The sequence below is a fragment of the Tursiops truncatus genome, chromosome 14 (genome assembly GCF_011762595.2).
Source record: "Tursiops truncatus isolate mTurTru1 chromosome 14, mTurTru1.mat.Y, whole genome shotgun sequence".
NCBI classification, from domain to species: Eukaryota; Metazoa; Chordata; class Mammalia; order Artiodactyla; family Delphinidae; genus Tursiops; species Tursiops truncatus.
This window is the reverse complement of record NC_047047.1, coordinates 13,939,564-14,185,519: the sequence shown is the minus strand read 5'-3', so window position 1 is coordinate 14,185,519 and position 245,956 is coordinate 13,939,564. Positions and strand designations below refer to the sequence as shown.

Here is a 245,956-nt window from a genome sequence, read left to right as displayed (position 1 = left end):
GACCTCCTCCTTAGTCCTCCCTGGGTGCTCTGGGCATCAGGCCACTGGGCCATCTGAGTCTTCAGACTCCGTGGGAAAAATTTTCAGCCATACCCTGGGAGCAAAGATGGAATTATATCCATGGGCCACCTAGTCAACCCCTGGCCCGCTTCTGGACAGCTGAGCCCCACCAGGACCCTACTAGGCATAGTGTATGCTCTGCTCTGCTATGCTAGGCAGAGCACTTCCACTTTCTGCATTTTTAAGGTAAAATTTACAGTGAAAATCACAACTCGTAAGTGTGCATTTGAATGAGTCTTCACATATGCAAACACCCATGCAACCCACATCCCTACCGAGATATAAAACACTTCTACCACACCAGAAAGTCCCCTCACCACCCCTTTCTCCCATCTGCCATGTGTGCCTTCCCCATCACACTGTTAGCTCCTCCAGCCCAGGGACCATATCAGGTCATCCTTGTGACCCCAGCACCCAGCAGAGCATTCAGCAGGTAAGAGACACTCCAAAAAAAAATTTTTCTTTTTTTTTTTACTGAATTAACAGAGAGCAAACTCCTCAAATTCTAACAGTGCCCTAACCTCTGTCACCTTGGGAAAGTCACTTAAACCTTCTGAACCACAGGTTCCTCACGTGTGAGGCAAGGACAATTACCCCAGCCCTCCTACCTTGAGGGCTTGTGGGGATCCAATGAGATGACCTATGGGAGCCTCTTTGAAAAGAATAAAGGCCTAGACACGTGCAGGCTGCCATTATGATTAATAAACTCCTACTTCTAAAACAAACATCTGGCTAAAATAAACCAGGAGAGGAAGGCATCGGAGACTGACTTCCAGGCTTTGGCTACTTGGGCTCTGGCCAAGGTCTGCAGCCGCCCAAGATGGCCAGCTTTCTGGTTCTGTGCCCATAGACCCAGGCTATGGACTGATTTCCGGGGCTAAGCATTTCCTGAAATTGCAAAGGATTCTCCCTAAGTGAGTTCCCAACCTGGCTTCTCTAACTACCCTGCCATATGGCCCTCTCTGAGCCTGCTTCCCATCTGTAAAATGCAGCACTAGACGAGGAGTCCCTTCTGGCTCCTCTGACTCCAGTCCAGAGGGGCAGATCAGGCTGACCTGTTGCATTTCCTCAGCCTGGGCGGGGCGGGGCAGTGGCGGGATGGCAGGGATCTGTTGCAATACCTGAAAATTCCAATATCACAGCTCCCCCAGAATATTCCTTTGAAGGCACTAACTCAGGATGCTGCGAGTCTTTTTTTTTTTTTAATGAATTTATTTTATTTTATTTCATTTATTCTTGGCTCCATTGGGTCTTCGTAGCTGTGCGCAGGCTTTCTCTAGTTGTGGCGAGCAGGGGCTGCTCTTTGTTGCAGCGCAAGGGCTTCTCATTGCGGTGGCTTCTCTTGTTGTGGAGCACGGGCTCTAGGTGTGCGGGCTTCAGTAGTCGTGGCTCGCGGGCTCTCGAGCGCAGGCTTAGTAGTTGTGGCGCACGGGCTTAGTTGCTCTGCAGCATGTGGGATCTTCCCAGACCACGGCTTGAACCCATGTCCCCTGCATTAGCAGGCCGATTCTTAACCACTGCTCCACCAGGAGAGCCCACTGCTAGGCTTTAAATTTGATCTGCAGTGAATTTTTCTAAATCATTTCAGCTTCTCTGAGGAAGAGTTGGGGGTCTGGATGGCCATATTTTCTGAATAAAGCTCATGATTAGAAAGTTTCTTTTCAATCACTGCTGGGTGCTCAGAGGCGTCCTGGATGGTGACACCCCAGAATTCCTTGGTGACCTGTTGGGAAAATAGGACTGTCCAGTACAGCATGAATGAGCGGGCCAGGAGAAGCTCTGGTGTAGCATTGTGGTGGCGGGGAGGGTACCGAGTGACTGGGGCAGGAGGGACTGGTCCCCAGGGAGGACACGAGAGGACAGGTTTACCCCCTCAAGGCCAGGGTCACATTGGGTCCTCACGGCATTGTAAGTTCATGATAAGAGCTAACACTCTTGAGTGTTGGCACTGTATGCCAGGCACTGTCCTTCATATGATTTTCTCATTTAATCCTCCCATTTGCCCTCTTATTATCCTCATTTTACAGATGAGAAAATGGAGGCCAAGTGGGGTCAAAATAACGTGCTCCGGGACTCCCTTAGTAAATGCAGAGCGAGGTGGTAGGACCCCCGGCCTCCCCTCCCAACTATCACTGTACATCACTGCTCTCCCGCCTCCTCTCCCAAGGCCCATCCTGCTCTCGGCGTTGAATGCTAGTGTCAGCTCTGAGTCCTTCACACATAAGGGGCTACCCCTGCCCATCCTCTAGATACTGGGATTTAAAATTTAAAAAAAAGTTTTATTTATAAAAATAGTACAGGGCTTCCCTGGTGGCACAGTGGTTGAGAGTCCGCCTGCCGATGCAGGGGACACGGGTTCGTGCCCTGGTCCGGGAAGATCCCACATGCCGCGGAGCGGCTGGGCCCATGGGCCATGGCCGCTGGGGCTGCGCGTCCGGAGCCTGTGCTCCACAATGGGAGAGGCCACAGAGGTGAGAGGCCCGTGTACCGCAAAAAAAAAAAAAAAAAAAAAAAGTAGTACAGAGTACTGATACATGCTACAACCTGAATTTTTTAAATACCATGCTAAGTGAAAGAAGCCAGACACAAAAGACCACATATATGATTTCATTTATGTGAAATGTCCAGAATAGGCAAATCTGTAGAAACAGGATGTAGATTAGTGGTTGCCTAGGGTCTGAGGGGATGAGGACTTTAGGGGGTGACTGCTAATCAGTACAGGTTTCTTTTGGGGGTGATGAAAATGTTCTCAAATTAGTTTGTGGTGACAATTGCACAACTGAGAATATATTTAAAAACACTGAATTGCACATTCAATAAGGCTGTCAACAAATGAAAGGGCTCTGTAACCTATAAATGGTTACGTCCTGGCTCGACCCATTTGCACCCCACTTAAAAAAATTGTATAGAAAGGTTCCACGTACCTACGACCCAGCTTCTCCTAATGGGACATCTTACTTAACTACAGTAAGTGTAACTTCTCCTTTAAAGTGTGGCTCCTGAAGGCCCAGCACCTTTTCTCCAGTGCTTCAGAGTTCAGATAACACCTCACCCATGCCCGGGGCTTTACAGTTTACAAAACACCCCCTCCACACACAGCCCCTACCCCCCAACTTGATCCTCAAAGCAAACCCGTGGGCCAGTGTCGCTCCATTTCTTGGTTTTCGTGGTCAAAAGAGTCATTTTCCCTCCCCGGCCTCTTTCTGTAGGGTTGCTAAATTTGACAAAAATGTTATCTGTCAGCTCTGTAGGGTAATCATCTCTAATGTGTCCAGCCGGTCCTGGGCGGGTCTGGTCATCATTTTGAGACACCATTGATCGCAGACTCTTAAGAACTGAAAGGGCCCTGGACTGTCGCCTAGTCCAGTCTTGCCCAGCAGGCCTGGGCTGGGCCTCCCAGGCCAAGTCCTCACTCTGGCTTTCCCTACCTTCCTACCCGGCCAGAGCGCGCCCATCTTCGTGCCTCAGTTTAGCATCTAGCGTCTTGTCCTCCAGGCGCCGGCATGTACATCGCGGGGTCGGCGGACCGGGGGAAGGGCCAGGGGGAGCTCGGCTGGAGTTGCGACACCGCGCCATGTCTACTGTCCAGATCCAGGGCACGCGGGAAAAAGCAGGAATAAGGATGGTACCACGCCGGGCCCAGGTGGGACCCCCGACCTGCGGCCCCACCCAGGCCCAAACTACAAATCCCAGCAAGAGTGGGCCGCGGGGCGGGACCTCGGGAGCGGTGGCCTGCGATCCCTGCGCCAAGCCCGGGACCAGTGGGTCCTCGGGGGAGAGATCAGGAGGACAGAGACGCCACAGCGGACCTCGAAACACACTCACAGACACACAAACACACAGACACAAACGCGCGCACCGGCCGCGTTGGTCCCTCCCCCACGAACTACAGATCCCAGCAGGCAGTGGGTGCGGGGCGGGGCTTCGGGGAGGGTGGCGCTCACGACCGGAAGTCAGCGTCTGGCGAGGTGGGCTTACCGGTGCGGGATGTGGGCTCCCCTGCTGTGGGGAAGAGGGCCCTTCTCTCCCCGCAGCCTGGCTCCCCGCCCCCGCACACACTGCTCCACCGTGGGGTCGCCGGCCCGAGCACTTCTCAGCGATCCAGAGCCCCGCCCTCCCTACCAGGCTGGGACTGCCGGGGAAGGGGATGGCCGGTGGACGCTTGGGCCAGCTGCCTTGGAGGGACGCAGAGTCTGCCTCCTTGACCCTCTCCTCCATCGCCTGGAGCGAACTCCCTTTTCCTGGAGCGAGGAGCAGCCCGGACCTTGAGGCAGGACTAAGACTGTTGGGGTCTCTGTGTGGCCTGCAGGTCTCCTGGAGAAGCCCAGGGAAGGCCAGGGTCCTTCGAGTTCTGGGGTATAGGTCAGGATGTTCGGTCCACGCTGTGTGACCGCTCTCAGCGCCCTGCGCCCAGGCATCAGCTTTATATGGCAGAGCCAGGTAACAGTGAGGCGCCGACCGGAAGTAATAACCAGGGCACTCTCATTCAGTATGCTGGCTCTCAAAGTGCTCACACCTCAGCGTCGAGCGCCAGGACTCTTGTCCTAACTTCCCGGGTCGCGTAAGTATCCACTGAGACACTACAGCAGGGACTTACCCAAGCCCTTCAGTGCCAGTCAGGAGCTCAAGGGTCCAGCCTGTCTGGTGGGATGAGCAGTGCTGAGGCCCCACTTCACCCACCTTCCGGGGCCAGGGCAGTCTCTCTCCTGAAGCCTCTTCTCAGCTGATTTCTGGCTCCCAAGTGAGGATTCAGGTTACACCTGTATCAGGAGCAGTGACACCACAGTGGCCAGCAACACATTGGCCTTTCCGTCTCCAACCCCATTTTCAGAGTTTACACTTTCTGATCTGGCCATATACTGCTGTGACCCTGATCATCAAGGTAGATAGGAAAATACTTAGTTTATGACGGTATAGCCACGACCCTGTAATGTCAGTGAGAGTTTATTCTTCTGTAGTTGGGTGGAGACCAGCTGCTTCCTAGACATATTCCTAAATTTAATCTTGGAAAAATTAGAAACAACTCTAGAAAGGATATTCAAAGTAGAACGCCCAGATTTCCCTTTGGTAACTGGAGTAGGGGTCATATGTACTGGTTAGGTGGTCTCTAAGCATGTCCATTGCTGCCTGGGAAGTTCTCAAAGGCTTGGTTTTCCAAGTATTTCTGTTAAGACTGAAAACAGTGGGGAAGGGTGGTTGGGGGGACAGATTGGGAGACTGGGATTGACCTGTACACACTGGTCTATATAAAATAGATAACCAACAAGGACCTACTGTAGAGCACAGGGAACTCTGCTCTATAGTCTGTAATAATCTAAATAGGGAAAGAATTTGAAAAGGAACAGATACATGTATATGTATAACTGAATCACTTTGCTGTACCTGAAATTAATACAACATTGTTAATCAACTATACTCCAATATTAAATTAAAATTTAAAAAAAAAAAGACTGAAAGCATTTTTGCCCCTTTCCTGTTTGCCCATTTCTGTTCCTTAAAAGAACCTAATTACAGGAGTGAGTTCACTAGGCAATTGAAACTAACTCCTGACTTATGCTCTAACCTGTTGAGTCTTTTCCTAGATAAAAAGAAGAATAAAAAATTAAGCAGTTAAAAAATGACTAGCTCTCTCTCCACAATTGCCCCCTTAGCAATCCTGCAGGCAGATCACACAGGCAAGATCACACCTGAAGAGTCAGCCAGTCTGCACTCAATGGAGAATGATGCAGAACCCAACCTCCTGCCTCGATGATTCACTGAGATTCTTCCCCCTCATTTTTCCCTTTAAAAACTGTCATGACTGAGCAGAATCTTTGGAGTTGGTCTCTGGACACGAGTCTACTTTCTCCCCAGATTGCCCACTCTTCTGGTTAAAGCACCTTTCCTTTCTACTGACACTTGCCTCTCAAATTATTGGCTTCTGAATATGGAGCAGCCAAACCTGGGTTCAGTAACTAGACAACCAGCTTTTTGTTAAGTAGCCCCTCTGCCCCTAGAGACGAGAGATAGTTACCATAGAAACTTGGAGACAGCCCTTGCCCCATCAGTGCAGTCTTTATAAGAGCCCATTCTCTCCTGCATTCCAGGACTTAGCACCAGACTCTTGAATCAGTAAGAGCCTGTGTGACTTGCCCAAGGATATGCCAAAGCCATTTAATGCCTATCCCTGCTTCCTGAAGATCCAGCCAGCAGGGTGCAGTTAAAGTAACAGGGCAGTGTTATGAAGTCATGACGGAAAATGTGTCTAAGGGTAAGGTGCCCCAAAAGTTGGGTTCTTTCCCCCTCAGGGCCTTGGGAGCAACTCAGGAACATACATATTCTATACTTGAAAGTACCTGCACCTATACTGGTTACACATCCTGAGGCAACAGCAAGATTCCCATTTGGGGAGAGAGAGCCTTAGCGCACGAATGCTTTCAATAAAAGTTTGTTTAAACTGGCATTTAAAAACCATAAACAAATTCATTGTTTTAGTAACCCCTTCCACCTATAGTGGAATTATAGTTGAAGTTATCTTTAAGGTTTTGAATACTGTTTGTACATATTTTTCTAATCTTTCATTTGCGTAGGACTTCACAGATTTCTGCTGATTTTTTCTTGCACCGACAACTGGATGAAGCCCTTGCCGGTGGTCCTGCAGGCCACACCCTTTCCTCTGGCAGCCAGTCTAGGGGGTGAGGGACAGGCCACCACGCTTCTTCTCACCACCAGGGGCCGCCCTTTGCGATGGAACAACCGCTCAGGTCCGTAGAGCCGCCGGGACGACGGGGTGGGACGCACTGAGGGCTTTGGTCTTGTGTACATAATTAGATGGCTCCGGCCCAAGGCCCAGCATCCACCTCCACTCTGGTCTCAGCTTTTCCGTTGGTAAAGGTGGGGAGGGTGATCTCAGGGCTCTCCACACCTATCAAGGAAGGATGTGCAGATGAAGACACATCCGTGAGTGGCAGCGCCAGGTCTCTCCTAGGGGGAGGGTAGAAGGCAGGCCAGTTGTCCATACTCTTTCTGCTCATCAGTCCTGAGAGAAAGGAACAAGGAAGCAATGGCAACAGGGGATGCCTGGCTCTCCGGATATGAGCTGAAGAAGGAAGAAGCCTAAGCAGGGCCATACTACATCTGGCCAAGGCGGGGGCGCGGTGGGGTGGGGTGGAGTGCTACCCAGAGGAGAGTCCTTGATAACCATTTGCATTTAGAGAAGCAGATAAACAGGGAAAGGGCCTCAGGACACTGCTCAGCCTAGGCGCGGGGGTTAGGAGCAAGCCATGGGCCTTTCAGAGGAGAGAGAGGAGGCTGTTCGGCGGGAGGTGGGGTCTTTGAGCAGGCGGTGAAGAATGAGTAAGGTTTGAATGTGCAGCTACAGCAAATATTTTTCGAGAGCCTGTTCTGTGCCAAGCTGTGGGCCGGGCACTTGGGATTTGGCAGTGAACTGGACAGACACAGTTGCTACCCACTGAGAGCTCTTACAGCTGAGTGGGAGTCCACAGTCTAGCCCTGAAATGTACCCATAGATTTAACTACGGTGGGAGCCCAGAGAGTGTGTGGGGACAGACTGCCGTGGTCTGGGACCCCTGCTGAGGGTGACTTCAGCTGTGGCCTGAAGGAAGAGGGAGGCAAGGGGCGGGAGTGTTCCTGCAGAAGAAAGGCAAGTGCACAGCCCCCAGGTAAGGAGACTGTTTGAGACTAGAAAGAGATGAACAGAGCCAGGAACTATCATAAGTGTTTGCAGCCATCCTGCCCCCATCTTACCCAGGCTTCCTGCTACTGGGACATCTGTTGGGCTCTCCCAAGGGCAGAATCTCAGCAGTGGGCTGATGCATCACGTTTAAAGACACCTAAAGGAGCTCTGGTGATCTGCAAGATAAGGAGTTGAGGTGGAGGGAGGGGGCTGGGGTCTGGGGGGGGGACAAGGTGCTTGCACCATCTGTGAAGATTGCCTGTTGCAGAGTCGATGAGAGTGGACTTTGTGGGGGTTGGTTAAAATTCTTAAAGTAGGGCTTCCCTGGTGGCGCAGTGGTTGAGAGTCCGCCTGCCGATGCAGGGAACACGGGTTTGTGCCCCGGTCCGGGAGGATCCCACATGCTGTGGAGCAGCTGGGCCCGTGAGCCATGGCCACTGAGCCTGCGCGTCCGGAGCCTGTGCTCCGCAACGGGAGAGGCCACAGCAGTGAGAGGCCCGCGTACCGCCAAAAAAAAAAAAAAATCTTAAAGTATAACATACCTATGAGAGAGTCCTTTTTTCTTTCTTTTCTTCTCTCTCTCTTTTTTTTTTTTTTTTTTTTTTACTGTGTTTTGCTATACTTTTCTCTTTTTTTTGGCTGTACCACGTGGCTTGTAGGATTTTATTTCCCCGACCAGGGATTGAACCCAGGCCCTCAGCAGTGAGAGTGCAGAGTCCTAACCACTGGACCACCAGGGAATTTCTGTGTTTTGCTATACTTAAGAGTGCTTTCTCTCTGTCATATTCTGTAAGGACAATAAATATCTAAATTCCTTCCACCTGAAATTTCCTTAAGTCAACAGAGTGCAGAATGGGCCAACTGGGCCTAGTCATGGTGGAACCACAGAGAGAAGGTGAGTGTGAGTGAGTCTGTGGGGAGAAAATGGAAGGGCTGGGGCTGGAGAGGTAGGTAGGGCTGATCTTACCAGGCAACAAGAAGCCTTTGTCTCCATTCAAGGAGCCATGGTGGGGAGGGCCACGCAAGGATTCCAGGCAGAGCTACATCTTGAACAAACCTGTTGTGAGCAAGTTCCCGAACAGGGAAGGGCAGGCTGTGTGGGACAGAGACGGAGCACCCCAGCAGGGGCAGAGGGGACCAGGGCAGTGCCGGCTTGTGCACTGTACCCTAGAGGCCAGGGAAAACCAGCCTCAGCCTCGACCCTAACCCTTGGCGAATCTGTAGAAATCTCGTGCACTGCCCCCCAGAAAAACACAAACCACACACCAAGTTTTGTATCTGCTTTCAGAGAGATGGAAGGAGAGCCTGTCACAAACCTCTGAAGCTGCAGCAATCCATGATCGTGCACCAGGGGGGACAGGGGCCAGAGACCCCTCTTAGGAGGCTGGTCTGTGTCGTCCATGCTTCAGCTCTCCGTCGCGTGTCACAGCTGCCACCAGAGTAAGCTGAGTCAGCAGGCCTGCGAGGGCAGCGGCGGCGGGGAGGAGGAGGGACCTCTGCCAGCTTGCGCTAAAGCAGCCCCAACATTGCCCTCCGCTTCTCAGCACTGGGGGACCCCTTCTCTCCCTCCTCTCAACCACCTTCCTTCAAGATGGTCCCCGACTTTAAATTTAAGCCAGTCACAGACAGTTCGGTTGGCCTCAGGCCCCTCCCGAGGAGCTTCTTGGGCCTCTAACTTGACTACTTGCTCAGGTCAAAATAGCCTGAGGACTCATTCATTCTCCCTCACCCCTCACAGGACCTGCTCTCCCCTCCCCATCCTCTGAGGCCTGAACTCATGGTCAGAAAGTTCTCCTTCCCTCTTTCGACCCCACCCCTGCCACTTGCCCCGATGGATTCCCATTCTCCCCGGAGAAGAAGCCTTGTCTTAACAGCATGCTTCTTTTTTTTCCCCCCACTCTTCCCCCTACTTCCCTGGCTTAGGGGACCTGGCTGTCCTGTGGTGGCCCCAGCCCACACCCCGGAACTCCCCCTGGCCCTGACCCCCACTCCCAGGGCCCTACCTTCTCCCAGGCTGTCCTTCTCTTGGCGCTTCCTCGTGGTTGAAATCCAGGTCATCCCTCCTTCTTTCTCTTCTTTCCTTCTTCTTTTTACCTTTTAATCTGTACTGACTGATATTTTTAAATTATAGAATTAATTAATGCTCGTCATATAAAAGGCCCAAGAGTATAGAAATGTAAAGCTATGATACTCATTTCTACCTGGTCCCACTTTCCCATGAGACACCTGTACCTGGCCTCACAGTTTGGCCTTCTTGGTATCCATGTGATGATCCCACTGATGCTGTGTCCCTAAGTTAGATTTCTTCACTGAAAGTAAGAGAAACCAACCTTAGCTAGTTTAGGCTGGAAAATAATTTATTAAAAATATTCTGTAGCTCGCCACATCTCCAGGAGAACCAGAGAACCAGCCAGGAACAATGTCTCAAAGGCCACAGCCAAGCTGGCCTAGTGGAGGCACCTCTGGGCCAACACTATTGATCCTGGCCCTGGGTGGTACCACTTGGGATCTCAGCCTCCCTGGCCTCTGGAAACAGGATATGGCTGTCACCTCCTCCCTAGAGTGGATGCCTCTTTTTTTTTTTTTTTTTTTTAATAAGAGACAGAGTCTCTTCATCTTTTTTTAAAAATAAATGTATTTATTTTATTTTATTTATTTAATTTTTGGCTGCTTTGGTTCTTCGTTGCTACGCACGGGCTTTCTCTAGTTGCGGCGAGTGGGGGCCACTCTTTGTTGCTGTGCATGGGCTTCTCATTGCGGTGGCTTCCCTTGTTGCAGAGCACAGGCTCTAGGCACGTGGGCTTCAGTAGTTGTGGCATGCAGGCTCAGTAGTTGTGGCGCACGGGCTTATTTGCTCTGCGGCATGTGGGATCTTCCCGGACCAGGGATCGAACCGTGTTCCCTGCATTGGTAGGCGGATTCTTAACCACTGCGCCACGAGGGAAGTCCCGGATGGATGCCTCTTGGTGCCTGCTTTGGATACAAAGCCCAGCATGGGGGCATCTGACTGGCAGAATGCCTGCACCCCAGCCGTAAGAGAGGCTGGGAAGGCCTCATCTGGCTTCTGTGAATGGAGGCAAGGATTCATACGGTGGAAGTGGCCCCAACCAAACACAGGAAGTGATCCACAGCCAGTGGGAATGGCAGGCCTTCAGCCTCTAGGGGTCCAGCCACCACACCTCAGCATCCCCTGCTCCGCAGCCTGCACTCTCTCACCTCTGAGACCTCTGGCCACAGCCTGCTTACCTGTCCTCCATCAGGTCCTCAGAAATCACCCCCTCCTGTTCACAATGCTTCCCACGTCGCTCACACCGGGGACCCCTGCCAGCCTTGGCCACCTTCCCTGTCTGCTGGCAGCAACTCCATGGACCGTGGTACCACCTACTCAGGAAGAGCTGATATTTACCGCACATGTGCTGTGTGTTTCACGTGTTTCATCTCATTCAACAGAAGCGCCTCCACCGCAAGGAGTGCCTTGTTCCCACCCCCACTTACACAGGGGGAGACTGCAGCACAGAGAGATTGAATGTCTCCTGGGGCCTCTCCATCACTCGGAGGGTCCCCTGGAGCGTAGGGTCTGTGTCATGTTTCTTCTCTGCTGGCCACCCCCATGTTCCCCATGAGCTAAAGGCTGAGTGTGATTCTAAAGATGTCCTAGGAGTCGCATCTTCTCAGAACGTTTCCCTTAGAGCAGCGTTTCTCAAACTTGACTGATCATAAGATTGATCTAGGATGCTTGTTTAAAGTAATATAGATTCCCACTTCCCTCCTGGAACATCCCATTCTTAAGCTCTCAGGGAGGGTCTGGGAATCTAAGACTTTTAACAAGCCCTCCAGTTGATTCTTGTGATCATGCAAGTGGGGGAACACTGCTCTAGAGAGCTGTTTGTTTTCTTAGGGTGGGTTTAGACTATGTTGGGCCTGAAAACGATGGCCTGTTCTTACTGGAGATCAGCAGCTGAGCTCTGGAAAATGTGGAGAATCACTGTGTGCTATGGAAGGACCATAAAACTGGCACTCAGGTGCTGCCAGACAATGGGGCAATGGAACCTTTGAAATGTGAGTTTCCAGTAATTCCATTTCTAGGAATTCATCCCGAGGGAATAGCTATGATTGTACAGAAAACAGTCCTGTGCCAAAGATGGAGAAAGAGGTTGTCCAAATCTGCCTGTGCCATCAGCAGGAAGCACGGTGCTACAGGGCTGGCTGCGGTGACACAAAGCTGTGAGGAAGCCTCCTTCCATCCCCTTCTCCCCGATCTGCCCAGGTCAGTGCCCCCACCCAGAAGGCATGGATTCCACCCTCTGCCTGGGGCTCTTTCCCTCACCCAGGCCCTGGCATTTACCTATGCAAAGCCCTGAACAGAAGGAGGAGGTGGCTGTGGCAAGGGCAGTCTGGACTGGGAAACCCACTCAGTTTGGAGTTTGCAGCGGGGTGGTGTCTAGAGCATCTTGCTGACTTTGACAGCAGGTCCCCTTGGTGAGGGAAGTTGCCCACTGCCTTATGGCCCAAATGTGGAACAAAGGTCAGCTGGGGAGTGGAGGTTGGGAGGAGATTCTTGTCCCTGACGCCAAGCCTGGATTCTTTGTTTTTCTTTGCACAGTTTTTCCCATGACACCAAATGGGCCCCCCTTAAGCCACCCCAATGACTTTTCATAGCTTCTTTTTTTTTTTTTTAATAAATTTATTTATTTATTTTTGGCTGTTTTGGGTCTTTGTTGCTGTGCGCGGTCTTTCTCTAGTTGCTGTGAGTGGGGGCTACTCTTCGTTGCGGTGCGCAGGCTTCTCATTGCAGTGGCTTCTCTTGTTGCGGAGCATGGGCTCTAGGCGCGCGGGCTTCAGTAGTTGTGACACGTGGGCTCAGTAGCTGTGGCGCACGGGTTTAGTTGCTCCGTGGCATGTGGGATCTTCCCGGACCAGGGCTCGAACCTGTGTTCCCTGCATTGGCAGGTGGATTCTTAACCACTTTGCCACCAGAGAAGTCCCCATAGCTTCTTTTTTATTGAAATATAGTTGATTTACAATATTGTGTTAGTTTCAGGTGTACAGCAAAGTGATTTGGCCATATATATGTGTGTGCATGTATGTATATATAGTTTTTAGGGGATTCTTTTCCATTATAGTTTATTACAAGATATCGAATATAGTTCCTTGTGCTATACAGTAAATTCTTGTTGTTTCTCTTATATATGGTAGTGTGTATATGTTAATCCCATACTCCCAATTTATCCCTCTCCCCTCTTTCCCTTTTGGTAATCATAAGTTTGTTTTCTATGTCTATGACTCTGTTTCTGTTTTGTAAATAAGTTCACTTGTACTCTCACTGTTGTAGCCTCTCCCGTTGCAGAGCACAGGCTCCGGACGCGCAGGCTCAGTGGCCATGGCTCACGGGCCCAGCTGCTCCACAGCATGTGGGATCTTCCCGGACCAGGGCACAAACCCGCGTCCCCTGCATTGGCAGGCGGATTCCCAACCACTGCGCCACCAGGGAAGCCCCATTTATACTATTTTTAAGTTTTATTTATTTATTTAAAGATTTTTTTCTGTTTCTGTTTTTGGCCATGCCACGATTGAACCCAGGCCACAGCAGTGAAAGCCCGGAATCCTAACCACGAGGCCGCCAGGGAACTCCCAATTTGTACTATTTTTTAGATTCCACATGTAAATGACATTATATGATATTTGTCTTTCTCTGTCTGACTTACTTCACTTAATATGATAATCTCTAGGTCCATCCTCATTGCTGTAAATGACATTCTTTCTTTTTTTTTTTTATGGCTGAGTTCATAGCTTCTTAAGTGTCCGTTTGCCTGCAGGTCTCAGGAATCATGTGGCCTTTGAAGACTGTGGCCAGCTCCAACCCTGGACCCTGTCCCCAGTTCCCCCAGCCCCATGGCCTCCAAAGATGCAAGTTCATGGCCTTCATTCTTCCTTTGTGCCAACAGCCAGGACATCACCAAAATGATAACCACAGGAAAGTTACAGTGTCCTGGAAGGATCTTATATTCATGATCCTCTTCTGTGTTCCCTCATTCCCTGGTCTAAACAGAGTCAGACACCAGGCCCTGCCCTTTCTTTTTGCCTCAACACTTCTCAGAAGTCAGAGTTCCAAAATTCACCCGGGTAACAGAGCACCGGGAAGTTACGGGCTCCCTAAGGAAACCAGTGATTACTGATGTTTCTAATTCCATCACAGGAAAGGAGGGTCAGGACCCAATCCTAGATGAGGTACAGGAAGCTCAGTGGTTAGTGCACAGGCTGTGGGTTTGTGCAAACCTTGGATTGAATTCCACCTCCAACACTTACTAATTGTATGACCTTGGGAAAGTCACTCCATTTCTCAGAGTCTCAGTGCTCTGGACTGAATTGTGTCTCCCTCCAAATTCGTATGTTGAAGCCCTAGCCCCCAGTGTGACTATATTTGGAGATGGGGCCTTTAAGAAGGTAATTAAGGTTAAATGAAGTCATGAGGGTGGGGCCCTGATTCAATAGGACTGGTGTCCTTATTAGAAGAGATCAGAAATCTCTCTCTCTCCAGAATTCTCTCTCTCCCTGCATGCACAGAAGAAAGGCCATATGAGGACACAGCAAGGAGCTGACCATCTGCAGGCCAGCAAGAGAGCTCTCGCCAGAAACCAGCCCTGACAGCACCTTGATTTTGGACTTCTAGCCTCCAGAGCAGTGAGAAAATAAATTTCTGTTGTTTAAGCCACCCAGCCTGTGGTACTCTGTGATGGCAGCCTGAGCTGACTAATACATTCATTCTCCTCGTCTGCAAAGCAGGGATAAAATTAGGACCTGCATCATGAAGCTATTGTGAGAATCCAGTGAGGAAATTCATGTGTAATGCCTGCCTGTTTAACTTTCCTACAGCACCTTCGGCACCTGGAACAGTGCCTGGTGTATAGTGGATGTTCAATAACTACCTACTGAACTACATCCACCAAGAAAGGAAGCTGTCAGACTCAATATAAGTGTGTATTTCTGAGCTTTTCACTAACCTCCATCTCCTTGATCATTGATCATCACTCACCAGCAAATGACAGCAGGCACAAAGGATTTAAGAAAAGTGTCTGCAGGGATGGTCTCCTGTTTTTAATTGGATCTGCCATTAATACCCTGTCTTCTGTGAACTGGGAAAGGGCTTGGTCTGGCTCATCCTGAGTAGAGTCTGAGTCTCTGGGAGGAGGCGACATTGACCAGGCAGCTTTGGGGCCCTTGGTCCAGCCTTGCGGGCCTGGGCATTGAGGAGGGAGCTCTTCCTCCCGTGGGGCAGGGGGCAGGAGCCGCAGCTGTGGGATGCAGTGGTGGGGGAGCTAGGGCTGGGCCCTGGGAGTGGCATGGACGAAGTTGGTCTGGGGCTGGAGGCCACAGCAGGCCCACCTTCCTGGTGCTTGCACGATGCAAATGATGGGAACAATAGGGCCCCTGTCCCCAGGCCATTTGTGGCAGAACCTGGACCCTGGGGAGGCATAGCTCCTTTACCTTGGCCATGGTGAGACTTGGTTCTGGGGGCAGCCCCAGGTGCACAGACCTGCCCACCCCTGGGGCCCAGGACTCCGGGCAGGGAGAGACATCCCACCTGAACTGACCACCCCCTTATTTTCCTCCCTGACTCTTTCCAGGACAAGCTCAGCAGGAGCAAGGCCAGGTGAGTCCTTGGGCTCCTCTCTTTCCTCTGCCCTCCTCTCTTGTTTCCACCTCGCTGTCCCTTTCCTGGGCACCAGCATCCTTAGAGCGGTGCTGGTTCTGCCTGGGCCCTCCATGCCCAGTGAGACTATTCATGCACCTCCACCCCCTGGAAACACTAGGGCCCCCCACTGCCAGCTTCCCACAGGCACTAGCTCTGCCCCCAGACGCTTCCTCCTGCTGCCCTGGTCCCAGGCTGCCGTCACACAACTCCAGGGGACGCCATTCACACCGTCATGGATGTGAACGTCCCAGGGTTGTGCATGGTCTGGCTGACACAAACGCAGGGCCCCTTGGGCAGAGCTGACTGGAGTCTGATTGCAGGTTGGGGCCACACCTTCCACCCCCAAGATGTGCAGGTAAGTGACCAACCCCCAGATGCGTAGGAGCCCCTGCAAGTCGAGTCTCCCCTGAGGACTCTGGGCACCTCCTGCCCATTATAGTCCGGTGCTGCTAAGTCACTGGGCCCTAGCTCTCCCACCTGTCTCGGTCAGAATTAGGGATGCATGGGGTGGGGACTGGCATAGGTGGAACAGGCTGTGAGACCCCCCTATCTCCAAAACGCCTCACTGGTCTTGCTGCAGTGTTGGAAAGGCCCACCGTGAATGGTTCCTTTGAGGCCACTGTAAGAGTGCAGATGGTTTATTATATTTTGGAGAGAGAGTAAGTCATTGTGCTAGAGAGGGACTGGGCCATGAGGATATGAGGACAGTCTCACCAGTCTCCCATCCAGACTCCCCTGCTTGGAGAAAAGATGACCCCTGCCCATCTCCTCTGTCTGCCTCAGGGACCAGGAGACGCAGGGTAAGTTCAGCTGCGGAGCTGGGGTGGGGGTGGGGGGAGGCAGCGGCCACCACGGCTCCTGCATCTCTTCCGTCCTCCCTGTGCTCAGCATCCCTTCCCAGAAGCCCAGGAGGAGGAGGAAGAAGAGGAGGATAAATATGAGCTGCTCCCCTGTGAGGCTGTGCTCCGCCACCCAGCCCCCGCCCACCTTCCTGGCACTCAGGAGGACTCTTTGTACTTGGGTGAGGGCTGGGAAGTTGAGGCAGGGAGGTCAGGTGGTCAGGCAGGATGGGAGGGTCCCCACAAGGGAAGAGGGCCCAGGCCTTGCCTCGTCTCCCTCTGTCTGGCCTGGGGCAGCGAGGGGAGGCCTCAGCTGGCAGTCACTGAGGCCTCTTGGCTGGGCAGAGAGAGAGGGATGGAGGAAGGGAGGGAGGGAGGGAGGGAGGGAGGGGAGAAGGGAAGGAGGATGAGTGGGAAGGGGAGAGGAGCCTGGAGGGGCAGTGTAACCAAGGCAACAATGGGAAAGCAGGAGGCCTGACAGGGTCCCTGGGGCCTGGCGTTCCCCCTCTGAGATCCTAGCACAACTCGGAGCAAGGGTAGGGATGCCAGGAGAGCCCCGGCTGCTGCTGGCATCCCACCCCGACAGCTCCCAGGCTCGGCCAGGTGGGGGCAGGGAAGCTGGCCGCCTCCAGTTGCCATGGAGACGGGGCTGTCGGGAAGCCAGAGAGCACAGAGGGGAGTGAGGGAGGGAGGAGGGAACAGAGGCTGGGTGGGGGGCAGGAGGAAATTTGGAACCTACGTGGGAGGAGCCCACCGGGTCACAATGCTCAGGGGTCTTTTCCAGATCACTCTGGCCCCCTGGGCCCTCCCATGTCACCACCACCACCGCCACCACCGCCACCACCGCCACCGCAGCCCCAGCCCGAGATGATGAACAACCTCCCCACCTGCCCCACCCCAGGCTACCATTTCCCAGTGAGTAAATCTAAGAGGCATCTCATTTGCAAGATTCCCCCACGTCTGCATTCAGGAGGCCCCTGAAAAATTAGCTGCGTCAGAAGCCAGAGCCCCGTTAACAGTCGCTCCTCCCACCTGCCTGGCCTGGTCCTTGCACCCTCCCCATCAGCATCACCAAAGACTCACCCTTCTCGCCTGAGCTGGGAGAGGGGAGCGGGGGTGGGGTGGGGGTGAGGGGGGGTTGAAGCTCCGCTGCCCCTCCTGGACCCTAAAGCCTGTGCAGCCCTCGCTGCCTACAGAGGGGAGAAATCCCTCACTCGGCTGCCAGCCGCTGCCAGCTCTCACCCCCGCCAGGATCCCGTTTGTGGGCTTTGAGAGCTACCACTTTCATCGTATATTTTATTGGAATAAAAAGTAAAACTGGGAGAGATTCACACCAAAGAAAGAGCCACAGAATAGAGGCAAAGAGGAGAGTCGCCTCCTTTGCACATTAACGCTTGTGTTGTAGTGTTTTTCAAGCTGCACAGATATACGTAGTCCCTTTGCCTCCCACCCCGGCCAGCCTTGCCCTCCCAATGCCGCAGCTCCCCTCCATAGCCCCCCACCTGATTTTCCCTCACGCCACCGCATTGTGCCCACAGCCCAAGGCAGCATGGAGCCCGCCGGAGGCCACAAAGCAGAGCTGGCCCTTTGGGAGGCGAGGTAATGGGGATATCCTCTCTCCTTCCGAGGCCCACCTACTCCCCACCCCGAGAAGGGGAATCCTGACCTCCATGAGGTCGGGGCCGGGGGAAAGTTGAGCTGGCCTTACATTGATCTCATGCTTTGTCCGGTCGCTGCATCCGCCGCAGCTGTTCCTCATTTTTACCTGCCAATCCCCTCCCCCCCAGGCAGGCAGTTGGGGAGGAGACTGAGGCCCCGAGACACGTAATGCTTTGCCTGAGGTCACAGAGTCCCTGACTCCGGGGCCCCTGCTGCACCTGCTGAGGTCTCTGGGTCAGGCGGGGGGCACCCCGGGGGTGTGAAGCAAGGCGATCGGGGGTGAGGATGGCTTTCTCCTGGGACTTCACAGCTGGCTCTGAGGATCCCCTCAGAGAAGTTCCAAGGATACACCACTCTTCCAGCCTAAGTTTCACTGAATTTCTTTCTCCCTGCTGCTGCTGGCTGGTGGGTCTCTCCTTTTCCTCCCAGAGCTGGGTGCACCAGACCGGGCAGTGAGTGGCCCCTCACTCTAGGATTCTGGCTAGGAAGTTGTTGTTGGGGGTGGTGGTGGTGATGGGTGAGCTGGGAGGGCCAGGAAATATCCCTAAATCCAGGGAAAAGGCCCGAAGCCGAGCCTCTCCCCCTCTGCCACAGGCCCTGGCAGGGCGTCCGCTAGTGTCCTTCTGGGGAGGGCCTCGCTCAGAGCTCCCCTTGGGTGCTCACTCTCTCTGAGCACAGGACGGGGGAGGTGCTCATGGGCGCCCCCTTCCGGGCAAAGGAGCATTTTCAATCATTCCAGGTCCACCTTGTGGGCGGCGCCGTGGGGGTGGGGGGTGAGGTGCCAGTAGCTCCCCCAAGTGATGGCTTCGTCCTCCCTCCCACTCACTGGTCAAACCCTGGGTCTCATACGCCCCTTCCTACCCTAGGTGCCGGGCCCAGCAAAGAAGCCCGAGGAGGACATTTACCTAGATTGTGAGCCCAGTCCAGGTGAACCCCTCCCTCCCTCCGTCCACCCCGCCCCGTCCTGCCCTGAGGCCCTCTGCTGCCCAGAGGCAGCACGATGCAGTCTCCTGGCTCCATCTCCTGCCCTTGTCCTCTCTCAGCACCCCTACCATCACACATCTGCCTTCAGACACCCACATGGACGCCTCTGGTCCGGGCTGCCCCACACAGTGCCTGACAAGGAGGGGACCCCCTTAGAGCAAGGGCTTGGTTGGGGGGTGGGGGGCGCTTCCCAGCTGTTGCAGCCAGGACAGTGCTCTGCCTGGTTGGAAGGGCTCCCCAAAAGTCAGGCTGCAGAGAAGCTGTCCCCTGCCCCGCCCCGGTCACCCGGATTTCCCCGCTTGGTGCTCAGCTCAGCCTGCCCTCTCTGTTTTAGTCCCGGCCTTGCCTCAGACTCTGAGCTCCCAAGTCCTGAGGCCCCCAGTCCCTCTACCAAGGACATCAGTGGGGCCCAGGTGAGTGCCGCAGGTGTGTGCTGGGGGCCTGAAGGGCCTACCCAGGCTTCCCAGCCCTGACCCTGGGATCTCCAGGATCGGGTCACTGGGCTTTTTCTTTTGAAGGAGGTAAAGCCCCTGAGCTCTGTTCCCCAATTCGCTCCCCACAGGCCCCCCACAGCCCCCCAGGAAGCTCGGAATGTAAGAGGCTGGGGGTTTGGGCTGGTGGTGGGCTGAGCGGGGAGGGAGAGAGGGAGGCTCAGGGTAGGACTTCCAGCCCAAAGGAGCAGGCCTGCAGGGCCAAGCTCTTCTGACCCAGCATCCTGTGTGCCAGGGAGCGTCGAATGCCACCTCTAAAGGTGAGTACCGCCATTGTCAGCATGAACCCAAGCCCTCTGGCAGGGCCTCCCCTGCGGGCCTCAGACTGCCTCCCAGCCCCCCACATCCCGCTTCACTGAGGGGGTCCCTGCAGCTCTGACTCCAGCGGAGAGCAGGTCTCAGAGGACCCCCTGGGCATTCTGCAGGATCTGCACCAAATCAGGAAGCTCCCAACCTGTACCTTAAAATCACTCCTCACTTGGAGGTCACGCGTGGCCTAGCCGGTGGGTCCTACCAGAGCCCTGGGGCGGGGGAGTGAAGCACTGGGTGTCCCGCTTTGGGCTTCAGGCCTTTGCACGCCCTCTGTGACCTCCCCAACCTTCGCAGCTGGGCCCCAAGCCTCCTTGGCCTAATCCCCTCTCAGCCCCAGGGCTATAATCTGCTTCTTCCGGCAGGAAGGATAGCCTCTCTTTGCTCTGTAGCTGCCACCCAGAACGCCTCAGCTGCTGAGGTGAGGAGGGGCTGGGAGAGGGCTGGTGGGGGAGGCCCATGGGAGCAGAGCCCAAGTCCCTACCCAGAAGCCCTCTCGGGTGGGTGTCCACCACTGAACACGTGTGTGCAGCTCCAGGCGCGGACACATCCTTGTTCTGCTCGAGTGGCCGTGAGCACGAATAACTGCAACCCGGGGGTTCTCTGCTTCCCACCCCCGATCCGGTGCCCTGGCACATCGCTGAGCCGCTGTGTGTGTATGTACAGGAAGGCGATCTGCTGGGCCAGCCTTGGTACTCAGGGAACTGTGACCGCCATTCTGTTGAGAGTGCCCTGCTGCGACGCCAAAAGGTGGGGCACCTCAGGCCCCCTGCGCCTTCTTGGGAAACCGTTTCTGCCCAGGGACTGAGGCTGGCTGAGCCGGCAGGAGCAGCTGGGCAGGGGTCGGAGTCAGGGCTATAGCTGGAAGGTGAGGTTGACGATGGGCTCTCCTCCCCAGAACGGGGCCTACACCGTGCGCCCCAGCTCAGGCCCTCGTGGTTCTCAGCCCTTCACCCTGGCAGTACTTCTCCACGGCCGGGTCTTCAACATTCCCATCCGCCGGCTGGATGGCGGACGCCACTACGCCCTGGGCCAGGAAGGCAGGAACCACGAGGAGGTGGGTACTGCAAGAGGTAGGGGCTGAAGGGCAAGACACAGCAGAGCAGCCCCTGGGCCCAGCCGGGAACACTGCCCTGGGGAAGACCCCCCCTTTTTTGCCTTTTTCTGGAGTGGGTGGAAATCTCAGTGGCCAGCGCCCAGAACTCCTTCCCAGAAGCCGGCACTTTGAGAAGAGGCCCAGTATGCTCTGGGGGAGACACCCCCTCCTAAAGAGCCCGGCCTGCATGGGGCCCAGGTGGGGGCATTTGTATGAACCCAGCTGGGAGGAGGGCAGGGCCCAGGTAGTCCAGATTCGTGTCTGTACCAAGGACTCAACTTTGCACCCAGCACTTGCTAGGCTGCAAACTAGAGACAGTCACCACTCAGCTCCCCACACGGAAGGCCCCGGGCAGAGGCCTCAAAGTTATTTCATCTGGCCTGGGAAATAGGAGTCCGGCCAACAACATGCGCAGGGGCGCCATCCCAGGAAAGGCCTGGAATTGGGCAACAAAATGCAGTGGGGCTTCATGGGGCAAACAGGAAGGAAAATATTTAGAAAAATGTCAACAAGCTCCCTCGCCAGAGCCCCCCAGCTCCCTCAGGAAGTTTCTCCCTGCATGAGGCTCATGGATGCCCTGCTTCCCCGTGCAGCTCTTCTCCTCCGTGGCCGCCTCGTCCAGCACTACCTGCAGCACCCCCTACCACTTGTGGACAGACACAGCGGCAGCCGGCAGCTCACCTGCCTGCTCTTCCCCACCAAGCCCTGACGCCACAGCGCACGTGCACCCCGGCCTCCGGTTCCACAGTTTGCTCCTCGGGCTGTCTCCCTCTCCTCTCCCAGGTCTCCACCCCGCCAGCCCCCGCCCCCCCCATCCCGTGCCCCAGTCCCTCCCTGCAGGCCTCCCTGAGAGGCATTGGGAAGGGTCGCCTAGAGACAGAAAGGGTCCCTTAGATCCCACCCCATGCTCACCCAGAGCCTGGCACTGCCACTCCCTGCTGCACCTCCAAGACTGGGAAGCACGGGACAGGCAGGGCCTCCATTCCCGGCCCCCAGGCATGGCCTCCCGAGCTGCTCTGAACAAAGGCCTCCTCTGGGAAGCTGAGCCTCAGGGGGATAGTAAGGGCACTGCTGCTACACAGAGGGAATCCTCTCACATTCTGGAGGAGGCTTAACACGGGGCTGGCATCTGGAAGGAACTTGGTCGCCCTGAACATAAGTTTGCTTTCAATAAGTATCTGTTGAATGAATTCTTGAATTCCGTTGAGTGAAGCAGAGATGGCCTCCATGAGGCGCCAAGGTTCGCAAGTGCCCCAGGGCACAGCCTGGGCCCGGGAGCGCCGGAGCAGTGGTGGCCAGGCCAGGACAGAGGAGCCAGCCCCATTTCTGCCCCTGACTGGGGCCTTGGCCCTTAGATGGTCTGTTGTGGCCGCCCCGGGTGGCTCAGTTTTGTTTCCTTCTGTTTGTGGGAATCGGGGTGGGGGAGGAGAGAGGCTTGGTGTTGCACGGCCACCCCATGAAACGACAAGAATGGAGTTCGGTACTTGACCACCACGCATTTACCGCACAGCGATCCATCGGGGAGAGAGGCGCCTGATTTTGCGCCCTTGGTGTCTGGAGTAGGGAAGACGGGCGGACCCCCGTTAATATCTGGGTATTGAACGCGCCAGGCCGCTATGGAAGGCTCCACGCGGAGTTCAGAGAAGACGAGAGGCCATCGGAGCACAGCTGCGCGACCGGCGCGGCCGGGGAGGGAGGCTCCAGGGCTGGGGGCTCGGAGATAGGCCGCTGGCCCGCGGGCGGGCGGGGCGGGCGGGGCAGGCGGGAGAGCGGAGGAGGGCGGCCCCGCGCGGGCTGGGCCGAGGGGCGGGGGCGTCCCCGGGCCCTGGCGCGGCGCCCGGAACACCCCGTGCCGGAAGCGCATGTGACCGTGACTCCGCAGAAGTCACGAAACAAAGGGCGGCTCAGCGGCTGCCGGCGCTCGGGCTGGCACGGAGGGTTCGGACTCCTGCCCCTGGCCGGGGTCCCGGCTCTGCCCCGACAGATCCTGCGCGCCCAGGCCGGGCGGGGAGGCTCCCGATCCCCCTGAGGCCCTGGGCGCCGGGGTGGGAGCAAGGGAGCCCCGGGGAGGTGGTGAGGGAGGGTGGCCCCGCGGACAAGCGGTGACACAATGCAAACACGAGGCTGGGTGGACGCTATGGGGTCCAGGCTGGGGTGAGAGCGTTGATGGTTGCCTTCACCACTGCCGGCTCTGGCAAATTACCCTCTCCCGACCTTAATTCCTGTAACAGAGGTGAAGATAATTGTCCCTATGAGTTATCCTATGGTTGGGAAGCTTGAGTGAAGCCGTCCATGTGGAAGGGGAGGACAGTGCAGGGCCTAATGGGCTGCACTCTGGTCCTTCTTTCCCAAATGAACATGCATGTGAATTCCAGTCAACGAACTGCCGCTTTCAGTGTTCACACAGCAGGGCACCAGGAGGAAGAGCGGGGTGGGCACTGCTGTGCACCGTATGTGGGGATGGGACCCCAAGACAGCCTCCCTCTGCTCGGTTAGCCAGCCCTGGCTCCCTCTAGGCGGTGGATGAGAGTGGCCACTCTACACTTTCCCCAGGCTGACTCAGGTAGGAACTCAGGGCTGGAGAATGTGGGGGGGCCACCTTGGGGAGGGCCTCAGGGTACATATGGAATTGATTAGAACCCTGCAGTTCTCCCTGCAACCCAGTACTAAACCAAGCAGTTAATGATTAGGACAATAGTGTCATAGACTCAGTGTTGGATGCACATTCCTGAGTTGTTTTACAGATACTGTAACTGCCACCAGGGGAAGAATGCTAACTGTATGATGACCATACTGTAGCCATGACATAAGCTGCTCCGTCTTGAGCAGTACTGAATCTATGGCTAGTACAATTCCAAGAACTGGCCTCAAGAGAACAGGATTAACATTATTGCTCATAATGTTCTATATCTTTGTGGGCGTCAAAATGATTGTAGCTTGCTCTGCCCGTATATGTAAGCGGGCAAGTAAAACTGTCAGCAAAGAGATGCTTCAGACCCAGGCTGACATCTTCCATTTTGAGAATACTGTGCCCTCTGTCAGCGTGAAGAAGTTACAGAAGATAGACCGTCGCCCGTAGTCCCGTAGAAATGGAATGATATTTGACAGTGGGGAATTGAAAGTAGCTCTTTCGTCCCTTTCCTGTTTGCCCATTTCTGTTCCCCTCTAACCTTAAAACAACCTAATTATAGGAATGAGATCACTAAGCAGTTGAAACGAACTTCTGATCTCTCCTGAATGCACACCATGCCTTGTCTAACTTGTTGATTCTTTTTCTAAATTAAAAGAAGTAAGAATAGAGAATTAAGCAGTTAGAAAATGACTGTCTATCCACAATTGCCCCCTTAGCAATCCTGCAGGCAGATCACACAGGCAAGATGACACCTGAAGAGTCAGCCAGTCTGCACTCAACGGAGAATGATGCAGAACCCAACCTCCTGCCTCGATGATTCACTGAGATTCTTCCCCCTCATTTTTCCCGTTAAAAAATGTCATGGCTGAGCAGAATCTTTAGAGTTGGTCTCTGGACATGAATCCACCTTCTCCCCAGATTGCCGGCTTTTCTAATTAAAGTAACTTTCCTTTCTACTGACGCCTGCCTCTCAAATTATTGGCTTTTGAGCGGTGAGCCGCAGAACCTGAGTTTGGTAATGCAGACAGTCAGACTCCTGCATCCCCCACCAGACGTCGAGGTTCGACTTCTCTGGAGGAGCCCTCCACCCTAGAGCCTGTTTTTACCGAGTACTGAATTTATGTAGCGCTGAAGCCACGTGGCCTGTGGGAGGTGAAGTAGAGGCCACAGCGCAGAGCTCGGGAGTTAGTGGCTCAACAGGGACTCTGCTTAGTCCCAGCTGGGGGACTGACTTTAAGGGGGCTAGTCTCATGCCTTCCCTCCCTGGTGAAAAAAGAGAGGAGTAGTCCAGGCAGTGGGGACAGTCTGTGATAAGGGACCCAGAGGGCCAAAAAGAACATGGTCTGGAGAGCAACTCAGCCTCACTAGTGCCTCCTCAGACTGCAGGTCTGTGCTTACATGTCCCCTTCTCCAGGAAACCTTCCCGACTGCCCCAGCCTGGGCTCAGGCACTTAACACATCTGAGAGCAGTTGCTTTTTCACTCCAAAGGACCAACTGCTACAACTGCCCACTATTGTGTATCCAGGGCCTGGAATAGAGTAGGTGCCAATATTTCTTGGAAGAGTCACTGAATAGGTCAAGTCTACCCTGGGTCCCTCTAAAACTCATAGCGTTCCTTGATCAGGGCTTCCTTTGTAAGAGAAAAATCAAACCCAGTGCTTCCCAATAGAACGTTCTGTGATGATAGGAACGTTCTGTATCTGCATCGTTCAATACAGTAGCCATTAGCCCCAAGGGCACTTGAAATGTGACTAGTGTGACCAAGGAACTGAATTTTTAACAATAATGTCATCAATTTTCAATTAATTTAAATTCAAATAGCCACATACAGGCACGGCTGTACTGTTGTTGTCTCTTGCCTTCCTGAGTGTGAGGGACAGCGGTAAGAGAGAAGGCTGGAGAAGTTGGTGGAGGGGCGCTGGGTCCGGATGACACCAGGAGGCCTCCGTTATGAGGGTGAGCCACCAGGGAGGCCCTTGAAGTGCTTTTAATCTCAGTTGTCCCAGATGTTTCCTTACTGTGCAAATCTAGTTAAGGGGAGAGAGGGGCGTTGGGAGCAGAAGGATTTCAGGGACGTAGAGTCTGGTCTTCAGACAGCCATGGACCACAATGCGGATGTCACCCGTCGGTGACACAAAAGGAGAAAAACACCACCTGAGAAGTGAGCTCTTCCTGAAGCAAAATGATTCCATTTAATGGGCCATCCTTTAAAGAGAAACCAAGTTCCTCCTTCTTTGGGGGATTAAATTATATTTTCTTTCAGTTCACTAGATTTTGCTGGGCCTCATCTTTAAAATGGGGTGGGAGGGCTTCCCTGGTGATGCAGTGGTTGAGAGTCCGCCTGCCGATGCAAGGTATGCGGGTTCGTGCCCCGGTCTGGGAGGATCCCGCATGCCGCGGAGCGGCTAGGCCCGTGAGCCATGGCCGCTGAGCCTGCGCGTCCAGAGCCTGTGCTCCGCAACGGGGGAGGCCGCAACAGTGAGAGGCTCGCGTACTGCAAAAATAAATAAAATAAATAAAATGGGGTGGGAGAAACAGGGTTGTTGGCCTAGGTAACCTCCCAGGGCTTGTCCAGTCACCCGAGCTCTCCAGGGCCCAGGGCCATGTACACACTGCCTGGGATCGTGTCTCTGTCACCACCTGGGCTGCCTCCCCACTCCTCTCTATCTCCCCCCGCGCAGCTCCCCGCCAGCCCCTCCCTGCTCAGCCCTACAAGGTTCGCCGTCCCGCTGAGCTCTCCTTGTGCCCCTTGGGGAGAAGTGCCCAGGCTGCAGTGCACTCGACTAAATGATAACCCAGGAGATACAATTTATAAAAGGCAAACGTGGGTCTCGAAGAGCCAAACGTTTGTCCCGAGATAATGAGGGGATCAAGCCCAGCCTCCAAGCAGACCTGGAAGCTAGAAGGACAGAAGGTCATTGCTGAGGAGCAAAAACTCAAGAACAAGCACCGATGCAGGGGCTGAGCAGGGGGAAAACACGAAAGCAGACCAAGTTCTGGCTGAAGGCTGATGTCATAGACTCCTAGGACCCCTGAGCTGGGGAGCCATCTTGTCCTGTGTCCTCATGCTGTAGATGAGATTAAGGCCCAGGGAGGGGAGAGGGGTCTGTGATTGGGGCGACGGGGGGTGGCAGGGGCAGGCATGTACATTTTTTTCTCTAGCACCACCTCAGCTGGGGATAAGGCCTGGAGATGGAAAGGCACTGAGGGAGAGAGACTTAGAAACCAAGTCCACAGGAGGCCAGAAGCGCTAAGTTAGGGCTGATCCAGGTCCCCCACAAGCCCTTATGTTCCTGCTCTGGTCTGTCACTCTGCTCTGGCCCCCTTCACAAGTCACCTTTCCTTTGTCCACAGCCCTCAGCTCAGCTCTCTGGACACCCCAGACATCAGCCCCAGATGGGCTAGGAGCAGGAGGCTAGTAGGAGAGCTGGAGAGCTGATGAGGACCCTCAGGAGGACCCCTAAACTCCACAGGCGCTTATTGAGAAGCTCTGGGAATCGGGGAGATGAAGTGGAGCTGTCATTGCACTTACATTTAGAACAGACTCCTGGGACTTCCCTGGCGGTCCAGTGGGTAAGACTCTGTGCTTTCACTGCAGGGAGTACAGGTTCAATCCCTGGTCGGGGGAACTAAGATCCCACAAGCCAGGTGGTGTGGCCAAAAAAATTTAAAAAAACCAGACTCCGCCCCCCCATCCCCCAGTACACTTTTGCACCCCAAGAGAATCCAGGGACAGAAGAGGTGTCAGCAGCTGTCAGGGATGTTTTAAATCCCAAACACTGTGGCTGGGCCTGGGGAGAACAACAGAACCAGGAGTCCCTCTGTGAAATTCCTGTCTCATTCAACCTGAGATGAATCATTAACAGATCAAGCGCGAGGTGGAAGGCCACACTGAAATACACATATCCTGACCTTGTCTGTAGCACCTGCTGCTGTTGGTAGAGGGTCATTTTTAACGTGGTGATGTCAGAGGCCAGAGAGGAACCAGCCCCAAAGTCCCCAGATCTACTTGGGAGATGCCACCAACTCTAGGAAGCCTTCCAGCAAGGAGACCTTGGGCAGGCAGGGAGAGCCCCTAGGGCCCTGAACTGTGCCCGCCCTTGATCACATGGGCCGTTCTTGGCCCGGGAAGCTGGGAGCTGGGGCAGCTGGGTGACCTGGAAGCGGAGGGCCTGAGGAGACCCAGGCTGCCTGTTCCTCCTTGTCACCCTCTCCCTGAGAGCAAAAGGCAAGGCCAGGAGGCTCCTGGGAGCCTCCTGCCTAATTCCCAGGGCCTGGCTGCCAGCTCTGCAGCTGATGCAAGGCCAGGGGTGAGTGAGCTCAGCCTGTTCCTGGCACGTGGAGCTTCCTGTGCCCCACCCCTCCCTAGAAAACACACCCGTTCGTTTCCCCCTGCTCTAGCCCTCCTAGGTCTCCAGCTCCCTTCTTCTGCCAGCAGAGCAGGGCCACCTAAGGATCTGGGAGCAGGCCCTGCCCGGGGCTAGGGTAGCGCTAAGCATTTCTGAGTCAGCCCTGCTCCCCTGCACGGGCGACCTGTGAACAGCGCTGGGACCCGGAGCCCCGCCTCCCATGGAGCTGCCCAGTGGGAAGAGAGGGCCTGGGCACCCCTTGGTCCTCAGGTTCTGTCCATGCCAGCCCACTTTGTCTCCAGACCTCCTGATCCCTTCATGGGTTTTGGGGTTTTTTTGGTTTTCTTTGTGGCCGCACCACGTGGCATGCGGAACTTCCCCTACCAGGGATCGAACCCCTGTCACCTGTAGTGGAAGCGTGGAGTCTTAACCAGTGGACCGCCAGGGAAGTCCCTTATCCCTTTAGAAGGGTGGACTTTCCCCTTCCTGCTGTCATCTCTCACTTTCAGTGCCCAGGCCCACGGGAGGAACGCCGGGGCCCTGCCACCGTCTCAGGGACCCTCGAGGCATCATCAGCTCAGGATGAAGCTTCATTCAGCGTCCATTTAGGATGAGCACCCATTTGCTACGAGCGTGGTGACAATCACCTGATGTGTGATAACCTAGCGTGTAATAACGGATGACATGCAGGCCTCGTTTTACAAAGTGCTTTCAGGATGAATTAGTGCCTCAAGGGATCCTGGTGACGATGCTGTGACGTAGGAAGGCCTGAACTGAAGAAGCTGAGGCCTAGAGAGTTATGTGGCAGAGCCAGGAGCCACGCCCACAGGGTCTCCCCACATCCTCGTGCTGCCTTGGTCCTGTCACCCGGGCGTGCCCCTGATCAGGAAGCAGGCTTGCTTGTCACTGGAGACCCAGTTTAGACAGAGGGACTATTTTCAGGTAAAGGAAGAGCAGATGGGGAGGCTGGGAGAACAGGGCTTGTGGGTCTGGGGTAGAGGCACGCTGGGGCCAGGCTTGCCTGGGAAGGGCCTGGAGACCTCCCTCTGTGGGGAGGGCAACATGGGAGTTGCAGTTCCTGTGCCTCAGCGGCTCACTCAGACCGAGGCTCACCGGCCACGCTGGCCTCGGGCACCTGCTGGGCTGGGGATGCTGGACCAGGCCCTCCAGGTTTGGCCCAGGAGCAGTGGCAGTGGCCATCTCCAGCTTCCCTGTTGATGCCAGGGTTGAATGAAGCTGTCTTTGTCATCTGCCCCCTCCTACCTTGGCCTGCGCTCTCCCCTCAGCCATGCCTGACCTCCCTGGGTGGCCACACACACACACAGCTTCATGACCCTCCCCACCCTCCTGGTAGCTCTTGCTGCTGACAGAACTTCTGAGGCCGGTGCACTCAGGCTGCGCAGTTGGCGGGCGGTGAGCACAGAGTGTCCTGTGCTGGAGGACAGCCTGTGCCAACTGCACCTGTCTCTCCCGGACTCAGATCTGTGATGAAGCCGGAGGGGAAGAGGGAGGATGTGTGCCCTTCTTGGTGGAAGGCTTCAGCGATGAGACACCCGGTTCCGGGGGCCACCTGAGACCTGGCCTGCAGGGCTCTCCATTTGTCTGCTGTCCCATCCCTTCACCCACCCCTCGTGGGCAGAGAAGGGGGAGCTAAAGGAGAAAACCACACGCAAAGCCAGCTCCTGGTTCTGCCCCAACCTCGAACCAATTCCTGGAACCGCGACAATCACTTTCAAGTCTGAAGTATATTTATCTTTTATTAGATATTACAATCACTTGGTATTACATGGAAACAGCATAGAGGGGTATAATCCAGAGAAAAACAAGGTCCTCCCACCCCTTTTACTCAGCTGCCTTGTTCTCCCCAGAAGAAAAAGCAGTGTTACCAGTTCTTTATGTATCTTTCTGGAGATAGGCTAGATTACCCATTGGATATTTGATTATCGGAGCTCACCCTGCAAGGTCACATCTTGCTGAACTTTTCTACTTAGGATGAGGAAGGATCAATTTCCCGGCTTTTTTTTTTTTAATTAATTTTTATTGGAGTATAGTTGTTGTATACAATGTTGTGTTAGTTTCTGCTGTACGGCAAAGTGAATCAGTTATACATATATCTACTCCTTTTTATTTTTATTTTATTTATATTTTTGGCTTGTGGGATCTTAGTTCCCTGACCAGGGATTGAACCTGGGCCATGGCAGTGAAAGCATCAAGTCCTAACCACTGGACCACCAGGGAATTCCCCTCCACTGTTTTTTAGCTTCTGTTCCCAGATAGGTCATTACAGAGTATGTCAACTCCTCTGCTTTGAACAGTCCTTGAGAACAAGACAGGAGGTGACCAGAGAGAAACTTCCACAGGGACTCACGTTCCAGCTGTCTCCCCTTCTCCACCCTCCACCCGTACCTCGTGGATGCCCAAGGCAGAGGTGAAGAAGGGCAGACGGGCTTGGCCTTGTTTCTTAGAGAGGGAAGCTGAAGGGCCCAGATGTTCAGGAGACTCAAGGTCATGCAGCAAATCCGGGGCACCCCAGTTTTCCTCTACCATCACCCCACCTCCCTAACATCTTCCCTTTGTCTTGCAAGCAACCCTGAGTGCCTGAATATCTCATTGTCACAACTAGACCATGGACGTCCCAAGGGCAGGGGCGAAGACTCTTCTTCTGCCCTCCAAGCTGGACTCCGAGCTGGGCCCTGCGTGCTCTCAGCAACTGCCAACAATGTTACCTGAATCAAGTGAGAGAGGCAGAGGGTGTGGTGTTCCTGCAGGGGCCCCCCAAGGCCATGACGTCTGTACCTGGACACACACACATCCCTGCCCGCCACTCTCCCTGCCCCACAGGCCCCGGGCCTCCTGACTTTTCTCTTACACAGTTGGCTCAGTTAATGCCCCTGCTCACAAGGCCAAGGCCGTGGGCTGGCTCCCCAGGGGTGGAATCATCCTGAGACAAAATGTTCTGTCCCCTGCCCATGAACTGTACAGAGTGTTACAGATTACAACTGGAGGACAAAAAGAGACTGTCCCTCCGTGAAATGCAGCGTACATTTCTCCTGCCGGAGACAGGTGACTTCCTTTGTGATCATCTCTCCCGATTCCTCCTCACGCCACCCCTGTGATCCTTGGGCTTTCTCTGGGATGAGCCCTGGTCCATCCTCCCGTCTGTCTTTCATGTAAAGGCTCACTTTGGAAAAGCAGGTCTCTCTCTGAAGGTCACAGAGTGCCCAGGGGGATTCAGTGCTCAGAAAGAGGGGTAAAAGAAGGGACAGTGGCTTCAGAAGGTATGAGCTGTGCCTGTTGAGTGATGCAGCAGGAACAAGGGGAGACTTTATTTATTTCAGAGAACAGACAGTATCTGCCACGGCTATTCTGTGAACTCAGGCTCAGCTCTAGGGTGGATGTGAGGACGCCAGCGGAGTGAGGGACTCCTGGGAGGCGGGGTGGCAGAGAGGCCCGTGGACCAGAGGGGCTGCTGACTTAAAAGGATTGGAAGGCCATGCTGCTGGAGGGAGATAGACAGGTGGAGGTAAGGGGGCTGGAATCAGAGAGGGGATTCCTAATCATGGGCGAGGAAATGGTGAATCCAAGGTATGGCAGGTCAGGGGTCACAGAGAAGGAATCTGGAGGCTCCACCTAAAAATCAATGTACTCACAAAAGGACTCATCTGGGCTTCCCTGGTGGCGCAGTGGTTGCGAGTCCGCCTGCCGATGCAGGGGACACAGGTTCGTGCCCCGGTCCGGGAAGATCCCACGTGCCGCGGAGCGGCTGGGCCCGTGAGCCATGGCCGCTGAGCCTGCGCGTCCGGAGCCTGTGCTCCGCAACGGAAGAGGCCGCAGCAGTGAGAGGCCCGCGTAACACACACACACAAAAAAAAAAAAAAAAAAAAGGACTCATCTGCTCCGAGAACTGCCTCCCCTTCCTGCTTCCTCATTCTAGCTCAAGGCGTCACCATCCTGATGGGCCAGGGTACTTGGTCTGGGCCCAGATCTCACCTGATTCTCACCAGGCTCCCCAGGGACCAAAGCTCTATTGTGGGATCTCAGGTCCCAGCTGCCTTCCTGGAATTCCAACCATGGCCTCCCGCCAAGTCCACCACCCTCCAGTGCCTCCCTCTCTCTGGATTTCCATCACAATGGCTGTGGGAGGTCTGGGGGAACCTGGCTGGGAGTAAGGGATGACTGCTGAATTAAATGGAATGGAATTGGTGTGTTCAACCACTGACCATTAAAAATGGTGGCCTTTCTTTCATCTAGCCATGACACCACTCCTCTGAGAAACTGTTTACAAGGTGCTAGTAGAATCGCCCACGTATACAGTAGGCCTTTGTCAATAGTATGAGCAACAGGGGCTTCCCTGGTGGCGCAGTGGTTGAGAGTCCACCTGCCGATGCAGGGGACACGGGTTCGTGCCCCGGTCCGGGAAGATCCCACATGCCGCGGAGCGGCTGGGCCCGTGAGCCATGGCCGCTGAGCCTGCGCGTCCGGAGCCTGTGCTCCGCAACGGGAGAGGCCACAACAGTGAGAGGCCCGCGCACTGCAAAAAATATATATATATATATGAGCAACTACATCACAAGGGTTCACAGCTAGTGAACATGCTCTCACTTGGCCTCTGGGCCTTCACTCTTTCATGGTTTCCCATCTGTATCACTGGCCCCTCCTTCTCTGTATATTTTTCTGGTTCCTGTTCATCTTCCTGACATCTAAACATTGGAGGGCCCAGTACTCAGTTCTTCTACCCATCTCTGTCCTTATTCACACCCAGATGACCTCATCCAGAGATTTAAGGTTCATCCCTCTATGCTGACAGCTCCTAAATTTATATCTTTAGCCCTGGCCTGTCCCTTGAACTCTAGGCTTGAACACCCAACGGCCTACTCAAGACCTTGACCTGGATGTCATAGCCATGACCATGACAGACGTGGCCAATATAATCTCCAAAAACAAACTTCTATTCCCCACCGAACCTGCTCCTGCCGCAGCCTTCTCTAGCTCAGAAAACGGCTACGTGGCACCTTCATTCTTCTTGTGCTCAGACCAAAACCAGTTTAAGACTTGATGTGTTTCTTTTTTTAAAAAAATAAATTTATTTATTTATTTTTTGGCTGTGTTGGGTCTTCGTCTGTGTGCGAGGGCTTTCTCCAGTTGCGGCGAGTGGGGGCCCCTCTTGATTACGGTGCGCGGGCCTCTCACTGTCGCGGCCTCTCCTGTTGCGGAGCACAGGCTCCAGATGCGCAGGCTCAGTAGTTGTGGCTCACGGGCTTAGCTGCTCCGCGGCATGTGGGATCTTCCCAGACCAGGGCTTGAACCAGTGTCCCCTGCGTTGGCAGGCAGATTCTTAACCACTGCGCCACCAGGGAAGCCCCCTTGATGTGTTTCTTTTACTCACACTCCACAGTCAATATATCAGTAAATCCCCCTGGCTGTACCTCCACAATACATCCACTTGCCCCTGCTGCCACATTCCTACCCACTGATGTCTTGACCACGGCCTACCAGGCTCCATGTCATCTGGCTCACTGCCACCTCCCTGCTTTTGCCTCCTGCCCCTCCCCCTCTCTGCTGGCGCCACGCTGGCCTTCTTGCTGCTCCTCAGACACCCCAGCCTGCTCCTGCCCTGAGGCCTGTGCACTGCTGTCCTTTTGGCCTGGAATTCTCTCGCCGCAGCACTCACGGAGCTGGCTCTCTCATTTCCTTCTGGTCTCCGCTCAGATGTCACCTCCTCAGTGAGCCCTCCCAGACCACCTGAATTAAGATGGCCAACTCTCCCACAGTCCACATTTTAGATCCCTCCTTTTTGTATATTTTTTAAAATTAATTAATTTATTTTTGCTGTGTTGGGTCTTCATTTCTGTGCGAGGGCTTTCTCTAGTTGTGGCAAGCGGGGGCCACTCTTCATCACGATGCGCGGGCCTCTCACTGTCGCGGCCTCTCTTGTTGCGGAGCACAGGCTCCAGACGCGCAGGCTCAGTAGTTGTGGTACACGGGCCTAGCTGCTCCGCGGCATGTGGGATCTTCCCAGACCAGGGCTCGAACCCGTGTCCCCTGCATTAGCAGGCAGATTCTCAACCACTGTGCCACCAGGGAAGCCCCTGTATTTTTTTTTTTTATAGCACTTATCACCACCTGGCATATCGCGTGTGCGTGTGTGTGTGTGTGTGTGTACACATATAAAAATAAAATATTACGTATTTCTTGGTTGTTTATTACCCGCCTCTCTCCTCTAGAATATAAAACTCCATGAAGGAGGAGAATTTGAACTGTGTACTGCGACTCCAGCATCTAGAACAGTGCCTGGCACAAGAGTTCCACAGTTATTAAAGTTGTTGAATGAGTCAGGCTTAGAGAGGGTAAATTAGTTGCCCAAGGTCAACTAGCAAATGTAGAGACTCAGAGGGTTAAATAATTTGCCCAAGGTCACAGAGTAGGGGTTGGGGCAAGGCTGGGTCCGGAGTCCAAGTCTGAATTAACCACAAATGTAACTACTGCACTTTCTACCAAAGCCAATCACCCGGATTCGTCCAACCACCACCTTCCTGAACCGTATCCTGCCCTTCAGCCTTTCCCTAGCTTCAATCCATTCTTTCGAAAACGTAATAAAGTTTATGTTCTTTGTATCATTATAGCATAATACATGCCCAGCCTAGAAAATATTTTTTTAAAGTAGAAAAAAAAAGGTACCAATTGTCCAGAATCCAGAGACCATGTGGTTGCTATGTTGCTACTTTATTCCAGTCTTTTCTAGGACATTTGTGCATAACAGAAATCATCATGAACATTGGGGCCACTCACCACAAATCCCTGGTTCTAAGCCCAACATAAAAGAAGTGACCATGTAATAGGCATAGAAAGAGAGGCAGGCTTTGGATAGAAGACACAAAGACAGGAGGTCTCCCCAGGCCGGTGGCTGTCTCAACAGGAACCCTGGGGAAAGTGAGAGGTAGAGTCAGGTGGGAGGAAGGTGTGGAGAGCTATGAACAATAGCTGAGGCTGCAGAATTTGGGCTCATCAAAGGAAACCTCCAAGACTCCTGTGTGTGGAGTGGGGATACTGGAGGTAAGGAAACCCTTTACGGATAAAGGGTTCTTTTTTTTTTTTAAACATCTTTATTGGAGTATAATTGCTTTACAATGGTGTGTTAGTTGCTGCTATATAACAAAGTGAATCAGCTATATGTATACATGTATCCCTATATCCCCTCCCTCTTGCGTCTCCCTCCCACCCTCCCTATCCCACCCCTCGAGGTGGACACAAAGCACCGAGTTGATTTCCTGTGCTGTGCAGCTGTTTCCCACTAGCTATCTATTTTACATTTGGTAGTGTATATAGGTCCATGCCACTCTCTCACTTATCCCATCTTACCCTTCCCCCTCCCCGTGTCCTCAAGTCCTTTCCCTATGTCTGCGTCTTTATTCCTGTCCTGCCCCTAGGTTCATCAGAACCTTTTTTTTTTTTTAGATTCCATATATATGTGTTAGCATACGGTATTTGTTTTTCTCTTTCTGACTTACTTCACTCTGTATGACAGACTCTAGGTCCATCCACCTCACTACAAATAACTCAATTTCGTTTCTTTTTATGGCTGCGTAATATTCCATTGTATATATGTGTCACATCTTCTTGGATAAAGGGTTCTTATCAGAGATAATTCAGAGCAGAGGCAATCGAACTGAATGTGGACGTCATAAGAAAGGGAGGAGTCAGGGATCACTCCCAAGGTGAGTGGCTGAGTGACTGGGTAACAAGTGGTGGTCTTCTCGAGACTCAGAAAGAGGGAAGGGGACCTGGTGGATGTAAATTCGGATGCTGAGAATTGGCAGGGAGCAGTTCTACCAGCTGCAAGGTCCTAAGAGGGATGGTAAACACAGAAGTTTCCCTGAGAAGGGGAGACTGGCGAGGGTAACAAAAGGTACAGAAGTGAGTAAGACACTCTCAGGCCAAGACCCTCCAAAGACACTGCCCACCAGGCCGAACTTGCACTCCCTCACCTGGTCTGAAGGGCCCACCACACTCCAGGCCTACTTGCCTCCTCCTGCCTTCCTTCTGCCTCTGCTCAGGAAGACCCTCCACTCCCGACGGACCGGCACTTTCTCCAGCACTAACCGTGCGGCCGCACCACTTAGCTCACCCCTGTGTGCTGGGTTGCAATCTTCTCTGATGGGCTCCTGTGTCTCGCTCCCCAGCTGCACTCAGCTCCGGGGCCTCCTTGCCATGTGTGCCTGGAACCATAGCCACAGGCACCCAGCAGAACCTCCACAAACGCCCCTCAGCTTGACTTCCCTCTTCCCCTCTTCTCCCACCATCCAATCCCTGACTTGGTCAATTTCACTCCCAGCCGGTGGCCAAGCTTGACCCAGAGAGTTGCATGTAACCTTCGGGTATTTGTGTCAAACATTGTGGACTGGAGTGGACTTAGCCGTGTAAGGCTGGTTTCTCCTCCAGCAACTGCTCAGGCCAGCGAATCCCTGGCGGGTCGGGCAGGGGGTGGCTCCTGTTAAAATGCTGATTCTGGTTTTGTGGCCTGGGTGGGCCCAAGATCCTGTGTTTCTAACAAGCCCCCAGGTGATACTGATGGACTATACTTTGAGTAACAAGGACCTGGGTGCCTTTGGGTGGTCAGTTTAATCCCTCTGGCTCCAGTTTTCTCATCCACCAAATAGGGCTCTGACCACTTCACTGGGTTGCCACAGGGTCAAATGAGTTCGTGTTTGTGAAAATAAAACACAAACCAGAGGTAGGGAACAAATGTCAGATGTCACCATCATGTCTTGCTGCCGGGATGAATGTGATAAAATACACAAAAGGCCTCAGCGGGTGTGCAGTGGGTGTTGGTTGCTCCTTCTCCAGAGGCTGCAATGCATAATGGTCTGATGCCAGGCAGAGAGAACAGATCGTTCCCAACTTTCAGGCAAGTAAGGAATCCCTCTGGGCTGGGGTGTGGTCAGGAGGATGGAAAGGAGGGAATTGATAGGTGTACATGGTTCCACGAGCCCAGGGCCACAACACAGCTGAGAAAATGCAGGCCTGGGCCTCTCCAAGGGGAACCCACCTCTGACCCCCCAAAGCAAACTCCATCCCTATAAACCAGTGAGAGCTCCCATGCTCTGTCCTATGAGCCCCGTCAACTCAGCTCAGGTCTGCTTCTGGCTCATGACGTCAATTCTTATGCTCGCCCTGCTTGTTGACCCCTCTTACCTTGGTGATCTGACATAGACCTTGACCATATCTCTGCCTCCTCCCATCTCCCCTGCCCTCAACCCCTTGTCCCCCGCCCCGTCACACACCACTTTTATTTATTTATTATTATTTTTTGGCTGCGTTGGGTCTTCGTTGCTGCGCACAGGCTTTCTCTAGTTGTGGCGAGCGGGGGCTACTCTTCGTTGCGGTGCATGGACTTCTCATTGCGGTGGCTTCTCTTGGTGCAGAGCACGGGTTCTAGGCGCACGGGCTCCAGCAGTTGTGGCTCGTGGGCTCTAGAGCGCAGGCTCAGTAGTGGTGCATGGGCTTAGTTGCTCCGCGGCATGTGGGATCTTCCCGGACCAGGGATCGAAACCATGTCCCCTGCATTGGCAGGCAGGTTCTTAACCACTGCGCCACCAGGGAAGCACCACACACCATTTTTTTTTTTTGGTGGTACGCGGGCCTCTCACTGTTGCGGCCTCTCCCATTGCGGAGCACAGGCTCCAGACGCGCAGGCCCAGCGGCCATGGCTCACGGGCCCAGCCGCTCCGCAGCACGTGGGATCCTCCCGGACCGGGCCACGAACCTGTGTCCCCTGCATCGGCAGGCAGACTCTCAACCACTGCGCCACCAGGGAAGCCCCACACACCACTTTTGATGTTTGTAATGGACTTCTATACCGACGCCAGCCTCTTCCAGGTGGGGACCCATTCTGCCTGGTCTGTGTGACAGGTCACATACCCACTGCGTCTCACAGCTATTTACAATGTGACGAGTGTGAAAGCCACTAGCAGCAGCGGGTGACTCCGCTGTGGGGATTAACTGTGCCAAGGGAGAGGCAGGAGTGGAAAATAGATCCTAGGTTTCAAGCCTGGAAGAACGATGAGGTCAGTTTGGAGCGTTGAACTCTGGGGCCAGCATTGGTCTGACAGCAACGTGGAACTTTCCTTCAAGCAGGTGGATGTGTGGGTCTAGAGTCACCAGAAAGGTCAGGCGGGGCGGGGGGCTTTGGAGGCAACCACATGGATGGAATAGCTGAATCTGTGTAGAGAGAAAAGAGCAGAAGACTGAGGATTAGACATCTGGAAACATCTCTGTCCACCCATGAAGCAAAAATAATTCTCAGGAGGGAATTCCCTGGCGGTCCAGTGGTTAGGATTCCATGCTCCCAGTATAGCGGGCATGGATTCGCTCCCTGGTCAGGGAACTGAGATCCCACAAGCCTCGTGGCATGGCCAAATAATAATTTCCAGGAGAAGGAATCACTCTAGCCAGATCCTCAGATCCCCAGTGGCTTCCCTGCTGGCCTATCATGGGGTGGGGTGTAGGGCGCCCGGCCAGGAGGGCAGCTAGTCTGGGCCTCACTTTCATAATGGGTCTCAAATTTAGACTCTTGATGTTATTTCCAAATAGGATTATATATACAGTCACAGAGAGGCCCTGAGAGAAATGAAAAAAAAGACATTTATCAGATTTAAATGTGTGGCTTACTGACTGGACTTGCTGCACAATGGAGTCATATTTCATTAAAATTCTGTGAATCACACAATTATATTTTATTGTATCTCTTATGTTAAAGTACTAGTTACAGGTGAACATTTAAAATATACCATAATTTGGTCTTTCTAACCTGGCACGCTTTATTGTGTGATAAAGGATCTCCCTAATTCGAAGCAGGCAGGACTGTCTTTGCTGCTGTTTCTAACCCGAAGAGCCAGAAATCCAGCTCCTGGCCTGCAGGGGCTTTACTGTCCAGCCTGAGTTACCAGCTGATGTCTTCAGCTGCTTCTCAAGTCAATCTGTCTTAGAGTCCGGATTCACCCGGACTCAGAATATTTTTCCTTTAACTCCACCTCCCACTTCAACCTTAAATTACCCTTAAATTAAAAAAAAAATATTCAAAAGAGCTTTACTTTTTAAAATTTAGCTTACTAACTGTGCTTGTGCTCTGTCCTTCAACACTTCCCCAATTTTCTGCTCCTCGGTAAGGAAAGCACGCTTGAAACTGTCAGACTTGAAACCACTGTAAGCCCTGCTGACACACTTTTTCATTTTAGGCAACCTCAAAAGAAGTTTAGGTCTCAGAGCATGAACTTCTCGAAGTCAGCCTGGGCACATGTCACTGGCAGATTTGGTGCTTTCCTAACCTTTTTGGTATAAAGGTAAACAATTCTATTACCAGGAGTAATAGTTTTGTAGGATAGCCTATATGTCAAATGCCAGACCCTTCTAAATGCCTCTAGACACTGTCTCCAGAAAAAAAAATTTATTTTTAATTGTGGTGAAATACATGTAACATAAAATTTACCATCTTAGCCGTTTTTAAAGTGTACACTTCCGTAGTGTTAAGTGCATTCACATTGTTATGCAACTAATTTCCAGAACTCTTTTCATCTTGCAAAACTGAAATTCAGTACCCATTGAACAACAGCTCCCCTTTCTCCCCTCCCCCCAGTCCCTGGCAACCACCATTCTTCTCTGTCTCTATGAATTTGACTACTCCAGGAACCTCATATACATGGAATCATACATTTGTGTAACGGGCTTATATCACTTAGCATAATGTCTTCAGGATTCATCCATGTTGTAGCATGTGTCAGAATTTCCCTCCATTGTAAGGTTGAGTAATATTCCATTGCAGGCATGAACACATCATATTTTGTTTATCCATCAGCGGACACTTGGGTTGCTTCCATCTTTTGACTCTTGTGAACAATGCTGCTATGAACATGGATGCACAGATATCTTTTCAAGACTCTGCTTTCAATTCTTTTGGATATATACCCAGAAGTGGAATTGCTGTATCATATGCTAATTCTATTTTAAATAATTTGAGGAACCACATACTGCTTTTTATAGTGGATGCACTATTTTATATTCCCATCAACAGCGTACAGGGATTCCAATTTCTCCACACCCTCAACGACACTTACTTTGTTTTGTTTTATTTCATTTTAATATTTATTTATTTATTTATTTTTGGCCATACTGCGAGGCATGTGGGATCTTAGTTCCCTGACCAGAGATCAAACGTGGGATCTTGGCAGTGAAAGTGCGGAGCCCTAACCACTGGACCACCAGGGAATTCCTGTTTTGTTTTGTTTTAATAGTAGCCATCCTAATGGCTATGAAGTGGTATCTCACTGTGGTTTTGGTCTGCATTTCCCTAATCACATCCCCAGTGATATTGAGCATCTTTTCATGTGTTTATTGGTCATTTGTATATCGCCTTTGAAGAAATGGTTTATTCAAGTCCTAGGTCCATTTTTAAATTTTTATTTATTTTTATTTTTTTTTTTTTGAGGTATGCGGGCCTCTCACTGTTGTGGCCTCTCCCGTTGCGGAGCACAGGCTCCGGACGCGCAGGCTCAGCGGCCATGGCTCACGGGCCCAGCCGCTCCGCGGCATGTGGGATCTTCCCGGACCGGGGCACGAACCCGCGTCCGCTGCATCGGCAGGCGGACTCTCAACCACTGCGCCACCAGGGAAGCCCCCTAGGTCCATTTTTTAATGGAGTTGTTGGTTCTACTTTTTTCTCAAATTGTCGGTTTTTTTTTTAAATTTTTGAATTGAATTTTATTTATTTTTTTATACAGCAGGTTCTTATTAGTCATCAATTTTATACACATCAGAGTATACATGTCAATCCCAATCGCCCAATTCATCACACCACCACCCCACCCCCCGCTGCTTTCCCCGCTTGGTGTCCATACGTTTGTTCTCTACATCTGTGTCTCATTTTCAGCCCTGCAAACTGGTTCATCTGTACCCTTTTTCTAGGTTCCACATATATGCGTTAATAAACGGTATTTGTTTTTCTATTTCTGACTTACTTCACTCTGTATGACAGTCTCCAGATCCATCCACGTCGCTACAAACGACCCAATTTTGTTCCTTTTTATGACTACTATTCCATTGTACATATGTACCACAACTTCTTTATCCATTCGTCTGTCGATGGGCACTTAGGTTACTTCCATGACCCGGCTATTGTAAATAGTGCTGCAATGAACATTGGGGTGCATGTGTCTTTTTGAATTATGGTTTTCTCTGGGTATATGCCCAGTAGTGGGATTGCTGGATCATATGGTAATTCTATTTTTAGTTTTTTAAGGAACCTCCATACTGTTCTCCATAGTGGTTGTATCAATTTACATTCCCACCAACAGTGAAAGAGGGTTCCCTTTTCTCCACACCCTCTCCAGCATTTGTTGTGTGTAGATTTTCTGATGATGCCCTTTCTAACTGGTGTGAGGTGATATCTCATTGTAGTTTTGATTTGCATTTCTCTAATAGTTAGTGATGTTGAGCAGCTTTTCACGTGCTTCTTGGCCATCTGTATGTCTTCTTTGGAGAAATATCTATTTGGGTCTTCTGCCCATTTTTGGATTGGGTTGTTTGTTTTTTTAATATTGAGCTGCATGAGCTGTTTATATATTTTGGAGATTAATCCTTTGTCCATTGATTCATTTGCAAATGTTTTCTCCCATTCTGAGGGTTGTCTTTTCGTCTTGTTTATGGTTTCCTTTGCTGTGCAAAAGCTTTGAAGTTTCATTAGGCCCCATTTGTTTATTTTTGTTTTTATTTCCATTACTCTAGGAGGTGGATCAAAAAAGATCTTGCTGTGATTTATGTCAGAGAGTGTTCTTCCTATGTTTTCCTCTAAGAGTTTTATAGTGTCCAGTCTTACATTTAGGTCTCTAATCCATTTTCAGTTTATTTTTGTGTGTGGTGTTAGGGAGTGTTCTAATTTCATTCTTTTACATGTAGCTGTCCAGTTTTCCCAGCACCACTTATTGAAGAGACTGTCTTTTCTCCATTGTATATCCTTGCCTCCTTTGTCATAGATTACTTGACCATATGTGCGTGGGCTTATTTCTGGGCTTTCTATCTTGTTCCATTGATTTATGTTTCTGTGTTTGTGCCAGTACCATATTGTCTTGATTACTGTAGCTTTATAGTATAGCCTGAAGTCAGGGAGCCTGATTCCCCCAGCTCTGTTTTTCTCCCTCAAGACTGCTTTGGCTATTTGGGGTCTTTTGTGTCTCCATACAAATTTTAAGATTTTTTTGTTCTAGTTCCATAAAAAATGCCATTGGTAATTTGATAGAGATTGCACTGAATCTGTACATTGCTTTGGGTAGCATAGTCATTTTCACAATAGCGATTCTTCCAATCCTAGAACATGGTATATCTCCCCATCTGTTGGTATTATCTATAATTTCTTTCATCAGTGTCTTATAGTTTTCTGCATACAGGTCTTTTTGTCTCCCTAGGTAGGTTTATTCCCAGGTATTTTATTCTTTTTGTTGCAATGGTAAATGGGAGTGTTTCCTTAATTTCTCTTTCAGATTTCTCATCATTAGTGTACAGGAATGCAAGAGATTTCTGTACATTAATTTTGTATCCTGCAACTTTACCAGATTCATTGATTAGCTCTAGTAGTTTTCTGGTAGCATCTTTAGGATTCTCTATGTCTAGTATCATGTCATCTGCAAACAATGACAGTTTTACTTCTTCTTTTCCAATTTGTATTCCTTTTATTTCTTTTTCTTCTCTGATTGCCGTGGCTAGGACTTCCAAAACTATGTTGAATAATAGTGGCGAGAGTGGACATCCTTGTCTTGTTCCTGATCTTAGAGGAAATGCTTTCAGTTTTTCACCATTGAGAATGATGTTTGCTGTGGGTTTGTCATATATGACAAACCTTCATTATGTTGAGGTAGGTTCCCTCTATGCCCACTTTCCGGAGAGTTTTTATCATAAATCGGTGTTGAATTTTGTCAAAAGCTTTTTCTGCATCTATTGAGATGATCATATGGTTTTTCTTCTTCAATTTGTTAATATGGTGTATCACATGGATTGATTTGTGTATATTGAAGAATCCTTGCATCCCTGGGATAAATCCCACCTGATCATGGTGTATGATCCTTTTAATGTGTTGTTGGACTCTGTTTGCTGGTATTTTGTTGAGGATTTTTGCATCTATATTCAACAGTGGTATTGGTCTGTAATTTTCTTTTTTGTAGTGTCTTTGGCTTTGGTATCAGGGTTATGGTGGCCTCATAGAATGAGTTTGGAAGTGTTCCTTCCTCCACAATTTTTTGGAAGAGTTTGAGAAGGATAGGTGTTAGCTCTTATCTAAATGTTTGATAGAATTCACCCGTGAAGACATCTGGTCCTGGACTTTTGTTTGTTGGAAGTTGTTTTTTTTTTTTTTTTTTTTTGCAGTACGCAGGCCTCTCACTGTTGTGGCCTCTCCCGTTGCGGAGCACAGGCTCCGGATGCACAGGCTCAGCAGCCATGGCTCACGGGCCCAGCCGCTCCGCGGCACATGGGATCTTCCCAGACTGGGGCACGAACCCGTGTCCCCTGCATTGGCAGGCGGACTCTCAACCACTGCGCCACCAGGGAAGCCCTTGTTGGAAGATTTTTAATCACAGTTTCAATTTCATTACCTGTGATTGGTCTGTTCATATTTTCTATTTCTTCCTGGTTCAGACTTGGAAGGTTATACCTTTGTAAGAATTTGTCCATTTCTTCCAGGCTGTCCATTTTATTGGCATAGAGTTGGTTGTAGTAGTCTCTTAGGATGCTTTGTATTTCTGCAGTGTCTGTTGTAACTTCTTTTTCATTTCTAATTTTATCGATTTGTGTCCTCTCCCTCTTTTTCTTGATGAGTCTGGCTAATGGTTTATCAATTTTGTTTATCTTCTCATAGAAACAGCTTTTAGTTTTATTCATCTTTGCTATCGTTTCCTTTATTTTTTTTGATTTATTTCTGATCTGATCTTTATGATTTCTTTCCTTCTGCTAACTTTGGGGTTATTTTGTTCTTCTTTCTCTGATTGCTTTAGGTGTAAGGTTAGGTTGTTTATTTGAGATGTTTCTTGTTTCTTAAGGTAGGATTGTATTGCTGTAAACCTCCCTCTTACAACTGCTTTTGCTGCATCTCATAGGTTTTGGGTCATCGTGTGTTCATTGTCATTTACATCTAGGTATTTTTAAATTTCCTCTTTGATTTCCTCAGTGATCTCTTGGTTATTAAGTAGTGCATTGTTTAGCCTCCATGTGTTTGTATTTTTTACAGATTTTTTTCCTGTAATTGATATCTAGTCTCATAGCATTGTGGTCGGAAAAGATACTTGATACGATTTTAATTTTCTTGAAGTTACCAAGGCTTGATTTGTGATCCAAGATATGATCTGTCCTGGAGAGTGTTCCATGAGCACTTGAGAAGGAAGTGTATTCTTTTGTTTTTGGATGGAATGTCCTATAAATATCAATTAAGTCCATCTTGTTTTATGTATCATTTAAAGTTTGTGTTTTCTTATTTATTTTCATTTTGGATGATCTATCCATTGGTGAAAGTGGGGTATTAAAGTCCCCTACTATGTTTGTGTTACTGTCATTTCCCCTTTTATGGCTGTTAGCATTTGCCTTATATATTGAGGTGCTCCTATGTTGGGTGCATAAATATTTACAGTTGTATCTTCTTGGATTGATTCCTTGATCATTATTAGTGTCCTTCTTTGTCTCTTGTAATAGTCTTTGTTTTAAAGTCTATTTTATCTGCTATGAGTATTGCAACTCCACCTTTCTTTTGATTTCCATTTGCATGGAATATCTTTTGCCATTCCCTCACTTTCAGTCTGAATGTGTCCCTAGGTCTGAAGTGGGTCTCTTGTAGACAGCATATATATGGGTCTTGTTTTTGTATCCATTCAGCAAGCCTGTGTCTTTTGGTTGGAGCATTTAATCCATTCACGTTTAGGGTAATTATCGGCATGTATGTTCCTATGATCATTTTCTTAATTGTTTGGGGTTTGTTTTCGTAGGTCCTTTTCTTCTCTTGTGTTTCCCACTTAGAGAAGTCCCTTTAGCATTTGTTGTAGAGCTGGTTTGGTGGTGCTGAATTCTCTTAGCTTTTGCCTGTCTGTAAAGCTTTTGATTTCTCCATCAAATCTGAATGAGATCCTTGCTGGGTAGAGTAATCTTGGTTGCAGATTCTTCCCTTTCATCACTTTCAGTATATCATGCCATTCCATTCTGGCTTGTAGAGTTTCTGCTGAGAAATCAGCTGTTAACCTTATGGGAGTTCCCTTGTATGCTCTTTGTTGTTTTTCCCTTGCTGCTTTTCATAATTTTTCTTTGTCTTTAATTTTTGCCAATTTGATTACAACATGTCTTGGCGTGTTTCTCCTTGGGTTTATCCTGTATGCGACTCTCTGTGCTTCCTGGACTTGGATGGCTATTTTCTTCCCATGTTAGGGAAGTTTTCAACTATAATCTCTTCAAATATTTTCTCAGGTCCTTTCTCTCTCTCTTCTCCTTCTGGGACCCCTATAATGCAAATGTTGTTGCGTTTAATGTTGTCCCAGATGTCTCTTAGGCTGTCTTCATTCTTTTTTTTTTGCAGTACACAGGCCTCTCACTGCTGTGGCCTCTCCCGCTGCAGAGCACAGGCTCCGGATGCGCAGGTCCAGCGGCCATGGCTCGTGGGTCCAACCACTCCGCAGCATGTGGGATCCTCCCAGACCGGGGCACGAACCCATGTACCCTGAATCGGCAGGCGAACTCTCAACCACTGCGCCACCAGGGAAGCCCTGTCTTCATTCTTTTCATTCTTTTCTCTTTTTCTGTTCCACAGCAGTGAATTCCTTCCAGGTCATTTATCCGTTATTCTGCCTCAGTTATTCTGCTATTGATTCCTTCTAGTGTAGTTTTCATTTCAGTTATTGTATTGTTCATATCTGTTTGTTTGTTCTTTAATTTTTCTAGGTCTTTGTTAAACATTTCTTGCATCTTCTCAATCTTTGCCTCCATTCTTTTTCCGAGGTCCTGGACCATCTTCACTATCATTATTCTGAATTCTTTTTCTGGAAGGTTGCCTATCTCCACTTCATTTAGTTGTTTTTCTGGGGTTTTATCTTGTTCCTTCATGTGGTACATAGCCCTCTGCCTTTTCATCTTGTCTGTCTTTCTGTGAATGTGGTTTTTGTTCCACAGACTGCAAGATTATCGTTCTTCTTGCTTCTCTGTAGTTCTTTATATACTGGATATCAACCCTTTATCAGATATCTGATTTGCAAATATTTTCTCCCATTCCATGGGTTGCTTTTTCATTCTGTTGACTGTGTCTTTAATAAACAGAAATTTTAAATGTTGGTGTAGTCTAATTTATATATACTTTACTTTTGTTGTCTGTGTATTTGCTGTTACATCTAAGCAATCGTTATCAAATCCAACACCATGAAGCTTTTACCCTATGTTTTCTTCTAAGAGTCTTATAGTTTCAGCTTTTACATTTAGGTCTTTCATCCATTTTCAGTTAATTATTTTAATATCATATAAGGTAAGGCTCTTTTGTTTTAAAAGCAAACTTTTTTTTCCTGATTATAAACTTCATGTTCATTGTAGAAAACTTAGAAAAGCATAAGCAAAATAAAAAACATCCCTAGTCAGTGATGTGCTGATAAAACTGCTTGATTTACAGTGTTTGCCAATTTCTGTGGTATAAATACTCCCACCATGGTCAATTTCAACCAACTTCAAAATGCAGAGTAGGAAAGAGATATGCACAACTGGCTGTCACACCACTGCCACTACTCCACCACCTGGCCATAGCCATAGCTCGAGTACATGGGAGTCACTCATAGCTATACAGTGGCCTTACCCACTTTCATTGCAGCTGGGAGTTCATGTGACCTAATGACTTAGTGCTGGCCAATGAGATTGAGAGGAAGCCTTTTTAGGGGAATTTGGGAAAAATTCTCTGATAAATTTAAGAAGCATGCTAATGAGGCCCTTCTCTGCCTCCCCTTTGTTCCCTTGTTTCCTGCCTTTGGATATGATATCTTATGTGATGCTTGGAGCTAATGGAGCCCCGTTGTGACTATGAGGAGAAGACCATGACAATTTTAGAGATACCAACTCAGCACCTGGACTTTGTGGAACTACTGAAGTAAATCTTGGAAATGTCCATGTTCAGATTTCTTGTATAAATAACAGATATTTTTTCTGGTTAAGCCAGGAATAAGCATCCTCTTTGAGGGCCAGATAATAAGTATTTTAAGCTTTGCAGCCCATACATTGTCTCTCACAACAACTCAACTTGACTGTTATAGCATGAACACGGTGATAGACAACATGTAAAGGAATGAGCATGGATGTGTTCCAATAAGACTTTATTAGGGACACTGAAATTTGGATTTCATAAAATCTTAACATGTCACAAAGTCTTACTCTTCTTTTGACTTTTGCTCAATAATTTAAAAATTTAAAAACCATTCTTAGCTCTTGCACTCTACAAAAATAGGTGAAGTCTAGATTTGGCCTGCAGACCATAGTTTGCTCACCCCTGGGTTAAGCCCCACTAGTTGGGTATTCTGTTACTGCAACTAAAAGCAGTCCTAGTCCTAGTTTTTTTTTTTTAATTTATTTTTGGCTGTGTTGGGTTTTCATTGCTGCCCACGGGCTTTCTCTAGTTGCGGCGAGCGGGGGCTACTCTTCTTTGCGGTGTGTGGGCTTCTCATTGCGGTGGCTTCTCTTATTGTGGAGCATGGGCTCCGGTAGCTGCGGCTCAAGGGTTCTAGAGTGCAGGCTCAGTAGTTGTGGTGCACGGGCTTAGTTGCTCCTCGGCATGTGGGATCTTCCCAGACCAGGGCTTGACCCCGTGTCCCCTGCATTGGCTGTCGGATTCTTAACCACTGCACCACCAGGGAAGCCCCCTAGCCCTAGTTTTTAAAGGACTGTCCTTAAACACACATGTAGTGAGCCTCGTCCACTTTTAATCACAGAGGAGTCAGAGATGCGGAGCTGGTTTCCCCCTTAGTTGGTTTTCCCTAACGTTAATCAACACACACCAAAAACACATTGAACATGTTGAGACCGGGATAACATAATTTGGAGCATAAACTGGGACTGGGATATGCATGAGTGTCTCTGGCAGCTCATTTGCCTGAGTGATTGAGCAGACTTCTGGGAAAACTCTCATCCCAAAATACCACTAAGTTACTAACTCATGACCATCTTGGCCCACTAAAAAAAAACTCTGGTCAAGGGAGGAGAGGGGCACAGTGTGTCTCAGACTAGAAATACAAAAATAGAAAAAACTTTTTATTTTTCAAATTTGTGTGGCCATAAGTAGCTTTAGGGCCCTCCAGTGAACATCACACAGTAGGGATGAACTAGGTTTTTCCTCATCCTGCAATAGAACATTCTGCTGTGTTAGCATCACAAAGCGCCAGCATCTCCCAGAGCCTAGTGGTCCCAGAAGATACCTGGTGGGGGACGCAGGACAGTCCTCATGCCAGAGAGGAGCCCGTGGATTCCCAAGTCTTTGTGAGCCACCCGGAAAGACTTCCGGAAAGTCTTGATGACCACTTTGCAGGGACTGGTGTTGCACAGCTAGTGTGTAAGAGAGAACCAAGTTCGGGCACAAGGGGTGGGGGACAAATAATGCATCTTGGCCTTCTTACTCAAGTCAGTGTTTCTCCCTTGGCCTTCCTTTTCAGGGCCCTCTCAGAGACCTCCCCAGTGTCCCTCTGCCTGCTGCAGCTTGTGTGCATAAACTAACTTCTCCCTCATCGAATCCAGCAGCAGCAGAGAATCACAAGTTTCCTGTGGACACTCAGCTCCTACCTCAGGAGATGTGAGGGGCTTTTTCTCTCCTGTCCTCTCCCTCTGACTTCTGCCTTCATGACTGACCAACAAGATGGGGGAAATAGAAAGATCCCCAGATTTCAACCTGTTATTTTCTATCTGTAAGTAGAGCCTAAAGAACTATGTGTCTCGAGCCCCTTTCTTAGGGACTCTCCTTGCCCATCTCCATAACTGTGGGAGTTGCCATGTTACTAAAACATGACTGCCTCCTGCCACATTATTGGTCCTGGTTGGGACAAGGGTCTACTCCCAGGCCAATCGTGGTGCTCTGCTCTCCTTGGCAAAATTAGTTGGTCTAGAAGGGGCACCTGACTGATGCTTAGTTCCCCAGGGTTTCTGAGATAAGGTTTGAGAGAATCAAATGTATTTCTTTACATAAATTTAAAACAACCAAAAGTCGGCAGAAATCAATTAATATTTCCCTCCTGAAATCCACTAAAACGGCAGTGGAGGAATTTGTAAAATGGTATGAAGGAACAAGGACACAGGGAACATGAAAGGAGACATAGCAACAGAATTTTGGAAGCTGGAGAGCAGATGGTTGAATGATAACTGAATCAGAAGACCTGAGAAAGCTGAGTCCCAAACTGGCTGTGGGAAAAGCCAAGAGACAATCCCCAAAAAGCCTGAGATTGGAGGCGCCAGGTACCACTCACTCAAAGTAAGGTGGTCTTAAAAGTGGTCTTAAAAACGGGAGGACTGATTAAATGTCTATTGAAGAAGCAATCAGACCACCAACCCCCCCACCCCACCCCCCAACAGTCCTTAGTGAGTTCCCGTCCCTCCTCCTACCCCAGCAGAAGATACTAAGACTTCCACTAGGAAAGGGTAAAACAGGTTTTCTGGACTGGGAGACCTCAGTCACTGTTGAGGACATAGGTGTCACATGGGAGACAGGAGGTTTAAGGAGGGACATTCTACATACTAAATGAGGAGACCATCTCTCTTCCACCATTTTTCTTTTTTCTTTTGGCCTGGCCATGCAGCATGTGGGATCTTAGTTCCCTGACCAGGATAGAACCCACGTCCCCTGCAGTGGAAGCGCAGAGTCTTAACCACTGGACCGCCAGGGAAGCCCCTCTCCCCAATTTTGCAACGAGAGCTGGCAGTCAGACTTATTCCCTCTGGGCAAGAGACTGGGAGAAACTTTTCTGGGAAATCTGAGCAAGCCAAGAAAGACCTATGGGTACTGTGAGAGGTTTCCCAATGAATCGGCCTCACCAGATCACTCTACAGTGAAGTCACCAGTTGACCTGTCCCCGCTATTACGCACATGAGGCTTCCAGTTAGCTTCTCTGTGCCCCACTCTTAAATATGTGTGCAATCAAGACATCCCCAGGATGATGGCCGAGTGAGGCCCCAAGACCATCCTATACAGCAGGCTGAAAGAGCAGCCAGCCCATACAGACTGGATCAAGTCAAAGGCACTAGGAGAAATTTCTTCAAGAGGATGAAACTGATGGAACACGCATTACATATGGACACACTGGGAGATTTATACCACGCTGGTAGGAGTCGGGAGTTTGGGATTGAATTAGCAATAACTACACTGAAAACCAAGCAAATGAAAAACAAGGCATTTAGTAACTCTGGGGATAATAGAATTGTGCAGTAAAGGGAACCTATTCTGTTGGGATGATTGAGAGGGTAGGGTGAAGGGGGGAAGGGTGGCAGTCAGTTCTCACCCTCCGTAGTGAGAAGTCAATACACAGTGCCTAGAACTCTTTCATGGGTTCCAAGAGCAACACCAATCGATTCTATTGAATTCTCTGCTTTTGCTTAAGGTCGTCAGAGTTCTCTTCTATTGCTTGAAACTGAAAAAATCATAGCTAAACTGTTAGCCATGTGACCTCTGGCTAGTCACTTCCCATCATTGGGTCTCAAGCTCCCCATTCCTATAACAAGCTCCTCTTCTTGGATTTGTACACTTTTTAACAGTCAACTTTAGGGACTTCCCTGGTGGTCCAGTGGGTAAGACTCTGAGCTCCCAATGCAAGGGGCCCAGGCTCGATCCCTGGTCAGGGAACCAGATCCTGCATGCATGCCACAACCAAGAAGCCCGCATGCCGCAACTAAAAGGTCTCGTGTGCCACAACAAAGATCCTGCGTGCCACAACTAGGACTCGGAGCAACCTAAATAAATGAATAAATATTAAAAACAAACAAACAGTCAACTTCCTTCACGTCCTCTCTCCCCTGCTCAGCCTTCCTACCAGTATCTGTCACACCCATTTACCAAAACTAAATTTCCTTTGGGGGTGAGTGCCCTAGTCTATATTGTATCACAGTGAAAGATGTTGGGAAACAATGAATGGAGGGAACCTGCCAGGAAATTCCTGGGGGAGGGGCTGGGGGAGAAAGGAACTTGGAGTTTCTTGTATTTAGGTGTGATTCTACTGCTCCCTGATCTTGTTTTTTGTTTGTTTGTTTTGTTTTGGTGGTTCCACATGCCTAGCGGGATCTTAGTTCCCCGACCAGGGATTGAACCCAGGCCACGGCAGTGAAAGCGAGGAGTCCTAACCTCTGGACTGCCAGGGAATTCCCCTGCTCCCCCATCTTGGACTTTCAGCTTGAATTGTCCACACTTCAAATTGCAAGTTGATTTATTTATAAGTTTTATCTCACCTACATCTTAGACAAATTGGAATCAAATTTACAAAATTAATAAAATATAGGCAAAGACAATTAAAAACTACAGACCAAAACTCAAGTAAAAAGGTCAGAGAAATGACTGTTTCAAAGGACCGGTGATGATGGGAGGAGCTTCAAGATGGCAGAAGAGTAAGACGCGGAGATCACCTTCCTCCGCACAGATACATCAGAAATACAAAGGACCTGTGATGATAAATTGATGGAATGAAGTGCTAAATTTTGTTCCAAGTTTGTTGGGACAAAATAGAAATCACATAATTTTGGAGTTACTCCATATTCGAAAAATATTTATTCACTACTGATCATTCTGGATTATATTTGGCTGCATGTAACAGAAAAAAAGCTAATAACAGTATTTTTTTTTTTTTTTTGAGGGTAAAGGAAGTCTGAAGTTGGGAAACCAGGGTTAGTCTGGCGCCTTTCTGGTCATCAAGGGCCCAAGATCCCTTATTGTTCAATACGGCCGTTCAAGCTACAGCTACCACATTCCAGGTAGAAGTAAAGATGAAAAGAAGGGTATTTCCTTTCTATTTTAAGGAGACTTCCAGGAAACGTCATCTAATACTTCCACTTACATTTTAATGTGCTGAACTTAATGACGTGAACACACCCAGCTACAAAGGAATATGGGAGTGTTTCAGCTGGATCGTGAAGGAATGCTGAGGTAGGCACCTTGCAATTTCTGCTACAAACACTCATTATGTGGAAGGTGCTTCTGGCCCAAAGAACTAAAGATGAAGACGATGCAGTCCTTGTCCTTAAGGAACTCACAGATTTGGGGAAGACCCTAATAATCAACTGGATTATTATACCATTAGAAAAGAACATTTTCTAAAGATGTAAACAAAGAAACGTGGGAAGAGAAATGAGGTAGCAATGAGCTCTGTCTAGAGAGACAGGGAAGATACATAGAGAAGGTAACAGTTGAGCTGGCCCTTAAACAGAATAGAAATACAGAGCAAAGAGAAAGCATTTCGTGTGCAGGAGGGAGGATGCACAAAGAGAAACATTAAAACAGATGGATTCTCTGGGGGGTAATTTGGATTCTTCTTGTATGTCTTTAAAATAGGGTTGTCAGAGTCCTGATAGAAGATTAGGCCAAAATAAGGTGAAAACAGATCCCCCAAACTCCATAGAATGAAGGTTGGTCATTCTGGAGGGAATAGGAAGCCCTGGAGGTTTATAAGCAGGGATATCACGGGATCAGATCCTATGTTCAAAAAAGAACAATGGAATGAGAGAAATAATGAACCAAAAGTGGTGTGTGTGGGGGACATGGGAAGCAAAGTGACCGACTAAGGGGCAAGCTAATTGTTCAAGTGATCTGCATTAAGGGCCTGAACTAGTCAGGAGAGCACATGGGGATGGGAAGGAGGGAATGGTTTAGAGAGACCAAAGTTGACTTATCGCAGGTTGGATGTGGAGAATGAGGAAAAAGCAGAGACAACCAGAGGAGTCTCAGGTGTCTAGTTAACCCCTCAGGAGCTTCTGATTCTCAGTCTCTTCTACCTTCTTTAAAAAACAAGGTGCTACCACATGCCTGGTACTCTTCTCTGTGCTGGGAATTCACAGGTGGGCAAGACTTCCTGCCCTCATGGAACTCATGTCTTGCAGGGAGGGGTACAAATTAACTGAGCAATTTAAATACAGTGTGGGGTTAGGAACAAACATGCATCATGAGGAGGCAACTTTAAGAAGCAGAGTCTAGAGAAAATCATTGATGAATGGCAAACAAACATGGGAATCAGGGTTAGACCTGTCCATTACAGGGTAGTCACCTGGACGCTGGGCTGTACTGAGGGTTCTTTAGAAGATCCAATGCCCAACCCCACCCCCACCCCCACGCCCGGCAGCCAGTCTCTAGGGGCATATATAATAATCTACATCTTTAGTTAGTGCGGACGTTTCCTCCAGGCACCTGAGAGGAAAGTTCAAAGTTCATCTGGCCTGGAATAACTTTCTGTGATAGTGAGGGTGTGGAGAGGGAAAACTTTCTTTCGGAACTGTAGGTGGGAATGTGTAACTAGCTAGGCCTTTCTGGACGGCAACTTGGCAATAAATATAAAACACCTTGGGAATATACATTCCCTTGACCCACTGATTCTTCTAGAAATCTAACTCAAAGAAATAACTTAGGATGTAAGCAAACTGTTTATATTAGCAAAAAATTAGAAATGAACTTCTTGTCTTCCCATAGAGAATTTGCCAAGCAAATTCATCCGGTTGAATTCCATTCAGCCATTAATAGCCAATTATATTTATAATTGAACTAGAATGTACTATTTTAGTATATGGGTTACTTAAATCATGATATGCTTAAGGCAAAGAACAGATTAATGAAGTACATTACAAATATATTTGTGAAATGATACCTTGGAATAGCAACAGACTGACACCCAGAAAACCTCATAATCCGGAAGATCTAATAACTGACATTTTCTAAGTCTGATCTATGCTTGATTATTGAACTTTTACTGTATTATAAAAATTCGAAGCATGCAAAACTTGCAAGAAGAAGAGTAAAACCAAAAAAAATTTGATCCCAATTCCATCACTCAGAGACAATTTGCTACTGACAGTTAGGGACCATCCTTCCAGATGTTTCCGTATACAAACATACGGATAAGAATGAGAATGAGAGCAAGTGTGTGTTTGTTCTTTTGTGTGTAGGTGAGAAACAGAAATAGTTATACGGAGAATGGAAATACCCACGATAGCATCACAAAAAATGGGATCACATTTTTCTTTTAAACAAAGTCTAATGTTTATCAGGAGAAAAAACTTGAAGGAATTCTTGAACTTCAGAAAATATTTCTTGACACCAAGATATACAGCTTCCTAAAAATAGTCCTTTTTCTTAAAAAAGGACAACATTAAGATTTTTGAGTCATTTTTAAAAACAACATTTCAATTTTAGACAATATTGATTGACTTCCAGCCAAGACCACACGAGGAAATCAACACACGTATTTTCTCCCATTTCCTCTCCCCTTGCCTCCTCCTTTTAATTTTTTTGGTTGTATCATTTTCACATAGGAAAGATTAATGATATTTACATCCCATCCTTTTACCACAATTCCCAAAGCTGTCTGATCGGTTCTGTATTTAAGTGGATCTGGTCCTTCTTATTGTTCTTTTACCATGACTTTTCCATTTCTATTTTTGGAGTCAACCCTTCATTTTGTCATCAAGTAGTCTTTTTTTCATATCCGTCTCATGGATTCTTGCATGCTTCAAAGGGCCTGTGTCTTTATACTTAAAGGGCAAATTGGGTAAAAATTCTTGTGTCATTCTTCCTCTCACGTCTTTCGAGACATTGCTCCTTTGTCTTCTGACTTTGAGTGTTGCTTTAGGGGAAGCCTAAGGATACTGATCTTACTCTTTGTACATGACTTGCTTCTTCTACTTGGACACTCTTAAGATACTTTATCTCTGAAATTCAGCAACTTCATCAATATATACCTTAATCAGTGTATTATTTAGGATATAAATTCAGACAGAAACCCAAAATAACAGTGGCTTTAAGACAGACTGTACTTGTTTCTCATTTGATGATATAAACTGATACAGCAGCAATGCTTTAATGAAACTGCCAGGAATTCAGGCTCTTTCTGTTTTGGTGCTCTACCATTCCTAGAGTGTTGTCCTTTCCTTGCCCACATACACCAAGATGAATATTCTAGCCAACAGAAAGGGAAAAAGAGATAAGGGAATATCATTTCCTTTAAGGATATACCCAGAAGTGCAAATATTAATCTTTTGCTCACATCCCATTGGACAGAACTTGGTCATATGACCTGATCTAACTGCAAGGAATACTGGGAAATATAGTCTTAATTCTCGATGACCATTCTACAATTATGGAAGAAGGGAGAATGAATACTGGAGGAAAAACGAGCAATCCTTGTTATGATCCATCTGACTCAGTTTTTTCCTAGGATATGGTCTGTCCTTTTAATCTGTAGATTCAAATCTTTATTTCAGAAAATTTTTCTTCTATAACATCTGTGAATACCTATTCTATTCTATTTATTGTGTTTTCTACCTTAGGAATGTGCGTCTTTTTAATTTTAACCTTTGTATCTATATTTGACTTCTTTGTACATGTCTTCCATTTTAATAATCTTTCCTCTAAATATTTTTACAAGGCTTTTCTCTGTTTCATTTTGTTTTCATTTGTGTTCTCAATTGTATTCATTCAGAAAACCATTTTCAGTTCTATTTATTCCAGTTTATATTGCTCCTAATATATAGTTATCCCTGTGATGTTGCTGGGTTTTTTTTTTTTTTCTTCTTCTTCCTTTCTTTCAAAACTAGGCCAGCCTGCTTTGCATCTCCTTCTGTCTCCTTAGAATCTCTTCCTTGCACTCTTGCATCTTTCCTTGAGCTCTCTTGTCAAACAGAAACCATTTCATCTCCCATTCTTTGAGGTCATGGAGACTTATTCGTTGGACTCTGTTTCCTGAAGTAATCTCCCTTTTTTCCTTTTTTAAAATGTATTTATTTTTAATTGAAGTATAGCTGATTTACAATGTTGTGTTAATTTCCACTGTACAGCAAAGTGACTCAGTTATACACATATATACATTCTTTTTGATATTCTTTCCCATTATGGTTTATCCCAGGATATTGAATATAGTTCCCTGTGTGATACAGTAAGACCTTGTTTTTTATCCATTCTATATATAATAGTTTGCATCTATTGTACTAACCCCAAACTCCCAAGTCCATCCCTTCCCCATCCCTCCTCCCCCTTGGCAAGCACAAGTCTGTTTCCTATGTCTGTGAGTCTGTTTCTATATCGTAGATAGGTTCATTTGTGTCATTTTAGATTCCACATATAAGTTATACCATATGGTATCTGTCTTTCTCTTTCTGACTTATAAGTAATCCCCTTCTGATGTATGTTTTTCGTCTGCTTTTTGCTTCCGTGTCTCTCCTTTGAGGGGATGTGAGGGCCACTTAAGATCTATGAGCAGAGTAAGGGAAGGGGACTGGAGAGGTTCCACCATTCAGGAGACACACTTGATTTTTTTTTTTGGCCCCATTTTTAACATTGTGATATTTATACTGCCAGACAGATTCATGCACAATTTTTCCTTACAAAATGAGATGACAATATACATACTATTCTGCAATCTGTGTTCTTCATGTCATATATCACAAAAATGTTTTTATGGCATTAAATATATTTCTCCCACATTATTTAAGTAGTTACATTGCATTCTAGTGGCATGATATATCATATTTTTTAACCTAACCTCTATTGGTGGACATTTCTATTGTTTCGAGTAATTTACTATTGTAATCAAACTGATGCATAAGTTAAAATCTTTTATTTTGACTCTCTAGGTTTAAAGCTAAAGTTGTGGAGGATTTTATAGGTTCCCACTCTCTCTTTTTTATTAAGATATAATTCACTTGTCATTAAATCTACCCTTTAAAAGTATAACTCTGTACTTCAAGACTGTATAACTCAGTGGTTTTTAGTATATTCACGGAGTTGTGCAACCATCACTATCTATTTTCATCACCCCAAAAAGAAACCCCAAATCAATTAGCAGTCACCCGCATACCTCTGTCCTCCTAGCTCCTGGCAACCTCCAATCTACTTTGTCTCTATAGATATGCCTATTCTGGACATTTCATATAAGTGGAATTATATAATAAGTAGTCCTTTGTAACTGGCTACTTTCACTTAGCATTTCAAACTTCCCCCACATTGTAGCATATATCCTTTTATGGCCAAATAATATTTCATTGTATTAATATACCACATTTAGCTTATCCATTCATCGGCTGATGGACATTTGGGTTGTTTCCACCTTCTGGGTATTATGAAAACATTGCTATGAACATTTGTGTACAAGTTTTTGAGTGGACATATGTTTTTTTTTTTAATTTTTATTAGAGTACAGTTGATTTACAATGTTGTGTTAGTTTCTGTTGTACAGCAAAGTGTATCAGTTATACATATAGCCACTCTTTTTTATTTTATTTTATTTCTATTTTTTGGCCACGCCTTGCAGAATGCGGTATCTTAGTTCCCTAACCAGGGATCGAACCTGCGCCCTCTGCAGTGGAAGCACGGAGTCATAACCACTGGACCACCAGGGAAGTCCTTATACACTCTTTTTGCGATTCTTTTCCCATATAGGTCATTACAGAGTACTGAGAAGAGTTCCCTGTGCTATACCGTAGGTCCTTATTAGTTACCTATTTTATATATAGTAGCGTGTATTTGTCAATCCCAGTCTCCCAATTCATCCCTTCCCTCCCCTGGACATATGTTTTTAATTCTCTTGGGTATACACCTAGTACTGGAATTGCTGGATAATACAATAAGGCTGACTTATTCTTTTTTTTATTTTTGGCTGTGTTGGGTCTTCGTTGCTGCACGTGGGCTTTCTCTAGTTGCAGCGAGCGCGGGCTACTCTTCGTTGTGGTGTGTGGGCTTCTCATTGCAGTGGCCTCTCTTGTTGCGGAGCACAGGCTCTAGGCACGTGGGCTTCAGTAGTTGTGGCACATGGGCTTCAGTAGTTGTGGCTTGCGGGCTCTAGAGCACAGGCTCAGTAGTTGGGGTGCACGGGCTTGCTCTGCGGCATGTGGGATCTTCCCTGACCAGGGCTTGAACCCGTGTCCCTTGCATTGGCAGGCAGATTCTTAACCACTGTGTCACCAGGGAAGCCCTGGAACACGGTTTATCAATAAAAATGAGTGAACTGTAGGTGTGCACAGCAACATAGATGGGTCTCAGAAACATACACTTGAGTGAAAGAAAGTAAGTCACAGAAGAATATATACTCTGTGATTTCAATAAAATGCAAAAACTCCCCCAAATTAAAATACATTGTATGGGAAATACACATGAAAAGTAAAACTCTAAGAGGTACAAACTATTATGTATAAAATAAGTTACAAGGATATATTGTACCACATAGGGAATATAGTGTATAGTTTATAATAACTATAAGTGAAGTATAACCTTTAAAAATTGTGAACCACCATATCATACACCAGTAACTTATATAATATTGTAAAACAACTATACTTCAATTAAAAAAAATAAAAAGACAGGGACTTCCCTGGTGGACCAGTGGTTAAGACTCTGCACTTCCACTGCAGGGGGCATCGGTTCACCCTTGGTCAGGGAACTAAGATCCCGCGTGCCACGTGGCATGGCCAAGAAAAAGAAAAAAGAGAGATAAAAGAGAGTAAACCTCTATCCTCCTCTAAAATCCTATTTTTATGTGTATGTTAAAAAATAAGACTTATGACTAATTTCCTATATTTTTAGTTATTTATGTACTGGTATAATTTATTCTGAAAACTTATAAACTTTCTAAAGACAGAGGCTCCACAAACTATGGCACAAAGTCTTGATATTAGTAAGAGTGCATCAAAGCTTGTTGAATAAATGAATGCATAAATCACTCTTGTTCTCTTTTACACTCACGTAGAGATCTGAAGGATTGTTAGGAGTAACTATATCTAAATAGCTATATGACTATTACTATAATTTTAGATAAAATATAAATATCAAGTCCTTCAATGTTAAGAATTTTTAAAAGAGGTCCAGAGATACTGGCACCATGGCTTACCTTTCAGCTCACATATTCGTGGAGGAAATAGCGCACACTAGGGTCAGTTACCCAAAGATGTCATAGCTGGTAGTAGGGTTGTGGTATTACATTTACACTTTCATACCGTATAATATGGTACCTATAGAAATAAAAGAACTGTATTTGTACCCTTGTTTTAGGACTCCCTAATATAATTAAAAATATGTGCCTCATAATATTAGTCTTTTGATACATTCTGTGAAAAAAGGATATTTTGTGCAAATATGTTTGAGAAACTATGCAAATTATACTTCCCTCTTGGCAATTAGTAATATACAGTGACATATTAAAGGTTTCCAGAAATCAGATAGCTTTTAACAAGATTGTTTAACCTTCATTAACCTTGTCTCCCAATTATAATTGTCCTTGGAATGGTCAAGTTTCATCTAACAACTATAAATATCCCAAGGAAAAAGTCTTCTATGGAAAATGTTTTAGAAAAACTGTTCTAAGATATTACTTGGATTGCAAAGTGCAAAAGATGTGGTCTAAATCCACCTTTAGGGTGAGGTATTTACAATTCTTTCTTTTTGATCTGGAAATGATCAATTTGCCTAGGAGGGAAAGTGTCAGGGTGCAGGTGAGGGTGGGCGTACCTGTGTATGCAGGTACACAGCAGGAGGGCAGGAGTATGGAAGCATCCCATACATGCCAGCTGCTGGCAACAGTGGAAGCGGATTCCAAGTATGCACTTATTAGACCTCAAAAGCTGCTGCCTTCTTTCCCCTGATTGTATCTGCTTTGTCCTTCCATCCTTTCTTGTGAAGCTGCTCTGGCTCAGAGGTACCCCACTTATTTTGTTATGATGATTTATGACTTTATCTAAATCCTCCAACTATACTTATAATTAATTACATAATTCCATTTCCATAATGTTATATAACACACTGTCTTATCCTACCCCACATCCTGGGGAACGATATTAAAACAATAAAATAATTATGGCTGAAATTCATTGGTATCCTAGTTAGAACATTTAGTTCCAACTATCACAGAATAACCAAATGTTTGATAAAACTTACAAGGATAAATCTATGGGTGTGAAATTTATTTGTACTCTTATTTTAAACTGTGCCACAGAGTTAGGATATAATCAAGTATGCAATAAAAGTTTGTTGAATAAATCAATGCATAAGTCACTTGTGTTCTCTTTTACATTCACATGGAGGATCACTGGGGGTGACAATGTCTGTATATTTGTATATTTGCATATGTATGAATCCATATGTATGTATCTATATAAGTTTATAGACATATATGTAATATGTAATTTCAAAATGTGATTGTAATAAAATTTTAACTAATGTGAAAAAAAAAAGAGTAGGGCTTCCCTGGTGGCGCAGTGGTTGAGAGTCCGCCTGCCGATGCAGGGGACACGGGTTCGTGCCCCGGTCCGGGAAGATCCCACATGCTGTGGAGCGGCTAGGCCCGTGAGCCATGGCCGCTGAGTCTGCGCGTCTGGAGCCTGTGCTCCTTAACGGGAGAGGCCACAACAGTGAGAGGCCCACGTACCGCTAAAAAAAAAAAAAAAAAAAAAAAAAAAAAGAGTAAACCTCTAAAGAAAAAGAAGGGAATGATTAAGTCAAAATTCAGCATAATCGATACAGCCTGGAAGGAGAAAAAGGGGTGTGACTGGGATAGTCCACACAGGACCTTCTAAGGTACTAGTTAAATTGGATTTTTAAAACTAATTAGTAGGTACATGTGTTCATTTTACTGTTATTAGTTAAACTGTACATATATGTTAAGTACATTCTTTTGTTATTCATAATAAAAGGTGGAGTGATTGATTTCTCTTTTTTTCATCTTTTAAAAGATGGAGTTGTTTCTCTTCTTCATTCTTTGGAGGTTTTTTTTTTTTTCTTTTTTTTTTTTAGCGGTACGCGGGCCTCTCACGGCTGTGGCCTCTCCCGCTGCGGAACACAGGCTCCGGACGCGCAGGCTCAGCGGCCATGGCTCACGGGCCCAGCCGCTCCGCGGCATGTGGGATCTTCCCGGACTGGGGCACGAACCTGTGTCCCCTGCATCGGCAGGCGGACTCTCAACCACTGCGCCACCAGGGAAGCCCTGGAGGATTTTAAGAGTGGAGAGAGGAGTAAAATATGATCCCCCCACCCCATTTTTTATCAGTGACTCTCTCTCCAGGGATCTGAATAATTCACATGCACAGAGTGTGAAGGCACAGGGCATTGTGGAGCTTGGGTTTCCATGTAAACATTGAAGAGAAAGTTCATGGAAAATTGACATCAAGAAGTTTTGTGACTTCCAAAATTGTGTATTTTTGAAACCCTTGAAAGGAAAATGGCTTTAATTGGAAAATGGCTTGGGTACTTGTTTGGAGGACTGGTGCAACAGTACAGAGGAAGAAGCTAAGAGGAGCTCACCTCCAACTGGGCCTTGTTGACTCCCAGAGAGTGTGGAACAGGAGTCCGGGAGGAGAGATGGTCTAGGGGAGTACTGACTGGCCCAATGTGAGGCCTGCTTGACCCAGTGCCCGAGTGGACCCATAGCCCCCTCAAATGGCATGATGTCTGTAGGAAAGGCCGATATCTTTCCCAACTCAGGAGCTGTATCTATTCATGCCAGAAGAAGTGTTGAGTTGAGCCCCGAAAGCTCTAAGCCATGGCCCAGAACAGCCTTCATGTCGGAGCTTGGTGAATAGACGGGGGTGGGGGTGGGGCAGTTGCCAAGAGAGGTCAGCAGGACCTTGCAGTGCTGGGGAGGGAATGTGGACTTTACCCTGAGCAATGTGGAGCTGTTAAAGGGTTTAAGCCAGGAAGAGGAAGGAGAAGATTTGATTGAGAAAATATGTAATAAAAAATGCTAGTAAGACCAGTAATTCATTTAAAGGAATCTATATTGCATGAATCGCATCAGCATCTACAATTATAGTAATGCCCATATGTGGCCCAAATATGTTTTCATTCTATGGACAATGCCTGGTGCGAATCAGGATTCAGAGACCTTTCGCAAAATTCTGTGCCCACACCCTCCACTCCCAGGGTTAGGCTGTGGGTCTAGTTAATGTTAATACTAAAACTCTTCTTCCTGACAGCAATTAGCAGCAGGTTCGGCTTCTTTCCTTAAGTGGGGAAGACCATGTCCCCAACACTAGGAGGAATGTTTGCCTTTCCATTTGCTCTAAGGGACACACACCTAAGTCACGTGAGGCTCTTACTTCTAACCACTTAAATTTCCGCCCACAACAAGAGAGGAACTAATACCCAACACATATTTACACTAATTAGGATTGTTAGCAAAACTAATAACTAGTATTATGACACCAGTCTTGAATTTGCCTTACTCTTTTATTTATTTTTATAGGTAAGAAGTGGATTTATTTAGAGAGAAACACACTCCACAGACAGAGTGTGGGCCACCTCAGAAGGTGAGAAAGGCCTGCCTTACTCTTTTAATCCTCACAACATCTGCTGAGGTAGTTGCTATCATCGCCATTGGAATGAACCACTTAATTATATAATCTTTTGTTCAGTATCCACATCCCGTGATAAGGTCAAGGAGAGCACGGAGCATATCTGCCATGTTTCCCCTTGGATCCCTGGTGCCTAGAACAGTGCCTGACACGTGGTCATCATTCAAAATGTGTTTGTTGAATCAATGTTGAGTCCCCCTTTTACAAGTGAGGACACCAAGGCTTAGAGACGTTAAATAGCTTACCAACTATTAGGTCAGCAGCTAATCCCAAACCACATCTGTTAGACTTCATCTTCTTACTGGCTCCCAAATCGTCTAAGGTTTTATAAGGATCACATAGCTCGGTCAAGTTTCTAGCAGTTAAACAGAAATCTACTGAAAGATTAATTAACACCTTCTAAAAAATCTTAACCATTTTGAGAACATAACACAGAACTCAGAGGTGAGCAGTAGGACAATGGCTGTGTTTAAACTTGCCGTGTTTCATAAAGATCTTACACTGAGAAATTCACACCTGGCATTTGAGAACACAGGCTGGCATAGAACTTGGAGGAAGTATTGTTAGGAACTTTCCCAGCTAAATTCCTCCCAAGCTTATTATCAGTAACGAGAGTGTTTTCATTAAGATAGAGATCATTATGGTATTATAGCTTTCTCCTCAACTGCTACCTTTACCGGGCTAAGGCTCCAGTTTTCATGGGCCACCTGGCATTCCTCATTTTTACCTTATTTGCCTGAAATAGTTGGCCAAGGAAGCCTGGGTCCTGATTCCAGCCCCTTCCCCACATCCAGCTTGGCCTGGGCACAAATTCCCTTATAAATACTCGATAGTCAAAGGCCTCTGGAAGAAGCATAGAAAAATAACATTATCTTTACCCATAGAAAGGGTATTGAAGCAACTTGTACAAGCTACCTGTGGTGAGAGAGGCAAGTTAAGTCTCTGAGAAAGGGCTCCATTGGGAGTTAAGTAACAAGTCCTGTCCTATTCCCACTCCATCTATTTCTAGGCAGGAGTCTCGCCAAGCTTCCAGGCAAACCCTCAGCCAGACAATGCAAGAGCAACTGATGTACGAATGGCAGGTGTTACCCCAATCAAGAGAGAGCCCAGACCCTCTCCCGGATCTGTCATCCATGCCTAGGCGGGGAACTGCAAAACACCAGTCTAAGGGGGCACACATTCTCTCCTCACCACAACAGGGCTAGAGGTCGGGGTGCAAAGGTTTCAGAAAACTCGAATTCTCTGTAGTTTTAGTAACTAACATTGCATAGCTTTTGATGATCTCTGAGCCATTTCTGATGTGCAAAGTGTTTTCACATGCACCTCCTATTGAGGTAGATGGGCCAATATTATTATCCACAAATTAGAGATGAACAGAGAGATTGTTATTTGTCTAAAGCCACGTCATTCTCCCCAAAACCAGCCTCCTGGTGCACTGCTGCTCAGTCATGGTGTTTGGCTTTTCTCCCTCTTCAAGTCAATCATCTGCTGCTTCTACATCACAAATTCTCAACTTTTGGTGTACCATCACTTAGAAAACCTAATCTATGCACTGACACACACAAGCATGTGTGCACACACACAGACACAATTGAGTATTAACTCTCAGGACTCTCAGAGCTACCCTGAAGACCATGGACAGAGGCTGAGAATCCTTTAGAAGTAACATGTGTGAGACCAAAGGGACATAATCACCAAATGTGATATATGAACTGTATTTTCTTGTTCCAAAATTCAGTTACAGAATACATCTTAGGAACCACCAGAGAAATCTGAATATGGACTATATATATTAAATTTTATTAAGGAATTTTCTTAAGTGATATTAGGTTAATTTTCTTTGATGTGATAATGGTGTTTATTTTTAAAATTATTATTTATTTATTTATTTTTGGCTGCGTTGGGTCTTCGTTGCTGTGCGCGGGCTTTCTCTAGTTGCGGCGAGTGGGGGCTACCCTTCGTTGCGGTGCGCAGGCTTCTTATTGCGGTGGCTTCTCTTGTTGCGGAGCACAGGCTCTAGGCGGGTGGGCTTCAGTAGTTGTGGCTCATGGGCTCTAGAGCGCAGGCTCAGTAGTTGTGGCGCACGGGCTTAGTTGCTCCGCGGCATGTGGGACCTTCCCAGACCAGGGCTCGAACCCCAGTCCCCTAAATCGGCAGGCAGATTCTTAACCACTGCACCACCAGGAAGTCCCAATAATGGTGTTTATTTATGGGGGAGAATATACTGATTTTTAGGAGATGCTTAAGTACTGAGAGGTGAAATATCATGAAGTCTGCAACATGTTTTCAAATGGTTCAGAAAAATATAGAACAATATAAGATCGAACAATATGACATTTGCCAATATTACATCATTTTTAACCTATGAAAACAGCAATTGCAGGATTTAACCTAATTTATAAAGAAAATACAGCAAACTATTAACAGTTTAACCTAGGTGGTGATATATGCATGTTTATTGAAAAGTTCTTTAACTTTTCTGTACATTGGAAAATTTTCATAATAAATACATTTTCCTAATGTATTTATTATGAGAGGGTCTGGGCTCTCTCTTGATTGGGGTAAGACCTGCCGTTCATACATCAGTTGCTCTTGCATTGTTGGGGAAAAAAGAAGTTTCTGTTTGTGATACCTCTCAAATCTGCTCCTCTGTTAGTAATCTATTGCTATGTAAGAAATTACCCCAAAATTTAGTGGCTTAAAACAGCAAACATTTCTAGGTAAATACTTGAAAGAACTGAAAGCACAGATTGAAAGAGATATCCGTACATCCATGTTCACAGCAGCATTATTCACAATAGCCAAAAAGTGGATGCAACTTAAGTGTCCATCAGTGGATGAATGGGTAAACGAGATGTGGTCTATACATACAATGGAATATTATTCAGCCTTAAAAAGGAAGGAAATTCTGACACATGTTACAACATGAATGAAACTTGAAGACACTATGCTAAGTGAAATAAGTCACAAAAGGACAAAGAGTGTATGATTCCACATAAATGAGAGAGCTAGAGTAGTCAAATTCATAGAGACACAAAGTAGAATGGTGGTTGCCAGGGGCTGGATGAGAGAATGAGGTGTTAGTATTTGATGGGTCTGGAGTTTCAGTTTGGGAAGATGAAAAAAGTTCTGAATATGCATGATGCTGTTGATTGCACAACAATATGAATGTACTTAATGTCAATGAACTGCACACTTAAAAAGGGTTAAAATGGTAAATTTTATGTCATGTATATTGTATCCCCCTCCCCCCCACACACAAAAACATTCATTATCTCACAGTGATATGCCAATATTCTGTTCACTAGAATCAAGACACGAGGTCCAGGGCTTCCCTGGTGGCGCAGTGTTTAAGAATCCACCTACCAATGCAGGGGACACGGGTTCGAGCCCTGGTCCGGGAAGATCCCACATGCCGTGGAGCAACTAAGCCCGTGCACCACAACTACTGAGCCTGCGCTCTAGAGCCCATGGGCCACAACTACTGAAGCCTGCGTGCCACAACTACTGAAGCCCACACGCCTAGAACCCGTGCTCCACAACAGGAGAAGCCACTGCAATGAGAAGCCTGGGCACTGCAACAAAGACTAGCCCCTGCTCACCACAGCTAGAAAAAGCCCGTGTGCAGCAACGAAGGCCCAATGCAGCCAAAAATAAATTTAAAAATAATGATAACAAATAAATAAATAAGAAAAGAAAAAAATTTTTAAACAAAACAAAACAAAAAAGCAAACAAACGAAAAAGGCACTAGGTCCACTCAAGGGGAAAGGTTACACAGAGCATGAAAACCAGAAGGTCAGGGTCTTTGAGAACCTTCTTAGAAGCTGCCTACCACAGTCTGCCCTCTGAACCCAATGACTCACATCCCCTCTCATGTGTAAAATACATTCACTCCCTCAGAAGGTCCTCAAAAGTCACATCCCATTACAGCAACAGTTCAAAATCCAAAATGTCATCATTTAAATGAGGACCAGGTGTGGATCAGGCTCCAGGTATAGTTCCTTGAATGTACTTCCTCTCAATCTGTGCACCTGTGAAACTAGACACGATATCTACCTCAGCACGAATATACACACTAGTGGAACAGGCATAGGATAAACACTGTAGACATGTCTCTTCAAAAATGGGGAAAACGGGGCTTCCCTGGTGGCGCAGTGGTTGAGAGTCCGCCTGCCGATGCAGGGGACGCGGGTTCGTGCCCCAGTCCGGGAAGATCCCACATGCCGTGGAGCGGCTGGGCCCGTGAGCCATGGCCGCTGAGCCTGCGCGTCTGGAGGCTGTGCTCCGCAACGGGAGAGGCCACAACAGTGAGAGGCCCACATACTGAAAAAAAATAGTCACACGAAAGGTCATAGCAATTCCAAAATCCAACAGGCAAATGGTGGAACTTACTCAACTAGGTCTCAAGGACTAGGCATAATTCTCTGTGGTTCTTGGCTATGCCCTCTGAGTTCTTGGTTCTGTTCTCTGAGCCTTTCTTTTCATGAAGGGTAGCCCATGGGTTTGCAGCTAAGTAGTTTCTTAGCCTTTTTCTGCCAGTAGAACTTTGGGGTCCAATGGCCTTTTTTCAGTTTGTATAATCTCCTGTCCCTTTCGGTCTAAGTTGGCAGTGTTTTCACTGATATCATTCTCACAAAAACTTTGTGAGTCTCCTGTGATTCTCATTGGGGTTTTCTCCATTAGACAAAAGCTGTGCCCACAAATCTCTGCAAGATAAGTCCTTCTCCTTGGCCTCCTGCTGAGACAGCAAAGGAACAATGATGCCCTTAAGCTTTCCAGAGTCTCTGCTGTTTGAGAGAATCTGTGAAGCATACATGTTTCAAAAAGCTCTTTGTGTGTCTGAATGGTATTCTGAGGTACTATCCTAGTTCCTTCTGCGGTCTTAACAGAAGACTTACAGTCACATCTTTTGCTCCATCTCTAGACCTCTGTTGGAACATCCCCTTGGACTTAAACTTGCCTCAGAAGCCATTTCTTAATTTTAGCATGTTTTACCTCTGGAGAAGCTGAGAATTTGTAAAGCCATCAAGTCCTAGCTCCTTTTTGTTTAACAGTCCCTCCCGCAGTTTATCTCCCTCCTCTTGCGTTTTACTGGAAGCAGCAAGAAGAAAACAGGCATCCACTTAAACACTTTGCCTGGAAATCTCTGGAGCTAGAAGCTCCCGCCACAGTCCCTTCTCTTCATTCCCACCGCCACTACTCTCTCTGGGGAGTGGTACTCAAAGTCTGGGGAGGTCAGGACCCCTTTACACTCTTAAAAATTACTGAGGACCCCAAAGAATTTTGTTTATGTGGGTTATATCTATCAATATTTACTGTATTAGAAATTAAATCTGGGAAATTTTTAAAATATTTATTAATTCATTAAAAAATACCCTATCGGGCTTCCCTGGTGGCGCAGTGGTTGAGAGTCCGCCTGCCGATGCAGGGGACGCGGGTTCGTGCCCCAGTCCGGGAAGATCCCACATGCCGCGGAGCAGCTGGGCCCGTGAGCCATGGCCGCTGAGCCTGCGCGTCTGGAGCCTGTGCTCCGCAACGGGAGAGGCCACAACAGTGAGAGGCCTGCGTACCGCAAAAAAAAAAAGAAAGAAAGAAAGAAAGAAAATAAATAAATAAATAATACCCTATCACATGTTAACATCAGAGTGATGACGCCATCACACGTCATGCAGCCTGTGGAAAACTCCACTGCACAGTCATGAGAGCATGAGAGTAAGGAAGGTAAATAATATTTTAGTATTGTTCTGACAGTAGTTTTGAACTCACAGAGCCCCTGGAAGGGACTTGAGGTCTCCTAGGGGTCCCCAAACCACACTTTGGGAATTTCCATCTAGATCATTCTCCTCAGAGCACCGGATCAAGTCTCAGTCCCTCACCCGCCCACACCTGCTTTCTTCCCACCTCGCCACTCACCCCTAGGACTTGGCTGCCCAAGCCCTCCAGCCCAGCAGTTGTCCCAAGCATCCCCACTCTGTCTTAAGGACTTTGTTGTTCTTTCCCCTCATCCTCTCCTTGCCTAGAAGGTCCTCTCCTCCTTTTCCACCTGCCCCATGGCTCGGTGGTCACTCCCACAACCAGACTCCTGAGATGCTGTTCTCAACAGTCCTCACTCAGCAACTGTGGGCTCTTCTTGACAGGTGTGTGTGCTGTCTTCTCCATGACCAGGTGAGCCTGGGGTCAGAGGCAGCCTGGATTTAAATCCTGACTCTGTGTCTCATCAGCCTTGTTGACATTTTTTTCATTGGAATAAAAAATTACATAGTAGCATATGCTTCTAGAAGAAAAAAGAATACAGAAATGCATAAGGTAAAAGGTAAACCGCTTCTCCTTACCCTCTTCATTCTCTACTCCCCAGGTGGTACCAACTGTGGGCGGCATCCTTTCAGACCCTTTCATAGACATATATACATATGTCACCTATAAGTTTCTTTTTGTTTTTCTATTTTTTACAAAGAAGAGAACATACCTATACCTATGTCCTAGAACTTGCTTTTTTTTTTGGAAAAGCATCATGGATATTCTTTGGATAGATCTACAATATTATTTTTCAATATTTTCCAACAAAAACAAATCTTATTATTTGAATGCTTTCATTAAATAAATCCCACGAGGGTAACGAACCTTAGAACAAATCACATTTGGACAAAAAGTCCATGTTCTGAGTCAGGGTTAAATGTCCAATTAACAGCTGAACCAGAAACTTCTACTATTTAAACTTATTTTACTTGTTGCTGTATGTACTTAAATAATATAAAGAAAAACTCTAATTCAGAAAAAAATAATGTGGAAAATGATAAACTAGAAACAAAATAATTTAAACCATTTAGAGACCCAGTTTACACCACAGGAAGAAAATAAAGTTTTCTGTACGAAGAAAAGCATCACACTTTTTAATATAAACTAATTAAGAATTAAGTGCTCCGTTTAGCTGTCCTCCTGCTCTAGGTGATGTCTCCTCGCCCATCTGCTTTGGATGCCCACTTATCAGTTATTCAGAACCTTCTCTGTTCTGTCCCCCTAGCCCTCTCCCAAACACTCATGAGCAAATAAGTAGGCCACGTGGATAACTTTCTCTAAAAAGAGTACAGAATTTCTGCCCTCTTCATCTCCACTTTCCAAATACCTTTGGCTTGAGCTTATCTCTTTTTTTGCAGTTTAAGGACTCAATGAAAGTTGCCTGTGAGGGAGCAGGCAGGATCTCCCCCACCTTTGTGAGGTGGCTCCTTGTGTCTCGAGCTGGCTGAAGTGCTAGATAGAAATGTACAATTCCTCCCATTCAAGAACAGGAAGAGCACCCAAGAAATCGAGTCCCAGCTTCCCTTCCCATTTTCAGAGCATTTCGGAGATTCCAAACAAAGCCAGTTAGGCAAGAACTTATTTAAAGCCTTGAGTTCTTTTCCACACCAAAATTTTATATTTTAAACTGTTATATAAATTGTAAGCCTGTCAGCTTTATCCTTTTATGGTTTTTGTATTTTCAGTCTTGTTTGGGAAGAGCTTTCCTAATCTCAAGATTTAAAAAAAAAAAAAAGTTCTCCTGTATTTATTTCTAGTAATTTCATATGGTTTAGCTCCTCAATCCATCTGGAATTTATTTGGGGGTCTTTTCTCAAATTTATGGGTGAATTAATCCCTCCAGCAGCATTTCCTTATTTATTTGAAATGTCTCCTTTAACAAGTAAAATATTCTTTTTTTCCCATAGCTGTTTCTGGATTGTATTCTGTCCCAATGTTTTGTTCCACTGATTCTATGTCTGCACACATTGTTTTTATTACTATAGCTTCAAGGTATGTTTTGATATCTAAAAGGACAGCCTCTTATTTTCTTTCTTTTCCCAACTTTTCTTGGGTCTTTTTTTTATAGTTCATTGGCTTTACAGCCTGAAGTAAGTCTGAGTCAGTTTTCTCATCTGAAAAGATTAAGACTATGGACTCTACAGTCATTTTTTCTGGATATCAGCAAGGTCCACCCAGGCAAATGCGAAGTCTTCTAGGTCTTTTAAGCAGAGGGGATTTAATGCAGGGAATTGGTGACATGATATGGAAGGACTAAGTAGCTTAATGCAAAAATAGGAAGCTATTCTACTGGGGGTGCAACAGGAGGAGGATGTACTATTGCTAAAGCGTAGAGTGGGAGCCATGTGATGGAATCTAGAACCCCATAAGGTTGCCTGATGGGAGTTGGGACCATGGAGCAAGGGCCTGTGGAGCAGACACAGGAGCCACGGGAGACACAGCTGTTGCCAGAGACACCACAGGAAGCAGAGAGAGGGATAGGGAAAAATACTCTGGCTTCTCTCCTCCTCCCTTTCTCCAAGCTTCCATTAGTGCTTGCCATTGGCTGAATCAACCTGGAAACTGGAGAGCAAGGGAGCCTGGGAAATGTAGTTCCCTGTGATATAGCACAGAGATTAGGAAAGGCAAGGGAGTAATCAGCAAGAAAAGGCAGTTGGGCACAACCACATACCAGTTGTGTGACCTTGGAAAAGTTACTTAACCTCAGTTTGTCTCAGTTTCCTCCTCCAAAAAGTGGGGATAAAGAATAATTGTGGTTACCTCACAAGGCTCTCATGGGGATTAAGTGCATTAATACGTGTTAAACACTTTGTAAGCATTTAATAATAGTATTTATTATTATTATTCCATAAAATGAAGATAGCAATACCTATCTTGCAGAGCTATGGTCAACAATGAAGTGAGATAATGACTGCAAAATGTTTGCATGGTGTTGTACATCTGGTACTGGGTACTTCCTAAATGTTAGTTCTCGTAGCCTCAGCGTCTCACCCTTAGTATGTACTCAATAATGGCTGTATGGGCTTCCCTGGTGGCGCAGTGGTTGGGAGCCCGCCTGCCGATGCAGGGGATGCGGGTTCGTGCCCCGGTCTGGGAAGATCCCACATGCCGCGGAGCGGCTGGGCCCGTGAGCCATGGCCGATGGGCCTGCGCGTCTGGAGCCTGTGCTCCACAACGGGAGAGGCCACAACAGTGAGAGGCCTGTGTACTGCAAAAAAAAAAAATAAATAATAATAATAATGGCTGTAGCTGATGATAATGATGGCTTCGACCTGGGGAGGATGCAGCCTCCTCAGACTGAGGAGGAACATTCTTGCTCTGCTAGAGAGCTAGGGGGACTCTGGAGGGCTGGGCCTTCAAGGGTTTGGGCAACACACAGCCTTACATCAACCAATATGCCCACATACGGAGATGGATTTGGAATGACATCCTGCATCTTTCTCAGGTTTCTTCTCCTGCTACCGTTGGTGCCCCTTCTTTGATTTTAGCCTATTCTTTTTGGCTCATGCAGATAACTGTGCATTTCTGTGTTCACGTACACACTATGAACGTTCATGAGTACACAATCCTGTGTGTGTGTTGAGTACTTTCCCACTTATGAGCATTGCCCCTCTGGTCCTCCCAGCAAGCCCGCTAATGCAGACAGGGCAAGCTTCATTATTATCCCTGCTGAACAGCAATGGAATCCAAGACTTCAAGAAGACGAGTGGTACACCCAAGGCCCCCGGGGACTTGGGACAAAGCCATCTCACTCAAGTTCAGGATTCTTCCTACTAATATCTCAGGCAGCCTCCCACACGCATGTGTGAGTTAATGTGCATATACACACATGTGTGTACTCCACACATACACAATAGATTCAAATCTCTGAAGGGAAGGTTCATGCCTTATCGATCTTAATATTCCCTGCCCCACATAAAATGCCTGGCAGCTGGAAAAGAAAAAACATTGTGGAATTGAGTTGGCCTTGACTCTTAAACAGGACCCTCCTGGGGGAGGGGTGGGGAACACAGATGAGAATTATAGCCAGAGCCAGGGTTCAAGACCAGCTTGACTGAACTCTACAGTGCTCTGACCCTGGATTCCAGCTCTACCCAGACCTTTCTCAGGTCATCACAGAGCAGAGGACCTGGTCACCAGGAGGGAGTGAGATGCTCAGGGAGACAGATGTGCCCACCTGGCTCTTCCCTGGGGTGTGTAACAGCTTCTTCTGGGCGGTGGGATCCTTGGCAGGCAGGAGTTTGCTCTAAACCTACTGTGCTAATCAACCAACTGCCTCAGCTGCCCACCCGGGGCCTGGCATCCACACTGGTCCCTGGCAAACCAGTTGAAGCAGGAGCCTCATTCATGTGGGCACGGAGTACTGACAGGAACCACGGGACACTAGAGATGAGAAGCCCGAGCTAATAAAATGGTTGCCATTGGGCACCAGTGTTTGCCAGGCACGTCTACATCAATACTTGTTCTATTCTTCACTCCGCCAAGGCATGGGCGCTGCTGGGGTCTGACTCAGCCCTCTGCACTGGCTTCAGCTATGAACTCATTCCCCTCTGACATTTTATTTATTTATTTTTAATCTTTATTTATTTATTTGGCTGCCCTGGGTCTTAGTTGCTGCATGCGGGATCTTTAGTTGCAGCACGTGGGCTCTTAGTTGCAGCATGAGGGATCTAGTTCCCTGACCAGGGATCGAACCCGGGCCCCCTGCCTTGGGAGCTCAGAGTCTTAACCACTGGACCACCAGGGAAGTCCCACCCTTCTCTGATATTTTAAAGATTCTACATACTCAAATGATTTGGCTTTGCTTTGCATCTGTGCTCTTTCTCCTTATCCTGAAATGGGATGTCACTCTGTCCTGTCGGCTGGAAAGACTTCTGGAGCAGGAACGCGGAGGCGGGCTCAGCACAGGTGGCCCAGGCAGCTGCCCACGCCACTGCCATGTGCTTTCAAGAGCCCTGTTGGCTGTCCCATTCTCCCCTCTGCCCACAGACATCCCAGCGCCCCTGAGCGTCAACAGGAAAAGGTCGGGTCATGAATTAGACAATGGGCAGTGAGTGGGAAGAATAAAAGCCAAAGGCCTCACATGGGGACTCTGAGACCGCATGCACCCCGCCCCCATTACCCCTCAGGCCTCATTTCCTCTTACTCTCCCCTCACATCACTCTTCACTGTTCCTGGAACATGCCAGGCCCACTCCTACCACAGGGCCTTTGCACTACTCTTCACCCAGACGGCCCCACGCTCCCTCCTGCTTCCTGTTCAGTGCTTTGCTCTGATGTCATTTTCTTGCCGAGGCCTTCCTTGACCACCTCCCTACAATTGCAAGCCCCATCCCCCACCCCCTTGCTTTTGCCCTGGCTCCTCTCACCGTCCACCTTAGTTATCTGGTTGATGATTTTTCTCCCCACCTCCGCAGTTTTGTCTGTTTGCTCACTGCTGTTTCTCCAGCACCGAAGCAGCGCCTGACACGTAGCACATGCTCAGTGACATTTGTTAGATTTTTGCGTGGATGAAGCTGGCCTGTGAGCTGATTCCAGACAGCCCTGGGTTTGAATCAGCCCCACTCCCTTCTGGGCCTGACTCAGTTCATCTGTCTGATGACAGGGGCGCATGTGCCGCTGGGTAAGCTGCCTTCCGGTGGTAATCATTGGTGAGTCTGTGCAATATCCTCTTCCCACCCAAGAAAGGCCCGAACAGAAGGCAACGAGGGAAGGGAGGCAGGAAGCAGCTGCCAGGATGACTAACTGGGACCTTAAGTCATTGTCCCCCAGTGCCAATCGTTACAGGCCTCAGCAAGGCTCAGGATTAGTGAGACTCATGTGGCTTCCTGGCCTGACCCGGCCCAAAAGGGCCATGGGGTGCACTTGGAAAAATAACTCCATCATAGCGAGCTGACACTGAGGCCTGGAGGAGGAATTGAGATGTGCTGGACTTTGTACAGAAATTTTGCAAAACTAGACTTGATTCAGCTCTCATTCAACAAATACTGTACTTATAAGGACTCCCTCAGTGCCAGGCACTGCTCTAGGCAGGAAGAGAGCAATAAACCAGAGGAGAGAGGTCCTGCTTTGACCTGTGTGTTTACTTGTGAGTCCTGGCGTGCCATCCCTCCCCAAGGCCCAGGGCCTGCTTTCCTTCCACCTCCTGCTCCCCAGTATTTTAAATCTCCCCAGATCTACTGGCTGCATCTAGATAGATAGATGCCATGTATCTCAAAACCAAAACAACAGCAGCAGCAGGGACCTGCGCTCCCGCTAGACCACTGAGACGACAACACTGAGTCCCCCGTATCCCTCTCCGTCATCCCAGTCACATCGACTTTGTGTTCTGTCCCCCTTTCGGGAAGCTCCAGCTCTCTTTCTCATTCTCAGCATCTTCGTGTCTTTGGTCCTACCATTCCCCAACAAAGTCACCTTCTGTACCTGTGGGGTTAATTGCTCCAGTGGTTCCCAAACTAACTGTATGTCCCCGTATTCAGCCCCTTCGAACATTCATCCTTATCTGAACTGTATGTCCCCTGTATTCAGCCCCTTCGAGCTGTATTATCTGAACCGTATGTCCCCTGTATTCAGCCCCTTCGAGCTGTATTATCTGAACTGTATGTCCCCTGTATTCAGCCCCTTCGAGCGTTCATCCTTATCTGAACCCTCTCCTCCCTTCCCTCTGCCTCTTCAGAACTGCTCATCACATCACCCTCTCACCTTCAAGGGGAGGCAGGCTTCTCTCAGTTCCCCAACCCTTGAGAAACTCTCCACCACACAGAACACCTGCTTACCATGAGTGCATTGTCATCTGTACTGCGCACACACCTTTCCATGTAACTAGCGACTGTCCGAGATTGTTTCCTGTATGCATGTCTTATCTCTCCGTGAGACTGTAAACTCCTTGAGGGCAGGGACAATTTCTATCTTTCTGTATCCTATACAGCCCAGTACCCACTCACTCAGCAATCAATCAGTGACAGATCTGACCTGGATTTACCAAATGGTAATATTTAAGAATCATACATTTGTTTACAGATGTTAAAAGGAAAATGTAGCATGCAAGGCGGTATTATACGGTCTGATGACCACGGTGTAAACTATGTACTCATAAGGGTAAACAAGGTAATCGGTAAAAATAAAAAGCATTTTGTCAGGGTTGTTGGACTATGAGTGATTTGTTTAATAATCTGTAACTATTGTTAGTGCATTGTTTATGCATTTGAAAAGAGTTTTTTTTAAATACGTGGAGGGCTTTAAGTGTCATCGAAACATTCCGCTCTTGGGTACAAACTCATTAAGTCTTTCTTACGAAATAAGAGGGAGTGGGAGCGGGGTGGGCAGGACTGGCAGTCCTTTCGAGATTTTACTCAAGTCGTATTTATACACAAATAGCTAAGCAAAGGGGGGAAGATGCCAAAGTCCAAGTTTTGCCTGCAAATGTTTATTCCCTGAGGATGGGACAGAAAAAAATAAACAGCTTAAAATAACCAATGAAATCACGTGAGCTGTAAAGATTTTTTTTTCTCTCCACCAGAATGGGAAGTGTGTGCATTCCCCTTGAGTTTCCCGGTGTTTTGTGCTCTGAAGCCCCAGCGAGCGGGGAGTATGACTGGGCGAGGGAGAGGCGGGGTACACCATCCATCCAGGCACGGACAGCTCTGGGCACAGGCTTCCTCTGAGTCCTTAACCTCTTCTGACATATTTATTTTATTCATATCAGACTGGGGGCTCTCGAAGATGAGGACCATGCTCTCTCTGTCAAAGACGTGGCTCCAGGGCACACCTAATATCTAAGAGGAACCCAAGAAGTCATCGGTCCAATGCCCTCATCAGACCCAGGAGGGCCAGGCTCAGAGGCGTGTGCAGAGGCCACATAGCCTGGGATTCTTCGGGGGGCTCTGGAGTGCCCAAGCCCAGCCCCCAGTGTCGCTCAGGTATTCAGAACATCCCTCTAACGAGTGTGGGTTGAGCATAGATTCCCCAGGTCAGAGAGATGGCAGAAGAACGACAATAAACAAAGCGTGCTCCCTAACATTAAGGAGCTTAGGATTCAGAGGGAGAGATGGGGCAAGTTCACAGATAACCAGAATACAAAGCAGAAAGGAAGAAGCGTTGCAAGGGGCACGCGCGGAGGAGGCGGGGAGCCTCTGAGGAGGTGCGCTGAGAACGGCTCCAACGGCATGAAGCTGGTATTAAGGGGTTCAGGATGATGCAAATGAGGTCAGAGGCACCGAAACAGTTGCATTCATTAAACAAATACTGGCTGATCACCCACTACCAGGTGCCAAGCAAGGTTCTAGGCACTTGGGAAGCAAATCTCTCCCCTTGTGAAATTTACATTCAAGTAAGAGAAGGGACTTGCCTGGTGGTCCAGTGGGTAAGGGCCCGGGTTCCATCCCTGGTTGGGGAACTAGATCCCGCATGCCACAACTAAGAGTGCGCGTGCCACAACTAAGAAGTACGGATGTTGCAACTAAAGATCCTGCATGCCGCAACAAAGACCCAGCACAGCCTAAATAAAAGTAAATAAATATTAAAAAAAAAAAAAAAGAGTAGGGACACTACACAAGATATATAAGTAAAAGTAGGTTAGGTGGGCTGGTGAAAATGTAAAATTGTGCAGCCACTGTGGAAAACAGTAGGGCAACTCCTCAAAAAGTTAAACATAGAATTATCATTTGATCCAGCGATTCCACTTCTGTGTATATTCTCACCCCATGAAGAAATCTGGGGTAAGAGTAGTCCAGAAAGAGGGATCAGCAAGTGCAAAAGCCCTGAGGCAGAAACGGCCAGGAGACCATTGTGCCAAAGCCATTGCCATGAGAATCCATGGGTTTACCCTGGTGCCTCTTTGGTTGATTCCAATGGTACTAGGGAAACTGCTTAATAGTGGAACTGGGAAAAACATTCCTCAGTCCTGGGGGACAATGCAAGAGCATAGGTTCTTCTTTGGGTGAGAGGTGGGAGGAGTGAATTGGTTTTATTGAACTCAGAGCAAAGTCACTATAGGCTCTAGCAGTTACACTTCTTTGGGGAAGTGTATGATCACTCAGACCATAGAGCTGCATGGAACCATAACTTCATTTCTCTGGAAACAATTCTGCTAGTACAGGAACTGAGAATTCTTTCTCCATGACTTGTGGGTGAGTTTGTGTTCTATGAGAACACTGGGTTTTGCATTTCTCATTACTCTGCTCTCATAGCTCCTGGGTTTGGAAGAGGTCACCGTCATTAAATTCTTTTATGACTTTCTCCCCCATCAAACCAAGGATAAAGGTGAATAAAGAACTCATCCAAAGCAGAGTGCTCCAACGCCCCAAGATAATTTCTCTTCATAAAACCTGGAGTTTCATGCCAGGGGCATGACATAAAAATAAAGCCAGAGTAACCAAGCGCAAATTATATTGTTACAGACAAGGCTGTGAGATGAAATCTTTCTTTCAAGGTATTTTAGTTGCCAGATGCCAAAGACAGTAGACTCTCTTCTTGTTGAGACTTTGCCAGCCTTGTAGCTAATGCCCACTGTAGCTGCATTAAAGGCTCTGGGGCATCTCTGCCAAGACGTGATGGCCAAGAACCAGTGATGACTTCAGCGTAGGCTTTCTCCACCTGCCAGCCCTGCCGCCATCTTGGTCTGGCCTGCACACCAGCTTCCTGACTCAGTCTGATTTGCAGGTCCCATCGGATTGTTTGTCCTCACAGTAAAGTTTTTAGGAAGCTAGCTTAAAGTTGAACGCTGAGGGATGCTGTGGCCCTAAGGGTGGTCTCTGGAGGGATCGTCTCTGGAATTCTCTGCTAAGACCCCGTGTGTCTAAGCCACGGTGTTAAGGAAAGAGCATAGGAAGAAATAGGAGACAGGAAGTCTGAGGCTTAACCATGATTCAGCTCTGTGCTGGTTATCATCTGCTTGCTTAACCCACCCTAGAGCCACGCCCTACTGGACTCTGCCCTGCCCTGTGCCCCAGGAGACTGACCTGTATAGACATCAACAGGCTCCGTTGTCTTCTGGCCTAAGTAAGGCCAACGGGGATCTCTAGGAGGAGAGAGAAGTTGGTTGTTAGTTACCCTGACTCCTTCCTAGGTCGCCGCAGGCTGCCATCTCTTCCCCCTGAAGGTGTCTCTCTCCAGGTTCTGGTGATTGCGCCCTCCTCTCTCTTTCACAGGCCTAGGTAGCTCCCCAAAACTCCACAATGTCCCTTGCATTTTTCCCGCTTTTGTAAAGAGTTCCTTTATTGAATTCTGCTGAAAAGATCCAGTTTAAGTGTGTCCTCTTCCTCCTGCCGGGACCCTGACTGATGTGGTCATGAATGAGCTGGGTGGCCCTGGTCACACCAACTTAGGTCTTGGTTTCATCATCTTTAAAATGGAGATAGGATTTCCCTGGTGGCGCAGGGGTTAAGAATCTGCCTGCCAATTCAGGGGACACGGGTTTGAGCCCAGGTCCGGGAAGATTCCACATGCCGCGGAGCAACTAAGCCCGTGCGCCACAGCTACTGAGCCTGCACTCTAGAGCCCACGAGCCACAACTACTGAAGCCCGTGCGCCCAGAGCCCATGCTCCGCCATGAAGAGAAGCCCCCACTCGCTGCAACTAGAGAAAGCCCGTGCGCAGCAACGAAAACCCAACGCAGCCAAAATATAAATAAGTAAATAAATAAATTGATTTTAAAAAATAAAAATAAAATAAAATGGAGATTAAAATGCCAGTTCTTACACACTCGTTCCAGAGTTTTCATTAGGTTTACAATGCATATAAAGTACTAAATAAACACGTTTTAAAAATAAATATGCTATATAAGTTTCACAATTCCAGGAATGCCTAAAAATAACATGTTATCTTTTATATGTCAATATACTGCTACCAATATATGACACTTTGGGTAGTTTTTCTAAAATACACATGGGATTTTATTAAATACCCAAAAGGTTAACTGGTTTTCACTGTGATAAACATAAACACACTAGATGGCCAGTAATAATCCTAAAATCCCAAATTCAAGAAGACAGATAAGACAAAAACACTTTCCATATTTTGTACCCTTCAAGGTAGTAATAATTAGAATTTACCCTTCAAGGTAGTAATAACTAGGAAAAAAATCTAAACATACATATTGACATATCTTTCCTTTTTCATAAATAAAAATAGCTTTATTATCACCATTAGCTACCAAGGGTCAACCTGGTATAGGAAAAAGGACATTGACAGACTTAAAAGACATGTCCCGAATTTATTTTTTTTATTTTTAAAAACTGTAATTTAATTTTTATTTTATATTGGAGTTTAATTTATTTACAATGTTGTGTTAGTTTCAGGTGTACAGCAAAGTGATTTACTTATACATATATCCATTCTTTTTCAGATTCTTTTCCCATACAGGTTATTACAGAATATTGAGTAGAGTTCCCTGTGCTATACAGTAGGTCCTTGTTGGTTATCTATTTTAAATATAGTAGCGTGTGTATGTTAATCCCAAACTCCTAATTTATCCCTCTCTGCCACCTTTCCCCTTTGGTAACCATAAGTTTGTTTTCGAAGTCTGTGAGCCCGTTTCTGTTTTTTTTTTGCAGTACGCAGGCCTCTGACTGTTGTGGCCTCTCCTGCTGCGGAGCACAGGCTCCGGACGCGCAGGCTCAGCGGCCATGGCTCACGGGCCCAGCCGCTCCGCGGCATGTGGGATCTTCCCGGACCGGGGCACGAACCCGCGTCCCCTGCATCGGCAGGCGGACTCCCAACCACTGCGCCACCAGGGAAGCCCCGGTTTCTGTTTTGTAGAACATGTCCTGACTTTAAATGCCACTTCTGACACATCCTATATGTGTGACCTCAAACAGAGCATTTATTTAATCCCTCTGTTTTCATCAGATCTGTAAATGGGGGTTACAGTTGTCTCCTCTACTTCTGTATGAGATAACAGTGAAAGTCCCTTGTAAATGAAATTGAGCTATTGGTAATTGCTCGCCCAAGGCTTCTTTAAATACGTCATCTCTGATTATTCTCATCTGATTAAGATAAGTGGGGGCACTAGGGCTGCCCTGATTTGAGACTCAGAGGGGGATGGTGTAGGTCTTGGGGGAAGGAAGTGAGGGGACAAGACTAACTAGCCCGGAAGAGCCACCCTGGGCTGGCTGTAGTCCAGACATAGAAGTTGGGCTTAGCGGCGGAAAAGACTGGTCCTTGCCCTCGAGGACTTTACCCTTTAACTAGGGAACTAAGTGTAACCCGCAGAAAATCTTTCCTGTGTGCTTCACAGGAAGCTCCAAGCTCACTGAGCACTGGAACATCTCCATTAGGCTGCAAGGAGGAGCTGGGCCTCCGGTGGAACCCAGGCGCAGGGGTGAAGCATGGGCACCCAGCAGGGAGGAGGCTGGCTGTGGGGAGGGGGAAACAGCTTTAGGAAGGGGACAGACTGCCGGGGCCTCAGGGCCAGGCATGATAATAATTACATTCATGCATTAGGAAACAGAAAGCCACCACACAGTTGTGAGCAAAGAGTCCCAAGGTGAAAGTGGATTTTTGAGAAAGATGGGTTTGGCAGAGATGGGCAGGATGAAGTGATGGAAAGACTGCAGAAAAAAGATTTTTTTCCCACTCCTTTAAAGAAACCTAAATATTTGCAGTATAACTCGTGACTTAGGATAAGTGGTTCTACCTCCTAACAAAGACAGGCCCCTCCCAGAATATTTGTTTTCCCTTTAAATGAAGTTTATTTACCCTTCAAAACAAGACGCTTACACTACTGTGAGGTGACTGTCACAGCTCTGAAAGTCCCAAATCAGATGGTGGGTCTCCACTCAAGACCCTGTGGATTTACAACCACACTTCTCGTGCTTGTCACACTCTAGTTACCATAGTATGTGGGCGTTTAAAAAAAAACGACAACAAAAAACTCTTCCCACACAATATTAACCCTTTGGTATTTCAGAGATGAACAGTGAGGTTCAATTTGGCCCTCTTTTTGGTTTTTGTGAGCTGCGTTCCCTTATTGTCAACTCACCCTGCAGACCCAGCTCAGCAGTGAAGGCTTATTCACTATCCCACCCAGGCTTTGGCTCAGCTTAGACCCAGAAGCACCTGGATTAGCTCCCTCAGTAGCCAACAACATTTTGTCTCGGGTCCAAGTTGTTTATTTATCTTTCCTAGGCTATTTGAGTCATTGAAAGAAATGTATTTGCTTTTTCAACTTCTCTATTCCCTAGAATGTTGCTTCCTTTTTTTAAATACATGACATGATAAAGAAGTTATGCTGAGTGTTTTTTTAGCAGATTTTGAAGGAGGGGGAGGGAGGGTCTAATTTGAAATAGAGAAAGAGGGAATTAGCCTTTTATTTGGTTTTTATTTTTCCCCTGCATTGTCATCTTCACCATCTATGTTGAAATGCAACATATATTGGCACAGAACACACGCAAGGCACTGGTGTACATAAATGTCGTAACTCCTGCCCACTGGGGGCTTCCAATCCAGTTGGGTGGTCTGTATGGAATCAGCTATACGTTCTGGGTCAGGACAGAAGTCTAGAGGAGGGGGCGGTGGTCAAATGAAGGGAGTCAGGGAAGATTTGGAGGAGGTGGGGCCCCAAAGGCTTTGGACCTGGGAGACCCAAGCTGAGGGATGGGTTCTGGGCAGGGAGAAGCCCCAGGAGAGGCTGCAGAGGCTGACACAGGCTGGCTGTGTCTGATAAACTTGGTGTGCGGGGTGCACTGGAGAAGCGGGTGGGGCAGAGGGAACGACAACTCTGAAGGTAGGGCCGTCATGGAGCAGGGGCTCAGAACCCCCGGTCTGTGGCTGTCTTCAGGGGTCCTGAGCCCTGAAGCTGTGCTGCTTTGGGGGTATGTTTGTGCAGGCTTCGGCAGAGATGGCCACGGAGGCCCAAGGAGTTTGGGGAGAGCTTTGCATGCCTTGGCTGAAGGGTCTGGATTTTACTCCATGGAAGCCAATGAGTTTGGAGGCCAAAATGCAAGGTATCATGGGGAAAACAGTTGTTGTGTATGGGTTTTGTTGCTGTCGCTTGGTTTTTATTTTTTAAAGATTAATCCAGAGGTGGTGGGTTAGATGAGGAGGAACTCAAGTAGGGAGATGATTTCAGTCTCTTATGGTTCAGGCATGAGGTGAAAAAGGACCAAACACGATGATGGGAGGGGCAGGAGAAACATTATAAAAGACAAATTGGCAAGAGTTTGTGACCACATGTGACAGGAGAAAAACAATGTATTAGTGAATCAAAGTGACCAGTCAGCCCAAGCTAGGTATAACTAGGTTTATATGCAATACTGGCTTATTTCTATAGCTTCTTGCTTTTAACAACAGATTTTGCTTACAAACTGCCCCAAGGATCATTTTCTTGAAGGATCAACATGCCTTCTCAAAAGGGGGTGTGAGTGACCAACAAACTTGGAGCTCCTCTGTAGACAGAGAAGTTGGGCCGGGGCACCCTGTTGAGCTGACAGTGGCCAAACACGTAAGTTTCCAGGAGAAAGTCACAACAGGCCTTAGGAATTCATCAGGTTTCCTTGTTACATCTTTCTTTTAACTTATTATTAAACAGGCAACATAAAATCATTGAAGAGAGTTGCAGAAAACAGGAGAGAGCATTTCCATTTTTGGCTTTGGCAGCTAGATGCCGGAATAATCCTGCTGACCAAGGCAGCAAATGCCCCAAATAAAAGTCCATATTTGTTGAGAACCCACTACACTCAAGACACTTTGGAATTTTAAAACAATGAATTCAAAGGTAAGCTGTAACAAGGAAATTCATGTTTTTTAATACCACTTTCACTTAATCAAAGAAATATTAACACTTTTGTTATCTTGAAAAGAATGGATTAGCCAGAATATTGTTTCCAGACATTTGTTTGGTTTTCACTGGACTTTTTGTCTTTGGGTCAACAGAGTTTGCTCCTGTCGGTGCAGCTCTGAGTGGTGCTTGTGAGCCAGACCCCACCCAAGCCACAGGGGGAGATTTTCCAGGTTGTTCAGGCAAGGTTGTCACCTCCTGTGCCCGGAAGTGGGGGTCACTGCAGTGCAAGCTGACAGGCTTCTCTCTGGCCCTGTCTCAAAGCCCCTTTCCAACAGGTCTGCTAGAACCTGAGGATGAACAGAGCAGGGACTGAGGCTTGAGACCGGATGGGAAGCTGGAATCCCTCTGGAAAATCAATTCAGCATTATCTAGACAAGTCGAAAATGTATAAACCTTAAGTCCCAGAAATAACCCCAGAGAAACTCTTGATGGTGGGCCCCAGGAGTCACATGCAAGAATGTTCGCAGCAGCACTGCCAGCAACAGCAAAGAAGTTGCAAACAATCCAAACATCCATTGAGAGGCAAATGGAGAAAAAAATGGCAGAGCGTTCACAGAGCAGAGCATGATACAGCTATAGGCCACGGCATACGGGAATGTCACAAATATCATGTGGAGTGGTGAGAAAAGCAAATCAAAGAACACGTACTGTGTAATTTCGTTTATATAAAGTTCAAAAGTGTGAAAAACCAGCAGATGGTTCAAGGATGAGTATTTTAGGGTAAAATTACAAAGAAATGCAAGAGGATAAGCAACAAAAATTTAGGAGGGGGCTGGGATGGGAAGAAGTACACAAGGGGGGCTTCAACGGTGTGGGTTGTAACATATCTTAAACTGGGTTGTAGGTAGTTGGGTGTTCATTTTTTACACTTTCTCATATGATCTATTATATGCATTTAATATTGAATTGGATTTTGAAAAACAAGATAGGGGCAGAAGTCTCCTTCAAAAGACGTGATTACAAAGCCTTATCCTCATATTCCCGGAACTCAAAACTCATCAACTCTATCTTTGTTTAACAGTCAGACAAACAAAATGAAGAGGCCAAGTACGTATATGTAGCAAATGTAGATGGAGAAAAATGACCCAAGAGCCCCAAGTTTCTCTGTCTTCTGGATCATATTTGTGTTTTAGCATTTCTTCTTTTTTATTTTTCATTTCTTATTGTAGTGGGAGGCACAAACTACTGGGTGTAAGACAGGCTCAAGGATGTATTGTACAACACGGGGAGTATAGCCAATATTTTGTAATAACTGTAAATGGAAAGTAACCGTTAAAAACTGTACTGAATTTTTTTAAAATTTTTTAAAGAAAAAATAATAATGCAGATAGTAAAGTCTATGGTAAGAAGATATATTTTGCATGAGAGTTTAAACTAGCCAGTTTGATAAGAGGTAGACAGTATGATGAACAGTGGAAAGCAGCTTTATTTATGGATGAAATTGTTATTGTCAAAATACAAATAAATAAAAAGGATTCAGGGGCTTCCCTGGTGGCACAGTGGTTGAGAGTCCGCCTGCCGATGCAGGGGACACGGGTTCGTGCCCCGGTCCGGGAAGATCCCACATGCCACGGAGCGGCTGGGCCCGTGAGCCATGGCCGCTGGGCCTGTGTGTCCGGAGCCTGTGCTCCGCAACGGGAGAGGCCACAACAGTGAGAGGCCCGCATACTGAAAAAAAAAAAGGATTCAGTGTTGAAATTGTGAAATCGTAAAGAAAAAATGAGTTATAGAATAACAAAAAAAAAAAAAACCCAACACATTTCTTGAGTATGTCATAAGTTAGGCAGGGTTTAGGTTATGAGGACTGGCCAGTGGCAAGACATGCTTCCTGCCCTCGTGGAGAAGACAGATAATTAAGCAATAGCGGTAAACGAGTGCTGCACGGAAGTACAGGAGCGGGGGGAGACAGGGCAGCGGCAGGCAGCTGAGCCTGGGGAGATGTGCTTTGGAGGGTAATAAAAGCAGATGCTATTTCATACTAGGCCACGTTCTAGGCACTTTACATATTCTATACACCATAGACGAACTCGCTGAGTCCTCACAACAACCCTAGTGAGGTAGGTGCTATCATTAGCCCCGTTTTTTTGCAGATGAGGAAACTGAGTCGCAGAAGGGTTAAGTGACCAGCCCAAGGTCACACAGCTAGCAAGTGCTGAGCCAGGGTTTAACCCCCCCTGCACACTGGTGTTCTTAACCACCGCCCTCTGCTGCCCCTCATGCTTCCCTGAGAAAGTGACATTCTGGCTGAGGCCGGAGAGAGGAAAAGCAGTCCGGCAGAAACAGAGGAGGGGGTGGTGAGAATTCTGGGCAGGGCCCGTGTATGTATCACTTGAAGGTGATACAAGGAGCTAAAATAAGTATTTAGCCACAAAAAGTGTGAAAGACCCTTCCAGCTGAGAGCAGTCCTCTTTCATCTCTTTTTTTTCGGGACTTGGCCTAGAAGAAGCAGTGCCGGAATGAGATGAGGTCCAGGGGAGGTGGTCTGCGCTCCGTCAGTTTCCCTGGGTGAGACACAGCCCTTGGTGCCAGGGCTCCAAGGGTTTCCAAAGGCCCATGGCAACAACTGCCAGGGCTCCTGGGAACGTCCCCAGGCATCCAGGATCCTGCCGCCTTGCCAGTCTCTCTGTCCCCTCTTGGCCTTATTTCCCAGATGGACCCAACATCAATCAAGGATGAGACCTAAGGCACGACCTAGCAAACAGCTGGCAAACTATTTTTAAAATCCAATTTAAAATTGTGTATGTGTAAGCCCCAGTGTATTTCTCTGGGGGATTCTATCTTTCAAGTGGAAATTTTTTTAAGTCAAATAAGGTAATCTCTATTTTGATTCCCATCAAACCCAAGTGCAGGGCCCTGCGGCCTAGGGTAAGTGCTAATCCACTTTAAGCACAGGCAAGTCGGAGCTTGGGAGCCAGGGCGACTCCAGGACCCAGAGAGAAAGGTCAGGACTGCTGATATTTATCGTGTTAACACTGTTAGTGTGTGTTTGGCTTTGTCTGGTAGAAGAGAAGAAATAGAAGATATGAGTTATGGCTGTGGACGTGGGGGAGAGCGAGCCTTCGGGGATCTGCCCGAATGTTGTTCAGCTTCCTAAATCTTGGACTCTTGCTAGCCCCTTTCCAAGAAAAAAAAAAAAAAATCAAGCATTCGGAAGAAATAGGAGTGAGGAGAGAGGAGGGTGCCCGGGCAGGGAACAGAGCAGAGAAAGCGAGAGGGAGGGCAGAGAGGGGTGGGGACTCAGCTCGCCAGCACTTCACAAGGCCTGCTTGTCTAACTCAGGCCACTGTCTTTTTGGTGATTCTGCAGTTGCCTAGCCTCGGCCTCAGGCGCCACTGGTGAGATAAAGCATCTTGTCCCAGGGCCAGCCGCATAGCTTATCCTGCGAGGATGACAGCATTTTGCTTCCCCTGACAAACACCTTTTGCATTCAGCCAATCAGATTTACTTGTCTGCGCTTTTCTTCTTTCTGAGGCCTAAACTGGATGGATACATCTAGAAAAAGGATTTCCGCAGCTTTTTTTTCCCCCCAGGTACTTTCTAAATTTCATTGCTCCTACCTCACTCTTTTTGTCTCAAACAAATAAACAAACAAACTTTAGGATAACCCAAAATGACCCTTGGCTGCCTGAAGGGTCAGGCCTGTTGTGGCCACAGCCCTGGCCAGAGTCATCATCCAAGCAGGTGAAAAGTTTTTTGTTTTTTTTTAAATTAATTTATTTAATTTATTTACTTTTGGCTGCACTGGATCTTCATTGCTGTGTGCGGGCTTTAGTTGCGGCGAGCGGGGGCTAGTCTTCATTGCAGTGAGTGGGCTTCTCATTGTGGTGGCTTCCCTTGTTGCGGAGCATGGGCTCTAGGTGCTCAGGCTTCAGCAGTTGTGGCATGCGGGCTCAGTAGCTATGGCTTGTGGGCTCTAGAGTGCAGGCTTAGCAGTTGTGGTGCACGGGCCCAGTTGCTCCACAGCATGTGGGATCTTCCCGGACCAGGGCTCGAACCTGTGTCTCCTACATTGGCAGGCGGATTCTTAACCACTGTGCCACCAGGGAAGCCCCCAGGTGAAAGTTTTGAGTCATTGGAAGGAGACATATCCTGGGGTGGAAAGGAGACGGTCCCAGCCAGGCGAGGTGGGCCTGGAGTGGAAGGAAGCTCCAGACAGAAACACCTAATAATTTGTTTGCTGTGATGGGACCCAGGGTGGTGCTGCAGGAGGCTGCTCTCAGGAAGGACAGTTCTAGGAAGAAGGAAGGGAATAAGGCAGGGAGCCAAGTCAGAGGAGGGCTTTTCAGATAAACCACGAGCCTATAAATATAACTTCCCAGGGTTCAGCAATTGCTAGTGTCTGCAGCCATGAAGTGATCACAGTTTCACCAGGCAGCTCATGCTCAAGTCTCATCCTTTAAAAAGCCGTTTTTTTTTTAAAGTTTATCTTTTGGATAACTTTAAAAAAAAATTAATTTATTTATTTTTGGCTGCATTAGGTCTTCATTGCTGCGCGTGCGCTTTCTCTAGTTGCAGTGAGTGGGGGCTACTCTTCGTTGCAGTGCATAGGCTTCTCATTGTGGTGGCTTCTCTTGTTGAGGAGCACGGGCTCTAGGCATGTGGGCTTCAGCAGTTGTGGCACATGGGCTCAGTAGTTGTGGCATGTGGGCTCAGTAGTTGTGGCGCACAGGATTAGTTGCTCCACAGCGTGTGGGATCTTCCCGGACCAGGGCTCGAACCCATGTCCCCTGAATTGGCAGGTGGATTCTTAACCACTGCGCCACAGGGAAGCCCTCAAAAGCCATTCTTGTATAGAACTAATGGATAGCAAACCCTCAGCACGTGTCAGGCCCTGATATATGGTAACTGCTCTCTAAATACAAGCCGATATCATGATTATTATTGAGCAGAAAGCTGCCTTTCCCAAATATGTAGCCACTGGCCCAGTGCTGTCTTTAAAAGCAACCAGGGGACTTCTTCAGCAGTTGTGAGCTATAACAACTCTGTGAGCTACACATTTACAATATGTGCATTTTTTCTGCTTGACTGTTACATATTAATAAGAGGTTAATGGGGGGAAATCTCATGCATAGGATCAAGTTAATTGGAGGAGACAGAGAGTGAGATAACTTTGGTTCCACAAGGTAAATGTGGTGATAGAGAAATATACAACGTGTGTTACAGCCATACAGACAGAAGGAGGAGCAAGCAGCTGAGGCTCAGGGATGGAATAGGGTCGGTGAGATCTCCTGGAGGGACTCTAGAACTAAACAGGAGCTGAACACCATTCTCTGAGACTGAATACTAGGAAAGAAAGTAAATCCTGTTTTAGATACACTTATAGAGAGAGGGCTGAGATGTTAAAGGCACTCACCCCTGAGGGCCTCGTTTGTTCCCTGAAGGAGAAAGGCAAGATAGGCCACAAAGATGAGAGTGGAAGTGAAATGTGAGAAATGAACATGGTGACCGTTTAGAATAACTGGGGAATGAGAGCCAGAGCCAACCAAGGATAAGTAGAAATAATTTGATGGGTGGTACAGGGAGAGCCCAGCAGAGCTACAGACCGTGAACTTGGAGTGGGGCCCTTCTCACTGGTGGGTGGCCTTTTCAAGAGCATAAACAGAAAGTCCAGGGTAGCTTAAAAATTCAGCCGTTGTGTCTGGCCAGGAACAGAGAACATCAGTTGTGTGTGACCCCACTCCCTCCTGTTTTCCTCTCACAGCTCTGATCGTTCCTCAGCCTCACTGAGGGTTCCTCTTCCTCTACCCAACACTTAAGGACAGGGATCTATAGAGTCCAACTTTGAACCTGGCCTTTTTTTTGGTCTACCCAAATCCTAAGTTTCAACTACTACTGGTTGTCGATCTGATGTGTTCCATCTCCAACTCAGAATTCTCTGAGCTCCATCCCTATATGCCTACTCAACATGATCCAATTCAACATGTTCATCAACTCAGCACGTTCACAACTGAACTCATTGTTTTCTTTCCCACCCTCTTCCATCTCTATCCCTCTCCTTCCTTCTGAGTGTTTCCTTGGACAGCATCACCATCCACTCACTTGCCCAAAGCAGATGCCTCGGCCCCCTCATCCTCCTTATCCAATCAGGCATCAAGACCATCAGTCTCCAGGACTTCCCTGGTGGCCCAGTGGGTAAAACTCCACACTCCCAATGCAGGGGCCTAGGTTCAATCCCTGGCCAGAGAACTAGATCCCGCGTGCATGCCACAATGAAAAAATTTGCATGCCGCAACTAAGAGTCCACATGCCGCGACTAAGAAACCCGCATGCTGCAACTAAAGCCCTTAGTGCTGCAACTAAGACCCAGTGCAGCCAAAATAAATAAATATTTTTTTAAAAAAGACCATCAGTCTCCCTTTTTAATAACTCTCCTGTCTGAGGCAGTGTCTCCACCCCCGCCATCACTTTCTCAGTTTGGGCCCCGCTCTGTTGCAAAAGCCTTTGACCAGTCCCCCTGACTCTAGTCTCATATCTCCTCTCCATCCTCCAGCCCGCTGCCCTGGTGACCTTCCTAAAACCCAAACGATCGGTCACAATGCTTTCATTAATGCAGCTAAAACAAGACAGTCCTGTGTCAGGACAAACCATAATCTCCCAACTAAGGGATCCCTCTTCTCCTTCTTCTTTATCCCTCCACGTTCCTTGTCCGTTTCTAAAATATTTATTATTTTAAAAGTCTTGTATTCACATAGTATTAAAAAAAAATCAAATAGTATAGAAAAGCATCAAATAAAAGGCAGAAGTTATCTTTTCCTCCTGCCAACCCCCAGAACCATTCTCCAAAAGTTACCACCACTTCTTATGTACCCTTCCTGAAAGAAAAAGTCTGCATATATCTATTTTTTAATTTAACACAAATAAGATCGTATTGCTGTGCACACTGGTTTATTTTTTTAAACAAAACACATCTAGAAGATCTTTCCATGCCAGTATATACAGGTCTACCTCATGTTTTAATTATTGCATACTTTTCCATTACGTGGGTGTATTTAACTTATCCCCTGCTGATGGATGTCTAGGTGCTTTCCAGTTTTTTTGTTATTCCCGACAATGTTGCAGTGAACATCCTTGTACATAATTTTGGCATAATTTTGCCAGTATATTCCTAGGGCAAATTTCTAGCAGTAGAATTTCTAAGTCACTGGGAATAGGCATTCAAAATGTAGACAGACATTGCTGAATTGCCCTCCAGGAGAGCTGAATCTGTTTATGCTCCCAGGAATAGTGTATGAAGGTGCCTATTTCCCCATAATCTTGTGAACACTGGGCATTACCAAACTTTTGTTTACCAATCTGATGGATGACAAATGGAATCTCATTGTTTTGCGATGCATTTCTTTTAACTACCAGTGAGGTTGAATACATGTCTATTACATGTCTATTCGCTATTTGTGTTTCTTGTAGATTGTTCACATCCTCTGCCTATTTGGTGGTTAGTTTGAGTCTGGGTGTGTGAACTGTTGTCTCTCCCAGGGAAGTTAATAGATTGATAGAACTCCATGAATTTCAACTTTGCCCAAATAGGAGCCTCAAACAATCGAAGATTGAGTGGTCCCTGAAAGCTAAAGTAAGGATCTACTCCTGGAGTTTTCTGTCCAGTGATGCTTGGCCCAGTCAGCTGACCACACCTTACTTCTTATGCAAGCATCACCCCAAAAAGAAGCCGCATATCTATTAGCAAATCATTTCCATTCCCTTTTCCTCTCAGGTCCTGGACACCATTAATCTACTTTTCCTATTCCGAACATTTCATATAAATAAAATCATAATATGTGATCCTTTGTGACTGGCTTCTTTCACTTAGCATAATGTTTTCAAGGTTTGTCCACACTGAAGTATGTATCAGTATTTCATTCTTTTTTATGGCCAAATAATATTCTATTGTATGGATATACCACATTCTGTTTATTATTGATAGACATTTGGTTTGTTTCCAACTTTTAGCTATTATGGAAAAACTGCTATGAACATTCATGTACTAGTTTTTGTGTGAACATATGTTTCAGCTCTCTTGGGTATATATCTAGGAGTGGAATTGCTGGGTCATACGATCATCCTATGTTTAACTTTTTGACGAAACTACCAACCTGTTTTCCATAGTATCTGCACCATTTTACATTTTCACCAGCAATATATGAGTGTTCCAATTTCTCCACATCATTCTCAACACTTGTTATTATGTCTCTTTTATTATAGCCATGCTAGTGGGCATGAAGTGGTAACTCACTGTTTTGATTTGCATTTCTCTAATGACTAATGATTTAGACCATATTTTCATGTGCATATTGGACATTTGTGATCTTCTTTGGAGAAATGTTTATTCAAATCCTTCTCCTATTTAAAAGTTAGATTTCTTGTTTTTTTATTGTTGAAGTGTAAGAGTTCTTTGTATATCCCGGATACTAGACCCTTGTCAGATATATGATTTGTAAATATTTTCTCCCACTCTGTGGGTTGTCTTTTCACTTTGTTGACAGTTTCCTTTAATGCAGAAAGGTTTTTAATTTTGATGAAGTCTAACTTATCTATTTTTACTTTGGTTGCTTGTGTTTTTGGTGTCATATATAAGAAACCATCGCCTAGGGACTTCCCTGGTGGTGCAGTGGTTAAGAACCCACCTGCCAATGCAAGGGACACGGGTTCAAGCCCTGGTCCAGGAAGATCCCACATGCCACGGAGCAACTAGGCCCGTGTGCCACAACTACTGAGCCTGCGCTCTAGAGCCTGTGAGCCACAACTACTGAGCCCATGTGCCACAATTACTGAAGCCCACGTGCCTAGAGCCCGTGCTCCACAACAAGAGAAGCCACCACAATGAGAAGCCCATGCACCAGAACAAAGAGAGCCCCCACTCGCTGCAACTAGAAAAAGCCCCGGTGCAGCAACGAAGACCCAACACAGCCAAAAATAAACAAATAAATAAATTAATTAAAAAAAAAAAAAAGAAACCATTGTCTAATCCAAGACAATGTAGATTTACTCCTATGTTTTCTTTTAGGAGTTGTGTAGATTTAACTCTTACATATATATCTTTGATCCATTTTGGGTTAATTTTTCTATAGGGTGTGAGGTAGGGGCCCAGTTTCATTCATTTGCACGTGGCTATCCAGTTGTCCCAGCACCATTTGTTGAAAAGACTATTCTTTCCCCCTTGAATGATCTTGGCACCTTTTTGAAAATCAATTGACCATATGGGGACTTCCATGGTGGCCCAGTAGATAAGACTCCACGCTCCCAATACAGCGGGCCCGCATTTGATCCCTGGTCAAGGAACTAGATCCCACATGCACGCCACAACTAAGAGCTCACATGCTGCAACTAAGGAGCTGGTGAGCTGCAACTAAGGAGCCCGCAAGCCACAACTAAGGAGACTGCCGGCCGCTACTAAGACCCCATGCAACCAAATAGATAAATAAATATTTTAAAAAAAGAACGTCAACTGACCATAGATGTATGGGGTTTATTTCTGGACTCTCATTCCTATTCCTCCAAACTTTCCTTAATGTGCTTTGTTACTTTTATACATATATATTTTTTATACATATTTTTTAAAAAAAAAATAAGCCTAAAAAATAACTGTAAAGAGGAAGGGATAGCTGTATTCATGCTCGGCTCCCAAGAGGAAAACCTACATGGGGTCCACTTACTATTAGACACTGTCTTTTGTGATTTGGTTGCTTAGAACAAGAGCAAAAGCTGAGAGTTATACAAGTCTTCAACACCGACTCCCTCCAGTTTATGTGCTCCCAAGTGTGTCTGAGGGAACGTCAGGAGGGAAGCATGGCAGGAGGCCAAGGGGAGAGGGTCAGAGTCTGGCAGTGTCATTGGTGGCAGCAATGGGCCAGAGTCCAAAAAGAGGGCAGAGTCTGTACACACCAGGCCACATCTACAAGGCGTGGTTTGTGAGAGATGGTTCTCAAGGCCCAGCCAGAGTCCAGAAACCATGAATTTAGTCCAATCTCCAATTCTCAATCCAAAGGAATGCCTAGGGCAATATCTCTGGAATAGATACTGTGGAATAGGATATATCAGAACACTGTAACTTAGGCTGGGACTGTGGGCAGTATCCAGGGTGTGGGGGGGGGGCGGGGTTAGGGGGGAGGGATCGAGGGGGAGAGAGGGAGAGAGAATGAGAGAGAGCAGTCTATTTTGTAAAGTTTGTATATTTAAAAAAATTAAAATTCGGTGGTCTCCCTAGGGACAAATGACTTCAAAGGACCAATTAATGGAGCATGGTGGGGAGCTGTCCTTTTCAAAGAGGGCTCTGCAGTGGTGCTGACACCTCAGAAGCAGGTTGTCTGGTATTTGGGACCTTCCCATGAGACCTGTGCCATAGAAAATGCCTACTCTACCTGGGGAGGCTAGGCTGACTGGACTGAAGCAGGTTCCTCCACCACACTCCACACCCTAGAGATAACTCACTTTTGTTGTTGCTGTTAATATTATTTTTAACTTACAGAAATAAGTGTTGCAAATTTTTACAATTTTAAATAACACAGGAGTGAATACAGGAAAAGCATAAATCTCACCCCACAGAAGTAGCTGCTATAAAGTTTGGTGCTTAGACTCCTAGTATTTATTCTATGAACCCAAACATATTTTATATATCTATATAAATGTGTATATATATACACACACACACACACACACACACACATACACACACATTTGTACTTACACATATGCAATAATTTTTACAAAGATGAAAATTGTTTCAATTTTTTTTATACAGAAGAATATCACAGACCTATTTTCAATCCATACATATAATTGTACCTCATTCTTTTTATTTTTTAATTTTATTTATTTTTTATTTATTTATTTTTTACTTATTTTTATTTTTGGCTGCGTTGGATCTTCGTTGCTGTGAGTGGGCTTTCTCTAGTTGCGGCGAATGGGGGCCACTCTTCGTTGCAGCGCGCAGGCTTCTCACTGCGGCGGCTTCTTACGTTGCGGAGCACGGGCTCTAGGCGCACAGGCTCTGTAGTTGTGGTGCATGGGCTTAGTTGCTCCACGGCATGTGGGATCTTCCCAGACCAGGGCTTGAACCCGTGTCCCCTGCATTGGTAGCTGGATTCTTAACCACTGTGCCACCAGGGAAGCTCCTCATTCTTTTTAATAGCTGCATAGCATTCCATTGTGAATGAATGAATGAACAATTTTTCAATTTCCCTGCTAGTATCCATTTAAGCTCTTTCCATATTTTTGCTATTACAAAAAATGCTGATATAAACACACACAACATATTTACACATCAAATGCTAATATTTCTTTAGAATAGGTTGATAATAAAAACAAAAATAAACAAATGGGACCTAATGAAGCTTGAAAGCTTTTGCACAGCAAAAGAAAACATAAACAAGACAAAAAGACAACCCTCAGAATGGGAGAAAATATTTTCAAATGAAGCAACTGACAAAGGATTAATCTCCAAAATTCACAAGCATCTCATGCAGCTCAATATCAAAAAAACAAACAACCCAATCCAAAAATGGGCAGAAGACCTAAACAGACATTTCTCCAAAGAAGATATACAGATTGCCAACAAACACATAAAAGGATGCTCAACATCACTAATCATTAGAGAAATGCAAATCAAAACTACAATGAGGTTATCACCTCACACCAGTCAGAATGGCCATCATCAAAAAAATCTACAAACAATTAATGCTGGAGAGGGTGTGGAGAAAAGTGAACCCTCTTGCACTGTTGGTGGAAATGTAAATTGATACAGTCACTATGGAGAACAGTATGGAGGTTCCTTAAAAAACTAAAAATAGAACTACCAAAAAAAAATATATATATATAGAACTACCATACGACCCAGCAATCCCACTACTGGGCATATACCCTGAGAAAACCATAATTCAAAAAGAGTCATGTACCACAATGTTCATTGCAGCTCTATTTACAATAGCCAGGACATGGAAGCAATCTAAATGTCCATTGGCATATGAATGGATAAAGAAGATGTGGCACATATATACAATGGAATGTTACTCAGCCATAAAAAGAAACGAAATTGAGTTATTTGTAGTGAGGTGGATGGACCTAGAGTCTGTCATACAGAGTGAAGTAAGTCAGAAAGAGAAAAACAAATACCATACGCTAACACATATATATGGAATCTAAAAAAAAGGTTCTGAAGAACCTAGGGGCAGGACAGGAATAAAGACGCAGATGTAGAGAATGGACTTGAAGACACAGGGAGGGGGAAGGGTAAGCTGGGACAAAGTGAGAGAATGGCATGGACATATACACACTACCAAATGTAAAATAGATAGCTAATGGGAAGCAGCTGCATAGCACAGGGAGATCAGCTCGGTGCTTTGTGTCCACCTAGAGGGGTGGGATAGGGAGGATGGGAGGGAGACGCAAGAGGGAGGGCATATGGGCATATATGTATATGTATAGCTGATTCACTTTGTTATAAAGCAGAAAATAACACACCATTGTAAAGCAATTATACTCCAATAAAGATGTTAAAAAAATAAAATAAACAAACAAAAATTCAAAAAAATAAAAAGAATAGGTTGCTAGAGGTGGGACTGCAGGTTACTAGGGAATGTAAATTTAAATTCATGAGATACTATAAAGGATTCTTAACTTGTAGTATATGGTTGAGCTTCAGAAATTACATATTCAATTATGTGTGTGTGAGTATATGTGCTGCGTATTTCTAGGGAGAGATCCCAGCTTTCTGCAGACCTACAAAAATGGTTATGAACCACTGTGCTGCAGGGAGCTGGCATTTCCCTGTGGCTCTGGACCACAAGCACTGAATTTGCAGGTTTTGAGCAACTTAACTGAGCAGGAACTTGTCCAGCAAGGGCTACTTCCTGTCCAGGTCCAGTGTCACCCACAAGGAGAGCAAATAGTGGCATCCACCAAAATGTCCTGCCCCTAGGGTAAAGGTGAAGCGCCACAGACACACAGTCCTGTGTTCCTGGACGGTGCTTAGGCTCAATTGGATGAGATATGTCTGGTCAGCTGGTGTTCTTGGATCTCAGGTTGGGAGGCCCTCTCCATACTATGGCTTCATCTCTAGGAAGTGAGGGCTGTGGCCAGCCTCCAATCTGCTTCACCACCCCTCCTCCCCTGTGTTGCTTCCATATCCAGGGTCCAAAAGCCCAGCCAAGTGGGACTATTCCCTGTCAGGCTATTCCCAGAGACTCAGGTCTATAGTAGTCCACACACAGGGGCCTTACACCCTGCAGGGCTGTGGGCTTCATCAGGGAAGGCTTTTAGGGACTTACAAGTTCATCCCAATCCTCAGAGACTGAAAGCAAGGCTGCCTTCCAGACAGGGCACAACTTGGACCCTGACTTTTGAACTGCAGCGTTAACTATAACTTTGCAATGTTTCCAATAGCTTAGTGGTTCTCAACTGGGGAGCCCATTTTCAGTTGTCATAACCTGTGGGGGTGGGTTGCTACTGGCATCTAGTGGGTAGAGGCCAGGGATACTGCTACACGTCCTACAGTGCACAGAATAGTTCCCTACAACAAAAAATTATCCAGCACAAAATGTCACTGCCACCAAGGTTGGAGAAACCCTGCAAAATATCTGATTATGGGCTTCCCTGGTGGCGCAGTGGTTGAGAGTCCGCCTGCCGATGCAGGGGACACGGGTTCGTGCCCCGGTCCGGGAAGATCCCACATGCCGCGGAGCGGCTGGGCCCGTGAGCCATGGCCGCTGAGCCTGCGCGTCCGGAGCCTGTGCTCCGCAACGGGAGAGGCCACAACAGTGAGACGCCCGCGTACCGCAAAAAAAAAAAAAATCTGATTAATAGCATCTACACACTATTTTGGACTGGAGAGTTATTATTACAGTATTGATATTTCACATGCTACCTGGACTTGGCTCACATGAAGTTTCTGCTTTTGCAATCACTTTTACATAAACTTAGAGAAATCTATATCTTTCTTTTCTTTTTTTTTAATTGAAGTATAGTTGATTTACAATGTTGTGGAGAAATCTATTTCTAAACAATCTGAGGATGAATCCTTGGAATACCCTTTCTTCTCAAATGGATCTAGGTAGATGTTCTTCAAATTTCTATGGCTTTTTAACTCCAAAAATAATTTTTTAAAATTATATGCTATAAGCATATTTTTAAGTAGACAGCTAAAGTTTTTCACCATTAAGAAATGGTTGAAAGGTTGTATCTTTCAACACATTGTAAATATTGGCATTTAAAATATACTAAGCCATCACTCTTAAGTAGATCCAGTGGAATCTAAATATCATAGAGTTAATACCCACTATCATTCATTTAAAAATAATGAACAATATGGGACTCCCTGGCAGTCCAGTGGTTAGGACTCTGCACTTTCACTGCTGAGGACCTGGGTTCGACCCCTGGTCAGGAAACTAAGACCCCACAAGCTGTGTGGTGTGGCCAAAAAAAAATTAAAAATAGACATAATGAACAATAAATAAATAAAAATTAAAAGTACATGAACAGGGCTTCCCTGGTGGCGCAGTGGTTAAGAATCCGCCTGCCAATGCAGGGGACACAGGTTCGAGCCCTGGTCCGCGGGAAGATCCCACATGACTTGGAGCAACTAAGCCCGTGCGCCACAACTACTGAGCCTGCACTCTAGAGCCCGCAAGCCACAACTACTGAGCTCGCGTGCTGCAATTACTGAAGACTGCATGCCTAGAGCTCGTGCTCTGCAACAAGAGAAGCCACCGCAATGAGAAGCCCGCGCACCGCAACAAAGAGTCGCCCCCGCTTGCCTCAACTAGAGAGAAAGCCTGCACGCAGCAATGAAAACCCAACACAGACAAAAATAAATAAAATAAATAAATTCATTTAAAAAAAAACAAAGTACATGAAAAATTCTTCTTTAATAGTGCAAAAATTTGTATTATTTCTTTTTCTCTGTGAACTCCAATCTACTTCCCCAGCAGAATTTTATACTAGTGTAATATATTTTATATTTTATCTTGCAAGTCTTTTATTGATCACCCTATCACCTATTCTGGACCAAAATATGCATATAAATTGAAATACATATATCAGAAAATGTTTATTATAACTATAAGTCTCTAAGAGTTAGCAAAATTTCCTTTGGCTTGACTTACTAATAATCAGTAAATGACTGATCAAAATAAATATATTCTAATTTTTTATAATTATCAATCAAAAAAGGAAAAACATATAAACACACGTGTGTGTATGTATACTAGTTTAAAATCCATGAAAGAATATTACTTATTGCTAGAAAGAGACAGGGTTCGTTACTGATCTATTTTTCATTTTTATAGGTATAAGCACTGAGCAACCTTGTTTATATAAATAAGTAAATAGTTAGGGAAGGGACTTTGTTAGAGCAATTTTACTAAATGTCTTTAACTCTTTCTGAGTTAAATGCCCCAAAACAACAAACAATCAAAAGCCACATAAGGATCAATCATCAGAAAAACGAAAGCTCCACTAAAGGCCAAACTAATGGGGGAGCTAGAGACGGAGCTTCCTGTTCTTTAGATTCCTGCTTCTACCCTCCCCTCCTCCACACGTCTTGTTTTTCCCAAACTCACTGTACAAATGAATTAATTCATTTCCCTATCAATGAGGTTAAGTATCATTTCGTACGTTTGCATTTCCTCCTGGGTGAATTGCTCACTTACACTCTTTTTCCTAGTTTTCATGGGCTGTTTGTCATTTTCCCATCAATTGGTACTAAGCCTTTGTCTGTCATGTGTATTGCAAATGTTTTCTTCTATTGTTTGTCTTTTACTTGCACAGTAATTTTTCATTTTTATGTAGTTAAGTCTATCAGTCTTTTTTTTCCTTTGTGGTTTCTAGATATTCTCCTACCCTTCTCATACTTCTCACGGGAAGTTTTGACAGCCATTTGGAAAGTAATCTGACTGTAACTACTAACGTAAAAATGTACATATCCTTTGTCTCAGCAATCCCACTTTGAGACATCTCTTCCACAAAAATAAAAACACTGCTTCACAAAAGTATATGTACAAAGATGTTACCTTCATCAGCATTGTGCGTATGGCAAAAATGAGAAACAACTTGAATACCAACCATTAAGGCAACAGCTGAATGAACTGTATGGAGTCACTATATAGTAAGTTTTACTGTTATTAAAAAGAATGATTTTGCAGAACAATGTGAATGTTCTTAATGTCACAGAACTTTAAAATGGTAAATGTTATGTTTATTTTATCAGAATTTTTTAAAAGAGAAAAAAAAAATAGAATGATTTCTATCGCTATATAGTGTCCTGGAGAAATGGCCATGAAAATTGTTAAGAGAAAAATCCATGTTTCAGGTAAATGTGTGTGTGTGTGCGTGCGCGTGCATGTTTATAGAAAAAGGTATGGGAGGATACAAACCAAATTTTATGGTTAATTACCTCAGGGAGTGTGAAGTATCTATCCTATGACTTGTAGCAAGGAACATGAATTTAGAGCTCAGATCCAATTTCAAGTCCACTACTGATTTGGTGTGTGACCTGGGAGAATTACATGTTAGTTCCTTCATGTATAAAATAGGAAGAGAAATAATATATGCCTCACTGGAATTGTTGTGAGGCACAGATATTAGAAAAGTGCCTGTCACGATAAATTATAGATGTCATCATCATTATATTATTGTCTCCTTCAGTGTCTTCTTCATTGTACCCTATGCATTCTTCCATCCCTCTCTACCTACTGGGATTGTTAAAAGATCTGATTATCAGGAGAGAAAAACAGAGAAACAAAAACAGATTACAAGAAGCCTAACACTGAGGGGATTCACATAGTACTTGTTTCAGAACCCGCTAGAGCTAGTTTGCTTCTGAGGCCATGTCTGAGCTTTGGCCCTAAAGAACTGGCACAATTTTGGAGACGTCTGGCCCAGATTTCTTTCTTCTTGTCCTGTCATCACATAGAAGGCAGTCTGGAAAGCTTAGGAGCTCTCTTCTCAACAGCTCCACACTTTACTATTGCTTTTTGATATACCTAGTGTCATCTCCCTCTGTTTTCCTGTCAAATCAACAGCTTCTTGCACTGCACATGCTTTCTCTTACTTACTGGTACTCTCTCCTTAACTGGCAGATGGATAAGACCTGGAGTCATCATATTTGCTGAGTCCCACACACCAGTTTATCCAATACCAACCTTGCCTCTTTCATGGAACTACTGCCACATTAACGTTCTTTGGTTTGAGATCCGGAGGCTTTAGGCAATTCGATTTTTTCTATGTGTTTTGCAACATTTCACATTCAACAAATCTCATTCATGTTAAATATGAAATAAACCAATAACTCCTCCTAGTTTATTTCAGCCTTAGGGCACTAATGTATGGAATCAGATACCTCATTCCTCTCAGAACAGGATGACGATGAGCTTCCCTGTTAGGAAAGAGCTCTCGGGGTTATAAATTATAACGCTGGTGACTAAAACAACGCGGTGGCTCTTTTCATTGATTTTACATGATCCCCAGGGTTTCTCATTTCTCCACTTCTTTGTGCCACCCCTTATATTTACTCATCCTTTCCTTGTGTCTCTTTCCCTTTCTCCCTCTCTTCTCTCTCCCTCTCCTCCAACAAACATTCTTAAGCACCTTCTGTGTGTCAGGCTCTCAGCAACAAAGCCTGAGCAAAACGGACCACCTTCTTATTGTCATGGAGCTTACAAATCTAATTGGGAGTTGAGACATTCATCAAATAATCACCAAATCTGTATTTCAAAGAGCACTGAGTGCCATGTAGAAAAACACAGGACCCTGTGAGAAATCTGTGTAGGTGAAGTTTCATCCAGAAAGAGGCAGCTGAAGGCTACATCCAGGAAGTGGCAGCTGAGCTGGGTGGGAAGGATGGGGAGGAATTAGCCAGGCATCTCCCCTCATTTAGAGCTATGGGTGGGCAGAGACCAAGACTGTCATGGCACCAATACTGGGTCTGCTTGACAGAAACGCTTGTAAATATTTGTGGGAGGAAGGGACAATGTGAAACATATAAATCAATGAAAATGTGCTTTGTTTTGAGCATAATCGATTAAGAAATTTAACTGTTAATAGTTAAAAGAATGCAAAGTAGAAGACAAAAAGGAGAGAGTGGCACAAGATGAGGTTAAAGAAGTAGCAGCCAAATCACACTGAGGCCTTTAAGGCTATGTAGGGATTTTGGTCTTTATTCTAACAGCATTGGAAGCCACCGAAGGGTTATTTTTTACAGCTAACTATTATGTGCTAGATACTGTGCTAAAGACTTTGCTTGCATGATTTTGTTTAATTCTTGATGCAATCCTATGAGAGTATGATTATTACCCCAATTTTACAGACTGAGGACCCTGAGGAGTAGAGAGGGTTAGCTGTTTGCTCAACACTGTTAATAAGTGGCAGAGGCTTGACTCCAAAACCCCTACCCTTAACCATTAAATTACGTTTGCTAAGAACAAGAATGAGTAGGTAAGCAAGTATGAACAGCTGATTCTAATCTCCTTGGCAGGAACAACCCCATGTGGAGTTGTTAGCATAGGGGTATCAGGGTTTAATGACCTAATCATTGAATTTAATCTCCTTGCTCTGACTCCATATTAATCAAATAACTTTACATTCTAGCTTCCCCTATAGATTTTTCTGCTGGAAGATAATGCACTGAGCAGCCTACACATGCAATTTGTTTCAGTTGGGAATTTTATTCCACATTGTAAGTTAACAAATTGGCATTCTGCTTAAAAAAAAAAAGTGAACTACTCTAGAACAAACAAGAAATGATTAACGTCTTACACAGTTATTTTTCCATAAGTTAGTTTGAAAAACAGAAACAAATATAAACATCTATATTGTCTCTTTTGTGATTTAGCCTTTTCTTGTTCCCTGCTTTGAAGGACCATGGATGTGGTCATAAAGTCTAGAGATGGGCCCTTTCATAACGTTCTTTGTGAAAGCCCCAAGCACAGCCCAAGTGCTTCCATTGTTTCCCAATCAGCAAACCCACCTTTCCTCCCGCAAGCCGCGGAGAGGATTGTTCTTCCGAATTCACCTAATTCTCTGAGCGGTAAGCAGCTGGAGGCTGCTGCGAGGGGTCTTATTCATCTCCCCAGGGTAACGTGCATCCTATCCTAGGAGCAGGCGGTCTCCTAATAACATCATTAAACCCGAAGTTCATGCGCTCGGGGCCACCGCGACAGCAGCAGCCCCCCGGCCCCGGCCCTGCACCAAGTCCGAAGCCCCTGTGCGGGACGGAAGTGACACCGGCCCACCCGCCACTTGTGGGCTCCTTCCAAACGGAGAGCCATGAAATCGGTCCCCGACTCCCGGCTCCTCGTTGGCTCAAGTTTGGTTTTGTTCTTTTCCCTTCTCTCCCTATAATTCCTTTAAATGGGCAAACCTGGCACAAACGCAGGTGGACATTTTAAAGTGAAAGCTTCAGGAAACAGACCATCACCTTGTCAAGAGATCTGCTGAATCACATACAAGGGCGTAAACGGGGCTCCCCCACCCCAATATTCAACAGTCTCTTGAACAGAAGACTGAAATCATACTCTAAACATCGACTTTTTTCCTCCTCCAAGAGAGTAAAGTCAGCAAATGCAAGGTGAGCCTTGTGAGCTGCCTCCTTTCTTGGAGAAAAGGCTGGAGCCAAGGGGCCGAGCGCGGCCTCCACCGTAGGATCCACAAAGAGTGAGGGCCTCTCTCAGAAACTGTAGCGCTGGGGGCGGAAGGGGGACGGCAATCGTTGAAATCGATGACAGAACTCTCTTTATTCCGCTTTTCGGCCATTTTCACCACAGAACCATTAACCAAGAAATTGCCAGCAACTAGACGGCCCCCCGCAGGGCTGCCAGCCGCCGGCTGCGCTCAGGGCGAGGATGCACAAGGCCGTGCGAAGGATCGTACGCTGACCAGCCAAGATGGCCACTTTCACGTGGCTGTGGGCCACTGGCTCCCTGTCACCCGGGCATCCCCAGGCAGGGCAGCCGGAAAGACCCTCGGGGAGAGCCAGAGGACAAAACCCCCGACGATTCCCGCTGCCCCCGCTGGGGGACGCGACCTAGCGGCCAGGTAGCCCGGCCAACGGTCGGAAGGGAGGTGCCATTGTCACAGCACAGGGGAGCAGGCCCATAAAGCCCTTGTCTCTCTTCCTCCCACGTCGAACACGGAAGCATACAACGACCCAGTATACTGCCTTTCCCCTCACTCCTTATTAGTGCTTAAGATGGCGAATATTCGCGAGAGGGGCGCGTTACCTCCGCTCCCTTCCCCCTGCCTGGCAGAATGGTTCGGTCGAACTCCCCTCGGTGCACCGCCCCTTCCCCTCCCCCGTCCCCGCGCGAGTGGCGCATTGGCGCGCGGCGCCGAGGGGCGGGGCCCGAGCCGGGCGCGCGCGGGCGCCGTGTATAAATAGTAGGCCGCGCTGCCCGCCACCTCGTTTGCTCCGCGCCGCCCGCTCGAGCTGACAAGAACGCGGTCTTTTGCTAGCGCGTTTCGCACTTGTCGGCTCGCCGCTTTTTTTCCTCAACGCCACTTTCACTCACCGCCACCACCATGAACGGGCAGCTCAACGGCTTCCACGACGCGTTCATCGAGGAGGGCACGTTCCTCTTCACCTCCGAGTCTGTGGGGGAAGGCCACCCAGGTGAGGTGACGGGGCCTGAAGCGAAGCGAGGGGCGGGGCGCGGGGTCGGGACTGGCCGGCAGAATCCGCCGGCCGCGGTGCCCAAGCCGGTGGCCCTCTCCCGGCTGCTGGTGGAAAGAGCGGCGGCCGCGCGCCTTCCTCGTGGCGCTGCCGCTGCCGAGCGCGTGGCCGCCGCCCCCCCTTCCTCTCTCCTCCCCTCCCATCCGGCCGCGCGCCCCGGCATGCGGAAGATTCCAGAAAACGAGAAGGGCGGGGGCCGTGGCCGCTCGTGTTCTAGCCGGGGAGGGCACTAGTTCCTTCTCCCCGCCCTGCGGTCCGAGCCACCTCGAGTGGGCGGCCCGCCTCGCGTGCTCGCGTCCGGCCCGCGAGAGCGCGCGCCCCGCATTGCAGCCTCAACCACGTGTTTGCCGCATGTGGCTTCTGGGCGAGGGAGCCGGCTGGTTTGCAGAGCGTGGCCCGGGGCACCGGGCCTCCGCTCTTCCCGTTAATTCTTTGGCTACACCGAAGAATGCGATATGTCCTTAGCCGGTATATGGCCTCGCGTCAAGGTGACAGCCTCCAACTAAATATAGTGCTTGTCGGAGGAGGCATTCCTTATTTGGATCGTGCGTGAAAAGGATAGGAAGCATGAATTAAGTGTATGGCGCCATTGCGTTGGGGCTGACTGTTAGGCAAGGTTTTTACTCCATATATCATCCTCCGGGCTTTGTCCACCGGTCCGCCATTATGGCGATCAATTTACACGTGAACGAATGAAGCTATTTCAAGGAACTTTCGATCCCAGCCTGAAAACCTCACCTAGTGAAGATCGTTATTCTAATAGACGGGTCCAGCCCTTTCTTGGGATGACCACAATGACAGATGCCTCGTCTGTTGGTTTAAGGATCCATTTCCCTCTAGCAAGCTTACTGTGCCTATGATGAAATCCCACGAGCAACCTAGTGGTAGAGGAGAGGACAAACCCCGAGATCCTGATGAGTGAAGGTCAGGTGTGGTGTGGGTGGTTTTGTTTGTTTTCCCCCAGCGCTGAGAACTGCACTGTGTATTTGAACCGCCTTTTATTAACTTAAAGCTGCAGGCATTTGTAAATGTTTAGATTGTCCTGGGCCTCTGACTGGACTGCGGTACACATTTTGCTTAAGTTTTTTTTAGATGGTTATAGAAAATTTAGGAAAGTGATATTCGGGGTTTTTTTCTGTTCTCCTGATTTTTAATAGAGGGCAGTACAGTGAGGGGAAGATCAGCAAGGATTCAGAATACATTTGGGGATTTTCCAGTCTATTCGGCTCTTGTTCCTGGATTACTCTTAACACAAAATCAAATGCCGTTTTATTCCCTTTGTTCATGAAGTGTCGTTGCTTTCATCATTTAACTCTGACTTTATTTCTCACTGCCCTAATTGGCGTTCCTTAGAATCAGGGAGAGACTGATAAACGGTTCACCTTTCTGGTTGGTTAGATTTATAATGAAAAATTTAAATTCGGGGGATAAGATGTAAGTACCATTGTCTTTGAAAATTAATGCTGTGAAGGTAAATGTTCCTTGCTTTGCTTTTGAATGGAAGATAAAACACTTTCTACTTACTTCCATTTAATCAATCTCCATTATGTGGCTATCCTGTTTAACAATAGAAATTGTTTTTGCCTAGGAACTTAATTTTTCAAAATGTCTGATATACTTTAAAGATGGGACTGAAGTCCTTGTAAAGGTGTAAAGTGCATATACTGCAATGAGCTTAAATGTATTAAACATGCTGGGTGTTCTGCTGGCTTATCTGAATTGGTGATCTGTGGTACAGCTATATGAAGAACAAGGTGTCAAGTTAGGAAACATGTAGCACTATATCCAGCATTTATTCTTCAGGGAAATGGTTTCTGCGAAAGCAGTATAGCGGTTAAGATCTCCATACTTGGAATGTCGCTGAAAATGTACACTTGAAAATGGTTAAATTGGTAAATTTTATGCTGTATAGGTTTTGCCACAATTTTGGTGGGGGGAGGGTGCCCTGCCAAGCGGCCTTCAGGATCTTAGTTCCCTGACCAAGGATTGAACCCATGCCCCCTGCAGTGGAAGCACGAAGTCCTAACCACTGGACTGCCAGGGAATTCCTGCCACAGTTTTTTGAAAAGAAAACACAGAGATCTTCCCAGCTGTAGTTATAGGGGAAGGGGGCATGACATACATGACATTATCAGTGAATTAAAGAAATTAAGCCAGGAATTTTTTTCTTCCCCAGATAAGATTTGTGACCAGATTAGTGATGCTGTTCTTGATGCCCACCTTCAGCAGGACCCTGATGCCAAAGTGGCTTGTGGTAGGTTCAGAACACTGCTTTATCACCTGATGAAAAGGTAGCATGAAAATTACTTCATAAAAGTGATGTTTGACTGTGAACCTCTCTTTTACTAGAAACTGTTGCTAAAACTGGAATGATCCTTCTTGCTGGGGAAATTACGTCCAGAGCTGCTGTTGACTACCAGAAAGTGGTTCGTGAAACCATTAAGCACATTGGATATGATGATTCTTCCAAAGGTGTGTTTTAATGAGTGGGCTTTCTAACCTCATTTTTCCAGGTATTTTTTTTCAGTCCTCTCTAGCTATATCTTCTAGAGTGTTCCTGGGAATATTTAATTCTGCTTGTATATTTTTAGTGTTTTTGTTCCAGCCCTATTCTTTAAAAGTACTAAGTTTTAGGTATATTTGATTTCTCTAGCAGCATTTAGAATTCCAGATAATTTTAAAATGACAAATTTACTTTGTCGTAAATACAAAGTATTGCTATGGCCCTTTAAAAACAAACCAAAAAAACATCGTTTTGTTTATAGGGTTTGACTACAAGACTTGTAACGTGCTAGTGGCCTTGGAGCAACAGTCACCAGATATTGCTCAAGGTGTTCATCTTGATCGGAATGAGGAAGACATTGGTGCAGGAGACCAGGTATCTTGGTAGACATCTGTTTGCATCTCTTCTAACATTAAATTCTAAAGCTTGGATTGATTGCATTGGTAACTTTTCCTTTTTTAGGGTTTGATGTTTGGTTATGCCACTGATGAAACAGAGGAATGTATGCCATTAACCATTGTCTTAGCACACAAGCTCAATGCCAAACTGGCTGAACTACGCCGGAATGGCACTTTGCCTTGGTTACGCCCAGATTCTAAAACTCAAGTAAGTGACGAGTGTCAAAACTACACACATTACATTGGCACAGGACTTCAGTAAGGTGCTTTGATTAAAGCTAAGAGAAGAATATGGTTTGTTCTCCGTATTGTAATGTAGGGTAGAGAATCAGGAACAAAGCTATTGTTTAATAGATTGATGTTCTGATGATCTGTTTCACTTTCAAGGTGACTGTGCAGTATATGCAGGACCGAGGTGCTGTGCTTCCCATCAGAGTCCACACAATTGTTATATCTGTTCAGCATGATGAAGAAGTTTGTCTAGATGAGATGAGGGATGCCCTAAAGGAGAAAGTCATCAAAGCCGTTGTACCTGCAAAGTATCTTGATGAGGATACAATCTATCATCTGCAGCCAAGTGGCAGATTTGTTATTGGTGGGCCTCAGGTAAGGTCTTACAATGTCAATTCAGTTGCTTTTTTGGGTCTTCTGTTACTTGCTAAAATTTGGCTACTTCCACCTTTTTCCTAGGGTTTTTGAAGCCTACCTGTGCCTCTTCTGAGGATATTTGCCAAGTGATATTGAATAACCATTTAACAAGCCTGATCTAGAACCACTGGAAAGGATTAGGCATAAAGTAACTTAAATCCTATAATTTCAGGGTGATGCTGGTTTGACTGGCCGGAAAATCATTGTGGACACTTACGGTGGTTGGGGAGCTCATGGAGGAGGTGCCTTTTCAGGAAAGGATTATACCAAGGTGGACCGTTCAGCTGCTTATGCTGCTCGTTGGGTGGCAAAATCCCTTGTTAAAGGAGGTCTGTGCAGAAGGGTTCTTGTTCAGGTATATACTTCTATATAACTGGGTTGACTAAAAGGCATGTAAGCGGGAGGGCATTTAGCAGTTATCTACTTGTCTTTTTTTGATACCAGTGTATTACACAAGTATGTGGGTCTTTTGATCACTGACTCTTGCGACATTTAAATTCTTTTAGGTCTCTTATGCTATTGGAGTATCTCATCCATTGTCTATCTCCATTTTCCATTATGGCACCTCTCAGAAGAGTGAGAGAGAGCTATTAGAGATTGTGAAGAAGAATTTTGACCTCCGCCCTGGGGTCATTGTCAGGTAAAGATGGTAAAGACTATTGCTAGTGAAAAACATTGAGGGTGTGGGTGTGTATGTATATATACTTGATATATTCAAATCTGAGAAAGTGAAGGTGTGAAGGAAGACTGGAGTGGGGAAACATGGTAATTCCTAGAATGTGTTGATGTCATTTTTAAATTGCCGTCAGTAAAGGCTTAAATTATTAGGAAAACTCTAAAATTACAGTGCTGCATGGCTTAGACTAACCACCCTAGAAAGTCCTCCACATTTGATATAGGCTTTGTGCTCCTGTTACCTAAGGGATGTTTACTTAAAAGAAATTTTAGTACAGATGAATGGGCATGGCTGTTACAAAGAAAATAACCATGGTAGGGTGTGGGCATGGGACCTCGGTAAGTATTCCATGATTTTAGATGAGCTTTTGACACTTGCAATGTCTCAGAATAATGACAAGTTTTCATATTTGTTGAGCCAGGGACGGAAAAACAAGAACTATAGTTACTAATAAGGACTGTGCAAGGAGTTTGGACACCAGGGAAGTAACAAACACTTTTGCCACAAACTTCTTTCCTAGCATACCCCAGAGAACTGAACTCATTTGCCAGAAGTCTTGAAAATGAGTCTTGCTGATTGTTTTGCTTTAATTTAATTGAATGCTACATATTAAGTTACGGACTTGTATATTCCAGGGATCTGGATCTGAAGAAGCCAATTTATCAGAGGACTGCAGCCTATGGCCACTTTGGTAGGGACAGCTTCCCATGGGAAGTGCCCAAAAAGCTTAAATATTGAAAGTGTTAGCCTTTTTTCCCCAGACTTGTTGGCGTAGGCTACAGAGAAGCCTTCAAGCTCTGAGGGAAAGGGCCCTTCTTCCTAAATTTTCCTGTCCTCTTTCAGCTCCTGATCAGTTGCAGTCACTCTAGTCAATGACATGAATTTTAGCTTGTGTGGGGGACTGTAAGTTGGGCTTGCTATTCTGTCCCTAGGTGTTTTGTTCACCATTATAATGAATTTAGTGAGCATAGGTGATCCATGTAACTGCCTAGAAACAAACCAACAGCACTGTAGTAAACAATGCTTTGAAATTGAACCTTTGTGCCCTATCACCCAACCTTCTAAAATCCTAATTGCATTGACTTTCCCACCAAATGCTGAAAATGTCCTTGTAACGTGCACGTAAAGTACTTGTAGTTCCATTATAGCCTCTGTCTGGCAATGCCACAGCCCTGTCAGCATGAATTTGTAATGTCTTGAGCTCTATTATGAATGTGAAGCCTTCCCTTATCCTCCCTTTAACTTGATCCATTTCTAATTATGTAGCTCTTTGTCAGGGAGTGTTCTCTATCCAATCATTCTTGCATGTAACGCAAGTTCCAGTTGGAGCTCTAGCCTGACATGAGAAAGGAAAAAAAAAAAAAGGCAGTTACCATTAAACCATCTCCCTGGTGCTTATGCTCTTAATTGCCATCTCTTAAACAGCACCAAATCAAAATCTCTCCACTTTTCAGCTGTCTTTTGGAGGACGTACGTAATAAGGTTTTTATTTAGTAAATCAATCCTATGCATGGTTTCAGCACTAGCCAAACCACCAACTCCTAGCTCTAGAAAAACAGGCACTTGGCACCCTTGTGATGTCATACAAAGAAGTCACAGGGCTGTACCTGAGGGTCTGTAGGTTGCACACTTTGGTACCAGATAACTTTTTTTTTCTTTATAAGAAAGACTGAGCACTCCACACTGCACAATAAGTCCTCCCAGGGTTTTAACTTTGTTTTGTTTTCAAAACCAGGTCCAATGAGCTTTCTGAACAGCTGGTGTAGCTACAGAGAAACCAGCTTCCTTCAGAGAGCAGTGCTTTTGGCGGGGAGGAGGAAATCCCTTCATACTTGAACATTTTCTAATTGCTTATTTATTGTATTCTGGGGTATGGCGTAAGTACAGAGAAGCCATCACCTCAGATGGCAGCTTTTAAATTTTTTTTTTTTTTTTTTTTTTTTTTTTTCCTCAACACCATGATTCCTTTAACATGTTTCCAGCATTCCCAGGTAGGCCAAGGTGTCCTACAGAAAAACCTTGGGTTAGACCTACAGGGGTTCTGGCTGGTGTTAACAGAAGGGAGGGCAGAGCTGGTGCAGCTGGCCATGGAGAAAGCTGACTTGGCTGGTGTGGTACAGAGAAGCCAGCTTGTTTACATGCTTATTCCATGACTGCTTGCCCTAAGCAGAAAGTGCCTTTCAGCATCTATTTTTGGAGGTTTATTACGTATGTCTGGTTCTCAATTCCAACAGTTTAATGAAGATCTAAATAAAATGCTAGGTTCTACCTTAACCTGTGTCCATTATTCTTTTAAGTGTTTTGGTATGAATATGAATTGAACATACTTTTTAACCCTGAGTAATCGTAATCCCACCCATGGTTTAGGGAAATCACTTCAATCCTGACTGCAAGCAGTTTGTAAATCATATCCCTTGCACTAAGGAAGTTCAAGGTTTGATCTCAGTTTGTCTAGCACTGCCTTTTTTGGCCAATACACTGGGCAAAATTCACAGCTCCTTATTACAGCAGCCAGATCTACACCATCAGCAGTGTTTTAAATTATCTAAGGTTAAGGGCATAAAAATCATTAACGTGAGTGTAATGTGGAAGGAGTGATAATGTTCACTTTAGAAAATTTAAGCCAATTTTCATCTTTTTGAAAATGTAGAGAGTTTATTTAATGCCTTAAGTTTCCCGTTTATATAAACAGGTGTTAAAGGCTGCAAGTTACATGTTCAGTACATACTACAGTTTGAAAAGGGTTTTTAAACAGTGGTGAGAGAAAAGCTTATTCTAAAATTGTAGAAGGTTCATCAGCCAGAGCTTGGACCATCCTTCCTTAAGCCTAGCAGCCACTTGGCACATGTTCATACCAGCACGTATGAGATCACGTGGTTCAAACACTTCACTGTGCTCTGCTGTTGCAGACGTGAGGCCCAAGGAATGCTTATACCTGGTTGCCTGGAGGCTTAGAAGTTTAGAAACACTTGGAAGGGAAGGCAAGGTTAAATCTTCTGACCTGCTCTGAAACTTGAGAAGTTCAACTTTGCATGACATTGAAAAACTCCAGAAAAAGTTTCAAGAAGCCTTTAGATCACTGCATTGCTATCTGAAGATAAGTTAACCATCTTGACCAAATGGGATGAGGATGAGTACATGCCTGTAGGCTGGTGAAGTGATACCAGAGAGAGAACTGCTTTGAGGTTCGGTTCAATATTTATTTACTAGGATGACCACTGCTTTCAAGGAGTTTGCAGACTAAAGAGAGTGACCTTCAAGGTGGCTTGTCCTCTACCTAGCCGCGGGGTGGAGGTGGGGATTAACCAGCTGAGGGAGGAGAGTAGAAGCAAAGGCAAGAAACAGCAAGAGGTGAAGTGATTACAGCTGAGAATCAAAAGCATAAAGTGTTAATAGAAGGAAATGTCCTATTTCATGTTTAAGTTGAAAATCATACTTTTCTACAGAGTTTCAAGGGGGATGACACTGGTCAGGGACAGAAGATCTAAATGCTCGGGGTAGGATGCAAAGCCTTCTGGCGAAAAGGACAATTACCAGGGCCTGAATACTGAAATCTGAATAACCCAGATTTTCACCAGTGAACAGCTTTTCTTAACCAGTATTAGACTAGCACCTTTCTTCATCCCACCCCAACATTTTCATTTGGAAAACGAGACAGGTTGCAGGAAAGCAGCATCCTTGCCTGTATTAAGAAAGATACTTTTTGCAGGAGTTTCCTTCTGAAGTGAAGAGTTTGTTTTTTTAACCAAGTAAAAAGGAGGCTGTGGGCAGCAGTTGTGGGAAAGGACGTGGTGCCAAGGTGTATCGTGTCGCTGAGATCTGCAAAAGGACTGAAAACCAGTGTTTCCCCCACATCGGTGCAAGATGCCCTGTGGCACAGCCATCACTGACCCACAAAATGCCTTGTATGAATCAGAGGGACTTACTGCCAGGCCCCACTTGGCCTCAGCTGGGTGCCCTTATTCAGCCCCAACCTGCACAACTACATGGCAGCCCTGCTCTGGTCTGTCCCTAACTGGATTCCAGTATAAAGGCTGAAAGAACAGAGGTGGTAGAGATGAATTCAATAGGTCCAAGAAGTAGGAGGCAGAACTAATTAATGGGACATGAAATCTCAAGAAATGTGAGGAAAAGAAGAGTCAAGGCTGATGACTCACAGATGGCTTGGTTAAAAAAAAAAAGTTGCCATTCACTAATAAAGGAGACGCAAGTCTGAGTTGGGCATGAATGCAAGTTCTGTTTATGACAGAGTTTGAAAGCTCTGTAGGATATCCAGCTGGAGCTAGCTAGATATGCAGGTCTAGGGCACAGGAAAGAAACCTAAGCAGCAGCATCACTGGAAACGATGGAGTAGGCATAATCATCCCAAGTGTGTACAGTGAGAAGGCAGCTGCCTAGGAAAGAACCCTGAGACTGGGTGGAGTGGAGCATGCGAAGAGAAGCCTCAAAACAGATGCGATCCTTTATCAAAGTTACTGGGACTGCCAGTCTACTGACGTCTCTGCCTGGAAGACCATGAGCTCCCAAGCAGGGCCTGTTTTTTAGTTAGTTTGTCTTTTCCTTTTTAATTACTCTGCATTCTAACTTCCTAGCCCAGGGCCAGGCCTTTGAATTTTCACAGCATTGAGGATCCTCCTAAATCACATCCAAACTTTCTACATCCAGAGTCTACAAAGCGACTGTCAACATTCCCTAATCCCTCACCACGTTTGGTTAAATCTTACTTTACATCACCTCCTGCTCATTAAAGGCTAGAATAATGCTAAATACTAAGCTTATTTGTAGGTAAATACCACTACTAATCACCTAAATTTCATTATTTGTTTAACTCTTTTGCTATTCTAACTATGCTCGTGACTGCTACTGAAAAACTGGCTGTATAAATAATAGGAACAAAGAAGGAACCAAAATCGCAGTGAAGAGAAAATTATTCTCTGTGCATTTAAAACCTGATCACCATCCTACTCACACTTTATAATTGGACAAGTTTTAAGCTACATTATTGTCAAGGATTCTGAAAACTACAAGCAGCAGGGTGCAGGACCTTTAAGTCAAACAGACTTGAGGTTCAAACCATCAGTCCATCCCTTATTAGGTATATGTCTTATGAGCAAATTATATTACCTCTCAGCCTCAGTTTCCCCAACCATAAAATAGGGCTTATGGCCGTTAAGGACTAAATGTAATAATGCTGGAACAGTGCTTCACACAGTGCCTAGCATATAGCAAGCACTTGAGAACAGCCAGCTATTATTTTCATCATGGAACATTAAATCTCTTTCACCAAGGAGCCAGTCACTTTAAACCTGATCCTTACCCTTTCATCCTAGAAAGACATTTTCACGTTGTTTTTTAACTCCCCAGGCCCCTCAACCTTGGATTGATAAATCTTATACTTGCTTTACTTCCTTGGTTCCTCTAATCTATCATCTCTGAATTTATCAGAGCTATGGATAAGGAAGAAAAATGTAAAAAAAATCTGAATTTTTCAGATGTCCACTGCATAGGTAATGGTCTTGTAACTGGCTGCTCCTATATCTGTACCCAACATCTGGCTTCCCTCAGAACTCTGAGTGGACAGTGTCAGCATTTGGCTCAGAAGGATTAGGATTTGAAGAATCTGTGTTTGAAGGACTCGGCTCCCCAACTGGCTCAAAGGGTCGCAAGTTCGCATAAGTCACCTCTTGGGCCAGCTGCTCCAGGGAAGGGCGGCCTAATACCAGATTTCGAAGTGAGATACAAGTCATCAGAAAGCTGAAAAAGAGGGAAAAAGCCAGCAATCCAAACTCCTGTTTCAACATAGGCATTCTGGCCAAAGCCCTTAGGGGACACCTGGTCCTATCCCCTCACCCAGGCATAAATGAGACTCTCCCCTCAAGCACCCCAACATCCCAGTTGGAAAGGCACCCCACTCCTTATACAGTCTGGTAGAGGACTCCAGGGTGGGGTAGGAATAACCCACAGGGAGGCTGGAGAAAACCTGAGGCAGAACAAGAGGCGGCCATCAGACACCACTTACTCTCCCATTCAATCAGGGAGAGGAGAATGGAGAGGACAAAAGGGAGGAATTTAGCACTGGATTGTCCTTTCCTGGGAAACAGTCCCTACTGTTACCCTCACCAGCGAAAAGTTACTCAGTCTGCAAACATCTAATGGCAAAGACACGTACTGCTGTGGGTAAAACTTACCTGCGGCGAAAGACATAGAGCTTTCGCAGCAAGAAGCGGAGGAGTCGCTCGTGGAAAGGGGCGTTTCGCCGGCGTTCGATCTCCTGGAGCCTTTGCTGGCGTCTAAGAAAGGTCTGAACCAGCGGTGTTGGCTCAGGGCCCCCTTTGACTTCCCCTTCCAGCAGAGGTTGCAGCTCTGGAGGCAGAGGCTCTGTTTCTGCCCGAAAGAGGGCAAAAAGAGGAATCACTGAGAGAGAGAGAGCATTCTCTCTCCTAGAACTCCCCTTTCCCCAGCTAGACGCTTCAAGTTCATTCTTTAATGGCTAGATCCTCACTCACAACACTGACTTCTTGTAAAGCGGGCTATCTCAGCCCAAATCTTCATATACTCACCACTTCCATTCTCCACCTTCTCCTTCAATTCTTGCAGGTATGCCAGGTCTTGCTCCAGTGCAAGCTCTGTAGTGTTGACATAGATGTACATGTAGCAGGAAGGACTGGGTGACATTGTATACACCTTATGGTACTCACCAGCAGGCAACTGAAAAGAGGGAAGAAACAGATCTCTTTCACTCTCTAGCCTTTCCCTAGCCAGCCTATGGCCTCCCTACACTGTACCCCGCCCCAGACGTCTTTTTTCTTGTGTGTTAGAGTCTAAAGGAACTGACCTCTAGAACCCTGAATGAGGCTATTCACAGCCCCCCTGGGGCCCTTGCTTTTTGAGCTCCCACTGCATTATTGTTATGTTAAAGTATTTTGAGTCTGTAATAAATCAACTCTACTAGTCTAAACTTTTCTACCATTGTTTTATTCTGTCATTTTTGTTTTGTTTTTCTAATATTTATTTATTTATTTGGCTGCATCGGGTCTTAGTTGCAGCAAGCGGGACCTTCATCGTGGCACGCAGGCTTCTCTCTAGTTGCGGCGCACGGGCTCCAGGGCGCATGGGCTCAAGTAGTTGTGGCACGCGGGCTCTCTAGTTGTGGCGTGGGCTCAGTAGTTGTGGCGCGGGCGGGCTTAGTTGCCCCACAGCATGTGGGGTCTTAGTTCCCCAACCAGGGATGGTACCCACGTCCCCTGCATTGGAAGGTGGGTTCTTAACCACTGGACCACCAGGGAAGTGGTGGTCCCTCTACCATTGTTAATTCAAGCAAAATACCTGCATTTTTTCTCCCTCCTGAAGAGTCTGGTTCTTCTGTTCTGCCACCAGCTCCACAGTTACCTCTCCCTGCAGCAGCTGGATGCTAGTGTTGCCCAAGTCTTCGCTCACAAAGTTCTCCAGGTGCAGCCCTGTCAGGCAAGAGTTCCCCAACCCACCCCATGGTGGAGTGAACTCACCCCCAGCCGGAACAGAGAAATCACACCTTCACCAACACCCCCCACCTCGGGTTTCAAAAATCTTCCTCCCACCAGGAGAGGCCCCTCCCCACTCCATCACACGCCATATCCCTGGCCAACAAAGCCAAGAGGGAGACAGCAAAGCCTCCTTGCTCTCCTCCGTACCAGGGAAATCTGCGATGAAGACCACCTCGGTGTGGTTGTCCAGGCTGCTCTTGATTTCCTGTAGTTTGGTTCTCCAGGGAGACAGGTCCATCAGTAGCGGCTGCAGCCAAGGTGTACGCTGGAAGGGGGACCAGGTAGCCTGCACGATGTCCACACGAGGGTCAAAAATCCTTAGGAAAGAAAACCATGTTCTAAGGAGGCCACAGCCACCTATGCACTGGCATTTCCGGTTCTGTTCTTTTCATCACTGTTCCCAGATAGAAGAAACAGGTTTTTCAGAAAGAAGAAATGGCCTACGTCAGCATGTTATTGCCAGTTTGGGACAGAGAGAGGAGGGGAAAGAGATTCTGCAGCACTGGGAAGAGTGGGAGTTAGTGGCCACCTGACAAGAGCTGTGATAACAGCTTCGAAAAGAATAAGTGCATTACCTTTTCTTCAGGATGATGGTGCCCCCTGCTGGAAGCAATCAGCTATGCCCACAACCAGGTCAACAGGGACATGCACCCGAGGACAGCCTTTCAAGCAAGACAACACTGGGGAGCATGGGCTATTCATCTTGGCAGAAAGAGCTGGACTTCATTTCTCCCCCTTCTCTGCTCCCCTTGCCCACCTCTGCTGGAAGCGGTCATTGATGGAGACCCAAATATCAAAGTAGATCTGGGGCTCAGTGACATTGTACTTGGGAAGCAGGCGGCTCAGGCAAGTGGCATATTGCTTCAGCATGTCCGCATGATCCTTCCAACGCCGGCTCTGTGTGAATACCTGCCCCAAACCCCCACGTTAGTCCCACCTCATTGTTATGGAGCCTCTGGATAGGTCATGCAATGCCAACGGCACAGAGAGACCCCTGCCTGCTGCCAGTTCTGACAGAGAAACAGCAACAACAACAAAACCACACAAAACTCGCTGGAAGAATTTCTCATTGCTGGGCTAGTGGTACTCACCTTTCCTAAATCTCATCTCAGTTCAGGGAAGTGAACGACATCACCCTATTTCAACCCCCACCAAAGAAGCGCTCCACAGGGCTCCAGAGAAAGGGCAGAGTGGGCCCAAATGTGTTTTATTTCGTAATTGTGTTTACGACCAAACCAGACCCCAAAGCTCAAGGGGGCCTCTGAAGGCCAGTAAATCGTCAGCATCAGACATCTCACCCCAGGGTTGAGGTAGCCCAGCTCGCCGGTGCGGCCATCACGGTAGGTGATCTTCACGTGCTGGTGGGAGCGGGAGTGCACCATCATGTCCCAGGAATAGCCGTACAGCCCGTTTGTCCAGTTGTTATAGCCCTGAGGAGGCAGGGCAGCGGCAATCAGCTCGATGGTCCTCACGCTGACACCATCCTCCACCAAGAGAGGTCTGCAAGACCAGCCCTGTTCTCTCCCGGTTGCCGTCGCCTCCACCGCTGCCCAAGGTTAACCCCCAGCCCACACGTACCTGGGTGAGGAAATGGGAATAGGGCAGGAAGAGCTGCTCCAGGAGGTAGAGCAGGGTGAAGGCGGCGCCCAGCCGATGGCGCAGCCCTGGCTTCTGACCACCTTTGGCCCGGCTCCTCTTATACACGCAGGAAGCACTGGGCTGGGGGGCAGTCCTGAGGGGCAGCAGTTCTTGCAGCCTTTTCGGGCAGTGAGCCACCAGCTTCCGAGGCCACTCGGGAGAGCAGAAGAGAGGGCTGCTGGCCAGCATGACATAGGGGAACATACCTAGAAAAGCAGGGAGAAAACCAGCATGTCGGGAGTTTGGCCGGAGGAAAACGTGGGTAATCGCCTCAACCCCCTTCCCCTAGGCAGCCTTTCCCAGGTACTCCACTGATGATGAAAGAAGTTCTCAATGCCAGTCTATTTCTCCCCGGAGAAACTTACTACACAACGTGCTTGCTGAGCCCGGAAGCCACCAGCCGCCTCCCTGTTTGTTTCCATCTCACAGAGACCGTATCCGGCTCAGCTTGGCGCCCGTCCCTGTCACCACCTCCCACTGCCACACGTGCCGCTGGCTCGTCCCTCCCCTTCACACCTGTGGTTTCCTATTTCCCACCAGAGTACAGGAACTGACCAATGCTGAAGAGCTGGGAATTCATGCAGTGGAAGTAGGACACGAAGAGGAGGCCAATGGATCTTGAGGCATCAAAGAAGAGCAGGAAACCGGCAGAGAGGTCGAGCAGCAGTCCGCACCAGTGCACCACCAGCAGACTAGTCATCTCCTCGGACAATACAAATCTGCGGACACCAGGGTCAAAGGTCAGGCACCAGCACTCACAGCGCACTCACAGCAGATGTACCTCTGCTACCCTGTCCTTGCTGCAGGATCCACCCCAGCAGGTGGGTGGAAGAACTCTGCACAAAGACATCCTCTGGTAGGGTTTTCCAACCCCTCTTCATTTCCACGTACTTTAGGTGGCCATCTTTTTTCAACATACCCTATGTAATAAGCAAGAGTGCATCTCCGAGGGCACAATTTGATTGAGCAGTGTGTGTTGTGGCGGGCAGGTTCTTCGTGGAGGTTATACATGAGAAGAAACTGTAATAGGGGAACGCTTGGCTAACAACATCATGGTGTCAAACTTTAGGAACTGGGAGATGACAGGAAAGAGGGAAAAGAACAAAGTAAAACAAGAGGAAAGAAGAAATGGGAGGAAGAGTAATGTCAGAGAGGAGCAGCTCTGTTTTGGAAAGAGTTGGCAACAATGGTACTGTCGGGGTAAGGGGCGCCGACTGCCCATCTGCTCCGCACGCCGGCCAAGGAGTCCCGGCGAGAGGCTGGGGTGGCCACCCGAGGACAGAGGCACCACCACAGCAACTGCTGGGGCCACTGCCTCACTCACCAAGCCACCTAGCCCTGGCGCTTTCCTTTCCTTTACTGCTTTTCCCTTTGTTTCCGCCCAAACTGTAAGTCTCCCAGGGGCAGCTAGGCCTAGATCTTTTGATACCATCAACTCTGCCTTCTGCTGAACAGGGAGATGAGTGGACAGAGGGAAACACGTGCAAATTCAGGCAAAGTGGGAAGAGCAGCCGTGACTGCAGACCTGAGGGAGTCAAGCCCCCCACTCTGCACCTGGGCCACATGAGGCCTCTTGCCCTGCCGCTCACTTGAAGGGACTGAAGAGCCAGTGCCGGGACAGGTATTCCATGGAGTAGCCTTCCACCCAGTCTGCGTCCAGCTTTTTCACGCCCGCAATGAAGTACACAATGAAGATCTGCAAACACAAAACAAATGTTCAAACAAAGTCAGAACCTTGTCCCCTACAGACAGTCACAAATCAGTTCTGATGCCAGTTCACGGCCCAAGGGAGACTAGATCCATTCTTCTATTCACTCATCTCATATATTCACTCACCCGACATCCTACAGATGCCAGGCACAGTACTAGGCACCAAGGAAAGTCATAATGTTACTCTTTCCTCATGAGGATTCTAATCCAGCGGGAACAAAGCTCGACTCTTTCTATGACAAGGTGAGAGACCCCAGAGATTAGGGGGTTGGAAACAAGGGGAAGGCCAGCCCAGCTTTCCAGCAAGAGGGGGAAAAGAGAAGATCCAGGGAGGCAGAGCAGAGCCTAGTCTGGCAGTGGAACGGCCGTGCTGACAATGGCTGTTGAGAACACCTCCCCCTCTCCTGAAATCCTGTACCTGGCCACGCAGCACAGCATAGTTCCAAAGGGGCACGTGGGCGTTCCGCTTCCGGGCATTCAGCAGGCCGTCCACAGACCTGCAGCGAGGGGGAGAAGGATAGAGGACAGCTTCTTAGTCCAGTCCCATTTCTACCTTGGGACTGGTAGAAATGCTTTTTAAGTGTAATGCTCTCTCTATCCCAGGATGTCTCCCACACCTTCTCTGGTCCTCTGGGCTATTCTGAGGTCCTTTAGAATTATATGAGCATACTGCAACAACGACTATTTTAAGTCACAACAGAAATATTACTAGTGAGTTATAACAACGGAAAGTTCAGTGTTCACCATTCGTTTAGTTAGCAAATTAGTTTCTCCTAAAGAAATAGATTGGGAACAAGACTAAAATGCTAGAATATGGCTGAATATGAAAAAGAACGAATTTGAGGCAACGTCTGAAAAGCTAAAGGTGTATGAAAATATATATAGTGCATTTAAAAACAAGTTTCAATTTCTAAGACAAACTGACACTTCATAGACCTAGATGCTAGGATCTAGTGCCAGAGGGTACCTGCTAACAGCTTACCTAGGCTAAGAACTGATAAAACCAGGCTCCTAAGATTAGATGTATTCTGGGGAGGCAGAAGCAAAGTACGTTTTCAAGAAGACACAGAATGAGCAGAGAAGCCAGGAAAGGGGCAGCTTACACTTGTGGTCAAGAGCATGGGAGCCTGTAGTTAAGGAGACCTGGAGTCTCACTTACGCCTCTTACATGCTATGTGACCCTAGGCAAGTCCTTTACTTCTCTAAGCCTTAGTTTCTTCATCTATAAAATGGGAACAGCACTATGGACCTCATGGGGTTATAAAGTGGAAAAATTAAAAGTGTTTAGCATAGTGCCTGGCACGTGGAAAGCCTTCAGTAAGTGATGGATATTTTTTCAAACTGTGTAAAAGTCATAAAAATGAGACTTTTCAGGAGTATTCTGTCAAAAGTACCTCTTTGTGATGACAGCTGGCCACTCTGAATGAATGTAAAGGTTTACAAAAGGAGCATCTGCATGTGTGTGTTGATGAAAGAAGTTTAATTAATGACTGATAAATCACCAACAAATCCAATGTTTGAGATTTTTTCCCCCCTATACTCATGTTACTGACAGCTCATACTCGCTTTTCACTTAATAATGGGAGAACCCGTAAAGGTCATCTGCCCTGCCACCCTGCCTCCAAATCCCTTCTCCATCTCCCCTGAGAGATGGTCACCTGAGCCAGAGGTCGAGGAGGGTTACCTCCTCCCGGGACAGCACTGCTCAGCAGCCCTGGTGGGCCCTCTCCTTCTGACATGACTCTGCCCCACAGCAACTTCTACTCTTGGCTCTAACTCTGCCCCTCTGGGCTCACACAGAGAAAGTCTGCTCCCTCTTCCACATGACCACCCTTGTAGTATCTGAAAACAGCTATGTCTGGCTTTAGTCTTCTCTTCTTCTCTCTAAGAGGATTACAGGAAGTGGATAGATCAAGGCACCTGGGAAGATAGGGAAAGAGTGAAGGGGTGGGAATGGAGCCATTTTGCTTTTTTGTCACCCCAAGAGCCCCAACCTCACGGACCCTTCCCTCTCCCAAATCCATCCAAATCAAAGTGTCACCCTGTAACCACACTCTGCAACGCATGGCTGAAAATACGTTTGCTGGGACAAATTCTAGGACCTCACCGGGCCCCTATCTCTGGTAACCATCCTGACGCAGCCAACCCCTGCCTCTTTTCCCCAGACTCATACCAGTAGCGGTTTGCATCCATGAACGTCAGCTGAAAGGCCAACAAACCATACAGATAGGAGTGGTTGTTCCACGATGTCTTGTCCAGAAGAAACACATACCAGTATGGCAGCAGGAATAACACACAGCTTATCCGGTAGCGCAGGCCCAGCATCATGCCCAGTGCCCCTGGGATTTGTGGGGGAGAGGATTAAGAGGTCAGAGGGGCACTACAGGCCCAGTTCCCCTGGGACAGGCTGTGGGTAGGATTAGGAAAGGTCATCAGACATTTTATAACCAGGTGAAAATAAATTTCAATTAAATGTTATTTCAACATTTTAAACAGAGTTACGGGGTCACAGCTCACATGACACATAGGTCAGCAGGATGAAATTATAAGTCACAGAGGAAGTGAAATAAGAAACCCAAGACCTTGGTCATTCACCAGCATGCTTTGTATTTCTGGGTTTTGGGTAGGCCAGTCAATACTCCCATCTCTCCTCAGTTTCCCTCACCCAGAAACATGATGGTGTAGACCAGATACATCCAGTCAAGTGGCAGTGGCTGCAGGGCGTCCAGCAACGGGAAGCGGCACACCTCCAGCCCATCCAGGTATCTTCGGTCCAGGGAGCTGAGCCCCCGCTCCTGGGGAATGTCCAGCACCATCATCAGCCCTGAGAAGGCAGAGGGGGAGGGGGCCGTTAGGCCTTAGCAAAGCGAGCCGTGGAACACGCTGGAATACAGTCGAGCACGCCCAGTTCCAGGGTCAGACTTCTTTCCAAACCCCGGAAAGAATTCATTCAACAATAACCACAGAGCGCCTACTCTGTGCTAGGCATTATGCCAGTTGTGTGATCTCAGACAGCCACTGCACCTCACCGAGCCAATTCCCCATTTGTGAAAGGGGGCTCATAATATTTTGCAGGGTTTCAGAGAAGATTAAATGAAAGAAGTGTACAAAATGCGATCAAAGCTGTTCAGATTTGATAGTAATATTTGTAAAGGTCTGCCCTACTGGCTAGAGAAAGTGCTCTGGGGTGGTGCTCCTCAACCTCTTTTACTTTCTGGCACACCTGGCAGAGCAGTGTCTGGCCAGCACACTGGGGCAAAGAGAAGGGGTACTCAGGCCAGAAAGGCATCTCCAGTTAAGGCAAGATTTCTCAACCCCAGGACTATTCAGTTTGGCCTGGTTAATTATTTGCTGGGAGGGCTACCGTGTGGTTCATAGGTCATGCAGCAGCATCCCTGGCTTCTGTGTAGATGCCAGTAACCACCTATTCCCCTTCCCTCCCACCCCCAAGATGTGACAAATACAAATGTCTACAGACATTGCCAAATGTCCCCTGGAGAGCAAACTCACTCCCCGTTGAGAAGCACAGGGAGTAATATCTCAGCATATCTGTAACCCATTCCAAACATACACGCTGTGGCCTATGAGTTAGAAAGATCTGGATTAGGGAGTCACGGCCTAAATGTCTGCCCTGTCACCTCTGCCATTTCTCTAAAGTCTAGTCCTTAGCATACTTACTGGGCAACTTCATGCCACAAATAAAATGGGTTCCTGTTCCTCTACGTCTATATTTCCTATAGCCTCAGACCAAAGCATTTCTGGTCTCCAAACCCTAATCGGAGACAAAACTGGGTCACAACGACCTCTTCCAGGATATCAGTAACTTCAGCTCTTAGGAAAAGGAAGGTAAGTCCACTAAGCAAGTAAGTATACAAGAAATGGACAAGGGACGATTGTCATTTTCCCATCCCCAACCATGCTGGCCCCTCCCAGAAACTGGACTTACCAAAGAGAAAACGGAAGACTGCCAGGCTTGCAGGATCTGTTGGTCTATTCAGCAGGGTCACCAGCTTCCCCCAGCTGGACACATCTGTCCACTCAAAACCCAAGAGCTTCTCCATTCGGCTGCCCTGACGGCGCCCTGAGGTCTGTCCAGCCTTATCTTTCTGTACTTTATCTGCAACCGATAAATGGAGAAAGTTGTGGGTGCGCGTATGGGAATGGAGATGCTTTAACATAGGCTCCTCCTCAAATCACAGAAATCACAGGCCCAGGTCTTCTGCCTACCTGGATTCTTCCACTGATCTCTGACTACCCGAAACATCCCTGCAGTGCAGCCCCTCCTCCAGGATCCCCCAATGCCCCAGAACCTTTCTCAGACAGCAGCCCTCTAGCCGCAAAGCGTCCTGAATGTCATCACTACCCCGAAGCCGAAGACTGCAATCTCTTTCTACGGCTCCTTCCCATCGGAGGCTCCCTTCCCCAGGTCCCACAGGGAAGCCCCTCCGGCCCCCACCCTTCTGAAACCCGCGCCCCTCTCTATCCGCCACAAGGCGGGGCTCTGACCCTACCTGAGTCGGGCGGGGACAGCGCAGACCGAGCAGACACCGCCATGGCCTCGGGGAGGTAGGTCGGCCAAGAGACAGCGTCCGAGTAGGTGCGTCGCGAGGGAAAACTCCCCTAAGTCCCGCCTCCTCGACACAACAGCACCCGCGAGGCCGGCCGGAAAGTGCCGGGACTGTCGTGAAGAGCCCTAGTCGGCCGCGCCGGGCTCCCTGCTTGGCGGCAGAGGGAGGAGCGAGGAGCCTTGGGGCGGGGCGAAGCGGCCGCGAAGGGGCGTCGTCAGGCCCCGGCCTCCCCGGTGACCCAGGAGGAGAGAAGGTGTCACCGGGCCTGCCTCTCTTCCACCGAATGACCAGTCTCTTCCCTGAGGCCTCCCGATTCCTCTCCGCGCTTTCAACCTAAGAAGACTCCGAGATCCCGCAGCTTCCCTGGGTCACTCCCCGCACCCATTAGGCCTCTCCAGACGTGAGCAGCGAGGGCGCAAATGTCAGACTCTTCCCAGAGAGGTTCCCGCCGAATTAGGACGCACCTGGAAGGGCTGCCCCGGTCTAGAGACTGTGTGCAAGTTTCTTTATTCTCTCTTCCAGTACCTGCCATGAACCAGAGGTTTGAAAGCAGCAGGGGAAACCGGAACAACATAGCTGCAGAGGGTATGCAGAGTAGGGGCAATGAATAGAGTGGTCGATCAAGGAAAGTCTTAAGAGAGGTGAGTCTTGAACAGCATTGTAACATCTAATTCTCTGCACTGGGATTGACCAGCAGGATCAGAGGAAGGCATCTTACACCAGGGGTTCTCACATTTTTTAGTCTCAGAACCCCTCTACACTGATACCCACGTTATGGAGAACCCTGAAGAGCTTTTGTTTATAATGGGTTATATTTTCCCATATTTACCGTATTGGAAATTTACACTGAGAAATGTTTAAAATATGTATTGATTCACTAAAAGAAAAAAGTAATAAACCCATTACATGTTTATATAAATAACCTTTTTAAGAGAAAAAGTATATTTTCCATACCAAGGAAATACATGAGAATAGTATTCTTTTACATGCAAATCTCTTTGTTGTTTGGCTTCATTGAAGAAAGCTGGATTCTCGTATCTGCTTCTGCATTCCATCTGTTGTGAAATGGTGTTGACTGAAGTATGTGAAGGAAACCTGGCCTTACCGATACTTAGTTGGAAAAAAGAGAAGCATTTTATTATTATTTTTTTTTTTTTTTTTTGCGGTACGCGGGCGTCTCACTGTTGTGGCCTCTCCCGTCGCGGAGCACAGGCTCCGGACGCGCAGGCTCAGCGGCCATGGCTCACGGGCCCAGCCGCTCCGCGGCACGCGGGATCTTCCTGGACCGGGGCACGAACCCGCGTCCTCTACATCAGCAGGCGGACTCTCAACCACTGCGCCACCAGGGAAGCCCAAGAGAAGCGTTTTAATAGCCTGTTTAGATAACTGGATATTCTTTTGTACCACACCCAAACTTACAAGTAGTCGTTTTTTAAAGGTTAGTCAGATGTGAAATTGAAAATCATATAATGAACTTTATGCTCTATTACATTAAAATCATTGGTATATCTTGCGCTTTGAATGGACCTTTTACTCACGCATGATTTTGTAAAATATGCATGGTCATTTGGAAAACATTGCTTCACTGAGTTACACAGCTCTTTTAAATGCAGAGCCTCTTAACGTGGAGCAACAGGAACTCTGCTTCCATTACTCGTGGGACTGCAAAATGGTACAGCCACATTGGAAGACAGTTTTGGCATTTTCTTACAAGACTCCACATACTCTTACCATATGATCCAGCAATTGTGCTCCTTGGTTATTTACCCAAATGAGTTGAAAACTGATGCCCACACAAAACCTGCACGTGAATGTACAGCAGCATTATTTATAATTGCCCAAACTTGAAAGCAACCAAAATGTCCTTCAATAGGTGAATGGGTAAAATAAACTAGCACATCCATATGATGGAATATTCAGGGATAAAATGAAATGAGCTATTAAGCCACAAAAAGACATGAAGGAAGTTTAAGTGCATATTGCTAACTGAAAGAAACCAATCTGAAATGGCTACATACTGTGTGATAACCTGGAAAAGGCAAAACTATGGAAGTAGCAAAAAGATTGGTGGTTGCCAGGCATTGGGGGGGAGGAAGGGAGAGAAGAATGTAGCGCAGAGGATTTTTAGAAGGGTGAAACTGTTCTGTATGATACTCTAATGGTGTCGTGGTGAGTTCATGTCATTATATATTTGTCAAAACCCATAGAATGTATAATATAAAGAATGAACCCTAATGTAAACCATGATTATAGTTATAATATATAGTTATTAATATAACTATATAGTTAATAGTTATAATATCACTATTAGCTTATCACTTGTAACAAATATACTGCACTAATACAAGATGTTAGTAATAGGAGAAACAGGGAGAGCATGAGGGGTGTATGGGAACTGTCCTTACTACTCAAAAAAATAAAGTCTTAGTTTGAAAACAAACAAAGGTGATTTGAGCTCACCGTTTAATCGCACAAGTGCTTTTTCTTAGAAACTATGAAACATCGTATTTGGGTATGCAGAAGCATTGTATGCATACTTCCCATTTCTTCACACAAAATAGTAAAAAGATCTGTATTCCAGTGTCAAGAGTTTATAAAATTATTAATTTGTACTTCTTCATTAAGGATGTTCTTAATTGACACTGGCATTTTATTTTCTATTTTTACTTTCTTTTTAGGCTGCCCACTGGCATTTTTTTTAAATTGCAAACGCATGGCAGGAAGGAATGCAATGACTACTACTACAACTTGGTGCCACTGTCTCACTCCTGCTAAGTTGCCAACAGTTTTGCCACCATTGCTTTTTGCATCATCAGTGCAAATGTCAACACAGTTAAAAAGGCAAATAACATCTCAGTATTATTATAGTAGTTTTGTCCCTAAGGACTCCAGGGGTTCATGGACCGTGTGCTGACAACCACTATCCTAAAGGGAAAAGGCGGCAGGGGTAGATGGAAAAGTAGAGGTTATTGGGCACAGTTGTGTTTGGCAGGTGGAATTACTGGGCTAACAAGTGTTCCTGCTGTTGAGGGTCTGGCCCACTTCTAGGTCATCCTAATAGGCAAGGGGGGCCAAGTCACTTTGGAAGCCATAGATTTATTTAGGGGATGGATCTCTTAATCCACTGTCAAAGCCAGTCCAAATGAATACAGTGTGGGTTGGGAAGTTTGGGCTAGATCTTCCAGGATCACTCAAAATTAGATGGTTCCATTAAGTTCAGTGTTGATGGTCTGTTACGTGCCAAGAACTGGACAAGTTACAGAGGAGGAAACAGAAATGATTAAGTTGTGGCCTCTGTCCTATAGAAGTATAATAATAAAAATATATAGAAATAATAAAATAATAATAGAATGTAGGAAGTCATAAGTATTAAGTGAGGTTCAAAGTGCTACAGGAGCACTGAGGAAGAAATGAATTATGACTGGAGAAATCAGGAAAGTTTTTTTGAAAACTTGGGCCTTAAAAGATGAGTAAAATTTTGAGAGGAGAGAGGGAAATCAAAAGTTCTCAATAGTCTTGGGTGAACTGAGAGCATTCTGTGTAAGAGAACTACAGCTAGTAAATGAGCTGTGCTAACTCTTCACCTTTCCATCCCATGATTTTAACTTGTTTTTGTTCAAGGCGTTGATTTCCAGTTTATCCTTTCAGGACCAATATACAGAGACTCATGACATCAGACATTCATTTATCCATAAAATAGTCCAAAATTTACAAAAGGAATTTCTTCATGGTTCTTTTCTAATAAAAATTCTCTTTCTGTCTGCACTGTGGAGAAAGAAGCCCTCTTTCAGATCTCTCAATTCAATACCCTAAACATTTAGTGAGTGCCTACTACATGCAGGATATATGTTATTTTCTACGAGGGGTACCAAAGTAAAAACACAGCCCCTGCCTTCACAGAGCTTAGAGTCTCAGAGGAGTCAAATGTGTACGTAGTTAATGGCAAAGCATATTATAGGCTCTATAAAAGATACAGTGTGATGGCGATCAGAAGAGGAAGACTTTAACTTCAGTGGGGAAATCTGGAAGACTTCATGGAAGCAATGTCTCAAATATGAATAGACTTGCCATAGGCAGTGATGAATGAAGGAGGATAGTCACTCATCATGAGACAAGTCCACTCGAGCAAAGGTATAAAAGGGAATGATGTGTTATGGGAAGGGCAGGTAATTTAGTATGACTGGGGGGCTGGGAGGTGAGTCTCATGAGAGATAAGCTTCAAAAAGCAGGTTGACAGCAATCTTGGAATGCTAAGGAGTTTGGGCTCTACTCTGGAGGTGCAGCATACTCGAGTCAGTGTTTTGGGAAGATAACAAGTAACCCCAGGAGGAATGGATGGGAAAAGAAAGGTCAGTTTGGAGGTGGCTGGAATTGTTCAGAGAAGAGATAATGCCCGGCATTACCTAGGAAGCACAAGCTGATATGGAAAGGAGGGGGTGGATTTGAGAGACATGACCAAGACTTAGTGATGTCCCGTTGTGTGTGTAGGATGGCTTAGCGGTTCCTAACTTGGGACACTGATAGAATGGGAGTACTATCCAGGAGGAGGAACATGGGGAAAAAATAAAGGGTTTGGGCTGGCTGTCGGATGTGTCTGTGGACTGCCCAGGGTATTGGAGAGGAAGCAGTGGCAATTGACAGAGATGTACAGATTTGGGGATCATCCATAAATGGCTATTGAAACCGTAAAGGCATTGATTGCACTTCCAGAGGGAGGGCGGGGTTTCTCAACCTTGGCAGCATTGACATTTGGTCTGCATATTCTTTGTCGTTGGGGGGGATGGGTGAGGTGGGGGGAGGGGCTGTTCTTGGCATTGTAGGAAGTTTAGCATCTTTGGCCTCTACCCACTAGATGCCAGTAGCACACCTCCGCCACCAGTTGTGTCAAACAAGAATATCTCCAGACATTGTCAGATATCCCCTGGAGGGCAAAATCAACCCCACAGAGAACCGATTGCTCTAGGAGAGAGTGCGGAGTCAAAAGCTGGCCAAGGGCAGAACCTTTGGGTTCTAAGGTCACGGTAAGAAAGGAAGAGCACACTGGGAAAGATGGGGGTGACTGTGTCACAGATGGGATGGCCAGTGGTGTAACAGTCTATAAAGAGGGTTTTGGAGACAAAAGAGGCCTAGGCAGTGGGGAGAGCTTTATGATCTTTCAGGGAGCAATTCCAACTGAGCCTCCCGAACGTGCTTTCTTCTTGTTCGCTAGCCTTTTCCCTGAGAGGTACAGGAGTCAACTGCCCCCTTGGGCCATAAATGAGACTGGGATATATGCCAGTGTACCACAAAGTTTGCCTGGTTGCTTTGCAGGATGTTCATATTCCTTTTCCCCTATTTTCTCATTCCATTTGTTCTATTAGTCTCCTTTTTCATTTGTAATGTGCTTTAGCAGAAATATATACCCATACCATTTAATCCTGATAATAACCCCGCAAAATAGCTTTCATTCTTATTCCCATTTTGCAGATGAGGAAACCAAAACTCCCAGAGGGAACCTTGCCTAAGACAGCACAACCAGGGAGCCATAGAGCTGATGCCCAAATCTTCTGATCACGCAGGGACTGAGAACACTCTTCATCACACCCCAATTGCTTCTTTGGTTGCAACTCCTACCATGTAGCATCTTTTCCTTACAAAGTGACTGACACTCCCCTTCTCCTGGGACAGAGCCTTCCTTGACTGTAAAGGAATCAGTGACTTTTGTTCTCTTGTTCCCTGACCACAGCACCATTTCTGCTCATAGAGTATTGTTTGGTGCCTTACTGAATGTCTCACCTTGTGAGGGTGTTAGCCAGATGGTCTTTTTTCCTTCTTCATTTTCTTCTTTTTTTTGGCCATGCCTTGCGGCTTGTGGGATCTCTGTTCCCTAACCAGGGTTTGAACCTGGGCCACAGTAGTGAAAGCCCAGAATCCTAACCACTAGGCCAACAGGGAACTTCCCAGATGGTCTTCTGACAAAGGGTAACATTGTAATGTTTGTACAGGTGAGGCCAAGCCTGTGGCAATTCTCTATGGTGAAGATGAGGACAGACAGGTCACAGGCCCAACTGTGGGCACTTCGGAATCTCCCTGATGGTTGCTGGGTCTAGGCCAAGGGTCATCTCCCTCAGGGACACCCGTGTATGTCCAAGGCTTGCAGTGGCATACCAGACCCCAGTAACTCCTCAGCTGTTGGAACTCTCCTTCCCTCCCTGGGAATCCTCTGTCATTTCCTCCTGCTCCCCACAAACTTCCTACTCTGACCCTTTGTTTCTTGGCACCCCTCATGTTCTCTTAACCACCAATTCACTTAGCATCTGGAATTCTTAGTAATAGTAATCACAAAGGCACCATTTACTGAGGGTTTTTAAAGTACCAGGCATAGACAGTGGAGGTAACTGAGGCTTAGAGATGTTACATAAATCTGTCCAACGTCACATAAATATTAAGGTACATATCAGCATATCTAATAGAAATGTAATTTGAGCCACGTTGGTAATTAAAATTTTCTATTAGCCAAATTAAAAGAGAAAAGAAACAGGTGAAATTAATTTTATCAATATTTTTTTTTATTTAACAATATATCCTAAGTGTCTATCAACAGACCAATGGATAAAGAAGATGTGGTATATATATACAATGGAATACTACTCAGCCATAAAATAGAGTGAAATTTTGCCTTTTGCAACAACATGAGCGGACCTCAAGGGTATTATGCCTAGCGAAATAAGTCAGACAGAGGAAGACAAATACTGTCTGACAGGGGTCCCCAACCTCCGGTCCTTGGACTGGTACCAGTCCACATCCTGTTAGGAACCGGGCTGCACAGCAGGAGGTAAGCGGCAGACAAGTGAGTGAAGCTTCATCTGCTGCTCCCCACCACTCCCACCGCTCCCCACCGCTCCCATCGCTCCCCACCACTCCCACCACTCCCCATCGCTCCCCACTGCCCCCCACCGCTCCCCATCGCTCCCCACCACTCCCCATAGCTCCCCACCGCTCCCCATTGCTCCCCACCGCTCCCCATCGCTTGCATTACTGCCTGAACCATCCCTCCCACCCCTCCACACCCCTTCCGTGGAAAAATTGTCTTCCACGAAACCCATCCCTGGTGCCAAAAAGGCTGGGGACCCCTGCTGTATGATATCACTTACATGTGGAATCTAAAAAATACAACAAACTACTGAATATAACAAAAAAGAAGCAGACTCACAGATATAGAGGACAAACTAGTGGTTACCAGTGGGGAGAGCGAGGGGGAGTGGCAATTTAGGGGTAGGGGATTAAGAGGTGCAAGCTACTATGTATTTTATAATAGCTATAAATGTATTTTATAATACATTTTATAATATTTTATAAATAGCTATTTTTATAATATTTTATAATAGCTATATTTTATAATAGCTATATTTTATAGTAGCTTTTTTATAATAGAGCCTTTATAATAGCTATAAATGGAGTATAACCTTTAAAAATTGTGAATCACTATAGTGTACACCTGTAACTTATATAATATTGTACATCAACTATAACTCAATAAAAAAATAAGGCACTTGGGAATTCCCTGGCAGTCCAGTGATTAGGGCTCCGCCCTTCCACTGCAGGGGGCACGGATTCAATCCCTGGTGGGGGAACTAAGATCCCGCATGCCGTGTGGCCAAAAAAATAAATAAATAAAATAAAGCACGTTACAGATTTTTTTTAAAAGGGAAAAAAAAGATCCAAAACATTATTCCAACATGTCATCAATATATAAAATTACCAAAGAGATATTTATAGTCTTTCTCTCATAGTAAGTCTTTGAAATCTGCTGTGTGTTTTACTCTTACATCTCATCTCAGTTTAGACTAGCCACATATCACATGTTCAACAGCCATTTGTGGTCAGTGGCTACTGTATTGAACAATGAAAGTATAGATCAAGGGTTCTGAGCCACCTCCGCTTGGCTTCATTGTCGCCTTTCTAAGGATGGTGAGGAGTGGGGCAGCCACGTTCTCTGTGAAAGCAGACTGATCCTGTCCCCCAAAATTCAGGTCTGAAAAAGATAATAATCTGATCTAATTGGGAGTAAGATTTCATTATAAATGAGAATAAAGGGTCTCCAAATGCTACAGAGGTCCAAAATTTATTAGACTCTTTAAAAAAGCATTTGTCAGAGAAGCTGACATTTCCCTCTTGGAACTGGTACTTCTTCTGGGATGGGACAGGAATGTTTGTTCCTTTCTGCAGGTCCCTGTTATTGTTCTTTTATCTCCATAAACACTGTCCAGGAAAAGTGGATTTTCTCTGGCCTGGAGCCAGGTTGGTGGAAAAATCCTTTGCCCTGGGCCCTCTCTCTTGTCCATAGGGCAGTCGCATGACCCTTTCTGATGGGGCTCACCAACCGACGTGGTGGCCTCTGAAGGGACGTGCAGGATTGTTGAACTCTGGAAGGAAAGGAGGGTTGGTGAGCCATCATTCCCTGATTTGAGCAGTGGGCAGCCCTTTGTTCCAGGCACTGTACTAGGCACATGGCATGTGCTATCCTTTTACTCCTCACCACCACCCTATGAGGTTAAGCATCAGCACTTGCAAAACCCAGGCAGGTGAAAAGGTTCACTCAGTGTGCAGCTTTCCGACACCAGAGCCCAGGATTACAGCGTTCCAGACTCTGGGGGTTTCAATACTTTCTGCAATAAGACGGACATGGGAACAAGGGTTGTCCAGCAAGAAATGTTCATATCTGTGTTCTGTTTCCATGCGAACAAGGTCTGGCAGGGTGCTTAGGGTTGATTTCAGTCTCTAAGAATTGGGGGTGAGATACTCAGCACATAAAAAAAGGAGATGGGGGACTTCCCTGGCGGTCCAGTGGTTAAGTCTCCGCTCTTCCACTGCAGGGGCCACGGGTTCCATCTCTGGTCAGGGAACTAAGATCCCCGGCATGCCGCGTGGTGCAGCCAAAAAATAATAAAAATAAAAAAAGGAGACGGCTGCCCTTTCTATACCAGGAAACCTAGGAGGACTGCTTGATCTTTCTTTACTTGTTCCTGACAAGTTAGAAATGTGGTGCGGGGGAGCCCTGTCGCTTTAAGCCTAAGCCCTGGTTTCCCAGGAGACTTGGGAGGGCAGTGGAGTGCCCGCCTACCTGGGGAACCTGAGCGAGGTGTGGCCGGAGAGGCTCTGGAGGCGAGGTGGGCGGGGGCAGGCTGAAAGTTGGACAAGCAGGAAGTGAACCGACGGCTGCCCGAGAGGAAACAAGCTAGGCGAGAGTCCTGCTGCCGACAGGCCCGAGCCGCTCGGAAACATGGTGAGAGAGCGGGAAACTAAGAAGGGGCTGATTTCACGAGCAGCCAGAGGGGGCTGGGGGCTGGGGAGCAGCAAAGGAAAGCTGGTGGCAAAATCTGAGGGCTGGGCCAGCGCTGACTGTGACCTCTCTTCTTTGACAGCTGGGCTGCAAATAGGTCTGAGCTGCCCGGGCGGGTGTTCCTGCTCTTCTCTGCCCCCTCCCTCCCCTGAGCCCTGAGCTGGCCCGGAGTGGAGCTTCGGTGGGAGTGTGAGCTCCTAATTCATCTCCTCCTCCAGCCCTCCGGCCTTTGGCCTTCGGGTGTTGTGACATTCCTGGGCAGTGCCTCTGCTGTTCCCAGCGCAGATTCCAGCCCAGCGGCAGGAATCCCGCTCTGCCCCTCACTTTATCCCTGTACAGAAACCCAAAGAATTTGTCTCTCCGTCGAGTCCAAGGAAACTGCCCCCTCTCCATAAACATGAGGAAGAGAGCTGATGGTTTGTAAAAAAAAAAAAAAAAAGACAAGTTGCTTCTCTGTAATAATCTAGTTTGGACCCACGCCCCTGGCTTGTGTCTGGAAGTCTAGTGGGTCAGGGAGGGAGGAGCTTAGTAGTGTTTTTCCCTCCCTGTTCAAAAACCTTATCAGAAAGCCTGAGGATGAGGCATCAGCCAGGGAGGACTTGCCCTCCATTTCCCCCAACACCCAGGCTGCTGTCTGTATGTTTCATACTTGCTTAAGTAGGCAATGGCATGGTGCCTACGCGAGGACCTTAGTGGTGGGGAAAGCAGAAGTTTGTGGCCCAACGGCTGTCTCTCGCGGGGCCTTGTGAGGGACTTGGAGCCTGGTTGCCGTGGCTCAGGCTGCCCAGGAGGCCGGAGCAGCTCTCCAGCTGCTGTCTTGAAGAGAGGGCGGGTTAGGCTAGGGGAGGGTGGTCTGTGGGGGGAGGGGCACAGGCATTTTTAATGAGGACCGGTGGGATGTGGGAATTCACAGGTAATGGTGGGGCTGTGCCTTGTGAGGTGCTGGCTCAGCGGTCTCCTCTGACCCTCTCCGAGGAACAAGGAAGCAGTGGAGAGGGCTTTGGGGGTGTGCTTCTTGTCGTCTCACGTGCCCTGAAAACCCACAAAGAAGTTGGATCCAGTCTGTCTCCTAGCATGGCTCTCACCATCTGGGGCTTAAAAATGCATTTGTTTTTGATTACACAAGTACTACAAGGAAAACATTCTCTCTGCAAACAGTTCAAGCATTACAAAAAGCTAAGTCCACCTTAGGCCTCCGTCTCCTCCGGCCTCTGAGGCTGAGTCTCAGTCCCTCCGGCACTCGGCCTAATTAACCCCTGTGTGGCTGCCCAGGAGGAGGCCAGCGGTGGTGGAGGAGATGACCGTGTGCGAAACCTGCAGAGCGAAGTGGAGGGAGTCAAGAATATTATGACCCAGAATGTGGAGCGGATCCTGGCCCGGGGAGAAAACTTGGATCATCTCCGTAACAAGACAGAGGATCTGGAAGCCACAGTGAGATGATGGGGAGCCCAGTGGGGGCCAGGGGAAGAGGGGGGAGGAGGATTATTGGGGGCTTGAGGCTTGGTGGTCTTGGTGGCAGAATGATCAGGAGGGAAGTCTGCCTTTTTACCTGTGTTGGGAATTGATGTGAGCTGAATCCCCACTTCTGATTCTGCTCTACTCCACTGATTGGTACTGGGGTCCAGGGAATGGGTTCAAGGACTGGGGCTGGGGATGCGGGGGTGGACCCATGGAGACATTTTGTGAGACTGATGGATGGCTCAGTCAGCCTGTGCTGTCTTAGGCTTCTCTCCTATGAAATCGACTTTCACTTTGAAGGCTGCCCTTGACAATCATTTGGACCTGGCCTCCCCAGGACAAAAATATTGGCTCCAGAAAATCCTCTTAGGGCCTTTGGCCTTCCTCAGGAGTTATTAGGCAGGGGGTGGAAAACTGTTAGAGTTTTGCTGAGCCAGCTTTAAAAAGAAGCTGGGAAGAGGAGTAAAAGTCTTTGATCCCAGGATCCTCTGCTGGCTGAAGGCTGGAATAATATCTCCCACACATCTTGCTAGATCTCATTCTTCTCTCCCTCCAGCCAGAGGCTGAAGCCAGCTGCTCAGGGAGGGAGTAACTCTAAAGTTCAACAGAGGGCTGGAGACTTAAGATTCCGTGTCCACGGAGAGAGACTGGCCATGGCTTTCTGAGTCCTGTGTGTAATCTTGAGCATAGCTCATTTCACTCCCTGGGACTTAGTGTTTCTTTCCACAGCCCAGGCTGGGAAGCATGGCCCAGGGAAACAATTTCTCCAATTCAAGTTGGGAGAGGAAGAGCATTTTCCCTCAGTTCCAACCCCTGGACTGCCCTGGCCCCTCCTCCAGCTTCAGCGGTCCTCATGTGGCCAGAAGTTATGGAACCAGGGAGATGTGTCCACCTGGAGCCTGCACCCCTCAGCCCCAGTGTCTGCCCTCCCAAGGGTGGGTTGTGCTGCCAGTGTCACAACCCTGGGTGTGAGCATGCATCAGAGGCCCCTCAGTGTGCATGGCAGTGCGGTGGTAAGAAGAGAAGGGGGGAGACGCAAGAGGGAAGAGATATGGGAACATATGTATATGTATAACTGATTCACTTTGTTATAAAGCAGAAAATAACACACCATTGTAAAGCAATTATACCCCAATAAAGATGTTAAAAAAAAAAAAAAGAAGAGAAGGGGGCAGGCAGGGGACCAGAGGGAGCCCAAGGATTCTGAATTTGAATTGGTTCACCAGATGGTTGTGAAGGTACATTTGTCAAGGTAGGAGGACAGAACTAACTATTTTATTTAGCAGTCTGTTGCCTCAACGTAGCACTTAAGTGTTTAGATGTATGGCGTGTGGGTCTCGGTGTGCTCATCCCAGCGGCGGGAGGCACTGGGTGATTCTGCCTTATTCCCAACAGTCCGAGCACTTCAAGACCACATCGCAGAAGGTGGCTCGGAAGTTCTGGTGGAAGAATGTGAAGATGATCGTCCTCATCTGCGTGATTGTTTTTATCATCATCCTCTTCATCGTGCTCTTTGCCACGGGTGCCATCCCTTAAGTAACTTAGGGAACCCCTCCCACCCTGCCCTCTTCTTGGGGGGCAGCCTTCCATAGTGGGTGCCAAGAGGCGCCCTCTCTCCTGTCCTTCTCCACAGGGAATGATGCTCCATCCTCCCGCCCCTCATTCTGGGGCCCCTCTACCACACTGTCTGACCCAGGGAGCACCTTGGTCCCCAGAAGGAGAGAGCTGGACTGTGGCTGTGTTTCAGGGGTCCTCAGAGTTGGTTGGAGAGACCCAGAAGGGCCAGCACATGGCTGGGAAACTGATGGAACTGAGGGTGGCCAGTGGGCAATAAAGACCTTTCAGTATCCCTATGCATGTGAGGTACTTTCTCCCTTTCCATTTTGCCTTTGGCCCTTCCATTTCTTTTCTCCCTAAAGACGCCCTCTGGCAGAGATCCTCCCATTGGAGGCCCAAGCTGTTGGAGGAGTGGAGAGCATATGTTTGGAGAAGAAAGATGGAAACTCTCTGTCTTTTTTTATCTCCCCTTGTTCCATCATTGTCACTGGTCTCAAGAACAGGAATTTTCTGGAGGTCTTGGCGTATGGAAAATTCAAAACCTTCCCAGCATTTTAGGGTAGTATGTAAGACTTTTAAGTGTCCCCTCTGGGACTTGCCATTTCCTTTATTAGTTTTCTGCTGGAAGTGTTAGCCGAGACATGAAGCCTACCTGGGCATAGCATTTAGGAATCTGGTTAAGGGCCTCCCACCCCTCCCATCATTGCCATTTCTCTTTGGTGGCCCTGTTGTAGTCTTAGAGTGAGGGGGTTAGAGGAACTGAACTGCTTTTCCTTCTCTTGTGGTTCTGCGAGTTCTATTTGTCTTTTGTCTGCCCCTGTCCTTCTGGAACTTAGCAGGGCCTCTGGGTCTCAGCTGTCCTGAGGGGGTGAGCATCTCTCACCCGTGTCTCGTGGCTGGGCACAGTCAGTGTCACAGGACAGGGCCTATGGCCTTCCTTCCCCTCCATGGACAATGGACCTCTCTGTCTTTGGGCCTCCCTCCTCTCCACCAGGTTCCACCATCATTGTCACTCTTTCCAGTGCCCAGTGCGCCTTGGTTTGGGGGAAGGGTTTATGTCATCTCTGTCCCTATTTCCCCCATAGGCTTTCCAGAATTGAAAAGAACCTGATTTGGGGAGGGAATCTGGAAGGGGCGGGGTTGGGAAACAGGACTGGGGACTAGTACTGGCAAGTCAGGTTCTAGAATCATGCTCCGGGGACTTCCCTGGCGGTCCAGTGGTTAAGACTCCACACTTCCAGTGCAGGAGGCGTGGGTTTGATCCCTGGTTGGGGAATTAGGATCCCACATGCCACGCAGTGCAGCCAAAAAAAAAAAAAAAGAATCATGCCCCGAAAACTAGGAAGGCAGGAAAGCACAGAAGAGACCCTGGGGGCAGACTTTGTCAGGACCCTGTCCATCCTCTCTCTTCTCAGTCCACTCCTGGACTCGAGGTCCAAGCAACTGGGGTGATTGGGACCTAGTCCGTCCAGGCCGGGGGTGGGGTCTGTGCTCACATGGGGCTCAACATGGGAGAGGGAAGCCCCCAACCCCCTTCCTCAAGAGGGGCCACCTTTGAGATGTTGGGATGGTATGTGCTGGGATAGAGAACAGGTGGCTGGCGGCTTCTCTGCAGCAGTGAAAGGGCAGGCTGAGGATGGATAGACTCAGCTCAGGAAGGCTCTGGACAGGTTAGACACACCGGCCTCCCTCATCCTCCAGCTGAGGAAGGGGGTCATATCAGGACAGGGCTGCACTTGCCCACGTGGTGAAGGGGAAAGAAAGAAAAAGCTAGAGCTAGCACCTTCTCCATGGGGGTCTGTTTTCTCTTTTTGGGGGGAGGTACGCGGGCCTCTCACTGTTGTGGCCTCTCCCGTTGCGGAGCACAGGCTCCGGACGCGCAGGCTCAGTGGCCATGGCTCACGGGCCTAGCCGCTCCACAGCATGTGGGATCTTCCCGGACCGGGGCACGAACCTGTGTCCCCTGCATTGGCAGGCAGATTCTCAACCACTGTGCTGGCAGGCAGACTCTCAACCACTGTGCCACCAGGGAAGCCCTGTTTTCTCTTTTAATTGAGGTGAAATTCGCAAAACATACAATTGACCGTTTTAAAATGTACCCTCCAGTGGCAGGTAGTGCACTCATGATATTTATTGTGAATAAACTTTATTTAGTTTCAAAACTTTGGCGTGGTCGGTTTCTGGTTATGGGTGAGTTGCACTCACCAAGGTGGCAAAGACCCTGTCCAGCTGTTCACTGCGTTTCCTGCGCCTAGCACAGTGCAGGACAATGGCGCTCCTACAGGTGCTTGTTGAATGAATAAATGATTCCTCCCCAGATCAACCCGGTCTACCTGAGCTGGGATGCAGTTCCAGAGAGGATTCCCTGAGCCCGTTCCAGAACCCACTCCACTGGGACCATTTCATAGACTGGGGTCCCGAGTTGCAGACCAGGCACCACGCTGATTGGGCGGAGGCCCCACTTCACCAGGCTGGGGAGTCATCCCGAGCCGGGCGCCGGCGGCCCGGGGAGAGGTGCCGAACCGGGACCCCGGGAGCCATCGCCGGCCGCTTCTGATTTGACTGATTTGACTTGGTTTCGGTCGCCGCTCCCAGAAGGCTCGCCCCCCGCCCCCGCCAGGCAGGCCCCGCCCCGCCCTCCGCTTCCTCCCAGATCCCTGGCACTGCGGCCGCTCGGGCAGAGGAGCCGGAGCGGAGAGGCAGCGGCGGCGGCGATGGTGAGGGCCCGGGGCCGGGGCAGAGGGCGAGCGTGGAGGGGTGCGAGGCATGAGTCCGAAGTCCAAGGGGTGGGGGCGTCCTTCGGGACGGCGCCCGGAAGCAGGACCGGGGCCGGACCCTCAGCTCGTCGCGCGCATCGCGGGAGGGAAAGGGCGGCGTGCGAGGGTCCCGACTGCCCAGCGCCGAGTGAGCTGGACTCCGGCTTCCCACTTGCCGGGGCCAAGCGGTTACGAGCACCAGCTTCGGAGTCAGACTCCGGGCTGAGATCCTGGTGGTGGCCACTTACCCGCTCTGTGACCCCGGGCAAGTCACTTAGCTTCCCTGAGCCTCTTTTTCCGCATCGTGAAGTGGGGTCAGCGATACCCGCCTTGCTGGGTCCTTAGGGGGTTAGAGGAGGTACAATGGCAGAGACCTGCCTGGCCCTCAGAACCTGCTCCTGAGAAGCGGTGGGTAATATGGTGACCTCTTCAGCCCTTCCTGGTGCTGTGAGGACACAAGTCTGGCCCAGGGGTTGGAAACCTGAGCCGATGGGGTGGTTGAAGCCAGTCCTGTGGCAGGATGTTGGAGGGCAAACTCCTTCCCCTGGGGACAGAGTAAGTAAGATGTTTACTATAAAAGTTCCACTGAAGTTATCAGAGTGTGGCATAGCCTGACTCCCTTCTAAGCCGTACCTAGGGACACATTCTGAGTTGAGTCATCCCCCGCTCCTGCTGTAGACTCTGGCCTCTGTCCCCACTTGTCATTTCCAGGCAAAGGTGTCAGGAGCAGTTGGTGCCAGTCACTTCTCCCCTCCCCTGGAATTCCTGGGGAAGTTGTGCCCGGCAGGAAGCAGGCTTGGTGCTTTAAGATTCTGCCATGGAGGGACTTTCCTGGGGATCCAGTGGTTAAAACTCTGCCCTCCCAATGCAGGGGGCGCAGGTTCGATCCTTGGTCAGGGAACTAAGATCCCACATGGCACGACCAAAAAGAAAAAAAAAAAAGATACTGCCATAAAAAAAAAAAAAAGATTCTGCCATGGAAAAGGCAGCAGAGGTGTGATGGATGTGGATGTGGCCTGGCTGGGGGTCGAGATGCCTGGATGGCCTCATCTCCAGGGAACTGGAGGCAGGAAGAGGAAGCGGGGCAGGAAGGTAGCACTGAGCTCTAAGGCCAGGCCAGGAAACTGAGGGAGGCCCAGGGAATGGGACGGAGCCCAGAGCCCACTTCCCAGCGTGCAGAGCAAGGAATCAGGCAGGGTTAGGATGGGCTTGCGGCTGGGCCTTAGCACTTGTTGAGAAGAGGAAACTCTTGAAATGAAGGCTGAGGCTGTGATAATTTACTGGGGGTTACTGGGAAACTCTGGGACTCTCACAGGTTCATCTGAGGCAAGTAGTGGATCTGAGCCTGGGGACTGATCTCTCTCTCCCAACCATCTCCTAGCCCCTTCCCTCTGTTTTTTCTCTTATTCCTGCCCCTTTGTCCACCCCCAGCACTCTCCCTTCCTTCTTCCCATCCGCCTTCCCTACCTGGTCCTTCTTGCTTTCCCTTCTTTTCTCCTCTTTTCTGATTCATTCAGTTAACAAGTGTTTCTTGGGCATTTCCTTTGTGTCAGTCACGGGAACTGGTATAGGGGATAGAGTAGGAACAAAATAGTGATGGGAAAAATAGAAATTGAATGGGTAATGAATTCATTCATCCTGTAGATGGTCCTCACTCATGCTCTGTGCCAAGCATTTGGGTTTTGAGCCACAGGCCTCCCTCATATGCACACAAGTTGAGTTGGCAGCATCAAACTTGATGAGTCTTTAGCCAGCCAGCTAAAGCATTCGACCTCCCTTTACCCGCATCCAGTTTAACACAGGGGTTAAGAATGTGATCCTTGGAGACTAAGTGTATTCAACTCCCAGATCTTCTACTCACTGGCTCCGTGACCTTGGATGGGTGATTTAACCCCTCCGAGCCTCAGTTTCGTATAAAACTGGGGTGAGAGTACTTTCCTCAGTGGATTGTCATGAGGCTTCAATGAGAAAGTGAACAAAGAGCTAGCAGCACAGTTCTCAGCTCAGAATACGTGCTCATCGAGTGGGAGCTAATTATTACTGTCAAGAGGTAAAACCTTCTCAACAGCCTGTAGCGCCTGATGGAAATAAAATAGATATAGGTTATCAAAGGCCCATGTCAAGTTTTATATTTAGGTTAGAAACGATTAAGTGCACAAGGTGGCAACAGGGAAGAGCTTGCTTGGCTGTGTATTTTGTAAAAATATTTAAGAGGTTTTATTGACCACAGGTGTGGTTCCTGGGATCTGACAGCTAAAAAAAAACCTAAGGAAACTTGGGCTACCGCAATAATAGCTATTATTTATTGAGCATTTAGTATGTGTCAGGACTTGTGCTAAGCACTTTATTTATAACATGCCACATGCCTTAGCTAATGTTATGGGAGATATTATTGTCACCACTTTATAGATGAGGAAGCAGAGGGGTCAGAAAGGTCCTATCCCCAGTCTTTAGTCACTCAGCTGGTGAGTGGCAGAGGCAGGATTTGAAGGAACCCAGGGCTGTAATGCAGAGCCCGGCTCTTAGGCTCTGAGCTCAGGCGAGCGCTGACCCAGGAAGGAGGTGATACACCAGGTCGCTGCCCGGGTCCCTCTGAAGATGACAACAGTGACAGCTGGGGTAGGGTTTCGTAGGCACTAATCAGGAAAGAGGGGAGACAGGAGAGTTTGGACAGGGAGGTTTTTAAGAGCTTTCTTTTCAGAGAAACCAGCTGTATTTGGCCTGGAAAAACCCGAGAAGAGATCTGAGAACTGAAGGAGGGGTATTCTGCACACCGGGTAACAGTCTGTCGATTTCCTGTGTAACTACCATCCTCCGTCTGCCAACAATGCTGCCCCTACCCAAGCTCGGAAGTGCCTCTCACCCTCCCTTCCTCTCTCACCCACCCTTCCTCTCTTGCCCTCCGTTCCTCCCGGCCCCCCAGCCTGGGGACCTCTCCACGTACCCTTGCAGGTAGCATTTCTACATGCCTTCTGGTGGCCTCTGGCCTGAATTATCTCACTTTCGTTCATGCCAGTCTACCACCAACAGAGAAAGTTTCCTGACGCCCCTCCAGGCTCAGAAACCTACATAAGCTCTTGATCCATCCCTCCCTCCATGGAAGCTTCCTCATCTTGACTTTTACCCTCTGCCAGGTCCGTCACTGTCCAGAGTGTGTCTCTGTTTGCCTGTGGCCGTAGTCTCCACCACGTGCCCCCCGCCCCCATCCCCGGTCCCTCTTGGTTCTCAGGAATCACCTGTCTGTGGGCGGCTCAACACTCGCTATTTGTATCTCATGGGGCAAACTCATTACTCTTCTCTAACTGTATCATACACACTTCTTTCCCCCAGCCTATAGCGATCTTTTCAAGAACCGGCCCAACTCATTCTGAAAATATTTTCCACGCATCCACGGTGTGCCAGGCGCTATGCTGAGTTCTATGTGGCAGGATGCAGCGTGGCCGTCCTCCGGTCTCTTACCTCCTTCCACACCCGCAGTTCTTTATTTGAATCACCGTGCCAGCAGAGACCCGTGCATACAGTGTCCTTTTTCCTCTGGTTGAGGGGGGCCAAGGAGGGCTAGAGACTTGAGCCTCAGGCCTCTGTGTTCCCTGGAACGAATGTGTTCTTTTAGGCCTGGGCCCATCTGGGCTCCAGACAGGCCTGGCTTCTCAGTGGCGGAAGGAGGCTACAGCTTGCAGTGGGAGGCACAGCCAGCTCTCCTGAAGAATGTGACCCAACATCACCCCATGTTGGAGAATAAGATGACAACAGCTGTAGCATTTAGGTTAGAAAAAAATGATATGTAACATCCCACCAGTCTCTAGCAGTGATTCTCATTTTTTTTTTTTTTTTCTTTGTGGTACGCGGGCCTCTCACTGTTGTGGCCTCTCCCGTTGCGGAGCACAGGCTCTGGACACGCAGGCTCAGCGGCCATGGCTCACGGGCCCAGCCGCTCCGCGGCATGTGGGATCTTCCCGGACCAGGGCACGAACCCGTGTCCCCCGCATTGGCAGGCGGACTCTGAACCACTGCGCCACCAGGGAAGCCCTGATTCTCATTTTTGAATCTTGGTCCATTCCCAGGTTTTTGCCTTGGACTATTTGAATGTGAGAGACTCCAAGTAATGGAGACTTGTTGAATAATTTAGTCGTCATAATAGTGGTGATGGTGGTTGACTCAGGAAAACTCAAGAGATGGGTACAACTTCCCTGCTTTCTTCATAATGCTTCCTTGTTCCCCAGCTACTGCTTCCCCCAGCCCATGAGTGTACCGCTCTGTCGTGGTTTGCCGGCCCCCTCTCAAAATGGGTTGCTTTTCTAGCTCATGAGTAAATATTGACCTACTTGGGTTTCAGATGCCTGCCCCTTGAAACTCCTGCTGGGCTAGATAAACACACTGGAATAACAAACTTGAGAATGACAGTTGCATTTGGATAAGTTATAATGCAATTGGCTCACTCATTGAGTCCTTGTAGATGGTCAGCATTGTGCTGGCCTCCTGGGCCTCCAGGCTGGTGGCAGACAAAGGCAGAGCACTGGCCCCTGCCCTCCCCCTGGGAGCTTGTGGTCCAGTTGGGGAGATAGGATTCATATACTGGGAATGCTTGGAGGTTACATGCAAGGCAGCTGCAGGGATCCTGAACGGGGATTCTTCACTGAGTAGGAGGTGGCCCTCTGTGACCACCAGATCCCTTCCCTTTCTCTGGTTTTAAGTGGAATTCAGTCAAGTGCCAAAATGTCTTGCCGCAGACAATGGGCAATATAGTCTGGCAGGAAAGGGAGCCTGGCCCATGCTCTGTGGGGAGGAGATGAGAACAGGGTTGGGCTCTGGGGGACAGGGCTGGAGGAGGGAGTTCCTGTGGTTTGTTAGTCCCCTGGGATTCATCTCCCGACGTGTCCCTGGACCTCCAGCTCTCACCAGGGCCTCGTGCCCTGGGTCTCTCCCAGTTGCATGTATCCAAAGCCCAGCTTCTTTCTTGCTTGTGATCCATGTGTTCTTCCTCTTCCTGGCCTCTCCCCCAGCTTGGACCCTGCATCTCCCTTCCCAGTCCTCTGAAATGAGCTGGGTTCTTTTGTCAGGTGAGGCTGCTGCCCAGGCTGGGAAATCCAAGAGCTGGTCTCTCCTGTGTGAGTTGGATCCCAGTGAAGATCCTGGCTAGCTGGAAAGCTGGAGGCCAGAGGCCAGGAAGGCCGAGGCTCCCAGGCAGACAGCGAATGAATCGACTTTGAGCATTGATGTGGGAGCAGGGTCAGGCCAGGAGGCAGAACTGGCTTGACCAGTCAGAGGCTGGAGGAAGGAGGGGAGCGAAATCTGATCTCAGTTTTTGTGTGTGTGTGTGTGTGTGTGTGTGTGTGTGTGTATGTGTGTGTGTGTGTGTGTGTGTCTGTGGGGTTAGGCAGAGGCTATAACGTGTGGTGATCCAAAATTATCTGTCTAGCTCAGTGGGCTGGATCTCCTCCCTGTCTGGCTCTGGCCAAGTAGCTTGGTTCTGTGTTCTTTGCTGCCTCCTTAGGCCAGTGGGAAGCCACAGGGCAGGTGCACAGTAGGTTGAGGCCGTCCTAGAGCAGGTGAGCCAAGTGTCTGCTTTTTGGGAGGGTGGGTCCTGGGAAGGTCCCATCCTCAGGCAACTTAGAGGAAGCGAAGATGCTGGAAGTCAAGGCAGACCTAGGACCTGCCTTGATGGGCAAGGGGAGGAGCCAAATGTGAGCCGTACACACCCAAGAGGCCAGCCCTTCCCTCTGCACATATCAGACCCTTACATGAAAGGCGCTGTTCCCCTTACTCATACACTGCGCAAGCACGTGCGCGCGCCCTTGCCCAGTGGGGCAAGGAGGCCACTAGGTCTCAGGACCAGATGAGGGCCAGGCAGGGGCCTCATGTAGCCCTGACCTTGGGCTTGGTGTCCAGGCAGGGAAAGAGTTGGAGCAGTGCCAGCGGCAGGCGGATGAGGTGACAGAAATCATGCTCAACAACTTCGACAAGGTCCTGGAGCGCGACGGGAAGCTGGCGGAGCTGGAACAGCGTTCAGACCAACTCCTGGACATGGTGTGAGGCCTGGAGAAGCAGGGAGGGGGAGGGAGAGGCTAGGAGGGGCCCTCAGAGGGAGCTCTCAGGCTGTGCTCAGGGTCTCCCGGCTGGCTGTTGGTAGGGCCTGAGGCTCACCCAAGGTGTGGGGACTGTGGGTTTCTTGAAGCATCCCTAGCCTAGCTGTGCAATGGGTGGGGAGGTCTCATGAAGTACGAAGGCCTTGGTTTGAAGCTGTGGATCTTCCTAAAGGTTGAAGACTGGCATAGTTAACTGGGCGGGAGCCTGTAGGCCTGTGAGTCAAGGGCTACACCAGTGTGGGAGACCAGGAGTCAGGCTGGGAGGGTCCCAGGGCAGGCTGCGTAGAGAAAGGGAGCTGACAGGTTGGGGAGGCTGCGGGAGGAGACTAGGCCTTGTCGGGGTTGGGTTGGAAGGAGCTGGTCCAGGGCTCTGGGGAAACCACTAACTCCTACCCTGTGTCTGGGGGTGTCCACAGAGCTCCGCCTTCAGCAAGACAACCAAGACTCTGGCCCAGAAGAAGCGCTGGGAGAATGTCCGTTGCCGGATCTACTTGGGGCTGGTAGTAGGCGCTGGTGTGCTCATCCTCCTGATTGTGTTGTTGGCCATGTTTCTCCCACAAAGCAGCAAGGGCAGCAGTGCCCCACAGGCCCAGGATGCAGGTGCTGCCTCAGGGCCTGGGGAATGACACAGCTGGGCCTGGAAAAGAGGCCGAATAGCCACACTGGTCGGTTCTGGTCTTCAGAGAACCCTGGAGTTTGCTCCCTTCTGAGCCACCCCAGTGAGCGTGGAAGGGCAGCAGCAATTTGTGCACCTTTGTTACTTCCTATTACACCAGAGACTGGCCCTTGAGGGCAACCTGATGCGCTGGCCATGCCAGGGCAGCCCCACCTGGAGCTTAGTAAAAGCTGCTGTCGGGTTAAAAGCTGCTGTTTGGTTAAAAACTGGTGTATGTGTGTCTGTGTGTGTTTGAAGGTCTTCAGATTGGTTCATCCTGCCCTGCCTCCACCCCTGGGGCTGCTTGGAAAACAGGACTCCCAAGGACTCCAGCCTTGGGAGATGGCCCTTCTCCCTTCTCAACTTGATCCAACCCTACAGACAGATCCTTCTGGGGTGCATGTGTAAAGACACAACAGCCCCCAAACCAGACCCTTCAACCAGTGCCCTCCAAGTCTGTTTCCCTGAGAATGAAATCTGTTATTTTTCTGAGTCTTGGGATGTTCAGAGGACCCATGGGACTCCAGATAGGAGGACAAAGAGGAAAGCACTTCCAGATCTTTATATCACAAGGCTCTCACCTTCAGAGAGACTTTTCCCCTTGAGCACCTCTGCTCCAATTTCTCCCTCAAACTTTACACCAGATCACAGGTGGGGTAGGTGGCAGGAAAGGGAAAGGGCTTCCTTCTATGGTGCTGTAATGCAGAGTCACAAAGTTTGCCCTGTGGGAAAGAATTGGGGCTTTTCAAAGGGCCAGGGAGGCAGTGCCTTCAGGGCACCAAGTAAGATCGTTGGGTAAAGGCCAGGGAAGAAGGAAAGGCCCTACCAAGACCTGGGAAACAGGGCAGCCACTGCCTGAACTCCTTAACTGCATGTCAAACTCAAGAGCGGGTGGGAAGGGGAATTCAGGGTCAAGTGTGCAACAGAAACAGTTCCTTGTTAGGTGGAGTGAGGGCTACTGACGGAGAAACAAGAACAAACCATCGAGTTGTGTGGAGCTGTACCCGCACAGAGCGTGTTACTTTCGCTAGGCTCACCACCATCTGCCTTTCCCGGGGAAGATGGAGGCAAGCACCCGGTGCTGCACTTAGGTGTGCAACACTACTAAGAGGCCCTGTGAATGTGGACTTGGGTTTTACATATGTAACAAGGGATAATGACCCTGAGGAGTATTTATACCCTATGTACAATTTCTCTCAATGTAATGGTTCTAGATGCCAACTAAATGCTAACTATTGTCCAAATCATTTAGTGCAGTCATTCTCAACCTTGCCTCACATCAGAATCACCGATAGAGCTTATTAAAAAAATACCACTCCCAGGCCTAGATCAGTTAAATCAGAATCTTTGAGGCTAAGTATCAGACACGGTTTTTTTTTTTTTTTTCCCTAAAGCTGCAACCCCGCCTCTTCTCTCTCCAGGAGATTCATGGGTGGCCAGGGATGCAAACCACTTGTTCAATTCAAGCCACTGGTTTTACAGAAGCTGGGGGAGAAGTTGAGCAATGGGCTAAAGGTCACACAGATAGTTCCATGAGCTGGTAAGGCCCTAGATTCCCCTGCAGGGATCGTCCTCCTCTCGGTTGGGGAGGCTGCCCCACCCTTTATTATTGTGCCTAACACAGAAGAAATGAGCAGGGAATTTTTGTTTGTTTTGCGGGAGTCGTGGAGGAGTGAAGCGCCAAGTCCTGAACAAATTAGATGCAGAAGTGCCCGGCGAGGCCGCGACAGAGCAGCGGGAAGCACCCTGACACCAGGCCTTTCTAGGCTCGCAGAACCATGATCCCTGGGCCAGGGCCTCCCTCCGTCTCTGAGAGACCTCTAACATCTGTCCTGCCGAGACTCTCTGAGCCGCAGAGCGGATGAAGGACCCCTACAGCCCAGAGCCTTGGTTTTTCAGGGCTCTAGGGACGCGAGCCACACGTCCCTCCCACGAACCTACTCTAGGCTGGGACTGCAAGACGAAAATTTTCTGACCAGCCCCGGCCCCTGCCATTGGTTTCAGCCTTTGGTCACCTGACTTAATTGAGCCAATGAAAGGTGAGAAAATTAATACTTCCGCTTTCCCTGAGGCGAAAGAGCCACTGTGCCCGCCTTTCGGATGCTATGATTGGTCACCCTCCCTCAACTCGCCAGTTTATTGGCCAGCACCGCGAGGCTGAGGTGCAGCGGGGTCTGAGGGCAGTGTCAGGCCCGCTGCCATGGCGTCTTATTTCGATGAACACGACTGCGAGCCGTTGCACTCCGAGCAGGATGCTCGGACCAACATGCTGCTGGAGCTCGCCAGGTGGGTGCGCGGGGCTGGGAGGTAGGGCTCACGCAGCAGGTTACTGGGCTGAAGCTGGCTGGAGAAGGCGGATTATCTGGGGCAGTAGATTCAGAGGAGGACGGATAAATAATCTGGAGAGTTAGTTCCACAGTGAGATTCGGGGGAAGTCGATCATTTGGATCGTCCTTGGAGGGGCCCGGGCAAGGGGGTTCTGGAAAAGACGAGCTGGCGAGTCGGGGGAGTCGGGGCCGCAGGGCAGTGGGGCTCTAGGAGATTCTGGAATAGGCGGGTCATGGGGGCGGGGTAGGGGCCGTGTGGCTGTGAGTGGGCATATTCGTTAGGAACTCCAAGCATGGAAGCCACACTGCCACTTGGAATCTGGCTTTACCAGGTCATTCCTGCGTGGCCTGGGAAACTTCTCTGAGCTGTTGTCTCATGTGTAAAATGGGAATAAACAGCCTGCGTGCTTGGGGTTGTCTGATGGCAGCTGTAAGCCATTTCCCGCTGTGCTTTTTACGTAGTGAGCACTACTGAGGGGTAGCTATTAGTACTAGTAGCTGGGCAGAGTACTTATCTGTTAATGCTTAGTGGACTGCGGGGGCAATGAGAAAGTGTGGGGTTTTTTGTGTTTTGGCTATGCTGGGTCTTCGTTGCTTCACACGGGCTTTCTCTAGTTGTAGCGAGCGTGGGCTACTTTGCGGTGCGCGGGCTTCTCATTGCGGTGGCGTCTCTTGTTGCAGAGCATGGGCTCTAGGCGCAAGGGCTTCAGTAGTTGCAGCACGCGGGCTCAGTAGTTGTGGCACGTGCGCTTACTAGTTGCAGCACGCGGGCTCTAGAGCGCACAGGCTTCAGTAGTTGTGGCACACAGGCTCAGTAGTTGCAGCTCGTGGGCTCTAGAGCGCGGGCTCAGTAGTTGTGGTGCACGGGCTTAGTTCCCCTTCAGCATGTGGGATCTTCCTGGACCAGGGATCAAACCCGTGTCCCCTGCATTGGCAGGTGGATTCTTAACCACTGGACCACCAGGGAAGCCCCAAAAGTATGATTTTTCTTTGGTTCTGACTTTGGATTCTTCTTCCCAGGTCCCTTTTCAATAGGATGGACTTCGAAGACTTGGGGTTGGTAGTAGATTGGGATCACCACCTGCCTCCACCTGCTGCCAAGACTGCAGTTGAGAACCTCCCCAGGACAGTCATCAGGGGCTCTCAGGCTGGTGAGAACACTAATTCTTTCCACTATTTGGGTCAGGTCTGCCAGACCCACCCCCTCTGGAAGCCAGACTATGGTCTGGCCCTTCAGTTTTCCAGGCCAGGTTGGGGCAAGAAGTGTCCTTCAGGAATGGGAGCTGGGAGGTAGGGCCTATAGCAGCTCTCCTGATTAGCACTCTCTCCTCAAGAGCTCAAGTGCCCCGTGTGTCTTTTGGAATTTGAGGAGGAGGAGACTGCCATTGAGATGCCTTGCCATCACCTCTTCCACTCCAACTGCATTCTGCCCTGGCTGAGCAAGGTACTGCTTCCTTTTTCCCAGCCCTCACCCTGCCCTGGGCCCAGTTCTCAAGCCGCTTTCTGTTTATGGACTGCTGGGGGGATCAGAGACGGGAGAGGGATAGGGCTGGGATTTGGGAGCCGGAGACGGTTTTTAGCTTATCAAGACCAGACCTGGGCTCGTACACTGCACTGCTTTTCCCAGACAAATTCCTGCCCCCTGTGCCGCCACGAGCTGCCCACTGATGATGACACTTATGAGGAGTATAGACGAGATAAGGTAGGGGGCTGGGTAAGTGGAGTGGGTGGTGACGGGGCTCCCTGAGTCCGTCCTTGATGCGCTCGTTCCCCACCTCAGCAAGCCTGAGTAGGCCTCATGGTCCCTGACTCTGGCGGCCTTCCCAGTGATTTTAGTGAGGGGCAAGAGCCTTGGCATCGCAGGTGCCCAGGGCCTGAGAACAGTGAGCCAGTCCCACGGTGGCTGCCCTGTCCCTTCACCCACAGGCCTCGGGGTACGGCCCCTGCCCAGTGCACCCTCTTTCCTTCAGGCTCGCAAGCAGCAGCAGAAGCACCGACTCGAGAACCTCCATGGAGCCATGTACACATGAGGTGGCTGGGACGGCACACCAGTCCTCCTCCACAACACCTTCCTCGTCTGCCTCGGATTCTCATTAAAAGTTTCTTTACCCATCCTGCCGCTCCATTGCTCACAGGCCTGGGCAGGGACTCTGTACCCTCCAGTGGGTCTCTACTGCTATGGGGGAAGGTGGTCCTGAACCGTAGAAGGTACCAGGCTGCCAAGCCTGCTGGCCTCAGGGCAGGAGGGCCCAGGTCAAGAACTTGGCCACCGACCAGACCAGCCAGGGCTTCGGCCTCTGTGTCTGCGGTTGGAAAGCAAAATGTGTCAGGGTCTGGCAGCCAGTAGTTACTTAAAAACGGTCAAGAAAAACTAGCCCATCTCTCTCCCTCCCCCTGCAATCTTTAGTCAACCTTAGAATCCCAGGGGCTTTCTCTAGCGTCACTGCAAAGACTGCTTCTAACAAACATTTTCAAGTTATTCTCTGTATCCTCCCTTCCTCCTATCCCTTAGTGTGGAATCAAGCTTCAAACCAGACTCTGAGCAGGACAGGAAGTGTGAAAGGATGGAGTCGGCTCTTTAGACTGTTGAAAGGCCCAGAAAGGGCTTCAAGCCCTTGCGGGGTATTTGGATAGCACTTGGCATCCCTCGTTTTTGGCAGTCCTGCTCTCAAAGAGCAGCGGGCACTCGGGACCCTCCCTGGAGGCAGAGGCTTTCTCCCATCCTTTGCCTAGGGAAAGCCAGGATCAGGCCCTCTCCGACTCTCCAGAACAGACTACAGACATGCAAATTAGAATTCTTTTAATAGATATATATATAAAAAAAAGTACTAAAATACCCACGTGGTTCTGCTGTGTTATTTGCCCTAAAGAAAGGGACAGAGTGAAGAATCCCAGTGCAGCTCAGTGGGCCCAGAGTGGGCCTTCCCACAGACTAAGGAGTGCTCACCCCCGCCCCCAGACTGCTGTCCCTCTTGCTGTTCCCAGCCCCCAATTCCTGCAGCAGGAAACCCCAGTGGCACTGGGGGAGTAGAAGGCACCTGAAGGGCTGGCTGGGTGAATGAGGATACGTGACCTTTAAAACATAAAAATAACACTGCGGTGTGGGGAGCAGGCTGTGCACAGCTTGGGCAGCTGCCAGGGCCCGCTCCTGTATGGCACAGGTGGGTGTGGGATGGCCACTCCTCCAGGAGCGAGGAAGCCTCTGTCCCAACAGAATACTTTCTCAAAATCGTTTTTTGGTACAAAATAAATGCGAAGGAGATAACGGGGTGGGGAGCTGCGGAGGCCGGGCCAGCCACCCTCCCCAGACCTCAGATCATGGCGACGCTCTCAGGGGCACAGTTGAGGTGTGTGGAGGTGCTGCTGCTTCCGGACGACTTGCAGGCCCGGCCGGGGGCGGGCTGCAGTGTGGCCACCAGTGTCTCCGAGGAGACTGCCCCGAACTCATAGCTGAAGGTGCCGTAGAAGATGAGGATGTCGATGACAAACACCCACTCGCATAGGGCTGCCCCGTGCTGCAGCTGAGAGCTCTCGTGGATGAAGAAGACCCCGCCTGGCATGGGGCTAAGGAAATGTTCAGTGGGATGGGCGGCAGCCTGGCGACACCCTTTCTGCCTTCCCGGATATGCGGCTAGGCTGGGGCCGAGGACCAGGCCTCACCTCCCGGGAGAGGGGGGCAGAAGACCACCCTGGGTGGGGGCGGATCCCCATCTTGGGTGGGAGAGGGCCTGGGCTACAGGAAGAGCTCCTGGCCGCCCTGTCCTGGAAGGATACTGAGGATCAGAGAGACAAAGGCGATGGCTGCCAGCACGATCCGCAGGTAGGCCACAGCCAGGTCGTGGGGGGCAGCGGCCCCGTGGTAGGAGAGGGCACAGTGCAGGCAGACAAAGAGCAGCCCGGCAGTGAAGGCCACGCCGGTTCCGACGTAGTGCAGAGACTTAGCGTGATCCACCTGGGCCCGGAGAGAGGGGCCGACCTGTGAAGCAGCCCCCTCCACCCCGCTCCGTCCCTCCCTCCCGGGCTTTTCCCCTCCCGGGCCCTGTTCTTCCCACCCCCAACCCTGAGGGGCAGACCCGCAGCTTGGGTCAACCCTCGGGAAACTGAGGGCCCCTGCCGAAAGCCTGGCCCCCTTCGGGAAGTGCAAGAGGTGGGCGGGCGGGCGCACCTGGAAGTTGCCCACCACCACCAGGCCTGCAGCGTTGGTGCAGCCTGTGATGAGCGTCGTGGTGTTGACCCAGGAATGACGGCTCTGCTCCAGGAGCTGCCCGTAGCGCAGGAGGCAGATCAGGGCCACTGGGGGAGAAGAGCACAGGTGGGGCCAGCTCTGGCCCTGGCCCAGTCCAGCGAGCCCACCAGCTTTCCCCAGATACTCTGAGGGCAGGAAGGGAACGGACAGGCGGGTGGTGTGCCCTACCAGCGTGGCCGTGTGCAAGTTAGCCTTGGGCCTTCAAGAAATGGAAGAGAAGTGGCCCCGCTGGCCTTAGCTCGTGGCGGGGTAGGCGGCGCGAGGCCAGGGCTTCCTGGGCCTCTTTGGGGAGCAGGTGTGAGGGCGGGCGGGACTGAGCGGGTTGGTGGTCGGGCCGAGGGCACAACTCACCCATGAAAGCACCCACGTTGCCAATGAGGCTGAAGAGGCAGCTCTCTGGGGGGTATGTGCCGCACTTGCTGAGAGGAGGGGGCGAGGACAGAGTGAGGGGGGCAGGAGCACCGCAAGGCCCCGTTCTGGCCCGCCTGCTCTCCCTTGCCTTATCTGTGCCTGTTCCTCAAGCAGGCAAGCCCGACTGATGAGAAGGGCCAGGGCCCCTCACAAACATTTGGCCCTAGGCTGGCCGCGCCTCCCCCCAGGGCAGAGCTGGTGTGCGTGCTGGGGTAGGCAGTGCCCAGGACTGCTCGGCAGACCCCGAGGCTCTTGGACTCCCTGAGACCGTCAAGGCCTGCAGGGCGTCTGGCTTCCCTTAAGCCAGAACTTGGGCTGGGCAAACGGAGAGCTTGAACTTAAATCCAGGTGCCTCCACTTACTAGCTGAGGGACCTGGATGGATGACATAGCTCTGTCTCACTTTCCTTGCCTATAAAATGGTGAAAACAGCTGCCTTAGTGCTAGGAGAATTAAATGCCGCTACGCATGTAAAGCATTCAGCACAGGGTCCGGTACATAGTAATTGGTAAGTAATATTGTAATTAAGTGCTCTTAATGGAATTATTATTCCTGAGACCCAAGGACAGGCCTTTGCTGGGGGGGCTTAGTTGGGAGTCTAGCAGGGCCTTGGGTCTCTGTGACCTGCGCGGTTTCTAGGCCTTACCTGATGAGGGGGACATCATCCAGGGTGCAGCAGGTCTTGGGGCCCCCTTGCTCAGTGGGGTCAGGAGAGCAGGATTCGTTGTAGGACCTGGCAGGCAGGACAGAGAGTAGCCTGGGGGAAAGGGGTTCCCCCAGGCCCTCGGCCTGTAGCCTCAGGCCTCTCGGAGACCACCCTCCCAGACCTCCCTTGGCAGGGGCAGAAGAGCCCACTTCCCAGGGCCCCCCTGAGACAGAAGCCAAAGGGGCGAATGACGGTGGGAAGCAGGTAGGTGGGCACGAAGCCATGCCTGGGGAGGGGCAGGCGCTGCCAATGTCAGAGAAGAGCAGTGAGACCCAGTGTCTCCATCTGGCTCGAGGCAGCCCCGGCCCCAGAGGGAACAGAGATGAAGGGAGCTTTAGAGTGAGGCTGTCTGCAGAGTGCGCCATACCAGTTCTCCACGGGGCACACGTGGTGGTTCATCACGGCCATGGCATACCTGCGGGAGCACAACTGTCACCCTGCCCCATGATGCACCCAGCCTTCTCCCACTGACTCTTTTCCTTTGATTCTGCCCCCATTCAGCCTTATTGTCCTTTCCGGACACTCAACCTGGGGTGGCCCTGGGGCTTCATGCTACTCTAGAACCCACAGCCTAGTCCCAAACTAGAGGACCTCTGGAAGTTGCCCTGGCTAGAAGTGTGTCTGTCAGGGCCACCCTGCTGGACAGCAGTGGTGCCAGCTTGTCCCAAGGGGCTGTGTGCCCAGGCACCAGGCCAGGCTTTGCAGACAGCCAGAGTGGCCCTGGGTACCACCCTGGAGCCTGCAACAGGACAAGGGACTTTGTGTGTGCCATCAGGCTCCTGTTGGGTCCTGTCCCTCCTCAGCCGGGGTCCATTTTGTCCCCTAGTTGCCTCCCCCCATCCCCCTCTTTACTCACACAGTCCATAGGCCAGTGATGGAGAATGCTGACAGGCTGACAGGAAGGAGGATCCAGGCGGTCATGAGGGAGGGGAGCCAGGGTGGTGGTGGTGTGGGGGGAGGACAAGAGGTAGGTGGGGAAGAGGGTGTGGACCCAGCTACCTTAAGGTACTTCGCCAAAACCATCAGCTGCCCGGGCCTGGTGGAGAGAGACAGGTCAAAGTCCAGGGTCTAGTGACTGGCCAAAGCCGGTGCGGGGGAGAGGAAGGTGGTCAACACCAGATGCAGGGCTCCCGCTGCAGCTCTGAGCGCCCACACTTCGGGCTGAGCCCCCGCCGCAACGTGGACACCCTCCGGCATCCACCGGGGGCCTCCGCGTTCCACCCAGATGTTCAGAAACGCCGCGGGGCCCTAACATCTGGAAAGGGGGCCACTCTCCCTGGCTTGAGGGTCCCGGGCTGGGAGAGGGGCTGGAGTCAGGACAGTCCCGGGGGCCACGCCAAGGAAAGCCTGGGAGGGGATCCGGGGCTGGGTGGAGAGGCGGCCGGGGGCAGGCAGCCACCTGACCACCAGCGCCGCGGGGAAGGGGCGGGTTCACGCGGGAAGCTCAGCCCGGCCCGCTCCCGCCCGCGTGGGCGCCCGGACCCCACGGTCCGCGAGGCCCCGGGATCCGGGGACCCGCGCCTCCGCAGGTCCGGGGGACGAAGGGGCCCAGTACGCACCTCCCCGGAGCGCCCCGCCGCCGCCGCCACCGCGTCTGCTCGGCCCCCGCGTGGCGCCGTCCCCGGCTGCGGCCCTCGGAGCTGCCCTGAATGGTTTAAAGGGCCGAGCAGCCCCTCCCCCGGCGCCCCGGACCGAGCCGCGCCGCCCGCCGGGACGTGGAGTCCGCGCCGCCCCAGCCCTGGCGCTCGCGCCCAGCCGGGAACTACAACTCCCGAGCCCCCGCGCCCGCGTCACGCTGGAAGGGTGGGCGGTGCCCCGACTTCTGGGGACCTGGACGCCGAGGGCGGTGGCATGGGACCCCAGCGGAGGCTCTGACACCGATGCCAAAAGGATAGTCCCGTCTACCTGCACCTGCGGGGGAAGCTTCGGGAGGCGGGGAGCTCCGGGTGTGCACTGCCTTTCCGCTGCACGTGTGATTGTCACCGCGCACGTGGCTGGAAGAATCCTCCCTCAGCCGCCGCGCACATTTTGCAGCCTGGGCTGGCCGACAGTGACTTCGGGCAGCCTCCCTCCATGTGGCACCCCGTGCCTGCCGCTGTCCAAGGCAAGGCGGGTCTGCAGAGAAGCAAGCACAAGGCCTTGGCTGTTCCTGAGGAGACCAGCGCTCTGGATTTGGCTTTTGCTTCCCTCGGCTCAGCAAACTCTGGAGGAGGGCTACTTTCATCAGATACATTTTATTTTCCCGGGTACAAGTACACAGTGTACTGTCCAGAAGTCAGTGTCCAAAATGTGTTTCCTGACTGCTGAACACTCACTTGAAACAATATCCATTCTAAGTAGACACACTTGGCCAGGTGTTGGGAGGCAAAAGAGAGGAGAGGAAGGCAGGAGACCCAGAGCAATCTGGGAAAAAGCAAACAGGATACTGAGGATAAATTACCCAACAGCTTCACCAAAATTTATGTTGAATGAAAAAAATGCACAACCTAAAAGTTGAGAATTGTTTTATTCGGAAGACTTTCTGAGGACTCAAGCCCTGGAGGAAGCCTCTCGGATACCTCTGAGGGACTGCTCCAAAGAAGCAGGGGAGAAGCCAGGATGGGAGTTTTTGCAAAACCCAGGTATTTGTAATATCAAAAGCTTACTGTTAATTAAAGACCAGTAAACAGACACCTCAAGTTAATGAATTAGCGCTTTTCTATGTATGGGAAGATACAAGAGTCTGGGCTCATTGAAATCACTCCTTTGATATGCACCTTATCTATCTAGGGCCAGTATCCTGCTTTTCTCCACCCTGAATCCCCTCAGGGTGCACAGCTGGGGATGGCCAAAGGCTTGATGGTCACATCTTTTTTCCTGACATGGCAGGAGACATTCTTCGTCCACACTTAACAGGCCAAGGGTGCCCTCCTAGACATTCTTTTCATGATTAAAAGAGCAGGAGATCTTCCTTTCACACACTGGAAGTGTAACTGGCACTCTAAATGGCAGCCCAGCATATCTGTTGGAGCCCTTGTGAGACAACACTGCGGCTGACAGACCTTTACTTGAAGGGAGCATGGGCCCAGGCTGCTGGGAGCCAGGGAGCTTAAGTTCGGCAGCACTGGTGAAGCAAATGTAATAGGCAGAAACAGGGCCCTGTACCATGGGGGAAATGGAGAAGATAAACTAACTGGACGACAGCTTGAGGAAGGAGAAACCTTTCTGGACCTAGTGGAAGGTAAAAACGCAAATAGGAAACCTGTCGGAGGGCCCTCTTCCAAATTGCATCAGCACAAGCAGTTAAATCAGGGTCAAAAAGTATGGCAGTGCACAGCGATCACCGTACAAGAAACCTGGCTGAAGGACCGGGGGGTGGAAAATCCAGTCCGTCTGCTGGCCATGCTGTGCCCCAGGACAAGAGAGTGCCTCTAATTTACCAAGAAGCACCAACTTCCTGCCCAGGGGTCTTGTCCTTGGAGCAGACACCTTTTTCTCATCTGCCCAATGGTGCCCTGAACACTCAGCATTTCCTACTGCTTTGGAAGCTTTGCAATTTAAAAAAAATATATATTTTCTTTTTTTGATGTGGCCCATTTGTAAAGTCTTTATTGAATTTGTTACAATATTGCTTCTTTTTTTTATGCTTTGGTTTTTTGGCGGGGAAGCATCTGGGATCCCTGACCAGGAATGGAACCTGCACCCCCTGCATTGGAAGGCGAAGTCTTAACCACTGGACCACCAGAGAAGGCCCCTGGACGCTTTGCAATTCTTAATCAACATTTACTATCACCTGTTGAGCTGGGTTTCAGTTCCTCTCCCACCACGATCATGGGGAAGGCCTGAGAAGGCTACTCAGGTTCTAAACTGGCCGTTCTATCCTAAAGTAGGGGTAAGGCAAGCACCCCAGAGCCTTGACAAGGAGGCAGATTTGGGTTTAACATGACAATTGGAGTCATCCCTAAAACAGAGAATTAGCCCAAGACAGAAGGGCTCTTCATGGGTAGTCGGTAGGGAGGAGTTGCGTATCAGGTAGAAAGTAGGACCAGATGTCTTTAAAAGGCCTTTCCAGCTCTAATGCCACGTGAGTCTACTTGTTATGCTCCAACCAGGACAGTTCTTAAAATAGGCAGAACAAGAGATGAGATTTCAAGTGCTGATTCTGCGCTGCTGAATGACTTTAGGGCAGCATGTAATCTTCATTTCCTTATGTACACAAGTGATTTCACAACTCTTGGCAAAAATATAAAAATACTAAGTTTATTGGCTGAAAAAAATACTGTATTTGAAAAGTACCTTCCTTCCAGGATTTTCAAATAATTTCCATGTTACTTTATTCTTCCAAACGCAGAAACGAAATGAGAAAAGAGAAGAATGTATAGCTTTTTACACACTTAACACGACACAGCCAGTGCAACCAGTCTCATTCTGGTGGCTCTGGGAAGGCAGAGGGGCCATTCACTCTCTTCCCTTCTGGCATCACTCCACCTCCTGGGGAAATCTGGGGTGGCTTGGTCATTTGATTCCTCAGGGACAGGAGTTCAAGGAGGGAGCTTAAAACGTTTCAGATAATTGTCACCATTCCATGGTTCTTCTTCCCAAAGAAGGCTCAGAGGTAGGAAAGTAATCTGTCCTTAGTTTTCTTTCTATATGCCCCATTTATATTTGTGACCAGCTGGGGGATCCCTACCCTACCATCCACAGATCCTGTCAGATGCACAGCAAATTGGATACCCCCCACCCCAAAGGGTTTCTTCCAGTTTCGTGGGCTAATCTCTAGATGGCAGTGCCCCTCAGAGTGGAACAATGGAGACGGAATGTCCCTTTCAGACGCTCATCCACAGGGAGAAGCATTTTTTTTGGCCACGTTGTGAGGCATGTGGGATCTTAGTTCCCCGACCAGCAATCGAACCTGCGTCCCCTGCATTGGAAGCGTAGAGTCTTAACCACTGGACTGCCAGGGAAGTCCAGGAACAAGCATTTCTTATTGCCCACGTTGGTCCTACCGGCTGGCCGGGCTCCTACTCTCACTCAGTACAAAAAGCTTTGCATTCTCCTTTTCCCTTCTTGCGTTACCTTCTTCAAAGACCTCCACACTTGCCAGCTGGCTGGAACTCAAGCTTAAGTGTTTGCTCTCGCACAGCCCAAGGCCCCTGCAGGCCCCAGCTTCCTTCTATTAGTGATCACCCACTGTGGCCCAGGAAACACAAAGCCTTAAAATCCAAGGCTTAGCCTTAGTAAGTGAAGATCACTTCATTTTGGATGAACGTCAGAGATGCTTGTCAGGCTACAAGACTGTGTTTTTTAAGGCGGCTGAGAATATATCTAGTTAAATGAGTGTTGATTCCGAAGCAGTCTGCCGGAAAGCCCCAGCTAGTCTAACGCTGTTGCCACCGCACCAAACAGCACAGGACAGTCCTCTTTGGGACATCTCTAGAGCCTCTGGGAAATGCTCTGGAACATGCTCCTTGATGGCAAAGCACTGATATTTGAAAACAGCTGGAAGACATCGAGAGGCAAGTCCGGTAACCATACTGGATAGTACTACCTTGGACTGGGATGAGGTGTGGCAGAAGCAACGAACGAAGCTGTAAGGCTGTCAGTGGGCTGAGGGCCATCACCAGAGAAGCATCTCAGGCACACCTGCAGTGATGACACCATCACCACCAACAGGCCTGCTCTGAAGGACAATGCCTCATTTAAGTACCAGGCTTAGCGCTTTATATAGTCTCGTGGCACAAATTAGCTACAAATTAGAATGTTTTCTTGAGTGGAAAATATTTGATATGCACTTGATATAAAGCAAAGGGCCTCAAGAAAACGCTTGCAAGCAAGATATTACCATCATTCTCTTACCTGAGAGTGTTAGGATTACACGATAAACACACAGAAGGACAAGATAGGTACACAATTCTCACAGGAAGGGAGGCTAAAATTTCAGGTGCCATGCCCCCAACCTCCTCTTCTGGACTTGTTTCTAAATTCTATAATAAATCCAGGAAACGGGCCATCCAGCCGTGAGAAGACGAACCTCAAAATATTTCCAGACTAGGAAGCCTAAAAGTTCCAGTGAAATCCTATGTCCAAGTCAGAAGATCAGCTGAAGAGCTGGAAGACTAAAATGACTGGCGCTGAGCTGCAGGAAGATTGGGGATAGAACATGGCATAGTCTCCTCGACCCGGGAGGCTCTGGAGGGTAGTTAACATTAAAAGTCAAAAGGCACTTGCAGCCTGGCTGAATGAGGACAGACTTTCTCCTTCGAAAGCAGAACTGAGCCCAGGACTGGCAAGTTTAAGGCATTTAACCTTGGGCCAGCCCTGGGGCTCGAGAGCATGCTGGTCCCTGGCTGCCTTCACAACCAGGTCCTTCTAATTTACCCACCTCACTCACCTTCACCGCGAGCTGCGACTTGCTGCATTTTAACGATGGAGTCGAAGTAGCTGCCTTGCCCCATTTCAGAGGGGGTAGATTTGCAGGGGTGTATAGGGCATGAACCAGAAGTGCTCTCAGGTGTCCTTTAAGAGAAAAGCTGCTGAGAGGGACCAGCCAGACTGATCTTGAGACCCTGATGAGGAAAGACCTGTGGGGCAGGGGGCTTTGGTTTGAAGAAGTCTCAGTGCTCACGGGCTCACTTAAACCCCATACTTCAAGTCACTGAGGTTAGGCCCATTTGCTGGAAAACTGAAGTGGCTTGGAACTGCAGTGCGTGGGATCGCTTGTGGATTTCTCAGACTGTAGCCCAACCCTGCATTAGGAAAAATGTTCACTTAGGTGAAAGCAGTGATATTCCTGGGATCTTTATTCTCAGGATCTACTGGGAGTTTTATATACTCTATACTCCTGGGAGGTAGGAAAGGAGAAAGCACAGAGCAGGGGAAGGGCAGATGAAGGAGGTTTGTTTCGCTCCCTCTAGGGCTCTCTTCAGGCTTTTTTTTTTTTTTCTTTTTCCCAACTAGGGCTTGAAACAGACAATTATTGCTAATGTTGAATTTCCCTTTGTATGTACATTCAAGGCTGTTAAATCACATTTGGAAACGCGGTTTCAGGCTTGTTTTGATAATTCCCTTTTAGCCTGAACAGAGGATGGTCTGTTCACAGCTAGGGATGAGGCTGGAAGCTGGAATTCTGTAGTCCGAACCCTGGCAGGTTTTGCTGCAAGAAATCCTCACAGTTTAATCCTGGCATCATCTTTCTAGATCTCCTTACCTAGACTGTGTGAAGCGGTGGAGCATGGGAGACACCTGCAAAAACCACGGAAGGGGAGGAAGACATCCTCACAAGTAGGCGTCAAAGAAGATCATCTCCCTCGACTGGTATCAGAATTACTGGGAGAGCCTGTCAGGAAGGTAGACCCCAGTACCCCATCTCCAAAGTCCTGAGCATCCGCAGCTGAGCAGTCACACTGGGAGGTGGGGGGCGGGGTGGAACTGATGGATTGGGAGACAAAAAAGATGAAGGAAAGAAAAGAACAAAGAAACAGAGCTGAAAAGATGATCTAGGAAAGCACGGATGGAAGTGAACAGAAACACAGAAGAAAGGAACCCTAAAATAACAAACGGGGCTTATGGAGCAGCGTGGTCAGATGCCCTGGGGCATGTGACCTTGGTGAGAAAGCAGCACGTTGGCAGAAGGTCTCATAAGCCTCATCTCTCCCCGGAATCTTTGCTTCCAGAACACCAAGCTAACCAAACAAAATTCTCAAAAACGTCCAGAACATTAGGCTGGTCAAATGAGCCAATATACGAGAAAGAATGGCTACAAGGGAGATGGCCAGGCGTAGTCCCTGTGACACCCTTTTCCTGTGGATGTGGCAGCTCTGGGGCGGGGGGGGGGGGGGGGGGGCTGGTCCTCAAGATCAGCTCAGACTGGTCCTGGCACCCCCAAACTAGGGGCGGCTCCCTGGACAGCGACTCCAGTCTGGTCAGTGTCGGTTCTGGCGCTTTGCAATCTCCTCCTGGATGCGCAACTTGAGGGCCTCTCGCATGGGTGGCTCCAGAGGCGTGTGTGCTGACACCTCCTCGCTCACCCTTCCTGGATCATCATCCTACGTGGAGGAAGGGTCAGGAAGCTCAGGGCCTGGCCTCTTCTGAAAAGGCGACCTGCCCTGTCCCTAGACAACACTCTCAGAGAACTCTGTTTGACTCACAACTTCTTGCCAATGCCTGTCATTTCCCAGGTGTCCCCTGTAATAGTGACTCTCAACTGGGGGCCATGAGCCCTCCCTGTTGCCCGCTGAGAATCACTGTGTGACGGGAGTGACTTGTGCTCAAAAGCATCGCCCAGCAGTCTGTGCTCTCATGTGGAACAAACACTTCCCACTGGCCCTGAGGAAAACAGTGGCTCCAGGTCCGGCAGTGATTTCCATCACGGCCCTGGACCTTCAGGCTGCAGCTGTTTCCATCGGGCGTACCTGATACACGATAACTGAAGTGACGTCTCCGCTGTCCGCCTCATATTCTAAGCAGAAGAGCTGATGGCCAGGGAGCTCTGGCTCAGAGCTGCCACTACTGCTGCTTTCACCAGACTCCTCACAGCCTGGGTTGCTTGGGTGGGTAGAGCCATCTGGAAGGATGAACCAGAGTGAGAGAGAAGGGAGGAAGGCTGCTGGAACCCCTGCCCAGAGATGATACAGGAAAACATATTGTAAAGCCCCAATCTTCTCATGGACCCAGAATGTACCCCTGTGTGTGTGTGTGTGTGTGTGTGCGTGTGTGTGTGTGTGTGTGTGTGAAATCAGCCGCCTATCAGGAATTTTATTCACCTTTGTATCCCTGCCCCAGAACCAGCACAGTCCTACCACGCAGTCGGTATACAGTGCACATACAGTGCACATCTGTCTACACAGTTGTAAGGTAGTGGAGAGGTGAACAGGGCTCTGCCTGGGTTCAAATTCAGGCTCTGCCATTTACTTCTCTGATATCTCCAACAAGTTACGAAACCTCTCTCTGCTTGTTTCCCTGACTGTGAATCAGAAATGATAATAGTTCCCATCTTACCGGGTCCTCTGAAAGCTAAATGAATGACTGCACATAACCTCTAAAAACACTCATAAGAGAAGCTCAAAAAATTTAGCATCGCACATTAACTATTGTAATCTCTAGATCACAAGTAAGCTGGAGAAAAAAACCCATTAACTGGGTTTGGGCTTCATTCCACAATTATGTCCTCGTCGCCTAGAGCTGTGCCAAACTTTTTTCCTGTTAGCTGGTGGGAGTGCGAAAATATAGTACGCTGGGGGCAAAGCGGCGGACAACTTGCCGACTCAGGGACGTCCGGTAATAGTGATGCTTAACTGCGGGCCTTGAGCCCTCCCTGTGCTGCGGGCAGAATCACTGAGCGGCGATTGGGGAGCGTCGAGATAGACGTTGGAGATGAAATGAGCCTTGGGAGGTAGGACATAGTTTTTTCCCAGACAGAAAAGAAGAGCGCGTGGAGGCAGAGGGCCCGGGGGCAGAAGAGCGCGCGGGGCGGGCGGCCTCACCTCGATGTCGCGGCAGGTACACCTGCAGGTCGGGCTTTCGGGGCCGAGTGGGCGCGGGCGTGTGCCGCCTCCTCGCCTTCTCCTTGGCCGCCTGCTTCACCTTCTTGTCGTAGTCGTCCCTGCGGGGAGCCGAGCGGGAGTCAGGGACGGCCGAGCCAGGCCAGGCTGGGACTGGCAGCCGTGGCGCGGGGCGGGGCGGTACCGGGCGAGCTGGTTCCGTCGGATGTGGTGCACGAAGCCGTGGCTCATGTCCAGCCGCCCGCCAGGCTTGCAGCAGAGCCCGGGTCCGGGCCCCGGCGCCGCTTCCATCTGGAGACCCTGTGCGCGGAGCCGCCGCCGCCACCGCCGCCGCCGCCGCCTCCTCAACGGCCCCAACTGCCACCTTCCTGCCCCGAGAGCTCCGCGCCCCTCCTCGCTCGACTTTCGACCCTGCGCCCTGACGTCGGTCGGGAAATGGCCAGCCGGGCCGAATGTCCCAGCGCGCGGAGTTCCTGGAGCGGGCGGGGCGGGGGGCAATGGGGCATGCGCAACTTCCACTCCGGGGCGGGGCTTTTCTTTCGTTGTGACCTTATCAGTAGGAAACCAGGATTTAGGTTTAGTGCTGCTACATCAGAAAATCCAGAAAAACACAAAGCACCCATCACACCACTCAGCGTTCGGTGTGGAGCCTTCCCGTCCTTTTTCCTGTGCTTGGATGCTGTGAAACTCCATCACCAGCTGCGTGACCTTGGCTGACTGTTGCACCCCGCTGTGTCTCAGTTTACTCATTTGTAAATGAGGGCACTGATATCACCTACCTCCAAAGAGGTCGTGAGGAGGCGAGTGCCAGGGCAGGGCACACAGCGGCGCCCCGGCCGCCCAGCGCAGCCCGCGCCCGCCCGGGGCTCCGCGCCGCCGCCGGCGGGGACGCTCCTTCCAGCCAGCGCAGCACCAGAGCTCTGCGGACTTTCCCGCTACCCAGCTCGTCTCGGCGCCCACCGGACCGATGTCTTAACTCTCGGCGTGGGAGGACCCAGGGCCTTTCAGGCGTCTGAGACTGTGCCATTTTTGAATCCTCTTTAAAAAGAGATAAAAGTAGGAATCCGTGATTAGAACAGGGACAGACTGGTACATCCGTACAGTGGGATGCCGCTGAGCAATCAAAAGGAACGAGCACTCAACAACTTGGATGAATCTCAAAACAAACACGCCGAGTGAAAGAAGCCGGGGATAAAAAGAGGACTCTCTGGGTGCTTCTATTTATATAAGACTCTAACAAGTGACACTGATCTCTAGCGACAGAAAGATCAATGGTCGGGGCAGGGGAACACTTGGTGGATGGTGGTTAGGTTCATTATCTTGATCGTGGTGGTGGTTTCAGAGTGTATACATACCTCTATCAGTATTCAGCAAATTGCACACTTTAAACGTGAATTTTTTTTTTTTTTTCGGTACGCAGGCCTCTCACCGTTGCGGCCTCTCCCGTTGCGGAGCACAGGCTCCGGACGCGCAGGCTCAGCGGCCATGGCTCACGGGCCCAGCCGCTCCGTGGCACGCGGGATCCTCCCGGACCGGGGCACGAACCCGTGTCCCCTGCATCGGCAGGCGGACTCTCAACCACTGCGCCACCAGGGAAGCCCTAAACGTGAATTTTATTGTATGTCAATCACACCTCAGTAGAACTGTACAAAGTATTGAATAGTTCAGGGCTGTGGAAGGGGTCGTGAAAGTCACAGACCCTGAAGCTTGAGCTTCAGTAGCGTCACTAGTCTTCTGCTCGTCGTTTGCATTTTTCTGTGATACCAAGAACAATCCTCTAAATGTGGAATTAGAGCCGTCGGATTGCTCCACGAAGGCGATGACTTGGGGATGTCGCCTAGTTCTGTGCAGGGCCGTCGGTCTCCGAGGCTCGGAGACTGGAGACGACCTGCCAATTCTGGTTTGGGGACACAGAGTATCTTGAAGACACCTGGGGCCCAATGACAACTTTTTTTAATCCAGAATTTCCGCAGCCAGTGAAAGGTTCCTGCCTCTTTAAACGGGTAATAATGAGTAAAGTGGCAGTAGGCCCGCCTATCGGTCTCAGGTGCGCGCGCACCCGCAAAGACCCGCCCCCCCCCCCAAGAGGCGTAGTACTTCCCAAAAGTTCTCTGCGGCTTGATTTGTCCCCATCGGCGACTCGTAGAAAACCTTGGGCTTGATAACAGCGCCGCTCCTGATTGGCCGCTTGCCGCGTGCTTGGTCTTCCTTGGAGTCTGCGCCGGGCGACTCGGCCGGTAGTGGCGATGTCCGGCCGGTCTAAGCGGGAGTCGCGTGGATCCGCCCGCGGGAAGCGCGAGTCCGAGTCGCGGAGCAGCTCGGCTCGTGTCAGACGGGAGCGAGAGCGGGAGCGGGAGACAGAGGCTCCGAGCTCCCGGGGCAGTCCGGTGCGCGTGAAGCGGGAGGTCGAGCCGGCGAGCGCGCGCGAGGCCCTGGCGCCCGTGATCCCGGCGGTGCGGGTGAAGCGGGAGCGCGAGGCCGACGAGGACTCGGAGCCTGAGCGGGAGGTGCGAGGTGCGCGGGGCCGGGCGCGGGTTCCACTGTCGCGTTCTTCTTTTTCTTTTTCCAACCTTCTCTCCCCACGGGGAAGTCACACTCCACTCGCGACCCGACTCCGTTTTAATGAGGATAGTACTAGTCTTGATCAGGATCGTAGCTATAGCGTTTCTAACAGTAATAAGAACAGGTAGCTTTCCTTTATCGGATGTCTAATGCGGGCCAGGCGCTGTGCTAATTGTTTTACAGGTGTCCCTTCTTTTTAGTTTTTTACAAAATACCTGAGGAGTGAGTCTTGCTGTAATTTCTGAGCGGAGAGCCTGAACGCTGTGCACTTGGACCACACTGCCCTGTTATCCAGGGCTGTAGCAGCCAGGAGATATGGATTCTAGTCCTGCCTCTGAGACTGAGTCACGGTGGTTTGGGAAAGTGATTTTCACGTGTCTGTCCCTCTCTAGGTTAACGGAAGGAGTCCTGGAACCCATGACCTTTGAGAGCCCTAATAAGCCAGTGAGTCTGTCAGTTCCCATCTATGACTGTACCCTCTGCCTTTTCCTGCTGGACTCGTTCTGCTTCTCTTAGTAATTTCTGGAGACTTCTTGGCCAAGCCATGGTACTCTGTAGTGTGTACACTCTTTTCCAACTTGTTGATATCTTACCAATCATTAAGTAGGTTTCTATCATTTCTGAAGCTTTTCCTTTTACCTCAATTACATCTTTTCCTTCTCTGAACTTGGAACTTCTGCATTGAACATGTTCCTATGTACGTGTTTTCTGGTGAGTTAGCAGGTGAACATATCACAAGGCTACATGTTAGGGGCAATGTTCATGGGGGGGGGTGTTCTTCATTCTCCAGGATTTTATAATTCTGTCTCTGCACCTGGTTATCTATAAAAAATTATACTCTTGTGTTAACTCTTAAATTTCTAGCTCAGAGTCCTGTGTTTGACATATTTTTATATTACCCTCAGGGTCCAGATTAGCACCTTGCTCGTGGAAAGTGCTTGATAAATGTTCTTTGAATAATCTAGTTAATAATTTCAGGGTATTCTTTGATTTCCTTTACTTAAATATTTTGTCAGCCTCATGTTTCCCTTTCTTTGGAAGAGAAATTGTTTCTTAGATATTTTGTATACTTACGGTAAGGAGATTGTTTTCTCTGGGACACACTAGGATCCCAGTTGAGGTTACTGCTGTTTTCTTTTTTCCCTTTTATTTTTTTCATGAAATAGATTATAGGTACTAAGATGAGCTAAATGTCAAGCACATGTATAGTTTAAAGAAGAGTGTGGATATGTATCCTTAAATCTACCACTTGTCAAGAATTGTGAAGGGTCTGAGATTTTACCCTTTTTGTACACTACCAAGTTAGCCTGCCGTGGTTTCATGGATGCTGATGGAAGACATGGAGCTATTGGGCTTGAGACAGTTTATTGCAGCAATAACAGTAGCCAGAATATAGCATTGTCACTTCCCTGAGTCAGTTCCCACAGTGCAACACGATGAGAACCCATACACACAGTGGGTGGCCTCACAGGACAAGAACTCTAAGCTTAGACAACCCAAATCTTCTATAATGGGCTGTGAGCTTGCCTCCCCTTTGCTCTGTAGGGACACACTGTCTCCTACTTCCAAAGCTATAGAAACAAACTTCACTGTACAAACAACTTTGACAAGATAGTCTGGAGGCAGTCAGTGCCTCTGGTCACAATATGTGCAGAAGTTCGAGAGACCCATGGAGAGTTGCCTCCCGATGCTGTTCAGCTTAAGAAGTGGTACTTAACCAGTACCTTAGAAGCTCCCATAGGCCCCTTCCCAGTTGCATCTGCCTTCCTTGCTTGCTTGGGTAATCACTGAATTTTTTCTAATCATTTCTATTTTTATTATTTTATTATTTACAGTTTTACCTCACATATACATCCCTGAGTAGAACTGTATTTTATTTTGTATTTGTTATAAATGGAATCATACTATATGTTGTCTTCTGTTTTGCCTTTTTTTTTTTTTTCCCGCTAGCCATATCGTTGACGTTTATCCGGCAGCACAGTGTTCTATTGATGATATACCAAAATGTATTCCTCCCATTTTTATATGTTGTAGACATTTGGGTTGTTTCCAGTTTGGTCTCTTTCAAATATTGCTGCTATAAATATTCTTTAGTAAAGCATTCCTGATGGCACATGTGCAAAAGTTCTCTAGGGTATATAAGTAGAAGAGAGATTGCTGGGCCAAAAGGTCTGTGTATTTTCAGCTTTGATCTTGCTGTACTATTTTCTAAGAGGTTGTAACAGTTTATACTCCCACCAGCAGTTACATGAGCATTCTCACTGTTCTTCATATTTGCCAACACTTGGAATTGCCTGATTTTATTTTTTCCTCTCTGGTAGGTGTGAAGTGGTATATCATTGTGCAAGGAAATTTGCATGTTCTTGATTACTGGTGAGGTTGAGCATCTTTTCTTTCTTTCTTTTTCTTTTTGGCCATGCTGTGAAGCTTGCAGGATCTTAGTTCCCCAACCAGGGACGAACCCCAGCCCCCTGCAGTGGAAGCACAAGAGTCCTAACCATTGGACAGCCAGGGAATTCCCAGCATTTTTTCATAATTTTGAGGGCTGTCTTCCTCATTTCCTTTTGGGTTGTCTTTTTTTTTTTTTTTTTAAATCTCCACCAGATTTCTTTATGTAATTGCAAGCAATTCCTTTGTTGGTTATATGTGTTTCAAGAATATCCTCTCAGTTTGTGGCCTGTTCCGTTAAGTGGGCTTCTTTGGTGTTGTCAGGCTGCCTGTACAGGAGCTCATCCTGATTAATTTTTCCCATTTTTGTGTTTGTTTGTACTGGTAGTTGACCCTGAGTGTGGTTTCCCATTTTCAGAGCTTTTGATGCTTTTCCTTTCAGCAAAAAATGGCCGCATGGATTCTGAGGATCGGAGGAGCCGCCACTGCCCCTACCTGGACACCATTAACAGGTCGGTAGCACAGGAATGCCTAGGGCAGCAAAAGAACAATGGAGTCTCTGCAGAAAGTTCTTTGGGCTGTACGTTAAAAATACGTTCCAAAACTTTAGCTCTTTTAAAGCTTTCTGCCCAGAAAACTGTGCCTCTTGCCTTGTTTTTTAATCTTTGCCCTTCAATTTAAAGTGTCAGAGAGCATGTTGTTTTAGGGTGGGCGTATGCAGAAAGAGCTTTTAGCTCATTTTGAATTTGTATGAGGAAATAAAGGGATATGTGGTGTCGATGACAATAGCAAATTTAAATATTATTGAGCACTGACTGTGTGCTAGGTACTACTCTAGGTGCCTGGGATTCAGCAGAGGAAAGTCAGACAAAAATATATCCTAAAGCAGAGGTGTTTACCCCATCTTGGTATTCTTTGATCCCAGATGCATTTTAGGATGGTTTTTCATTTATGCCGTAGGGTGGCACTGTCTCATAGACTTTTTTGCAACAATGGAATTGCTCTTTAAGGGCTGTCCATTGTGGTAGGCACGGGCTCCTTGTGGATATTGAGCACTTGAAATGTGGCTTGAGGAACTGAATTTTAAATTTTATTTAATTTTAATTATTTTACTTTTAAACACCAGTAGCTGTGTGTGGCTAGTGGCCCCTTTAACTGACAGTGCAGCTTTCCTGGGACCATTACCAATTAATCAGAGTTAATGCTTGAGAATGAATCCTCTTGCCACCTGTGAATTCAGTGGAGGAAAATTTTCTTTTATCACTTAACCCGGCCAGTACTCATATACCATTACTTTGCACTTGAATAGATAGATCTGTTTGTAGGTATTCCCCTAAAGTTCTTCAGGCTTCCCATTTATTTTTATGGACAAAAATAAAATTTTCTTTTATGAAAGGGTTTATTCACTCTTTTTATGTCCTTCCTTTAATGTCTTTTAATTTGGAATGCTGTTGGGGCCCTGTTACTTCAGTTCTACTTGTGGCTTTTCCTCCAGAGAAAGTAATGGAAGATTCTCAACTGGTTGTGAACACTCAAAAGAAAGAGGGTCGTTGGTAGAGATACCTTTGCACTGCTTTGGGGCTTGGTGGGTGGCGGTGCTATATTAAATGCCTAGGTAAGGAAGAGTTAATGTTCCCCACGGTTTGTATGTGATTGTTGAACTGTTCTCTGAAGGCGGCTGTGTGACTGCAGGACAGGAAGCCAGGGACACTGCTTCGCTCAGGTGCTCACCTAGGCAACCATCCCTATTAATTGTTTCTGTTTTGTTTTGGTTCTCTTAGGAGTGTGCTGGACTTTGACTTTGAGAAACTGTGTTCCATCTCCCTCTCGCATATCAATGCGTATGCCTGTCTGGTGTGTGGCAAGTACTTTCAGGGTAAATAAATGTTTTGCATCACATTTTCAGCACTAGCCACAGCTCTATTCAGGGATTTTTTTTTTTAAGTAAGTAAGCTGCTGTTAGGAATCATGTCTAGTAAGCCCTATCTTTGTTCCCAGGAAGGTGGAATACTCTTAGAAAATCCACAGGAGGTTCTCTGATTGGTCAGAACCTGAATACATGTGAAAGGAAGAAAGAACTAGCCATATGAGAGACTATGTAGGAAGTATCAGAGACTCTGGGTTTTTGAATCTCTGATGTTTTCTATACTTATGTCTTTTTCTGAGAATCCTTTTACTCTAAGGACTTTTTCATTCTGTTCTTTTCTGGAAATTTATTATTTCAGTTCATTCAGAGCAAGCAGATGCTTTGTACACAGTATAGTGGAGGATTCAAAAGAATTATAAACTGCATTCTTTGCTCTAATAAGGATCTTATAAACTGTCAAGGTTAACACGTAAAACAATCAGCAGACTCTCTTAAGACCATAAAGATTACTGCTGGACTGTGTGGCGCTGAGTATAAATAAGGATGATAGGAGTTGAAATATGCAAAAATATGCAAAGGATGATAGGAATTGAAATATGCAAAGTTGAAATATGCAAAGATCATTGTTAGCTGGAGTGTTTGTGTAGAGTTCATGGAGGAGGTGGAACTTGTACTCTATATGCAGGACATAGAGTTTGAATAGGTTAAGGGTGAGATGCTCTAGAAAGGAGTGGCAACGTGAACAAAAGTATGTGGGTACAGGATTGTCGTGAATGTGGACAGTTGAAAACTCAGGACTAAGTGATGATGGACTGTCACAGATATGTACGTGTGTACGTGCAAATCAGTGTATGCATGTACGTACATGTATGTGATATATATATGGATATTCCTAGTTTCTAATACATGAAACTAGCTCATATACATAAACACATACATATATGCACACACACACATACATGTACACACACACGCACAAATACACCCACACATATTTTCTCTGTTCATGTATATGAAATTAGTTCCCTTATGTCTTGTGCCATCTAGGGAATAAAGCTATTGCGCTCTTCTTTCTTGCTAATTTTTGTGATGAGAAGAGTTCATGTGGGAGATTCCTTTCGTGGATGGTGTAGTACTTTGTTTTTGCTGATACTAACATGTTCTGGTACAAAATAATGAAAGGAAAATTACCCCTCATCTGTGTGCTTATGGAGTCTGCCCTTCTCTCATAGCCTTTCACTCTTCCCTACAGGCCGGGGTTTGAAGTCTCATGCCTACATTCACAGTGTCCAGTTTAGTCACCATGTCTTCCTCAACCTCCACACCCTCAAGTTTTACTGCCTCCCAGACAACTATGAGATCATCGATTCCTCGCTGGAGGATATCACGGTGCGTGTCCAAGAGGGTTGGTTTGGAACCAGTTATCCTGGGAGCCACCCCAGGGCTCCTGAGGATCTGCCCCACCCAAGGTCAGGGAAGAGTCTCAGTCCCTTGGGCTTCGAGAGGCTCCTTTCGCCTTGGCAGGAACCAGAGAAACAGAGTAAGGAGGTCACAGTCCGTAATTTTGGCCCATGGTCTACAGCCTAGCTCTGATTTCTGCTTTTAATGTTGAGGGTTAGGACTGAAGGAATATTGCTACTTTTCAATTAGGGTGAAAGCATTTTTGTGAAATAAATTATCCTTCCATATTTTGGAGTAGGGATGTGAATTGGGCCTGCTGTAGGACAGTGGATGCCAAGAGGTATACCAGCTTCCGGCTACTTTTGACATGATGCAGCCAGAATGGCCAACATGTCCATCTGTGGGCTCTGGTTTGTGCCCTGTGCCAAGAGTCACTGCACTTGAGTGAGGAGTGTGGAAAGTCCTGTTGGGCTTTGATTACTGTTGGAACTGTTGATTATTGCTTTCCTTTTCAGCAGCGGCTGCATGTTCAATAGAGTTGAATGCTCTATTTATTAAGGAAAGCTTGGTTTTCAGAGTGTTTGAAACACTACTTACTCCACTTCCATATGTTTTATAACAGTCTATTAACGTTGAAGTTAAAGTGGTTAAGGACAGTATTTATAGATGGAGAAACTGAAAGGAATTCAAGCTTTCAAGGTGAGTTAGTGGCAACCTCTGACCAGTGTGTGACATGATGACCCTCATAGGTCTAGGACAGGGAAGGTTCTGATCCTGCCCCTCCAGCCACAGGGAGTCCTGAGATCTCAGTCCTGCACAGATAGGAGGTGACACTCCTGTTCCTGCACCGGGCCTGTGTGCTGGCTCTGTGTGAGGTCCCACCTGGGACTCAGACTCCTGCCTCCTGCAGACTTGAGTGTCCTGCAGCTTCTCCCTGTTGTTTGTCACGGGTTTGGCTGAACCTGCGGTCTGACGACAGGCCTGGGATTCAGTGACTTTGGGTTAAACACAGAGATCACCTTCTAGATGAGCAACGTGGGGCGGGGCCCATTGCATGTTACCTCAGTCCTTAGACCCACTGTTGGGAGCCCTTTGGGTGGGTGGTGAGACGTTCACGACCAAAGTATCTTTTCTTTTGGCAGAAATTGCTGTTGCGGATATGTCTTGTGAACTCTGTAGACTGCCCTAAAACAGCCTAGGATTTTCTTTTGCTTTTCAGTATGTGTTGAAGCCCACTTTCACAAAGCAGCAGATCGCTAACTTGGACAAGCAAGCCAAGTTGTCCCGGGCATATGATGGTACCACTTACCTGCCCGGTATTGTGGGCCTGAATAACATAAAGGCCAACGACTACGCCAATGCCGTCCTTCAGGTAGGTTGGAGGCGGGAACCATGAGGGAGGGGGCAACCCGGGAACACTGTGAAGCTTGGCTAAGAAACAGCTGCCTTCTGGTGGAGTGCAGTCAGGTGGTCCTCAGACCCCGAGCCTTGCCAAGGACTCTTCTTGGGTGTTTGTTCTGCCCCAAGCAGAACATTCCCGTCTGCCTGAGGGGCTGCCGCCAAATGGTGGACCAGTTCCAGCCTCTGGAGCTTCCAGGGAATGGGGGATGGAGCTGCGCGGGGCCTGCAGTACCAAGTAAGAGACACGTGAGCTAGATGATGCTTTTTCTTTTCATGGTGTAGATGTTCATTGTGTTGGCTCTGTTATGTCTCTGTCCTGCCCCTGTGCTGAAGTCCTGCAGTGAGAAAGGCAGAAAGCCAAAGTTGTCCTGTTGCAATTGTTTTGCTTTTTAAAAAAAATTACACAAGTAATGTGCGCATATTGTAGAAAAATTAGAAAACGTTGGTAAGCATAAGAAAATAATCATCCTACTTCACTCAAAAAAAAAAACTGGTTAAAAAAAAAACTATAAGCAAGTACTTGTGTAGGGGGAAGATGTAGAAAGTATAAAACAAAAGCTTCATTCCTTTCTTTCCCTAGTACTCTGTCCTGGGGTAGTTAGCAGTATAGAGACCTCCAGAACTTTATTCTAAACGCAGGTACACAAATGCATTATATCCTGTCATGTGGCAATATTATGGTTTATTTTGTTATTTCCCAATTGATACATAAAATTTCACTTGTCTCACATTTTTATTTCTGTTACCAGTGTTGCAGTGAGTATTCTTCTATATATATATAGTCTTGCACTTTTTGTGACACTTACATTTTGTTATATTTCTTTTCTAGACTTGAAAAATATTTGTATTTTTTTATCTATAAAGTAATGTAGTATGTATCTTTGTATGTATTTTAACCTAAAAGCATATTATGAAACCAATAAATATTCTTGTGCAGCATCCTTAATGTTTACATGTCAGTCCATTTTGTTGAATTTAATTTATTTAACCTTCTTTTCTTCTTGTATTAATGCACCTTGGGCCTAGATTCTAGGCTGTAGGGGGTTTGTAGCAATTTACAAACCCACCAGCAACACAAAAGGGTGTTTTTCTTTTTCTTTTTTTTTAATTGAAGTATAGCTGATTTACAGTGTTGTGTTAGTTTCTGGTGTACAGCAAGGTGATTCGGTTATGCATACATATATATATATATTCTTTTTCATACTCTTTTACATCATGGTTTATTACAGGATATTGAATATAGTTTCCTGTGCTATACAGTAGGACCTTATTTATCTATTTTATATGTAGTGGTTTGTATCTGCTGATCCCAAACTCCTAATTTATCCCCTCCCCCACCCTTTTCCCTTTGGTAACCATAAGTTTTCTATGTCAGTGAGTCTGTTTGTGTTTCATGGATAAGTTCATTTGTGTTGTGTTTTAGATTCCACATGTAAGTGATATCATACGGTATTTGTCTTTCTCTTTCTGGCTTACTTCACTTAGTATGATAATCTTTAGGTCCATCCATGTTTCTGTAAAAGGCATTATTTCATTCTTTTTGTGGCTGAGTAACATTCCAGTGTGTGTGTGTGTGTGTGTGTGTGTGTGTGTGTGTGTATCACATCTTCTTTATCCATTCATCTGTTGATGGACATTTAGCTTGTTTCCGTGTCTTGGCTGTTGTAAATAGTGCTTCTATGAATATTGGGGTGCATGTGTTTTTTCGAATTATAGTTATCTCCGGATATATGCTTAGGAGTGGGATTGCTGGATCATACAGTAGCTCTGTTTTTAGCTTTTTAAGGAACCGCCATACTGTTCTCCATAGTGACTGCACCAATTTACATTCCTACCAACAGTGTAGGAGGGTTCCCAAAAGGGTGTTCTTCATCTTGCATTGTCACTGTTAGCATTGAAAACAACTTTTTCCATTTTTTTTTTTAACGTATTTCATTTATTGATTTTTGGCTGTATTGGGTCTTGGTTGCTGTGTGCGGACTTTCTCTAGTTGCGGCGAGTGGGAGCTACTCTTCGTTGTGGTGCGTGGGCTTCTCATTGTGGTGGCTTCTCTTGTTGCGGAGCATGGGCTCTAGGCGCGTGGGTTTCAGTAGTTGTGGCACGCGGGCTCAGTAGTTGTGGCTCGTGGGCTCTAGAGCACAGGCTCAGTAGTTGTGGCACACGGGCTTAGTTGCTCTGCGGCATGTGGGATCCTCCCGGACCAGGGCTTGAACCCATGTCCCCTGCATTGGCAGGCAGTTTCTTAACCACTGCACCAGCAGGGAAGCCCAACTTTTTCCATTTTGATAGGTATCTCCATTTTAATTTACTTTTTAAGAATTCACTTCTAAAGTTATTATATTTTTTCATGAGTTGTTGGGCCTTATGTGCTCATTTTCCTATTAGTGGTCCATTTTATTGAGGATTAAAAGTATGCTGGAGAGGGTGTGGAGAAAAGGGAACACTCTTGCACTGTTGGTGGGAATGTAAATTGTTACAGCCACTATGGAGAATAGTATGGAGGTTCCTTAAAAAACTAAAAATAGAATTACCATACGACCCAGCAATCCCAATACTGGGCATATACCCTGAGAAAACCATAATTCAAAAAGAGTCATGTACCAAAATGTTCATTGCAGCTCTATTTATAATAGCCAGGACATGGAAGCAACCTAAGTGACCATCATCGGATGAATAGATAAAGAAGATGTGGCACATATATACAATGGAATATTACTCAGACATAAAAAGAAATGAAATTGAGATATTTGTAGTGAGGTGGATAGACCTAGAGTCTGTCATACAGAGTGAAGTAAGTCAGAAAAAGAAAAACACCGTATGCTAACACATATGTATGGAATCTAAGGAAAAAAAAGGTCATGAAGAACCTAGGGGTAAGATGGGAATAAAGACACAGATCTACTAGAGAATGGACTTGAGGATATGGGGAGGGGGAAAGGTAAGCTGTGACAAAGTGAGAGAGTGGCATGGACATATATACACTACCAAACGTAAAATAGATAGCTAGTGGGAAGCAGCCGCATAGCACAGGGAGATCAGCTCGGTGATTTGTGACCACCTAGAGGGGTGGGATAGGGAGGGTGGGAGGGAGGGAGACGCAAGAGGGAAGAGATATGGGAACATGTGTATATGTATAACTGATTCACTTTGTTACAAAGCAGAAACTAACACACCATTGTAAAGCAATTATACTCCAATAAAGGTGTTAAAAAAAAATCAGATGTTCAAACTTAAAAAAAAAAAGTAGACATATATATATTCGCCTTTTTTTTTGCATATGTTGCACATATTTCGTTCTAGTTCTTTTTTGGTCTTTAAACTTTGTTCGTGATATTTTTGCATGAAGAATTTGGTAAAAAATTGTAAAAGTATATCTGTGAATTTTGGTGTCTGCCATTGGTGTCATGCCTGGTCCCTGGAGAGGTCAGATTCTTAGGTGGAGAGAGACTTTGTGGACTGTTCCTCTTACAGCCTCTCGTGGCTTTGTGAAGACTGTTACAGGATGGACAGATAGGATTTGGATATGGGCAGGGCAGTTAGTTTTGGCTTTGTGATGGGTTTCAGTCCCCACAGGAAGTTCTCTTTATTTATACAAGTAAGTAGATCACCTGGCTCTGTAGCGCGATGAATAGTGCATTGGACTTCTATTTATACAAACAAGGAGATGAACAAATCCTTTGTGATGTTTCCACTAAAATGGGATTGAATGGACCAAGTACTCCACCTGGAGGCTGAATAATTTCTCTCCGAGGACACCTACTGCTTGTATTGTTGCTGAAACCAGGGAGCAACCTCTCTCCACAGCATGGATAAGCAAGAATTAGTATAAACTATCCATATGCTTCTCCTTTTTTGAGAGTAACTCTAAGCAGGAAATCCTTGTTTCTTCAGCTGAGCTAAGCTTGTAGGGGCTTTCCTGATCACCTCTATCGTTACCCTGAGTTGTATCCTGAGTTGTCTTCCCCAGAGACACCTGGGTTTAATTGTGTTTAACAGCATCCTTCTATCCTTGCTGAAAGAATTACCTTGTCAAAGAAAGTTGTGCTCATGGTAAGCATAGCACTGACGAGGATTCATGAACCCATCAGGAGGGACCTGTGGGGAGACTATGCATTTATTTAGGGTCTGTACCGTGGTCTCCTTCCCAGTTTCATAACTCACACTAATAAGCATGTGTTTCTTCTTGAACTAACATGGCTGGTCTTTATCTTTTTGCTTAATGAGATAAAATTAATTTTTGTTCTCTTAAACCTTTTAATTATTTTCCATCATAACAGAGTACATTCATTTTTATATACAGTTGTATCGTTTTGTTTTGTTTGGTTTTGGTTTTGGCCATGCCACACAACATGTGGGATCTTAGTTTCCCAACCAGGGATCAAACCTGTGCCCCCTACAGTGGAAGTGCAGAGTCTTAACCACTGGACCACCAGGGAAGTCCCTGTATCATTTTATTACCACCCTCTCAATACCACATTTGGAGAAGACACCAGGTTTTACTAAGATGTTTTTCATATTGTTTTAATGTACAGTTGAGAGATGGGGGAACTGTGGTCTCCAGATAGTTCTCTCTGCCCCAGCCAAATACATGGTGAAGAAAGAGTATCTGGGTTTCTAGCCTTCAGTTCCTGTGAATCCAAACATAGTCACAGGTCTAATTAGAGTAAACAAACGAAATTTTTAATTAAGTTGGTCAGCAGATAGGGATTTGAATACCTTTTTTTTTTTTTTTTTTTTTTTTTTCGGTACGCAGGCCTCTCACTGTTGTGGCCTCTCCCGTTGCGGAGCACAGGCTCCGGACGCGCAGGCTCAGCGGCCATGGCTCATGGCCCCAGCTGCTCCGTGGCATGTGGGATCTTCCTGGGCCGGGGCACGAACCCACATCCCCTGCATCGGCAGGCGGACTCTAAACCACTGCGCCACCAGGGAAGCCCGAACACCTTTATTTTAAAACTCCTTTGTTATACCCACATTAGCAGAGTGTCTGCAGAACTGAACTTTCTGTGAAACTTGCTATAAAGGATGTTTCTCTAATGTGAACTCTGGGGGGGATTCTCTGGGAGTGCAGTTGCTTCTGATTCTTTAAGGCATCATAGGCACAGTTCTATTAGAAGAACTTTAGGTGGACAAGCTTGGCTCCCAGGGGTCCTGAAGAAAGGCTGTGGATTAATTGGAGTGTTTGTTTGATTTCCAGGCTCTGTCTAACGTTCCTCCTCTCCGAAACTACTTCCTGGAAGAAGACAATTATAAGAACATCAAGCGTCCTCCTGGGGATATCATGTTCCTGTTGGTCCAGCGTTTTGGAGAGCTGATGAGAAAGCTCTGGAACCCTCGAAATTTCAAGGCACATGTGTCTCCCCATGAGATGCTTCAAGCTGTCGTCCTTTGCAGCAAGAAGACTTTTCAGATCACCAAGCAAGGTAAGGAAGGAGTAATTCATGTTTTCTGACTTTAGGGCAACACAACTAGTTTGATGAGCACATTTACTTCCACTTTGCTGTGAACCTTACAGTAGCCGGAGCGAGTGTCCAGTGCATACTGTGGTTAGGTTCCTCACTCTTCCTTCCTCAGCCTGCCCTGCCCAGGGTCCCAAGCGATTTTAGCTGGATAGAAAGTCTGTCTGCTTTGGTGAACTAAACTCTACGACTCAGGAAAACCAGGAGGCTGGGAAAGGCACCATCCCTTATTAAGCGCCTGCCACTTTTGGTTCTCATTTTGCCATGTTGCAGACTAGAATATTTTATTTTGACTATTTTTATCTCTCCAAACTCAATTAGTTATTGCCACATGAGTAGCTCTTAGTACCTGTATCTGATATGATATTCTCTAGCATCCAGGTCAGTTGATTCACCATTCACTCATGGTGCTAGTAGGTTTTAATGCTACCAGGATAAGAAACACAGTTTTTTCTTCCAGGGGCTCCTATTCTAGTGGGGAAGATAGTTATGTAGAAAGATGATTACAGGGTGTTAAGTGCTGTGATAGAGGAAACACAACATGCTATGGGAGGGAGCATAGAGTAAGGACGCCTGTCGAGCACATGGGAGGTGGGCTGGGGGTCAGAGTGAAGGAAGAGACACCTAAGTTTTAGGTAGCGGGGAGACAGGGTGGGGTTGGGCATTCCAGGTAGATAGGACACCGGACAGGAGCATGGAGCTGCCTGGTGCAGAGAGAAGACTGCATGTGGCTGGACCCTTGGATCCAACGATGAGAGCCGAGGTGGACCAGGTGTTGGGTTTATATGCCACTATAAGGAGGCTGGATTACATCCTGATAACGGTGGGGAGTCAGTGAACGAACGCTTTTAAGTAAAGATGTGCCTTCACATCTTTGTTTTGAAAACATTCTGGCTGAGGAGTGACTTAGAAGGGAAGTTCAGTAATGGCCTTTTTTTTTTTTTTTTTTTTTTTTAACGGTACGCGGGCCTCTCCCTGTTGTGGCCTCTCCCGTTGCGGAGCACAGGCTCCGGACGCGCAGGCTCAGCGGCCATGGCTCACGGGCCCAGCCGCTCCGCGGCACGTGGGATCCTCCCGGACCGGGGCACGAACCCATATCCCCTGCATCGGCAGGCGGACTCTCAACCACTGTGCCACCAGGGAAGCCCAGTAATGGCTTTTTAAATTTTTATTTTAATTTAACTTAATTTTTTTTTTTTTAAATATTTGGCCATGCCGCATGGCTTGCGGGATCTCAGTTACCCGACCAGGGATTGAACCTGGGCCACAGCAGTGAAAGTATCAAGTCCTAACCACTAGACCAGCAGTCCCCAACCTTTTTGGCACCAGGGAATGGTTTCGTGGAAGACAGTTTTTCCCCGGACTGGGGATGGGGGGGCGGGAGGGTGGTGTGGGAGGGTTCAGGCGGTAATGGGAGCGACGGGGAGCAGCAGATGAAGCTTCCCTCGCTAGCCTGCCGCTCACCTCCTGCGGTGTGGCCCGGTTTCGAACAGCGGTCCTCGGCCCAGGGGTTGGGGACCCCTGCACTAGACTACTGGGGAACTCCCAGTAACGGCTCTTGATGGGTGATGAGACTCAGGTTTGGAATAGAGGAGATAATCAAAGATTTTGGTTGAACCAGAGAGCCAAGGGAGAGAGTAAAGATCAGAAGACTTGAGAGTTTGTCCTTCAGGAGTGCCAGCGTGTAGTGGCCAGGTAGAGGAGGATGCCCAGGGGACGGGATGGCGTGGCTGGAGAGGAAGGAAAAACACTGAGAAATGCCAACCTGCAGGGGGTTTGGAATATCGTACTGTCTCCCAGCTTCGACATACCATCTTTCTTTCTTTTCCAGGGGATGGAGTCGACTTTCTCTCCTGGTTTTTGAATGCTCTACACTCAGCTCTGGGGGGCACAAAGAAGAAAAAAAAAAGTAAGTCATGTTATTTTGTGAAAGGGAGACCTTTTTTGTTTTGTTGCTTCTTTTAAAAAACGCTCTGCAGCTTCCCATCCTTTTCTTCTTACCTGTTTATCTTTTTGTGTTAGGGTAGTATCTCTGTATATATGGGCTAAATCTTGTTCCTGAATGGTTTCCTCTCCATTTTTCTTTATTAGAATATGGTTGTATCTAATGGCATTTTTAATAAGTGGAAATGGGTATATAATTGTGCTCTAGAAGTCCTGACCCATTTTCAAGCTGGGGGGCTGGGCAGCATGCTGTAGACATGCTAGTGGTGCCAGAGTGAGGGCTTGGTGGGCGGGTTGCCTGGCTTGTAATTTGGTGGAACAAACTAAAAGCTCGTGCCTCGCCATGAGCATGTACTTGGGGAGATGAGGCTGGCCGCTCTTTTCATTCTCAGACCTTGAGTCCCTGTGTTTCTTAGCATCCAGGTTGGCTTAGCAGTAGCTAGACATTTTTCATGAATGCCAAAAATAACTCTTAGCTTAGAGACCGCTGAACCAGGTGAATAATTTTGGAGACCTAATGCAGTTTTCTTCTTTCTGTGTTCTGATGGTGTTGGTTTCTTCATGTGGGATTGTGGCCTCGTTCTTTTTCTGTCACATAGCCCTGCCACCTCTTCAGGTATCTTCAGCCTGTGTGCCCCATCTCTCTTGGGAAGAAGATAGACATAAAATAATTATTTACACAAATACTTATAAAGGTATAATTTAGTTGTATATGTTACAAAGGTTCTTCTCTGCTTAGTGAGAGCTTTGGGTCTTCTGCTGGAAGATGCTGGTTTATTTCAGAAATTTAGGAGTTAGGACTGTATTTTGGAAATGCTTTCCAAGCTGACAGAATTTGCATTTTGATTTCTGTTTGTACAGCTATTGTGACTGATGTTTTCCAGGGATCCATGAGGATTTTCACTAAAAAGCTTCCTCATCCTGATTTGGTGAGTGGCTTGAACCGAGTTTTGGACCGATTTATATCGCCTGAGGGGATTTAGGGTTGACAGAGAGATGCTTAGATAACTGGTACAGCCTTTTTTTTTTTTTTTGTGGTACGCGGGCCTCTCACCGCTGTGACCTCTCCCGCCGCGGAGCACAGGCTCCGGACGTGCAGGCCCAGCGGCCATGGCTCACAGGCCCAGCCGCTCCGCGGCACGTGGGATCCTCCCCGACCAGGGCACGAACCCGTGTCCCCCGCATCGGCAGATGGACTCCCAACCACTGCGCCACCAGGGAAGCCCCGGTACAGCCTTTTGCTCCAGGAAGAGGTTCTACAGTACACCTGCCAAGTGGCACTTCCTCTAGGTTCCTGTTGCACCAGTGTGCTTTAGTTTGGGAGGTAGTGGTTGGATATAACAGTTGACCTTTGAACAACACAGGTTTGAACTGCACTGGTTCACTTATACATGGATTTTTTTTTAATACATAAAACTACTACGTTTACGTTTAGCAGTTGGTTGAATCCGAGGATGCGGAATCTGTGGATATGGAGGGCCAACTATAGGATTTGAGCATCTGTGGATTTTGGTATCCAAGGCAGCTCCTGGAACCAACCATAGATACCGAGGGATGACTGATTTCAGTGTTCTGGCCACTGGGTGGTGCTGGCGTGTTTTTTCCAGAAAGCTCAGATAAGCTTTCTAAATCATCTAAAAACTTTTAAAAGAGTCTGGTATTTAAATAAAATCTCTCTGAAGATGGAAGCCCGGTTTTTGCATTAATCTAAACAGGTACAACTGCACGTGAAACTGCCCAGTCTCTTGGGCACCCCTCTTGGTTCACTTCAATATTAAATGAAGTAAATGTAATAGAAACATCGTTTCTTTCCATCTGTGGTGTTCTCCACTCTGCTCACACTCCTTCCCTACTTTTGCTTCTCCCTCACTGCTAGCCAGCAGAAGAAAAAGAGCAGCTGCTCCACAATGATGAGTACCAAGAGACGATGGTGGAGTCCACGTTTATGTACCTGACGCTGGACCTTCCTACTGCCCCCCTCTACAAGGACGAGAAGGAGCAGCTCATTATCCCCCAGGTGCCGCTCTTCAACATCTTGGCCAAGTTCAACGGCATCACTGAGAAGGTAGCCCATTAGCACACCTGCCCTGCTGATACCCCGTTCTCTCTCTTGACATGTTTCTTTTTATACTTGGAAATTGCCACATGTCTATGTAATGCGTTTATTTTAAAGTATATTGTGTTTATTGAGCCTCCCAGACTTCCTGATGTTTCACCCCCAACTCTTAACTTGAGTTACAGTGCCTCTGGGTAGTATGGAGAAAGGAAGGGGGTATTTAGGATAGTAGGAACTCACAAAAGTACGAAAGGCTCCCGTCTTTTAAAAAACATGACATCAGTATTAAAGTGGAAAAAAAAACAAAACTAAAATACAATGAAAAAATTTATTCTTGTTCTACCATTGCTCTGCATCAAATTAAAGGTTTCTTTTTATCTGCTGAGTTAACCGTTTCTCGGTTTAATTCCCTTCTTCATCCTAGACAAATTTAATCCTTTTTGATTCTTTTAAACTTTTTAACTTTGGTTCTTTTTTTTTTAACTTGATGCCTCATTCCAAACCCTTTCTGCTCTCTTTTTTAGCTAAGGTTCATTGGTTTTCAGATAGTAAATGCCCATTTCTCCCCACCACCCCCATCCCCTTCTCTTGCTCTCTCTCACACACGCACACACACACGCATAGAGATAGGTAACCTAAAGTATCTAGCCTGTTTCTTAGGCTCATTTCATTTTGGGGAGGCAAAAGACCTTGGGGCTCATCTAGTTCAGTTTATTTTATTTGGTTTTAGTTTATGTTGGTTTTAAATGACAGAGCTGGGGATATTTTCATCTGACTTTTTCAACTGTGCCACATGGTCCCTATTATTACTGTTTGTTCAAACTTAAGTAATATTAAGATTCCCGTGGACCCTCAGGATTGATTTAAATTTATTATTATTATAATATTACTTAAAATAGTATAAACATCAATGTTGGTATAAGCCTTTTATACCTACAGCTTTTAAGCACGTATTAAATTATAACAAACTTACACAAACAAAACTTTGAACCCAATAAAATTGGTTAATAGTGCTCTTGTAATGTGAGTTTAGCTAACACCTTGCTGTGTGAATGTGGTACTGATGTCCAGGGTGAAATCCTTCCCCCCCGTATTTTCTCATAAATTCCAGAGAAACCTTTTCAAGTTAGGCTATGACATCATTTAGGTGTTAAATCTGTCTATCCTTCACTACTCTGAGATAATTAAAACTAGGGCTTCATGATGTCAACTTGTTCATAGACACAGATGTGGGCAGTGAAATCTCTTGGCATTTACTTGATTAAAAATTTTTCTTTGCTTTTAGTACAGTATTTTATTTCAGTCACGCAGAGATGAGTTACTTCATATCACCAAAAAGACGTTTTTTCCAGTAGTGCTTATACCCTTAGATGATCAGAAATTTACTTAAAAGCAGGTGTGGCTGTGGTATGTGTGCTAGAGCGGGAAAGTTTTTATTTCTCCAGCGCTGTCAGGTTACTCATCATGTGGCAAGGGAACTTAGTTTTTTAAAAAGTAGCAGTTCTATGGAGATACAATTTACAGCACCATATAATTAAGTGATTTAAAGTTTACAGTTCAGTGGTTTTTTCCTACATTCACAGATCTTTGCAACCACCACCAGAGTCAGCTTTAGAACATTTTCATCATCGATGTTTTTTATCGCCCTTTAGTTATCATTCCAACCCCCTTGTCTCCCCCAGCCCTAGACAACTACTAATCTACTTTCTGCCTCTGTAGATTTGCCTCTTCTGGACATTTCATATAATATGTGGTCTTTTGTGATTTGCTTCTTTCACCTAGTATACAGCGTTTTCAGGGTTCATTCATGTTGTAGCATCTATCAGTACTTCATTCCTTTTTGCAGCCAAATAACATCCCATTGTATGAATGCACCACATTTTGTTTATTCATTCATCAGCTGATGGACATCTGGAGTTGTTTTCACCTTTCTGCTGTTATGAATAATGCTACTATAAATACCAGTCTACAGGTTTTTGTGTGGACATGTTTTCATTTCTGTTGGGTGGGTATTGGGGAGTGGAATTGCTGAGTCATATGGTAACTCTTACGGTTAGCCATTTGAAGAACTGCCAGACTGTCTTCCAAAGTGGCTGCACTATGTTATGTTCCTACCACCAGTGTGTGAGTGTTCCAGTTTCTCTACATCTTCACCAGTGTTTGTTATTGTTCATCTTCTAGATTATAGGCATCCTAGTAGGTGTGAAGTGGTATCTCATTATGGTTTTGATTTGTATTTCCCTGATGACTAATGATGTTAACCATTTTTTCATGTGCTCATTGGACATTTGCATATCATCTTTGGGGAAATGTTTATTTAGATCCTTTGTGCATTTTAAAAATTAGGTTATTTATCTATTTTTTATTATTGAGTTGTAAGAATTCTGTATATGATCTAGATACCAGTCCCTTATCAAATGTATGATTTGCAAATATTTTCTCCCATTCTGTGGCTTGCATTTTCACCCTCTTGATAGTATCATTTGAGGCATAACAGTTTTAATTTTGTTGAAATACCGTCTAGTTTTTCTTTTATAGTGTGTGCTTTTGTTGTCATATGTAAGAATCCATTGTTAAATCCCAGGTCATGAAGATTTACTCTTGTGTTTTCATCTAAGACTTTGGTAGTTTCAGCTCTTAACATTTCAGGGCTTTAATTCATTTTAAAGTTTAGTATATGGTATAAAGTACAAGGTCCAACTTTATTCTTTTGCATATGACTGACTGTCTAGTTGTCCTAGTACTATTTGTTGAAAAGACTATTCTTTTCGCATTGAATGGTCTTGGCACCCTTGTTGAAAAATCATTTGACCATAGACACATGGGTTTATTTCCGGACTCTCAATTTTATTCCGTTGACGTATATGTCAGGACCAGAGTCTTGGTTATTACTGCTTTGTAGTTAGTTTTGAAATCAGAAACTGTGAATCCTCTGACTTTGTTCTTTTTCAAGATAGTTCTGGCTGTTTTGGGTTCCTTACAATTCCTTGCACATTCAGATTTGAGGCTCAGCTTGTGGATTTCTACAAAGAAGCTAGCTGGCATTCTGACAGGGATTGTGTTGAATCTGTAGATTAGTTTGACAATTATTGCCGTCTTAATAATAGAAGTCTTCTGATTCATAAACATGGGGTGTTTTTCTATTTATTTATCTTCTTTAATTTCTTTCAACAATGTTTTATAGTTTTCAGAGTATGTTTTGAACTTTTGAGTTTATTCCTAAATATTTTATTCTTTTTGATGCCATTATAAATGGAGTTGCTTTCTTAAGTTTAGTTTTGGCTTGTTAATTGCATGTGTGTAGAAATACAGTTGATTTTTGTATATTGATTTTGTATCCTGCAACCTTGCCAGACTTTTAAAGTGGATTTCTTAGGATTTTCCACATACAAGATCATGTCATCTGCAAACAGAGATAGTTTTATTTCTTCCTTTCCAATCTGGATGCTTCTTATTTACTTATTCACGTTTTATTGCCTAATTGCTGTGGCTGGAACCTCTAGTACAGTGTTGAATAGAAGTGGTAAATGCAGACATCCTTATGTCGTACCTGATCTGAAGGGAGCGCATCCAGGCTTTCACCAGTAAGTATGATGTTAGCTGTGGATTTTTCATAGATACCCTTTATCAGGTTGAGGAAGTTCTTCCTATCTGTAGTTTATTGAGTGTTTTTCTCATGATAAGGTGTTGGATTTTGTCAAATGCTTTTTTGTGTCTAATGGGATGATTGTATGGTTTTCGGTTATTCCTATTTATTGCCTTATTATTTTATTAATATGAAATGGTACATTACATTAATTGATTTTTGGATGTTAAGCTACCTTTGTATTCCTGGATAAGTCATACTTGGTCATGTATAATTGGTGTATAAGTCTTTGTTGTTGTTTATGTTGGAATTGGTTTGCTAGTATTTTGTTGAGGATTTTGGCGTCCATGTTCATAGAAATATTGATCTGTAGTTGTCTTTTCTTGTGATGTGACTCTCTAGAGAGTGATGGTCTCATTGGTATTTCCTCTCTGATTATGATTAGCTTTTCATTCCTATCTCTTAGTTTTTACTGTACTACATTGTGTTTGTGTTAAGGAAAAGTAAATATATGTTCACTAGTTTTTAAGCCTCTTGGGCTGAGGAGAATGTCCTGGGCCCCCACCACTCCATCCCCTCAAACGTGCTGAGTGAGGCCTCAGTGAGTGTTGCCCAACAGATTGCACTTGACCCACCAGTCTCGGGGCCTTTGAGGAGGAAGGAACGTGGGATGTCAGTTGACAGCTCTGCTGGAAAACCCTCAGTGATGAGGGGCTCCTCGCTGCCTCCTAAGTGCCTGTTGCACCGTGCATGTGTCTAGTGGTCAGGAAGCTCTTCTTTATTTTGAATTAAGTGAGACTCTCATGGTTTTTAAATTCTGAGCTTTTAACAAATCCTCTTTTTCACTTGACATTTTTGTTTTCCTTATAGAAAGGAATATCCATACTGTGGTTGGAGTTCAACAGTATGATTGTGTGCTGGCTGAAATGCAGCCCACAGTTGAGGTATTTTAGCCGTAGCTAAACAGCTACTCCTCAGCCTTGTAGGTGGTTTCTGGGATCAGGTGTCTTCTGAATTCTACATGTAAGGCAAAATTATATTAAAAAACCCCAAACAAGGGCTTCCCTGGTGGCGCAGTGGTTGAGAGTCCGCCTGCTGATGCAGGGGACGCGGGTTCATGCCCCGGTCCGGGAAGATCGCACATGCCGTGGAGGAGCTGCGCCCGTGAGCCATGGCCGCTGAGCCTGCGTGGCCGGAGCCTGTGCTCCGCAACGGGAGAGGCCACAACAGTGAGAGGCCCGCGTATCACAAAAAATAAATTAAAAAAAAAAAAACAACAACAAAAAACACTCAAACAAGCCAGAACAAAACTCATGTCCCTGCTCTAATTTGATAATTTTTTTTCTCTCTCTAGGAATATAAGACATACAAGGAGAACTTTCTAAAGCGCTTCCAGCTCACCAAGCTGCCTCCATATTTAATCTTTTGTATTAAGAGATTCACTAAGAACAATTTCTTTGTGGAGAAGAATCCGACTATTGTCAACTTCCCTATTACGTGAGTGTTCCCCTCCTTCACTTCCTCTTAGGGGGCATGAGCTTGAATTTCTTTTTATATCTTTGTGCCACTCTTAGTTTTGGACTGTCTTAGTTGGAGATTGCAAGGCACCTACCTACACTACATAAGTTAAGAGTTTTTATTGGAAGGATAGAGATATTTTAGGGGCCTCAAAGATGGATATTTCCCTGCAGGCAGTTCCTCCTTTTTCTTCTCTCCTGTTGCTTGCTGGGAATTGTAGTCTTTCAGTAAAGGGAAAAACAGTTGGTAAAAGTAGGGTAGGACAGGTAGGATTCTCCTGGCTTTGAAGATAATCCTGAGCAGTTAGTCTGTCCATCTGTTTTCTGGTCATTGCATCTCGTATGCTATAGTTATGGATGGACAGTGGGGATGACTCTAGATTTGTCTTGCTTTCTTGGGGCCCTACTACCTTATTTCTTCCCTAGAGGATAAAGTCTGAAATGTGTTCAGTTTCTCCCTATTGATGAGGACGTTATACATTTTGATGTATAGTCTTATTTTTAATTGATCACGTAGTTGTCTTTTTGCAGACATTTATGAGTGTTCTAATGGGACATTTGGAGGAGTCGCAGAAGGCTCCTGCAAGACCCTTTTGGAGGTAGACAGTTGGTTTCCAGTTCTCAAGAGACATGGTTTTTCCCACTCTGAAGATGATCTCTCTGAGAACATGGAGAAGCCTGGTGGCGGGGCTGGCAGGAAGAAATGTGGGTCTGTGTGTGGGCTTTTAGATAAGGTAAGAGCGGAGCCCTAAGGTGGTTTCTTACTGAGAACGATTTGGATGGATGGATGATAGGATTACCGTGCTGTAATAGCTCAGAAGTGTGGTGTTTTTAAACCTTAGAAAGTAGTTGGGAGCTGTAAGGGGCAAATGTTCATCTTCTTCTCTTGTCTTTCTACCTCCATTGCTTCCATTTTCCAGATGTCCAGACTGCTCCAGGACTGCCAGTGTTCTCCTTTGAAAATAGTACCGGTTTTTTTTTTTTAATAAATTTATTTATTTTATTTATTTATTTTTGGCTGCGTTAGGTCTTCGTTGCTGCACGCAGGCTTTCTCCAGTTGCAGCGAGCGGGGGCTGCTCTTCTTTGCGGTCGCGGGCTTCTCATTGCGGTGGCTTCTCTTGTTGTGGAGCACGGGCTCTAGGCGCGCAGGTTTCAGTAGTTGTGGTGCTTGGGCTTAGTTGCTCCGCGGCATGTGGCATCTTCCCGGACCAGGGATCGAACCCGTGTCCCCTGTATTGGCAGGTGGATTCTTAACCATTGCTCCACCAGCGAAGTCCCAGTACTGGTTCTTAATTCTGTGTAGTGTTTAAGAGGGTAGTAACTAATATTAAAGAAGTCAGAGTTCTGTGCCATCCTAGCCATGTGGCCTTGGGCAGGTCATTTGCATATTCTCTCCTGGATTAAATGAGAAGCTTGGACTAGATGAGCCCTAGGGGTCCTTCCAGGTGTAACATTTTTGTGTGTGTGTGTGTGTGTGTGTGTGTGTGTGTGTGTGTGTGTGGTACGCGGGCTTCTCACTGTTGTGGCCTCTCCCGTTGCGGAGCACAGGCTCCGGACGCGCAGGCTCAGCGGCCATGGCTCACAGGCCCAGACGCTCCGCGGCATGTGGAATCTTCCCAGACCAGGGCACGAACCCGTGTCCCCTGCATCGGCAGGCGGACTCTCAACCACTGCGCCACCAGGGAAGCCCCAGGTGTAACATTTTATTGTTTCTGGTTCCATCATCACCAGGACTCTTAACAGTGGGGGTTGAGGAGAGAAAACCTTTGTAGTTAGGATTACAGGAGAACTTCTTTTTCTCTTTTCACACACTTTTCATCCTGTTCTTCTCTAGTATTGTGTTTGTGTGACAAGTAGAATGAAATTGGGGCACATGAAGGTCAGCCCTCTGCCAACTTGCGTAGGACCACAGAGGGGCTTTCCTTGAAAGTCTGTGTATCAGGGTTTTAGTTCAGAACTGGGCTTCTGTGAATTGCCACAGTCACCAGTTTGTTCCTGGAAGGAAGGAGCGCTCTTGACTCCAGGGCAGCTCCAGAGGAAGGACTATGTGTTGGTGGTAGTTCCTGCTCAGTCACCACAGAAATTTCCTTACTCCGGCAGTTCTTTTATATTGGACCTGTAGTATGTTTATTTTGCCACCAGTTGCATTTGGATTTTTGGTAACTGACTTCAGTAGTTTGTCTTTCAGAAAGCTTTGGAGAAGTTGAGAAAAAGGTTACTTCTCAACCAGTCAGAAAAGGTTACTTCTCAACCAGTCAGTTTTAGAGAACATCAAACTGTGTGATTGATTCTGGAAACCTGTACTGTAATTACTTTGTGCACTGTCATTACTTTTAGACTAATATGGTTCTAGGTTAGCCAAGGTCCCCGCTTCTTGAAGAGGACCCTTATCAGACCTAATTCTTCTCCTGTGTTTTACTCATAACACATCTTCTTTTTACCAGAGATTGATTCAGACTTGCAGGGATTAGGACCCTCTGCTCATTTGGAGGTAGGGTTTCTGGAGCACAGGTTTCAAGTTTCACTTCCAGCTACTTAGGTGGTCTCAAAATTGGACAGTTCTGATTGGCGGATGAGTATGGTTTGCTCCGTTGACTGTTTTCTAAAACAAATGATTTAACATGTATTTATTCCCTTTTGTCACTTAAACAGTTTCGTTTCAGTCATGGAAACTTGAGTATAAATACTTCTGAAGATTTCTCTAGGACTCATTCAGAGAAGTCTGAACAGCTGTTGTTAAAGCTGAGAAAACCATACAAGAAGTCAGTTTTTGGCAGCCGGGAGGCATTTCTAGAGCTCACATGGGTTTCCTCAGACTCATATCTAAATTTTATTTTACCAGTGATTGTTTAGGGAATTCCGTGGTAGTCCAGTGGTTAGGACTCAGCGCTCTCACTGCCGGGGCCCGGGTTTGACCCTTGGTGGGGGAACCAGCATCCCGCAAGCTGAGGGGCCAAAACAAAACAAAACACCCAACAAAAAGCAGCAACGACTCTTTGATCTATATGGGACACTGTCAGTCTGTAGAAATAAATAGCTATCATGAACACATAGAAAGGTACATAGTATAGTTAGGACAAAGATGTTTATTAATACATGGTTTGCATTGAAAACTTTTTGTATTTTTGGAGAGATAATATATTCATAGTCTAAAGTTCAAAAGGAGATACATATCTGGAAGTGACCACTGGATGTGACTGCTATTAGCATTTATTGTAAATCCTTCCAGAGATGACATTACTGTGTTTTGTGTTTTGAGTGGTAGCACATCAGCCAGTTCTACAGCGATTAGAAATAGGATATAATCTCTCTTATTCTACATTGTATTTAAATTTTTATAAATATTTGTAGGCTACAGAAGGTTATATTTTTCCTGAAAATAGTGTAGTTAGCATTCTCTTAATATTCATGTTAACGGTCAATCTACTTCCCTATTTAGCTATTCGAGAGATCTTAGTAATTGTCATCGGAGTCTTCACAGTAAGCATTTATTATAGCTCTTGACTTCGTAATAACCGGTGTACATGTATATACTTCAGCTGACAGAATTCAACAAATAAAAGACAAAAGCAGGTTTTATTCTAAGTACATCAAGAATGCTTCTCTATATTTTAAAAAATGAATGTTCAGGTATTAAAAATAAATTTTATATTTCTAAGTCCCAGTTGAAGGAACCTAGTCAGTAGTCTCTTTTGGCAACCAGAACTGAGAAATTTGGAAGCTGTGGGGTAGCCAGTGTGGGTTCCATAAAGGAAAGAAAGCTGGGTGGGAAAAGAGTAAAGCTGATGTCAAAGCAGAAAAGAGGGCAGGTGCCTCTCGGATCTTGCTGCCTCTCCAGTGCTTGGTTTCAGCTGCATTTCCTAGTCTGAAACCCTTGAATAAATACCCCTTTTGTGCTTAAACTACCTAGGGTGGATTTTTGTTACTTGTAACCTTTTGCTTATTTAACTAAAAGAAAAACAAATAAGGTTCCAGAAGATCAAAGAAAAAAATAAGTCGGATTGATCTGCCTGGTTTGCCATATTGAAATTGTTACAGTGATTATATACAGTGACAACCCACATGATCAGCCTTTCATAGCCTAAGGCCAGAGACCAGGTGTCCCCTTGACACTGCAGCTGCAGCTGATTCCCAGATAGGGCAGAGGGTGGGGCGGTTACACGTGTTCTCATCTCAGAGGAGAAGGTGGCACTCATTCTCACAGAGGAGCCCTAGGTTACGTCACCTGCTTAAACTCAAACACAGCTCTGAGGTGGCAGAGCCCCGATTCCAGATCAGATCTGAATGACTCCAGGCCCTGCACTTTTGACTGCTAGGCTTTTTTTTTTAGATTTTTTAAAAAATTTATTATTTATTGATTGGTTTATTTATTTATTTTGGCTGCACCGGGTCTTAATTGCGGCACATGGGATCTTTGTTGCGGCACGCGGACTCTTAGTTGCAGCACGCATGCAGGATCTAGCTCCCCAACCAGGGATCGAACCTGGACCCCCTGCATTGGGAGCGTGGAGTCTTACCCATTGGACCACCAGAGAAGTTCCTAAGCATGCTTTTATTTTTTACTTTTTATTTATTTATTTTTTTAACATCTTTGTCGGAGTATAATTGCTTTACAATGGTGTGTTAGTTTCTGCCTTACAACAAAGTGAATCAGCTATACGCATACATATATCCGCATATCTCCTCCCTTTTGCATCTCCCTCCCACCCTCCCTATCCCACCCTTCTAGGTGGTCACAAAGCACTGAGCTGATCTCCCTGTCCTAAGCATGCTTTTAAAGTGTGCTTTTCCCATAGAGCCAGTCTTCCCAGTTTGACTCATTTTTATGGCAGATTATATGAATTTCCACAAACCTGGGCTCCCATGGCTCTTCAAGCCCACCTAGATACAGGGTCCTGAAATAGGGTTCCAGAGCTTCATGGTCCATTTGGGTAAGACATTTAACCTCTACAGGGCTAACCTAGTAGGCTTTGTCTGATCTTCACTTTATTTTCATCATCATCAGAAATGTGGATCTGAGAGAGTACTTGTCTGAAGAAGTACAGGCGGTGCACAAGAATACCACCTACGACCTCATCGCCAACATTGTACACGACGGCAAGCCCTCTGAGGGCTCCTACCGGATTCATGTGCTTCATCATGTGAGTGGGGCTGACTTCTCATGGTGGCCGTGGCAGGAGCAGGTGGTGTTCCTTTGGCACTTCAGAGGGCGCTCCTTTCAGTTTGCTCTTTCTTATCCTTGACCTTGGGATTCTGCAAGTAATAGAGGTGACAGTGGTCAGTTTAAGGCAACGGTTCTCAATTTTGGCTGCACGTGGGACTCCCCTGTGGGCAGATTTTAGACTCCTGACACCTGGGCCACCCCAGGCCAGTTACGCGAGAACAACATAATTTGTGCCTGTTGGTTTTCAACTGGGCAGAGGCCAGGGATGCTGCTAAATAATCTTACAGTGCACAGGCTGCCTGCGCAGCAAAGAATTTTCTGGCCCAAAGTGTCAGAGTTAAGACTGCGTTAGATTATCTGGAGGTGGGAACCAGGCATCATGATGTTTTAAAGTTCCCAGGAGATTTCCAGTGTGCAGCCAAGATTGACAAGCACTGTCCTAGACTAGAGCCTTACCACCTAGAGTGGAATCCTTACCAGCAGCACTGACATCATATAAGAACTCGTTACAAATCGCAGAGTCTCAGACCCCTCCCACACCTCCTGAATCACAGTCTACATGTTAACAAGACCCTCTGATTGGTATGAAATTAAAGTTTACAAAGCACTGGTGTGTAGGTTCCCTTTCAGCTAAAAAAATTTTGTGAATTTGCTGAAAATGGCTGAAACGCGCTTAAGATATATTTGGTATCACACAGATTACTAGCACAGATTGTTCTAATTTGATTAGTCTTCTGGGGCCATGGGTTTAATAATAACTAGCTCTGTCCATCAAGCGCTTTGCTGTGTGCTAGACAGTATGCCACGTGCTCATGTATGTTCATCTCGTTTATATCCTTAAAACACACTTTCAAGATAGGTATTAATGCCGTCTTTTTACAAGTGAGGAACCTAGGCTCAGAGTTTGAATAATTTATCTGAAGTCAGTAGAATTGGGATTTGAACCTAGATATTTGGTTTTACCGGGAATAGGGACTTGATTATGTGATCTTGAGCTTTTGTTGTGTCTCCTGTTCTGAACTACTGGAATACCCAGAATTCCTGGAGTGTATTTGTCTTTGGCGTTTCTTAGAAGTTGGGATGGGTGGGGCTGGTGAGCTTCCAGAGGTGCCTCTGCCGTAATCCAGAACCCTCTTTCCCCCTTGTTTATGGAAGCATGAAGGAAAGTAGATTTTGCTGTATTTGCAGCACTGTTTTTTTAGGCCAAAGGAAACAGGTTAGTACGGTGGACAGTGTCCACCAAGGACACTTTTTCTTGACCAACTTGCTGTGTCCTCTGGGACGGGGGTGGGAATGTCCACTTTGGGTTAACACTGCACCTCCTAAGTCAGTGTGTCTATTCCGTCACTTCTGAGCAGCAGGGAGACATCTTAGGTGAGGAGTAGAGGGCTTCCTCTTCTTTCTCTTTATTGTCCTTAAAAGGCGTACAGTGTTTGAGACTCCATTGTACTTCAAGGAGTCCTCAGCAGGAATTGAGTTTGCCAAGATGAACACCCTAAAAAGTCTTAAAATTGAATGATGCCAGGCAGAGGCCGTGCACCCTTTTACGTACAGCTCTTGCTGGGTGATGGTCTAGTGACTATTCTGATTTTTCTAGCTTTCGGCTGTGATCCCTTCCCTCTCATACCCTTTCAGTTTCAGAGAGCAGACTAACCCAGCCCTTCGTACTCTCTGCAGGGGACAGGCAAATGGTATGAATTACAAGACCTCCAGGTGACTGACATCCTTCCCCAGATGATCACTCTGTCGGAGGCTTACATTCAGGTGGGTTGGCCGCAGACTCCAACGAGCACCGAGGAGATGGAGCGTGGGTCCAGTGAGAGCAGTGATGTAGGTGAAGGCATGGAATGGGATTGAGTTAGGTTGGGTGCCTTTTGACATGCACCGGGGAGTGTGGTGGGACCAGATTATATGGCCCTTGAAGCCCAGGAGTGACCTTCAGGGAAGAGAAGGGTGGAGAAGCAGGGAAGAGTGATGAGTGAGCAAGGAGGTTCTGCTTACGGTGAGCCAGGTTAGTTTTGCGAGTGTGTGGTCTGGTTTCAAGGAGGAAGAGCCCAGAACCATCCGGGCTGCCAGCTAGGAGTTGTCTCTGAAGCTTCCCCAGTCCCCCGGGCAAAGTCAGCACTCTTTCATGACCCCACCGCACCGTCTCCTGTCTTCGTGGAGCACCAGCTGGACTAGTGTAACTGTCCTCTCCACTGGGTCGGGAGGTCATGGAGTAGAGTATCTCTGTCTTCTTTTTCTGACTGTCCTAGTACATGCAGAGAAGGAAGACTGAGGCTAAGAAGATGCTATAGCTTTGTAAAAAAGGAGGGAGACGCTGCTCATTCCAGAGATAACTCTTTCCTTGGTGACTTTGTCTAAAGTGGCAGGTCTGACTATGAGTCACTTTTTAGAAAAGGAGTTTGGAATGGGAAGAGAAGGATGGGTAGAAAAGTGATAGTTGAATGAAGGAATTTTCTGAAAGATTATGAGTTAGTTTCAGGGGACTTAACAAATACACAAGTGGGGTGATAGTTTGTCCATTGCCTAGCGCAGATTTAGGTACTTGATAAATATTTGTGGATTGAATGCCAGCTCCTAAATATCTATTGTATTCATTTCTTACAGATTTGGAAGAGGCGAGATAACGATGAAACCAACCAGCAGGGGGCTTGAAGGAGGCATCTAGAGCTTTGCTCCCAGGGGGCTTTGGCTGAAGATGGAAATACGAATACTGAGCACAGGCTGATGGCCCAGCCCCTGAGCCAGCCCAGGTTTTATGTGTCCTCGTTCACACCAGAGCATCCCCGGTCATTCTGCCTAGGATGGCTCTGTGCTGTCACTCAGCTGGTCTTTGATCAATTGATTGTAGATGGATCCTTCTTTCTCCTTCCTGTCTGTCTCCCTTCTAGCAGGCCAGGACTCTTTTACAGATGTATGTAATTTATTTCTGAATAGCTGGGAGTAGCTGAAGGACAAGATAGTTTTCTTCTATGCATCAAAGCCTCAAGATTTTAGGAATTAGAGCTTGAAACCAGTAACACCCTTCTTCCATCATAGGTAGATAGTTTTCCTGTAGTTCTCTTCATTTCTTTGTGTTTTGGGATGGATTAAATATTTTCCTGTTTTTAAACCAGCCTCTTGTTTCATATCCTTCCCTTAGACTGCTACCTAAGGGGAGGATTTAAAAAAAAAAAAATCCTCACAAACTGTCTACCCTATAGTCTGTTATCTGGTGGACATCATGCTTGTCTCTTCCTGTCAGCCTGTGGGTGGTGTGTCAGTTTAGGATGCATTTATCTCTAAGTAACAAACTATCTGACTGAAAGAGATAAATTATTATTGGGCTTAACTAGAAGTCTGGAGGTGGGTGGTTTCAACCTGCAGTGCAGGGCTGTGTGAGGAAAGAGGGAGGGAAGGAGGTAGGAAGAGCATCTGACTGTAGTGCAATTCTGAACCTCTCAGCCAGGCCGGTGGGAAGCCTGGAGCACGGAAGAATCGAGCAGAAGTGGTTTTCGGCAAGCTCATTGATTAGGAGCTGCCTGGAGGAAGGGTGGCCTTGGCCTGGACACTGTGGCAGACCTGAAGATGTGGGAGATCTGAAGATACAGCCGTTGGTGGCCGTCAGTCAGCTGAAGCAAGTTCTCTTAATGGGAGGTAGGAGCCATGCACCTCTGGCTGCCACCCTTTGCTTCTGGGACACAATAGAGTCACCCCTCGGTATCCTCAGGGGATTGGTTCCAGGACCCCCGTGGACACCAAATTCTGAGGAGGCTCAAGTCCCTTATATAAAATGGCACAGTGTTTGCATGTAACCTACACACATCCTCGCGTATACTTTAAATCATCTCTAGATTACTTACGATGCCTAATACAATGGAAACGCTATGTAAGTAGTCGCCAGGCATGTGGCAAATTCAAGTTTTGCTTTTTGGAATTTTCTGGAATTTTCTTTCCAGAATATTTTCAATCTGAGGTTGGTTGAATCTGTGGCTACAAAACCTGCAGATGTGGAGGGCCGACCGTACTGTCCTTATTTTCCTCTGCCTCTCTTACAGCTTCAGCATTCCTTTGTGGACTCATCTTCCTCTATCGAGCCATTAAGAGTTGGGATCCCTCAAGACTCTGCCAGGCACTTTCTTCCCACTGTTTACTTTTTCCCTAGGCCATTTCAACTATGCCTGTGGCTTTACTTACCAGTTTAAGGGAGATGACTCCAGTCTTAATGCCAGACTCCTCTAAATTCTTGAACTTTAGAGCCAGCTGCCCACTCGATATGTTTTGGGTGTCTTAAAGTCAACTCAAGCTCAACATTGTTCAAAACTGAGCTTGTGAGTTTTCTCCTCAATCGTCACCCCTTTCTGGAAGTTTCTGTGTAGGTGAAGGGTTCCCTTATTCATCTAGTTATATAGGGTGGGTAGTTTTCCAGGTGTCATCTTCCCCTCACCCCTACTTCCCTTGTCTAATCTAATACCAAGTCCTGTCTTTTACTTTGTGTCTTTTGAATCTCCCCACTTCCTTTTGTTCTCTGCCACTGTCTAGTCTACGCTAGTGCCAGCTTAATCCAGGTCCAATCAGGAGAGAGAAACCATACAAAAATATGATCGGGGAAAGTTTAACTTCAGGAATTAATAGCTGTAATGGGGCTGGAGCAACGAGGAAATGGCTAGTAATAAGAGAAGGTAAGAATAGCAGATAGAAGGAACAGCTACTGCTCCTTGGGGTGACATAGAGTGTCCAAGGCTGAAGTCTAGACCTTGCTGAAAATCTGTCCCGCTGGAACCCGTCAGAAATCTGCTCTCTAGTGCACTAAGGAAAGCTGTTTACAGGAAGCCTTCTCACTCTGCTACCAAACTGTGTGGGGAGGAGGGAGGTGCCTGGTGAAGCTGCTGGCTGCTGCTGGAGGCTGTGCACTGCAGAATCTTCGGGCGCGGCAAGAGCCTGATGCTGAGAAAGCTGCACACGTTGCCTTCGAGGGAGCCCACGGGAACCGGGAAGCAAAGCCCTTTCTCCCTGTGGTGTGTCTCCAGCACCCTCTTCTGCCAAGCCTCAGTGGCAGCTGGCAGGAAAAATCTAAAGGGCTCCAATCCATTCAGAGAACAGGCAGAAGGGGTGAATTTGGAGCTGAGGGGCACTAAATTGATAAGCTGCCCAGTCCACCCCTTTGATGACTCAGCTGCCCTGTGTGGTCTTTTTTTTTTTTTTTCAAAGTCTTTTGAATTTGTTACAATATTGCTTTTGTTTTATGTTTTGGTTTTTTGGCCAAGAGGCATGTGGGATCTTAGCTCCGCCGACCAGGGATGGAACCCTCACCCCCTGCATTGGAAGGTGGAGTCTTAACCGCTGGCCTGCCAGGGAAATCCCATGCCCTATGTGCTCTTTCACACACACAGACTCCCATCCAGCAGCCACCACAACGAAGAAGACAGCTCCTTACGCCTAACGGAAACAGCTGCCCTTCCTATGAGAGAACAAGTTTTCATCCTTTCTCAAAATGAGATGCAGTCCCAAGAGTCATGTATCCACTGATAGTTATATGTATTACTCCTCAAATCCAGTCATAGACACACTGAATATTATGTTACCTAAAAAGACTGGGTTGCAAGGTTAACTGCCCACAAGTTAACCTAAAAATGGGAAGAAGAAAAAATGGTTAGCATAGGCAAGTTATCACGTACATGTAACAAGCCAATAGAAAACATGAGCAGAGCTACTTAGAGTCCTCGTTTCTGTAACTGGCCACCATACTGTGATTGATAACCTGTGCTTGTTTCTTCCATTTCCCTACCCCTCCCTGTGTTCTCTGCCCTCAGCTCAAACCACAGCCATTCGGGGTTCTTCACCGGGTACAGTGACCCAAATCTTCAGTATCTAAGACCCTGGCTCCTTAATCATCCTGCCCCCACCCCCCACTTTTTTGGCTGCTGTGGTTTTTCATTAACCTTTGCTGTTGGACACACTTGCCTCCGTTGTGTAGAAGCAACCCAATTGGCCTTTGGTAATCAGGGTCAGTCACTCAGGCAAGTATAATAGATGACACCCCTCCGCCATACTGCCCTCCTCCACACCTGCTGGTTCACTAGCATAAGGAGCCCCAAATGTCCAGGTGGCCACGTCTCATCTTACAATTTAGCGGAACCATTGTTGTGTCTTTTGGTGGAAGCATTCCTTCTTTGGGAACTAAAATCTCCAAACCAGCAGGGCTTAAAATTGCTGGGACGGGAAGCAAAAATTCTGCGAGAAATCTGTTAGTAATAGGGTAGTCACTCTGCCATCCACCTGTTTTCTAGACCCATATATTTTGAAGAGAGCACCATACAGTGGTCTCTGATTCAAAGCATGTACTACATCCTGTAAAACGAGCACCAAACGGTACGGCAACTGTTTGTTTGTTTTAAGACATATGTGCTTATTTATTTATAATTGGCTGTGCTGCACGGCTTGCGGGATCTTAGGTCCCTGACCAGGGATTGAACCCAGGCCCTCGGCAGTGAAAGCGCCGAGTCCTAACCACTGGACTGCCAGGGACTTCCCTGTAACTGTGTTTTCAGTAAGCCATTTCACCTTTCCGTTAGGCTACCCACTTCCAGATGATGGTGTGTGTACGTGGTAAGTCCAGTTAATCCTATGGGCATGAGCCCACTGCTGCACTTGCTTTGCTGTGAAGAATTCCTTGATCAGATGCAACGCTGTGTGGAATGTTGTGATGATTGATAAGGCATTCTGAGAGTCCACGGATGGTGGTGCTGGTAGAAACATTGTGGGCAGGGAAGGCAAATCCATATCCAGAACACGTTTCTAGTCCTCTGAGGTTGGATCTGCGCTCCTTCCATAATAGAAGAAAGTAATCAGCCTGGCACTAGGTGGCTGGCCAATCCCCACAAGTAATCGTGTCCATACTGGGGACTCAATGTAAATCCCTGCGTTGGCAAATTAGATAACTCAGCAGAAGTACTACTCAGGTCAGGGGAAGTCTGTTGTTGAGCCCACGCATAACCTCCATCCCTGCCACCACGGCTCATGAGCTCATTGAGCAAGTGCTGGGGGAGGCTGGAGGAAGAGGCTGCTTACTGCATCCACAGAGCATGTCATTTGCCCTGACTGTTAAGAGTCTCTAACGCGGTGGATACCTTTTGGTGGGCATTCTTGCGGAGCACAACTATTTTCATAGTATAGTCTTATTCAAGTTGTCCACCCATATACCTCTTCCCCAAACTTCTTTTTCACCAGTGTTACAATCCTGTTCCTTCTGAATCCCTAACCATCCAGTCAATCATTGGCAACTGCCCCTGAATTAGTCTAGATCTGTAGTTCTGGCCATCTCACACTCCAAATGGTGAACAACCAAATATACTGCTTGAAGCTACGGCCACTAGAGGATTTTCCTTTACTTCTGTCTTTCAGTGTCACCCTGAGTGGGGATGAAGTGCAACTGTCCACTTACTGGTTGTGCCAGCATATTATACAAACCCATCTATAAACTGGGCTTGAGTTTTGTCTTTTTTGGTCAGCTGGTCTGAAGGAACACCCCAGGAGGCAATGCAACAGGAGTTGTGTCAAAGGAATCTGCTCATGGAAACTTGTGCCTTTTGGACCTGCCTGAGCTTGGCATTCCATTTAATGGCAGGTTGCAGCTGTACCTGCCCAGCATGGCAAGGTGTCAGACGACAACCAGTTCACGACAGGAGGATCAGGCTGCATGATCACCTGATGTCCCATTGTCAGGTGCTCTGTCCCTGCCATGGCCCCATAGCTAGCCAGAAGCTGTTTCTCAAAAGGAGAATAGGTATTTGCAGAAGAGGGCATAGCCTTGCTCCCAAATCCTGGGGTTCTGCACTGTGATTCTCCCACTGGTCCTTCCTGGAGGCTGCATACAGCATTCCTGTTTGCCCGGGTCACTTCGAAATATCGTTGGCTCACCCGGATCATAAGGCCCAAGTAGTACAACAGTCCGTTGTGCAACCTAAACTCGCTGCAGAATCTTCTCTTATTCTGGTCTCCATGAAACTAGTAGTTATACAGCTGTAAGTGACTCTCTAGATAGGTTAAAAATAGCACACTCGGGGCTTCCCTGGTGGCGCGGTGGTTGGGGAGTCCGCCTGCCGATGCAGGGGACACGGGTTCGTGCCCCGGTCCGGGAAGATCCCACATGCCGCGGAGCGGCTGGGCCCGTGAGCCATGGCCGCTGAGCCTGCGCGTCCGGAGCCTATGCTCCGCGGTGGGGGAGGCCACGGCAGTGAGAGGCCCACATACTGCAAAAAAAAAAAAAATAGCACACTCAAATGTGATCTATGTTGTCTTCAAAAGTCAAAAAAGCCTACTAAACATTGTACTGCCTGTGTGTGTGTGTGTGTGTGTGGTGACATGAGGTACAGCAACTTGGTGGTAATGCTTTGACATACTTTCGACCATTGACCCCGAGAAACTTCACTGAGGTGACTGGTCCCTGGATTGTATTGGGGTTAAATCCCACCCTCTCGTTTGTGTATGTCTTACTAAGACATTTAAAATACTTGGTACTTCCTGCTTATTGGACATTGATGACATCCAATGTCATCAATACAGAGGACTACTGTTATGTTTTGTGGAATGTCAAGATGATCAAGATGGCTGTGGACTGTGACAGTAGAGAGTGGAAGAATTGACGTTGTTTTCATGCAAAAATGTGAAGGTATACTGTTGGCCCTGCCAGGTAAAAGCAAACGACTTCTGGTGACGTTTATAAATTGGCATGGAGAACGAGGCATGCAAAGTGCCAGAGGCTGTGCTGTATCAGTAAAGATGCTACGACTGGGACAACAGCTTCCATCAGAGTCAGCATCTAAGCTTATGACTGTCTGAAGTCACTCTCCAAGATCCATGTGACTTCTGCACAGGCCCTCTGCCACTGTCATTCTAGTCTACGCTACTGACAGTTTATCCCCACATTCCCTTGTTCCCTCCCCCCAATTCATTCACACTTTAGCCAGAGTAATCTCGTTTGTTTTTCTTTTTGTGGTACGCGGACCTCTCACTGTTGTGGCCTCTCCCGTTGCGGAGCATAGGCTCCGTACGCACAGGCTCAGCGGCCATGGCTCACGGGCCCAGCTGCTCCGCGGCATGTGGGATCTTCCCGGACTGGGGCACGAACCCGTGTCCCCTGCATCAGCAGGTGGACTCTCAACCACTGCGCCACCAGGGAAGCCCTTTTTTTTTTTTTTTTTTTTAATATTTATTTATTTGGCTGCGCGGGGTCTTTGTTGCAGCACGTGGGATCTTCGTTGCTGCGTGCGAGATCTTTGTTGTGATGTGCAGGGTCTTTTAGTTGCGGCATGCAGGATCTAGTTCCCTGACCAGGGATTGAACGTGGGCCCCCTGCATTGGGAGGGCAGAGTCTTTTTTTTGAATTTTATTTTATTTAGTTTTTTATACAGCAGGTCCTTATTAGTCATCAGTTTTATACACATCAGTGTATACATGTCAATCCCAATCTCCCAATTCATCACACCACCACCACTCCCCCCGCCACTTTCCCCCCTTGGTGTCCATAAGTTTGTTCTCTACATCTGTGTCTCTATTTCTGCCCTGCAAACCGGTTCTTCTGTACCATTCTTCTACGTTCCACGTATATGCATTAATATATATTTGTTTTTCTCTTTCTGACTTCCTTCACTCTGTATGACAGTCTCTAGATCCATCCACGTCTCTACGATTGACCCAATTTCGTTCCTTTTTATGGTTGAGTACTATTCCATTGTACATATGTACCACGTCTTCTTTATCCATTCCTTTGTTGACGGGCATTTAGGTTGCTTCCATGACCTGGCTATTGTAAATAGTGTTGTAATGAACATTGGGGTGCATGTGTCTTTTTGAATTATGGTTTTCTCTGGGTATATGCCCAGTAGTGGGATTCCTGGGTCATATGGTAATTATATTTTTAGTTTTTTAAGGAACCTCCATACTGTTCTCCATAGTGGCTGTATCAATTTACATTCCCATCAACAGTGCAAGAGGGTTCCCTTTTCTCCACACACTTTCCAGCATTTGTTTGTAGATTTTCTGATGATGCCCATTCTAACTGGTGTGAGGTGATACCTCATTGTAGTTTTGATTTGCATTTCTCTAATAATTAGTGATGTTGAGCAGCTTTTCATGTGCTTCTTGGCCATCTGTATGTCTTCTTTAGCGAAATGTCTATTTAGGACTTCTGCCCATTTTTTGATTGGGTTGTTTGTTTTTTTAATATTGAGCTGCATGAGCTGTTTATATATTTTGGAGATTAATCCTTTGTCCGTTGATTCATTTGCAAATATTTTTTCCCATTCTGAGGGTTGTCTTTTCATCTTGTTTGTAGTTTCCTTTGCTTTGCAAAAGCTTTAAGTTTCATTAGGTCCCATTTGTTTATTTTTGTTTTTATTTCCATTACTCTAGGAGGTGGATCAAAAAAGATCTTGCTGTGATTTATGTCAAAGAGGGCTCTTCCTATGTTTTCCTCTAAGAGTTTTATAGTGTCTGGTCTTACATTTAGGTCTCTAATATATTTTCAGTTTATTTTTGTGTGTGGTGTTAGGGAGTGTTCTAATTTCATTCTTTTATATGTAGCTGTCCAGTTTTCCCAGCACCACTTATTGAAGAGACTGTCTTTTCTCCATTATATATCCTTGCCTCCTTTGTCATAGATTAGTTGACCATAGGTGCGTGGGTTTATCTCTGGGCTTTCTATCCTGTTCCATTGATCTATATTTCTGTTTTTGTGCCAGTACCATATTGTCTTGATTACTGTAGCTTTGTAGTATAGTCTGAAGTCAGGGAGTCTGATTCCTCCAGCTCTGTTTTTTTCCCCCTCAAGATTGCTTTGGCTATTCGAGATCTTTTGTGTCTCCATACAAATTTTAAGATTTTTTGTTCTAGTTCTGTAAAAAATGCCACTGGTAATTTGATAGGGATTGCATTGAATCTGTAGATTGCTTTGGGTAGTATAGTCATTTTCACAATATTGATTCTTCCAATCCAAGAACATGGTACATCTCTCCATCTGTTTGTGACATCTTTGATTTCTTTCATCAGTGTCTTATGGTTTTCTGCATACAGGTCTTTTGTCTCCCTAGGTAGGTTTATTCCTAGGTATTTTATTCTTTTTGTTGCAATGGTGAATGGGATTGTTTCCTTAATTTCTCTTTCTGATCTTTCGTTGTTAGTGTATAGGAATGCAAGAGATTTCTGTGCATTCATTTTGTATCCTGCAACTTTAGCGAATTCATTGATTAGCTCTAGTAGTTTTCTGGTGGCATCTTTAGGATTCTCTATGTATAGTATCATGTCATCTGCAAACAGTGACAGTTTTACTTCTTCTTTTCCAATTTGGGTTCCTTTTATTTCTTTTTCTTCTCTGATTGCCGTGGCTAGGACTTCCAAAACTATGTTGAATAATAGTGGTGAGAGTGGACATCCTTGTCTTGCTCCTGATCTTAGAGGAAATGCTGTCAGTTTTTCACCATTGAGAATGATGTTTGCTGTGGGTTTGTCATATATGGCCTTTATTATGTTGAGTTAGTTTCCCTGTATGCCCACTTTCTGGAGAGTTTTTATCATAAATGGATGTTGAATTTTGTCCAAAGCTTTTTCTGCATCTATTGAGATGATCATAGGGTTTTTATTCTTCTATTTGTTAATATGGTGTATCACATTGATTGATTTGCATATATGGAAGAATCCTTGCATCCCTGGGGTAAACCCCACTTGATCATGGTGTATGATCCTTTTAATGTGCTGTTGGATTCTGTTTGCTAGCATTTTGTTGAAGATTTTTGTATGTATATTCATCAGTGATATTGGTCTGTAATTTTCTTTTTTTGTAGTATATTTGTCTGGTTTTGGTAACAGGGTGATGGTGGCCTCATAGAATGAGTTTGGGAATGTTCCATCCTCTGCAGTTTTTTGGAAGAGTTTGAGAAGGACAGGTGTTAGCGCTTCTCTAAATGTTTGATAGAATTCACCTGTGAAGCCATCTGGTCCTGGATTTTCGTTTGTTAGAAGATTTTTTTTTTTAATTATAGGTGATTTTAAAAATTTATTTATTTATTTATTTATTTATTTATGGCTGTGTTGGGTCTTCGTTTCTGTGCGTGGGCTTTCTCTAGTTGCGGCGAGTGGGGGCCACTCTTCATCGCGGTGCGCAGGCCTCTCACTGTCGCGGCCTCTCTTGTTGCGGAGCACAAGCTCCAGATGCGCTGGCTCAGCAGTGGTGGCTCACGGGCCTAGTTGCTCCACGGCATGTGGGATCTTCCCAGACCAGGGCTCAAACCTGTGTCCCCTGCACTGGCAGGCAGACTCGCAACCAGTGCGCCACCAGGGAAGCCCTGTTGGAAGATTTTTAATCACAGTTTCAATTTCATTACTCTGTGATTGGTCTGTTCATATTTTCTATTTCTTTCTCTTTCAGTCTTGGAAGGTTATACCTTTCTAAGAATTTGTCCATTTCTTCCACGTTGTCCATTTTATTGGCATAGAGTTGCTTGTAGTAGTGTCTTATGCTTTGTATTTCTGTTGTGTCTGTTGTAACTTCTCCTTTTTCATTTCTAATTTTATTGATTTGAGCCCTCTCCCTCTTTTCCTTGATGAGTCTGGCTAAAGGTTTATCAATTTTGTTTATCTTCTCAAAGAACCAGCTTTTAGTATTTATTGATCTTTGCCATTGTTTTCTTTGTTTCCATTTCATTTATTTCTGCTCTAGTCTTTATGATTTCTTTCCTTCTACCAACCTTGGGTTTTTTTTGTTCTTCTTTCTCTAGTTCATTTAGGTGTAAGTTTAGATCGTTTATTTGAGATTTTTCTTGTTTCTTGAGGTAGGCTTGTATTGCTATAAACTTCCCTCTTAGACCTGCTTTTGCTGCATCCCATAGGTTTTGGATCATTGTGTTTTCATTGTAATTTGTCTCTAGGTATTTTTTGATTTCTTCAGAGATCTCTTGGTTATTTAGTAATGTATTGTTTAGCCTCCATGTGTTTGTGTTTTCTACATTTTTTTCCCTGTAATTGATTTCTAATCTCATAGTGTTGTGGTCGGAAAAGATGCTTGATATGATTTCAGTTTTCTTAAGTTTACTGAGCCTTGATTTGTGACCCAAGATGTGACCTATCCTAGCAATGTTCAATGTGCACTTGAGAAGAAAGTATAATCTGCTGTGTTTGGATGGAATGTCCTGTAAATATCAGTTAAATCTATCTGGTCTATTGTGTCATTTAAAGCTTGTGTTTCCTTATTAACTTTCTGTCTGGATGATCTGTCCATTGGTGTTAAGTGAGGTGTTAAAGTCCCCCACTGCTATTGTGTTACTGTCGATTTCCTCTTTTATAGCTGTTAGCAGTTGCCTTATGTATTGAGGTGCTCCTATGTTGGGTGCATATATATATTTATAATTGTTATATCTTCTTCTTGGATTGATCCCTTGATCATTATGTAGTGTCCTTCCTTGTCTCTTGTAACATTATTTTAAAGTCTATTTTATCTGCTATGAGTATTGCTACTCCAGCTTTCTTTTGATTTCCATTAGCTTGGGATATCTTTTTCCATCCCCTCACTTTCAGTCTGTATGTGTCCCTAGGTCTGAAGTGGGTTTCTTGTAGACAGCTTATATATGGGTCTTGTTTTAGTATCCATTCAGCCAGCCTGTGTCTTTTGGTTGGAGCATTTAATCCATTCACGTTTAAGGTAATTATCCATATGTATGTTCCTGTTACCATTTTCTTAATTGCTTGGGGTTTGTTTTCGTAGGTCCTTTTCTTCTCTTGTGTTTCCCACTTAGAGAAGTTCCTTTAGCATTTGTTGTAGAGCTAGTTTGGTGGTGCTGAATTCTCTTAGCTTTTGCCTGTCTGTAAAGCTTTTGATTTCTCCATGGAATCTGAATGAGATCCTTGCCGGGTAGAGTAATCTTGGTTGTAGATTCTTCCCTCTCATCACTTTAAGTATATCATGCCACTCCCTTCTGGCTTGTAGAGTTTCTGCTGAGAAATCAGCTGTTAACCTTATGGGAGTTCCCTTGTATGTTATTTGTCATTTTTCCCTTGCTGCTTTCAATAATTTTTCTTTGTCTTTAATTTTTGTCAATTTGATTACTGTGTGTCTTGGCGTGTCTCTCCTTTGGTTTATCCTGCCTGGGACTCTCTGTGCTTCCTGGACTTGGGTGGCTATTTCCTTTCCCATGTTAGGGAAGTTTTCAACTATAATCTCTTCAAATATTGTCTCGGGTCCTATCTCTCTTCTCCTTCTGAGACCCGTATAATGCAAATGTTGTTGTTTTTGATGTTGTCCCAGAGGTCTCTTAGGCTATCTTCATTTCTTTTCATTCTTTTTTCTTTATTCTGTTTGGTGGCAGTGAATTCCACCATTCTGTCTTCCAGGTCACTTATCAGTTCTTCTGCCTCAGTTATTCTGCTATTGATTCCTTCTAGTGTAGTTTTCATTTCAGTTATTTTATTGTTCATCCCTGTTTGTTTGTTCTTTAATTCTTCTAGGTCTTAGTTAAACATTTCTTGCATCTTCTCTATCTTTGCCTGCATTCTTTTTCCGAGGTCCTGGATCATCCTCACTATCATTATTCTGAATTTTTTTCTGGAAGGTTGCCTATCTCCACTTCATTTAGTTGTTTTTCTGGGGTTTTATCTTGTTCCTTCATCTGGTACAGAGTCCTCTGCCTTTTCATTTTGTCTATCTTTCTGTGAATGTGGTTTTCCTTCCACAGGCTGCAGAACTGTAGTTCTTGCTGGTGGATGAGGCTATCTAAGAGGCTTGTGCAAGCTTCCTGATGGGAGGTGGGAGGGCAGAGTCTTAACCCCTGGACCACCAAGGAAGTCCCAGCCAGAGTAGTCTTTTGAGGCACAAGTCTAACCAAATCATTTCTCCCCCACACCCTGATCTCCCACTTAAGACCCTTCATTGGCTCTTAGAATCAAGCCTGAAATTAGCGTCTCTAGTCTCACCTCTCGGGATGTTTCTCCTGATCCTGATTCCCAGACTCCTATTCTGTTGCTCACATATGCCAGCAGGCCCCAGGCCTTGCTGCCACCCACTTCCTTTTCTTGGGCTGCTCTTTTTCTTTAACTTGCTCCTCTTTCGCCTCTCTGACTCTCGTATCTGCTCAGTCAGTACCACGCATTGGTCTAATTGATGGCATAGTGCCGAGTCTGTGTTCTCTGTGTCCTTCTTTTGCAGAGATGATTTTGTCTCCTTACACCCTCCCGAGGTGTTGACGATACATGCAGTTGCCTGAAAGGTTGGGGACCACTGCTCAGGCTGACTGTCATGTCCTGTGTGTGTAGCTTGAGGTCCTTTGTGGGTGACATGTGGGTGGCTTCCACCACTGCTGTCTGAGCTGGGGCCCTGGCCCACGTGTCTTTATAGCTGTGATTCCAGCATATGCTTCCTCTTTGGAGACCTCAGGCTCTGGCTGTCTGAATCACAGATGGGAAAGAAGTGAAATTTATGCTTTCTCAGCTGGATGTCACAAAGGAAAAGATAGATATGTGGAAAACATATCCTAAATTTGAGAGACTTATGCTAGAGGAAAATCTGCACCATATAGGACAGTAAATAAATAAATATACCTGATATATTTTTACTGGTAAGACAATAAAAAGAACACCCCAGCAGAAAATCAGGCAAAAAACCCAAATAGGCATTTCACGAAAGATGAAATATAAATGGCCAATAAACATGTTAAGAAAAGTTTACTTAGTAACCAAAGAAATGCAAATTAGAATAACCGGAGGTCATTTTATAGTTCAGCAAAGATTTGAAAGATTGCTAATATCCAGGGTTGGAGAGAGTGAAAAAGAGGCACTTGTTTACTATTGAGATAGAAATGGTACGGCTGGTAAAGGGCCAGTTTGATAATACAGACTATGTTAGAAGTAAAGATGTACATGGTTTTTGTCCCCAAAATTTCATGTCTTAGAATTGATTCTAAGGAAATAATCAGACTAGTAAGCAAAGATGTTACTGCCAGGATTTTTATTCTTCACAACATTGTTGATAATAGTTGTTTTAAAAAGTAAAGAGTTTTGGGACTTCCCTGGTTGTCAGTGCGTAAGACTCCATGCTCCCAATGCAGGGGGCCTGGGTTCGATCCCTGGTCGGGGAACTAGATCTCACACGCATGCTGCACCTAAGAGTTCACATGACGCAACTAGGAGTCTGCATGCTGCAACTAAAAGATCCCACATGCTGCAACAAAGATCCCGCGTGCCGCAACTAGGACCCAGTGCAGCCAAAATCAATCAATCCATCAGTCAATATTAAAAAAAAAAAAGTAAAGAGTTTTTATCAAGAAAAAAAGCATGCAGCAATTAGCAGTGATGATAGGTATCTGTATTTATTGACATGGAAAAGTTAAACAAAATTTAAAAAAATTTTTTACTTTCCTTGATTGATTGATGTATAGTTGATTTACAATGTTGTGTTAGTTTCAGGTGTACAGCAAAGTGATTCAGTTATATACATATATAAATATATATAGTTATTTACATATATAAATATATATAGTTATATATATAAATATTTATATATATATAAGTATTCTTTTTTTTTTTAACATCTTTATTGGGGTATAATTGCTTTACAATGGTGTGTTAGTTTCTGCTTTATAACAAAGTGAATCAGTCATACATAAACATATGTTCCCATATGTCCTCCCTCTTGCATCTCCCTCCCTTCCACCCTCCCCATATATAAGTATTCTTTTAGTTATTTATATATATATAAGTATTCTTTTTCAGTTTCTTTTCCATTATAGGTTAGTACAAGATATTGAGTGTAGTTCCCTGTGCTATACAGTAGGTTCTTGTTGTTGATCTATTTTATAGGAAAGATTATTTTAAATGAACAAAGCAGTTTACAAAGCAGCATGTATAGGGTGTTCCCATTTTTGTAAATCTGTTATATCTATTTTTGTACATGTGCAGAGGAAGGTTTGGAATAATGTTATATATGTTATAAATGTTATATTGATTGTGTAGTGGATTTAAAACTTCAGTCATTAATTGCGGGACATAAATATAATTGTATTTGTCTATAACTGAACTCATTTTGGCTCATAAGCCCCCCATACTTAATATTTCCATTTGAAAAAAACTCAGTCCCTTCTCATTTAATGCACAGCCAGCCCATCTTGGGCAACTAACCACTGAACCCTCCTTCCCTTACCCCTGGGATTGATCTACACATTACCCTGTTGTGAGGAGAGATGTCGGTGACTGTGCTGTCCTGGGCACTCCAGGTCTCCACCCAAGCGTCACTCATCTGATCTTCACTGTCTTGTGTTGGCTACACATGTCTGACTTCTCATCCTCTCAAGGTCCATGAAACTGTCACAGCTTTGTTGCCAACCATGGGCTCTTGTGGGCCCACCATCTTGTCCAGAGCCCATCCTGATGGCCTCTGGGCTGTGAGGTGTGCTTGCTGTCCTGCATCATGTGGGTGGGCTCCCCCTGAGGCAGCCCCCAGGCCTGTCTGCCCAGGCCCCTCCCTGAGGCCATTCTCTTCACTCTTTCTGATGTGTCCTCCTCAGGCTGCACCCTGGCAACTGAAGAACGAGCCCCTCTACTGCTATGGGACACAAACCCCTCTTGGGGCTTTTCCTTCTTACCTTCCTCTGGGGTGCAGGGTGCTGGGAATGTCTCAAGGCCCCCCACCCTGAGTCTCAGCTGTAGCCACTTCTCTCCTCCCATAGATGGTTGACTCCTGACCTTTTGAGTGAAGCCTCCTCTTCCATTATCAGGAGCTCATTCCCACACTTGCTTTTGGGATAAACTGTTAGTGCCTCCCGTCCTTCAGGCTGTCACTCTTCATCTTCCCAACCAAGCTTTTTTGCAAAATTTAAAACACTCTTTTCTCTCAGGGACCTTAGTCTTGTAATTGAGATAATGGCTTTCAAGACAATAGTCTGCTATAGATTTACAAAAAGATTTACTTAAAAGTTCAAATTCAGAGGCCAAGGGTTTGTGTCAATCTTCCCTACCCCAAGCGCAGGCTGTATAAAAAGCTCTTCCTGGGCTTCCCTGGTGGCGCAGTGGTTGAGAGTCCGCCTGCCGATGCAGGGGACACGGGTTCGTGCCCCGGTCCGGGAAGATCCCACATGCCGCGGAGCGGCTGGGCCCACTCATGGCCGCTGAGCCTGCGCATCCGGAGCCTGTGCTCCGCAACGGGAGAGGCCACAGCAGTGAGAGGCCCGCGTACCGCAAAAAAAAAAAAAAGCTCTTCCTGGTGCTCGAATGGTGGAGCCATTCAGGGTGGAGCCAAAGGGTGGGCAAATGGATTGAAAAAGTCTGTAGTTCAGGGTCAAAGTCTACATCCACTATAGCTCTCTCCTGGGATTGGTAGGATTGTGGGTAATTTCAACTGTGTTTTGGTCTGCAATTTCTGAATTTTCTACAATAAACATGTATTTCTTTTATAATAGGAAACATAATAAAAGTTCTTTTATTAAGTGAAGGGACACTTCCAGGCATTTAGGTCTTTAATGCTAAAGATTAATTAATTTGGTGGGTTTTTTTTTTTTTGTATATTTTGGGTTTGGGGTACCCTAACAACCTCACTTCATCACAGTGGGTGGGCTCTTTGGGAGGGGGGAGGGTAACAGGTGGGGGCCAGCCTGGAAGCAGTTACAGGAGGGAGGGGTGACATAGGCATGTATTTCTCCATCGTGAAGGAGGGTAAGGCTGCAGCTTCTGCAGCGTCTTAAAGGGCAGTGTCTTTTCTTTTAGGACAAGGAGATAGCACTTTGTTAACATCCCTATGGTTGCTGTATTACATGGGAACTGATCCCCAGCGGGACCAGCCCCAAGTGAGCTTTGAGGAGGTAAATCACAGCAGGAATCGAGTCACCCTGGCATTTCAAACAAAAATTGGGAGTTCAAACTTGCAAAAAGCAACAACAGCTCTTAAGCAGGAAAATGTTCAAATACTGAAAATGCCCAATCACCTTCCACCAGGCTTCAGCACTGCTGTGCTCACCTTTGACCACACCAGGGACCTCCTGATGTTTAAAGAAAGTTTAAGGATTTCACATGTCTATCTTTTCTGGTACTTTATGTTCCCATTTTTTATTCTTCTGAATCTTGAATTTTGTGAAAGTGTTAGCAGAATAATTAGAAAAGCTAGGATCTTGTGCACGTGGAGATGGGAGTGAGGCAGGGCCCAGCTTTTCCCCTGCTGTCCTCTTGCAGCCAGGACTTGGAGAAGCGCTGGGGGCCCACAGTGAGATCCCCTCGGCCCAGCCCTGGGGAGATCTCTACCCTGTGAGAGTGAGGCGGGCTCAGGTAGTGTGTGAAGGTGGCCCCGGTCTGGAAACCCCCTCTGCAGACCCTCTCCAGAAGGTGTAGCCTTGGCCGTGCCTCACACCCAGAGTGGACGGAAGTGGCTCTGGTTTCAGGCTGTGGTTAGAGATAGAACAGACCAGGCTGAGGATTTGGGGAGCAGGCCGTGCTTCCCCCTGACCTGCAGATGGAAGAGGCTGGCCCCAGGGTGTGAGCTGCAGGAGGGCAGCGGGCTCACTCCTTTATTCACAGCTCTGGCCCTTGCCCCTAGAATGTGGCCTGGCCACAGGCACTCACTACATTTTTTTAAAATGAGTGAAGAAATGAATAAATGACCTTCGTGTTGGGGTCTTGCTCTGGGGAGAATTGTAAAGTTGACCAGGTTTGCTCTCAGGGGCACTTCCCTGCCCGGAGGCACTTGGCAACAGAGGCTGCATCTGACCCACCCCTCCGTCCTAAGGTGCAGACCTCTGACCGAATGACAGGGAGGGAGAGAGGGATGTGTCTCAGGAGTGGGGAGACAGGTGAGGGCGGAGTTCCTGGCCTCTGAGGGGGTGTCATCTTCGGGCAGCAAAGTCTGATTTCCCCTGAGTTTCAGGAAAGGCTGGCCTTGGTCTAAACACATCCAAGACTGAAGAGTGCAGAGGGTGAGCTGTTAGGGGGAAGCCTCAGGCAGGCACGGAAGCTCCCCTGAGGGCTGGGCCAGGGCGAGGGAGCTGGGAGCTGCGCCTGGCACTGAGCGCCACAGGGATTCTGGGCAGAGGGGTGAGCAGGTTCGAGAGAGGTCCTTCTGGTGAAGGTGCTGCCAGGTGCCCTCAGGAGCCTCGAGTTTGTCCTGTGAAGAGGAGGAGGGAGCAGGCAGAATCAGTGGCTGTCCTTTCCTGCTTGGGGACAGAGGGGCTCCCCTCCTGATGGGAGGAGGACCTGCCCACACTCCCGTCAGCTGGGGGCCTGGACTCACCTGGCATGGCGTTGACTTCTCATCAGAAGTCGGGTCTGTGGACCAACTGGAGAGGACTGACCGGGGTCATGCACATCCCCACGGCCTGCCACAGGGACAGCATTAAGGCCTGAGGGCTTGCAACACCCCCCCCACCCCCCGGCCCCATTCCCAGCTCTGAGGATATTAGGGAATCTCCTCCTGGAAGGGGCGGCTCTCACTCCACCTGCCACCTGGTGGGAGCTCTGGATGTGAACTCGTGGACTCCTTGGGCCACTCCCTGAGCCACAGGCCTTCTGGGTTTAGAGCTGGAGGAGGTGGGATGCTTGCCCCAAGATTCTCACTTGGTACCCTCCCATCAAGCACACATTGCTCAGTGAACACCCCCCATCCCAGAATGCACATCAAACCACACTCCTTAAAGCTCCCTCTCCCTTCCCATACGCCTCTTTTTCATTCTTTTCTGGCTTTCTCTCGACTTCTCTGAGACTGCCTTTTCTATCGTAAAACATGCGAGGGCATGTCCCAGTTGGGGGCCTGTGCTCCTGGGGCTGCCCCGCACCCGGGGGAATGGGGCCCTTGAGGACCGTGGACCGGAGAGGGTGGGGGTCCTGGAGCTGAGGAAAGTCCCGGGATCAGCTGGGAAGGGTGGGTGTACCTGGCAGGCGGTGTGGGCATCCCAGCCCCCGGACACTAGGGTCTGCAGCTGGGGTGCGTACTGCTCCACGAACTGCTCACACTAAGGAAGGAGACAGACACAGGGTGGGGTGGGCCCAGGCCCAGGGCAGGGCTCCCCTGCCTGGCTGTCCAGGCCTCCCCACTTAGATGGATCACTCCAGGGCTCCCCCCGACCTCGTGTAGGTCCAGCCCTCAGTCCCCACTGAGCAGCTCCGGCTGTAAGACTCTGAACAAGCTGCCGTGGGCTGAAATGGGGGTTTCTGCCAGGAGAGCCAGGGACATTGGAGGTGGAGGCACAGGGGCAGAATCTCATCCCCCTTTTCCCCCTCCCCCTAAATATCATTTCTGGAAGGCATCCTAAAGCTCATGTGGTCTTGGAGACCTGATGTGATGGGCAGTAGGGAGTACCATGTAGAAAGCGGCCTCCTGGGATGGGAGCCAGCGGGCTTGTCGCCCACTCTGAGTACCGGGACTCCAAGGCTTCGGGCCCAGCCCTCTCCTGCAGGGGGGTTGGTCCCCACTGAGTCACACCGGAAGGAGGGTTGGCTCTGGGACAGGACTGGGACCCTGGAGAGACGGCCAGGCCCTCTCGGGCTCCAGCCGGCCCTGGCATTACTCATCTCCTGGTAGATGACCGGGCCTCCCTCCTGGTCCATGAGGGAGGCCTGCTGGTCCTCCAGAGCCCACACCCTTTGTCCAGAGACAGCTCGACCTTAGCGGGTTTTGCCCTAAGTTACAGCGCCACCACTGTTTGACCCACGTCCTGTCTGCCTGTCTGAGCTCCTTGAGAGCGGGGGGAGTATCTCAGCGTACCTCTGGCTGGGAAGCCTTTCCTGGGCTCAACCCTCCACCACCGGCAGCCCCTGATGTGCCTGTCCCTCACCTTCTGCCTATCCAGCCAGGAGCCCAGGCAGGCCTGGCGCATTGCCTGTGGCATGGCCTGCTCGCTGCTCTTCCCTGCCTGGGTGGTCACAGACACGCAGAGCTGGCACTCAGTGTCTTGCGGTAGCCATTCTCCTGGCAGGGACCCCAGAGCGGTGAGGGCTAGAGAGAAAAAACAGTAAAGGATGCCCTGCAGAGTATTCAGTTCCTGTCCTCATTGGTGCAGTGCAGGGGCACCTGGGAGGGAGAGGGTCGTGCAGGGCCAGGGTGGGGAGGGCTGAGAGTGGGCGATGGGCAGGGGCTGGGACCGCAGGCTCACCTGGGCCAGCTCCGTCCTCACTGGAGCACCGGAGGGTGGGGCCGCAGAGCAGCTGGGGCAGCACGCGGTCCAGCAGTGTGTTTATTAGGGTGCCGACATAGTGCTTGGACAGGAACTGGCAGATGCCGCCCACCACCGGGGCTATCCTGTGGCACACTTGTACCAGCGTACCCTGGGGTGGGGGCCGAGAAAGGGCAGGGTCGGACCTTCTCTTGAAAGACCTAGTCAGTGCCCAGCACTAGCTGGTACTTTGTAGACCTTACCTTGTTCCCTTGCAGAATTATTATGCTGTTTACAGTTAAGGACCCTGAGCAACACAGACTCCAGGGGACTTGCCCAGAATCACTGAGCTGGTGCAAGACTCAGGCCATGGACCCACCTTTGACTTCAAAGAGTCTGGAATTGCTGAAATTCCAGAGTTGCCCAGAGAGGTGGGCATTGCCAAGGCCACATGGCAGCCTGGGGCAGTGGCAGAACCGGACCTGGGTCTTCTCCCTCCTGACTCGGGCGTGCTGTGCTTCCCCGCTCCTGTCTGTGCTCCAGAGCCTGCGGTTTCAGGAGTCCCTGGGGGAAGCCAGGAGTTTCCCCACCTCACCCTTGATTCCAAACACAACCTCCCAGCTGAGTGGCAAGGAGAGAGGCGGCAGGCACGCTCATCCCTCCGCACCTTATTCATACAGCCAAGAACTTACATGAAATAAGCTACAAGGACATATTGCACATCTCAGGGAATATAGCCGATATTTTATAATAACTATAAATGGCATATAACCTTTCAAAGTTTTGTGAATCACTATATTGTACACCTGTAATGTATAATACTGTACATCAACAATACCTCAATTAAAAATAAAAGAACCTATATGCGGCAGGCTGGCCTGGGCCCTGCTCCTGCTTGCAACACTCCGCTGTCCCCTAGCACCAGAAAGGCCAAGGAAGGAGTAGGGCAGAGGGACGTGTACTTCTCTGGGATGTGACACATTCTAAATGGCACATCTCACCAAATGTACCCATTTGCTTGCATCAGATCCCACACTCGGCCTCCCCTCCTGTTCTGACGAGGTATCCCTGCTCTGTCAAAAGCTGGCCCATCTCCTTGTGCATTGGGTCCACCCTGCCCCCACCTGCACACGTGCTTCACCTCTGCATCCCCCTCTCTGTCCTGCCTCATTGCTATTCCCTCCTGCCCATTGGTCTCTTAGCATGTGAACACGCTAAAATAGCTTCTCTCATTAAAAAGCCTCACCCCGGGACTTCCCTGGTGGCCCAGCGGCTAAGGCTCCGTGCTCCCAATGCAGGGGGCCTGAGTTCCATCTCTGGTCAGGGAACTAGATCCTACATGCTGCAACTAAGAGTTCGCATGCCACAACTAAAGATCCTGCACACCGCAACGAAGATCCTGCACGCGGCAACGAAGATCCCGTGAGCCGCAACTAAGACCCAGAGCAGCCAATAAACAAACAAACAAACAAACAAATAAATAAATAACTTTTAAAAAGAGTCTCACCCATCTCCCCTCCCCTTCCCAGAAAAACGTCATGAAAGAGTTGTCAATACTCAATGCTACACTTTGGTCCCCGTAACTCCTCCAAAACAGCTCTCAAGGTCACAGCATCCCCCTGGGCATGTGTTGTCAATCCCTCAGCAGCTCTGGGGCCCGATGACTGCTCCCTCCTTGCTGAAATGCTTTCTTCTCTCAGCCTCTGTGACCCTCATGCCGTGGTGTCCCCACCTCCCTAGCTGTCCCTCCTCAGGTTCTTTCTCTGGTGTTTCCCTTTGCTTGGACCGGGCTTCCTTCCCCTCGACCTGGTCCACACCACTTCCCTGTATGATCCCAACTGTTCCCTTGGATTTCAATCTTGTCCGTAGCCTCGCCTCTCGGACTGATGTCTCTGGACCTGGCTGGGGGATCTGGCTGCCTACTTGTCGCCTCCTCTTGCCTGTTGCACAGGAGTATTGCACGGCCAGGAGAGAACTCATGATTTTTCTGCCCAGACCTGTTTCTTCTCAAATCTACTCATCTCAGCTGGGGCCATTCCAGAGAACCCACGGCTCAAGCCGAAGTCCGTAGCGTCACTGCCGATTCCTCTCTCGTCCCCACTCCCCAGGTCCCATCCATCGCTGAGTCCTGCAGAGCCCCCGTTCCAGACACGTCCCCAGTCCCCCTCCTAGCTCCACCCCCCCATTTCTGCAATCATCTCCTCACTCTCATTATTCGCTCCCATCCGCCCAATTCATGCTTCAAACTAGGAGCTCGATCTTGCTGCAGTGTAAATCCAGTCACGGCCTCCCCCTGCCTGAAACCCTTCCACAGCTGTGAACGGTGTTCAGAAGAAGGCCCAGCGTTCCTTCACTTGGCTCCGGTGTTTCTCCCAGGCCCGCCGACCACTCTCCCGGAGCCCACCTGAGGCAGCCACACAGCTGACCAAGCTCGTTCTGCTCGAGGCCCTTGGCCCGTCGGTCCTTGTCATCCTCCAGGCCTCAGCTTAGCCATCACCTCCTCAGAGATGCCCCCTGACGACCATCCTAAACCTCCTCCCCGATCACTGTCCCTCCCCTCATCTGTTTTAATTCTCTGCTCTGAACTAACCACTACCTAAAAGAAATCTCTCCCACCACAACGTAAACTCAGGAGGGTGGGGATGCCCTCATCTGGAAGGACCGACAGGGCAGGGCATCTCCTCACTTGGGCCCCATTTCAGGGCAGGGCCGTTGGGTGATGGTCACTACAGGTCTGGAAGACCCCAGGTTTGGGGCAGGCAGGGATGGAGTGTCCATCTGCGGAAATTCTCCTTTTGTAAAATGAAAGAACCGTTTCTACAAAGATGACTGAGATTCTTTTCTGTACTTTGACACCTGGCATAGTACCTGGCACACAGTCGGGGCCTCACAGTGGTTTTATTTCTGTTTGTTTTTTTCTCCCCCGTGGCTTGAGGGAGCTTAGTTTCCTGGACCAGGGATTGAACCTGGGTCACGGCAGTGAAAGTGCCGAGTCCTAACCACTGGACCGCCAAGGAATCCCCCACAGTCGTTGAACAGGCCCTAGGCCTGGCACCTACCAGGCCCAGCCTGAGTGCCAGGGTCCCTTGGGTGGGGACAATGCAGCCAGCTGGCCCCTGGTGGGCGTATGAGGAGGGGTGGGGGGAAGCGGAGGTGTGGGCGGCCTCGTGGCCCCGGATGCCTCACCTTGGGAATCTTATCTTTGATCCGCTTGATCATATTCCTGCAGAGCCAGCAGAAGGGAAGGGGCATGGGAATGGATAACTGCTGCTCGGAGAGATCCTGGGGGAGAGAAGCGCGCTGGAGGCAAGCTGGACAGAAGGCTCCTCCGGGCTCTGCCTCGCCCGACTCGCCTCCCCTTCCGTGTCCCCGCCTCCTGGTTGTGCCGTAGGCCCTGCCTGGAGCTGCTGGTCCCCTTCCCAACGCTGCCCCTCCCAGGCCAAGTGATCCAGGGCCTCGGCCATGGCCCTCGCTCTCTGGATCTCCATCTCACCTGTGTCTGCGGCCCGGGCCTCTCCTGGAGGGCCCCAGGCAGCATGGAGAGGACCAGCTTGTCCTGCAGGGGGCCTGATGGCTCTGGCTCCTGCCCTGGCTCTGGTTGCCCGCGTTTGCACAGGCCCAAGGACCCGCAGATGGCCTTCGGGTTCTAGGGCACAATGCAGGGTGAGAAGGTGATTGGGACGGGGGAGGGGACCCCACTCCCCCTCCGTCTGGCTCAAGGACCCAGGCACCAGGTAACTGCCTTTAGGCCTGGAATGGGGGAAGCAGGCTGGTTTGGGGCTGTGGTTTAGGACTCTGTTGGGGTGGGAGAGGAGACCAAAGGCAGAGAGGGGGACTTTGGGACACGTGTCTGGGGATGTGTGTGAACAAGTGTGAGCGTGGACGTTTGTGAGAATGAGTGAGTGTAAGTACGTGAGAGTGCGTTTGTCGTGTGAGCGTGTAGACGGCGTAGGTGTTGCGTGAGACTGTGTGCAGTGAGTGTGTGGCCGAGTATTTGTGCGAAGGGTTCGAGGGTGTGTGCCGGTGCCTGAGAGCGTGCAGGCCCACCGTGTACAGCTGAATGGGAGGCGCTGTCACCTGGGTACAGGCTGAGGAGCACTGAGTTTCCTGCACCCCGTGTGGGCAGGGGGTGGGCTGCCACGTGCGGGGGTAACTCAGGGACAGGGAGGGCGTGAAGGCTGTGCAGGAGGCAGGATGGAGGCGAGGCAGGAGGGCCTCACCATGTGGCTCTGGAAGTGGCTGATGACCAGTGGGAAGTAGGTGTCCAGCATGAGCTGGCACTGGGACCCCAGCAGCTTCAGCGGGATGACGTCACACTTGTGCTGCAGGAATTCCCGTATCGTGTCCTGGGAGGCAGGCGGGAGAGGGGACCGTCAGCCTGGCCTCTCTGAGGTCTGCCCCGCCTGAGCCCCTGGACACGGGGCCATCGCCCACCCGAATGGCCACCTTCGCCCAGGGCCCTGGAGTTGGGAGGGTGCTAGTGAGCCGCACACTTGGGCGCAGACGTGGCTGCTCCCCTCAGGAAAGACCATCTCTGGCTGTGCTGCTGAGCTCACCTCCAGAGCCCTCTCCCGGCCAGGAGGTACCTGGGATCACCCCCAAGCTGGAGACGCCTCCTTTATGGGGCTAACCGCTTCTCTTTCTCTTAATCCCCAAGCTTCAGTCCAGGGTCTGGGCCTCATTACCTGGGAAATGACCTCCTTGGCCATCTTGATGAGAAAGTGGGTGATGTCCTCACATTCCTGGCACAGGTCAGCCTGAGGAGAGGGCCCCAATTTGGGGCACATGAGTGGAGGCCATGCTCCCAGCTCAGGTGGCTGAGGCTGATGGGGTGCTCCAAGACACAGGCAACTGCCCACGATCCCATCCCATCCCATCCATCCCATCCCATCCCAACCCATCCCATCAATCCCATCCTGTCCCATCCCATCCCATCCCATCCCATCCCATCCCATCCCATCAATCCCATCCCTTCCCCCCCAACCCATCCCATCACATCCCATCCTGTCCCATCCCATCCCATCCCATCCCAACCCATCCCATCAATCCCATCCCTTCCCCCCCAACCCATCCCATCACAACCCATCCTGTCCCATCCCATCCCATCCCATCCCAACCCATCCCATCCATCCCATCCCATCCCAACCCATCCCATCAATCCCATTCCTTCCCCCCAACCCATCCCATCACAACCCATCCTGCCCCATCCCATCCTATCCCATCCATCCCATCCCATCCCAACCCATCCCATCAATCCCATTCCTTCCCCCCAACCCATCCCATCACAACCCATCCTGCCCCATCCCATCCCATCCCATCCATCCCATCCCTTCCCCCCCAAACCATCCCATCACATCCCATCCTATCCCATCCCCTTGCATCCCATCCCATCCCATCCCATCAATCCCATCCCTTCCCCCCAGCCCATCCCATCCCTTCCCCCCCAACCCATCCCATCCCATCCCATCAATCCCATCCCTTCCCCCCCAACCCATCCCATCCCATCCCATCCCATCAATCCCATCCCTTCCCCCCCAACCCATCCCATCCCTTCCCCCCCAACACATCCCATCACATCCCATCCTATCCCATCCCCCCCCATCCCCTACAGGGACTCCAATCCCATCCAGAGCCTACCCAGGACCCTCTATCCCAAGACCTTTGGTCTCGGTACATCCTTGGGTGGTACTCACAGCTTCCACATGTCCCCAGACTTCCTGCAGGCAGTGCCCTAGGGCTCTGCACTGCAATGCTTGCTCCAGGCTTTGGCACCAGAACTCGGGGCCTTGGGCGCAGGCCGGGGATGAGGTGGTCCCGACAGCTGCTGTTTGGGGTCAGAGCAACCTTGGGATCCGAGCCACACCTGGCACCCTGGCCTCACCCAACCTCCAAACCCAATTTTACTGGGACGCATGGCTGTTAAACATGCTGGAGTCGGACGGCTCTGTGTTCTACCTGCTATAGTGCCTGCCAGCTGTGCGACCTTGGACAAGCCCTGGAGTTTCTCTGAGTCAAAACCCCCTCATCGGGCTTCCTTGGTGGCACAGTGGTTGAGAGTCTGCCTACCAATGCGGGGGACACGGGTTCGTGCCCCAGTCCGGGAAGATCCCACATGCCGCGGAGTGGCTGGGCCTGTGGGCCATGGCCGCTGGGCCTGCGCGTCCGGAGCCTGTGCTCCGCAACGGGAGAGGCCACAACAGTGAGAGGGCCGCGTACCGTAAAACAAACGAAAACAAAACAAAAAAAACCTCCTCATCTTTAAAACTAGGACAAGGTACAGACTGAGGATAATGCGTGGGACAGAGCCAGAGCTCAGTAAGTGGTGGAGGAGGTCGTGGTGCCCCCTCCACACCTGGCCCCGGGGTGACGAGTGGGGTAAGGAGAGGCTGGGGAGACTCACCAGTGCCCGGCCCACAGAGCGCAGGCAGCAGGAACAGCCACGGCAGCAGGTGCGACATGGCCATGGCTTCTCCACAGTGTGGACACCCTGCCTGGGGTGGGGCCCTTATAGCTGGGGGCTGGGGTGTGGGAACAGAGCCCTGTGGGAGCAGCCGTGACCTCAGTGTTTGCCTTTGCCCTGGAGGGCCCTCCAGGTACTTTGCTTTGATCCCCTCCTCTTCCCAGCAGTGACACTCCTGCCAGCCCCCACCCCACCCTGGCTCCTGCCTGATGTCCTGCTCCCCTGGGAACCCCTGCACAGCCACATCCTATCCCCCATGGGCCTGGACTCCCTCCAACCAGGGGGCTCTTGAGCCTTCACATCTGGTCCCATCTCTCTGGGTTATGGAAGGGAAACTGAGGCAGGACCGGGGCAGCCAGGGTGACTCCCCTCAACTCCCGTCTCTCCCCCAGGCCTCTCAGCCCTCCTCTGCTCTGGAGCAATTGCTCTGAAGAGCTTCCTGCCTGCCTCTTGACCCAGGGCAAGCACCGGAGGGGCAGACTGGGAACCCTCCAAGGCCACCTACCCCGCCCCCCCTCCCCTTATCCTTTCCGTTCAGGAGGAAGAAGCCTCTGAAGCTGCCAGGCCAGGCCCCCCTGAAACAACGCACACCCAAGGACAAGCTCACCACCCCCGAGAGGCAGACGTGAGGGCCGAGAGCAGCGAGTCGGGCGTTGGCTCATGGCCACCAGCGTGGCTGAGTCCTGGGGTGCCCTCTCCAGCGGAAGCTCACGGGCGCGGGCAGGGTGGGGACCAGCACCGATGGACTCAGGATGGCCCAGGGACTCCCTCAAAGTCACACAAGGACTCGAGCAGTTTCTGTTGGCCTCAAGCCCTGGCTGGTATGACCAAGAGTGTGGCGTGTAAACGTGTGACAAAGATGGGGACCCCATGACTTGTATTCCGCCCAAGAAGGTGGGACAGGAGGTGCTTGTAGTTTAGTGAGTGGTAAACAAAGGAGCCGCACAGGGCACACTCAGGGCGGCCCGCGCTGCAGGGGGCGGGGTCTGCGGATGGCTGCCTCTGGGGGTGTCGGTCAGGGTGTCTAAGTGCTGTCACGGGGGCTTCCCATGGCCCCTGCTTCCTTCTCACAGCACAGAGCAGGCTGGCTCAGGAGGTGAGGCTCTGGTCCACGCAGTCACTCAGGAGCCCAGGCCCCTCCCTCTGCCTGCTCTTCTGTCCCCCAGGGCTCGGGGTCCTCCCCTGGATCCTCCGCATCTGGCCAGCAGGGCACAGAGAGAAAGAGGGGGAGAGAGGGAGGGGAGAGTTGGGGGTCAGGCCTGGGAGTGGCCTTCATTTCTGCCTCCAGTTCACGGGCCAGGATTCCATCACACTGTCCCACTTAACCGCGGGAGGGCTGGGGGACCTCATGTGCCCGTGTGCCCAGGGGAAAGCGACATGGAGGTGGACGCATGGCATTGTCTCAGAGCCACCACACTGAACACAAAACTGTGTGTTCTGTGGGGTTTTCTGGGTAGTGGGTCCATGGCTCCTATCAAATCCTCAAAGAGGGGTCAGTGTCTCCACACCCTTGAGAGCTGCCATCCACGGGGGAAAAAAATAAAGAAAACACAAAAAGCCAGCCGTAGACCAAGCTGACCTGGCCTGGGGCAGGGGTGAGGACGTCTGCCTCATGGTCCCTGGGATGGGTCCCTGGTTCCTCTTGTTCTGACGCCAGTGGCACCGCCTTCTCTGATTAAGATTTGGCTCCTGAGTGAGGTGGGAGAAAGATGGACAGGATAAACAACAATGGATAAACAACAAGGTCCCACTATATAGACTAGGGAGCTATATTCAATATCCTGGGATAAACGATAAGGGAAAAAATATTAAAAAGAATGTATATATGTGTATCACTGAGTCACTTTACTGTACAGCAGAAATTTACAAAACATAGTAAATCAACTATACTTCAATAAAAGATAAATTTAAAGCACGGAAAAGAAAGACAATAAAACTTGGCTCTTCTCACGGGGCGTGGCTACAGAGAGAGCCTGCAAGGATCTGCCCTACAGCCAGCTGTCCTCCTGACCCATCTATTTCCCACTGTAGATGAATAAGGAATCATCCTGTAGAAAAGAACAGAGAAACATTCTGTCAGCCATCCCACGATCTGAGAGTCCATGAACTTGAGTTTGTCAATAAGAGATGGCTCCCCTCCTGGAGTGTGGACAATTTGACATTTCTGAGGGCCAGTTCCTTGTGACCAAGCTACACACTTCATGCTTCCTGCCTAGTACCGTGCCCACAGCCCACCACAGTCTACACCGCACAAGCCTACCCTTGCCTGTCCCCAGCCACCCTGTCTAGAAAGTGGGATAAATGTCCGTCATAGTAAATAACCTAGGCACGTGTCCCTGAGGTACTGCAGGACCAGAATGCTCTGCATACAACTGGAAATGGTTAGGGACAAGGAAACAAATAAATGGACCATGTTGACCATTTCCTCCATCCGATGATGCCGTGAGCTTGACCCTGCTATGTTCCCATCACAGATCTGAGGAATGTTGCAATAGAGAGTAGGTAATCACTGGGCTTTTCCCGTGAGTTGAATAAACACTTGAAATTCCAACCCCCTTCCCTTTTCATCCAGGTGACCTCATTTGTCAAGTGAACTCAGGTTTACTATGGTCTGATCAGAAGTTGCCAGTTGGTGGACGGTTAGCCAATTTTATAAACTTCTTTCCTTTTTTTGGTTAAGAATCTCAGGAAGTTCATTACCCAGCGGTAGAAGGGTCACATTTGGCCTTTGGATTCCAAATGTGGTAGGGAAATGGGGAATTCCTTCTTCCTTAGCATGAGCTGGTGTATCAGTCAGATTCACCGATGGCAAGCAACAGAAACTGACTCAGGCTAAAGTAAGAGAAGGGAAGTGATTAGATGTCCATGGATGCCTCAGGGTGGAAGGGAAGACCTAGAACAGAGCTTGGACAGGAGCCAGCCAGCTCAGAGGGTCTTGGAAGCAGGGATAGCACTTCAGTCTGGCCCAGGTGCAGTCACTGGGATGAATGAACTTCCACCATTTCCCTGTCTTTGTGTCTCTTGCTTCAAAGCCAGATTCCTAGGAAAGCAAGTTCAACTGGCCAAGCTTAGATCAGGGGCTTGCCTTTGGTTGTTCTAAGATGGTAAGAGGGAAGTCTGGCACCAGGAGACTTGGGTGACTCTTTTGGCTTATGAAGTGGAGGGTGGGTTCCTGTACACGGTAGCTGTCGGATCATTCCCCAAAGGAAATTAGAGTGATTATTAGGAAGAAGGAGGAGATGCCGTGTGGCCAAATAGTGTCAAACATCCAACCCAGCTTGTAATGATGGTAAGTACTGTTCCTGAGGTACCTCAGATTATGAGGACATTTCTCTGGTGGGAATCAGGAACTGTGGATTCCTGGTCCTAGGGGCTTGCCTGACCCAAAGTAAGATGTGCTTTCCCATATACTCAGGCTGAGAACCTTGGCGTTGACTCAACAGACTTCCAGAGTGCTGCCTGTCGGCATAGGCCAGGGGCCCAGACAGGCGTGGGTTTCATTCAGCTGAAGTTGATCTTGGCTGCCGCTTTGCCTCTTTGGTTTCCTTATCTGACATGGGACCAAAAAAACGTGCAAGACTCCTGCGATGTACTGTTAAGATAACTCATGTGTGTGCCTAGCATGGTGTAAGCTGTGCTGAGAGGTTGGGGGAGTTACCTGGAAGGTGCTGGGGAGCCAGTGAAACATTTTACGCAGAGGATGAGGTGATCAGAATTTCAGTTGTCCATAGTTAATGAGATAATTCTCCTCTGCAGGCTGTACCCCAGGGAGAAGTTGGAGTCATCAACTTGCCTTGCTGCAGACTCAGCCCCTGTTCCAGCAGTTGGGCAGCTGCCCCATCCCTGGAACCCAGAGCCTGGAGGTGGGCTCCTATCCTGAGTCACAAGACTCATCCCACACGCCTGCCTTATGTTTCTGTTTTAGATGCTACAATCCCTCCTTAGTGTCCTGCTGAGGACCAGAGAATCACTGTATCCTCAGAATCGTTGTTGAATGCCCCTCCCCTACTTCCCAGGTCATTCCCACCCAAGGAGATGTTTTTTGGGAGTGGGAATGATGCTCTGGGGAGCACCTATAGGTGCTCTTAAAAATCACAGGACCCAGGCACTGCAGGCTGCATGCTCACGGGCAGAGACCTAGAGCGGGGAGGGGCATGGGTCCCAGGCCAGTGGGACCCCAGCGCCTCTGTGCAGCCCCAGGTGAGGGAACCAGGTAGGAGTGCGGGCTGGTCCAGGGATTTAAGGTTCAGTCAGCTACTTTGAAGGTGGACCTGAAGCAGCCCAATGTAGTATTGAGGGGTTGTATCCCAAATTTTTGAGGATGAATACACTTTACCATCAAGACATTTTATGGAGACCAACATGGTAAAATTTGAACCTTAAGTTATATTGATTGAGAAAGTTAATGATGATCATTAATATATATTAATATAATAATATATACATATAATGCTATTGTTAATAATATGAATAATTAAGAAAGTTACTATGTTCAATGACACCTTTAAATACATTTATAATTTGTTCACAACAGCATGTGCATATCTTTGAAAAATGTTTTACGTGTGGGTTGACTTTACCGGTCTATTTCTGGCTGTCCACCTTTCGGAAGGAATGTCTTTCCAAGGTGCTGGGTGCCCTCAGTGGCCTTTCGACCTCCATCCCCACCGGCCTAATCTGATTGGACCAAGGAGATGTCCATAGGGGTGGAGCCTAGCCTATGGCCTGGTGCACAGAGATGCGCTGGGCCAGTCAGAGGCCTCGATCTAGAATTAGAACTAACACATGGGGAGGGAGGAGGCTGCTGAAAGCCACAGTCTTGGGCAGCTCTAATGGCTGCAAACAGGGGGACCAGAAAGCATAATGAAGCAGTTCATGATTTCTCTTCATTTTATTTTCATTTTGAAAATAAAATAACAATAATAATATTTGTGGTAATAAAAATAAAAGCTGAGTTTTGTTGAGCATTTTCTTGATGCCCAGCTCAGTTCTAAGTACTTTATAGTATAACCTCACGCAGTCCTCATGAAAACTCCAAAGCTGTACGGAATTTCCAGATGGGGAAATTAAAGTTCAGAAAGGGTAAATAACTTGGTCAAGGCCTACGCCTAGGAGGTGGCAGATCTGGAATTAGAGCCCAGGCCACCTCTTGCCCTCTCCTGCCACTCCAGGAAGCAGGACTGGTAGCCCTAGGGCGGTGAAAGGAGACAGCGACTCTGTGTAGCCACTTTGATTTCCTGAGACAATGTCTTTTTTAAAAAAAAAATTATTTATTTTTGGCTGCATTGGGTCTTCGTTGCTGTGTGCGGGCTTTCTCTAGTTGCGGTGAGCGGGGGCTACTCTTCGTTGCGGTGCGTGGGCTTCTCATTGCGGTGGCTTCTCTCGTTGCAGAGCATGGTTTCTAGAGCATGTGGGCTTCAGTAGTTGTATCGCATGGGCTCAGTAGTTGTGGCACACGGGCTTTGTTACTCCAAGGCATGTAGGATCTTCCCAGACCAGGGCTGGAACCCATGTCCCCTGCATTGGCAGGAGGATTCTTAACCACTGCGCCACCAGGGAAGTCCCCTGAGTCAATGTCTTGATCTGTGGTTGGATTGCCACAGGATTCCCCCATGGGGCCGCATCCTCTTCCTTCAACTCTTCTTCAACCATGTCGACTGGGTCTCTGTTTCTTGCCTCAGAGGGAGACTCTAACCTGTAACCCGAGGCAGTGAGGGTGCACACGAGGATTCACATCCCTTTATAAGTGTCTGGGGACCCTAGAGTATGAAGGGGCAGGGCCCTGAGAACCTGCTCCAGCTCCTTGCTGGGACCTTCAATAAGTCTGGTCCAGCTTGTTCTCCACCCCCAGTCTCACTCAGGGACAACGTTCCGAGACTGGGGGACCTGAGCTGTGCCCACCTAGGGGGAGCAGATGCCCTGTGGCCTGGGCAGGGTTTGGGTGGACTTGCTTGAATTCCTTACCCAGACTTGCTTAGATGTGGGCTTTTCTTTTCTTTTTTAAAGTTGTGGTTCGTATGAGTATATATATATATATATATATAGTTTGTTTGTTTGTTTGTTTGTTTTTTGCGGTACGCGGGCCTCTCACTGTTGTGGCCTCTCCCGTTGCGGAGCACAGGCTCTGGACGCGCAGGCTCAGCGGCCGTGGCTCACGGGCCCAGCTGCTCCGCGGCATGTGGGATCCTCCCGGACCGGGGCATGAACCTGTATCGCCTGCATCGGCAGGCGGACTCTCAACCACTGCGCCACCAGGGAAGCCCTCGTATGAGTATATTAATCCTGAAGTTGCTTCCTGTCTCCAGCAGTCTTGGGTGATCTGCTATGATGACACTATTATCTAGACGCATCAGGAACCCACTCGAAGGCGAAGGTACAAGTGCTGCCACCTACTGGACGAAAATTAACAGTTTCATCACAACTATATGAAAAAAATTTTGCGCAAGCCTCAAAGCTCCCAACCTCTTTCTTATTTCACGCATATTAACTCTAACTATTCTGGGTCAACTTTTCATAAAAACAATTAGATTCCAATAGAAAATTTTCCTCTATTTCCTAATAAATAGCTAATTAAAATGTGTGCTGTTTATCCAGGATTTCCTATGTGCTGAGCACTTTACATGCATTATCTCTGTTATTCTCACCACAATTCTATGAGCTAGATATTGTTATTATCTCTGTTTTATATATAAGGAAGGTGAGATTTGGAAACACTAAATGACTGCTTGCTTCCAGGGTCCACCCAGTTAAACACTGGGCTGTCTTGCCTCACCTTTAACAGTAACAGTGTAGAACGAGCATTTCATTATTTGACTAAAATCACACAAACTTCAAAAAAAGGCATCACAAATCCTGAAAATATCTCAAGTGTATTCCATGATTAAGAAAATAAGTAAATATATCATAGATAGTGAGAACCAGGTCTTTTACTGTTGAAAGAGGAGTAACAAAAATGGAAAGGGGGAGGGTTAGAATGCACCCTGTGAGGTTGGATTGGAATCAGGGGAATTGGTGTGAACTCATGCTTTTACACACATAGATGGTTAGATATAGAAATAGAAATAGATGTAGGTGTATACGTATGTGTGTGTGCATACAGACATATATTCCCTACGTTTGTCCTCTGGAAGGGACTAACAATAATGATACCCCAGTAGCTATGCATATACTGGCCTCTAGATCTTGGTTTCCAAGTACCATTCACTAATGAGAAGAAAAAAAATTCAGGGCTCCTTGAAGAAATGGCTGATTCTAGGGCTGGAGCAGGGAAAATATAAATGAACTTGGAAGATTTTGCTGTGCTAGAAAAAGTGCTCAGAAACTAAAGGACATGGGGGCCACATTGAAGGGGCTTCCAATGGCCAAGTCTGAGACAATTTTAGTAACAAAATAATGATAGCAATATATTATAACTCCTAGAATAAAGCAAATAACCATGACTCCACATCGATATAAATAATTGCATAAATAAATAAATGAAGACGAAGAGAAAGCTCTTCCTTACAAAAGAATTCCAATGAATAAATGCAGAAGGAATGATGGAAATAGGAAATCACCATTCGGCTAACAACACAGTCATTGTTGCAGGCAAGAATCATTGATGAATAGACCCACAGACATAGAAAACAAACTTATGATTATTGAAGGGGAAGGGAGGGGAGGGATAATTTAGGAGGATGGGATTAACATGTACACACTACTATATGTAAAATAGATAACCAACAAGGACCTACTGTATAGCATAGGAAACTATATTCAGTATTTTGTAATAACCTATAAAGGAAAAGAAGATGAAAAAGAATATATATATATATACACATACATATATATATTCACGGTGCTGTACACCTGAAACTAACAGAACATTGTAAATCAACTATGCTTCAATAAAAAATTAAAAAATAAAAGTAACAAAGAATCATCGATGAATGTTAAAATTAGTGGGGGAAAGTATGATGAGAAACCAGACTTAGGTTCAAAGTCTCAAGATATGTCCCCACAAAATACTTATAAATTACAAAGGGAAAGAGAGTAAATTTCCAGTGGATAAATCTGATAGGCACCACCATATCCAAGGGGTGAAAGTTCCCATTAGCAGGAATGAGATGTATCCGCTTCACGTGGCTCCTGGTGTGATGAGCTGAGAAGGACACAACATCTCCTCTGCGGTGTTTGTGCCAGAAATGCAGAACCTGTCTAATCACAGGAAAACACCAGGCAGGCCAAGAGTGAGGAACATTCTACAAAACAACTGGCCATCGCTCCTCCAAAGTGTTATGATCAGGAAAGACAAAGCTTGAGGGAACTGTTCCAGACTGGAGGAGATGAAGGGGACATGACCACTCAGTGCTGTGTGTGAGGCTGCATCGGATCCTGGGTAGAAGGAGAACCCCAGTGGGGCAATTGACAAAGTTGGAATAACGTCTGGAGATAAGTTAGTAGTGTTGTATCAGTGTTCATATCCTGGTCTTGATAATTATGCTGCGGTCATAGAAGATGTTAACATTTGGGAAAGCTAGGTGAAGCGGACTCAGAAATTTTTTTCTACTATTTTTGCAATGTTTCTTACGTCTAAAATTATTTCAAAATGAAAAATAAAAAAAATGAAAAACAAGCTTGTAATGAAATATACGTAGGTAAAAAATGCATTTAAAAAGGCATTACACATGGGACTTCCCTTGTGGCATAATGGTTAAGAATCCACCTGCCGATGCAGGGGACACGGGTTCGAGCCCTGGTCTGGGAAGATCCCACATGCTGCGGAGCAACTGAGCCTGTGTGCCACAGCTACTGAAGCCCGTGCACCTAGATTCCGTGCTCTGCAACAAGAGAAGCCACTGCAATGAGAAGCCTGTGCACTTCAACAAAGAGTAGCCCCTGCTCACTGCAACTAGAGAAAGCCTGCGCGCAGCAACGGAGACCCAATGCAGCCCCCCCCCCCCCCAAAAAAGAAAGCATTACACAAACTATTATAAATAGAATGGGTAAACAGCAAGGTCCTACTCTATAGCACAGGGAACTATATTCACTGTCCTGTGATAAACCATAATGGAAAAGAATATAAAAAATGTATATAAGTATGTAACTGAATCACTTTTCTGAACAGCAGAAATTAACACAACATTGTAAATCAACTATACTGCAGTTAAATAAAAGGGTATTGCAAAATGTATCGGGTTTCTGATTATCCAAAATTTGAAACCTCCCCCAGGCCAGAGCCCAAACTCTTTGGTCTTCGGTCTCTTCACCTGTCAGAGAAAAACCTCTACGTTTATCACAACACAGAGGTAGAAAGAAGGGAAGTGTTTGGGCACATTTTGAACAAGACACGCGTCAACGTTCCTTAGAGGTTTTAGTTGAATTGTAGAACACACATCAGACTGACCAAATCCTCTATTCCAGTTTTGGAATGTTCTGACTACACCTTCTGGTTTATGTTGCTATGTTTCACAGACATCCCCAGAGCTGCACGCAGCAGGATCTTAGTACCCCAAGCAGGGATCGAACCCGTGCCGTCTGCAGTGGAATCGTGGAGTCTTACCCACAGGACCGCCAGAGAGGTCTCCCAGGACTTACATTTCTTGCTTTTACCACACTGGCCCTTGGGTGACACACGTAAGGGGGCTAAAGCAAAGAGATCATATCTGCTGAGGCTTAAAATAATGAAAATGATGATGATAGCTAAGCGATCACATGCCAGGCAGTGGTCCAAATGCTTTAATGATTAAACCAACCCTGGGAGGAAGGGTCTATTACCATACGCACTTTAGGGAGAGGGTGACGGACTTGACCAGGGTCCTTGTCTCTTTCATGCACAGCTAGTAGCTGGTGGAGCCAGGATCCGAGCCCAGGCAGAGCGCCTCCAGAGCCCACATGCTGATGCGTTAGAAGGGGGTGCAGGGCTGAATGCAAGGTAACTGGGCGTTAACCCCCAACCCCTTTTGGCTTTGATAGAACTCCTCACTGAGTCTCAGAACAGAACGGGATCAGTGATGGTAAAGCACCGGCAGGGACTTTGGGAGGTCGTCCTGGACCTGCTCTCATTTGCCAGGGCTGTGGATGTGCCTGCAAAGGGCTGGTGCGTGGACTTCCCCATGACACCAACTCTTGCATTATTAGCCGTTTACCCGGCCACTTAGCACTTTCTCCTGTTAAGCACCACAGTCGGGATGCTTGGACGTTCTGATTCATGGGGGTTCCTGACACTACCCCCTCTTGTCAAAGTCCTTTCTGATACTTGGGGTGCCTGAGACTGTTCCTGTTGCTGAGTGAAGCCCAAGTGCTGATCCCTGAGGTGGGACAAGCACCCCTTCTGGGCAAGTGCAGGATGGAAACCTAAATAGGAACAAACTTGAACAGCCACAAACTCTCCCCAGTTTTTCTCTCCCCACGTCATGTCCTCTGAGAAGTAACATACATGGAAAGCAAGGGTCTGGACCAGGAAGCCTGACCTTGCTGTGTGACCTTGAGTAGAGTCCTGCCCTCTCTGGGCTTTGGTTAACTTAGCTGTAAATGAGGGGGTGGGATCTGGTGATTTCTAGGGTCTCTTCCAGCTCCTGCATTTTGTGGCACCAGGAGCTCGTGACAGGGCAGAAGGAAGCCAGGCCCGTTCCGGATGGACGCGAAGGTGTTTGCTCTGTGCTCTCGCAGAAGAGCTTGGCTGAGGTGTTAGTTAGGAAGGGACTGTCACTGCTCTGGCCGCACACAATTAGGGCTGAGGTGACTCAGAAGGGAACACGCCATGTGTTAAAATAAGAGCTGGCATTTCTGAGAAGGGAAGTCCAGGAGCCAGCCAGGATGGGATTAGCTGTTGATAAAGGCCCAGCATTGTTCTCAGTCTCCCCTGAGGCCCACACCACATCCCAGAAGAGGAGAAGCCAGGTCCCTGGGCCCTAACAGGGTTGGGACAAAGCCGAGGCGTTGCTGAGGATGAGGTCCAGGGGGGCCATGTGGGGCTGCGGCCAGGACGAGGCAGGGCCATGCAGTGGTCAAGGCTGCCCGGGCCTGAGTGCTGAGTGCCCTTCCCTGTTGCTGGACTTGGATTCTCACTCCAGGGCCAGAGAAGTTTTGAGAGGGGACGATGGACGTGGACGCCAAAAGCCTGATAATGGGCGACCTGAAACTGCTGTCCTAGGCCAGCAACGCTGAGCAGTCCTCAGCCCACCCGCCAAGGTTCAGGCCAGAGTCAGGGAGTGCTGCGAGGGGGGTGGGTAGCACTCCGATTCAAGACTCTTCAGTCTCGAGAAACAAAGCCTGACAGGAATGCGAGGAAATCACTGTTTACTCTTTTCAAGTGTTCCACCAAAATGTGTTCTAAAATGTCTCTGGGGGAGGACGATGAGGGGGGCAAGGCCCGAGCTCCAGGAAGCGGAGATGTGGGCGAGGACCCCGGACTCTGCAGAAGCCACAGCTAGGAGGCCACCTCTCCTCTAACTCCCGGGGAGCAGACCCACGGGGAACAGGGTGCAGGCCCTCTTCGGAGTTGAAAGCGAGCAGGAAATAAACGGGCTCAGGGGATCTTGTTGGAGCAGGAAAGGCCCAGATTCGTGTTCCAAGAAGGGACCTGTGGGGGGCAGTGAACGTTGGTGACTCTCCCAGGGGTTGTTGGGTGGCAAGCGACAGACACCTGTGAGGCTGGCTCAGCTAAAGAGGAAATTAGGGCAAGGATCCCGCACGACCTGAGGGTAGCGGGAGGATGAGAACAGGCACCGGGAAGCTTGTGGAACAGAGTGGGCGCTAAGTCACTGTCTCAGCCCCCTCCGCACCCGGGCTGCCTGGTCACCTGTCTTGGTTATTCATCCGCAGACTTTGTCTCCCAGTTGGACCATTGCTGCTCGTGGCCTCAAATGGTCTTTCCCTACATGGCAACCACAGGTCTTGAGATTTGTAACCTTCCAGATACATCTGACCAGAGGCCCTGGGGCTGAGCCCTAGATTTGAGAGAGAGAGAGAGAGAGAGAGAGAGAGAGAGAGCGAGAGAGTGATTGGCCCAGCCTGGCCAGGATTCACCGCCGTCTAATGGGCTTGCCAGGTGAGGCAGGTCCACAAGGATAGCGCGGGAGCTTCCACTTTGGCTTAGGTGTGTGTGTGGGAAATTCTTGCATCCCAGAAATGATGGAAACAAGGAGGGAGTGGGACCAGGAGGCCAGGGGCCAAGAAAACCTCCTGACGCTGGGGCTCCAGGTGAGGAGAAGCCCAGGAGAGAGCTGGGAGGGCAGGGGAATCCAGGACATGCTTCCACATCCGTGACCCGGACAATGTATTCACAGATGGTGAAGAGTGGTGTGAACTTTTTTAAAAATATATTTCGTTTAATTGAAGGAGGGTTGACTTACGGTGCTGTGCCCATCTCTGCTGTACAGCACAGTGACTCAGTTATACGCATAGAGACATTCTTTCTTTCTTTAATATTCTTTTCCATTATGGTTTATCCCAGGATATTAAGAGTGGTTTGAACTTTTTGTGTTAGAACCTCCTATGAAGAGAATCTATAACCTGATTGCCACTGATACAGCAAAAGGTTCTGATTTATCGAGGTCATTTTTGCTCAAGGTAACCTCAGAGAGAGAAGTGGAGGAGTTTAGAAGACACAAATTTTTTTATAACCAGGGGAGAAATTTCCTGCCCAGAAAGGGGAAAGGTCAAGACATGTATATGTGTGTGCAAATCTGGGTCCCACCCCAGACCAAGGCAATCAGAATCTCTGGGAGGTAGGTTGCTGAGTGCCCCCGTGTTTCCCACGTGCACCCAGGGGTGTCATTCACTGGTCTCGGACAGACAACAGGTCACGCTCCTTTTCTCCATGATAGGCACCCAGATATTTGGAGATGGCTGATAGAAGTCAGCTTGCTCCATTTCCTAGGCCTTGGGCTCTGCCAGCTGGCATCTAAGAGCCTCATGGTGCAGAGGGGTGCTTTGGATACCCCTGTTTCTGTCAGCGAAGGCCCTGCCCCTGCCCTGCCTCTTAGCAAGGCAGCCCTGATTCCTTCTCCACTAGGTGTTCAGGCAGTCAGCGGGCATTCACCACGCTCAGGAGACTGTAAAACACCTGTCCATGAGAAACTTCTAGAGCTATTGAAAGACAGAGACAGTGCTTAAAGACCCCAGCACTTGTAGGGGGGCTGACTGTCTTAGTTTTCTGGAACTTTCTCAGTGTTAACACTGAAAGTCCTGCATCCCAGGAAACCCCTCAGGCCTGGGCAAGTTGGCCCAGTGACTTACTGAGGTAGAGCACACGTGGGAAAGATACTAATTCAGGGTCAGAAAAGCCCAGCGCCGGGCTCTGCCGTCTTGGAGAATGTTGACTTTTCTCACACATGCACATTACACAAGCCAAAAAAAAAAGGCAGGCATTGTTTAAACTTATAGCAGTTTATATTCTAGGAAAAGGTGGTATAAGTCAAAAAGATAAAAATTGGATCAATTTTCCCACAGAAGCAAGTACCATGATGAGAAACCCTGAGCAGGGAAAACTTCTATAAAAAGCTCTATCCTGGCCCTGAACAAAACTTCTTTAATTTTCTAAACTTTTTAAAGTATTTCTCTGAGGTAACATGGAGCAAAATGTTCTCTTAGAAAAATCAGACCCCAAGAATAATTAACTGGACATTGAATACCTGTACTCTGGGCAGTGTAAGATCTCTCAAAGTACATGTACACCAAAGAAAAAAGACAGATCAGTAATTTGTCACGTGCAATGTTATTTGTTGAAAAGATACCTATGTAGGGGTTCCCACTGAGAGTTAGAGGGGCGCTCCTAAATCACGGCAGCACGCTGGAACCACTGGGGAGCCATAAAACCTACTGATGCCTGGGTACCACCCAGAAATGCTGATGAACTCGGACTGGGTGCCGAGGGGCGGAGGCTCTAGCTGGGGCTAAGAGCTTGCAGCAAGAGAGGGGCAGGGGAGGAGGAGGTTGCCTGAGGTCTGGGTTCAAGGCCTAGGGTCTTGAGTGCTTGAACACTGAGACACAGACTAACTGGAAACAAAACCTTAGTGGTCATTGAAGTCAGTCTTCTCATTTTGGGGAACTAGATCTAGAGAGATGAAGGGGTGTGTCCAAGTCCTTTAGCATTTAGATGTAAAATTAGAACATAGGTATTTTAACACCTTATCCTTGTATTCTTTTCACACTTTGGTGGTTTTAAGATATGCCCACAAATTCCTTGAAATTCTGCTCTTTAAAAAGTGAAGCTTAGACATATATACGCTACCAACTGTAAAATAGATAGCTAGTGGGAAGCAGCTGCCTTGCACAGGGAGATCAGCTCGGTGCTTTGTGACCACCTAGAGGGGTGGGATAGGGAGGGTGGGAGGGAGGGAGACGCAAGAGGGAAGAGATATGGGGATATATGTATATGTATAGCTGATTCACTTTGTTGTAAAGCAGAAACTAGCACACCATTGTGAAGCAATTATACTCCAATAAAGATGTTAAAAAAAAAAAGTGAAGCTTAATTCCCTTCCCTTTGAGTGTGGGCTGACTTAGTAACTCATTTCTAATGAACAGAATATGGAGGAACTGATGATTTGTGACTTTTGGGACTAGATCATGAAAGCTCTATCTCTTGGATCACCCGCTCTGGGGAAAGTTAGCTGATATGCCCGTGAAGACACTCAAGCAGCCTTATGAAAAGGCCATGTGTTGAAGATCTGAAGCTTCCTGCCAACAGCTTTGTGCGGGTGCTATCTTGGAAGCAGACCCTCTGGCTCCAGGCAAGCTCTCAGGTGACTGGGGTCCTGACTGACATTTTGTCTGCCACCTCCTGGGAATCCCTGAGGCAGAACCATCCAACTGAGCCACTCCTTAACTCCTGGCCCACAGAAGAGGTGAGATAATAAAAGTTTTAAGCAGCTAAGTTTTGGGGTAATTTGTTACACAGCAATTATAGCAAATACACACACCAACCTAAAACATAATCTTTCAGAGTCAGTAATATCCAATTTTGAGGATGAACTCTAGTGCAGTAGGAGAAAATGAATGAAAGGAATAGGGAGTATAGGAACATTTTCCTTCTAAGGGAGGATGAGGCTGGGGCGGTGGGAAAATCACTCTGTATACTCATCCTTTCTATTGATAGAGGCTGGAGAAAGGAAAGGTGGAAGCTTCAAGGTGTCTGGCAGCTCTTCAGTCTGTTGAAGCTTACAACCTAGAGTTGGTGATTTCTGTTTTAACAGGGCTCACGAAGCAGGCCTGAAACTGCGTAGGGGTGGGAAAAAGACATCGAGCAACTTAGAAGAATCATGGTGTCTGACATTTCATCATACCATTGGTGCTGACGTGAGGTAAACTCTAAGCGTCCTGTGAGGTCCGCTGCACACACAGAGGCCCCGGGAGCTGGAGGAAGGACTCTGAGCTCTCTGCGTGGGTCAGTGCTGAGCAGGGGTGAGAAGGGAGTCAGGAGAGGGCCCGCGTGAAGCTGATGGTTGAGCCAGAGAGCAGAGAGATCTTGAGGGCCATGGCATCGGTCAGGCCATCAGGAAAACAGAAGCCGTTCTGCGTCTTGGGGACCTCAGCTTGCAGCCCTGTGTGAGGGGAGAATGTGGCAGGAAGTGGGAGCTCTTGAAGTTCTTTGATGTACTTGCATCTGACCAAGCCTCTGAGAAAAATGCCTTCTGCTTCACTCCTGTATTCTAAGTCCAGGGCAAGATTCCCTCATCGACAAAGTCTAACCTGGGAGCACATGAGGAAGGGGACTGTGGGAAGCAGCTTCCAGCCCAGGTGGCGAGGTGACACACTGGGGTCAACACTGGACTTCCCAATGGACAAGCCCTTGGGGAGCTGCCACTGAGGGCTGGGTCACCGGGGGGTTGTTCCCTCTTACTTAGTATAAAGAAAGCAAGCAATGCTATTTGCTATTTACTTGCCAAATGTTATCTTCAAGAAATATCCAGAGAGAGGTCTTCATGTCGACCAGAAACTGTTGCTCAGGAAATAAATGGATGGTCACTGTGCTTGGTGACACAGGGCTCCCTGGTGACAGCCTGTAGACAACTGGCCTCTGCCCACAATTCTTCCTCCGTCATGCCTTCATTTAATGCTTTGATGTCTGGTCTATGTGGAAAGCATCTCTTCAGCTCATTGGAGACCCTTATCTTTGTTGGGGAAACATTGCCTGCTAGGTCTGCTTTTGGTGATTCTCAGAGCACACAAGTGTATTCATGACTCTGAGAACACTCTTTTCAGAGCGTGTCTGTTAATGGCCTGTGGTGTTAAATGTGAATGGGGTCTGAGTAGTCAGTGCTCCATTAAATTGGAGAAATAGGGATGCTGGTTTGGAATGTGTGGACATCAGGAATAGAGATTCCTGAGGGCAGCCAGTGAAGAAAACAACTCCAGGGACTTCCCTGGTGGTGCAGTGGTTAAGAATCCGCCCGCCAATGCAGGGGACACAAGTTCAAGCCCTGGTCCGGGAAGATCCCACATGCCGCGGAGCAACTAAGCTTGTGCGCCACAACTACTGAGCCTGCGCTCTAGAGCCCACGAGCCACAACTACTGAAGCCCGCGTGCCTAGAGCCCATGCTCCGCAACAGGAGAAGCCACTGCAATGAGAAGCCAGCGCACTGCAACGAACAGTAGCCCCTGCTTGACACAACTAGAGAAAGGCGCGCGCAGCGACGAAAACCCGAGGCAGCCAAAAATAAATAAATACACAAGTAAATTAAGAAAACAACTCCAGAAAAGTTTGTGAACGCTCTCCATGTGAAAGCATGCAACATGTGAATTGTCATATAATTCCCCAATTCAAGTATTGCCTAAAATAAGGCCTAGGAATTACTGGTTCTATTGACGGCACAAAGTTGTCGAATACGCTCCCTACCCGACCCCCACGCCCCCAAAGCATGTAAGAAAAAATCTGTCTTCCTGAATTTGGGCCTCTGTAATTAAGAATGGATGCTAATGAACTGCTACCTTTGCATACTCCAGGAAGAAAGGGCTGTCATGCAGGTGAGTAGAGTAGGCACGTTTACACTAGAGAGATTTTAACTTCTGAAGAGGAAAAGTTCATTTCAAACCTCCTGGAAGTACCTACTTGAAGCCCTACCACTAACCCTAGAGGATCAGAAAAGACGGCCTTCTTTCCTTCCTTAAGACACCTGACTGCCACCTGCCAGAGAACTGTAGTAAGTATTCAGGTTCACGATCAGTGCAATGTGAAGGGGGCCCTAGGGTTGTGCAGTGCACTTGCTGGGCCTCTGCACATGGTACCCTGGTGTGCTCACAGGTACAGGTCATTCAGGTTCCAAAGGACATTCTGCCAGCTTTCACTTGGACCTATTGAATGTCCTTTAAAAACAAATGTTGTATTTTACAAAAAAAAAAAAAAAATCCCAGCTTTCATTCTCTCCTACTTCCTGAGTCTCCTCTGCCTGCTGTGATCTGATTAGCAGAAACTTACCAGGTGCCCACCTTGTCCTGTCCTATTCAAAGGGAAGAGCCACCCCCTCTGTGGGCTCCTGCCCACCCTCCCCCGTCACCGGCCCTGCCCAGGTTCCTTGGGCAGCTCCCCTTCCTGCATCTGCTCCAGGCCATCCTTCTGGTCTCCCTGAGGTACCTCCCCGTTCCTTCCTCCCAGGCCTGTGGGAACCTCTAAGAGAAGGGAATCTGGAGCCCTGCTTGCCACAAGTGGCTTATGAAGCTTGTGGCTGGACCCCCCCAGGGCCTCAGCCTTCCTTGTTGGAGGATGAGGGGTGTTTTGTGGGTGTGAGGACAGTGGTTTGCTTGGTCAGGCCATCTGTGAGGTCTGGTGAGCGAGCTGGGCCAGCAGGGAGCGTATCCAAGACCCGACGTGAAAATGACCACCATGGATTCAGGCAGGAAAGAGCTGGGTCCCAGGGAAATCAGCCGAGGCAGCAGCTGAAGAGGCTAAATTCCTCCCAACACCAGAGAACGAGGTCAGAGTTCACAGGGCAGAGGGTCCCCGAGAGCAAGTGACACTTAGATGTGATCAATGCCAGGGCAGAGGCTATGGACCCTGCCAAGCATGTCGCTCGTGAGGAAGGTTCCACTGGGGTAAGGCACTGACTCTGGGATCCAGTTCATTGGTCAACTCACATGCTGAGTTGGAAGAGACCCTTGCCTTCCTGAGCCACAGTGTCCTTGTCTTTGACAAAGGATAAGGCCCGCCCTGTCCAACTCAGAAGTGTGTTGGGAGGAGAGGGGTTTGGAGGCCTGAGGGTCCTTTGAAAGCAGTGATGCCTGGAGGGGTCTATGGGTTGGGCAACTGGAAATCGGGGAGCTCCAGACCAGGGTCAGTGATCCCAGTAGTGGGGTGGAAGGAAATACTGGACTGGCCCGTCCCCAGATTTCTCCATCTGTAGGGGATGGAAGCACCCGACCTTGACCTTGGCAATTTCTAGAGACCTGGCCAGGCCAATGCTCTCTATGACGGCAACAGCTGGCTGCTTCCCTGCTGGGACTGGTTGCCCGCTCCTGAGCCCCAGCTGGACCTGCTCCAGGCTGGGCTGTCACTGGGTGAGCCGTCATAGCTGAGAGGGAAGTCAGAGCCCAAGCTGGGCCCTCTGAAGAAGCCCCAGTATCTCAGAGGCACTTTAGCTCCTGAGGGGAATAGAAGAACTTGCGAGGTTTGGTCCCTGTCACCTGAAAGAAGCCACCTGCAGGGCAGGCTGAATTGGTCAGCCTGATGTTTACTAGCCCCATGACCACCACAGCCTTGTATTTGCTTATGCATTAGCCCTTGCAATGCCTTCTCACTCATTCCTCCACTCAACAAATATGTATTGAGAGCTTGACACGGCCCCCGTAGAGCTTACAACTTAGTGAATCAACAAGTAAATAAATGTGAAAAGCAAATGTAATTCCAACTTTTGGTAAAAGCTAACAAGGAAATGAACAAACAGGGTAGAAGCCTCCCTGAGGGTGTGTCATTTAAGCTGAGGCTTGAAGGATGAGAAGGAGTCAGCTATGTGAATAGTGTGGGAAAGGATTCCAGGCAGAGGGAACAGCAATCTGTGAAACCTCTGAGACGGGATAGGGCTCCTTGCCTTAGAGACAGCAAGGAGTCGAGGGGGACTGGATGCAATGAATGAGGAAGACAGGGTGGGAGACTGGGTCAGAGAGACAGGCAGGGATCAAATCCTGTGGCTGTAGGAAGGAGTGCGGATTTTCTTCCAAGTACCACGGGAAGATGCCAAAAGGTTTTAAGGCAGGTGTGATGGGATCTGACTTAAGTTGTAAAGAGGTTACTCTGCTGTGTGGAAGGAGAGAAGAGTAGAGTAGGAGGCTACTGCAGGAGTTTGGGTGACTTGGACAAGATAGTGTATCAGACAGGATGGGCTAGGTTGCACTGCAGTAACAAACAGGTCCTAACCTCAATGGCTTAACAAAACTAATAGTTATTTTCAGTTTTTTTGCGAGTCAGCAGATGGGCTCTGCTTGTATTTATCACTCAGGGACTCAGGTTGACAGGGTCCCCGTCTCAACACAATTTCCATAATCCCCATGGCAGGAGGGAGAGAAGTGTACTGGCTCTTAAAATTCCCCACCAGAAGTGACAGATGCCTCATCCTTTCCATGTTATTGGCTAAGTAAGTCATACAGGCATTGCCTAACTTCAAATGGGGTGGGAAAGTGTCATCCTCCCATATCCCCAGGAGGAGAAAAGCTGGACCACACTCATGACCATCACAGGCCACGAGAGTGAAGACGGAGGAAGTGAATAAATTCAAGATATGTTTTGGAAGTAAAAGTAACAGGTCTTACTGATGAGTTATGTGTAGAGCGTGGTGGAGCTGAGGGACGAGGTTAGATGATTCCCAGGCTCGTGGTTTAAGCATCTGCCTGGTTGGTGGTCCCGTTTGCTAAGGAGTACACTGGGTGTGAAACAAGTTTTGAATGGGGACCAGAATGAAATATTTGGAGTTGGACACGTCAAAGATGGCAACTGAATTATGCAAAATTTCTGGAGCTCAGAAAAGAGGTTCAGGCTGGATACAAATTGGGGTGTCATCAAATAAGTAGTGATGAACACCTTGGGAGTGGATGGGCTCACTTCAGGAAAAGGTGCAGACAAGTAAGAGGGTTCAAGGATGAGCCCTGGAACCCCATCACCATGGGGCTGAGGGAGGATGAACAGCCAGCCAAGCAGAAGAGGAGAAGCCAAAGGAGTGTGTGTGCCACAGACACAAGACAACTTGGGGGTTTTTAAAGCTGGAGAGGCTGCTAAGAGGTGCATTCTGATGAGGTAAGAAAGTGACCCCAGATGTGACACAAGCAGCTTTTAGGCCAGTGGTGGAAGGGAAAGCCCCTTGAGTGTGGGTGGAGGCATGAACGGGAGGACAGGAAGTGGATGCAGCATGTGTAGACAGTCCAGTGGAGAAGTACAGCCTGAAGGATGTCTCAGGAGCTAGTTTTCTTCCCTGTTCCTAATCTCTCATCAGACAGGCCCAGGGGGGCAAGATGGCTGCCTCAGCTTGAGCCCTGCTCCTTTGTGCAGGTAGAAGAGTGTGTATTTCTTGCCCAGGAATCTCAGCAGGATCACCACTGCTTGCATTCGGTCGTGTTTCTTTCTTTGCCCGAACTAATCCCAGAGCCAGGGAATTCAGGGCTCTGATTGTCCCAGCTTGGGATGTGCTGCTCATCTGGGGTCCATGACCCCAGAAATTCCATGGGAGAGGAGGTTGATCCCAGAGGGAAGTTAATGTACAAATTCCAGAAGGATGAATTGATATGGGTGGTAAAAATAATAGATACTCCCTAAATCATGTTATATCCAAATGTCCCATGTCTAAGTTGATGTTTGCCTTACCATTTACATAAAAACCAGGGGAAAGAATTGCCAAAAGCATTTTGTTTCAGGACACCCTGCACTCCCACGCAGAATCATTGCCTGTCCAGATAGGCCGTTGCCCTTTCAGAGCTTGGGGTACCTGAGAGCCCTGGGCCAACCCAGGGAGCAGATATCCTGACTCCAGAAGGTGCCAACTCAACGGGGAGTGAAGTATATCCTGGCCACTGCTCCCAGAGGCAGAGACCCCTGGAATGAACCCACTGCCCAAGTCACAGAGCTAACAGCTCAAAGAATTTAGTTTATTATTATTATTATTTTCGGTACGCGGGCCTCTCACTGTTGTGGCCTCTCCCGCTGCAGAGCACAGGCTCCGGACGCGCAGGCCCAGCGGCCACGCCTCACGGGCCCAGCCACTCCGCGGCATGTGGGATCTTCCCCGACCGGGGCACGAACCCGTGTCCCCTATATCGACAGGCGGACTCTCAACCACTGCGCCACCAGGAAAGCCCAAAGAATTTAGTTTTAAAAAATCTAGGGCTTCCCTGGTGGCGCAGTGGTTGGCGATCCGCCTGCCGATGGGGGGGGACGAGGGTTCTTGCCCCGGTCCGGGAGGATCCCACGTGCCGCGGAGCTGCTGGGCCCGTGAGCCGTGGCCACTGGGCCTGCGCGTCCGGAGCCTGTGCTCCGCGACGGGAGAGGCCGTGGCGGTGAGAGGCCCACGCACCGAAAAAAAAAAATCTAAAAGGTAGAGAAGGATGTATGTGGAAATGTAAATCTCAGTCCCACCCCAAACCCAGTCTCCTGGGTCACCTTCCCAAAGTGAAAACTTATTACTAGTTCCTTATGTATCATTTCAGAAACTTTTAGTGCATATGGGAGCATGTATATGTCCCCTGCCTCTCTCTCTCTCTATTTTTTTTAACAAAGTGAGTGCATTCTATATATACTGTTCTTTATAGTACTTGTTTGTTTCTACTTAATATTACTTAGTGATTGTTCTATCTCAGTACAAATATAGCTGCCTTATTGTATTTAATGGCTGCATTACTTTATTGTATGAATGTACAATAACTTATTTTAACTGGTTCTCTATTAAATTGGCTGTTTCCAATTTTGTGTTAGAAAAACAAACCTGTAATGATTATCCTAGATCAGGCGCCTTCGCACACACGTGCAAGTATGTATGTAGGATAAATTCCTCCAAAAAGTTAAAGACTATGTGCATTGAAAATTCTCATAGGGGTTGTCAGGATTCCCTTCCAAAATTTTTTTTCTTTTTACCAGTCGACATTTTCACCAATGATATATAGGACTCCTGCTTCCCCATCTCTCACCAATACCAAATGCATCTGAATCCTTGCGGCTCTTTCAAAGTTTCAGTGCAGCAGTGGAAAGGCTGAAACTTGGAAGCAGGCTGACTTCAGTTGGAATCCTAGCTCCTGCTAGCTACTAGTTTGGGGCCTGTGGGTGAGTTATGTAACATCTCTGAGCCTTGTTTTTCATATCTGCAGAGTGGGATAATGATTGTACTAATTACAATCTCTTTTTGCAGCAAATATCAGAACTGCCTCTGGTTAGCTTAAGTTGATAGGTAATTTACTGGTAAGACTGGGAGCGGCTCACGGCTTCTGGGTGGAACTGGAGCATTTGACCTCAGGCAGGGCCAGATAAAGCCAGATCCAGGACGGCTAGCAATGGGTTTGTGAACTTTCCTTTTAGAAAAGAATTGCTCAAACTCTCTGTGGTTGAAGGATCAGGTTTTTAAGAATTCCAAACGTCACATTCCAATGCTTTTGAAAACGCAATAAAAGCAAAGGACTAGAAAAATGAAATTTTAAAAGATATACATAATACTAACCCCATTTTAAATTCTTGGGCTTAACAAACATAAAGTTACTTGTTAAATGGCCATAAAAGATTTTCAACGCTTGCTCAATTTCTGTGCTTACCTTGTTGAGGGCTGAGAACAATGGACAGACCTCCTCTGGCCTGAGACAATACTTGGGGTATCACTGCTTGCTCTAGAGAGCTGCTAAAACACATTTACTTCCAAGCAGCCCCAGTCTTTGCCACTCAGGTCAGTACTCCAGATTCTTGGAAGGAGAATCTGATGGACTCAGCTTGTATCAGGTGCCCATGGGGACAGATTAATACCTTGGGAGAGATGGGCTTACCTCGGGAACAGTTATAGACAAATAGGAGAGTGCGGGGATGAGCCTGGGAACTCTGTCGCCATGAGGTTGGGGGAGAATGAGCAACTGGACAAGGAGAAGACAGGCAAGGACAACATGGGAGAGAGGTGTCAACAAATTCAGAAGATGGGGTGTTGATGGATGAAACAAAACTCGGTGATGGGGGAACGCAAAAACCCAACTGCCTTCAGAGGAAGAACAGACGAATTCTATTGCACAGAATAGTGATTAGAGTCAACAATACTGTATTATAAACTTCAGAGTTGCTAAGACACTAGATCATAGCTGTTCCCACCACAGAAAAGAAATAACACTTTTGTAAGGTGCTAGAGATATTAGATAACACCGCAGGCGGTAACCATTTTGCCATATATGTGTATCACCTTAACGTTTGTGCACCTTAAACTTACACAATATTATATGTCAATTATACTTCAATTTAAAAAAAAGCAAGCTGATTCACTCCACAGAGCTGCTGACTAGTTCAGGGATCAGAGGCCCTGGGTTTTCTAAATGTGAAAAGTAGGGTTGGGGCAGGGGTAGGGCTGAATACAAGCTAAAAGTATTGTATTTTTGGCTAAAAGTCTGTATTTGATTGGCTAAAAGTCTGTATTTGATCCTGCAGACACTTGTACTGACGCCAGCAGAAGGCAAGGCATTTCTTCTCTAGAGAAACTGAGCCAAGGGATGCTGGACTTGAGGACACTGGGCACAGCAGAGGCAAGGGCGAGGCAAGGACTTGAAAACGGGATGATTAAATTAATGAAGGAAATGGCTGAGTCCCGCTGAATAACCCTGGAATGAAGTGTGGAGTCTACAAGCTCTGCTGCCCTACAGAGAGCTTCCAGCCGGCTTTAAATTGTTAAAATTTGGACATGTCACATATACAGAGGAGAGCACAAAATGTATAGGTACAGTTTCAAGAGTGACAAGAGTTCCCTGGTGGCCTTGTGGTTAGGATTCCAGGCTTTCACTGCCATGGCCTGGGTTCAATTTCCGGTTGGGGAACTGAGATCCCGCAAGCCGCTCGGCCAAAAAAAAAAAAAAGAGTGACAATAAGATGCACCACCAGTCCACCAGGGACCCAGCAGCAGGTAGGAGGATAGAACCGGTACCTGAGAGACCCCTGGTCCCCTTGGTGTGGCATCCCATCCCCTCACCCCGTAACACTATCTGGACCTCTGTCTTGATCATCCTCTTGCCTTTCTCTATAGTTTTATCCCCAGTAAATCTCTTCCTACCTAAGCAGCGTATTGTTTAGTTATGAATCGCTGAGTGACAAGCTCAGAGCTCTCTGTGTGAGGAAAGGGCAGTTTGCACCATTGGACACAAGCTCCTAGGAGAGGAGAAGCTGAACAAAGTCTGTCTTCAGCCTCCCTGGGAGTTTCCCAGAGACCCTTTGCAGAAGTCACTGGGTGAGGTCACGAGTGGACGTTGAAAGATCAGGGCCACCACAGAGCGGGGGGTTTGGCTGGGCCTTCGTGTGGACCAGGGTGGATCTCCAGCCGAGATGCGGTCAGAGGACAGCCGCTCACATCCCCTGCTCTCAGGAGCAGGTCAGAGCAGAACACCTGTGGGGTGAAGCTGAACTCCCTCCTGGAGTGGAGAACAGGAACTTACTTCAGCAGCCAAGTCCAGATGAGCAGCGGAGCCTGGGCCAGACACCCTGGGCGTCCTTCTGTCCTCAGATGGTATAAGGAAGTGGGCACCTTGGGGATGGCAGCTTTCACTGTGCCCGTTGGTGCCCATCACCCAGCACATCAAGTGCCCAGCTCCCTCCCCGCTCTCCCTTCAGTCATCCTGGATGCCTTCCTCCTCCTGCCTTGTTTCCTGCCTCCGTCCTTCTGAACTTTCTTACTGTGGTCCAGCATATCCTCCAGCATCTTTTGGAGAAGAGCTGTATTCTAGGTAAATTTTTTGGGACTTTGCATGTCTGAAAAAGTCTTTTTTCTTCTCCCTACTAGACTGAGATTTTTCTAGGTTTAAACATCTAGATTGGACATAATTTTCCTTGTAAAATTGCTTCAATGTATTCTTGCTTTTAAGGTAGCTATGAAGCAGTCAGAAGCCATTCTGGTTCTGATCCTTTTTTCACATGTTCTGTTTTTTCTCTCTGACGCTTGTCAGATCTCCCCTCATTCCCCCATGCTCTCAAATGTCACAACAGTGTACCTTGGTGTAGGTCCACTTTAATCTGTTTGTCTGGGTATATACCAGCCCTTTCAATCTGCAAATGTACATCCTTTAGTTCTGAGTAATTTTCTTAATTTGTTTCTTTATTTGTTCCTTCCTTTTGTTTTTTCCTGATCTCTCCTTCTGGAACTCAGAGTGATTTAGATGTTGGACTTCCTATTCTGGGTTCTCCAATTTTCTCTTTTTGGTCTACTTCTGGGAAATTTCCTCAGTTTTTTTCTTTCTGTTGAGTTTTTCAATGCTGCTATCAATTTTCACCTTTAAAAGCTTTTTAAAATTCTCTTACTGCACTTTGAAAAAACAAGCATCCTATTCCTATTGATAGAATATTTGATGGATACAGTACCTTTTCTCATCTCTCCGAAGATGTTACTATATTAACATTATAAGAGTCCTCTCGACACACACACATATTGTCTGTTCCTGGGCTGTTTACTATTCTCTGTGTGTGTGTGTGTGTGTGTGTGTGTGTGTGTGTGAAGGGCTTTAGGTCTTTCCTTCTGGGATCTCAGATTCCCTGGAGAAGTTTTCTCAAATCTCCCGCCTGGAGGTAAAGGTCTAGCTGGGTTGATCTCGGGGCCGGTGGGGAAGGAGAGCCAGGGGGCCTCAGCTTTCAGCACACAGCAAACCCACTTTTTTCCCTCCTGCAGCTCACATCCTCGCCTGTGCCAGTGACCTCTGGCCTGAGACCCTC

The 245,956-nt window shown here is 47.8% G+C and overlaps 10 protein-coding genes and 1 long non-coding RNA gene across 22 annotated transcripts; 6 read left to right on the top strand and 5 right to left on the bottom strand.

Annotated features, from left to right (window-relative positions):
- Positions 1–3,995: 3,995 nt before the first annotated feature.
- SH2D6 (SH2 domain containing 6) lies at positions 3,996–24,398 on the top strand. Its single transcript, XM_073791192.1, is given in 20 exon segments — positions 3,996–4,621; positions 6,630–6,803; positions 9,024–9,175; positions 13,552–15,386; positions 15,749–16,228; positions 16,317–16,449; positions 17,052–17,169; positions 17,171–17,182; positions 17,806–17,866; positions 18,793–18,853; positions 19,245–19,323; positions 19,473–19,503; positions 19,637–19,676; positions 20,085–20,131; positions 20,377–20,460; positions 20,609–20,767; positions 21,400–21,418; positions 21,421–21,589; positions 23,323–23,369; positions 24,155–24,398. Coding segments are annotated over 14 exon segments (1,041 nt in total). The 5' UTR covers positions 3,996–4,621; positions 6,630–6,803; positions 9,024–9,175; positions 13,552–15,386; positions 15,749–16,126; the 3' UTR covers positions 21,516–21,589; positions 23,323–23,369; positions 24,155–24,398.
- Positions 24,399–34,492: 10,094 nt separating this feature from the next.
- On the bottom strand, positions 34,493–103,542 carry LOC109551032 (uncharacterized). The gene is made up of 3 exons (XR_012325630.1): positions 103,401–103,542; positions 78,092–78,150; positions 34,493–38,006 (listed from the first exon to the last, which is right to left on the bottom strand). It is a non-coding gene; the product is annotated as an uncharacterized lncRNA (long non-coding RNA).
- MAT2A (methionine adenosyltransferase 2A) lies at positions 103,367–109,734 on the top strand. Its single transcript, XM_004313874.4, has 9 exons — positions 103,367–103,501; positions 105,738–105,815; positions 105,911–106,033; positions 106,327–106,439; positions 106,527–106,670; positions 106,850–107,068; positions 107,283–107,465; positions 107,617–107,750; positions 108,422–109,734. Exons 1-9 carry the CDS (start codon positions 103,411–103,413, stop codon positions 108,522–108,524), a joined length of 1,188 nt encoding a protein of 395 aa, XP_004313922.1. The 5' UTR covers positions 103,367–103,410; the 3' UTR covers positions 108,525–109,734.
- GGCX (gamma-glutamyl carboxylase) lies at positions 109,699–123,316 on the bottom strand. 2 transcript variants are annotated; one of them, XM_019942174.2, is made up of 15 exons: positions 123,169–123,316; positions 122,604–122,774; positions 121,323–121,481; positions 120,831–120,996; positions 119,076–119,154; positions 118,537–118,643; positions 117,503–117,666; positions 116,888–117,153; positions 116,608–116,739; positions 116,067–116,218; positions 115,457–115,626; positions 115,113–115,243; positions 114,347–114,494; positions 113,975–114,170; positions 109,699–113,540 (listed from the first exon to the last, which is right to left on the bottom strand). In XM_019942174.2, exons 1-15 carry the CDS (start codon positions 123,209–123,211, stop codon positions 113,348–113,350), a joined length of 2,277 nt encoding a protein of 758 aa, XP_019797733.1. In that variant the 5' UTR covers positions 123,212–123,316; the 3' UTR covers positions 109,699–113,347. The 2 variants fall into 2 exon arrangements, with proteins under 2 accessions (XP_019797733.1, XP_019797734.1); XM_019942175.3 differs by lacking the exons at positions 109,699–113,540; positions 113,975–114,170; positions 114,347–114,494; positions 115,113–115,243; positions 116,067–116,218 and having other exon boundaries at positions 115,488–115,626.
- A 9,019-nt stretch (positions 123,317–132,335) lies between these two features.
- Positions 132,336–149,499, top strand: VAMP8 (vesicle associated membrane protein 8). Its single transcript, XM_073791186.1, has 6 exons — positions 132,336–132,490; positions 133,820–133,978; positions 135,401–138,279; positions 148,407–148,537; positions 148,721–148,830; positions 149,357–149,499. The coding sequence occupies exons 1-3, from the start codon at positions 132,488–132,490 to the stop codon at positions 135,539–135,541; spliced, it is 303 nt and encodes a 100-aa protein (XP_073647287.1). The 5' UTR covers positions 132,336–132,487; the 3' UTR covers positions 135,542–138,279; positions 148,407–148,537; positions 148,721–148,830; positions 149,357–149,499.
- Positions 138,182–145,286, top strand: VAMP5 (vesicle associated membrane protein 5). Its single transcript, XM_033838799.2, has 3 exons — positions 138,182–138,279; positions 144,208–144,345; positions 144,821–145,286. The coding sequence occupies exons 1-3, from the start codon at positions 138,277–138,279 to the stop codon at positions 145,028–145,030; spliced, it is 351 nt and encodes a 116-aa protein (XP_033694690.1). The 5' UTR covers positions 138,182–138,276; the 3' UTR covers positions 145,031–145,286.
- Positions 146,660–149,499, top strand: RNF181 (ring finger protein 181). Of its 3 annotated transcripts, none has more exons than XM_033838796.2 (5): positions 146,660–147,345; positions 148,407–148,537; positions 148,721–148,830; positions 148,981–149,088; positions 149,357–149,499. In XM_033838796.2, the coding sequence occupies exons 1-5, from the start codon at positions 147,260–147,262 to the stop codon at positions 149,414–149,416; spliced, it is 495 nt and encodes a 164-aa protein (XP_033694687.1). In that variant the 5' UTR covers positions 146,660–147,259; the 3' UTR covers positions 149,417–149,499. The 3 variants fall into 3 exon arrangements, with proteins under 3 accessions (XP_033694687.1, XP_033694688.1, XP_033694689.1); XM_033838797.2 differs by having other exon boundaries at positions 147,189–147,345; positions 149,014–149,088; XM_033838798.2 differs by lacking the exon at positions 148,981–149,088 and having other exon boundaries at positions 147,189–147,345.
- A 670-nt stretch (positions 149,500–150,169) lies between these two features.
- TMEM150A (transmembrane protein 150A) lies at positions 150,170–153,771 on the bottom strand. Of its 3 annotated transcripts, XM_033838792.2 has the most exons (7): positions 153,605–153,771; positions 153,116–153,163; positions 152,689–152,775; positions 151,984–152,051; positions 151,552–151,679; positions 151,161–151,338; positions 150,170–150,939 (listed from the first exon to the last, which is right to left on the bottom strand). In XM_033838792.2, exons 1-7 carry the CDS (start codon positions 153,769–153,771, stop codon positions 150,698–150,700), a joined length of 918 nt encoding a protein of 305 aa, XP_033694683.1. In that variant the 3' UTR covers positions 150,170–150,697. The 3 variants fall into 3 exon arrangements, with proteins under 3 accessions (XP_033694683.1, XP_073647286.1, XP_033694685.1); XM_073791185.1 differs by lacking the exon at positions 153,605–153,771 and having other exon boundaries at positions 152,689–153,122; XM_033838794.2 differs by lacking the exons at positions 151,984–152,051; positions 153,605–153,771 and having other exon boundaries at positions 152,975–153,122.
- Positions 153,072–162,703, bottom strand: C14H2orf68 (chromosome 14 C2orf68 homolog). Of its 2 annotated transcripts, XR_012325629.1 has the most exons (7): positions 162,412–162,700; positions 162,210–162,328; positions 161,139–161,290; positions 159,119–160,772; positions 154,308–154,863; positions 153,605–153,784; positions 153,072–153,163 (listed from the first exon to the last, which is right to left on the bottom strand). XR_012325629.1 is itself a non-coding variant. In XM_033838795.2 (4 exons), exons 1-4 carry the CDS (start codon positions 162,516–162,518, stop codon positions 160,650–160,652), a joined length of 501 nt encoding a protein of 166 aa, XP_033694686.1. In that variant the 5' UTR covers positions 162,519–162,703; the 3' UTR covers positions 156,968–160,649. The 2 variants fall into 2 exon arrangements, 1 of the variants encoding a protein (XP_033694686.1); XM_033838795.2 differs by lacking the exons at positions 153,072–153,163; positions 153,605–153,784; positions 154,308–154,863 and having other exon boundaries at positions 156,968–160,772; positions 162,412–162,703.
- Positions 162,704–164,438: 1,735 nt separating this feature from the next.
- USP39 (ubiquitin specific peptidase 39) lies at positions 164,439–194,685 on the top strand. Of its 6 annotated transcripts, none has more exons than XM_019942195.3 (15): positions 164,597–164,734; positions 165,182–165,233; positions 167,111–167,162; positions 167,620–167,689; positions 168,959–169,053; positions 170,297–170,433; positions 171,665–171,817; positions 177,041–177,266; positions 179,134–179,211; positions 180,108–180,175; positions 181,123–181,311; positions 186,243–186,385; positions 191,412–191,547; positions 193,248–193,334; positions 194,181–194,685. In XM_019942195.3, exons 3-15 carry the CDS (start codon positions 167,147–167,149, stop codon positions 194,226–194,228), a joined length of 1,446 nt encoding a protein of 481 aa, XP_019797754.1. In that variant the 5' UTR covers positions 164,597–164,734; positions 165,182–165,233; positions 167,111–167,146; the 3' UTR covers positions 194,229–194,685. The 6 variants fall into 6 exon arrangements, with proteins under 6 accessions (XP_019797749.1, XP_019797756.1, XP_019797754.1 ...); XM_019942191.2 differs by having other exon boundaries at positions 164,603–164,741; XM_019942200.3 differs by lacking the exon at positions 167,111–167,162.
- Positions 194,686–211,828: 17,143 nt separating this feature from the next.
- On the bottom strand, positions 211,829–220,128 carry SFTPB (surfactant protein B). The gene is made up of 10 exons (XM_033838444.1): positions 220,065–220,128; positions 219,358–219,485; positions 218,350–218,421; positions 217,885–218,010; positions 217,158–217,310; positions 216,851–216,946; positions 213,665–213,836; positions 213,347–213,507; positions 212,444–212,524; positions 211,829–211,891 (listed from the first exon to the last, which is right to left on the bottom strand). The coding sequence occupies exons 1-10, from the start codon at positions 220,126–220,128 to the stop codon at positions 211,829–211,831; spliced, it is 1,116 nt and encodes a 371-aa protein (XP_033694335.1).
- Between the last annotated feature and the right edge of the window lie 25,828 nt (positions 220,129–245,956).

Excerpts from the sequence above, each read along its gene's own strand:
- MAT2A (XM_004313874.4), top strand. The coding sequence starts at position 103,411 with ATGAACGGGCAGCTCAACGGCTTCCACGACGCGTTCATCGAGGAGGGC. Across the intron at positions 105,816-105,910 it reads TGATGCCAAAGTGGCTTGTG|AAACTGTTGCTAAAACTGGA; the intron begins GTAGGTTCAGAA and ends CTCTTTTACTAG. Across the intron at positions 106,034-106,326 it reads ATATGATGATTCTTCCAAAG|GGTTTGACTACAAGACTTGT; the intron begins GTGTGTTTTAAT and ends TTTTGTTTATAG.
- GGCX (XM_019942174.2), bottom strand. The coding sequence starts at position 123,211 with ATGGCGGTGTCTGCTCGGTCTGCGCTGTCCCCGCCCGACTCAG. Across the intron at positions 118,644-119,075 it reads ATGCTGTGCTGCGTGGCCAG|ATCTTCATTGTGTACTTCAT; the intron begins GTACAGGATTTC and ends TTGTGTTTGCAG. Across the intron at positions 114,495-115,112 it reads AGGAGGGAGAAAAAATGCAG|TTGCCTGCTGGTGAGTACCA; the intron begins GTATTTTGCTTG and ends CCCTCTTTTCAG.
- VAMP8 (XM_073791186.1), top strand. Across the intron at positions 133,979-135,400 it reads CAGAGGATCTGGAAGCCACA|TCCGAGCACTTCAAGACCAC; the intron begins GTGAGATGATGG and ends TATTCCCAACAG.
- VAMP5 (XM_033838799.2), top strand. Across the intron at positions 144,346-144,820 it reads CAGACCAACTCCTGGACATG|AGCTCCGCCTTCAGCAAGAC; the intron begins GTGTGAGGCCTG and ends GGGTGTCCACAG.
- RNF181 (XM_033838796.2), top strand. The coding sequence starts at position 147,260 with ATGGCGTCTTATTTCGATGAACACGACTGCGAGCCGTTGCACTCCGAG. Across the intron at positions 147,346-148,406 it reads ATGCTGCTGGAGCTCGCCAG|GTCCCTTTTCAATAGGATGG; the intron begins GTGGGTGCGCGG and ends TCTTCTTCCCAG. Across the intron at positions 149,089-149,356 it reads AGGAGTATAGACGAGATAAG|GCTCGCAAGCAGCAGCAGAA; the intron begins GTAGGGGGCTGG and ends TCTTTCCTTCAG.
- TMEM150A (XM_073791185.1), bottom strand. The coding sequence starts at position 153,113 with ATGGCGCACTCTGCAGACAGCCTCACTCTAAAGCTCCCTTCATCTCTG. Across the intron at positions 151,680-151,983 it reads CAACGTGGGTGCTTTCATGG|TGGCCCTGATCTGCCTCCTG; the intron begins GTGAGTTGTGCC and ends CTTCTCCCCCAG. Across the intron at positions 150,940-151,160 it reads CTTTGTCTCTCTGATCCTCA|GCGGGGTCTTCTTCATCCAC; the intron begins GTATCCTTCCAG and ends GCCCCATGCCAG.
- C14H2orf68 (XM_033838795.2), bottom strand. The coding sequence starts at position 162,518 with ATGGAAGCGGCGCCGGGGCCCGGACCCGGGCTCTGCTGCAAGCCTGGC. Across the intron at positions 162,329-162,411 it reads CGACGGAACCAGCTCGCCCG|GGACGACTACGACAAGAAGG; the intron begins GTACCGCCCCGC and ends GGCTCCCCGCAG. Across the intron at positions 160,773-161,138 it reads CTTCAGTTATCGTGTATCAG|GATGATGATCCAGGAAGGGT; the intron begins GTACGCCCGATG and ends TCCTCCACGTAG.
- USP39 (XM_019942190.3), top strand. The coding sequence starts at position 164,474 with ATGTCCGGCCGGTCTAAGCGGGAGTCGCGTGGATCCGCCCGCGGGAAG. Across the intron at positions 167,690-168,958 it reads TACCTGGACACCATTAACAG|GAGTGTGCTGGACTTTGACT; the intron begins GTCGGTAGCACA and ends TGGTTCTCTTAG. Across the intron at positions 169,054-170,296 it reads GTGTGGCAAGTACTTTCAGG|GCCGGGGTTTGAAGTCTCAT; the intron begins GTAAATAAATGT and ends TCTTCCCTACAG.
- SFTPB (XM_033838444.1), bottom strand. The coding sequence starts at position 220,128 with ATGGCCATGTCGCACCTGCTGCCGTGGCTGTTCCTGCTGCCTGCGCTC. Across the intron at positions 218,011-218,349 it reads CCAAGGAGGTCATTTCCCAG|GACACGATACGGGAATTCCT; the intron begins GTAATGAGGCCC and ends CCTGCCTCCCAG. Across the intron at positions 213,508-213,664 it reads TGAGGACGGAGCTGGCCCAG|CCCTCACCGCTCTGGGGTCC; the intron begins GTGAGCCTGCGG and ends TTTTCTCTCTAG.